General features: G+C 44.4%; 7 protein-coding genes across 7 annotated transcripts; 4 read left to right on the plus strand and 3 right to left on the minus strand.

The window, feature by feature from the left end:
- The first annotated feature begins 25,423 nt into the window (after positions 1-25,423).
- Positions 25,424-38,269, plus strand: LOC127029319 (phospholipase A2-like). Its single transcript, XM_050914885.1, has 4 exons — positions 25,424-25,469; positions 28,684-28,849; positions 34,534-34,640; positions 37,800-38,269. The coding sequence occupies exons 1-4, from the start codon at positions 25,424-25,426 to the stop codon at positions 37,961-37,963; spliced, it is 483 nt and encodes a 160-aa protein (XP_050770842.1). The 3' UTR covers positions 37,964-38,269.
- Positions 38,270-51,059: 12,790 nt separating this feature from the next.
- Positions 51,060-107,302, plus strand: GRAMD1C (GRAM domain containing 1C). The gene is given in 20 exon segments (XM_050895671.1): positions 51,060-51,072; positions 52,668-52,796; positions 70,573-70,657; positions 74,492-74,595; positions 76,374-76,469; positions 78,020-78,100; positions 84,650-84,768; positions 85,926-86,034; positions 87,242-87,261; positions 90,015-90,169; positions 97,089-97,144; positions 97,146-97,236; positions 98,032-98,150; positions 99,291-99,433; positions 101,157-101,260; positions 101,980-102,159; positions 103,717-103,774; positions 104,301-104,411; positions 105,267-105,372; positions 106,985-107,302. Coding segments are annotated over 20 exon segments (1,947 nt in total). The 5' UTR covers positions 51,060-51,069; the 3' UTR covers positions 107,063-107,302.
- Positions 107,303-108,607: 1,305 nt separating this feature from the next.
- Positions 108,608-112,244, plus strand: ZDHHC23 (zinc finger DHHC-type palmitoyltransferase 23). Its single transcript, XM_050895709.1, has 4 exons — positions 108,608-108,714; positions 109,086-109,787; positions 110,479-110,646; positions 111,495-112,244. The coding sequence occupies exons 1-4, from the start codon at positions 108,608-108,610 to the stop codon at positions 111,760-111,762; spliced, it is 1,245 nt and encodes a 414-aa protein (XP_050751666.1). The 3' UTR covers positions 111,763-112,244.
- Positions 112,245-120,741: 8,497 nt separating this feature from the next.
- Positions 120,742-140,668, minus strand: CCDC191 (coiled-coil domain containing 191). The gene is made up of 17 exons (XM_050893691.1): positions 140,534-140,668; positions 140,082-140,120; positions 139,085-139,226; positions 136,618-136,749; positions 135,903-136,081; positions 135,171-135,394; positions 134,215-134,371; positions 132,140-132,330; positions 131,111-131,360; positions 129,280-129,749; positions 128,677-128,771; positions 126,969-127,051; positions 125,491-125,592; positions 124,266-124,409; positions 122,908-123,060; positions 122,373-122,527; positions 120,742-120,874 (listed from the first exon to the last, which is right to left on the minus strand). Exons 1-17 carry the CDS (start codon positions 140,666-140,668, stop codon positions 120,742-120,744), a joined length of 2,784 nt encoding a protein of 927 aa, XP_050749648.1.
- Positions 140,669-140,833: 165 nt separating this feature from the next.
- On the plus strand, positions 140,834-155,727 carry QTRT2 (queuine tRNA-ribosyltransferase accessory subunit 2). Its single transcript, XM_050895696.1, has 8 exons — positions 140,834-141,030; positions 141,761-141,816; positions 144,090-144,166; positions 146,957-147,166; positions 148,110-148,309; positions 150,958-151,109; positions 153,269-153,386; positions 154,378-155,727. The coding sequence occupies exons 1-8, from the start codon at positions 140,834-140,836 to the stop codon at positions 154,637-154,639; spliced, it is 1,272 nt and encodes a 423-aa protein (XP_050751653.1). The 3' UTR covers positions 154,640-155,727.
- Positions 155,728-166,593: 10,866 nt separating this feature from the next.
- DRD3 (dopamine receptor D3) lies at positions 166,594-178,704 on the minus strand. The gene is made up of 6 exons (XM_050895722.1): positions 178,423-178,704; positions 171,574-171,686; positions 170,216-170,358; positions 168,880-169,076; positions 167,639-167,984; positions 166,594-166,790 (listed from the first exon to the last, which is right to left on the minus strand). The coding sequence occupies exons 1-6, from the start codon at positions 178,702-178,704 to the stop codon at positions 166,594-166,596; spliced, it is 1,278 nt and encodes a 425-aa protein (XP_050751679.1).
- Positions 178,705-231,516: 52,812 nt separating this feature from the next.
- ZBTB20 (zinc finger and BTB domain containing 20) lies at positions 231,517-265,984 on the minus strand. Its single transcript, XM_050895684.1, has 4 exons — positions 265,926-265,984; positions 258,349-258,536; positions 237,561-239,177; positions 231,517-233,021 (listed from the first exon to the last, which is right to left on the minus strand). Exons 3-4 carry the CDS (start codon positions 239,155-239,157, stop codon positions 232,603-232,605), a joined length of 2,016 nt encoding a protein of 671 aa, XP_050751641.1. The 5' UTR covers positions 239,158-239,177; positions 258,349-258,536; positions 265,926-265,984; the 3' UTR covers positions 231,517-232,602.
- Positions 265,985-287,209: the final 21,225 nt, after the last annotated feature.

The raw sequence follows: 287,209 nt of genomic DNA on the forward strand, positions 1-287,209 counted from the left end.
GAACTGAGGACACTTGACACTGCCTGGGAGCAAGCTCCCGGGACTCCAGCGTGAACTCCCTGTGTGGTACTGTGTAGCCAGCATAGCAAAGACCAGCTGCTGCTCCTCCACCACCACTACCTTCCTGCCCAGCCACAGTGCCATCACAGTGGCAGCATAAGCAAGTGGGTGAATTCTCCTCTTGCGCTTATGAGAAGCCCATAAAGGTTCTGTCCCCCAAATCTGAGATGGACAAGCTGCATTTGTCCTTCAAACATGTCCCTATATGACAGTGTTTCTTCTTCACAGGCTTGGGCTTGTTTTCCTGCCAAGACTGTGAAACCTCTAGGAAAGCAGGACTAGCAGAAAGCTGCACAGAGCAATAAAGTGTTTAGTCTAGGTAGCAGCCTCTTACTTTTACCTCGAAGTGACATTTTCCCTGTCCTCTCCCCCTGCTCCAAACAGCTCTGAGAAGGGGCTGGTCAATGAAGCTGCAAAGAGGGGTTTTATTATTGTGGCTGTAAAGACAGCTCCTGCTGGTATTAGAGGTGAGATCACTGAAAACAGGAGAATAGTGAATCCCATTTCCTTACTTTAATAAAAAAGCAGTATGGAGGAGACACAAAAAAATGCTTTGTTGTGCAAAGAGGACAGTTTGCCACTTATGAAAGGAATAGTATGTTGTGGGTACAAGTGATAGAGCCTTGGATGACCCAAGAGGCCCTTCTAATCTCTTGTCATGCCAGAAACTGTGTGGTGGTCTAGTTTTCCTTCTGGATTGTGTGCTGGCCAGGTGGTCCTTTCCTCATGGAAGGTCTGTTGCAGTCTTTTTGCTACAATGATAATGAATGCCTCCTCTTGCCTCATCTAAAATGCTCTGAAGTGTGTTTTGAGAAAGGTGTTTGGGTGGTGGTTTTTTTATTTTTTTCTGTTCCTTGTCACTTATGGTTGGCACCAGGTTATGTACCAGCTCGCAGTCTGTCTCTTGCAGTGCTGTTGTAGTTCTGTGATTCAAGGCAGTGACTTCTGTAAAGCTCTTTCCTGCTCACTAGCATTGTGTGTATGCAGCCAGCACCTGCTATTCAAAGAGAAATTCTGAAATGTCAGCAGCTTGTCATCGTTACATCTTGGGCTGATTGTCCACCTCTATCTGTGTGTATTTCCTGCTTGAGTAGATTGTGTATCTCAACAGACAGAGGATAACATCTTGAAGCTGCTTTTTTTTTTTTCCATTTCCTCAGGAATAGCTATAGAGCTTCTTTATAACCTGATTTCTAATAGGAAAGGATCAAAAGTTTGCGTGTTTACTACTAACTCTTCTGTTGCTGTAGAATATTATTCTTGCCCTAGATTTTTAAACTACACCTTTCAAAACCACAGAGTGCACAGCGAAGCCTTTGTTCAAGTTACGGTTCAGATATATGACAGTGGAAGAATGAATACTCTGTAACTGGAAGACTGTATAGGTATCTGGATATGGCAATAACAGCCATATGCAAAATTACACTTAACAAGCACCTGTCTGCCTACTGATAAATGCCGAACCTTTATATAAACCGATGACCATTGAAAAAAATCTGACAGCGATAATGTATTCCACTCCTCCCTCTCCTCCTCCCTTCTAAAATTACCACTTTTAAAAATAACTATAGGAATAGTGTTTTATTTATTGATCAGGTTAGAGCAATGAGCGTCAGATGTGTCTGTGCTCCATGCTTTCTGTGTACAGACAAGTGTGAAAATGATAACTGACTTCTGCAGAGGATCCAGGCATCTCTCTAGCCTTGGGTTTTCCAAGCTGAAGATTGAAAATTTTCAAGAAAACTAGAACCTTTTGTTTAATGAAAATTAATTATTACTTAATCAGAACCCTCCTAAAAAATAAAAGGCTAGTCATTCTTTTTTAATAGCCTTCTTTTTCCAGCTTTCTCAAGTCTTTCATCTGCCTCTTTTAAAGTGTCTCTTACATTAAATGGTTTTAGAATATTATCTTTTTTTAGATTGATGTTTGCAAAGATAATCTATTGTTGTATTTTGTATCACTATCTCAGAAGAGGAAACCCTTACATATGTAACCTTTTAATGGACCTACCCATTACATCTGTAATTTGGGCTAGTTCTCAATATCAGACATGCTTTTTTTTTTTTTAAATTTGGAGTACCTATTAAAAGTAAGGTTGATCCAAACATCCTTAATAGCCTTTCAAAAAAGTAAATAATGAGGAAGTGTTTCCAGAGCACTTCGTTAGCAAGGACGACTCCTATCCCATGTTATGACCTACCATGTGTCTGGACCTTTACAATCGGTCCTTTTCCATTCAGCTTGCACAGCTGAATGCATGTGGGTATATTTTGCCGCACATTAACTTGATTGAGCCATGGTTGAGGACCATTCCCCATTGTAACTTCACTTTTTATCATCCTCATGATAAAAGGGTTACACTACAATGCCTCTGTTGTTAGAAAGATGGGAAAGCCCTGTGAAGAAGCAGCACGTGGTCTCTGTGTGGAAGAACCACCCTGTGTTAGCTGTCTGCCTGGAGGAACCAAGGCAGACCCTTCCTGGTGTAAGGAGTGCAGCACTCTGCCAGTGCCCCATCACGTTTCCGTACCCATAAGCTCAGCGGTGGAGACTTGCGTTGGATGTAAGTGTTGGTATCGGGTGTCCTTCGCGCTGTGTCAGGTGAGTGTGATTAGAGCCTTTCCCAGCAGTATCCAACTGTGATGTGCCATGAGTATGCTGTTGGGCTAAGCGACCGAATCAGTGCTGCACTGAAGTACGGGGTTTTTCCTTGCTTTGAGGCCAAGTACAGCTTGTACCTTTAGCCGATCTGAATCTTTGGGAGACTCCTCTGCAGAGTCTGGTAGCTGACACTGTTGGCTAAGTGACCATGGCAATACCTTTTTACATTAAATGGTTTCTATGTAAATGCACCAGGAAACCTCCATCATTATCAGAGGATTTGCCTGCGACAAACATATGTAAAGAGCGTCAAAGCTGACCATCCGATATGTTTACACTGATGTTGATTTAATCGTTGGTTGAATGCACCAGTTAATGACCAAACTGATGTGTGTTTTGGAGCACTGGCTGGATGAGACCAGGAGTGTGCCGGAGTGGCAGTGCAGAGCGGGTGCTAATTTTCTGTGATGCCTCAGCTCTGCCAGAGCCTTCCTGCCTACGGGTGATATTGATAGCAGACGCCAGAGAACTGGTTCCACAGCCTCTCCAAATCCTTCCTGGGTCTCAGCCCTGCACTGGACCATGCTCCCTTACCACTGCTAATTCCCTAATTTAAACAAACTACTTGTGTGGGTGATTTTGTGATCCCAGGGACTTTACTCAAGTTATTTCTCCAACCCTCATTAAATTGCTTTGGTTGAGAAAGGGGTGGGGTTCGTCTTCACCAGAAATAAGCTCTGCTTTCCGAGTGCTTTCTGGGGCTGTTGCAATAATTTCTTTGGCAAACAAATCCCTTTTGTCTTGCACTGAAGTGACCCATTTAACGAGCTAGTTTTGATTTGCATTTTGATGTTTATTTCCACACAACCGCAGCAGTGGCATAAAACCACAGCATCTGCCCTGTGCTAGAACTGCTTGGGTTCGCTAAAGGTCTTTGAGTTCTGGAAAGTGATGGACCATCCACAAATGATGAGGACATCCCGAGTGGTGTCAGTAGTGGGATGCTGCTGGAGGAGTTGCCCCTGCCTAAAGTGGTGAACTGGGAGGCGAGGCAGGAGGAGCTGGTGAGTGGGGCACGGGCTGCAGTGGGAAATGAGCAGTCCCTGAGAGAGTGGGTCACAGGTTCTGGAGCAGCTTCACTATTCTGCCTGAGCCACTGCAGACCTGCCCAGGAACAGCACTCGGTATCAACCATGCGAGAGACAGCATGGACAGTACTTGGTGATTTCCCCGGTGGGCCTGGTGCTGAAGAGGCTGTAGCAGCCAGGGCTGTCCTCTGCAGGGAGCACAAGGAAGCATGTAGCGTTATGGGGAGAGGAAGCCAAACCTCTTCTGGAGCAGACAGGTGTGTTTTACCTCCAGCCACCTTGGTGAGCTGATGGGAGTGTCATCGTCCACGCAATAGACTTGTTATTCCCCCTCTGTCTCTCTGCTTCCTTCTCCCAGCTCCTACACTGATTCTCCCCTCTCTGTTCTCTCTTCTTCATAGCCTCTTTTACCACAATAAATAAACTAGCTACTCACTTCAGAGGCACGTTGGGCCATACTCAGAGGACCTTAAGTCTGTCCACATCTCTGTTACACACCCAGTTGGGTGTGCCTGGAAGCCTGAAGGCAGCTAACTGGAAATGCTAGGCACAGAACATTTGTTAGGGCATGCAGCTATGGCCATGAATGCCTTTAAAGCACTGGCACCCTTTTTAACATGGCCTGGATGCTGTTGACTCTGCTCTGCCAGGTGCTCAGCTTATGGTGTAAATTCTCTGCATCCAGTGTTTACAGAATGAGAAATAAGACCTTAATCTGTAGTAAAAGATTTACGTAGTACAATCCGGGCTAAAGGAGCTCTTGTTCCTGCGAGCTGTCGGCTTCTGCTATGCTCCTGTCGTGGTTTAATGCCAGCCAGCAACTAAGCACCATACAGCTGCTTGCTCACTCCCCCCACAGTGGGATGGGGGAGAGAATTGGAAAAGTGAGAAAATTCTGATGCTAAGGGACCAGTAGTTTCTTCCTTATTAGCATTGCTGGATGTGAGGCAACATATTGTGGGCCACGTGCTAGGGAAGAGCAACACCACCTCTCAAGGCAGGCTCCTTTCCCTCCTCACGGCTGCCTCCGGCCCTTGTGAGGATCTGTTACCCCTCATTAACCCTGTTAACAACACACAAAACCCAGAGCTGCATCCCTTCACGTATCCCTTCCCCAGGGCACAGGGAGAGGAGACACAACCCGTGGAAGGGAGGTGGGGTGCAGGTGTCCCCTCGTTGTCCTCCTGCGCTCTCATTAGGTGGAAAGACATCGTGAGGGAGTGCAGTCACTGTGGGGGGGACTGGCCCGGCTGCCTCGTTCTCTCATCACTGGAAATGTCAAGGCTTTTCTGACTTTAGCAGTCTTTTTATCGCAAGTGTTAGTGACACTATCTGTTATGCTCTTCACAAGTATCCATTTCCTCGTCTGGTCTGCCTGTAACTCCCCTTTTGCTGCAGAGCAAGCAGTCGTTCTGCCGCCTGCAGGACAGGCTCGCTCGGGAACGGAGAGGCTCTCGTGCCCTCCAGAAACCGTCGGCTTCGGTGGACATCACGTAACCTAGTGCATCCATCAGGGCAATGGGGCCGTGACTCCGAAAAGGTTTTCACGACTGCAGTGTGCCTTGGCCACAGGTAGCCAGGACATCAGAAACGCAGCGTGCCCCGGCAACGCGGAGCGTGCTGCCAGCACCACCTGGGGGCATTGCCGTCGGTGCGAACCGGGGAGAAGAGCATCTCCTTGGAGCCACCTTGAGCCCTGCCTGTAGCAATGCAAAGGGATGGGTGAAAACAGGCCTATGTTATCAGCTGGGCACCCTTAGAAAGTTGGCTTTCCTTTTAGAGCCCTGCTGGCATTTCCCACTTAAAAGAGAGGCTATATTACCGGAATTAAAGTACACCTAAAACAGGAACAGGCTGAATAAAGGCGTCTTATTTAAATACTGACACCACCTCAGGCTGCTTCGTTGGTGAGATCCACCAAGAGGCTGGGCTGCTTCATCCGGTGGGAGGCCCAGGGAACACGCACGCGCGGAGATGAACGTACACTCTGACATCCACCACAAGTTCCTGAAGTGCCTCCGAGTTCCCTGAAAAGGAATGGCTAACATAAAAGTCTGTGTCCATTTAACAGGAACCCCTGTCAGAGACAAAGCTGGAAGACAAAGCAGACAGCATTTGGAGATGACAGTGCACAGCAGACAACAGATAGGTGCTGCTGGAATGCACTGGCAGAGCTGAGTGAGGATGGGGGCCTAGAGTTGTCAGGGTTGAAATGTACTTGCAAAGGTGGAGTAAGAATTTTATGTGCTCCTGATCTGTATTATGCCTTCCCTGCTGTCAGGTCCCAGAAAGGACCGTCCTGGACAACCCTCTCTGTGATGGCCAATATTTGGAATACCCTTAGGCTCAATTAAGGTGAAACGACCAGTTAAACGTTTATTTATGGCAGAAGCTATTTGAACCCTTATGACAAAACTATTCAAACCTTCAGCTTTACAACCTTACAAAACTATCAGAACCTTCAATTTTATAACCTGCAACCTTATCAACCTTGAACCTTATGAAGGAGAACATACGAGAGAGAGGGCAAGAGAGGAGGAGGCGGGGGGGGGAGAGAGAGAGAGCGAGGGGGACAGAGGGAAGATCTGGCTTGCCACCCTGGGTTCCAGCGACGCCCCCGGCCCGGCTCCTTCGGGGGCTGGGTGCGCACGTGGCTCCTGCCTTGGCGCTGTTTCTCACCCAGTCCCGCCTCCCTTCTCGCTTCGTATGCTAATTATCCTGCATGGCGGTCTGTCGTTTTGGTGCCTTCTATAAAGGGTGGTGGGGTGGTGGTGGTGGTGTCCTACTGATTTCTATCACCCCCCCCTCCCCTTTGTCAGAAACGCCTGTGTAAAGCTGTCTCAAAAAACTTATTCTTTAGATATCCACCCAAGCTAAGAAAATCGGCCGAGGAAAGTGCCATCCCTTCCTCCTTCACGGGTCTCCTCCTTCACGGGTCGACATTCCTTTTCGCCGGGTGTTTGAGACATTAACCCTTTCGTTCCAGTCTCTCACGCCCTCCCAGGCCATCCCTTCCTCTATGTCCTGGTTTCGGCTGGGATAGAGTTAATTTTCTTCCTAGTAGCTGGTATAGTGCAGCGTTTTGGATTTAGTAGGAAAATAATGTTGATGATAACACACTGATGTTTTTAGTTGTTGCTAAGTAGTGTTCGTACTAAGTCAAGGATTTTTCAGCTTCTCATGCCCAGCCAGCAAGAAGGCTGGAGGGGCACAAGAAGCTGGGAGGGACAGCTGACCCAAACTGGCCAAAGGGATACTCCATACCATATGATGTCATGCCCAGTATAGAAACTGGGGGGAGTTGGCTGGGAGGGGCGGATCGCTGCTCAGGAACTAACTGGGCATCAGTTAGCGAGTGGTGAGCAACTGCATTGTGCATCACTTGTTTTGTATATTCTAATTCTTTTAGTAGTATTATTGTCATATTATTATCATCATTATCATAATTTGTCCTTCCTTTCTGTCCTATTAAATTATCTTTATCTCAACCCATGAGGTTTTTCTTTTCAGTTCTCTCCCCCATCCCACTGGGTGGGGGCAGTGAGTGAGCGGCTGCATGGTGCTTAGTTGCCAGCTGGGGTTCAACCACGACATCTGTACAGCCCTAGTTAAAATGGCTACATTCAACTTCAGTGCATTTTCCCACAGTTAAGCCACTCGTCCTTCCCACTTTGCTCCATTGTATGTTTGGAAGTTGTGTATTTTCACTGTCTCTTTTTGCATCTTGTCCCCGTGCATATATCCCACTGGACACCACTTTTTGTGGTGGCTTTTCCAGACTTGTGTCATAGACCCCGGCGATGAGCAGGTCTGCTACGTATGATGTTGCACTTATTCCTCAAACTTCTTAGTTTTGCTTTGCTGGCTCCTTCTAGGAGACACAAGAATCATTCAACCAGTTGTCCTCACAGTCATACAAATTTTCATGGTAGATGACATTCTAATATAACAGCTACTGTGCTGTGAGGGTTCATACATTCCCTAAATCAAGTCCCCAGGGGCATTCTCAACCCCTCTGTCCTGTTACTAGTGTTCTTAACATGGTAAGGGAGCACTCTATCCAAATTGCTGATATTCATTTTTGGCACCAAGTTGTAAGAATATTGTGGCTTTTCCCCAAGTCAGATCATATTTCTTTCGTTGCATGCATCCAGCAGTCAACTCTTCAGGCTGTTTTGTTTAAATTGATTTGGCCTGGGCAAACGTGCATCTTGGATGAGTTTTCTAGGACTATCAGAACTGGTTACCTGGCTTTATGTACTTCAGGACAAGGATTCTGTCTATTTGCTTAATTTCTTCCCTTAATTCAGAAATACAGATCATTGGGGTTTTTTCTTCAATAAGTACTCCATAAAGCTCTGCTGGACTGAGCTACAGAAGCAGTCTACTTCTTGGAGTAATTTATCCAGAAGATGTTACTTGTTTTCTTTCCAAATATTAAATTTTTTTGCAGCTTTTCTACAGAAAAGCCAAAATCACATGCATGCTCCTCCAATAGCACTTGTTTTGTTTGTAGATCTACTGAGGGCATCATTTGCCACTTGTTCAGTAAGTTTAACTGTAAATAAATACATCCATCAATCAAAACATATTTCTCAGTAATCTCTGTACTTCCTGATATTTTACCCTTTATACTTTTCCTTGGTATTGCAGTTTGGCTTTCCCTGGCGGAGTGATAGTTAGGCCACTGCCTAGTTTAAATTTGACTTGGCAAGTTTGCTATCCTCTCTTGCACAATGCTGAGCACGTCTTCACACATTCAGCCACTGCCAATTTGCATCTTTGGTGCTTTGTTTCCTGTTTGTACAAGGACCGTTTTTTCTGAGACTACTACGGAATTAATTTTTCCTTCTCTGCACTATGTTAATGCCAGATATGACCAAAATCTTGTTTCCTGAGTCACTGCTTACTTTCTTAAAAAAAAAAGTTTTTCTTTCCTTTTCTTCTCTGCATACGTTTTCTGGCTACAATTACTGTACTTGGCTAGTAAAAGAACATTTCTGAATTTGCATTTCTTACTACCTACACGTGGGATTGGGGAGAGGGCGTCAAGTCTGAGTTTTTGCCCATAGCTGTAGTTCTGTACTTGTGCATATATTTTTCGTTGTACATTCAGAGCTCCCTTGTGCCATTTGCTCAAGTAGCTCTGTGCAACCATACAGAGTGTCGTGATTCAACCCCAGCTGGCAACTAAGCACCACACAGCCGCTCGCTCCCTCCCCCCGACTTGGTGGGATGGGGGAGAGAATCGGAAGGGTAAAAGTGAGAAAACTCGTGAGTTGAGATAAAGACAGTTTAATAAGTAAAGCAAAAGCCACACATGCAGGCAAAGCAAACCAAGGAATTCATTCACCACTTCCCATCGGCAGGCAGGTGTTCAGCCATCTCCAGGAAAGCAGGGCTCCATCACACGTAACAGTTACTTGGGAAGACAAACGCCATCACTCCGAATGTTCCCCGTTCCTTCTTCTTGTTCTCCCAGCTTTATATGCTGAGCATGACGTCATACAGTATGGGATATCCCTTTGGTCAGTTGGGGTCAGCTGTGTCCCCTCCCAACTTGTTGTGCACCCCCAGCCTACTCGCTGGTGGGGCAGTGTGAGAAGCAGAAGAGGCCTTGACTCTGTGTAAGCACTGCTCAGCAATAACGAAAACATCTCTGTGTTATCAATCAACACTGTTTTCAGCACAAATCCAAAACACAGCCCCATACTAGCTACTGTGAAGAAAATTAACTCTATCCCAGCCAAAACCAGCACAGCTCCCTACCCTGGGTCATCTTCACCCCAGGAGATGCCAGTAGGGAGCTGATAGCTTCTTGATATTTGGGCATTGTTCATGTTCAACAAGCTGGTAAGGAAACAGGGACCACCTGATGGAGCAATAAAGAAAACCCCCATGGTACCATCATGCACAATGCAAAGATTCTGGTCTATAGGTAAAGACAGTTTGTAGGGAATTTTTTTCCCCATTTTTCAGAGGCTGTATTATATATTCAGCTCAGGTTTTTCCTTTATTGCCAGTAATTTTTAGATTAACTACTAGAGTTTCATAGTAGCTACTATGAAGAAAATTAACTCTATCCCAGCCAAAACCAGCCCAAGAGCTTTAACTGGAAGCCTGATATTAACAGGGTAATGGCAAGGTGCTTTGTAAAATGTAAGAACTGGAAATGTTCAACTGGCTGACACCTTCCCTTCACCAGTATTTTCATAAGTCTTCATAGGATAAAGCCTCAGACAAGGTAAATTTGTCAGCCTCAATGCACTATGACAATCTACAAAGCAATGTAATCCTAGAGATTAAATGTGTTGGTGCAGTGATCTCTGGGGAGACATTTCTCTTACTTAGAATCATGTACTAAGATGTTCTTTCCCTCAAAAACAAACAAAAACTCAAGCCAAAACAAACCCCATAAGCTGAAAACCACAACATGGTTTCAAAACAAATTCCCTATACCACTGACTCTAAGTAAGCAACAAAGTCCTGAAGTTTCTCCTTATTTTTCTATAAGACTTAGGGCAAGATTTTGAAACAAATTTAAAATCTACCACTAAAATCTTAAATTTTTATTTAAAGCCTTTAAATGTGTGATCTGATCATACCAGAGTTGAGCTCACAGCATTCCCTTCTAACTTTTGAATATGAGAGCTACTACAACAGCTTCATATACACACAGAGCACATAAAGTGCCAACCACCGTCGCACTGAGATGCTAGAAACTCTCTTCAAATTTGATTATTTCTAGTTGGACGCTGCTCTTCTCTCTCTGGGCTTAACTGCTCATGATTTTAATGTTCTCTTCTTGTTTGTTAAATGTTGTCGCTATGAGAAGATCTGTGCAGTGTTCAGTAACATGAGCTGGAAAGAGTTCAAAGAACTCATCTGAGAGAAGCCAGTCCTAGGTTAGAAAGAACTTTACTTAAAAAATAAAGACACAGAGCACAAAGGGGAGCTCAAGAATGAAGCACCTCTGGTAAGACACAATGAATTCAGATAGGGCAGAATCTATTAGAAGAACAGTATGATGAGAAACAAATGTTTCCTATTTGAAAGATAATTAATTCTGTCTTAGAAATCAGTAACAAGGAAGAAACCTTGCTTAACTAACCTCATCTACAGAGGCAAATTTCAAAGAAGTTTTTGGGGAACCAGCTGACGAGTACTTCTGTGTGAACAAGCTCAAGAAGAATACTATGTCAGAACAGATATTAATGTACCACTAATATGAAGCTGTCTTCTTTCCTGCAAGGCTAGAAGGAATATCAGCTCTATTATTTGCAGTTCAGACTTATTTTCCAAACCTTGCTTATGTCAAGTTCTCTGTCATCTGTAATTTCTGATGTTTTCCTTTGATCACTTTCATTTCAGCCTGACTCAGCATAACAAACATCAAAAAGGAGCCTCACTGCACATCAAACATCTGCCCTTATTCTCCTATTTATGACAGTTTTTTAATGTCACTCCATATGAACTAATTCATCAATGTCTAAAAGACAGCAATTCTGGGCTACAAATAATGTGCGTGGTCTTATTTCACCCCTACAAGAAATGCCGTAAATGGGACAGGAATCTAATGCAAGATGTATTGTGAAGAGTGAATCGGTGCTTCTTCGTTACACCAAGTGACAGACTTCCTTAAAATGCTGCAACAAGGTTCAAAACAGTTATATATGCATGACTGTGAATTTTACAGACCAGATCTTCATGGCATCACTTAAGTGTTTGCAGGATTTCAAGGCTAGTCTGTTGTTTGTTCTAAAACCAGGAGGAGCAAGTCCCAATCCATTTCATTCATCCCTTGCAAAATCCCCTAAAGAAGTCCCAGTACGTAATACCTCTCATTCATTGTGTAACAGTGACATCAATGATTAAAAAAAAAGGGTAAGATGACCACGAACTGTAATCTAGACAAAGGACTATTCTGTTTAGTAAGCACTCAGATGGCGATGCTTCCTTCAGTTGTAGGCACTAACAGAGTCCCTGTCCTCTATGAGGCCTCTTTACAGGAAACTTGTAAGAATCAGTATTTCAGCAACTCTGGCTTGAACTGGCCAATAGATTCGAAAGTTATAAAGCGGAAGGAAGGACAATAGTCATAAATACATAGACATCATAGTTTCCTCAGCCTTGTCTCACTGAGAAACTAGATTAAATAAGCCCCAACTAAATACACCTCAAACAAATACAATAAATGAAAATTTTAGGAAAATCTAGTAAGTGACTTTTTGGAACACATCTTGAGCCAGTGTCTCAGGTAAAATAAGTAATTGGATCTTCACCAAATTTCGCAACACTCATTTGAGGGTCCATGTTCAATTACCTTTTTTGGTATTTGTATTTCATAAATAATTCTGTGACTCTGAGAATAAGCCAAGAAAGTCCCTCAGAAATGGTGTCTCTTGGTAACACTCAGTAGATGAGCCCTTGGGTATGTGAAATTTTTTCCTGAAGATGGCTTGGATGAGGAATGTAAGTATAGGGCTGAAGGGACAAATAATCATCTAGCTCAGGATCAAGCATGCCTAGACCAAGATCTTTTTTCCTGTCCATCAGCTTAGTTCTCCTTTACTACAAACTAAGCTGGTTACCTCTCGTCCTATCACCAGTGGATGTGGGAACTACTAGCCATTGTCTATATCATTCCTTTTCTAAAAAACGTTACTTGCCCCATCCAAAGAGTCCTTCCTTCTACATAATGGCTCCATTGCTCCCTATCTTGTAGGTTGCGGTTTCTAAACATTCTAGAGGTGCTGTTCACTCCTCTCAGGATACCCCCAACTATCTACAACACACAACGTCAGCTAAGGCTGAACACAGTTAATGAAGAAGAACAACTATTTCCTGCATCTGTTATGCATATCCCAAGTTACTACATCCCAGAATAGGAAACCTACAGAAAACATTACCTTTGTCTGAAATTAATCTTCCTGAATCTTCATTATCAGTGACTTTCTTTGTCCCACTTATTTCTCACTGCTTCAAATAACCCTCAGGATTTTCCGTTGGGTTGGGGAGCTTGAAATCAGTGACGTCTTTGTTGAAAATCTTCCTTTTCAATGAGAAGACAAACACGACTCCCATAATTTCTAGAAACTCTAGTAGTTAATCTAAAAACTACTGGCAATAGAGATAAGAATTAGAATATACAAAACAAGTGATGCACAATGCAGTTCCTCACCACTTAGCAACTGATGCCCAGTTAGTTCCCGAGCAGCGATCCGCCCCTCCAGCCAACTCCCCCCAGTTTCTATACTGGGCATGATGCATATGGTATGGAATATCCCTTGGCCGGTTTGGGTCAGCTGTCCTTACTGTGTCCCCTCCCAACTTCTTGTGCCCCTCCAGCCTTCTTGCTGGCTGGGCATGAGAAGCTGAAAAATCCTTGACTTAGTATGAACACTACTTAGCAACAACTGAAAACATCAGTGTGTTATCATCAACATTATTTTCCTACTAAATCCAAAACACTGCACTATACCAGCTACTAGGAAGAAAAATTAACTCTATCCCAGCTGAAACCAGGACAGTATCCACCCCTTATTCTATACCATCTATGTCACGTCCAAGTCCCATACTTTCCAATACATTTTCAACTAATCACCACCACTTTTCCTGTCTTTTGATACATATACACACAAATATCATTCGCTTAATCTATAGGCCTTCAAAATGTCCATTTAAATGTCCCTTTAAAATGTTCATTGAGTTCATTCAGTCCATGACTTTGCGCTCCATCTGTCTATAGCAGTCTGTGCAGGAGGGATGGTGCAAGGTCTGCTCAGTCGGCAGAGCAGGATCAGGCTTCAGTATGGTGCGGCGGGTGGGTGACATTGGGCGCAGCAGGAAGATGGTGTGTAGTGTTGGATTGTTGCATGCTGAAGTCAGTCCTGGTTCCATCACTACTGCACTTCGCTCGGTTTTATCAAAGTTCATTCTTCATTAATTTGGGTGGTTCTTACTGTAATACCGTTGATACAGCATATAACAACTATAGTAGTGATGACATACAGTGGCAGGGTTACATAGCAATTAAAATAATACAATTTAATTCATTGCTATTCTCACCTAAAATCAAATCCCCTCGAGGCACACATCGGACTTCCCCATCCTTCCGCATCACCCACCCAGTGCATCCAGGTCCTTGGTGAAAAGCAATCCCAGGAATGGGTTTGCCTTTGCCTGAGGCAGGAGTAACCCAGACTGTCTTCCCTAGCATATTTTTTATGTGCACTACAGGGACTTTAACCCCTTCTACAGTCCGTAAAAGTTTTGATTGGGCAGGGCCAGCCCAATTGGCAGATCCTCTAGTGTTGACTAACCAGGTGGCCTTTGCTAAATGTGTATCCCAATGTTTGAAGTTCCCACCCCCCATTGCTCTCAATGTAGTCTTTAACAATCCATTGTATTGCTCGATTTTCCCAGAGGCTGGTGCATGACCGGGGATGTGATACACCCACTCAATACTGTGCTCTTTGGCCCAGGTGTCTATGAGGTTGTTTCAGAAATGAGTCCTGTTGTCTGACTCAATTCTTTCTGGGGTGCCATGTCGCCGTAAGACTTGCTTCTCAAGGCCCAGGATAGTGTTCTGGGCAGTGGCATGGGGCACGGGATATGTTTCCAGCCAGCCGGGGGTTGCTTCCACCATTGTAAGCACATGGTGCTTGCCTTGGCAGGTTTGAGGGAGTGTGATACAATCAATCTGCCAGGCCTCCCCATATTTATATTTCAGTCATCGTCCTCCATACCAAAGAGGCTTTAACCTCTTGGCTTGCTTAATTGCAGCACATGTTTCACATTCATGGATAACCTGTGCAATAGTGTCCATGGTCAAGTCCACCCCTCAATCACGAGCCACCTATATGTTGCATCTCTTCCTTGATGGCCTGAGGTGTCATGGGCCCACTGAACTATAAATAATTCACCCTTATGTTGCCAGTCCAGATCTACGTAAGCTACTTCAGTCTTAGCAGCCTGATCCACCTGCTGGTTGTTTTGATGTTCTTCAGTGGCCCAGCTCTTGGGTACGTGGGCATCTACGTGACGTACTTTTACAACCAGATTCTCTAGCTGGGACGCAGTGTCTTGCCACAGTGCAGCAGCCCAGATGGGTTTACCTCTGCGTTGCCAATTACTCTGCTTCCATTGCTGCAACCACCCCCACAGAGCATTTGCCACCATCCATGAGTCAGTACAGAGATAAATTATTGGCCATTTTTCTCGTTTAGCAATGTCTAAAGCCAGCTGGATGGCTTTCACCTCTGCAAACTGACTCGATTCACCTCCTCCTTCAGCAGTTTCTGCAACTTGTCGTATAGGATTCCATACAGCAGACTTCCACCTCCAATATTTTCCCACAATCCGACAAGACCCATCAGTGAACAGGGCATATTGCCTCTCATTTTCTGGCAATTTATTATACGGTGGGGCCTCTTCAGCACGTGTCACCTCCTCCTCCTCCGGCAATATTCCAAAATCTTTGCCTTCTGGCCAGTCTGTGATCACTTCTAAAATTCCTGGGCGACTGGGGTTTCCTATTCGAGTTTGTTGTGTGATCAGTGCGACCCACTTACTCCATGTAGCATCAGTTGCATCATGTGTAGAGGGAACCTTCCCTTTGAACATCCAGCCCAGCACTGGCAGTCGGGGTGCTGAGAAGAGCTGTGTTTCAGTAGCAGGCACTTCCGAGGCAGCTCAAACTCCTTCCTATGCTGCCAATATCTCTTTTTCAGTTGGAGTATAGCTGGCCTTGGATCCTCTGTATCCCCAACTCCAAAACCCTAGGGGTCTACCGCGGGTCTCCCCTCATGCTTTCTGCCAGAGACTCCACGTACGGCCATTCTCCCTGGCTGTGGTATAGAGCACATTTTTAATAGCTTGTCCTGCCCGGACTGGCCCGAGGGCTACTACATGAACTATCTCCCGTTTAATTTGTTCAAAGGCTTGTTGTTGCTCAGGGCCCCATTTAAAATTGTTCTTCTTCCGGGTCACTTGATAGAGAGGGCTTACAATCAGACTGTAATTTGGAATATGCATTCTCCAAAAACCCACAACGCCTAAGAAAGCTTGTGTTTCCTTTTTGCTAGTCGGTGGAGACATAGCTGCTATTTTGTTGACCACGTCCATTGGGATCTCACGGCGTCCATTTTGCCATTTTATTCCTAAAAACTGGATCTCCTGTGCAGGTCCCTTCACCTTACTTTGTTTTATAGCAAAACCGGCCTTCAGAAGGATTTGGACTATTTTCTTCCCTTTCTCAAAAACTTCTCCTGCTGTGTTGCCCCATACGATGATGTCATCAATGTACTGCAGATGTTCCGGAGCTTCACCCTGTTCCAGTGCAGTCTGGATCAGTCCATGGCAAATGGTGGGGCTGTGTTTCCACCCCCAGGGAAGTCGATTCCAGGTGTACTGGACGCCCCTCCGAGTGAAAGCAAACTGTGGCCGGCACTCTGCTGCCAAAGGGATTGAGAAAAATGCATTAGCAATATCAATTGTGGCGTACCACTTGGCTGCCTTTGACTCCAGTTTGTATTGAAGTTCTAGCATGCTGGCACGGCAGCGCTCAGCGGTGGTGTGATTTCATTCAGGACACGATAGTCTACTGTTAGTCTCCTCTCTCCATTAGACTTTCGCACTGGCCAAATGGGGCTGTTAAAGGGTGAGTGAGTCCTGCTGATCACTCCTCAGCTCTCCAGTCGACGCATCAGCTTACAGATGGGAATCAGGGAGTCTCGGTTGGTGCGATATTGCCGCCGGTGCACTGTTGTGGTAGCGATTGGCACCTGTTGTTCTTTGACCCTCAGCAACCCCACAATCGAAGGGTCCTCAGAGAGACCAGGCAAGGTGAACAGCTGTTTAATTTCCTCCATCTCCAAGGCAGCTATACCAAAAGCCCACCGATACCCCTTTGGGTCCTTAAAATACCCTCTCCTGAGATAGTCTATGCCAAGGATGCACAGGGCCTCTGGGCCAGTCACAATGGGATGTTTCTGCCACTCATTCCCAGTTAGGCTCACTTCAGCCTCCAATACAGTTAGCTGTTGGGATCTCCTGTCACCCCAGAAATACAGATGGGTTCTGCCCCTTTATAAGTTGATGGCATTACATAACGCACCTTCCAGAACAAGCGCACCAACTTTGAGAGCGAATACATCAACATTGTGACCAGCAACTATTGAACTAATATAATGAATGTTTATAACAAATTTGTTCTTCCAGTCAGATTTGTCGTTATCTCAACCCGTCATGCCCCACATTGGGTGCCAAAAAGGACTGTTGTGGTTTAACCCCAGCCAGCAACTAAGCACCATGCAGCCGCTCGCTCACTCCCCCCCACCCAGTGGGATGGAGGAGAGAATCAAGGGAAAAAAAAAACCTCATGGGTTGAGATAAAGACAGTTTAATAGGACAGAAAGGAAGGAAAAAATGATTATAATGATAATAATATGACAATAATAATACAAAAAGAATTAGAATATACAAAACAAGTGATGCACAATGCAGTTGCTCACCACTTGCCGACCGATGCCCAGTTAGTTCCCGAGCAGCGATCCGCCCCTCCTGGCCAACTCCCCCCAGTTTCTATACTGGGCATGACATCATATGGTATGGAATATCCCTTTGGCAGGTTTGGGTCAGCTGTCCTGGCTGTGTCCCCTCCCAGCTTCTTGTGCCCCTCCAGCCTTCTTGCTGGCTGGGCATGAGAAGCTGAAAAATCCTTGACTTAGTGTAAACACTACTTAGCAACAACTAAAAACATCAGTGTGTTATCATCAACATTATTTTCCTACTAAATCCAAAACATAACACTATACCAGCTACTAGGAAGAAAAATCAACTCTATCCTAACCGACACCAGGACAACAGAGTTGACCTCCTCTTTGCTGCCCAGCTTAGAAGGCCAAACACGCTACAAGAATTTACCCACTTCTTTATCATTGCAGATCTTCCTGCTAACTATACAAGCATTCTTATTGTAGGCAGTTTCTTGGTGTGCTGGGAACTGGGTGAACTCCTGAACTCCCAAGTGGTGACTGACATCCATGAAGTGATAAAGGCATTTCAGCAGGCACAGCCTACTATCTCGTTCCACCACGTCACGACCAACAACATTCTAATGATAAATTAGCACTTAAAATTATAATTACACTATCTATGTCCTTCAGTGTGGTCTTAAGTTTACTGTAAGTACTAGGACTGGTATGAGAAATAGGCAGGAGAGCCAGGTAAAGGTTTAAATTTTCCTATACTTGTCAGCAAAAGACTACGTGAAATCTTAACCAAAACTCCTTGTCAGGATTATTTGCTCAACATAAAAGAGGTAGTTTTACTGGGAATTGAGAAGATCTCTGTGGGGCTGGGAGCCTTCCATGTTGGCAGTTCCTTGCTGTGGCTTGAGGGCTGTTGGTCACACAAGGCACTAAGCTATTCAGCATTCAGAGCACAGCAGCATCCAGCCCTCACCTAACCTGTCCTTGGGCGCAAAGGTACAGGCTTTGATCAGATAAATCCTTGTCATGCAAGAGAGAAAAGGACTGGCACTGGGACCACAAATGTGGTCATTTACCCACTACAAGCACAAAGCCTGAAGATGAGATGTCATACATGCAGCATGCCCTCAGCTGGGGGCTGGTCAGACAGGAAAGAAACACAAACCAGCTAGGTGACCACAATGACCAGCTCAGAGCATTGCCTTCCCACCAGAAAAAATTGCAGAGCCGTCTCCTCTCTTCCTCCTGAACGGTGGAGCTCTTTTCACTGTCCTGATGTTTTTTCCTTTTCTTTTTTTCCAAACCTTTTAATATACCAAGTATGAAACCCAGAAGACAACAATTTCCACAGCAGAGAAGAGGTGATGAGTCATGAAGCAAAAACAAGGTAGCGGTGGCAAATATGAGCGTTGGCGCAGGGGTGTATACATGTATAGAAAGAGAGAACTTTTGAGGGGCCCGTGGAAGGATATTAACTGTGTAAGTTACAGTATTTGAAGTTGGGCTTGATAATTCAGATTGTGATTGGGGAAATAGTAAAGAAGAGTTTCCCAATCCCAGTTAATCAATATAAGCTTAATCGTATGTCTCTGTGTGGGTTAACAAAACCCTGGTCTGACAAACAGCAGAGGGATTCCAGGAACGTTTAAAAACTTGCCATATGCAGCACTGGTTGATGTCAAGAAAAGAGAGCAGCTAAACCCTTGTTCTCCAGTTCCTCTCCTAATAAACGTACAGCAGTATCCTTGAGCTCATGGCCAACCTTTAGAAGGGCTACAGGAAAGCAGATCGTGAATTATCATAGTAGTGCCTTCAGGGAATGCTTGATTTCACATTTGCTGTAGGAGCAGCAACACCACCTAAAATTTAGCCCATTATTGGCTTTCTCTTTATATACTCAGATATCAAACATAAAAGACACTAGTCTGTACACTAGATGCATCCTAATAAAGCAATCTGGATAATGGAGTGGAGGTAGCGTAACATACATCCTCTTTTCTTCAGGAAGTCTCTAATGGCCCGTCCTCTTAAAAGTGGAAGATTCAGAGCTCCCAAGTGCTCCATGATCTAAACAGAACTGACTGCTGTTATGAATGGAGGCCTTCAATAAAAAAGCACTTTTCTGTCTCTGTTGGTACCTGAGGCTTGAGACAGTACCAGCATGAGTCTTCAAGCTATTGATGATGTTGTTAGGTGAAAGTGGTAGGCTGGGACAAAAGGTGGAAGGAGAGAGGTGTAAGATGGCAAGTACAGGATCAGGAGAACTTTTAGCAGTTGAAAAAAAGGAAAATGAAGCCTGAACAATGGGGAAATGAGAAGCTAAAGTAGACAGCATTTGGAGGAGATGACAGCGCACAGCAGATGACATTGGTAGGCACCACTGGAATACACTGGCAGAGCTGAGTAAGGTTGGCGGTCTAGAGTTGTCAGGGTTGAAATGTACTTGCAAAGGTGGAATAAGAATTTTATGTGCTCCTGGTCTGTATTACACCTTCCCCACCCAGGCCATCCCTTCCTCTATGTCCTGGTTTCGGTTGGGATGGAGTTAATTTTCTTCCTAGTAGCTGGTATACTGCAGCGTTTTAGATTTAGTAGGAGAATACTGTTGATAACACACTGATGTTTTCAGTTGTTGCTAAGTAGTGTTCATACTAAGTCAAGGATTTTTCAGCTTCTCATGCCCAGCCAGCAAGAAGGCTGGAGGGGCACAAGAAGCTGGGAGGGGACACAGCCAGGACAGCTGGCCCAAACTGGCCCAAGGGATATTCCATACCATATGACGTCATGCCCAGTATAGAAACTGGGGGGAGTTGGCCGGGAGGGGCGGATCGCTGCTCGGGAACTAACTGGGCATCGGTCGGCGAGTGGTGAGCAACTGCATTGTGCATCACTTGTTTTGTATATTCTAATTCTTTTTGTATTACTATTGTCATATTATTATTATTATCATTATCATCATTTTCCCTTCCTTTCTGTCCTATTAAACTGTCTTTATCTCAACCCACGAGTTTGTTTTTTTTCTTTTCAGTTCTCTCCCCCATCCCACTGGGTGGGGGGAGTGAGCAAGTGGCTGTGTGGTGCTTAGTTGCTGGCTGGGGTTAAACCACGACACTCTATCACCCAGGAGGAGCTATGAACACATGTCTGTTTACATTATCTTTACAACCAGAAAAGAAAAATGTAATTTTTCTCTGTTGAGGACTGCCCATGAATTTAAACAACAGACTTCAAAAAACTGACACGTCAAAACAAGTATTTTAATGGGCTTCAGAGTCTGGATGAGTGTCATGAATCTTGGTGTCATTGGTATGAACTGGTATCATGGGTCTTCCAGCTTTGTCTCTGACAGGGGTTCCTGTTAAATGGACACAGACTTTTATGTTAGCCATTCCTTTTCAGGGAACTCGGAGGCACTTCAGGAACTTGTCGTGGATGTCAGAGTGTACGTTCATCTCCGTGTGTGTGTGTTCCCTGGGCCTCCCACCGGATGAAGCAGCCCAGCCTCTTGGTGGATCTCACCAACGAAACAGCCTGAGGTGGTGTCAGTATTTAAATAAGACGCCTTTATTCAGCCTGTTCCTGTTTTAGGTGTACTTTAATTCTGGTAATATAGCCTCTCTTTTAAGTGGGAAATGCCAGCAGGGCTCTAAAAGGAAAGCCAACTTTCTAAGGGTGCCCAGCTGATAACATAGGCCTGTTTTCACCCATCCCTTTGCATTGCTACAGGCAGGGCTCAAGGTGGCTCCAAGGAGATGCTCTTCTCCCTGGTTTGCACCGACAGCAATGCCCCCAGGTGGTGCTGGCAGCACGCTCCGCGTTGCCGGGGCATGCTGCGTTTCTGATGTCCTGGCTACCCGTGGCCAAGGCACACTGCAGTCGTGAAAACCTTTTCGGAGTCACGGCCCCATTGCCCTGACGGATGCACTAGGTTACGTGATGTCCACCGAAGCCCGACGGTTTCTGGAGGGCACGAGAGCCTCTCTGTTCCCGAGCGAGCCTGCCTTGCAGGCGGCAGAACGACTGCTTGCTCTGCAGCAAAAGGGGAGTTACAGGCAGACCAGACAAGGAAATGGATACTTGTGAAGAGCATAACAGATAGTGTCACTAACACTTGCGATAAAAAGACTGCTAAAGTCAGAAAAGCCTTGACATTTCCAGTGACGAGAGAACGAGGCAGCCGGGCCAGTCCCCCCCCCGCAGTGACTGCACTCCCTCACGATGTCTTTCCACCTAATGAGAGCGCAGGAGGACAACGAGGGGACACCTGCACCCCACCTCCTTTCCACGGGTTGTGTCTCCTCTCCCTGTGCCCTGGGGAAGGGATACGTGAAGGGATGCAGCTCTGGGTTTTGTGTGTTGTTAACAGGGTTAATGAGGGGTAACAGATCCTCACGAGGGCCGGAGGCAGCCGTGAGGAGGGAAAGGAGCCTGCCTTGAGGGGTGGTGTTGCTCTTCCCTAGCACGTGGCCCACAATATGTTGCCTCACATCCAGCAATGCTAATAAGGAAGAAGCTACTGCTCCCTTAGCATCTCACATCACCCCCCTGCTTCCACTATCCATCATTTCCTTCATCCCAAGCACAGGACTCATGTCAGATCTGCCTGCCTTCCTTGCAGCAGCATTATATGTGTAGACCTTGAGGTCCACTCCTTCATGGGAGGACTGCAAGCAAGTGTGCAGAAGGGGCACATTTCATGTAGAAATGAATTCTGAGGGGAAGGTCCCCGACAGTCAGCTCAGGAGACACCACCTTCTGAGATCGTGCTGGGAGAAAACTGCCACAGCAAAAGCCTGAGAGGTGGCCTTAACTTCTTCATCACCTGAGGTGTATATACGTGTGTGTGCCTGTGTGTCTGTGTGTCTGTATGTGTGTATGTGGCAGTCTTAGATACGGGGTTTTTTTTCCTCTGAACAGGTAATATGTGGAGTTAGTTTCCCTTTAGAACTGATTTTCCCTTCTAACTCCCACTACCCAAACTGTCATTCTGTATCCTTGAGTCTCTTTAGTCATCCTCCTATAAACCAGTCTTCGGGAGGGGGGGGGGCACTTCCTTTAGGGAACCTCTAACGCCCATGGTATTGCAGGAAAGCTTCCTCTGCCCCTTGTGGGAAAAGCCCTTGGCCTGGGCAGCAAATGCATCATTGAATCTGCTGGTACTGACCAGAGACCTCTTCTTGCGGTTGGTGGTGACATCCACAGAGATGCCTGGGTATTTCATTTGAGGAAGAACAGCCTCTATGGGATGAAGGACAGCCCGGCTTCTACAACATCTGACATCTTGAACCTTACTGAGTAAATGTCATTAAAAACTGTGTAGATCATATAAATTCTTCTCCCCTTCAGCTGAAGGGGACTTTTCCCTAATAGTGCCTTTCCGTAACATGAAGCCCAAGAGCATGAGGTAGTATCATCCATGAGGGCCAGCTGTTTTGGTGGTGCAAACCAAGGGAACTCTGTCTGCAACAGAGCTGGTTCATCTGAAGAAATAGCCCTCCAACAGTACAGCTTGATTGCCCCATGCAAGCAACCTGAGGCTGAAAGTAAGTTTATTCCCTATGCAGTTTTGGAGAGCCAGTAGTCTGTATAGCTCAGTTTGCTGAGACGATATCCAATACCCTCGTGTGCTGCCTCTTGCTACTACTGAGAAGTGGAGCTCAGGCAGGTAATACGCAAAACGCACATGAAGGAGTGAGATCAGGGAATTAATTTTGTTTCCCTAAACAATAATAAAAATGCCTTCATGATCCCAGTGCACTTGCCATAACACAGCAAGACCACGATTAGCACTTAATACTGTTTAATAAAGATGCTGATTAACTTAGGCAACAGTAATCAGTAGTTGCACAGATAAATAACAAACTTGACCAATCAGCAGTGTGAAACCATCACAAGGAAACAATACATTAATTCTGCTTTCCATTTTAAGTTTGAATTTGGGCATCTCTCCCTAATACCCCGCAGAAGTCTTCTTCAAACGTTGCAGATACATTTGGCTGTCAAAGGAGCCTGTATTTCTTTATTTTGTATTTATTGCTGAACTGGGGACAGAAACCTCATCTATTATTTGGGGGGCAGGGGGCCGTGAGAAAGGAAGAACAGAATTAAACTGTGGTCTGAAAATTTATAATGCCTTTTTTGATCAGGTTTATAATTCAGGAAGGCTTTGAAAGAACAAGATTAAATGTAGGTTTTCAAACCCAAATGACTCTGATAAATCCAAGTCATAGAGTAGACACTCCGGGCACTCGAAGGCACTTCGCCGGGCTTGGGGACCCTGGGAATCCTGTAAAGCATCTGCAGAGGTTCCTCACAACTCCCCCTTGGTCCCCACTTAAGAACGGGGCCTGCCAGGTATCTGTCAGGGATGGAGCTTGCTCTAACAAGGCGTCTTGTTCAGCCAGGGCCCACACGGTTCTTCAAAGCCTACCTTCTTCTTTGCATTTCCCATTTTGAGGACCTGCATCCACAGAGCCCTTGAATACAGCACACCCGCCCTCCGGCATACTCCTTCTGCAAACTTACGTTCTTGAGGTTAAATATTAGCCAGCAACAGCTCACATACATAGGATTTGGCATTATTACTTGAGCAAATGTATAATTACTGATGAGAGTTTCCAAGGGAGGAGGTATAAGCTGCGCAACTCCTCCTGGGCCCCTCCGACGTTGCGGAGGAGCCGGGACACGGAGCAGCTGTGTGAGTGGTGTGCTCTCCTTGCCCTCCTCCCTCCCCTGCTGCCAGCACATGGCCCATCACGGGGCCAGCGGCAGGCAGGGGATTTCGAGCTCACAGTTGTCATGAGATTTACCCAATTCTGCCGTCTCGTTTGCCCTGTACCAAAGGCACCCGATATATACTCTCTCGTGAAAACTTGCTTGGTAAAGAGTGCCAGCTGCTGTGGTGGGGCTGGTCTCAGCAGAAGGGAGCCCCATAAATGACTCGCTGCTGACCTTTGATTCTAGTACCAATATTTAGCAAGCAAATATTTAAAACCACGCCATTAAGAAGGGAGGCACAGCTTTACCATGGAGAACTCGGGCAAGGGGTGCTGCTGAGAAGGGCCCAAGCTGTGCAGGGGAAGGGGCAAGCAGCCTTTTTCCCCTCCTCTCCCTCTCCCAGCAGAGCAGCCAGCCCTGCCCATCATGCCCACGCTGGGGAAGAGGCAGATGCTTAGACTCTGACAAGGTGGATGGTTGCTGTACCAAGAAAGGCAGGAGTATTAAAGCCCTGGAGGGCTGGGTGAAGCTGTTTCAACCCCAAAGGCAAAACAACCATGACCATCCCTCCTGCTCACATTGCCTGCTGCCCCGCACAAACAGAGGCTGTGTGATGGGGAGACCACCCTGCCGATCCGGCTGCCCAGTGTGACTAGAGCACGGCTAGCCCCAGGGGGACTGTCCCCAACCGCTGGTCTGTTGCCGTGGCTGGGACCCACATACCGACGAGTCTTCAAGAAATCAATTGGTCTCACTCAGGTGCAGCAACAGGCCGAGAGGGTATTTTTCCCTTGGGAGTGGCGCAGGATTAGCTCTGTTGGTCAGTTTATAATTAGATACTTGCACCTAACAATATTCTTTCTGTTGGATTTTTATAGTTTTGTTTCTTCTTTTTTAAACGTGAAAAATAATCAGTCTTAAAATAAAATAATTTACAAAAAAAAATTACCCTGGAAAGAGTGACCTATAAAAAGAGAAAATCCTTGCCAGGCGGATGCCACAGCAGCGAGCCCAAGCCACAGAAAGCCCAGTTGCAGGCTTCCCTTTTCCATAGCTACTCAGAGGTTAACCAGGGTCTGTAAGCAAACAGCTTAAAGAAGGAGCCCAGCTTAGTGCCTGGGTGTCTCGGGCTGTCGGGGGGACGCCAGCCTAATGCCCTTCCAGCAGCCCCTCCCTCCCAAAGGCGATGCTAGGCAAACAGAGCCAGCCCTCGCCCCCTCCCCGCGCAGCAAGGAGCTCGCTACTGGGACAGACTGGACCCAGGCTGGGGCTCAGGGACATCACAGAGGAGGGTGTTCCACTTCAGACGGGCGTGGAGCCATGTACATATAAAACCTGGAGCAGCGGCCCGGGAGGATTGTTAAGTACACCCACACTTCGGCTCACTTGGCAGCACGGTGAGGTGCTGCCGGCCGTCCCGGCGGCTGAACCCCAGGGTACAGGAGCACGGGAGCTATCTGCCCATGGGCTCCCGCCTGCTGCTGCTGCTGCTGCTGCTGCTTCAGGCAGGTGAGTACCACCTCTCGGTCCCTCTCCCTCCCCATGCCTCCCTCCGTCCCAGGACAGCCTCTCCGCTTGCCGTCCGTTTTGCCTGCTTCACAGCAGGCACCTCGGTGTGGTTTGGCCAAGTGAGAAAAAAAAGCGGCACTCAACTCTTTTCAGCTTTATAGCGAGGGGCTGTGTAAGTGAGCTGCCTGCCCACTTTGCTTCCCTGGCAGTTTACATAGCTGGGGATATATAAACATGGGTCATTTTCTTTTTGAATAGGTCTCTGCTACAAAGTTGTTGGCATCTGTGTTTATTCATAGAAATACCCTCTTTTTATAGCAGTGACCATGGAGTAAGCAGTTTTCAATTAATCTGAATTTAAAATAATTTTAAAAAAGCCTGTTAAAAAAAGCCATAAATGTCTGCTAACATAAAGCCCCTACACACAGAGGCAACACGACACTAAACTGGCAGGTCTGAGGTTATACCTGCAGTACAGTTTTAAAATAAAAAACAAAACCTTGCCTTAATCTACAGCAAAGGCTGCCTGTTTAAGCAGGAAATAGAAAGTGTAAGTTGTCAGATTCGCCTCTGCTCACCTCCCTGCAGGTATGTTCTCTGCTAAGGTGCCCCATTAGTAGTATAACTAATGATTGGGCATGCTCCTAATGGGAGATGTGGCTAAATGCAGGCTGCTATGGAGACTCAGGCTTTTTCAAGGCTTTCCCAGCTGCGTTGGCTTGGCTGCCCAGCATAGAAAAAGCAATTTCAGTTCTTGGTCAAGTTATTAGCTGTGCACCTGAATATTGAAATGTATTTGCTGGGGCTGACCTCTCAGCTGCAGCGACCCACTGTTGGCTCATAACCCAGCCAGCTTTCAAAGAACGAAACAGGAACATCAGAGGCTGCCTGGATGCCCACGTTATTTCAAGCTCTTGCAGAGCACGCAGCCCTAAGCACACTAATTGAGTCTTTTGGACTCAATTCCCTTTAGGGCTTTCTCTCCGCTTTCATGAGCAGCTCTACACTGTAATTACAGTTCCTTGATCCTCAGAGATATCCCCAAAAGAAGAATGGCCCTTCTTCTGGGTCAGGTGCAATTACCTTACACCAGCCTCGGCTGTTTTCAGCCAGCGGCCAACAGACCAAGTCCAGCAGTCCTGGCTTAAGAGGTCAGCGAAAGACAGCTAAAAAAAATGCAAGCCACTCGTCCGGAGGCCTGAATGCCTACAAAGGAGTTTTTGTCTCCATTGGAACATTTTCAGGGTCTGCAAACTGCAACAGGTTGAAAAAGCATGATTTTTAACCCAAAATCCAGAGCAGCTCACTGCTTCTGATTTCCCCCGGGGTGCCTGAGAGCTGAGCCCCCTTCTAACTCCGGAGCCCCACTGTTCAGACAAGGGAAATAGGTTGTCTCTTTAGTTTCGAATAACACCTGTCTAGTGTGTTTTTAGCACAAAACCTGAACACTCAAGTAGTGTTTAGGTGAGCAGCAGTTACTTTTTCAGAAATGTGCATTTAATCCCCGAGGAGTGCTCCGGGAAGCATAAGGAGACTGCACGAAACCCTGTGCCGGGACAGCCCGAGGCGCCGATCACCAGGGCAAAAATGGTGGAGGGCAGCACTCGTTCCTGCTGGGGGCTCGGGCTACAGAGAGGGAGCAAAGCCCTCCTTGTCCTTCATGGGGAGAGACCCTCCTTGTTCTCGCTGGGATTTGGATCAGGCTAGGAGGGCGGGCCAGCCCAGGAGATGCGGGGAGAGGCCCAAGCAAGGGGATTAGAGGCTAGGTTTTAAAAGGAAAGCAACTGTTTTAATAATAGTATTGAGTCCTCGGGTGGTTTAGGGGATTAATTAGTCCGTGTTTGCACAACACTTCGAAGAGGTCAAGCATGCTGCAATAGCTGAGGGCAGGTGGCAAAGCAACTTCGGTGGTGGGTTCCCAGCTCCGAGGCATCACCTCCCTCTCCATCCAAGCGTGCTGCAAAGTCCCCCCATTCCGGCAGGCTTTTCTTTGCAGAGCGGCTGTGCACGGGTGGGAGGAGCGGCTGGGTTAGGCAGTCGGTCTGAGGGGTTTGATGCTACCGGTGAGTAGCTTTGCCATGCACGATAGAGCAGCGCAAAGTGCAGTTGTTCCTTCACAGTAAACCCAGGCAAGAAATACTCCTGTCTGTCGCTATCGTTAACATGATAAGCATCAATGTTTGCAGCTGAGCATCACAGTGGTTTGAGTATTAGGGGCAGGGTACTCTTAGTTTCCGTAACAGTTATTGCAAGGTAGAGTCTGTGGTTTCTAAAAGAGTTGCAAATTAACATGTGAAATCACAACACTGTTTGAAAGACTTGTAACTCAAAAATCTCCAGACCGGTTTGGGTGGACATCCGCACACTTCAGCTGACACAGAGCTCCTTTTATTTGTTTTCCAAATTCATGCAGCCAACCTGATGTTATGACTTAAATGGAATGTAATAACGGAAGCAGATGTAAGTGTTGCTGGCACTTCCAAACGCTCAAAAGAAAGTTGATATACATACATCTTGGCTAATGTAGACATTCTATCCTTGACAAAGTATACCTTACAGGCTCAGGGACTTGTAGTTATCCCTCTATGCAAATTAATAGTACTGTCAGCTTTTTGCCATCTGGAGAAGGGGTTAAAATATCCTGAATAGGAGGGGAAACTTGGATAATATAAGACATCTTGGGCAACATAGAAACCTCTTTTTTCTGTAGAGCCCAGGTTAGGTCTGGTTGTGTGCTTGTCCTCTGCTGCTTCACCTCCGACTTGGGACCACAGTGTAGCTAGTAAGCTTCCCCAGGTTTGGGAGCTCTGGGGTGCAGTGAAGCCCAGCTGGCTCTGCATGGTGCTGGCACAGGCCCTGCAAAGCTTAACAGCTTGGGCTCTGTGATGTGCAAAACCAGGCGCACCGCTCCTAGGTGCAATATAGCTGCAATCACACGCTAGTGCACCAGAGCTAGTAAGTCTTGCTTGAATTGGGCTCCCTCTGCAGAAAAAGCCTGCTTGGGTATTTCTGCATCTGCCTCCTGGTTATCCCAGCCCTCAGGTAAGGCCCCTGCAGAGTCCCCTTTGCAGGCTGAACGTCATGGCTAATTAGATTGTCAAGGCTGCACCCAGCCAACCAGTCAAAAACAAAAAAAATCCCCCTTTAAGGACTTTAAGAATATCATTGTCAGGCGTGTTGAATCCTTGTGTGTAGCCATGTCCTGTCTTTGCAGTCTGGAAAGATGCTCTGGGAAAATCCCATTCACTGCACACCCGAGGAATCATCGAATTGGCAGAAGCTATATCGTGTGGCACAGGACGGTCTCCCTTGGCATATATTGGCTATGGATGCTATTGTGGACTGGGAGGACGAGGGTGGCCTAAAGATAAAACAGACTGGTAAGAAGAACCTCAACTATGTTGTCCAGAAGCAGTGCAGATCTCCTCACTCTTCCCTGTTCGTACTACTGTGACTCCATGGACTTGTTACTGCCCTGTGGAGGGGGAACTTAGCATATATGAACAGCACTGGGGAATTGTGAGTGAGGACCCACGTATCACTTGGGGTTTGAAGGAGGGTTTAACCACCTTCTGGATGAGAGCAGAGGTCGTGGGACCTGGTATTCTGTGGGGTGGAGGGCAAAGGAGGAACCAGGGTATGATTTCATGAAATAGCTGCATGTTTATTCATAGAGAGCAAGCCCTGCCTGAAAAAAGGGGTGTGACCAAAGTATTTGGAGAGTTATTTTGCCCAGGTCCTGAAAATGGCAGCGATGGGAATATCACTGTTTATCCTCTGGAAGAAATCCAGATCATTGCAAGGAGTAATCAAACCTGTTGCCTTAATTGCCTGTTAGTTCACTCTGAATCAAGGAAGAACAACAAAAGGGGAGAGCATGGTGTTATTTCCCCCCTTCTTTGTTAGTGGGGAAGATGCTGTGCTTGTTATTCCGAGGCTAAAAGCAATTAGTTTAGGAGGTGCTGCAATCAAAGGTTTCTTTCTTGTACTTTTCAATTAGCATACATGTAAATCTTGAGCATGATGGACTCTTGTGTGCTCTGAGCCTTTTATTTGCAGACTTGTCTGGTTTTAAACCTCAAAGACAGAGCACACAAGTCTATCTGTTTATCTACAGTCAACAGGCCAGGTGCTACCGATAAGCAAGCACTGCCTTTAGCCGGAGCGAAGGCAGTGTGCAGCTCACTGGGAAGGAAACTAAGCTTTCCAGAATATCCAGCCATTGGAGACATTTCGCATTGCTACAAAACTAAACTTTTGTTGAATTGGCAGGACAGAAAAAGGAAAAAAAGGAAGAAAAGATGCCAAGGTTAAAGGCCAACTCCTCTGTGGGCATAAAAGAGCAAGTGTCCCCTAAAACTAGTGGAGATGTCTTCATTAATGCAGCGAGATATTTCACTCCCAAAGCCCTCTCTTCACATCCCTGGTTTGTACCTGTGAAACATTTAATCTATGAAACAGTCAATACAGGACTTACAAATAATGAGTAACTGCCTACAGAGTGTCATAGCTTTCAGGTGTAGAGATTTCTTTTAATTTTCAGTAATATCTCTTGACCTGCTTATCACCACCTACAGCAGTGTCTGTAAACATGTTTATTATTTTTGTTAGCCCTTTATCAACTCTCAGAACCAGGTCTTTAAAGTAAGACACGACTTCACTAATTTGGAGTACTTCTTTTACCGAAGGGCTGAATGGAGTCACCTAAATGCTGTTTTCCACAAACGTTGGGTGACCCCCAAGTTTAGGTTACTCTGGGAGATGCAAGTGGTCAGCACTCCTGAAAAACAGACAGAGAGAGTAAAATATGGCCACGTGTTTGTCAGCCAGTGTTTCTGCTGCCGTTTGATTTCCATGGGATATGGATTTTATCCTAACGGCAGAAAGCGAGACTCTGCAACTGGAAATGCCTCAAAATACCAGATAGTTTGTAAAAAGGAAGCTTGATCCTCTAAGTGTATTCATTATTATTCCTTAGCTGCAATGCTTGGCTGCAAAAAAAACCCCAGAAACGTTTTTAGTTAGGTTCTTAGCTAGGAAGAATGGGTAATGCCCCTACCAGATTTAAAATTTTCCATTTTATGTTTCCTAAAGGAATCTTCTGATATCTGTTACTGAGAACTACTGCAAAAATCAGTGTGGTTGAGTACCCCATGCCTGTCAAAGCGACCACATTATTTTCCATATTTGCCATTCTAAAAAAGAAGGAAGCAGAGTGGCAAAACTGCTGGCCTTGAGTGACAAACACTGTTTGAAATGACTCACCCGCTTGACACTTCTAGGTTTGTTACTGAGACCGCTACAAAAGGAGTAATTTTCTTGTAAGTAATTCAGTCAATCTGTCTAGACAGGGCTAGAGTGCTTCTAAGCACCTCTCTTTTATGGGAAAAGAAAAAAAGCCGTTGAGTGGATAATCCTTTTATAAGGTTTATTTCACACACTGACTTTGATGTGGAGTTGTCAGTAATTACCTATTCCCTTTTGTTCCACTCTCACAGGCCCATCACTTCAAGACATAATGGCATCTCTTCCGCATGAAGTCAATAGATTTGTTTCTCCTTCCCCTTTGTTTCCCGGATTGCTGCAGAACCCATTTTGTAAAGCAGGACCTGAAGGTGCTCAGCATCTCCCTGAAAACACCGAATGCCGTGAAAGGCAGGGTGGCGTATATGGCTCATCTAAGTCCTGGCAAACTCATAGGGAAGAGTAAGATTTCCCCTCAGTTGCTGAGTTAAAGCAAAACAAAAGGACACACAGTGGTGGCTGTGCTGTTAATGTGACTAACGCAATGTGACAAATTCTTACCTTAATGGCATTTGCTCAATGGCAGGGGTCTGGCCAGCTGATCCCTGAGGGCCAGCTGGAGCTGTCTGTAGCCATTAGGGCTGTCTCGTAGCCCAGACGCGATGAATAGGTTGCTTACTAACTAGATGACAGGGCTGTATTTGTTTTCCATACCTGTTGACCAGTGCTCTGCCATAGTGTTGGCTGACTCTGTTTGCGCTGGTCTAACTGAGCGTTAGCAGTTTATTAAAAGCTTAACACCACGCTCTGACCCAGGTGCAGGAAAGGGCATTTCCAGACAGGATGGGATCATCGAAGGTAGCAAAGGATAACAATAAGTTTCCTCACTCACTGTATTCCCTGGCAGTTCTTTCGGAGCATCTGAGAGATGTTTGTAACATATGAGCCAAAGTCTCCTTGCTTTTTGTTGGTGTAAGCTACATGTCACCCCACTGCAGTTATGGGTATCATCAGGAGGAACTGGTGTAAGGGGAAGCAGAATTGTGCCCCAGATCCTCCAGTCCTGCAAAATTTATGCAGTCCTCCTGATTTTGCCAAGCCAGCTAAGGAGCAGCAAGTTCTCACAGCTAGCTAGCGCACCTCTCTAGTGCTCATTTGCTTGTCCTTGCCTGATTCACAGACCATCTTTCGCCCCCTCCAAGATCTGTTCTCACTTCTTCTCCTACCTCTTTTTCTGTTCGTTCCCTCTGGCTCTCCATGAAGAGCAATTTCATTCCCTTGGCCCGCAGGCTCCTAACTCCTCCTTTTGCCTCTCTACCTTCACATTGTTCCTCCTCCCCACACTCCTCCATCACTGACACCAACTTTACCGATTTGACTACTGATTCACACTTCAGACCTCATAAACCCTATGATTTCTACAGCTGGCACTCTGCCTCAGCTCAGCCTGATTTGTGGCTCTCCACCGCGGTCTCTTGTGCTCTGTGTCCCATATACGAGACACCCATAATGGGACTGCTCTACCATCTGCCTCCCTGAGGATGGATGAGGCTGTGTTGCAGCTTCAGGTGCGGTAGCCAGGATGCCCTCAGCTACAGCAACTCCTCCAGATGACATGTGCCCCAGTTGTAGCTCAGTGCCGTAGTCCATCCCAGTCATATCATATGGCACATTGCATAGGTACTCATACGTTGGAGAAAGCTGAGACTTCCACGCTTTCCACAAGGCTGCAAATTCTTCTCTCCTTTGGCCTTTCACTTCTAACCTCTTCAGGACAAGCCCAGGAGTGAGGTGTTACTGGATGAACAAAAATCTGACCCACAGCCTGTTACTGCTGTCAGGTTCAACAGGACTGGTTCCATGAGCTGAATAAGGTCTTCTCAATTACAGCAATTGCTGTAACTCCTCATGGGAAAACTTCTAGATACATATATCCCATATGGCTTAGTCACATTCTGAAGTCCTTTGAGGAGCTGGCATGGAGGGAGATACTAGTCTGCTACTGCTAACTTACATTTCTAGGTTTCACAATGCAGTAAGTAGTCTGGTTGTAAGCACCACACAGGTTTCATCTTTGCAAGCTGAAAAAAAAAAAGGCATTTAGTTTGCAGACTCATCTGTGGGATGAAATTGCTATTTTAACTACTAAATTGGGAGCTCAGTCAGTAGGGAAAGCACACTGGACTAAATTCAGCCTGTGTGTAATCACAGGGGTTGCTTGAAGGCTGAATTTCATCTGACTGGTCTGATTCTGTTGTGTCTTTCACACGATTCACCTGATCTAGTTCCAGTCATTTTATTAGAATCTGCATCAGTGGTGGATCATCTTCTTTGCACTTCAGAAATTGTTGGGTTTTTTTCCTGGGCTTTATCACTTCACACAGCCCATCAGCCCTCGTATCTGTAAACCAATTTCTAAAAGGGCAAAATCCTCCTGCAGCAGAGGGTGATGAAGTTCACGATGTTCCTGAGCTCTTGGGTAAGGTAGTGGCAGCTCCCAATGGGTCTCTGGAGAAGCCCCACTTCCTGCACAAGGGACCTTCATCCTTCTTGCAAGGTTTTTCCACTTTTCCAGAGGGATATAATGGTGGAACCCAGAGTGCGTCGCAGACTTTTATTGGCTTTTCAGGTACACTGGCCTCAGGCCTTGAAGATGACAATCCAGGTCTTCAGCTGGATTTGGGTAGCCAGCACAGCCATGCTCCCTTTTGGCCAGCTCATCCACATCTTGAAGACATTCACATCTAGGACTCAAGAGGTTCTCTAAAAGCTGTCTGCTCTTCATTTATCCCTAAGATCAGCCTGCCTTGATGCTTCCCAATTAGTAGAGAGGTTTCTCTGTAGAGTCCCAGTGATCTTGCAGGGACAGCTTCTGAAAAAGCAGGAGCTCACTCCTCTCTGGCTCCAGCCTCTGACCTCGCATCCTTGCTCAACCAACCTTTGTTATCTGGCAGAGAACCTCTCTAAGTGCTGAATCTTTTCTTGGTGTATTTTGAGTCACTAAACTGCCAGAATAAAATTCAAGTGGGGTCAAGTTTTCTACAAATTCTGAAGTAGTTGATAGTGGGAATTATCTCACTGACTAGTTTGTAGGACAGGTATCATCAGCCTAGGTAGTCACCCCCAGCCCCCTCTATGGTCAATGAAAAGCAATTGCACTTTCAAATGCAATGTTTTTCACCTATGTTAGATCTCTGCAGCGTGATAATATGAACTATGTCCCAGACATGCATAAAGGCAGTATAGACCAATGCCTTAGATGGAGGTGTTTACATTTAGGGATCTGAAGTTACCTAATATGAATCCCACCATTGAGGCTGATTGATTGATAAGTTTGTAGCCAGCTCTCAGAAACTGGATGGGCCAAAGAGCACGTGGCAGGTCCAGGTGAACCGAAGAGATGAAGCTGCTTGGTGAGGCTGAGGAAGGCAAAGAACATCCTGACTCCAAATTCTGAGACGGGTCTAAGCCTAAGCCAGTGGCTCACAGTCACGCACCTCATAGTAATGCTTCAGCTCCTTTTCAGTGAGTGGGATTACCATGTGTTGACCACACCTGCCTTTCTGAGGGCAAAAGCTTGGAGGAAGAAGCACGGTGGTCATGGGAGCAAATACGGCGTTAATGAGCTCCTGAGCCATGTGAGCTTTCAAAGAAATGCCAGGATGCTTGGTTCATCCGCAGACGATTTATTGACAGGCTGGGGCAAACATTGCTGTTGTAAGCCGTGCAAGAGTGGAGCACTCCTGGAGTACGTGCAAACACTCCTGAGCAAAACATGCAGGATGTCTGAGCCCAAACTCTCCCTTTTATTCTCTCCCAGGTGCTGCCACAGGCATGACTGCTGCTATGACAAGGCAGAGAAGGAAGGCTGCAGCCCCAAGGTGCAACAGTACCAGTGGGCATGTGAGCAGAACGCTGTGCGGTGTGGTAAGGAAATGCTCGCTCGCATTGGGTTCGTTTCGCTCCCTCCTCCACAGGGGCATAGGCTGACCTAAGAGCTTTGTGGGCCTCAGAGGTAGGTCTGTGTATGCTGAGATGGTTTTAAAGCCACTTTGGGCAATGTCTGTTCTCCTCTGAGCTCTCTTCCCATCCCTTGCCTGGATCACTAGGCTTGCCAAGAGTCCCCAGCTGGAGCTGGGAGAAAGGCTGGAGCCCCAGCACTTCCATCCAGGTAACCTGAGTCCTCCCCAGGCTGAAGAGCAGGAGTGGGGGCCATGGAGCCAACAAGCCATCTCAGTTTGGCAAGGATGCAGACGCCTCTCTGGAGGCTCTCTGCCCACCCGCATTAAGCACACCTGCTCCTTACCAATGCCTTCCCAAAGCTGTGCAATGGTCTGCCTGTGACCGCTTCGGCACGGGTGGTCTTCCCATGGCAGTTTTGGCCCTCCCTCCAGCGGGACTGTTCACTGATTTACTTACCATTATGTACTGCCAGAGAAGAGCCATGCTATTACGCATGTCTGTAAGACAGGTTAAATAGGGTGCCAGCCTGCATCTTTGCCTCGTGTGGGACTCCAGCCTAAAGCCCTAGGGCTCCAGGAGGGATTTTGAAACTTGCAGAGTCGAATGCTCTCGAGTGCCGCAGGCATACAGCGAGTGTAGGCTGTGCTCAGCTCTACAGCTGCTACCCAGTCAAGAAGGTCTTGAATTGCACAGTCACAGCCCGTCAGTGGCTCACACCAGTTTGTTTTGACATACACCAGATGACTTGAGTCTTAGAATTTGTCGCTTCTATTTCTAAGTCTCCAAAAAGTCCCTGATGGTAAAATCCATTGTAGAACACTTCGAAAGTTTGAAAAGAAATATGTGAGAGTAAAACTTGTCCCCATACCATCAAAGCTGCTTGCTTGAACATTAAAAGACTATTTCTACCTTATCAGAAGACCATATTCTACTGGTGCTATCCTCAGCCTCTCCAGCAGCTGAAAATCTGCCAGCAGATATGGGATGGGGCACAGCACATCTGCAGTTGCTCTTTTCCGAGTGCCAGAACAGCCTATTAAATACAAAGTGCTGGCCAAGGAATGTATTGCTTTAATGTATAACTGCTCTCCCTCCCGCTTACCCATATTTCCATAGCTGACCAATATTTTCTGCTAGCTATTTTTATATAAAAAAAAATCCCGTTTCTTTTTGCTGTGAAGGAACAATCCTAGTTGCGGATGTGAGATGTATCATTGAGTCCATGAGACATGGGCAAAGCATGTCCCATAAGAGTGCACTGGGCTGCAGTTGCTCCAACCTGGCTGTCAAGCATTAGTTAAACAAATGCCATTAATTCCTTAACTGATGTCCAGGCAAGGCCTGAGAAGCATCCATCAACTGTTCTCCACAAGCCTTCAGCAGGCTTCACTTCCCCTGACATCCCCCGTGGGGAGGAACAATTGAAATGTGCTCCAAAGGCAAATTTCCTACCCCAGGCTACAGCACAGCAGGTTTTACTGAGGTGTGAAGGTACAATGTCTGATCTCATTCAGACAAAAGGGATGAATCAAATTTCCAGGCGTGCTTGCTGGGCCTAGGGTGGTGATGTCGAGAAACATTAGAAGCAGAACTGCTTGCACTGTCCTTTCTATGCAAGAGGAAATAAATGCCTGTTGCCTGGCACTGTGTCATAAACACAGATATTTTCAGGTAAATTAAACAGAAACTCATTTTACCTAGGACTTCTCCTCCTTTTGCCACTGTTAGGCAGTTTTGTTTGTGGAATGAAAGAAACTGGCAAACCCATATTTTTCAGTCCAGATATGCCATCACATGTAGGCAAATTCCATTCGATAAATATCTGGAATATAGAAAAGGTGGTAAGTTGTGGATGCTGGTCAAAAAAATAATTCCGCTCTAACAGAAATGACTGCCAAGCAATGACTCTTGTACTCACATTAGACTGACAGTGGTTGGCACAGCTTAGGAAGAACTCAAGGAGCAGAGGGCAAGGAGAAAATCAGGCAGGACTGGTAGCTAAGAAAAAAAAGGACTTAGTGCTGAGTCCTCATCGGTGGGACCCTTGAAACACTTTTTACCAGTAAACATGTGATTCTCTTCAGAAAAGCTTAAGAAATATGGGCTCTTCTTATTTATCAGATACAGAGTTGATCCGGCAAAGTCCAGTGAAATCTGGAAAGATTCCTGTACTCTTTGCAGTTGGTTTTGGAGCAAAGCCCACATGCACCGGCATGAAGACACACTTTAAACTTTGCCTAGTGCAGGGTTTGGTCGGTGTTAGATAATCTATAGTAGCAGCCTCAAATAAACAAGACACTGTGCTTTGAAATAATATTAGCCCAATGGCTGCATTTAAGCCACTTTTAGGTGGGATGGGGTTCATTAACCCAAAATCACTCATTTTCAGTGTAGCCACCTGAGCTAGTTGCTTTGATGTTCCTTATGGTCCTTACGTAGTCATATAATTGCATTATAAATAGTTCCATACATACGATTTTAATCAGCTTCGTTAGCTGCTGACTCATAAAAATCAGGTACCTGACCCTGCTGTGGAGTTCCTTGGCTCCTCTGCTGTGATCAGAGAGATGTAAGAGCAACTCACGGAGCACGAGTGAAGGATGCCTGGTGGATGCTTCTATACCCTCAGGTTTCTGAATGTCCCTCCAGGAGACTCTTCCTTTCAAAGCAGCATTTTTCTTTTCAAATTGGTCTGATGTGCAGAGGGAGGAGTTAAAAGGGAAGTTGACTGACTGAGGGAAAATGGAATATTTTTAGCTCAGGCTAAGCTAAAATAATTTTCTTTTTTAGCTTTGGCTGCTGAACTAGACTCCCATTGTTCACACAGCTCTAGAAGCGGGGAGCACTCTGTGCTGGGCAGATTTTTATAAGCATTGCCAATTTACTTTTAGCTGCTACTTTCTGATGCTCTTGGTCACAGTTAAGGTCAGACCTGTTGACAGAGACAGGACAGGGGAGGGTCAGATCCATACACAACATGACATGTTGGTCCTTCTCTCTTCCTGTTCCCACAGCCTCTGTTCCCTCAGAATTGCTTTATTAGGGAATTGTTCCTCTTAAAACTGTTTCTTGTCTTTGTCTGATACAGAATCTCTCATCCTCCACTCACATTTTCTTTTGCAGATAACCTGACAGACCGGTGTGAAAAAATGGTGTGCCTGTGTGACCAAGAAGCAGCCAAGTGTTGGGGAGCAGCCCCATACAACCCACGCTTCATCCTCTGGCCAGACTTTTTATGTGGACAGACTCATCCCACCTGCCATTTCAGATATGGGGGGGCAGAATAGTCTTTTTAGGACCTTTCTTCTAACCCTTTGAATCTGAAGATGCTGGAATAAAATTTCACCTCTTTTACCAGAGCTAACAATGGTGTGAGAGAATTTCTATCAATCAGGCCAGCGTTTATGGGGAGGAGAGACAGGGTAACATATATGCTGCAGTAAGGGTAAGATCCTGCTCTGATCGTGGCCTTTGCAGAAACAGAGGGTTTGGTCTGCAGTGCAGTGGGAACGCATTACCCATCACCAAATGGCTTTTTTGTCCTTTCACATTGCCTGACCTTCAGCTCCCACACATTTGCACGTGATCTAGAAAATATGTAGAGACTTCTGCTGGACTGGCTTGTAAAAACAAAAAAAACCCCAAACCCCCAAACCATCTCTGTGAAAAGATACACTGGCCTTTGAAGACCCGAGGCGTGCCAGTCTGGAAGTAGAGCGACCCACTTTATTTTCCTGGACCTGCAGGAGGAGAGGGGACATAAGAGAGGGAGGATGCCTCATTATTCCTTATTTGTGCTCAGAGGAGTTCTGCTTCCTACCAGAAGGAAAAGCAGAGTCTGGCCCAGGGCAGGGCTCCATCCTTTCTTGTGGGGGTGTGTGTGTGGGGGGGGTGTGGGTGTGGGTGTGTTTCTAAGTTTATATAGCCAGCTGTCTTATCCCTCATGTTCCTGCCTCACAGCAATGGGGACGCTTCTGAGGTGTGTTCAAAGGTAAGCAGAGTTACACTGGGGTATTGCTGTTGCAAGGCCAGCAAGGGTTTCTGACTTCTACTTACTAGTAGGCACACCTGTACTTTGCAAAAGAACATATTCCTCGCCTGCTACACACGCTTCAGAGCTGATACGCTGCTCTCCTATACGTACAGGAGATGCTCTCCTATATTGGCATACCCCCCGGTCACTGACCGCCTGGGAATCAGTTATTGTCACGTCAGGAAACGGGCTATGGAGAACATTAGTCATGTCAAGCAAATCTTTCATTGCTCCTTTTTTTTTAAGGGTATTAGAGGCTTATATTGAAACACTACGTTTCCTTCTGGCAAGAGTAAAACAAAATCCCATTCTTTCAGCCAGGGGTAGCTACGCTCAAGTGGGCCTTCTTTGCCTCTGTTACAAGCCTGTAGGCTGGAGCAAGCCAACAGGACAAGAGCCTCTGTACTGAGGGGTGCAGACAGACTGGAGCCGCAGTTGCACCCCCAGAAGCAATGCATTCGATTTCCTCGGGTAGGTGTTAGCAGCTGGGGGGCCTGGGTAGGTCAGGCTCCTTTCTGTGTCTTCTGAAGCACAGCTGAGAAACTTCGAGTACCACCTTTAAAATAAGAAGTAATGGCAGGGAAAGACCCAAGGTACCTCATCAGAGTCTGGATTCAGAGATATGTGGCCAAACTAAGTGGGGTTTTGGCAGGTGATAATATAAATTTCTTCGCAAAAGGCTGTTTCGCTCCTTGCTGCAGGAGGATGCTGAATGTGCCACTGTGGCTGTCAAAGCTGCAGGAAGAAGACACAGACTAACAAAAATAAAAATGCCAAACACAACATGTACTGAGGCAAAGGCTTTTATTCCGTCTAGAGCTCCATTTTTGGCTTACAGGGCATCAGAAGTTGTTCCACCTGTCGGCTTTGCATCTTCCAGCGACTCCTGTAATGCTGCACCTCAAGCTACGCTGAGCAAGAAGGAAAGGAGAGAGAGCGAGTGAGCGATACAGAGTGAGTGCAACACAATAAACTCTTCCGAGGCTTTCTGGCAAGTAAAGAAGTTGTGAACTCTGTCCATGCAGAGGGTTTGCAAAGGAACGATGCTGTGTGGGCAGCACCAGCCTAGGCGTGCGGGTGCGCTTCTCAGCAAGGGCTGGAAGACCTTCCCCGGCAAGGGAGGCAGAGCCCCCGGCCGTGTCCCTGTCGCCGCCAGGCTGGCCATCAGGTGGCGGCAGCGCTCCAGCGAATGGCAAGAGCAGCTCTTCCTTCATCCCTTCTGGGGATTTTTTTCCAGCAGGCCCAGCAAGATTTTTGAGTGCCGGGAGAAGAGGTGCAAATCCCACGGCTCCCCACTGAAAGCAAAAAGTTAGTTGAGCTCGGTCTGAAACGCAGACCACATCTTGGGTTGCACAAAATGGGAACTAAGCTTGTTTCAAAATCCAGCCTTCAATGTCAGTCTACTCTAATTAGACCAGCTGACAGAGCTGGAAAAAACAGGTGAGCTTTTGGGTACATCAGCCTCTTCTCAGGTCTTTTCTTTGGCTCCTGTGTGACGAAAATGTCTAGTTTTCCCAACCTGATCAGCTGATCTAATAAAAGATATTACTGGGCTTTACAAACCACACCTCACACATACACTTCAGCCATCATAGGCTTTCTGTACACGAGCATTACAAGAATACGGATGTAAGCGTGTAGTTGGTGGGAGGAAGAAGCATCCTTCAGCATAAACCTAAAAGAACCAAAGGAGACCCAGGACTTCGTTAAAAGAAGAAGCATCTCATCGAACAACTCTTTGCCGAAAGTGGCAATTAAAGAAGATCCTATTGGTTTGTTTATAGGTAACTCATTAGGTCCATGCATGAAGCTCTACCCAACATAAACAAAGAACTATTTGAAAAAGAGATGAAATATAGAGCCAGCCCTGTTAGAGTTTCATCCACAGTGTTTATTTCCTCAACCAGATCCCGTGTCTGACCAGAGGTAAGTAAATGGCTAATTCCTCCTTAAGTTAAAAAAAAGGCACCTTTGGAAAGAGGTGATTGAGTTCATCTTTCTAGCAAGGGATTCCAGGTTTTGGTTTGTGTTCCTTACCTTGGTGAGAGCCTTGTCTCACACAGAGGACGCACCTCCTCAGCTGCGGGGTTAAAACAATGATCAGAACCACTACGCCTCCGATACCAGCCGCCACAACCCCAATGATTGTTCCAATGGATTCTTCTATACCAAACAAGCCTGGGGGAGAAGGGAAGGTAGAGAGAGTAACACAAGATGTCACCCAGGCAACTATATGCAATGCAGCCAGCACGTTTTCTGCAGTGGCTGCAGAGGAAGCTACTTACTATGATATCAATTATGCCAATGTCTTGTCTGACATGAAATCAGGGGCTTCTACACGGGAGAGAGTGTATTGCACTACAGAGCTATTGATTTTTTTCATTCCTATGTAGGGAGCTGCTACGCTTTCTGGGGATTTAGAGATAGGTCAGCCCCATCTCCCTAGCAATCTCCCTTAACAGCTGGATCCTATGGGATGGCAAAAGATGCTGCTGCCTGAATTAATGGGACTCATGCCTATATGCTTTATTTTCAAATGGAAAGAAATACTCTGACAATTTTGAGAAAGTCATCAGTCTCCCTGTCTACCCCTAAAGGAGACAGCACCAGAGGGTGGGCAGAGCTCCACTGAAGTCCTTTCTTTGATTTGTTGCTCTTTGGGACTGTTGCGTGGCAGAGGTGAGATGATCCCATTTTCTTTGAGATGAGAGCACGTTGGCATTCTGGCTTTATTATTTGTTGGGGCTGAAGGATGATTCAGGAAGAGCCTTTGGTCAGGTGAGCACGGTAGGATGGACTGTTACAAGGGTTACGGGACGCAGCATGGAGAGCATCTGCCCTGGAGCTTAGCGGCTGCCAGAGTAGGAATGTCTCTTTAGAGAGAGGGAAACTGGCTGGGCAATGGCACTTGACTGATCTGATCAGATTTTAAGTGACTGCCTCATGCTCATGGTAGTCATTTTGCCATGTGACTCACCCAGGAAAGGTAATAAAAGAATGATTAAAAGCCTTCCAGTTTCATCTACAATTACATTACGATCAGGCATTCACTACATATATTTATGTGGTTATATTTAAGCTTCACTAGAAAATTTGGATGGTTTTGCTACCATATTCACACACAGATTTCCAAGCACTGGGCCCCCATTCACAGGACCAGCCACTACTCTGTGCTACCTAGCCGAATGCATGGACATCCAGTAAACCAACTGTAGCTCATCAGTAAAAAACCCACTCCCTTCTCCCGCATGCAGGGAGGCATCCTGTAGCTTAAATCCATTTGTAGGGCTGCTCGTTTCCTCAGGAGAGTGAGACCAATGATGGTGCTATAGAACCATCTCTTACCTTACTTCAAAATATATGTCATTTGCTTCCTGTAATGGACAAGTTAAGAGAGTCAGCTAATTTATCTTTTTAATTTTAGATAAGTTTTTGGACAGTCTGGATTTGTGGCACATAACATTTCTTTATGAATTATATTTCTCATATTCTCTTGTCCCTTTAATTCAGGCATAGTGCAGAAAAGATATATTTCATCTTCTCAGGAACACAGAAAGGCAATTACACTGGCCAGGGTGCAGATATTGTAAGAGTAGCCTGCGCTACTGAGACTATGAGATCAAGCCAATGGGAGACCTCATTAGACACACGACCAAGCCCTTGCAGGGGGGCACGGTTTTCTTGCCTTGTTAGTGCTACAGTTTAAACTGAGTAGTTTTATAAAAATTAGTAACGGAAGAACTCAGGCTCAAAAGGGCAAAGGCTTAGTGAATCTCGGTGAGCTAGAAGCTTTGGTAATGACTAAGGGGGAAATGGCACTTGCATAATTTACTCTTGACACAGAAGGTGCTATTTTTTGTTAGTTAGATAATAAGATAATAAACCTTCTGATGTGTTGATTTGTTGGGACTGGAATGTGTTTAGCCTACATAAAAAGGAAAGCTGCTTTCACTTTTCCGGCTGATAAAGGCAAAGCAAGTTATCGCCTTACTTAAGATGCCTTGTGTCTATTTGTGAGGCTAAGAAAACATAGCATGGCACTTTTAATGCTACTTTGATTTTAATGTGAATGAAGTTAAGCAGAAATGATATAATGTGATCCTCATGTTTATTGTGGGATTACTTATGTCATCCACAGTTAAGGAATGAATATACAAGAAGTTAGTGGGTTGGAGAGAAATAATGTCAAAAAAAAGGAGTTTGGAGCTGTTCCCTGAGGTGGTATCTTGACACCTGTCACTCATGAGGGTTCTGCCAAACACAGCTGTGAGTACAAGAGAACTTGTCTGACTGTTTCATTCTTGGCACTGACTTCGATTTTAGTGATAAAATTTTTCCTTCTTTTTTTGGTTGTAAATGCCCCTCCTTATAATAATACCTCTGTGACTGTTTATAGAGGCAACCCAACCAAAATTAGCTGGCCTAACGAAAATAATGAGAAATGCTATAGAGCAATTACACTCCGTGACACCAGGCCCTAAATGCTAGAGGCCAAACAGGTGAACTTCCCTCTTTCTGCAAGTGTGTAGACCAGCTTTGGAGGAAAAAGAGGGAGAAAAGAAGTAAATAACATCAAATATTACCCAGAGCCCTCCTGATCCTGAGCTTTGTGCCATCTCCTGTCGCCACCTTCCCATCCGGAAGTGTAACCTCACAGAAGTAAATACCGTGGTCACTGGTTGTCACATTGAGGATCACCAGGGAGGCATCCCCTTGGGACAAGTCTCCACTCATGAAAACCCTGGAGTTATTTGGCAAGATGGTCACATTGTTTTCTAGCAGGTCCATCTGCCCGTTTTCATCTTCTTTGTACCACTTCACCATCAGGTCAGTCAGGGAGGGACGTCGTGGACTGTTAAAGTGGCAATTTAAGACCACAGTTTCACCCTCTTTGGCTTTTTCCTTGGCTGGTGTTTGAGTCACCAAAAGGTGCCATGGCTCAGGTGTTGTCAACAACAGGGGCTGTGCTGTTATATGAGTTACAGCTGCATTCTCCTTGCTTGCACTTCCACCACTAACACCAACATCTGTACCAGGAAAGAGAAAGAAGAGGAGGGTTGAGGGCGATAGGATGATAAACCTTCCAGCTGCTCCTGACCTCTAACCAGCACAAAGAATGGCTCCTGGAATTAGGACTTAAGGGTAGTCACTATTATGACGATAGGGACTTTTTCCCTAGTTCCTGCTTAGATTATGTTCATGTGTACAGATAGGTCTTTTCCTGTTCCTCAGTTCCTTTCTACTGCCATACTAGAGGAAGATTAATGCCATTGTCCAGTGGCTTTGGGTGAAATTTAGAGTCCATTCAGCCACATTTCCACCTGGAACACTAACCTCTTTCTTCCCACCCCTAAAAGTCTCAGGGCCTCATGTTCCTGCCTCAACTGCTTTTGAGGCAAAGCAAAAAATGCATGTACACTTACACACAGGCAGCTCTGTTCTGACAAGTACAGTGAATATGTGTGCATCCTAATGCAACTGCCTGCATCCCAAAACATAATGTGAGTGTCTTACAAGTTTTGGCATGCACTTCCAGTTTCAGGATAGGAAATCTTGAAATTGTGGGAAGAACCTCCGTTGCCAGAGACTGAACCCCCAGCAGATCCTATCAGCAACCTGGGGGACGGCACCTTAGCATTCTGCGGGTATTGATACTGAGGGTGACATCTATTCTCTGTGAAGGTACCACATTGTCCTGCTACCCTTTGTTAGAAAAATATGGACAACATGCCTGTAGTAGAGATTTAAACCTGCCTTCTCTCACTCAGCTGCTAATCATAGTATCAAACAGCCTCAAGCTACGAGTAGTGTGAGTGGATCTCATTTCTGGAAACAAGCCTGGGCTCAGAAGATGAGAGGAAGAGTTGCTGTCTCAAAAAGAGGGAAAAACAAACTCTTAAAAATAAGCCAACAGCTGTCACCAAGAAAACGTTCAGATCAATTTTTGGAAAAGCTTCTTCTGTTGTTTTATTTTCTTCAAGTGAAATAGTCTCCCTTCATACTAGTCAGTGCCCTCTCAAGGATTGCAGACCATTCCACAGTGAAGGTCTTGATTTTCCATTGTCTTGAGTCTTTCATTGCCATCCAAAGAGTGTGAAACGCTATTGTCTGGGTCTGGTAAAGCTTCACAATGACAATAGCCTCTCTATGCTCAGGGACAAATGTCTCAAGGCAATGGAAAACCAAACCCCTTGATGATCAGTTTGAGAATTACTTGAGTGGCTCCTCCAGGCATGCTTGTACACAGAATCACATTTGTATTCATAGTTATTATTATTTATGACTCGTATGGGAGTAGCACTGACAATTTCTGTCAGGCAGCAGGGCCCTGTTCTTCTAGGTGCCTTATAAAAGGATGGGGTATAGAGTTTACAGTTTAAATATCAGACGAGAGGTAACTCATGAATGCAAAAATAAGCTGGCTATGAAACTAGGCAATAACAAAGCATGTGAAAAACCTTCCGAGCTGTTTGGTGCTCCGTGCTTTTACCTCAAAGTGAAAATTTTGGCCTTGTAACTGGAACACTGATCCATGGGAATTGGATGCCTGAGAATTAGGTACCCAAACATTATTGTAGTTTTGGATCCAGTCCCCTAAAATGAGTAGTCCTTATTAAAGATACTGGATGAGATATTATCCTCATGTTCATACATAATCTTGCCAATGAGCCCAGTGGAGCTTCTCGGGAGAATCTGAGGTCCAGATTTTTCCTTTCCGGTTAGATAACAGTATATTGATGCAGGAGTCATAAAAGTTGAAGTATCTTGACAAGGTACTTTGACGAACTACGAAGTATGGTTGAAATGCTTGACAAAGCTGATGGTAGCTTGACATATTATAGTCTTTGTGCATCAAATATTCTGATGTATTTGGTTATTTGTTAGAGTGAATTTGAGCAGTTTCATCACGAGTACTCTTTTAAAATCTCTGTTCATTAACCATTATCTCCACTGGATACTGCTGCTTTAGCTAAAGCAGTATGTGCTACCACTACCTTGTTTTCAAGGAATGCCCACAGAATTTCTTCTCCACTACAAGTATTCCAGCCTTACCATATGCACCCCCTGCAACATAATTATAATTTTTGTTCCTTCTAGTGATGTAAAAGGTATCATTTTTACACAGCCACTTAGTGGCATAGAGAACATAACTGAGCAGGAACAATGTGCTTTGATGTTGCCTCTGTTCATCATGAGTTTTATTTGCATCTTCTATCATGAAATAACTGGCCTTGTCATCTGTGCTATGCCACATCTTAGATTCAATACAAATGATGTAACTTAAAGCTAATTAGGAAAATCAAAACGCAAGAGGAGTAGGCTGTATTGTTTCGCCCCAGCTCTGTTTGGGAGTTTCACTGAGAAGGTCACAGCACAGCCTCTATTTTTCTTTCTTCCTTTCTTTCTTTCTTTTTCTTTTGTCAGGTTGCAAAACTGGAACATACTACTTCACTGGTATTCAAATACACAATGCCCTTATCATATTGGCATCTGGGAGCATACCATGCCAAATGCCTTGTTGACTCTGCTTCAAAGCTCTTTTTAAGTCAACCGCTTCATTAGCAGAGTGATGTGTAGGTCCCCTGTCAGGCGGGTTGTAGGGCTCAATCCCCGATGGAGAGGAATGCAAGGCTTTTTGGTGAAAGCACTTGAACTAGACAGACTACAGAGAAATACAGCATAGATGATCTTGTCTTGACCTGGAAAAATGATTAGATGATCTAATAGGTCATTGTCATATGAAGTCGGTAGTTCATGGCCAGTTTTCAGCCATGAGGGGAGAAAGCTTTCTGGGACTCCCTGTAATGTGACAACTTGCTCCACATTTGGCAGTACTAATAGGGCACCTACTAAGCCATCAGCCTCCTCTTTACGTAATCTGCAGGTTGGTACTTTTCCATGTAAGGCCATATTGCTGGCTGTGAATGAGAAATACACAAGGCAGGCTAGAGGAGGTGGGGTGACAAAAGGAAAGAATAAAATATACCTGTGCGCTCTTCCAGTCCTGGAGCCTCTAACGTACTCTTTGGTGCCTGGAGTAAACCCAAGCAGCCCTGCAGGCTGCTTCTGCCACCTGCCAACAGCATCGGGGAACCAAAATGGTGGGTGGAGGTCAGTGCAAAATTTGACCTTTCTAGTTGAGCCTCCTCTCCTTTGTTCACACTCAATAGATGGAGGAGAGGTTGAGGGCAAATAGGGCTTGATTTCCAATCTACATAAAAATCCTCTCATGCTGGAATGACTGTCTTTCAGATGGTTTTGTTGGCTTTAGAGCTCAGCTTCACACTCACCTGGTGCCATGAGGGTGCTACACAAGCTGTAACCAGCTCCCAGTTGTCTATGATTAAGTGATCAATGACTGCACATTGCTCATCTTAATTTATATGCCTTTTGCCCTGGGCTGAGGTTGGCTTTCGCAAATGGATATGAATAACTACCTTGTGACAATAACCAGTTGCTAATACATCAGAGAACCAAAATAGAAATGAAGCTTCTAGCAATGATGATACACAGCCTTTCTTCTTGAAAAAGACAGGCAAACATACTCTTTCTGAACATTTCTATTAGCTAAACAGGAATGTATCTATAAAGAAAAGTATGGTTTAATGCAGTGCACAACACTAGATACAGTTTTCCTGCAATCCTGAGGAAGCCCTCAGCGGAAAGTTGCTTTTTGAAAAAAAGAAGAGAACCTCTCAAGCCAAACTCTAGGATTCAGCTATATTTCTTCTAATTAAGGAAGGTGGTTTAGTACTCACCCACCAGCAAGAAGAGGAGGAATGAAGACACTGCAGATCTATAGAGCTTCCCAATGTGCTGGCTCATAGTTGCTGAAGTATATGGCCTCACCGTCTCTCCCTCTGGTAGTACAGGCAAAAAAATATGTGTGTGTTATTGCAACGGGAGCTCACATTCTGCCCAGTGAATGTCACACTTACTAAAGTTACCACAGCTTCGAGCTCACAGTGCTCTGCCTGCTGCCTGGATGACAGCCACGTTTGAAGTGACAACAATGAGTTCCCGGGGGCTGTTCTGATCTCTCCCTGAGAAGATGCTGAAAATGCTCTGAGAGCAGAGGGAAGATAATCCGTTGTTTTTCACTTTGGCCTTGTATAAACCAGAACTTTGGGCTAAGTACAGAATATCCAGATACTCGAAAGGAGACCTCTCTTCTGCTGAACCCCTCCCTTGTGGAGATGAGAAGAGAAAGAGCATTGGCTTGATTTTCTGAGCAGACGGACTCCTATCATCCTAATTCACCATGAAAGGAAGTTAGGAGTTCAGTATCTTTGTGGCTATATGCACATGGTGTTTATAGGTAAAATGTATTCCTCGAAGTATTTTTTTCCAGTGCAAAACAAATCCTTTTTCACCAAAAGTTGATTACTTAAATTCCATTTAAGTAAAGCTCATCTATGCCACCAGGGTGGAGGGGAAAACTGCTAAAGCAGATGGCCCATCTGCAAAACTAGCAGGTGCACTCTGGAACAGAAAGTCTGGGTTTACACAAAGGTACATACACAGCACTGCTTTGTGGAAAGAGCTCCAGCAGCCCCAAACCCTCACCTGTAGCATCCAGCCCTGCCAGCAGTGCTACCGCTGTACCGAGCACCTGCCACTCTCGCTAGCTGGCTGACTCCTTTTCCCTCAGCTATGGGATTAGGGATTACGGCACACCTCTCCAGAAGCCTGCTGGCTTTATCTAATGATTTTGCTTATCTTTAGGACTCCTCAGATAATGGAATTGTACCTGAGTATCCAGTAAAGACTCAATTCCACGTCTGTTAAAACACAAGCACAATTCAGCTGAGAGAGGCATGAGTATTTCTGCTTTTCTTCGTATTTGAAAGCAAAAAGGATCCCAAAAAAGCCCCCATCACACCATGAGGAAATCTGTCATCATGCTGCTGTCATATGGCTTTCTTGAATAAGCTTTTAATAAATTCTGTGATCTGCATCTTTGCTTGTGGATGCTCCACAATAACGGTTTCAAGAAATTCCACGTCTGACTTGCAAAACTCTGCTGACCAAACAATGTCAAGAGGAACAACCCATTCCTTGAGTGACCACTTGTTGCTCGAGCTTTGGTGTGGTCACAGCTGTATCAGCAAAAACAGGATAGGCTAGAGGGAGTATGGATAAAGGAACCTAAAAGGCAAATATTTCTTCTCTGTTTGAAATGGGTTGGGAGAGAGGGAAGACCTGGGATTACCAGGAAGGAATCACTTTATATTAAGAAGGGAACTGGGACCAAGTGCAGAGCAACATAGCACTTCAGTAGAAAGATGGAAGGTAGATTGTGAGGGTCTTCTGAAGGAAGTACTGCCATAGTGTTAGTGAGCGAAACCAAAATATCTGTGAAAGGAAGAAGTTAGAGGAGTCAAAAACAATCAAGAGTTTGAGGAGGGAATAACCATTAAAGTCAAAGGCACCTGGCAGATCAAGAGGAACTGGGACTGAGTTACTGGCTTAGAGTACTGGCCGTGACTGCGTGTCAGAGAAGTCAGCGTGGGAAGATGGAGCTGGACCAAAGGCATTCCAAACAGTGTCTGATTTAAATCCAAGTATTTGGTGTGTTTCTAAAAAAACCTTCAAGTGTGTTGTGATGGACATACTACCGTTGTTCCTGCAAATCCTGTTTATGTTAATTTCATCCTGTAATAGCAATTCTCTTGTGAATCCTCCATTAAATAGGACATGCCTGAGCAAAACTGTCAGGTCAGCCAGCTTTTAACCGAGGGAATACAAAGGGATTTCAGTGTTACTGGCAGCCATCAGTTGAACATGAAGCTTCTCCCACTTGGATAACTGAATATGATACAGAGAGAATCTCAATTTTTGGACAAAAAGAAAAGTAAACTGGTCCCCTGAGTGTTGATGAGAACAGCCTGAAAAATTTGAGTTTCAGAGGTCTAAATCAAGAAAGCAAGCAACAAAAATGAAATAAAACACACGTTCTTTTTTACACTTTCGTGTAAATTTTGGAGACTCACAGTCGGCGACGTTAAAGCTGTCCTATCTGGGCCAACAGCTGAGAGGGGATGTCAGCCACAGGGACTTCTGGCTCCTTTGCTAATGTATCACCGGGCCCAGAGATGTCCCTTCAGGGAGAGCCTCAACCCACTTTCTGGGGAAGTGGTGAGAGAAAAGAGAGAGCAGGAAGAAACAGCGCTGCCACGCCAGGCTGCTCTACTCTTCCTTCCCTTGGCTATCCATCCCTCCCTTTTCACCATCTACCAGCCAGCACCCAGCAAGGTGGAGATTTCTTTTCACATCACAGGGCTCTTCTTTTTCCTGCGAGGCGACCCTGAGGGCACAAATCTGCAAGCCATCATCGCTCTGGTTGGGTCCCCTGATTTGAGGGGCACCGTTTGGTGCTGTCTTAACTTGGGAGCCCAGCTTTTCAAACCCCTGGGTGCTCACAGCTTGGGCAGAAACCGCTTGGCGCGGCCCAGCAGCTTTAAAAACGAGAGCCTGGGTTTCCTGAGATGAGTCCCCCGCCCTTTACTTCCTTTATTTCACCTCATCCCCTGCTCAGCCCGCAGCCAGCCCGCACCGCAGCGGGGCAGAGGCAGGCCTCCGCCTGCTCCCCTGCAAACACCCGCGGCGCCGGGCGGCACAGCCCTGTCCGCGCACGCCGCCGGCGGGCTAGGGACGCGGGGTCTGGTCCTGGACGGCCCCCTCCGACCGCGGCCTGTCGCGGCGGCGGCGGCGGCGGTGGCGGCGGCGGCACCGCTTGACGAGCGGCCGGGCCCGGGGCGCCTGAGGAGCGGGCAGCTGAGGGCGGGCTTTCCTTCCCCTCTCTCCCCCTAGGTGTCCCCCTGGAGCGGCCACTCGGCGGTGTTTTCCGTTGAACCCCAACCCCCCCCCCCGTCCCCCCCGTCAGATTTAGGGAACCGCTTTTGCTGCCCGGACGGCGTTTAACCGACTGCCGGGGCTGTGCGCAAGGGGAGGGCGGCGGGGCGCGGGGCTTTCCCTCAGGAGGGAGGCAGATAACGCCGCCGCCCCCCCCGCCCCCGACTCCCCGCAGCCAGGAGCTTTTCCTGCTACAGTCCTCAAACTTTCCACCGGCTCTGAGGCTTCGTAGTTCACCCTTGTGGAAGCCGCAGAGGGGTTTCTGGAGCTGGCCCGGGGGGGGGGGGGGGGAATCGAGGGATCAGAGGCGCCGCGGCCCTCTCCGGCCCCCCCGACGGCTTTCCCTCCTCAGGAGCGGCGCCGCTCGCCCTTGGCAACCGCCTCCCGCCTCGGGTCCGCGCCCCGCGGCCCGGCCGGCGCCTGCCCCTTTAAATGGCGGCCGCGGCCCCGCCGTGCGCCCCGCTGAGGCAGTTAGCGGGCGCCGCGCCGCCCTCGCCCCCCTCCATGGTAAGCGCTGCGGTCTGCGTGCTGTCCGCCGGCCCTCGCCCGCCCTCGCCCGCCCTTCCGGCGGGTTCCATGCCCCCGGCCGCTGCCCCGCCGCGGCCCGCCGCCGCGCCGCCCCCCGGGCGAGCCGGCCGCCGGCGGCGGGCTGCGCAGGTAGGTGCGGGGGGGGGCGGGAGCCCCGCTCCTTCCCCCGGGGGACGGGACGGGCGGGCAGCGCTGGGAAGCACCGCCCGGGGGTGCGGGGCCGCTGCGGTCCGCTCCGCCGCCACCACCACCCCCCCCAGCTCTCCGAAAGTTTTTTGGGGCGAGGCGGGCAAGGCCGGGGGGTGGCGGCGGCCCTCCGGGCCCGCGAAGCGCCGGCGCTGTGGGCCCCCGGTGAGGAGGGGCGGCGAGCGTCCCACGGGGTTGCTGCGGCCCTCGGAGGGAGGGTGTGGGCTCTCGGGTGCCGAGAGCCGCCTGGGGAGAGACCCAGCCGCGCTGCGGGGAGGCGGCTGCGGGGTGGCTGTGACAGCCGCGTAACTCCGGCGATATGGTGGGTCGGGAGCGTCACTCCCGGGGCATTAACGGGTCTGTCCGCTGTGCGGGAAGCCGAGGTGGTGAGCAGCAACTGGTGGAAGTTGCAGCGAGTCCGTGTGTTTTGCGTGGAAAGCCTCCGGAGAGCAGCCCTGCTCTCACGCCACATAGCCTGGGGTGTCTCTTGCTTTCTGCCTCACCCCGTTGTCTTCTCTGGAGCGTACCCCCAGCCTGGGCCGCAGGCTTGGCTGGAGCCTCGGAGGAGCACTGGCCTGCTGGCGGGGTGTTCGCACCCCTGTCTAGCCGTGGGCATGTGGGTGTGCCAGCATCGGTTTGGTTTTGAGTCGTTCTGGACTCGAAACCCAGCTTCGTCTCTCATTGACGGATACAGTAGTACAGGTGGTGTTAGTTATTGGTTAGGGCCCTGGACTGGTTTTCTCCCGGTTTGTTAGGTGGCTTGGGACAAGCGGCTTTCTGTGGCTCAGTTTCCGTTCATAAAGTAAAGCCGAGCTATTAAGTGAAGAATATTGATATCGAGGGAGAGTGCTACAGAAGTGTGCTTATCTTTATAACAAGTGATATGAGTAGAACTATTTGCCTCTGAAGTGTTGCACTTGTATTTATATACAACAAAATATACAATTTATAGTGTAACTAATATTAAGTATTTGATGTATCTGTATTATATACGTCAGTCCTCTGGTAAATGCTACACCTGCATGACCTTTCTCAAGTTTTGAAAGGTCCCACAGATTCTAGAGACGTGCTGCATGTTATGCACTGATGTCTCATGTTGATGTTATTCCAGCTCTAAATGTCTGTGCAGCTTCAATGTGCAAGTTGAGGGGCTGCTGTGGAAATAAAATACTCTGATAAAAACGTAAGTAATAATTAAATATGGTATACTCTGGAAAAAATGTAAAATCAATGAAAAGGCTGTCAGTGGGAAGTGTTTCCATGCCACTCACTTTGGTGAAACTAGCATGTCAGATTTAATTTAATATGTAGTTGTTAAATGGATTAACCATCTTATTTCACCTTTCTCCTCCATTGTTGAATTACATACCTTGCTGCTTTGTTCACAGGAAGTTCATGAAGTGGATCATGGTCTTATTAGCCAGCTACTTGCTGATTCAGAGGAGACTCTTAGTTCGTGCACAGAGAAAATGCAGGGTCCTGCTCAATATAGCTGGAGTGCTGACTGGAGCTTTTGGGTAATGTGTTTTATCTTTCTTCTAACTTGTGTTTTATTTATAAATAAATATATGTATAATATGTATATGTATTTATAAAAATATATGTATATTTTAATTTATATATGTGTGTATATGTACTAGCTTTATATCCACTGTTCTCAAGTTGCTTTGTAATTGTGAATTAGTAAAGCATTCTCCACCCATGCAGTGAGGTAGGTAATTTTATCATTATCAGCTTACTAAAGTGTAAGCTGAGACTGAGGGGGTGAAGTTGTTTACCTGCTGTCATGTATCAAGTTAGTGACAGGACTTCTGGCTTCTGTGCCTGGTCCTGTCTCCCAGTTCCTTGCATGGTTCATTAACCTATCCAATGTCTCTCTATGCCTTTAGAAAGACATTGTTGATGCTTTTTAACAGTAAGGGCTGAATTTTGATTCTCAGTGTTGGGTAGTTCTTCTGATGTGCTTTCCTAGTGTCTGTTTCTTGTCAAGGAAACACATTTGTTTTCCACAAGAGTAAATAAGCTTCCTGTGTTCTGTGTAAAGAATGGGATTTGTGAATAAGAAGGGCAGAAAGGAGGGGTTTAATTTTGCTCCTCTCCAGGGAGATGCCTCACTGAAAGCGGAGGGTGTAGTAATAAATGCTGTCTTTAATACTCTTATCATGCTTTTGATGGATTTGGGTTTTTTGTTTTGTTTTTTTTTTTTCAATGCCATGAAAGAAGGTAAACTTACAGGTGTAGACTTAGAACATATATTTTGGTGTTATTTTGTTGGATGGGTTGCTGCTGTTAGATAGGGAAGGGGAACACTTGTGTGTGCAGCCACAGGCATGGTAACACCTGATCTCATGAGAGACTTAGATTCCCTTCCTCACAGCTCTGACAGTCTGACTCAGGTTCTTCATCAGGTGGCCTCGGTAAATTGGCATGCTTCAGCTTGTGCATAGGAACATCATCTGGACTACCGTGTCCTTGTCCTGATGAGGTCATCGGAGTGTTCATTGTGCTCAGCAGGTGAAAGACTAAGGAACTAGCAAAGGCCACACGGGATCTGTGGCAGAGCTGCGAGCACAACTGGGGGATCAGATTTCCCAACTCCTCATTTATAAATCTAGCTTGTATGTCTTTTCATCCCTCCTGTTCAAACTAAGCAGATGTCCTCATGGTCAGAACATTGATTTTACATATCAGGCTCTAGCATAAACTCCCCCCAAAATGCATGTGTACTTTTAAACTGAGCAACAGTAGTCTGGAGCCAATGGAAATGGGACAGGCAAAATGAATCCCAGCAGGTTGTAGAATTGTGTTGCTAGAGAGGGAGTACTTGGATCGTTCAGTATTTTCTCAACTGTTCCTACAGCGACAAAGACGCTACAGGGCCGTTCTGCCTGTGCCCAGCTGTATCTCTGTACTTGAATCGATAGCAAATCATGCTGCACAGACATTGTAACTGCCAGCTATGCTCTCATTAGATGGCAAATCAGATTGTGTGAACTAACTCTTGATGGCTTGTATACAACCGTTAATGCAATTGGTAGTTTATGTGAGGAAGAAACCTATTTATGTCTTGTGGTCAGTTTGTTGGACTTGCAGTTAGCAACTCAGTCTTTCCTTGATAAGCTTGGCAATCTAAAATAAAGTCAGTGAAGTATAATCTATGAAGAATATAACTGTGCTATTGGCTTTGCATTTTTAGGTTTGAGACATATGCCAAAGGTTAGAAGTTCTTTGAACAGAGCTTTAGGCATGTGTGGTGCAGGGTATTGTGTGTCCTCACAGTGCCACTTTCTGCTTCCTGTAGTAACGCGTGCCTGTAACTTCAGGGGAATGGGATTCTTTAGTGCAGTGGCGGCTGCTAAGAGAGTGTGAGGTGTTGTCTGGTATGATTAAATGGTTGCCTTCTGTCTATGATTTATACTTCAAGACCTCAGTATTTGTTTGAAGTTAGTGTTTATCTGATTCTGCAAATATGACCTTGCAGTTAAAACAAAGGAATTGTGTAAATACTTGCCTCTTGTAAGATAGTGCTGTGGCTTGTAAAGTTCTAGCCATACAGTTTGTCACTGATTAGTTTTAAAAACCTCTACCAATCTGGTGATAGGAGGCTGTGGTACTCATTTTCTCAGCCTCAAGGGCACTGAACTTAGAAGCAGAAAGTCACAAATGCAAGGCAAAAATTAAGATTTTCTAATTAAAATGTTATGTCATTGGCATCTTTCCCTGCTCTTCTAGACAGAAAATGTGTTTTAATAACTTGCATGGTTGATGGTCAGCTGCTGACTATATAAACAAATCATTAAAACTCCCTAAATACTGAGTCATAGTAAATGTGTAGGTGATAACACGGGAAGCAGCTTGTTGCAGTGTGCAAAGCATGTGTCACTAACATTTGACAAAGGATGATCTTAGTGTCTGTGGCAGGTGTGGATTTGTTATGCTCATTGCTACTCTTAAGCCAGTAGAACTAAGGAATTGCTACAACAGCAAGACTAGCCTGCGGTAGCATCCGGGATCAGCTTTGCTGCTGGGTTATTTGGTTTGAGAGGCTGCACGTTTCTGACAACTTTGGTTTGCTCCAAGGATTCATTTCTTCTAAGTACGTACTCTTGCTTCTCTGATGATGGAAACTAAATGTGGATGTTAAGAGGCTGACTGGTTTGACTTCAATTTTTCATGGATTTGAGTGGGAGTAGGCAGTTGTGCCATGCCTCTAGAAGTCAGGCCAGGTATCATGAATGCTCAATATGTGCTGTGAGCACATGTAATTAGCAGCAAGCTAGGGTTGGGAGCCTCTGCGATGTAATCTCTTTCCTGGCTATGGTGAGTGGGGAGAAGGAAGGGTAGCAGAAAAATTAGCAGGGAAGGAAGAAAAGAAGAGAATCCTACTATGCATAATTTTTCCCCATCTGTAAAAAAAAAAAAAAAACAACCAAACTTTGGATAGCTTTATTGAAAAATTTTGAGAAAGAATTAATTTTCTGTACTACTGTAAGCAATTCTTAAACTGATAGTGTTACTAACTGCTGTTTTTAAGGTGGGTGGTTTTTTTGTTGTGTGTTTTGGTTGTGGTGGTTTTTTTTTTTTTTTTTGAAGACCGTTCCCTGGAGGTGGACAAAGCTAGACTTTTATAACCTCACTGGAAGAAGAAAAAAAGCTTGCTTGCAGACTTAATCTCAGGGCTTTCTCTCTGCTGGAACCTGTAAAGCTTGCATCTACTTTTGATTAAAGGCTTCTAGTTTCAGCAACTGCAAATAGAAATGATGAAAGTCAAAGATGCTTTGGAAATTAAGATACATCTGGAAGCCCTATCTCAAGATTCTGAATTAACTTTTTATCCTTTTTACACTTTTCATACTGAAATATAATTCAGTTTAATATCCTTGGAAGAAGAAACCTGTGAAAGTCTTAAGTGGCCTCCTACTGTAATGAAGAAGGTAAAGGTGAATGAGGAAGCTAATGAAAAGGATCCTTGCATCAAAAGTGAGGGTGTTCTATCTGGGGACTCTAGTTTCTATTAATAAACAGTCAAAGTTCATATTTGTCTACAATAAGAAGAATGCCTGTGGAAAGAAAGAACAAAAAAGTAAGTCCTTCCCTTGCAATGAAAAGGTAGGTGGAAAGAGTTGAAATCAAATGAGCATCTCTCAGAAAATTGCTTTTATCTGGGAGGCTTGTTTAAGAATTTGGAAGTGTGAAGTGCCAAGGAGGTGTTGGAAAGAAAATAATAAAAGGGGCTTTAAAAAAGCCAATTTGATTGCAATGTAATGTCAGTTTAGAGTTGGTCAGTGTGAAGGAGTACGACAATAGAAGCAAACAAGTGATACAGTGAAAAGTGAAAATAAGCCTTTTATTTTTCATAATACAAGAACATGTGAGGTTGCACAAGATTTGGAAAAGGATTTTGAATTTTTACAAACATGGATTTGGTTTCTATGAGAAAGAGCTAGTCTGTGGGAGCATGTGAGAATACGTATGCCAAGAATATGATAAACATATATGACACAAACCTGCACGGAGGGATATACAGATATACATTACAATTTGGAAGATAACTTATTGCAGCACAGATACAAGTTGACATACTTTGGGGCCCAAAACTAGTAAGGGTTAGATGAAATATTTCTTGCATCTATAGTTGTTTGAATGCTCTTTCCACCTTTCTCTGAAGACTCATGTTCACTCTGGGAATGGTTTACTGGGCTTGTTAAATCGGTAACTATGTTTTGGCAGGCTGGTATTTAAGGCCCTCTGACAGTTGCGTCATCTCCTGTGTTGTGTACTTGGTATGTTACTTCTTCTGAAGAAAGCTTTTCTTCTCATATCTGCCTCCAGATGCTTGGGTTATGAAGGAGAGACCATGGCTTGTGACACTGGAGGAGGATTTTTAGCCTCCTTTTTATTTGCTGGTATGAAGCAGCCTGCTAAGGAGGATGAGAGTTGGATAAAAGCTGTAGGTCTCCAAAGAGAATAAAAATCTTAAGCACACTTATGCTATTTTTTCTGAAATGTCATAACTTTAGTCTAAATAGCTTTTGCTGTACTTGTAGCACTGGTATGTTTGTTTACCTATCTAGAATCTCTAGAATAGGTGCCTTTTTTTTTAGCCTTATGATAGCACTGATTATACAGAAGGAGCATTTTAAAATGGTAAGAAAAGATAAACTGTGTAGTTCTGACTAGCCCTTGAATATGGCCGATTAGGCTAAAGTGTTTTTCTCACTTCTTTTCACCCTGGGAATCTCTCTATTGCTGTTGACGCAGCTCCAAACTGAGCACTGGGGTAGATCTGACTGCCATCAAGTTTCAGCCTGTTCTGAACAAAGACTGGCACTTGATGCCCTGTCTAAATAAGCTTCACCCAGCTGCAGCAGTGGAAAGTTCTATATAATATGAATTATTATTACACACGTCTGAAGAATAGACTAGAACCTGAAGATTAAGTTTAATAGATCAGGAAGAAAATACTTCAGATTCGTGTGATTTACTTTTTTTTTAAGTCACTGGGAGCAAAACCATTAGAAATGCAATATAGCTCAGAAAATCAGCATGGAGTTGATTGAATGGTGATATCCTTTTAATGAAAAGGCAATTCATAGCTTGTGGAATGAAAGGTTTAAAAGACAACTCTAGGAGATGGACGTAACCTTTTTTTTGGTCTTTGTGGTTTGGTTACAGCTTTGCTCAGTATTTCTGCAAACAAGCAGTAGTGTAGCACTGTTTTAAGTCTGCTACAGGTGAGTTACTTGCATCCCTTTGGAGGGAAAGAAGACAGGTAAACAAAACTGTACAGGATGTCATTGTTTAGTGGTACATTTAATTAAGTTATTAGCAGCAACTAGGAGTAGAAAATTCTCCAGGAGATGCTTAAGGAAAAAAAATCAAAATCTGAAATCTGTTGTTGAGGTTTAGATGATTTGGGACACTTACCCATCCAAAAACATGAGTGTTCTAGACAAGAGTATATGGCTTTTCTGCTAATGACTACTCTGGAAGTTATATTTTGTGTCATCCTGTGTAGCAGATGGTTATGCACTAATTGAGTTACATCAAGATTTCTTAGTGATATTGGCAGCATTTTAGAAATTACGTGGAGTAAGTGGGTTTTTTTAGGTAGTGCTTTTTTTTAAAGTTGCTTGCAGCATCAGTAAAGCCTACACTTGGGATATTTGTGTATTTGTTACTGCAACCCTCTAAAGCCCCTAAGGAAATGACAGATAAAGTCATCCAGGACTTTGGCCTGCTTATACGACCTCTCAGCTTCTCCTTCTATTTTCTGCTGTGCCTACCCACGAGGACTCAAGTATCACCCCTTGTTCAGAATGAGTGGAGGTATGTGATTGTGAACCATGGTGTGTATGTAGCTCTGATCAGCTTGTACTGATATACATGTCTCCCAATAGCTGACCCTTTGCATTCCATTTTTGTATAAAGTTGAAGAAAAATTATGTATAGTCTGTCTTTGAGAATGGTTCATTCAAATCTGGTAGCAGCTTTTAGTATAGAAATGACTAACAGTAAAATCTGCATTTGTTTTCTAAGGTAGAAAAGGAAGGGGTCAAATCAGGTATTTCATAGGAAAAATAGTTTTGGGGCAATTGCTTGGTGAGTGCTATTTTCCATGAATTTCATGTGCAGTAGAGCTACTGGCAGGCTTAATGAGATGACTAGTGTAATTTATACCAAAACAGTTCATGTAATTGGCTACAGTCACTACTACATTAACTATGTAACTACTGTTGTAGTTTGTTTAATATACTCCTTCAGGTTTTCACCATAGTCCTGAGACAAAGTATTTGTGTATCCTTCCATGAGTTGCTGAAAAGTAAATGACACCAAGAGGAATTACCACCAAGAGGATTGTTTGTTTCTGTCATGACCTTTTTTTCTGACCAATATTTGGGAATTGTTACTAAACTTAAATACAAATCAGAGATGCCAGAGTCCAGTTCTGGCAAAGTAATGAGGGAAAAGTGCAACTGAGGTATGCCATTCTTTTGCTTCTGTATTTGGCTGCCTTTGTATTAAGTAATCTTGGTGGGACTTTGTTGCAGGTAAGGAAGATGAGTTCAGAAGTAATGTCTTACAGTTACTTTGTTGTATAAGCGTCATCCATCCCATCCGCCCCCCCCTCCCCCCATCTGGATTTTTGCCATGTTTATTAGATGGATCAAGTAAGTCTAAAGACAAGCAGTTTGATTTCCCCCCCCCCATTACTTAGGCAGCCTGCAGTGAAAGATCAGGTGAAGGAACAGATGTTCTTAACAAATAACATTGGCTAATTTTTTACACACATGCTGTAGGAAGAAATATGAGTCAGATGAAACTACTGTTCAGAAAGGAATGTATTTTTTATCCAAAAGGAAATCATCTTGACTGAGCTTTTAATTGCCATTGCATCATATTAGTTAGTACACTTATGGCTGTTGAAATCTGGACATTGTAGTTACAGGACTCAAAATTGAACTGGGGAGCAGACAGATTGTCTGAGCTAAAGGATAACTTTGTGCTGGGAGGGTGACAAACTCGCTTCAATTACACAATGTTAAAATAGTAACTGCAGAGTTCATACAAACACACTTGGTTTATTTGTATTAAGTTTGGTTTAGATCTTGATGTATCACAGGTTTTTTTTGTTGGGGGTTGTTTTGTTTTGCTTTTGTTTTTTGTTAAATCCTCCTGCAGTAGATGAAATTACTACAACAAACAAAAAGATTGCTTGAACGCTGCATCTTTGAAGTCAGGAAAGTAGGTGCAGATCCACAATTTTTCCCTAAGATGAAAAGGAGCTAGGAACTTAAGACCTTTGTGAACTTGGCTTGTACTAGTGTCTTGGGGAGGCAGCATGAAACATGGTCTCTAGCAGGGGCATTATAGGCATAATTTTACTACCAGGTCCAAAGAAGTTATTGCCAGCTATGGATGGTATTGATGAGGATGCTGTGTAAATCTGAGGTTGGAGCATCTTGCCTCCTGGAAGCTAAAAGCACCTTTGTTTCGAGTTCAGAGTGGGGGAAGATGTTTGTTGATGGAAGTGTCCAAATCTCTTGAACGTGTTGCTTAACCTTCTTATTTAAAATTTAAGTGTTTGCTTCATCCAAACTTAGAGGTACTTGGTAGCAGTTATATAAATAATTATATTTGAAACTGAAATTGTCAGCCTTATTGCTAATTGCAAATGTCCAGACTTGGGTGTTTAATCAGCTGAAGATGGTATTATCTTATAAACAGGAAACGCAGTTAAATCGCTTTATGCTCATGCTACTACTTCTGAGGCCTGAGTCACACTGGTACCCAGGCTCTGGCAGGGCCTTTCTGAGATCACTCCGAGTCATCCTTTCTGATGGAAAGAAATCGCCAATAAATATTTTTCTGTATAGATTTGCCTCCCAATATCTTGCTGCTCTTTCAGCACACAGACGTTCCCTGTGATGTATCCTAGCTTTGCTTTGGGAAGGCAGAAGAGTTGCCTCGTTTTTCTGGTGAAACCAGTTCCTGCTATTTACATATGTAGCTGATCTTGACAACAGAACTGTGGGCCATCTAAAGTGCCACCACCCAGCTAGGTGCACAAAGACAACTGCTTAATCCTAGTGAGCAGGTGTGGCTTGCAAAATGACTGTAAATATAGCCCCATTGCGTTAATTATCTTCTCCTTTCAGACATTCAGATTTAAATCTGATGATAAGAGTGATTAAAATGCCTTGAAATGCATTTTTCTGTTTCTTCTCTCAGCTTCCTCAGTAGGGCTGTGCTAGGAGAGGGATCTCTTCCCTGCTGTTGAGTGAGTCATTAGCTCTGCACTCAGCTGAGTGCCCAAGGGGATCCGACTTGTAGGAGGCTGGGCCTTCAGTGGGTGAGGTGGATGCACCATAGAGACAGCTGCCTCTTCTTCTGTAGCTCTGAAACTGTGTGTTGTGAGAGGTTCTAGGGAGGCGGTCCTGCAGCTGGAGATGGGTGGGTGGTGCCATGCAGCAAAGAGGGGCTCCACAGCCCCTCACTGCTGTAGTGGCTCATGGTCTGTGCACGGTGAAGCTCCTATGCAGCCTGCTGTTTCCCCTGTAGACCTCCTCACTTCCAGAACAGCCTCCTACACAAACGGCAGCCAGAGCCTGACTTCATGTAGTTACTTGCAGAAATGCAGCAGATAGGTCCTAGGTAAGGCAGGTGGAAAGCAACAGACAGCACAAAGAAAGCAGAACAGATGTGTGCCAGCTGTTTCCTTTCAGAGCAGGCAGAGAGATCTGATGGACATGCAAAGCTCTATATCCCTTGCCTCAAAGTGTCTGCTCTGTGCCTATGAAGAACTGAGCTCTGGGCAGCTGGTGGAGGGGTAGGTGGTAGCATACTCATTTTGGGAGCTTGGGTGTGTGTGAAGCATGCCCTGATGTCCTCCCCCCCTGCTCTGGAGCTCAGACTGAGGAGGTCTCTTAGCAAGGGCTTGAATTATAAAGCGGGCAATGGCCAAGTCTTGTGTGAGAGTAGATTTGGGTCCATGCTGAGTTAACAGCTGTAGATGTGCTCTATCTTTAAGACTGGTGCATGAGCTGTAGCCTTCAATGGTTGCGGAGAGGAGGAGTGCTGGGCATTGAGTGCTCCTTTCCAAGCTGGTGTTTCCCTGGTGATGGTGCTTTCCTCTGCTGTCCCCTTAGGGACATTTGTGAACTTGAAATGACCTATGCTACTGCAGTCTGCCTCCCAAAATCCGTTTAGATGACAGTGATTTTAGATTGGAGCTGGGCAGCATTATGCCGCCCCGTCCCTACCCCCCTTAAGTTTTCTTTGACCACTTGCTGCAGCATTTGTGTGCATGTTCTGCAAGGCTAGTGTGTTTCAGCCTGTTTTCCAAGCTGGCATGCAAGCAGAGGCTGGCAGAACGCTAGCTAGCTCTGCTGGATGGTGTCCAGCACCGGCTCTGAGCAAGTGGGTGAGAGAGGGGGGAGCCGTAGAGGCAGCCTGAGTGTTGGCTAGGGATTTGCATGGGTTGGAACAAGCTGCAGGGAGCTGGAGGAGGTATGTGTAGGGTGTGTGTGTCTTCTGACTTTACGTTAGCTTCATGCCTCAGTCAGTTTTATTTCTGAAATGGAGCATATGCTTTGCTCCTCAGTGTATGTGTCAAACTTGAGATTTTTATATCCAAATCAGAGTTGTTACAAAAGTACATTGGCTTCACCATTTAAAAATGATTTAGAACGCTTATTTGCAGAAAGAAAGTACTGAATACTACAAAGCAATTGCTTCAGAATAAGCAGGGGATTTTCTCAATCCAAACGATTCTTTTTTTCAGGGAAAAGTCTCTAATACTATTAATGACAAGAGGCTTTCTTATCATTGATAAGAAGGTTGTCAGCTTGTTTCCCAAGGACCTTGTTGGAATAGCTTCAGCTGAACCCTATTTCAATGAAATGTAATGGCTTGTGAAATTGAGCTCATTCTGGTGGGATCTCGAAGGAGAAACTTGGGAGAGTTCCTCACATATTCTAAACTTGAAATACTTTGTTACAAAATTCTTCCAGATCTTTTCTACTCTTTTTTCTAAAGAACATTAAAAAATCCTCAACTGATTGTGCAACTTGAAAGTTCTCCAAAGAAATACCTTTACATCTTTCAACTTTTTAAACATTAAGTCTTTGAGTTTTCTTTCTGCTTGGGAAGGAAGCCAAATTTAAAAATTCTTCACAAAAAGTGATACTTTTATTCTATTTCTAATTGTGTAACCTGATGTTAGCAGCATAGTTCCCCGTATTTCATATGATGCTAAATTTTCTTGTCTGTCAAAATCGTAATTGTGACAACTTTGGTTGTGGATTTTGTAAGCTGTTTTCCAAGCCGTGCTCCAACATGATTTGATATTTGTACTTATATAGGCAGAGCTCAAGTATGAGACCTTCTTTCCTGCTCTCAGAAGGACAAGGTGGCTGGTGAGGTGCAGGAGATGACCAGGCCTTTTGTGAGCAGAATTCCAGTTCAGCCGAGTTCATGTCACACCATGGGGTAAACAGTTGTGATACAGGCCTCCCTGGTCAGTAGTCGACCAGAACTACTTTTCAGAAAAGCAGGGTCTTACCACGTGTCAGCTCAATGATGGATTGATGAGACTGATGCCCACAGTGGAGCTGGTGAGGGCTGAACTACTGCTGAGGTGCTGTGGGACACAGCGCTTTTGATGTACTAGACCAAGTCTTTAAAATAAATAGGAGCAGTCTCCCTTTTGGAAGTACCTAATTCAGTCAGTTTCATGTCAAATACTTCCTAAGTGGGCATCCAATATTTCAGAAGCTCTCCATAATGAAATAGTCCTGAGGAGTTTCTTCCTACACGGACGCTACCGGTGTTAGTGGTAAATAATAGTCTGTCTAACATTTTTAGTGTGTGTGCCCGTGCATCTGTGAGAACTAGGTAATAGTAACACTCATTTTGGGGGGACTAGGGACTCTGTTTTTAGCCTTGTTTATGGGATCTCATAGGATTTAAAAAAAAAAAACCCAAACAAACAAACCCCTAGAAAATACAATAGCTTGAATATTTTCTCATGACCTGTATTTTAATATCCCTTCCTTGAAATTTTACATGTTGTATTTCCAACAGAAGAAAGACATAGTTGCACCAAAATTCTTACTGGATGCCGCTCTGCCTGTACACAGATGCCACTGAAAGAGAACTACCATTGGTTTGTTTTCTGCTCAGTCACTAAGAAATGTTAAAATCTGTTTCTCCTTCAGCCTCTGCAAATAAGAGGGGGGCTGGGCCACAGAAGGGGATGTAATGACCCTAGTGTACAACCCTGTGTTTGCCAGTGGCCCACTGGAAGAGTGCCCTGTGCTTATGAGACTCCCCTCTCCAGAGAAGTTAAGGGTGAATGAAGAAGAGCATATAATGAATGTAAGTAAAATAGTCCTGGCTCCTTAAACTCTTCCCCCTCCCACTGTGGGTATGAGCTTGTTTCCATTTCCTTGAGAGCATGGGAACTTTTGGAAAGTAGGCTCCTAGGGAATACAATGGCTGAGCCAACCCTGGCAACAGTTGCTTGGGTTTTTTTTCGTTGGTTGACATGCCTCATGACCTATGAATTAAATACAACTGTGTGGATAATCAGGTGTGCTCAAATAGCTCCTTATTTAAAAAAAACAAAAGTGGACACTCTGTACACATCCAGTCCCAAAGTGCACAGTGTACTGTACACAGCACAGTAAGTCACTCTAAGGAAGGTGGTGTTGCTCTTCAGGTCCTGTGAGTGGTTCTTTCCCTATGCAAGTTTAATGTTTTTGTGCTTAAAGAGAAAGAAAAGAACAGTAAGTTACTGCTAGTAAAGCTTATGAGTACTCAATAGTTGAAAGTTATTTCTAACCCAAATTTTTTCTGTGATTCTGTCAAGGAATGGTTGGTGAAAATAGATTACTGTAACAGAGTGAATCCGGACTGTTTGCTTGTGACAGGGTAAACAGAACAAGTCTGACACTTTCAAAATACATCCTTGTGCTTGTTTTCAGAAAAAATGGAAAACTGTGCCCTAGAACTGTGAAAACATAAGGGAGACTGGTAGTCATGTGGACATGAGGTTCCACTGCGATTCGGTGCCTAAAAGCAAATGTGAGTTGGATTTATGTGTGTTTGCAGTAACTCCTGCAATGCTACGTCTAGCTCTCAAGAAGCACATTGAAAATAGGAGGGGATTCAGAAGAGCCATGAGAATAAGTCTGAAAAAAATCTTTTTGCTAATAGACTTGAGAAGCTTAATCTCTACCCCAGAAGAAGATATGGGGTAACTTGCTCACAATCAAAAAATAATTCACAAAGTGAAGATAAGATTAGCCAACAGACTACTAGAAGAACTATCCATAGCTAGGATGGATTTTTCTGTCAGGAGTGACTTTTAATTTAAGAAGGTAAAATACTTTTTTTTTTTTTCCCTTTCCCAAAGGGAAATTTGGTCATTGCAGCTCTGGTTTTAAAGCAGGAGCTAAATTGTGAGATAGCTGTGGCTTGTGCATTATAGATTAGATTGGATGGTCATAATGAACTTTTCTGGACTGAAGAAGTGGCTGCAGTAGGATCAACATTTCTCTGTTGGAAAGGCTTGTCAGACTTGGCACGTTTTACAGGTAGCCTCAGCAGAGAGACCGCCATGTCACTGTGCCATGGAAGTTGTTCTTTTGTTTATAGGTAAGTCTGCCTGAATCTGTTTTCAAGTATGTGAAGTCTTAAGCTTGTCTGCCTTATACAGCTAAACGAGGCTTTTGTTCAGCGCTGTTAACTTGGCTCTCTCCTAGCCTAATGAGGCTTTAGACTCACTGAAAGTGGGATATTGGTATGTTTTGTTTGGTTTTCGTTTTTTATTTCTCCCTTACCAGATAAGTTTCAAGAATACATGTAGTCTAAAGTAGTCTTTTTGTGTAAATCAAACTCCTCTCTGACTGTGTTGTTCTTCTGGAGGCTGTTTTCTTTTTCTTTCTCCTGATGCTAAGAAGGATTTTAGATGAATTTGAAGGGGGGGGGGGAAACAATGCATTCTTCAGTAGAAATGCAACAATTTTTGCCAGGATATTTAATGTTTGGTTTTAATGTGCTAGTGTAAGATTAAAAAGTACTTTTATCCTAACCTTATTAATATCTCCAAATTTGTTTTTGACCGTGTCTAGAAACTTCCTAGGAAAGTGTACAGGTCAAGCTCTTTTCTTTGGGGAATAGTACATCAGGTGGTCTTTAAGTGGAGTGTAGAGATAGTAGCATGGATTTGTTTGCTTGTAGACAGAGGAGCGAAGCCATGCATCTCATTATTGAGACGTATTTTGACGGTTAAGTGAGGCTTCTGAGCATAACAGGGCAGTAGGTCCAGCAGCTTGCTTATAGGCTTGTTTGATTCTGGGACCCCAACCACTTGGTGGTAACTGATACCAAGACTAAAGCTCAGTGGGAGGCATGTGTGCATCTCTTAAAATGAGGTGACGTCAGTGTTGTATTACTCTAGTGGTGAGGTCAAGTTACCTGTATTCTCAGCTGTTTGTATTCATAGCTGCATGTCAAAACTATAGAATGCAAATTGTCAGGTAACATGGGTTTTGTGGTGTCTCAAAACAAGGGGAAAACACTAACAAAGCAAATGCAAAATTATTACTGTCATTAGCAAGTGTTAAAAAATGTGCACGCCATTCTGCTGAGGTTGATTTGACTATTTGCATGCTTAGTGATATGTGCAATCAAATAATTTCCTAATGATTAGCATTTTTGCTGTACTCCTGGGAGAAGATGTAGCTTAATTTTCCTCTGCAGTTTGCTAAATGGCTCAAATGATTTGCAGTGTCCACACTTTGAAGATGTAAATGTGAAGGGAAGCTGTTTTTTAACAGGCTTCTATCATATAAATAACTCAGCTTAGTCCTATTTAACATATTTTTTTCTGGAACATGACTTTATGTAGTTGGACTCTGGTCCATTTCTAAACAAGGTATGAGAATCACTTGGTTATGTGTCTTCAACTACTATCTGGTTCTTACATAACTGTCTTCTGTAAAACTTTCTGGATGACACTGAAGAGGTGTTTCTGCTTATGCTATTTTACAGGTTTCTGGTATATTTTTGTGGCTTCAGATAAAGAATGCTAATATGTTGTTGGCTGGACTTAATTTTCTTAGTGATTAAATATAGCATACCCATAAATGCCTGAGATTATCCTCGGGCAAAGTGTTTTCCTGATGACTTATAATTAAACTTAGAAATGTGCATGTGTTAAAAATGAGTTGCTGTTTTCATCTCTTAAATGCCATACTACAGCCTAATTTATGTGTGTCTTTTTAATATTTGATGGTAAGTTTTGTAACCCAGAGGTGGCAACCTGCCTCATATGCTGCCACGTCTTGGATATTAAAATAGTGATTATGAGAGATGCTGTATTCATAGAAATGGAAATGTCTTATTTTCTTCACTTTAAGGAAATTGATAGTGCCAATAGTGTTAAAATCGTCCCTGTTGTTTTCCAAGTCCATGGAGTGATGTCTTAATCACCAAGTCACATACTGACTATGTAGTAATTACAGATCTAAGTGAGCTAGTTTTCATGCAAAGTAGGGAAAAGATAAGGTTAAAGTTTCAGTGTGCTCACTTTTTTTCTGCTGATCAGATAAGGATTCAGAGCAGGCTCTTCATAAATGTCATAAGAGCTCAGTAGAAATCTACAATTAATAAGAGGATTTCTTATAGCCTGTTTGTCACTTGTGACAAAGAACACTTCTAAATGCCAGCCAGGGTTTCTCGGACAAGCTGTAGCACGTTTTATGCTCTAGAAAAATTCAGTTTCTAAGTAAAACTCAAGATATCTTGAGTTTGGATTCGAGGAGCTGTTGAACTGGCTGATTCAGGCACTAATATAAATGTGTCTGTGATACTGTAAAGTTCCTATTGTCTTCCTGATTCCTTTTGTCTTATAACCACAAAAATGCTTAACTTCAGTGTAGCTCTTATCTCTTGTATACAGCGTGTTTGAGAAACTACTTCTCTCCTTAAAAGCATGGCTTCTTAAATCATGGTTTCATAAGTCAGGCTTGAAAATTGTGAACTTTCTTTTGCTCTCATGGCAGACCAGTTCTTTTTTCCCCTCATATGTTAGCATTGTCATCACAAGCTCAGACTTCAGTTAATTGAGGTATGACTGTGTAAACTGCAGGGTCACTGGAACTACAGGTGGAAACTTTACAAATCTGAGTTAACCTTTCATTTTTCCCCATGTCTCTTTCCAGAGTAGTTGCAAAGAATTCAATTTCTTCAAAGTGGTGCAGTCATTGGATGCCTGTTTCAGATGATCAGTTAAAAGCATGCATTTCAGGGCACGATGTGGCAAGGCCAAGAAACCATAGCCTATCTACTTTAGTAGATTATATGCTCTCCAAGAATGTTATTTTCATAATCTCAGAAGTAGCTGAAATGTAACTGGAAGCATACAGCTTAGAGGACATGTCTAACATGTTGCCCTGTTAGTTGCACCTGAAGCTTTCATGCTTGCTTTTCTCAGAAGGGGAGGGGTGGAGGTATTTTCTGTCTCCCTCCCTCACTGCCTTTTTGCATTGCAATGCTCAGAATATTAGTGGACAGCAAATACGTGCTCGCCAGTGGTGAGACATAAAGACTTTCTTTTATTGATGGTAATAGAAGGTAACATTAACATGTTTTTTAAAGCTGAACTGAGTCAGGGTGACTTTGCCCTCTCCTGTGTTAAATGCACTTGACCTTGAAGTAGCACTTATGTGTTCTTGTGGCCAAAGAGCTCGATTCTCAAGTATAGGTAGATGACAGACCATCATAGGATGTGTGTGTAGGGTGGTGTTCAGGGAACTTTTGAACTGCGAGAAGCAGGAATGTATTCTGTGGGAAACAGCAAAATCTGAGAATCTTGATGAGGTGGGGGCACTATTTGCACTAGTTTATTAAAAGACCCTCAAGCTGAAGATAAGTCTGTCTTTGTTCTGGGATTGTTTTGACAACAAGCACAGACATAACGAAAGGGTAGTGACCAACTAACAAGCTGCAGGAGTGTGGTAAAAATTGGTGGTTTTTAGTAAACGTGCTCCAAGGTGATACAGTCAGAAGTGGTTCTTTGCCTCCTTTCTTCTTTCTTCCCCCATCCTAATCGTAAATAGCCACTAATCTTATGGTAGAGATGGGTTTAATGGTGAATGTCAATTTTTGGAGTAATACAGGTGCTCAAGGAGAGAATAGCAGCCACATGCATAAGATCTTTAGAAAGGTTAAAAAAAAAACCCCAAATGTGTGAAAGAGGCTTTTATAGTGTATTTGTACTTGGCTTTGGTAACACCTGAAAGTGACTTCTTCCTGTCTTAGCTATTGTCCTGGTTTTGGCTGGGACAGAGTTAACTCTCTTCTTAGTAGCTGGTACAGTGCTGTGTTTTGGATTTAGTGTGAGAATGATGTTGATAACACGCTGATGTTTTAGTTGTTGCTAAGTAGCGCTTATCTTAAGCCAAGGACTTTTCAGTTTCCCATGCTCTGCCCGCAAGCAGGTGTGCAAGAACATGGGAGGGAGCATAGCCAGGGCAGCTGACCCAAACTAGCCAAAGGGGTATTCCATACCATAGAATGTCATGCCCAGTATATAAACTGGGGGGAATTGGCTGGGAGGGTTGGATCGCTGCTTGGGCATCGGTCAGCAGGTGGTGAGCAATTGCATTGTGCATCACTTGTCTTTTCTTGGGTGTTATTTCTTTTTTTTTTTTTTTGTTATATTCCTTTTCATTACTTATTATTGTTGTTATTCTTAGTAGTGTATTTTATTTTACTTTAGTTATAAACTGTTCTTATCTCAACCCATGAGTTTTACTTTTTTTCCCCTCCTCCCCATCCCACTGGGAGGGAGAAGAGGCTGCGTGGTGCTTAGTTGCTGGCTGGGGTTAAACCATGACAGATGTAGTCCAGCTGAGTCATTGCTTTATACAGCATTTAGTTAGGACAGCCCCTAAAATAGGTGGCCAACATCTGTTAGGAAAAAAATATGGCCTTGTTATTACTGCAAAATGAAAAATAGGGCTTTTACAGCAGAATCATTTCTGGAGAACATGCTGAAGCTCTTTATTTGAATGGGAGCAGGGGCATTTGTAAGAATAAGGAGTTAAAGTCCATCAAGATTAATCTTCTTTGTGAGTTTACCGCCCAATTTGAATCTTAAATGAACCATAGACGGTGATCTTTTTAAATATGGGGTGAAATGTAGAACAGATCAGGAAATCAAGAGTGATGGTGCTGCTGCTATTTGTTCTTACCGGAGGAAACTTTTGCCTTTATTCCTACAGGTCTATTTATAGCAACTGGCAAAAAATCCACTGCATTGTAGTATTCCCAAAATGGTACTCCAAGTAGAACTTGGTGTTCTAGGTTGTGTCCTTGTGTCCAGCTAGTGGCCTGCATGAGGACTTGATCTGCTCTGTCACCTCCTGTGTTGTGGCCTTGCTGCCTCTTCATTTAGTCCGTGCTAGAAGACTTAGCCCTGGAAGGGGCTCTCATGCCCTTATGAGTGGAGCAGGTTGCCGTCATACAACTGTAATGCCTTGTAATTGGCATCTGGCCTGATACAGGGAACAGTTTGGCCCATGCTATCCTAAATACTAGAAGCACACTCTTACATAAACAAGCATAAAGTTACAGTGATGATCGCATTTAGCTACCACCTATTCTTTATTGCTCTTTTGATGTTCGTTTGTTCTTCAAGATAAAATTACACATCCAGTATGAAGACAGTTGATGGCTGAAAATAAATCTGTTTGCTTAACCGTTTACCATTCTTTGTTGCAGCTCTCAAGTTCCACTTACAAATATAGGAGTGAGGAATTCAAGAGACAGTTTTCTCATCTGCCAGACTCGGAGAGGCTCATAGTAGGTAAGACGGAATCACCCCAAAAGTGCTTGTCTTCTGGCTGATAACTCCAGATTGCAGTAGTGCCAAGGCATTTTTTTAATGGCAAATTCTAACTACAGCTGATAACTTCCTATTCTCCTGTCTCTGAACTAGCATCAAATACCTTCAGGGAAAGTCAGGTCCATACTCCTCTCCTGTACTGCCTGCTTTGTGAAAAAAGACAGGTTCCTTTTGGGGGTTGAGAAGCAAAGGAGAGGATACAGAATCCTCCAGTTCATCTAGGTACAGGATGGGAGCCTCTTAATGTCTTTTCCTGCTGCTACTTTTTAGTGGGTTTTTAGACAAAACCCTTCCTGACAGTAGCGGAGATGTGACTGTCTGACAGCTGTTAGCTGACAAGCTGGAAAGAAAGATCACTATGCAGGGTCAGGGTGAGCACTGAGCACATAAGCCCATCAATGCACATATGTTGAGTTTGTGCAATGCACATGTGAGAACAGAGGTAGAGTTAAATCCTGAGAGCTTTGAATTTGGTTTATGTTCTTTCCAGCATGGCCAACCAACTTGGTGTACCTCTTGCAGTGTCATAACCATTTATTCTCTATCCTGTGAGTGTCTGAGTCCTCTCTTTTACTTTAAAGAGGCAACTAGTTATGATTGAGTTAGTTGCTGTAGATGTTGGGAGGAGAGAATGATTGCATAGTTGTAATGGTTTGGTGCTTGGATACAAAGGTAAGGGATGTTGCTTCAGTGACCCTGTTAAGTAGGTAGATAATCCTTAGCAGAAGCTTTTCCCTTGCTCCCTGGAACTAAGCCTAGACCCTTGCCCTAGGCACCTTGATTAATGTGACTTCTGGGACTGAGTGACACAGTGGGTGCTTGTAACTTAAAAGACTCTTTTCAGAGACAAATGCCAGCTATGTGGTATGAGGTCATAAAATTCAGTATTTAAGTGTGTAATTCCCATCAGCCATCATAGGAGATCATTGGAAAACACAAACCAATCTTCATTTTATCCTGACTTTTAATGCTGTACACTTGGATGTATTTGTCAACGTGGTACATTGAGGGCAGATAAAAATGTTTTATGCCCCACGCTGGTCTGTGCAGTTGTAGTTACTGCCCAGGCTAGCACGGAGCATGAAGTACGTTACCTGGTGCTGTACAAATCTGTTAGTTCTGGGTTGGCTCATGCCTTGAGCAGAGGTTTTTCACGGCCCAGTATACCAGGTTAGCTTATCCATACACTGATGACATGGGTGCAGGCATAGAAGTAATGGTCAGCTGGAATAGCAGAGGTGGTGACAAGTGCATGGGGTGGCAGGGGACAGAAGCATGTGGCAGAGAATATCAAATTATGGTGCATAACTTCTTGGCACTGAAATGTTCCTTTTGAGCTCTGACTCCCTGTTTTGCTCCACTGCAAAATCCAAAGGCGGCAAACATATAACCCTACCTCCTTTGCATGCAGTGATGCACCTTATTCCCTCTTTTATCATGTGCCTTGCAGGTAAGCCTGCCTGCGCTGCCTGAGCATTCTTTAACTGATACACTGTCCAAGAATTGGATGTTTGTTTTTATACAAAAGTGGCATTGTGACTGTTTAAAGTTCATCTCATCTTATGGAACCTTTAAAGAAGTGAATATTGAGAGGCTGTCAGTATATGCTTGCAGCATGCTGAGTTCCTTCCAGGTTAATGGAAGAGAAATTAAAGCTTTCACTTGCCCAGAAACAGTTAAATCCCTGCATCCTTTTCCAGCCTCAGGAGGCGGTAGTTATCCTCTGAAATGCCTTCTGCATTTTTAAAATACTTGAGTTCAGTACAAAAGTAAAACAGAAGAAAAGGATATGACTTCAAAGCATTGTTTTGATGTTTCTCCTTACACAGGATTGATATAGAAAGCCATGGAGCAAACTCTGAAGCACAGTTTCAATGAACAGACTGCCTAGGACTTGGAGGAAGATTTGGTAATGGCTTAATCTCAATAATGTAGCACCTGCTCCATCAGAAGCAAAGTCATTACTTTATATACATTTTTTTACCCCATAAAAAGCAGTGCTCCTTTGGAGGGACTTTTTGCATCCTCCAAGCAAAGAGCTCTTCCTTTACTTGGTGCAAAGAAACTTATCACAGGCTTTACAGTGCTCAAAGAAGCAATTACTTGCTGCTGTTCATTAAAAGAACTGTAACTGCTCCTGTTCTTAAATTAGCTGTTAAAAAAAGAAGCGACTATTCCACTGTAATGAGAACTGTATATAAAGATTATATGAAATACAATTATTTTCTTATAATGAAAGAGAAGTAACTTAGACTTTCGAAATGGGAGTTTAAAGGAGTGCCACTAACTTTAATTTGTCTGAAAATGCTGTTTACAAGCAGCATCTTAAGTTACTGGATCTGAAAACTTAGAAGGAGAAATGCTAATCTCTCCCTTTTGTTTTGATATTGTCTTTTGTGTAGGTAGGTCATGGTGGTGTTGCTCATCACTTGCCCAGTGCTCCAGTATTTATAGGTCTGAATCCCTCTCCCTCCCTCCCTCCCCCAAACACAGAAGTCAGATGAAAACTTCTTGGTAATGATTTCCTCAAGTCCTTAACCTCAAACTCCTGCTGCCTTCCCTCTCCCTGCTCTCCCAGCATTTTGGTATCTGACTTCTCTTTAAACATGCAGTTACAACTTGTTGGTTTGGATTTCTTTAAGTTCTGTAACTGTTTGCAGTTATGTCTCCAAGGGCTTGTATACATGCCTCATGCTTGTTGCAAGAAACTTTATTTCCACTTGATTATTTGAGGGGAAAATCCAAGAGAATTTTAAAAATCATAATAAAAGCTTCTGTAGATGCAGACTTACCTTGAAGTTATGATGGTGAGGGACTCCTGAACCTCTTGGTACTTGAACAAGAACTGTATTAATCTTGTTGTACACAAAATCAGAATTCTGGCTCAGACAATACCAGATATAATGCTTTTCAAAATAACAAAACTCTTTGATACCTCTAACATTAAAATCATTAACATCCTGCGTGAATAGGTACGTTCTGGTATTTTCTATACAAAAGGTAACCTTCTTTAGGTTGGAGCTTCCAAAAGGAGTCTGTCTTAACTTTCTAGCAGTAGTACTTCTGAAAATTCCTTTTGTTTGAATCTTCAGGCTCTGAAATTATGAAAGTTCTTTCAGAGAGGTTTTTAAAAAGTGCAACCAAATCCTCTGCTCTTGTTAATTAGCAGGTATCTGATGATGGGTAATTGCATTCTAGACGAAATCTGTTTCTCAATAGGGATGTTTCAGCCAGAGGCAATATCGTAATAAAAATGACAGTCAGCTTCTGAAAATATCCCCTGCCTGAAGAACTGGATAGCTTCAAGCTGCCTTTTAGTGTCTCACTCTGCAGATAGTTTTAGCTAGTGATAGGATCTGTTTCGTGGAAAATGATTATCTTACTACAACATATGAACTACTGTTATGTAGGAGTTGACAGTATAATCTGTTATACTATAAAATGTTTGTGTGTTCTGTTGCTTAGGCGCTTTGAAGTTTGACTTATGAATACTTCTCCCATGTACTCCTGATCTTGCCTGATACCTCCTCTCTGAAAATAGAGGATAATGCACAGTGGGTCGGTATATGGAGTGCTGTCCTCACACAGATACTTCCATCAACTGTGGCTTTGGGGTGTTCCCAGAACAATGGTCTGGATGCAACCCAGTACAAGTCTGCCTTCACAGACTTTTGAATAGTGAAAGAAATGGCTTTTTATTTGTATTGTAATACCCTTATCTCATTTTAAGTTAACAGTTTTAGGTCAACTGAGCTGCAATAAGTGAGTAAACTTGCTCTTGGTCTCTCTACATAGATTATGCCTGTGCACTCCAGAAGGATATCCTGCTGCAAGGACGCTTGTATCTCTCTGAAAACTGGCTCTGTTTCCACAGCAACATTTTCCGATGGGAGACCACAGTAAGATTTCTTAGCTCACTTGAATCCCACCTGTTCTTTGTCCTGTACTATCAGGATATGAGTCCCTCAGACAAATCTTATCCTGTCAATCTCATGCTAGTAACTTTGTGCTGAAAAGAGAGAGCCTGCGTTCCTGAGTGGAAATGCAGATCTGTTGCTCCATAAAATGAGAATAGCATTGGAGACATCTGAATGCCGAAGTAAGCCTGCTCAGTCATTCAGCATAGGAAGGAGTTCAGGAGTTATGCTAAAGCTGATCTTCTACACTTCTGGATGACACTTTGCCTCTCCTTACCAAGGAGAGTTGCTCTATAAAGGGATGTAACATGGAATGTTCTCCTGTAAGACCAGGAGCGTGATACAGTACATGGAGAGTTCTTGAACTGGGAAACACCAGCATTTAACGTTACTTGGTTTAGTCTCACATGTAAGTATCAGCATCTAAGAATAGCTGAAGAGAATCTATAAATGACTTCTGCAAGTTCTGATATTGTGGTCTGTAGCTTTTGAACAGTATGAGCAAAAGTAGATATTTGTGACATGTTGGCCCTCTATTTCTGTCAAATTAGGTTAATGAGTTAAAATTTTTCGTTCAAGCAGTTGTTGCATCTGCTGTAGAAATAGCATGAGGCAGTGAATGAGAAAGGGAAGGTAACCTAGTTAATAGGTGATAGAGATGTGTCAAAATGTTCTGCAGCTGTGAGACTGCTCATACGTTAAGGTAATGTCTTAAATTCTATGTGTGCTCTGAAGTATACAGGACAGACAACAAATAGCTTGTGTACTTAAGACAATGAAGGAGCGTAGAAATGCTTAACTGAAAACCAAGCTTAATTTCATCAAATGGATTTAATGATTGAATGTTTCTTATTGTAAACTTGAGATTTAAAAAAAAAAAATTCCCTTTGAAATGACACCCCTTGAATATATAAACTGTTCAAAGACTGATTTTTCAGCCAAAACAGCATACAACCTGGTAACCTGTTCCTGCCTGCCTAGTGGAGTGATATCTTAAGGCAATCTGAGCTCATCAGCTACAATGGTAGAGCCAAGTTTTGGGACCTCCTTAGCAGGCTGTGTTGATGCAGAGAGAGAGAGTAAGTGGAGGACCTTCTGCACAGACAGGAAAAAGCGAGATCCAACTGTATGTTCTTCCTTTCTCTAAGCTGAATGGCAGCACAGTCTTACCTTCAAGGGAAGGGGGTAGGCTGAGTGGAAATGGCTTGTTGCAGCCATTCAGACCATGCTCTTCTAAACAGAAACATTTCAAGTACTAATATGCAAGGCAAACACCCAAGCAGGAAGATTTCCTTGCAGTGTCTGGACTGCAAATAAACCTCTGTGAAAATGGACTAGATTGCAAACTTCTGGGAGATGACATAGACAAGATAGTCTGTTATCTGATCTGTGTCCTGCCTTATGTATAGTGTATCGATTGGGATTGGCTTTCAGATCTGTGGTTTGTATGTGGTTTGGACTGTGCCCTTAATCCTTGAGTGTTGCTGGAGGAGTGGAAAGAAAGAAGAAAGAACTACTTCCTTCCGTAGTCCTAGTATGAAAGAAGAGATTACTCTTAAGTCATCTTAACTTGCTTCTACTTTGGAATGCTTGCTGTTAAGGTTAGCAAGTGGAGACAGTAATTGCCTTTGCGATCTCAACTGAATTACATCCCAGGGTTTGGGGTTAGTTTGAGTTCCTCTTGCATGTTCTGTGACTTTGTGAATTTTTAGTCTCAACAGTTATTTTTAATATGTCTTGTTAAATCTGTTTCTGCTTAGATTTCTATTGCCTTGAAGGATATCACTTTCATGACAAAGGAGAAGACTGCTCGGCTCATTCCAAATGCCATACAAATAGCAACAAAAGGAGAGAAGGTGAAAACCTGCATTTAAATACATTTTTTTAAATGATAATGTCCAGGGCAGAGCACTTGTCGTTGTAGCTTTAAATTTGCATAAGTAACATCCCTGTCAAATCTTTAAATGTGATTGGGATTAGAAGACAGAGTTGGTGGTTTGGTCCCTGTGCATATTGGCTTGATAATTCAACTTTAGTTTGATTGCAGAATCCCCTAGTAGTGTCGATGTAGTAATCAAAGTAAGGGAATTTTTGTCCCATTGATTCTCAAAGGAAAGCCGTTTGAAAGCTAAAAGTCCAGAGCATGAATTCAGAATGTTAATCCTTGAGATCGCAAAAATATCAAACTCACTGGAATTAACGTGCCCCTGGAAGAAAATTGCTAAAAATAAAAGGACTGTGATATCATGGGTTTTGAGTCACGGAGAAATCTACCCATAGAACGTGCAATTTTGTGTCCTGGGAAATGTAGTTTTTGGGTGTGTGTTTGGAAAAACTGAAAAGCATGATGCAGAATGTTCTTATGTGCAACACACTTCGTGATACTTCTGTAAAAGCCTTGAAAATAATAATTGTTGGCTGGATACAGAGAATAGCTTTTCAGGGTGAATCTGGAGCTGTTCTTTGTGAAGGAACTGTGATTCCTCAGATTTGGCTGTTTCCTCTCAATTTATTAAATATTAACTTTCATCATTAAGGAAGATAAACCTCTTTCTCTGCTAAACAAACTTTCAAATGGGAAAGATTTTAATACTGCAAATAATGCACCTAATTTGATCTCCTATTTTAATTGTTTTAATTTCACATCATCTGATGTGAAAAGATTAGTAAAAGGAATATGTGATGGAAGGATGGAAAGGGCTGTGGCCTGTAAGAAATAGGCATATGATTTGTTCCACCTCCTATTTGGAAGTGGGAGAAAGATTTAACTGTGTAGTTAGTTGAGGGGGAGCTTTTCTTTATGCCAAAGGTACAAATATTTGCAATCAGATGCCCAGACGAGCAAGTGTCTTTATGTTGTGGTTTAACCCCAGCCAGCAACTAAGCACTGCGCAGCTGCTTGCTCACTCCCCCCAGTTTCTATACTGGGCATGACATCATATGGTATGGAATATCCCTTGGGCCAGTTTGGGTCAGCTGTCCTGGCTGTGTCCCCTCCCAGCTTCTTGTGCCCCTCCAGCCTTCTTGCTGGCTGGGCATGAGAAGCTGAAAAATCCTTGACTTAGTTGTTGCTAAGTAGTGTTTATACTAAAAACTAAAAACATCAGTGTGTTATCAACAGTATTCTCCTACTAAATCCAAAACATAACACTATACCAGCTACTAGGAAGAAAACTCTGTCCCAGCTGAAACCAGGACAATATACTATGTGGATATTGGGGAACTAACTCTTACTTATTAAAAGTGATTAAAAGTATGGAGCATGAGGAATATGAGCCCAGGTTTGTTGAATGTGAGAGGAGCATGCCATTGCTGAAAACCTTAGGATATTCAAGATACAAGGAAGCATTCTGGGTTTCTTGAAAATACCTACAAGTGAGCTTTTTGCACCTTGTTTTTCCTGCAGTTTTTCTTCACGTCATTCAGTGCAAGAGACAGAAGCTACCTCAGTATCTTCCGCTTATGGCAGAATGTGTTGCTGGATAAGGTAAGCTTGTAAGTGCCGGTACCTGTGGTTCAGTAACAAAATAATCTTTTTCTAATGTAAGCATATGTGTCTTTGGAGGATAAGAGACTTTCCTTAAGTTAGGTTTTCCTTTCTGACACAGAATTCTAATCTGTTGTTCTCCTTCCGCTCCTTGTACTTTAGATCCCAGATAAACTTTTCATCCTTTCCTTCTCATACTGCCACCTACAAGTTTGCTGTTGATGGAGCATTTTGTCTTTGAAGATAGGTTGCATGCTTCTCTTCACTACCAACTCAAGCAGATATTACTCAATTGGCATGCATTTGCTTCACATTTTCTATGGCTAACTTGTGATCAAAAAGGCAAGAGGCTTTTTCAGTGAAAGCTTTTTTTCTTTTTAAGCAAAAAGCCAAAAGTCACCTTCTCAGATAAGTTAGCTGAACCTTTGCCAACCAACTCATTACAAATCCCCTGACCTTGAATAAATGCAACAAAGGCAGGCTGTATGATATGGAAGTGTATTTTGGCAACTTCTGCTAGTTAGCTTGATTTATATTGCAATTTGTGGACTTTTAAGCTAATCTTCTTTCTAAAAATGTACCAACACTCTTGCAGAACATCACTGTAAGTAATGCAATTTTTGTAAACCAATTCCTTCCTGTTTATGGCTCTCGTTGTTTAAATATTTCAACACAGTTGCAATTAAACACGGAAACATTCATATATAACTCTGTGCTGCAATGGTCCCCAAAGGCTTAAAGCTGTTGCACTACTTATATGTAGTACCCACACAAGTTTTTTTGTTTAGATGAATTTTAGGGCAGACTAGAGGCACTTTTTGTCAAACAAAAGCTGAAAATAAAGGAAAGTGCCATTTAAGGCAAAACTAATGTTTCCTGCAAATCTCTTATCCCTCATCAAATACTATTTAACTGTAACATCATAACCATCTTGTCTTGAATCCAGCAGTAGCACTGCAAAAACCACAATGTACTACGTCATCTTTTGACTGGAACATGCAACTGGAACTAACCTTGGTTTCTTTTGTTAGGCAAAGTTTGTCAGAAATGGTAATTGTCTAATTCAGTTGGTTAGTTTGTGGTGCAGGAAGGTGAATGTATGGGCATTCAGGTATACAAACCTATCCAAGGGACTGGAACAGAGGCAACAAGCTTTGTGCTGTTCAGTATTAGTTTTTCCCATGTGTTTCTACTCTTTGACACTGAAATGAGTGTCACATTAGGAACATTTTTCACTTCAGACCAGTAACTAAAGGATAGATATGAAAGTAGAAGACATGGACTGCATGTGAGATGAGGTGAATTAAGCCAGCAGGTTTTAGGGACCAGTGCATCTGAGTAGCTTGGTATTCTTTCTATGCAATCTTGCTATTAGGTTTCTTGCATCCTCACTGAAGTACGTTGAAAGATAAGTCTGTTATGTGAATTTCTGCTTGGGGTTCTCAGTTGTAAAATGGAGCACTGCCGTGAGGTGTATGTAGGGCTTCTTAATGTAGTATGTTTGGAGCTACTTGTTGAAAGGGGATTTCTCTTAGGCTGAGTTCCTACTTCTGCAATGTTGTAGTGCCTTCTCATTCTCTGCTAGAACGTGTTTGAGTCGCCTGTCAGCCTGCTTTATGACTCTTTACTGCTTAACCAAACTAGATCAAGCTGTAGAGGGGCACTGAGGAGTTGAAAGTAGAAACTGAAGTTGCTAGAGCTGGATCCACTGACTCCACTACAATGACAGCTGTCCACTGACCTGTTGCTAAAAGAAAGCCCTTGGTGCATCCAAGCAGTTTTGCTGCTTTCTCCCCACCACCCCATGGCAGGGACAGCATACATTTGAAAGAGATTTCATATGTCTGAGGCTCTGGCATGGTATGCAATGTCCTGAGTATGTGAACCCGGGTGTTTCTGGGCTCCAGCGGTCAAAGGGTCCCATCAGAATTTGTAAGGCTTGTGACAAAACCCCAAATCTCACTCTGGAACCAGTTCCAAAAGGAGCTGGTTTTAGTGTTTCATCTGCAGATAGCTAAATATTTTAAAGCCTGTGGATAACTTAGTTATTATCTGGAGTGCATCTGCTAGACCTGGAGAGGACATCCAACTGTTAAATTATGAAATAAAGTCATTCTGGTGTCATCAGAAGTGTAGCCGAATGCAGCTGTCACAGTGCTGGTTTGCGCCACCTGATGGTGAGTAATCCCAGGGGATTGGAATTGCATTTGCTTCAAATCGTGTTTGTGCAGAGGTAATTTTCAGTCACTGGCTCTGGCCTCTTCAGTGCTTCGTGGACATAGATTTCATCTTACGAGGTCTCACCTCTGAAGAGTGACCTGTCTGCTTTACCTGATACACTTTAAGCTTTCACCACTTGCAGAACTTCTCGGTAGGGTCAGCATGCCCTTTCCCAGATCTCCATCTTGTGGCCATTCTGCCTTGTACTTCTTAAGTATCGCATGTCCTAGACAGTTGAACGAGTGGTCTTCTGTAAAGTCTGCCTTTCTATTAGAAATGACTTGCATTGTGTAAGAAAAACAGTAAGTGGTTACATGCTATTCCATGCCTAAGCTTACTTTGGCCATCAAGATGCTCTCCCCCAACTTTACGTCACTGTTCTGGTAGAACTCCTGGTCTGCTTACCTGAGTTGCAATTCTCTAGCTCATAGCTTCTCCTTCAGATCTTGCTCAGAGTACAATACTGTGCATTTGGTGCCCTTCAGTTTTGGTTCCTCTGGGAATCAATGGGTACCTTCCTCTTAAGATGGTCCTTTCTTAGGCTATTTTTTTTGAATGTCCATGTAAAGACTTTTTTCTTTAGGGAAAATTCCACTTTTCCATTCCTATTGCAAAATGTGCTCAGAGTGAGTCTCTTGGGCTTTTACCTTGCCATTGTTTTTCAAATGCTCCTGGTCGAAGGGGAAGCATCATGGAAAATAAGGAGTCGTTAATGTAGGTCTGGAAGAGACATGACACCGGTCTTGATAAAACAGATAGCTGCTTCCACATCCACTGAGGCTTTCAATAATACATCAGTTTATAAAATCAGCCAAAATTCCTGTTTTGCAACAGGCTTTCCAGATTGGTAAAACAAGTTTACTAATGGCTGCTATTGACAGTAAGAGCAATGCCATTTATACTTTTGCTTTATTTTCCTAAAGCTTATGGGTGTCAAATATCCCTCCAGTTTAAGGGAGAAGGAATGAATTAAAATCTAATTAGGCAGGTCATTCAAATCCCAAACACACACAGCACTCCTTATTTCTAATGGAACAAGATCTTAACTTAATCGATCTCAATTCCCATGAGTCCTCTTCCTTAGAGTTGGATTTGTTTTCCTGTTGTTGTTCTTATGCTTTGCTGGGTAGAGATTTGCGCCTGTCTCCAGAGACACTGTAGCAGGTAAGTCTAGAGGTGTGAGAAGGGACCAGAATTTCTGATGAGCTGTGCTTCTTGTGGCAAACGTCTGCCAGGACAGCAGTTCTGCCTTCCCCGGCAGCTTCTCAGGGAAGGTTTTGAAAAAATGTTTGTTTGCAACTTTGTGGGCAACGAGGGTTGTTTTAGAGATCAAAGAGGGCTTGGGTTGATTCTGACCTTCATGTTTGGGCAGTTAGAGGGAGAGTTTGCTGTTTCCCTCCCCTGTCCTGTGAACAAGCAATCAGACAGTTCTATATGAGTTGCCTGGTGGGAGTGTGGTATGTGGTGGGGGAGGTTGTCTCTGGAGTAAACCTGTACAGAGTGGCTTGTTCTTATTTCTGCGTCTGTCCATAGGGGGTAAAAATCAGCAGCTTTGCTTATGTCAGTGGTATTCTGTAGTATTGCTTGTGCCATGCCACCACTTTGTCTAGCTTGAAAACAAAGTATTGATATTTTATGCTTCCTGTTAAAAAGACAAAAACATGTCCCAGCTGCTTCTTGTAGCCTTTGTTTTTTGTATACAAAGAGAACTGAGGAAAAACCCGGCACAGACCATCACCTTGTGGGCAAAGTAATTCATGTTTAGATTCAGCCTTTCAAGCTTCAAAGCTTCTCAAACCATCCTCTCAGAAGCAGAAGCCTGACCGAGAAAATTTGTGCCCTTCTTTGCCTTCAGAACTAATCCTTTCTGATACAATAAAGCAAGTCTGGTTTGATCTTGGGCTGTGACCGTTAACAACTTACTACATCTAGCTGAGCTAGGAATAATTGAGCAGAGTGCAAGAATCCTGTTTTAGAAGCAGAAGTTGGTAACATTGACTTCACAAAACCACAGGAAACAGCTTTATAGATTCCTAAAATGCACAACTTAAAGTTTCTCTGCTTTCCTCAAGCCATTGAGCTCTCTGTACAAGGGCAATCTGATTTGCCCACAGACTGGTGCAGAACATGCTAGTGAATTTAATTAGCGACATTAGCCATTTGCCAGTTATTTTCTTATGACTGGAAATAAAGGCACTGGCAATATTGGGCCACAGAAGTGAAAGTGGCTTTGTTTCTGTCCTTTAATTTCTGGTTGAAAGGTGTGCTATCTAAAGATACATCTCAGTCATATTTTGAAACCATGTAATGCCTACTCCTGTTTTCAGCCATTTAATGGAAACAGCTGTAGGTAGTTGGTTGTGGTTATGAATTTACTGCTCCAAAAGACAGCATGCCTGGGGAAAGTAAGGCAGCTGTATGCTGATGCATGTGTTTTTAGCACTACATTGCTTTGTAGAACAAACCTCCATGGCAGAGGGAGGCTGGCATTAGCTGTTATGACCCTTGCTTTCTATGTGTGTGTTTTGTGTTTTAATGTTTACTTTGTCCTCAGTAGGATTAAATACCTTGAAACTGATCTCTACCAATAGGATGCTGTGCCAGCCGCTTTCTGAAAAGCCTGAAGCCTTTGTGTTGGAAAATACCCGAGGGAAAAACCCCTCTTCCAGAGCGGCCGAGAACAGCCGTCTCCTGAACTGGGTTGGGTTCGCCCTGACGCTGGCGCGCTTCCCCCCTGTTTGGCGGGGAGCGGCTCCCTTGCGATGCAGTGCGGGGGTCCCGCATCGAGGGCGAGGGGGCAGAGGGACACCCGCGGGCGTCCCGGCGGCGGGGAGAGGCGCGGTGCCGATGCCCGCCACTGCCCCGCTCCCCCCGCGCCGGGCGGAGCGCGGCGGCGGCTGCCGGGGAAGGCGCTGCCCCGGCCCCGCTCGCGGGAGCCGCCGGCGGGGGGGCGGGGGGGCGGCCCCGGCCGGGCCCCGCCGCCGCCGAGCAGGAAGTGGGAGCGCGGCGGCACCCGGCGGGGCCGGGGGTGTCCCGGGAGCGGCGCTGCCCGGCGGGGAACCGCGCGGCGGGAAGGGCCAGGTTTGTCGCGGTGCGGGGCGACAGGCGCCCTCCGGGCGGGACACAGCGCGGGGGCGGGCGGGCGGGTGCCGGCAGTCCCGGGGGAGAGCGCCGAGGGCGTATATGGGCGTGCATTTACGTTCCTGCTTGTGGGTCAGCTTTTTTATGTCTGTCTAAAATTGCGGATAGTATAACACTCTACAGGTGGCGCGAAGAGGTGGAGAAGATCATTTAAAAGCCCTTTAAATAATGCACAGGTATTTAATGTGATCATTTCATGCAAATAGTAAGCAGTACTTGTGTTACTGCCTCATTAGCACAGTTCTGTTCCCTTGATCAATATGGATTGTGGCTGAGGCACATTTTCCAGCGTGGTGTCTCTCTCAAGATTGCTAGTATTGCTCTCTGAGCTCTGCTAAATCCCAGAACCTTATTTCCTTTCTCTCTCTCTCTCTCTTTTTTTTTTTTTAGCCCTTTACAGCTGAAGTGGACTTTGAAACTAGTTGCTTACATTGTTGACATGAGTTTGTCATACTACTTTTGCTTCCTAACTTTCCTGATGGTCTGAGAGAACTTAAATATATCCCAGTAGCTGTGCAAATTCATGGAGCAGGGCAGAGATGTTATAGAGAAAGAGAAGAGTAGCTAGCGGTGAGTCAAGGTAATACTGTTACTGAGCAAAAGCAACTATTTTTTGTAAAGAGGGTTCTGGTGTTGTTCCAAAGTGAGGACCTCCTGTCCCACCTTGGCAAAGTGGGCAGTTGGCTGACCTAGACACCACTGTCTGTACTGACTGAAACGCTAGCCTCTCACCATTTGTAAAGTGCTCTGAGCATCCTGAGGAAACAGGCGTGTATCTATTAAGCAGTTTGTCCAAGATCAAAGAGGGAGTCCCTGGCTGTCGACTAGTTACTGTCTTGTGCCTTATCGAATGAAATTCAAGAGGGAGCTACCTTGAAGATATCTGTGAAAACATTGGTGGCATGTGAAGAAGCAAGTAGTGGCTACAAGTGTGCGTTTTCTTGAAATAACAATTTTTCTCATGTCTGGTGTTATTGGTTGAACAGTGATGGGCTGGGAATATGGAGTAGACGGGAGTACAGTTCCCCAAAATGCTGAAATCCAATCTTGAAATGTGATACCTAAATGCTTTCAGTCCTTGTCAGAATTGAGGTTAAAGGCTGTGGCGTAATTCAAACTTCTTACTGTTTTACCTCCTGTGCCTTACTGTCCTATACCATAGTTCTTGACTAGTTCGCTTTCTTTCAGAGGCTGACCAAGCAGGAATTCTGGCAGCTGGTGCACCAGAGCTATGGCTCTGAGCTGGGCCTGAACAGCGAGGAGATGGAGAGCTTCCACTCATCGTCTGAGGACAATGGGCAGCCTCGGTAAGGGGAGGCTATAAAGCTTATTGAAATACCGAGGGAGAAGCAGTGTCCCCTTTCTTAGAAATTCTTTTTCCAAAGTGCTGCTGTAGCCTTACCAGAAAGGTTAAGCCTACAGTAAAACGATGCAAAGAACTGAACTGCATAAACTGAGCATGCATAAAAACTTAATTATGTTCATTGACTAAAATAGTAGGAGCACAGCTGAGGTCCCTTAAAGGAGGGAGATAGGAAGACCTTGTTCTCCCCAGATCTGCTTGGGGATATCCGCAGGATAGCTTAAATAGCAACCTTTTCTCATGATGGTATCTAGTTAGGATCTGTATGCCCTTCAACAATATAGAAGGGCTGAATGGAATGGAGCTATATATGATGCTCAGACACTTTTTCCTTTCCTCTATGGAGACTGAACCACTTGCTTTGCTTTGTTCTCCTGATGTCTGAGATCTTAGCTTATTTTTGTATTGTCCTCAGCTTGAATTAGGAACCTGGCGTAATCTAACTGTATGTGGATTTTTTTTAAACGGTTGCCTTGATTTTTTTTTTTTGAACAAATGTGAACTAACTGATGAACTGCCAGTGTCAATCTAATAATGGGGCTTTAATTTTTGTATCTGTACGTAAAAAGTATGGCTCTATAAAACTGAACAATGTAATTTATGTCTCTCTTTCAATCCTGTGTTATCTGAGTATGTTAGGAAAAAAAAAATCTTAAGTTCACTGCAAGCTTCAAAAGATGTCCTATTAAATATTTCCTGTGTTTTCTCCCTGTAAAAAAAAAAAAAAAAAAAAAAAAAAAAGCACTACTCTGCAACTCTGAAAAGGGATGTAGGGAAAAAAATTCTTGTCTCAAACTTTCTTATAACATTTTCTTTTTGTTCTAAGCTATCTCTGTTTCCTCTTTTCCCACAGCACTCTCTCTGATTTGCCAGTGCTTGGTTTTACTAACCTTATGGTCAGAAGCTGAATCTTCTGAGAGGTGGCTAGGGTGAGGAAAATGGCTTGAGAGATTAATGAGCTGGATGTGGGAAGAATGAGTTGGTAGTTTTTAATATTAGCTGAACAGCCATGCTTTGAATACAAAAATCACACATGAGAAGCTTTCTCAGATTTTTCAGCACTTATATCTCCAAAGATATCTTCCTTTTTGCTTTGGACAGATCCAGCATTTGTGATGATTCTGGAGAAAGGGATGAAAAACTACCTAAAATGATTGGTTTAGTTCGGGAACCCACGCTTCAAACAGAAGGAGAGTCACTCAATAGACACGTGTTGCCAGGAGTAAGTGCTGACACAGCCTTTCTTGCTATTGTAGTGTATATGCTTAACTTGTGTACCTGTAAGCATAGGATGCATGGGGATTGTAACTTCTAAAGAAGCCTTTGTGAATTCATAATAGCCTAGGAGGTTTTCACATCAGAAACTTAATATGAATATCTTCAGGTTTCAGGAATGTTTCTTGAATTTGGAAATGAACAAAATTCTGTATGAGAGAATATTGTTGGTGTGAGTTTCAGCAATGTCCTATCACTAATTCACTGCATAACCTGGCTAGAATGCTGAGGCTTATGCCCTGATTTCTTTTTTGTTTACAAACAAAATTAACTGTGTTTTATCCACCTTCCTAGGGACTATGTGCATTTTTATCCAAGTGCTTTATGAAAGTAATGCCTTTGTTCACTTCCAATGCTTTCTTGCTTGTGCTATTTGTTGTTTAATAAATTATCTCCTGTTATACTTCTGTCTCTCCTATACATGAGGTTTATTAGAGGGTAGTTATGCTGTTATCCTTGCCTTCAAAGGTCAGTTAGTCTGCTGTTGTGAACGTGTGAAACCTTATTTATTTAAATTTGTGGAAATGTTTCAGAAGGAAGGGGAAAAAAGCACACTTGATTATAATAAAGATGAATTTTCCCTTAATGCCTTGGGTTAATATAACTGAACAAGCATGAGTGCTTCACTCATGGTGTTATATGAATTTGTGAATGTATTTGGCTGGTTGGGAGGGCCAAGTGCATTGGTAGCGGTATCTGAGATGTGCACAGTGTCTAGCACAGTTGCTGGGACTCCTGTGTGTAGTTGTAGTCCTAAAAGGTTACAGACGTTTTCTCTTGATTAATAGATACCCCAAGGGAAAGATCTTGGAAAAGCAAATAAAGCACTAAAGCATTTCTTATAAACTTCACTAGGGTTGGGTACCTAGTTGCTGTTTGTGCTTTGGAAAATTTGGGGAGGGAAGAAAGGAGATGATTGTAATAGTTTTTACTACCATATAAATCTTCTGGCTTTTGTCACTTGCTAAAACTGATCTGGAGGTTAAGCAGGCTTTAAATAGTTTTGCCGAAATCCAAGTTAATGGCTAGAGACTCATACCCAGCAAACAATACCGGTATTTGTCAGATGTTAAAAGCTTAGTTAATCAGATGATGGGTATCCTTCATGGAAATCCTAGCAGTATAAAACTAGATTTTTGGAGAGCTGTAAGGGAGGCCTGGGAGGACTGTGGATGCTGCTGGAATTTGGGTTCTTTAGGATAACTAAAAATCTACCCAGGTAGCCTTGGTTTGGACTTGTAAGTCCTATTTGCAGAAGAACAAGCCATTTAAAAATAATTGCTCTGCTTGGAAAAGTGTTTTGTTTACCTAGTGGGTGCCACTCCCAGAGATCTCTTGCAGGTGCTAAATCTAATTGGGTATGTTGGTAAACAGTAATGCCTAGGGATTTGGTTTGTACACAAGGAAAAGGGGTAGGATTCTCCCTTGAATAAACTGCCTTTTAAAAAGTCCTTTAATTATAGTGTAAAAGTGCAGTCTTGATAAATGTGTAACTAAACTGTTTAGCTTACTGTTTCAGTGTAACTAAAATACATAATGATTGTGTTCAGCTGTATGTGTCACTTGGTATTTCTCAAGAATGTCAACACTTTCCACAGCCCCAGGATTACAGCATATTCTGTAGAAACACAGGGGCGATAGGAGGAGGCAGTAGTGCTTAGAACGTATTTATCAAAAACCATCGCACTGATGACACAAAACACAGTTAATCACCTTCCAAAGACTGGAGGGAAACAGGCTTAACCTCTCCTTTACTGCTCTGGTAGACAAAGTAAGTCCCAAAGCTCTCTTCAGAGGAAGATCTGAACTAATGGAGGGGTTGGCTATACTACTTGGCCTGTCTTGGAAGAAGTGTTGTCAATAGCTGTCCATAGTTGATTAAAGAAAGTCTGTGTATAACACCAGTCATGGCTCGTCTGCTTCTCTAAGTGCAGTTCATATCAATGTGGGAACCACCTTATTGCCTGTATTTTCAACCATCTTCTTCCCTCCACCCCTTGTATGGGAGGCCTTCCAGTCCCAGAGCCTGCTGTTCACAGCTTAAAAACTAGAAAAGCCTTGGCACAGAGCTTAGCAGTACCGGACTAGCTCAGGAAATAAATGTACGTAAGGAAGAACTTATACATCTTTAATTCCAGCTGACAGATCTTAAAAACATTACTCTTTAGTGTAAAAAAAAAAAAAAAAAAAAAAAAAAAAACCAAAAAACCCAAACCCCCCCCCCCCCAAACCACCCCAAAAACCCAAGAAAACTGTATTTGAGTTGATCAGTTATTCCAAAAGCCTCAGCATGAATCTCCTCTTCCCTGACATCATGAAAGGCTTTTTTGTAGGAGCTGTTGTTCTTGTCTTCTGACTTGAGCCTGACTTTCTTGCTCTGCTCATGGCATAGTGGGCTGCTCTTATGCTGCTGGTGGGAGCTCCGCTTGTTCACCAGATCCCTAATTGTCATCAAAATGCTATGGGAGTTCCTTGGATTTGTGCTGGATCTGTGTGTCAATTTTTAGACTGTTTTACCACAACTAGCTCCTTTCTGACTTCCATCTGTATTGGTAGAGTATTTTGACATGGAAATGTTGGTTCTGTCCTAGTTCCTGTTGTGTGACTAACTTCAGGCATGGTAGCTCCTTTCAATAGGAGCATTTGTTAATTGATCTGCTTTTCTGATACAGTCTTCTTTTTTTTTTTTTTGATGTTGAGGGAGTATTTTTGCCCCTTATACTGCAGTCGAATTCATGCCTGTCTCTGTTTTCCAGCCACCCAGCCATTCCAGCTAATGGCCCTCAGTTGCATAAAAAAAATAGATGGTCTTTATTTTGAAAAAAGCCAAGAAGTACAGGAAGTACATGATGACTATTAAAGTAGCTGATGCTCTTGCTTTTTTGAGTCAGTGCTGAATAATCTTTAGGGATGATGGTATTGCAGATGAATCAGAACTACTCAGTTGAGGAGGCTTGATGTACATCTTCTTGGTCCATGTACTACTGCATATGGGGGGCTGTACTACTGTTGATCCCAGCTGTTCCACTGGAGGCAATGGGAGCTTTGAGGAGAGGTTTAGAATGAAAATTATGATTTGAAGCTAGTAGCCAAGCTTTTTGGGTGGCATTCGGAGATGTATGAACCTTGTGCATACAGTTTCACTAGAAAATACTTCTTGAAGTGTGCAATGGCATATAAACTTAGCTGCCAGTTTTTATAGTTTAGGGTTAAGAGCTGCATCATTGATTCAGTGACTGATGTTTTGGGGGATTTCGTGCTTATGTATTGGAGATGGCAAATGCTACTCCATTGCTTTATTTCTGAGAAGTAACATTTTATAGGTAGGATGGCTCTAGACAGTGTTTTAAAGCTTTTTTTTTTTGTCAAAGGGTAAACAAAATACAGAACAAACAAAATAAGAACACCTTTCAAATATGTAATTGGGATGATCTAATCTTGCTGAAAAAGGGAGGCCCTGTCTATTTCATTGTGCTTCCCCTCAAGATTGTTGGACCCCTTGCTAAACTGGCAGGAAAAAACCTAACCTGATCAATAAAAAGTAAATAATCTGTGTTACGTTAATGAATTTATAAATGCTAGTGTTGATGCAGGGAAGGGGACCAAACCATGCAGGTGGGTGCAAGGGGACTGGATGGGGAGTAAACTGTCCCTTTTGAGGCAGCTCTTGGTATAACAGTACAGATGAGTAAGTCTGTCCCTTGTTACCAGGGTAAAGTGAAAGTTTGAAATAAAGAGGAAGGAAAGTTGGCTAGGGGAGGGGAACAGGAGAGAAATTAGTGCTTGACTGTGTGGTAATTGAGCAGATAGAACTTGGGACTTCCTTTATATGGCTTTCTTCTCTGAAAGTAACTTTCTCTTTTTTTTTTTTAAATGGTCTGTGATTACTGATGCATTTTTTCCTCGGTTGTTTCAGGTGGAGGAGTCCCCAGGTGAGAAGCAAATAAAGAAGAGCCCTCTTCCATCTTCAGAAAGAAAACCTGTTAAGCTAGTCAGGAGCAGGTCTTTAGAAAAGTCCTTGGACCTGAATGAGAATGAAAATCTTCCGGAGAAGAGCAGTGCTTCAGACAGTGAAGAAGGTATATCTCTTAACAGTTGGGATCTGTAAGACAACCTGACTCTGGTGTTCAATCTCACTTGTGGAGCAAGTTAGAGAACTTTCTGATCTTATGAAACTTGTTTGCTCATTTGTTTCAGAGAATTGCAGCAAAAACATCTTTGTATCTTACTTAGTTTCTGGGGAGAAAAAAAAAGTTGTTGTTGGGGGTGTTTAGAACGAAAACAAATTGTGGTTTTGCTTTTTCTCCTTTGGTGGGTAGAGTTGCTAACAGCTTAAACTAAAAAAAAAAAAACGTTTCTTGACAATGTGGTGGTGTTTGTTCACTTTCCATGCTCTCACAGGTATTTCAAATATTTTTCTTTCCTTTGTTTTTACTTCTTGGGAACTGAGGAGAAACATTTCAGACTGTTCTCCAGTTTCTGAAAAATTCCCCCATCCTCCCTACCCCCCCTTCTTTACACTTCTAGTTTCTTAAGGCGTATGGGCTTCAATGTTATTGATGGAGTAAACTGAGGAACTCACTGAAAGTCCAGGCAAGACAACTTCCCAGGTTTCAGGGGAAATTGTGCATGTTCTGAATCTGGTCTGAAAATGAAAAACCTTAACATGTATCTTGGAGCAGGTTACACTTTGTGTGCCAACAGAGTTAGTATCTTAATGAATCCTAATATACCATCCTTATACCTCATACTTCATTACCCAGTACAAGATGAGAAGAAACCTGGATGCCACAGTAGTGTAGAGATTGTAACTTGGCTGTTACTTGCTTCCTTTCCTCTTCTCACCGTAGGAGAGAAAAGCATAGCTGTATGTCTCATAGTGGTTTTGGTGTAAGTATTTTTGCTATGTCCTCGGAGAGAGTAAGGCCAGAGGGTACCTTCTGCCCAGGCTGGATGACAGTGAGACTTGGGCTGAGGTCTGTGGGTGCTGCTTCTGTGCTCCCACAGTAGCCCCAGACAAGTTCTCGCTCTCTAATGTGAGCTTTTCACTTACTGTAGGGAACTTTTCTGTGTCAAAGGGCCGTAGTTGTTCAAACAGCTCACTGAAGTTGTGGTGGATGTTCCGATAAATATCCCAATCTGGGACTCTGTAAATGCCTTTAAAGCGAGGTGTGCACAACCCGGGTTGGTTCCAAAGTTGTATGGTGGTGTGCAAATGGAAGATGGAAAAGCTCAACAGTAGCTGTGTGCTCATTAGCAGCTGAATATTTCTTTCATAGGCATAAGAGATAACTTACTTTCATTGCCTGTTGATAAGAATAGAACAGTTCAGTTAATTGAGGCCAGTTCTTAATCTGGCTGAGAAACTTTGCATCTTATCCTTTCAAACAGAGTTGGCAACTGAAGTTGCTTGCAGGTGTCATTGTGTTGGGATCACTGAGGTGTGCAGGAAAGCTTTCAAAGTCATGGATTGAATTGGCTGCCTGCAAGTTGTGATTGTTGCCTGAGGATATACTTTATATGCAACTAACTTTCCTTTTGCTCACCCATACTGCTTCTGTGTTTGCTTGAGTTCAGATTCAACTCGATGCATGTCAGGTTGTATCATTTTTGGGAATATACCTACTTGAACAGGCTGCTGTTTATGCCATACTCCTACACACTTAACAAGCTTCACAAATCGTTTACTCCATCACAGGTGTATCTTTTAGAGCAGCAGAAAGTTTTGGCCTTTGGATGTTTTGGATATCTTGCAGTTTTCTTATCCTCTAGTATCACATCTCTCTTCCATCTCTGGATTTTATTTTATGGCAAAGGTCTCCAGTGAAACTGATTGAAAATAGTTGTTATCTTTCATGCTGCTGTTTGCCTAAACAATAGCAGTAAATACTCCCTGTCATCCCTGCATTGGTGATGTTGAATAAATAGAGCATATTAAACTGGAGATGTCTCTTTAATAAATAGAGAACTGACTTCATGCTGCTTTTCTTATTTCTCCTCCCTCCCCCAAGACTAGTCTTTTTTTATTCAGAGCAGGATTTTCTAGTCCCACAACATTAATCTTCTCTCAGATTCCCTTCTTCATGCCTAGAATTTTTTTTTCTTCTGTTTCTCTGTCTGTTTTCTATTGCAGTTGCCCCGCACTCTTACAAGGTGAATTCCTTCATGCAAACAAAACTAGCTTTCCTACATGGCAAAGGCTTACCCATGTGATTAATTCCTTTTGTGTCCTCTGGCTCATACGCAGGCTGCCTATGGAGGTGTCCTGGCAAATAAGGGGAGGGGCAAGCTCAGGACTGGTGTTCTCCAACTCCATGTCCACCTGACACCCAAAGCTGGAATGCCAGAGCCTTAGTAACACTAGTTCCCTTGCCCTAAGCAATTCTCATCTTGCTTACTTGGGGGATGGGGGGTGTGCGTCTCACCATGCACCACTGGCCTGTTGACCTGCATCTTGGTGCTTTTGTTCAGTTTCATAAATTGGAGTATAAGTATTGAGCCATGACGAACTTTTGGATAAGCTAAAAATTAATATGTGCAGTCTTGATTCTAAATTTCAGAAAACAAATTTTAGGTCAAGCACAGAATATGTATTTCCAAAATAGAGCTAGGAGAGTCTGAATTTCCTCAAATGACTCTTTGGTATATAGGTGGTTGTTTCTTCCCCCCCCCCCCCCCCCCAATGACAATGTTCAGCAGCATAAAATACTTCAAAGAAAGAAGGGGGAAGCAGGAAATTGGAAAACAGTCTTTTCTGTTAGAAAGCTTTACTGTATATGGGGACATCATAAATTCCTGATCTCCTTGCATAACTTGACAGACTTACTGTATTGTTTGTATTTGTACAAATAACCACCTTTAAATGTGTGGTCTGCAGGAGAGCATAACTGCTTGCACTGTAGTGCTGTGAGATGGGTACAGTGGTGGCTTGACTTTTCTTGCAGATAGGGATATATGAGGCAGAAAACGAAATACAGGGTGGTTGAAATTAGTTCAGACCTGGTTTGTTGTTCTGTTCTCCTCCCCGCCCCCCCCCCCCCCGATATGAAATTTTGGATATACAATGTATACAAGGAAGAGTAGCCCTGTTACCTTGTTGGCATTTTAATCAAAATACCAAAAGCACATGTTTTGTTGAATATGTAACTACCAATTATTTTTTGTTTGGGGTTTGGAGGATATATGTTTGACTTATCTAAAGGCAAAAGGTATAAGTGGTTTTTGTTTGTTTTTTTTTTTTTTAATCTTGTGAACTGGAAAAAGCTACCATTGTCACAATACTTACTCTACCTCCCCAAGTTAATTTTTGTACTTAGTCTTTTAAAGTGTAGGAGAGCTCTTTGATAATGATTAATATTGCTGATGCAGTCTTTAAATAGATGGTGTCTGGAACATGTTCACTCTAGGAATTGGTTTTATTGACTTGATTTCAGGTGTATCTGGTTAAAGGCTCCTACCTGCATATTATTCATTCAGTGTGCAATTTTTACTCATCCCCAGTGGCATAGAAATCCTCAACAGTGCCAAGATGTGCATACACGAATTTTTTTTTTTTTCCTCCTGATCCTCCCCCAACTCTGTGGAGTGGAAAAATCAACCATCTTATTAATATGTTTGATAGCCTCTGCTGTTATCAGTTCAGCTTCCTTCATTTGCTTGTGGTGTGTGTTTAGCTTTAAGCTGTTGGTTGTTAATGGGAATTAAGAACAATTTTTTTTTCCTGCCCCCTTCCGCCCCTCCAGTTTTCTGTCTTTCTTTTCTTGCACTGCAGATGTTTTCAAACCTCTGCAATCACTGCTGCATAATGGTATTATATTCAAACATTATTTCACAGCTTGCTTTGCAGTGATGAAAATGACCTTATGAAGTGCAAGGCAATAGTGGGGGAGGGAGCAGACTTGCTGTCTTCAGGCTGAACCAGGACACTCTGGGTAATATGTTACTTCTGGATTTTTGGGTCTCTAGGGTTCCTAACCTAAAGTCAGAATAATCTCATTTTCTCTTATCAGACAGTAGCTCCAATTCATCTATAAATGTATTCAGGCTAAGAGATTTAGTGGTTAATTGCACACTGCTGAGGGGTTAGAACAGCATCAAAAGTTAAGGAGTTAGACTGGTATCTAGATACCTGCACAGAACACTTTGTTCATAAACAGTGTTTCTAAGCCAGTCCTATGTAAAATGCTTGATGTTGCTCTAGTATGGAGATAAATAAAAGGCAGGTAGGTTTACCTGTGTGAGTTAAAACAAACAAAAGAAAACAGACAAACATGCATATTCATTTGTAGCAGAGATGAGTGGTTAAAGCTTTCTATTCTGTTGGAACTGCAAGTGTGTAAACTGTACACTTTTCTTTGCTATGCTACTGTTTCTGCTCGCTGCTTCATCTAGGATTTCTGCAGATAAACTCTGAGAAGCCCAGATGGAAGTGACTTGAAGCTTGTCAAGCTCTCGGTATATGCAGCGACTTGCTTCCACAGATGTGGAACTCACAGCAACATTCATATGTACATGCACCTTCCAGACCTGTCGTCTGAAAGATTTCTAGGCTTTCTGGAAAACAGCTGTTTGAACCCTAGCATCTTAAGTGGCTGACGGGCCTGATATATCAACCCAGTTTCAGCTTGGATTTTCTGAAAATACTGCTTTATGTGATAACACCATTTTAAAAATTTGTTTGTTTGTTCCAAGAGCTGAGAGGGATTGTAAGTAAAAACATATTTCTCAATAGATGCTCTCATGCACTTGGCACTTCATTAACTATTCCTCAGTAGAGACATGACTAGATGGAAATAGTGTAGGTAAGTCAACTAACAGGAAATTTTGTATAGACCCATGGATGCTCTTGCATAAGGCTCAGTACAAGGAGGACAGACTTCGTGCTTGAAGAGTAAAATATCTCAGTAGCAAGGCCTGCACCTTAAGGTAATAATGCATGGGCTTTGTGTATATCATAAGTTGCTGTGGCTTACCAAATTACCTTGCATCAGCAGAAACATAGTAGCTGTCCTCAGGCATTTCAGGTGAATGTAAAGTTGTGTTGCTTAGCTAAGCCTCACTGGGGCAAAGGTAACTTGTATTATCTTGTATTTGCTAAGACACATACAAATAGCTGTCAAAGCTTATCTGATGCATGGTGACTTGATCATGTGTCTGGGCCTTTGTATTTTTTTTTTAAGTGGTAGCAGATTCCTTCAGCATGTCAAGGTCCAGCTGAGTAAGACTCAACCAGAGTAACTAGGTTTGAATTACCTGGTGTCTGACTCCATGTGTGTTAGCTGATGCGCAGTAGGCAAAGGGGATGTTAACATCAATATCTGAAGCTTCCTGCCTCTTAGTGAAAGAGAGGAAGTAGAGAGTGCACTCTGAAAGGAGAGGTCTGTAATGTTGAGGTCTTGTTAGCTGAGGTCAAACTTACAGTTCACTTGGACTACGTTTTGCTGGAATTAGGTTCAACTCTGAGAGGAAATACAGTGAACATAAGCTGAAAACCCAGGCTGAATTTCTGGCTTCCCACTGAACGTTTCAGCACGGCAGAATCTGTATTCTAGCATGTAATGACTGCATATGGGCTGGTTAAATAGGCCTCTTAAAATGCGTGCTTGCTTTCTGTCCCACCTCGCAATTGTATAGACTTACAATTGCATAAGCAGAACATGGCGTGGGAAGGAAGTCCATCTCTTGTGCAAGCACAAAAATATGGCACTTGTGCTTTGCTTTTGGGGTCCTACATTGAAGCCTGATTAGGTCAAAGAGAACTTTCTTGGAGGCAGATGTATAACAGGGACTTTTAACAGGCTAGAAGCAGCACTAGAGCGGAAGTCTGCTTAGAGTCAGAATTGGATTTCGTTGGGGACTGTTGCAGTGTTCAGTTGCTGCATTTATATTTATCAATACTGACTGCTACTAAGCAGTAATGTTTTAAGTGCTGTAACCTTAGCCTGTAGGCAGTTTGTGAACTATAGCTTGATATTCAGGCTACCTTTGCATTGGTGGCTGGCGCTCACCTTTGCTAGCTCTGAGCATTCATTTGCATCGGTTGAAAGGTTAGGCATCCTGACTTCTGTCTTGCTTCTGCAAGATCTGCTTTCAGGCTTTTTGTTTCATTTTAGTAATGTATGGGGTGGGGTTTTTGCTTGTGTTTGGTAATTATAGTTTAGGATGGACTTGTTTCTAAAGCATGAGCAGATTGAGTTGGGGTTGGCATAGGAAACTGCTTGCCCTCCAGGATTATAATTCTGTCCCTTATCTCTTGCAAGAGTGGCTGAGACAACCACAAAGCTGAGTCATGCCAGCAACCAACAAGAAGCAGAAATAGCAAAGATCAGTGCTGCAGCCACAGAATGTCACTGGGGCGCTTGTTGGTGGTTTTGAAATAAGGGACGGTGATGAAGCATCTTGGTGCACTTTTCAGGACTGCAAAATGGAGCAGGGTGCCTCTTGCATTCCTCTTATAGGTACGGAGGGAGGAACAGTTTGAGGAACTGTTTGGGAGTCTACCTGGTCTCTTAGACTGTGGACACTACCAGCATTACAGATGTTAAAAGCAGAATTCTGAAACTAGCCACAAGTAAGAAGAAAGCTAGTATGGCTTCACTGTCCTCCTTGCTATGCACATGCCCTTTGTACAATAGACACACATATTAATGATTATTATGCTAACTTTTTGTCTTCCCCAACGTTTCCTGTAGCATTAGTAGAATACTGAAGGCGAAACTAAAGGGATGGGACCTTGTGATGTTTATTTATCAATTTATATTTACACAGGGAAATGGGGGGGGGTGGGGTGAAAATAAACTCTGGACTTTGCTCCTGAAGACAACCTACCTACCAAATCATGTGTTGCTGTCATAACTGGGTTTCTGAGAGTGAGAGACAAATGCTGATGCAAGCTTGGGAAGGATTTGAGCTGTAATAAAGCTTAGAATATTATAGAGTTTCTTCATAATACTGTTCTTTTCTTAACCTGATCTCTCTGCCTTTCCTTAGCGGTGAAGGAGACTGTCTCTGAGAATGATCTCTATGGGAGACTTTTTATAAACAGAAGTTTTCCACATCACTGCAGACAAGATGTTTGAAATCCTTTTCACCAATTCTCACTTCATGCAGAGGTTTCTCAATTCCAGGAGTATAGTAGGTAATATACTCTTCTCCCTTCTGTTCATGTTGCAAACTATCCTGAAAATTTCAACCTCTGAGAAATGTTAAATAAGGCTAAGTTGAATTTTAAGTTTCTCCTTGCTTTAAAAGAATTTTGAAGCTTTAAAGTTCCACTATGAGAGAGGATATTTAAAGCTAGCCTGTTGTTTCTGTAGATCAGTCACATTTCAGAGTAAAAATCTCATTTCAGTGCACCACAAAACTGCACCTTAATGCCTGAATTTTGGGTAGGCTATTAAGTTGATGCGTTCTGTGGGATATCTCTGATTACATTGTGTCCCAGAAATAGTGAAATGTGTATGGCTGGCACACAGGCAAAATCATTGCATCCTCCTAAACAATACTCACAGGCTTTAATTTTCTGGATGAGTAAATTTTATTCACTGAGGTCATAAGAACAGAAAATTAAGTCAAAAAGGGTAATATTTATTCAGTGTCAGCTTGGAAGGCAAAGTGGCAAAAGCTTTTGATAATGCTAAGTGAATCTCTTCAACTTTAAGCAGATGGGAAATGACACATTTTCATTGAATTGCTTACTCTTCTCCCCACCCTCAAGTCTCCTTCAGTAGACTGAGGTTCAGCTACTTAGTGCCTCACCTTTCTTCATCAGTGAACTACAATTTTCCCTTTTCCTGCAAAACACACAACCATTTTTGAATCAGTTTTCTGTCTCTCTCCCCACCGCTGTTCTTAAACTGTTAAGATGTGAAAGGGCAGAGATAATGCCTCTTAGGTAATCTGCATGTCAGATTTTGCATAATTTCTCATCTAGATGCTGTATCAACCCCTTGGAATAGAGATTCCAGTGGCAATCAGTTGAGGACTTTGACGTACACTGTAACGATTAACAATCCACTTTGTGGGAAGTTCACAACTGCAACTGAAAAGCAGGTACTGTATGCATGTGTGTGTCTGTCTGGTGCCCTTTAAAGCAAGGGAGAGGTCAACCCTATGGTCTATCAGAGATCTGACCATGGATTAGAGTTCAGTGAGCTGAGTGTGGATCTGCAGTTTAAACGTAGCATCTCTAAGGGTAGCTTGCTGCCCCTCTCACCATTAGCGAGCAAATGCTGATGAAATCAGAGAGGCTTTCTACCTTTACAGATGGCTGTAAACTTCTTCCACAAAATCTGCGGGGAAAAGTATTAACATCCCTTATGAATTGAGGGGAGAAAAGATGCAATGAAATGCTTTCAGTGTCCACTTCTGGGCTCCCCAGTACGAGAGAGAGATGGAAAGAGTCCAGCGAAGGGCCACTAAGATGATTAAGGGACTGGACCATCTCATATGAGAAACAGCTGAGAGCTGGGACTGTTCAGCCTGGAGAAGAGAAGGCTCAGGGGGGATCTTACACTGTATATAAGTATCTGAAGGGAGGGTGCAAAGAAGACTAAGCCAGGCCTTCACCACGAAAGGCCACACCTTTCAGTGGTGCGCAGTGACAGGACCAGAGGCGATGGGCACAAACTGAAACACAGATGGTTCCCCCTGAACATGAGGAAACACTTTTTTACTGTGAGGGTGACGGAGCACTGGAACAGGTTGTCCACAGAGGTTGTGGCGTCTCCTTTCTTGGAGATATTGGAAAGCCATCTGGACACAGTCCTGGGCAACCAGCTCTGGATGGCCCTCCTTGAGTAGGCTGCTTGGACAAGATTACCACCAGAGGTGCCTTCCAATCTCAACCATTCTGTAATTCTGCTTTGGGAAAGGTCTCATAGGTCAGTCTCAAAGAAGAACTCTGGTCATGAGTCAGTGGCCAGCCTTGCATCTGGTACTTGAAATGGCAGCGGGGAAATACTGCTGCTGCCTATGTTGGCTCTAGCGGGAGACATCTTCTCTTTCCCCACCCCATCTATATTTGCCAGTCTTAACTGGTTTTTATTGTGGTTGTTCAGGCTTTGTCCCTACTCTAGTTCACTTGGAGTTGGTTGATCTAGCCTAAGGAATTCAGGCCAAAAGAAGGGGAAAAAAAAAAAAAAATCAGGTACCATGAATATAACTTCTTATTTTTATTTTCTTTTATGGTAGATCCTGCATAAGCAGAGCCAGAAAGGTCAGTCTTATCAGGTGGATGCTGAGGTACTGACCCATGACGTCCCCTACCATGATTATTTCTACACTGTGAACAGATACTGCATCAGCCGCACATCCAGTCACAAGTGTCGATTACGGTGAGCCCGAGTGGTGCACAGCGGGAGGGGAAAATCCAAGGCACGTATGTTATGGGTTCATGAAGTGTGTTTATCAAAAGATCTGCCAACAGCATAGAGAAGGTCAGTTTCTCTTGAAGTTGGGAATCTCTTCTGAAAAATAGGCTTGGTTTATCTTGTCACATGTATGCTGGTTTTGGATCTCATTAATTCAGTGAGAAACGAACTCTTATCTTGACTCTATGAGGTACAGAACTCATCCCCAAGACTGAACTGGGTTCTGACCAGCCTTGCGTTTTTGAGTGCAGCTGTGTGAGTGGGATAAATTGGAACTACCTGAGATGTTTTACTACAAAGTTTCCCGGATAGCCTTATTGAGGGCCTGCAGAGGAGGATGGTTTCACAGGAAGGTGCAGGGAAGATGGAACGTACCTACTTTGCAGGGAGGGTACTCAAGCAAATCAGACTTCATTATTAAACTCTGCCTAGATAGGGGAGGCTTAAAAAGCACTTCCCTTTCCTCTCCCATTTATTGAAAATGCCTGAAGTGATCAAGTTCCATGTTCACTGCATTTGTGTGACTTTCTGACTATGTAATCCTTGGTAGTTTTTGCGCTGTCTTTAGTAAGACCTTTTATCTCAAACTTCATCAGTACGCAGGAAAGGTAAGCAAGCCTGGATTTTATTCTGGCTTATCTCAGGCTATAAAAGTGCTGAAGACTTCCTCTCTACTAGGAGAAGGGAAGAAAAGTCCTTGAACTGTTCTGGATGACTTTTTTTTTTGAGTCATTCTTCCTCTTTGAGAGCTGCATTTGTTTTATCTGAGACACATGGCAACCCTAGAGTAAGAGCAAAAACCTAGATTTCAATATGGTGCACAGAGCATGCATGTATAGAACAGAAGGTGCATGGTGGTGTTACAGCTGGCTTTATTATAGTGCGTTTAAAATGGCTCAAGAACTCTATTTGAAAGATGCTGTTTTGTTAAACTAAGAAACACAGTGGGCTTACATTAATTTGGATGACTATTTGAAAACATTGAAAAAAGTGTATTCTAGGATGGTCAGTGTTCTTGACTTAAACAAATCAAAATCACAGGCTATCCTTTTGTCCTTTATGAAGAGCTTTGGGATTCATTCAGTTGTTAGAAGCAGTCCTCTGAAGGATTCTACTCCATTTCTATTCTGGAAGCTTTATTGATTAGCTTGACGTGAGGAATGCAAGGCAGGAATGTCACTTCCCCTCTGTCATGCTCACAGAAAGACAGATTTTGATTTCTATCTACTCAGGGTAGGATCTGAGCACTTGGTGCATGAGTAGTGATAATGAATTTCACCTGCTGCCATTGCGGTGCCCATGTCATATATCATGTATACACATACAGAGTAAAAAACAGGACTTTATGATGGGAAAGTCTGAAGCCTATTTTAAATGTATGTTAAAATGAACACTTCAGATGAGAGCAATTCGTTGCTAGTCTGAGTCTGAAGGAAAACACTTCAAAATGTTTCCCATAATTTGGACATTCAGATCTCCTGAGGCTTTAGCCAGATATGTTGTCTTTGCTACTGTCTGTCTCTTGCCTTGCTTCAGTGTAAGTGCTGCCCAGGTGGAAAGCCAAGGAAGTTCTAGTTGGTATTTCAGATTATGGATATAAGCTAGGGGCCTGCTTCTGATAAGAGATTTCTGCTATCGCTGTGCTACCTAGAAGAGCACACTCTCACTATTGCATTCTGTTTATTAGGGTTTCCGCAGAAGTGAAGTACAGAAAACAGCCTTGGGGCCTTGTCAAGTCTGTAATCGAGAAGAATACCTGGGGAGGAATACAGGAAAACTTCAAACAACTTGGTGAGGCATTTTCTTCTTTGTGCTGGAGTAAGGAGGCTACCTTTCCTGTGTATGTTTTCACATCTGTCAAACTTGATTCCTTAAAGAATGGTTTGAAAAGAAGGCAACACCAAAGGAATCTCAAAGTCAGAAGTTCCTGTCATCAATATATCTGCCAATTCTAGGGTGTAAAAGAAGCCTTGTAGCTTAATATGCTACTAAGGAGCTCTTGTATACCTTGTCATAATTGCTTTCTGAAGGAAACATGAGGAGCAGCAAGAAAGCTGTTACTCTCAACTGCACGTGCCTATCTTTAAGTGTTTTCCGTGACTGGTGGGTACGAGAAGAGAAGCAGTGGTACTTGGCAGGCTCCCTGGCTATGTCTGTTAACAGCCTGGCCAGCCACAGCTGCAGGCTCACAGTCTAACACAATTCCTGGTCTCAGTCTAACAGTGTCTTGAAGTGCTCTTCCAACTGCTGTCTAACATATCATTAAACAATCCTGCACAGGCTGAATGTACACCGTATCTGCAAAGTGTACTAAGTGCCCTCTAGCAAATAGGACAGGTAGTACAGATCAAGGTGTAGTTCACGTCAATTACCTGCTTCAAGTTCATTTACTAGAAGGTGCACTTATTCCTCTGACTGCCACCCTCCATATCTCACAATTTAAGTCTTCAGTGCTAGGCTTTTCAGATTTTCTTTTGAAAGTTCAGTAACCTTATTTTTTTCCACTGCAGAATCAGATCTCCTAATGGAGGAATATGCTATTAATCAGTCCATAGAAGACTCTGGAAAATTAGTTGCCCTGAGACGAAGACGACGCACTTTACACCGGAGTCTGGCAGAATCACTTCCCAAACGCTCTTCCCAACATTCCTCTGGTGACATGGGAGTAGAGTCCCAGGGCAGCATAATAGGTAGGAATTTCTGTATCAAGTGTTTTCCAAAAGGTGTGTTCAAGAAAGCTTAACTCCTAAAATAGTGCAAGAGTAGCACTTGCGTGTATGTTACTCTCATTGTCTTTATCTAATTGGTGTGATAGCAAATGCTTTAGTGTGTTCAAGCTTGCATAAAATAGATTTGGAGCATGCATAGTCACTTTTATGATGAGTATCTCATGAAATCAAGCTTAATCTCACCTTCTGTTTTTAAAAGAAACAAACAAAAAACCAACCAAAACCTAAAATGCTGCACTGTACCTGCATAGGATTGAAAATGACATGGGATCAGAATGACATTTAACCTGACTTTTGTAAAGTTGCTGAAAAATTGCTTTATTTCTTCAAATAACTGCACACCCAAGTCATGAGTTGATTAAACTTTGTCACTCACCTCTTGGACCTGTCATGTCATTTTTGGTTGGGGTTGGTTTTTTTTTTTAACGTTAAGGAGTCTATTTCCTGTTTGCTTCTGTAATTTCTGGGTCACTGAAGAATTTCTTGCAGTTCCACTGCCCCTCGGCATGACAGACTTGGCCACTAGCATATACAATATTAGCTACACCTACAGAGATGAGGAACATCTGTGCACTAATGTGTACCAGAGAATGGTGGATTTCATGACACAAGTTTAATTGTAAACACTGAAGTAGGAGCACGTGCCCTTTCCTAAAGGGGCAGACAACACTGAGTATAGCACTGAGAGAACGTTTGGATCAACAGTGTGTGTAATGGACTCTTTACCTAACTGAGATTACTTCCTGATTACTTAATTCTGCTACTGCTGCTCCACCTTTTCAGATGAGTGTGTCTGCCTCAGTATACACTACAGCTTTTGTGTATGCCCTTTGTCCAGGGCAGGAAATGTGAATGTAAGGAACTGTTTTAGGAGGACAGGTAACTATATTTAAAGATCAGCCCGCCCACAGTGGTAGGTGATTGCTGCTCAGTTTGCAGAGGACACACACACTTCCTCTCCCTCGCTAGTGTCTGGTCCCTGTTGCCTGACGACTAGCAGATGCTCTTTTGAAAGGCTGTCTTTGGGCCAATATATAAACCAAGCCGGTAAGGATGGGACAAGTTACAGGAGAACTTGATTTGACACTGGTTGTCAGAAAGACTAATGTGGGCGGGAGAACAAGCAGAAGAGAGCCACTTTGCAGTCTGTCTCTGCTCGTGCGTGACTCGCAGCGTATGTGCTGAATGAGTGTTAGTAATGGATGGACTGTAGCCTTCTCAGCTATCTAAAGTGAACATGCCCCAGTGCTGTGTTCTCCCCAGCATACTGGGTAGGGGGAATCCTGCTCCTGATGGAAGAGCCTGACTGTCCAGCAGACTCGTCTGAGATGACTGCAAAAATACCTTGGTGAATGCTGGAGGTGATCCTATGCACCCACGTGATCTGTTATTTTTTTTTTCCATCAGAAGCTGTTGAGCTATTCTGTGTGAAATGCTGGGCACTGACATGTATCTGCAGGCATCCTTTAAGAATGTTCTTCAGTACTTTTTAACCTCCTTCTCTTCCATGCCCTATAGGAAGGAAAAGAGATGCTGTAAGTAGGACCACCACCATCATTGTAGTAATGAGTGTCTTGTAAGTACTCACTTGCATTAAAATGTGGCTTGACTCAAGCTCATCTTGGTCTTTTATCTGTATTTGTCTGTACCTTACTTGCATGTGAACATTGCATGTAGCATGATAGATCCTAACCTAATTTGAATGGAGCACTTGGGTATAGGAGGGGAATGGATTGATGTAAGAAGTGACACATGGAATGAAAATGCTGACTTGCCAAAGTAGTCTGCCTTGCAGGTTTACTTAGGTCTGATCCTCTTAAAAAAAAAAAAAAAAAAAGCCTAGAATTTACTCATTCCTAGTTTTAAAAGTGCCAAGAGGAGATACTGTTGTCGTTCTTATTGGTTGCTATTACATAGCTTAATCCTAACTGCTAAGAATTGTTTGGATAGATCTTTATTTTCAGTATAGCACTGCCCCATACTTTTTTTTTTTCTCCCAGAAGGATTCTCTTTTCTTAGCTGTTTTTAGCCCAGATCTTGTTTCTGTAGCATTGCAACCAGAATTGTTACAGGACTTGATTTTTGTTCTCTTCTCTCTACAGTTTGCTGCTCTTGGTCTTGCTGAATATAACACTGTTTCTCAGATTGTCAAAGATAGAGCATGCAGCTCAGTCCCTCTATCATGTCCAGCTTCAGGAAGAAAACTCTTTGAAGTAAGTTGAATTCACAATCTTTGCTTGCTTTCTTCCTCAGCTTATGTGAGAATCCGATCTAAAGAAATAAATTTTCAACAGTGAAACTCAGTGGTAAGTTTTCAAAAGCTGCTGGGGCTTGCTGTTCTTCTGAGGTCTATGCTGATATCCAGTGACATGTCTGACTGCATCTTGCAGTAATAAATTTCTCCTTTGACAAGCTGTTTTTTGGGGGAGTGTTAACCTTAGCTTGCATTTATCACCCTGCTGTGACTCATCTTCTGTGAATATCATAGTGCTGATCACGGAACCAAAGTGTTCACTTCATCCTGTGTGAACCAGCATTATCTCAAATGTAATGTTAAAGATTCATTTAGCTTTTTAGCATCTTTCTGTGAGTCTCCTGCTAAATCTTCTCTCCCCCTCAAACTTCCACATTAGGTGCCTTTTGTATTCAGACACATCGAAGAGGCTCAGATGTTGCTTCCTCTCTTGAATATGGTATCAGCAAACAAGTTAAGAACCATAACCTGCTCTTGAGTATGGAAGCAGTGTGGTGACCTCCCATAGTGATCATCTCAGAACTGATTAGAGTAACTTTCTTCACAAGAAAGATCTTGCCCTCTGAAGTGTGAGAATTTACATTGTAGACATAATGCAAGCACATTTATTCTTGCTGGCTGTTGTCTACAAAGGTCTGAGGCAGTATCCTCAAGGCAACAGGGATTGAAATTCAACTGCAGGCAGCTTTTTATGTGGCTTTTGGAAAAGGATGCTTTTAGCAATGGCAGAGCAATGGTCGCAGAGAGCAGTTGCTTTGAGAAAGGCATGGGGGTGCTTGTTTCATGTTTCTGATGTAATCTCAATCTCTTTCAGCATATCACCAGAAATGGTATCAAAAGAGGAGATCCCTCAATATGATGAGGAACAGGTTAAACACGTTAAGGGAGTTTTAAGAGACTCAATTGAAATGCTTGAGCAGGTAGGTCTGCCAATCTTTCCTGCTGATATTCTTGTTTCTCAACAACTTAAGTTTTCTCCCTTATGCCATCATAGCTTTTGTTTGATGTCTTCTGGTCCTAACTAAAGTTTTCATGACTCCTTGACCTGTTTTGTCCTAGGCTTGAATTTGGTACATAGGCAATGCTCGTGTTTTTGATGTTTTGGGTTGGGTGGTTTTTTTTCCTTGGACTAAGATTAAATATTCACATCAATTTTCTTAAACCTGTATTGATGAGATGTGTTGATGCAGTTCTGAATCATGACAAAGCAAAGACTGGAGTAATTCAAAACAGATCCTCTTTTCTAACAAGACTCAAAACATAATGTTAAGTATTTTCCCACCTAATTATGGGGTTTCTTCATTCAGGTTTATCCTGGCTTTTGCTCCCCACTACTCTTCTAGGTATTGGTGAGCACTTCACTTAGCCTTGGTATCAATGGGCCACCTAATCTCCAGTGAAAAATAAATAAATTCTACAGACCATATGTTTCTGAGAGGCTCCATAGCTATGGAGTTAATCCCCCTTCTCAGTAACTTACACTTCCAGGCTCTTACATGCTACAAACACTATAAAAAAAAAAAAAAAGAAGTTGTTGAATGCTGTTGTCTCTCTGATCCTGAAGTCCAGGACTGGTAAACCCCTAGGCTGAAATTTCAACTCAGTAAGTGAAGGACAGTAAATTCATACTTTGTTTTTTACTTATAACCTATGAATGTTCTGATTTTAAGTTCTTTTATTAAATCTTAAAATGTGACAGAAGAAATTATTAGATTAGAAAAGCTGTGGGGGAGTTCCCATGTACCTCTATCCATCACCAGTTTGCTCTGTGTTCTCCCACGCACTAAAGGAGGGTAGAAAAAGAAGCCTTTTTTTATACTCCTTGTTCAGAGGTGTCTCTGCACACAAAATTGCTATTAATCTATTAACCATTTTGATCACAGCTTGAAAAAGCTTCTGAGTGCTGGAAATTTTGCTGCAGAAATCAATTTCCTTGTTTCCATGCCCTTTTCATTTTCTCTGCTTACTACCCAAAAAATTGCTAATTCTGAAGTGTTAAACTCGTTTTTGAACACATAAAGTGTAAAAAAAAAAAAAAAAAAAAAAAAAAAAAGTGAGAATTCAGCCACATTTTTCATCCCAAATAACACTTTTGTCTGGAAGTCATGACATTGTAGTGCCTGTTACCTTGTGTTTCCTGAGGGTTGTCAATAATCTGAACATGTTTTGTGCACCAAAATGCACTGGGAGGGCCATATTAAAAGAAAATTCATGCTTTGCTGCCATGTTCCTTAGAGTATTTGCTATGAACATTAACTGTGACTAAAAATGAGTGGCATGGCTTATCTTCTGCATTGTTGTCTGGTGAGGTGTTAAGACTTTATCATACTGGACTGTTCATAATTATAAACTGCACAAAGTATAGCTGTTAGGCGAGCACAGTAAGGCAACTGTTTATAGAAACAGGGAGGAGGAAATTGCATTAAATCTTTAAAAGAAAAGGAGGGAGGGAGACATTATTTTCCTGATACCACTTACCCATGCAGGAGACTAACAAGTAATTGGGGGGGTATGATGGTTGTATCTTCACAGCTAAAGATCTCCCTTTCCATGCTCCAAAGAAGCTTTGACCACTTGAACAGGACACAGAGCAGCAGGACTGAGAGTTAATACCCACGTCAGCTTTCTGTTCAAGATGTTGGAAGAACAGATGTGTGTGTGAGGACTTGTGGGGTAGGGATTGTAACTGTCACCTTCGGACTCTTTACTATTTGGCTCAAAAGCTGCACGGAATAAAGGTTTCTGGAAGAAGTAACTTGGGTTCTGCATTCCCATAGCCTGGCGATCTGTCTCTCCTGCCAGCGCTGTATCCTGGGGAGTCTCGCTTACAAACAGTGCAGAGCTCTCGAATCCCATGGTGAGTGAGCGAGGGCAGTTGTACTGCTGGTTAGCGGATCTGCAAATTTTGGAGGAGGGGAGAACACCCTCTGCAGAGAGCTGGGCTTGACTTTAATGAAATCGGAGCTTTTTATGTCAACTTAAAAAATGACCATCAGTGAAGAGTGTTTTGGAGAAAAAGAACAGGTAGTGGTTTTACAGCCACAGGATCTTTATATGCTTTTTTTAAGCCATGGGGACCTTGTAAAACAAGTCTCCATCTTTAAGGATGAATATTTTTAAGATTAATTAATGAAACAGGGAAATGCTTGATACCTCTTTGCTAAATCTCTTGCATACTGTGCGAGCTTTGGCAGTCTGCCTTCTGCCATATGTTTCTAGCTCTCCCAGAGAAATTTCAGCCCTCAGTATTTTCCCTCCATCAAGGGCTGCTCTTCAGTTCTTTCACACGGTGTGCCCACTGGTGATGAAACACCTTTTCTTCTGGCTTCAAGCTTTTTCTAAGCAGGTTGAGAGAAGGAAGACGAAAATAAAAATTAAAAGCAAGGGGAACAGCACCATCCAGCTCAGACCGTGGTTGTAGGGCAGCGCTGGCTGGTGTGGTCCTCAGTCTGTCTTGCAGTGGTGCAAACAGCTGAGCTCCTCTGCCTGTAGCCCAGGGTGGGTTAGGGGGGTGCGTGTGTGGGTGCTTGAGTCCCAAAATGCAGGGTCCTGGGGCAAAACCCTCCACGGGGCAGGTTTAAACATGTGCGGTGGCTGTTGTGCTGAGTGGGAAACTTTCCCAGCCACGCGTGTCCAAGCCCGGGGAGTAGCAACGCTGATCAGTCTGCGGGGGGGGGGGGGGGTCGGGGTCGGGGCTGGCTCTTTCCCTAGCCGCGGGAGGTGGTGGCGGCGGCGGACCCCGCGGTGCCTCGCCGCCACCTCCTGCGGCCGCCACCTGTTGCGCTGGCCCTTTAAGCCAGGTGCCACTGCGTCACGGCCAGTCCCGCCCCTCCCGGGCAGGCATTGGGCCATTCCGCCGTCAGGTGGATGGGCCCGGGGTGGAGGGGTCCCTCACGCGCCCGCCCCCCCCCCCCCGCACACCTCCGCGTTCGGGAGACGTTTGGGGCGCGGGCGGCCAATGGCGGCCGGGCTCCGCCGAAGGGGGCGGGGCCGCTGTAGAGGAGGCGGTGGCGGGCGCGAGAGGCACCTGCGGCTGGCAGGGGGGGCGGGGCGCCTGCCGCGGCGGCGCTGCCGTGCGAGCCGCGTCCCTGGCCCGGCGGCGGCGGCGGCGGCTGAGGGAGGGTCGCGGGGGAAGGCGCGGCGGGGCGGGCGGCGATGGAGGAGCCGCTCTGCTGCTGCGAGTACGTGGACCGGAGGGGCGAGAGGAATCACCTGGCGGCGTGCTGCTGCGACTGCGAGGACCTGGACGAGGGCTGCGAGAGGTAACGGCTCCGCGACCCCCGCCCTGCCGGGCCCCCGCCTCCCTCGGCGCCGCCCGGCGAGCGGTCTGGCTGCGAGACCCCCTCCCAGCGGCGGCCCGCAGGGGCTCTGGCTGTCCCCTCGCCTCGCGGGAAGCCCCGTGGGCAGCCGGTACCCGCCGCGGGGCTGCCGCCCTGAGGGGAGAGAAGCTGCTTGCCGCTTCTCGGGAAACTTGACGGGAGAGGGGGAAGGCGGAGGCGGGCGGGGGCGCCCCGGGTCGGCGCCCGGGCTGGGCGCCTCAGGGCAGGCTGCAGGAGCGGGACGAGGCAGGGGAAGGGCCTCGGGTGCGCGGCTGCCCGTCTGCTAGCCGGCGTCTGTGCTTCCCCCCGAACAGGTGGCTGACGTGCAAATCCCTGCCGCCGGGAGCTCTGGAAAGAATTGCCGAGACCGTTGCGGACCGGGTGCGGGTCCCTTGGTTCGCAGGGGCCGTGAAGATCAACGTCAGCCTCGTGCCGCCTCTCGTTCTGCTGCCTGTCTTCCTCCACGTTGCAGCTCTGCACTTCCTGCTGGGGCTCGTCATCTTGACATCTCTGCCCGTGGTGGTGCTGTGGTATTACTACCTCACCCACAGGAGGAAGGAACGGACTCTCTTCTTCTTGAGCCTGGGGCTCTTCTCCTTGGGCTACATGTACTATGTGTTTCTCCAGGAGGTGGTTCCCCGAGGCCACGTGGGGTATTCCCAAGTGGTCGCTCTCACGTGCGGGTTAATTCTTATGCTTGCAGCCCTGTCTCGAGCCAAGAAAGACCCCGGCTATCTTCCCATCCCAGCAAGCAACGAGAAGTCATCGCACCAGGGTTTGCCCAACAAGAGTGTTAGAGGGAGCTCCAATGGGCTCCATGGCGTCGCCATGTCAGGAGCTGCCAGTGGCCGTGCTGTGAATGGGGAGGCCAAAGGCTATTGCAGGATGTCAGCTGAGGAGCCAGAAGGTGTGAAAAAGGACTGGTGTGCTAAATGCCAGCTGGTCAGACCAGCCCGAGCAGGGCACTGCCGGCTTTGTGGCAGGTGTGTAAGGAGACTGGACCATCACTGTGTCTGGTAGGTTTTGCACTGCTGAGGCTACGTGTGTGCTCTCTCTCTCCCCCCCCCCGCCTTTTAAAGTTAGCTTTTTTTACAGTCCCTGTCAAATGGGGTTACTTTTGTTATGTGCAAGACCTGGTGACATTCTTTAAAACAGTAAACTTGTATTTACCATTTTGAAGAACAATTTGTTTGTTTATTGTAAGTGGGTTGACCTGATAGCTGATAACTTCTACAGCATACTTCAGAATTGCCTTTGGTTCTCTACTGGTTTTCATCTGGGTGGTTTTTTTGGGGGGTGGGTTTTGTTGTTTTTGGGTTTTTTTAGACTTGGTCTGTGGAGCACTAGCAATCCTGCAGTTAACTTGCATTAGTGCTCTCTTGGGGCAAGGGAACCTAAAGCTGCCTGTGTGCATGCAGTACTGGAACCAAGGAGCAGTAGGTATAGATGTGTCTCAGCGAATGATACTACACTTGCTAAAAGCTTGAGGCAAACGGTCTACCACCATTACCCTACTGGTCTATTGACTTGTGCCTATAACCTTTCTATAAAAAGCTATAAAGCTTTGAACGCGTTTCAAAGTTCTTAGCCTGTGTTGTATAGAAGCACCTTGGAAATTAGGTTCTCTGACAGCTGGGGGAGGGAGGAGGAAAGAGAAGCCAGTTTCTTTTATTTTTAAGCAAAGTAATCTCTTCTTTCCTTTTGGAGGATTAACAGCTGTGTAGGGGAGCAGAACCACCAAGCATTCATCCTTGCACTCTCCTTCTTCATGCTTACCTCTGTGTATGGGATTACGTTGACCCTGCACACCGTCTGTAGGGGCCGAACTCCGTTTGTGGCATTGTTCTACTGCCCCGGGGCCTATTCTGACTACAGGTGAGAAGTCTGTCTGGGAGATTGCTAGGGTGGGAATGGGCTTGGTCAGGCAGCTTAGCTCCTGTTCCTCATTCTGTGTCTAGGCTAGTGCTGTTGGCTGTCAAACCTGACCAAAAAGTGCTCCCTAAAAAGCTCTGGAAAGCAGGGATGCATCACTGCTTTTGCCAAGGTGGGGAGCCTGAGACTCGAAGAGAGCTCACCATTTATTTGGAAAAGGTTGTTGGAGGAGCTGGGATTTGAAGTCTTTATTTATTGTGTCATATATAGATATACCCTTAAATATGTGTGTCCCCAGATGCAGGTACCGGTCTGACGATCTGGAATCTGTGCTGTCTCTCCCTCTCATCCCTCACTGTTTATCTAGTGACTGTCCCTCTGAGTTATCTGCTTAGAACAGACAGCGTTAATATGCCTTGTCTGGTGGGGAGGGTGGTGAGAAGCATTGGACACGAGTTCAGAGACTGGCGCTACCACTGATGGGCAGAGTACACTAGCACAAGTGACTCTGCCTTCATCTGTACTCCATTTTGTGGTCTATCGGGTGTGAGCATCATTGTGTCCTTAAATAAGGACCGAGTATCTTTACAACAGTAAGACTAAAGAGCTAGGTGGTGAGATAACAATGTGCAAGAGTAGCTCTGGTAGCGCTAAAAGCTCTCATTAAGTAAGCCCTGAAGCTTTAATTTTGAGAAAGCCTTTAAGGATTATCTGATGAAAGCAGCAAAGCGAGATCACTGTGGCAGATGTAGACAGGGATTTGAAAGGATAATGATTACCAGGGAAAGTCACTCTAAAGCAGCTGCTCCAAAACTAAATGGCTTCCTTCCCATCTTTTTCCCTGCTGCCAGCTCTGCTCTGTCGTTCACCTGTGTGTGGTACTGTGCCATTGTAACAGCTGGCATGGGATACATCCTCCTTATCCAGCTGTTGAACATCAGCTACAACGTGACCGAGAGGGAAGCTCGGCTGGCTCTGCGGGACAACACTGGGCGCAGGCTCCTGGGTGGGTTAGTGATAGACACTGGCCAGTATAACAGGGGTTTCGTATGCAACTGGGGCCATTTCTTGAGCCTGGGGTCTTCTCCTCCACAGCGCTCTGCTGAAGACATCGTGTGACACTCCTCTTTCTGCAGATGACGTTGACTGACTTTCTTTAGCAGGGGAATGGCCCCTTCCACTAGGACTCCCTCCTCCCACACCCTTCCTTCCTTCGCGGTCGGTGTATGGGCTACCTGTCCCGTCACTGACTACATCAGAGGCTTTCCCAGGCGAAATGGTTCTTCGCGTGCTGTCAGCCAGCAATAGGATGCAGAAAGCAGTAAGCCATATGCACAAACCTGGAGAGAAGGAGCCTGCTGCCTTTTTCCACTGTGGGAAACTTTGTGCAGCTCAGCTCAGCAGGAAGAAGAGCACAAGGTTTTGAGAACTTGAGTTTCCGTTAGGCGTGAACCCTGGCATCAAGAGGAACCCGCTGCTGGACTTCAGAGCATGCACTGGTTCCTGCAAAGGTTAAGGAATCCCTGGCTTGTACCTACATGCGACATTTCAGAGATGTCAGGCGGGTGAACTTTTGATACAGATAACAGATGGACTGCTGCAGAAGCCAGGCTCTTTGGCTAAAAGAGACTGTCTAGGCAGTTCCGGAGCAGCTCCCTCCTCTCTGGTGCTTTTTTTTTTTTTCTTTTTTTCCCTATCTTCTATTCCATCCAGCTGTATACATGCTTGTATTAAGTGCCTTTGTGAGCAACATTCCTGTAGGGCTTTGTAAGATCCCTTCACCTCTTGACCCCTAAAGTTGTTATTCCATCCCTGTCTGTCCGACTGGGTGAGAAGACACTGTCATCTTCAATCTCGTCGTTCTTTCTGCGAGCTGAGTCTGTGTTGGTTTGAAGGCTTGGCTCATCTCCCTCAAAGTGTTTCTGCTCTGATTATGGATTGTGACATGAGACAGCAGATAAACATACCAAGTAAGAAGATGTTTTGAAGCAACACATAACAGTAGACTCTGAGGAGAAAACAAGAGTGCTGTCCAGTGTTACTGTAGCTTTATGGAAAGTACCTTGCTCCCTCCCTCTATGGAGAAGGGAGTCTGTGGGAGAGTAGACAATTCTGCTAACAGCATTTTTGGTAGGTAGCATCTTGGTCGGTTGTGTTGCTAATAACATAGTGATCCTGTCTCCTCTCAACCCAGTCACTGTGGAGCTGCCTGACTGTAGATCTGTTTTCTCAGGGCAGGAAGCCAAGGAACAGTTCGGTCTCTGCATATGTAGGGAGAGGATGTGTTGGAGCTGCCTGTTTGGGGGGTAGATGACCTGCACTGGCAGGTGAATGAATGTGTTAAATGTGCTCTGCAAGAATGCCACTTGTTCCTCATCAGCCTGCAACTGTATTATTGCCCGGACTTGAGCTTCAGCTGAAATCACAAGGTTTTGGTGGCGATGGTTTCTTTTTTTTGTTGCTTTGTGTTTTAAACCGTTTGTGTATGTTGTTGGCCCTGCACTAATATGAAAGGTCTGGCTGGAAAAGCCTGGGACCATGGCACAAGAGTTACGGGTTGGGCCTAAGATGCAGAAGCAGAGGGAAGAGCCTTGTCCTAGCTACTGATGTTTTTAGGTGCGTGTGCAGCATGCACAGATCATACCTACCCCTGATTCCACTTGTGTGGCAGGCAGCTGGGGGATGTTGGCTGAGTGATGCAAATTCACTGTGTGCTGCTGTGCGTTATCTCTGAAGAACGGATGGATAGTGCATGGTGCCAAAAGGTAGCAGGGTTGGGGGTGTCCCTTGAGATCCCTCCACATTTGGTGTGTGTGCTCCCGATGACATGTCCCAGTTTAAGGTGAAGACCGTGTCCCTCTTTGCGCTGTTTGGTTTCCTCAAGTGGCACTTTCTATAACCAGCAGATGATTGAGGAGCAGCTGCACTTGTCAGTAACTGTTTCTGCACAGCCACATTCCTTCCTGAGTGTCCCTTATTTCCTCTTACCCCTTTTCATCGAGCGAGTAATCCTTTATAAGGAGGTAAAGGGGACACCTCTCTTGCTTCCTGCCTCTAACCAAACACACTAAGAGGTTTCTGACCACTTCCCTGGCCCTAATGTGAAGAAAAAGGCGCCCAGCCGGACTGTGCTAAATGTTCCTCTGTGACCTTCTGACTGTTTGGAGCTTGGAGCCTGACCCTAGGAGTTTCAAGTCACACAAAGACCTCGCCTCCACATGAGTTGTCTGTAAATGTTTCCATGGCACACATGCATTTTGTGATGCCTGCTGAGATGAACTGGAGCTTGGCAACCCTGGAGACAAGGATGCTGTGGGCTAGCAGGTTTGTGATCTTCTCAGATCTCATTCTGCTGGCACTTGGGAAGATTAAGGCAGAATGACCTCCTGGGCTAAACGAACGCCTGCAGTGGAGGTAGCCAACCTCTCTGTCCCTGTGAGTTACATGTGCAGAAATCAATCGTGTGCCCATGAGCTGAATGAGCTCTGGGAGCGTTTACAGGTTTGAGATAAGTGGTTTCTCAGAGTCCTGCTACTCCTGGCTGGGAGAAAGCAGAGCATATCGCAGATTATTTCCCTGGCAGTGCCTGACCCTGTTGTGCTCACTTTCTCCCACAGGCAGAGGTTGGTTACTACTTTGCAGCCTGTCTGTCAGTGTAGCCTTGTCCCTTGTCTCTTAGTGAGCTCTGGTGTGGGAGATTCCGTTTGAAGTGCTTGCACCGAGACTCTCTTAGTGGTGTCTTCCCAGGCAGTGTGGACTTTGGAGTGCAGATTAGGAACAAAGGAACTTGGACTAATGTAAGCATTCCCTACCTTGGTCAAGCCCACTCCAATATAGCAGAGGTAAAGTGCTAAAGTAAATTTTATTTTTGCACTCATTCCAGAGGGAACTGGAACCATTCAGGACACTAAAAGGGTTGCAAGGCTGGGTTTTTTTAGGAGAATGCAGTGCTGATTCCCCAGAGAATAGGAAGTTCAAGTGGCTGTAATCTGTATAGCAGTGGTGACTTTTTCTTTAAGGACATGGCTTTTGTTTACCATTCTGGCTTCTTCCTGAGAGGATTTACCTTGTGAATGCCTTGGGAGATGGGAAGCATAAAGTAACAGGATATCTAAAACGGCGGAAGAGTTGTGAGCGAGCTCGAGATGTGTACTTTGGAGCTCTCCTTTTAATAGCCCTGAGAATAAGCTAGAAACCCTTGAAGGGTAACACTCCCTTTTGCACTTACAGCAAGGGCAGACTGTTGTGATCTCTTGTGCACTAACGGACAATTTCTTTTCTGAGTATTTTCTTGCTGAGCTTGTTATTGGCAACGCTGGTAGAAAACCTAGTCTGAGTGTGGCCTGGTTAAAACCTAGGCATAAAGAGTCAGTCCTTGGGCTCACTGTGTTAGCAGCTGCCTAGATCTATGCTGCCTGGGTGTTGGAGCAGTGGGAGCAGGCTGCATTTGACAGGTGACTTGTGGGTCATGTATGTGGCCTTGATGTAAGGACCAGTGTCTCACCTGTAAAACTGTGTGCGTGTACCTGGCAGTGCAGAAAACAGTACCCTGCTGGCCCTTGAAAAGTTTTCCCTGTGTAAGAGAGGACCCAGAGCTGGTCAGAAGCAGGGAAGGATTTTGGTAATAGCTAGCCTTGATGTTTCTCCGCCCAGACTTGGAAATTAGTTTATCCTGCTTTAACCATGACCTTTTAAGAGGCATTTGTTGTTTTGCAAATAGTGTGGACTTCTGCAGACTAGGGCAACTCTTAAGGGGCCAGGGTTCTGATGCTGCTGCTGTTGTAGTGTTAAACCCTCCGTGTCCAAGTGCCAGCACCCTACTGTTTGGTGACTATACTGAGAACTGTGCACCATTAGATACACCCTGTAAATGGTGGCTTGGCAGTCTTTAACTGTGTCTTCTTACATCGTGCTTTTTTTGTAGGCAAGTCACAGGTCCCCACATCAACTGTTTCTCCATTTAACTTGTCCTCGAATGACAAAAGTCACTGGTGAGCCTGAGTTGGTGCTGCTTGTGACTCCTAATCGCATTTCAGCCTTCATGCTATGATGGTGCTTTTTTTTTCTTCAAAGTAGGTTGCTTTCAAGTGTCTTAATGAAACCATTTGCTGTAAAATTTCTTCTGAAGATAAAATGGATACTGCCTCACTGCCTAATGTCTTAATAATGTGCTTCGTTTTTTCCTTCTATATGAATGTATATTGCCTCATTAGGGCAGGAAGCGTATGTGATTATGGATGTGTTTTCCTGTATTGCTTTCAGTGAAGAACCCTACAGTTTCCTAGGATTTTCTTTCACTATCAGGATGTTTGTACAGCGAAAAATCTGTCTGCGGACAGGTGAGGTTCTTTCTGAAATGCAGGAATTCAGCCTCCCAAGATCTTGTCTTTATGGAACTTCTCTAATGATAATGTGAAGAATGATGGGCTCTGGAAGAACTGTCTACCTTGGAGAGTGGGGTGTTTCGGGGTTTGGTTTTTTTTTCCACCCTAAGCTTTAGGAAGAAACTTTGTGAAACATATTTGTGAGCTTTGTTGAAAGGACTGGGGGTGTGTGTGTGTGTGTGTTTGTGTCCATTTTGCATTGTATTCAGTGTTTCCAAATGGATGCAATTATGAATCAAAATAAATTATTAGAAATGATCTGTGGAGTGGCCTGTTGATTTATGCCAACACACTCAGCCAGGTCAAATGACCAAAAGCTGCCATCATCTCATGGCTATTTAGCTGTGAGCTGGACTTGGGAATAAGGGAGCAACAGGCTAAGGAGAAGCTAGGAAACAAGTATTCTTCCGGTTCTGCAAAAGTTGACCTTTGGGTTTGTTGGTGTTAGGATGAAACAGAGACCTGCTGGCAGTTCTCACCACCCTGGAATCTAGGGATATTCCCTCGCAGCAGGGATTTGAACCAGGATCTTGCATCCCATGAGCAATCCATTATCAGTATCTGATCAGGTTCCTAGCCTTTTTGTCCAGTGTCTTGCTTTCCCCCCTACACCTGCCCACACAATACATCCAAAACCCCAAAAAGGAACAATCTCTTACTTTAAACCCTCTTCTAAGCCATGTTTGGAAATGACATGGATATTCTCTGTGCAGATAGTGGGAAGAGATGTAGCCTTTGATTCTGTTGGTATCTTGCGACATCTGCTGAAAGGCAAGATGACTTTTAATGAGTAGAATCACAGGTGCCTTTGATTGTTCCCAGAGCTCTGATTTGATTTGCCTGGGTGGCACTTCTGTCTGCTCTTCAGCTATTTCTCTTTGAAGATTACTTTGCACTCGCTGACAACAAGGACCTTGCACTAGCAGTGAACCAGGTTTGCAGGTAGGTGAGAGTGGTGTGTGCAGAAGGGTGTCAGATTTCTGACACCCTAGCAGCCACCAGCTTCATTAACTCCAGTGCTGATGATGGGGACACATGAGACTACTGTCTCTCCCCAGCTTTTATTTTTGTCCCCTTGTGGCTTGCCATGTTGCCCCTGCACAGCAGGAGCATGTCTGGAGTGGCAGCTCATGTGCTGGGGAAGGCCAAGGTGTGCTACTGCACCTGGTGTCCATAATGCATAACAGGTCTGCAAAGATGTGAGCTGTGGATCAGACTGCAGTGGTTCATGGACCCTTCCCAGGCTAACTACTGTCCCCAGCTACAGTCTTGTTTGCCTGGGGGGAGCAGAGGAAATTGTTTAATACTTCAGGCACTGTTTCAAATCCAGTTTGAGCTAGATCTGGGAGACTTTGAAGAGACTGGCGTACAGATTTAATGAGAAGATATTTCTGTGGGAAAGCATGTAAGAGCTCTGGAGGGCAGGTGTTGGCAGGGGATGGGGTTGGGGAGAATGGGAATTTGCAATCACTTCAGGGTTCTGCGTTTGCTGTTGTACCAAAGTGAAAATCCTCCCCCCCCTCCCTGCGCAGGAGAAGGGAAGTCTGGCTGTGCAGCCACCTCCCTCTCTTGCTAAGAAAAGCAAGGAGCTGGCAGGCAGCAGTGTGCCTGAGCTGTGAGAGTGTAGGCTGATGACCAGCGTTAAGGCATTGACATCTGCATCTAACCAAGCGCTGGAGCAGGAGGGATGTTCTGGTACAGCTGGAGGCTGAAGCTGTTTCCTCCGTCTAACAAGCTCTCTTGTGTGTTACCTTCCTGCTGGGAACTGTTTGCTGGAGCTTTAATTTGCTAAACACTAACATCATGCCAGGGATTTTAGGGGTGTCCTGTGCAGTCTCTCAACAGCATCATCGGGCACAGCCTTGCTTCTGCCAAGGAGGTACGAGTTGTTTCAGCCAGGTGTGGATTGAATGGGGAAGTCGAGGGGCTTCTCATCTCCCCTTTGATTCAGACCAAGTTCAGTATGAATGCACCTGATCCCTGAACATCATCCCTGTCCCTCAGCTGGATCCAGCTGAGGCTTCAGCTCTGTGCTAGCACTGAATTAGCAGTAGCAAGGGCAAAGGGGTGTCAAAGCACAGCTCCTCCTCGATCTTCTTTTGGCTTCTTGCTGCTGGAACTGTCCAGCCAAAGAGCGTCTTACCAGGAGAATATTTTTCAAAGCTACTAAGAATAGAAGAAAACCCTAGAACGTGAAAGTATTGGAGACAAAGGCCAGTTTCAAAAAGTAAGTGTTGACTGTACTTCAAGTTCTTTGGGGGGAGTTATGTTCCACATAAGCAGCATTATTTTCATGGATGGTGAGTGGGCACTGAGGTGAGCGGGAGCTGTGGGCCTCGAGGACAAAATGTGCAAGTGTGGCATTGCTGGGGAAAGAATCTGCAGTTCAGTGAATTGGATGCACCCCTGAGTAGCCAGTGGTTTGGGGCACCCTTTTAGCTGTGAGAGATGTAGATTCAATGCCTGCTCAGCCTGTTGAAGACCAGGCTGCACGTGGGCTCATCCACTCTACTGCTCCATACTCCTGCTGTTCCCCTTAGAGCTGCAGTGTGTCCTGTCTCCAGCTGGCTGTAATGCTACCTTCTCTCTAGCTGAGAAAGGATGTGCCCTTGCCATTCATCCTCTGGGTCACTATCCTCCTTATGCGATGAATCCAAATGGAGGGTGGGCTGGAGACTTTCCCTGCTGTGTTCATTGCCAAGCCCCGGTAAGGAGGAAGTCTGCTTAGGAAAAGGCCACCAGTAACATGGGAGCATAAGGGCTGGAGGTGTTCCAGGAGCTCGTCAGGCACTACATGGGAGAGGCTTCCAAGGGGAAAGAGTGTACTAACAGAAAGCAGATTGCTGTGCTGCCGCAGCGTGCTGCTATTAGCACCAAGTGTGGCTGCTGGCTGCACTGGGGCATTAGTTCGGTAGCTTAGCCCCCAGCTCTGCTCCTCCCTGCCTCTTTGGCTCAGTCCTCTGCGAAAGACGGTACCCTTCTGCAGTGCCCGTTCTTCCCCGCCAGACAAGTTACTCAGCCCTCTCTCAGCTTGCTGCTTCCTCTCACAATCTGCCTTTTAATGCAGCCAGATGGTCTGTACTCGCCCACACTCCACGCAGGCACCTTCAGCTCCCTGCACTTGGATAATGCGCTCATCTGACCTGCTGGTGGTCAGGTCTGTAATCAGCCTTTGGGAGATGGTAAATGCTCTTGTGTTGTAGAGGATGGCTGTGGGAGGTAACCTGGGAGTGACAGTTGTCTTCAGACCTGCACCGAGGGTCTGCTCGACAGGCTGGCTTGTGTGGGCAGGGAGGCTCTCTGACCACATCCCTGTGAGCTCTCCACGTGAACAAATTCCCAACGCTAAAGCTCTGGAGCCTGCTGCTGTGCTTGGGCACCTGACTTGTCCTACACCACTTCATCGGCAGTGCTTACTGCTGGTCTAGGTCCCTGACCCTGGACTTCTGTCTAGTGCCATTCAGTCGGCTTCTGACACAATTTGCGCTGACAACTCAGTTGTGTTCATTTCAGATTTGTGTTTATTGGAAACTTTCAGTGCACATACAGGTTTTAAAAATTATCTGATACAGTGGATAACAGTAAACTGTCTTTTTCCTGGCGTTACCCAAGTGCTCCTTGTACTGCCAAATGCTTTTGGAGAGAACTTTGCCTATCTTGTTGTGAGGAGGAAGTGATTCCAGATTCCTGCCTTATGCTGTTGCTAAGACAAGACACGCTGTACCTTAACAGCATTACCCTATCGGCACTATGCTGTAGGTTAAGGTTAAACAGTGATAAGAAACTTCCATTTTAATCATGTCAGCTTTAGCTTATGTAAAAATACAGTCTACCTTTTTCCTTGGATTTTGGGGTTTTTTTGAAGTGCTGGATCAAGTGAAAAGGCCCAGACAGACTTGCACAATACATCCTTCAATGCTACAGTTAAACAGCTTGGAAAATGTTTAAATGACAAGAAGATAGAGGCTCATAAACTTGGAATCACCGCTTGCCACCAAAATCAAAGCACTGTGCTTGTGAGGTGGCCAGTGCTGCGAACTAGGCAGTGCCTTGAAAAAGGATCCAGGTTTTAGATTGTCCATATGCGATGCTGTGATCTGGATCATTAGCAAATATGATTTGCATAAGTAGCTCTTCCTTCTCCTCCTCCCATCCAAACTTTCCTGGCACAGTTAGCTAGAAACTGTCTCTGGGTGGCCAAGTTCGCAGTAGTGGTTAGGGGTCAGCTGACAGTCAGGTCTGTTCGCTCTCTGATCAAGCTGTGTCACCCTACAGAGTACTGGCAACAGAAAAGCACCAGGTTACTGCTTAATGGAAAATAGGTGCAGTTCAGTTCTGTGCTTCCTGTGATGGAGGAGGATTCACGTCAGTGCTGCAGCTCTGCATGTGGAAATGGTCTTGGCCTGAAACACACCCTGTGCTAAGCTTTGGTTACCTAGGCCTCACTGCCACCAGCCAAGACGCCCCTACGGAGACTTCACACAAGGAGGACCTTGTGGGGAATAACGCCCTGAAGTGCAAAGTGAAACCGTCAGGTAAGTTTCCATATATGCTTAGTTTACAACAGCAGTGACCCCAGGGAGCTTCCTTTGGCTGTAAGACCCTTTGCACTGGACAGGACTTCCCCTTGGATTTGTTTCAGTCAGTAGGAAGATCGCACTGAGCAGAATCAGTCTTTTTGTCCCCTTTCCCAGTCTCCTTTGACTCTCTTCTGTCATGTTTGAAAGTTGGGGAGAATTTCAGCTACTCTCCTGCGTAGCTGGTTTCTCCTTTCCTCTCTCTCTCTTTCCTTTTTCATCAGTAATGGGTACTGCCTCCATGCCTTGAACGCATTCAGCATGATTCTCCTTAAAGAAATTGGGGACACAAAGAACAAAGTGACAACATGCAGATGTGTGCATAACATAACAGGTAATCAAAAGATGAGTTCTATTTGAGGGGGGAACTCCCCTAAAATAGCTGTGGGATTTGTCCTTTCTGCTGCTAGTCAGGGCTGTGACATGTTAAACATCTGCATGCAGATCACTTCATTAATATGTCAGTCATGCCAGGGAAAAATAACACATTGCCCTTCTCTATTCCTCTCCCCCAAGAATTTTGCTCCTCCCTCTGACAGGATTCGTTAGCTGGTGTTTGCTTAGCACTCAAGATGAAAGATGTTTCTTGCAGAATAAACAGGGTCTCTGAAAGCAGTTTCTTCAGGAAAAATGCAGGCTCGTTTGGTCCAGACCAACCACTTGGGAGTGCAGGCAGCTGGGCTCCAATTCTTACCTGATTTTAATCACCCCACCAAAGGTGCCTTGCCCTGGGTTCCCATATGGGCAATAGGGAGCAACAGTCCTGTCTAAAGAATAGTTTGCTATGTCAAGGCCTGAACTGCCTTTTGCCAGTCAGCAGTGGAAGAGGTAATAAGGAATGACAGGTGATGACGCTCCTAATATGAGGTCATATGTAGAATGAATCCAGTCTCTTCCTGGGTCTGAATTTTCCCTGGTTCCTCCAGTTTGCTGGCTTGTTGGGTTAAATCGTGCACTGTTCTGATCTTACTGACATGGCAAGCTAGAACAGGTTCACTCTACCACATAAGAGGTGAATTTAATTCTTCCTCCAAGGTGCTGCAGATCCTGTTTGGGCTACGCACAGGCGCAGCCTATTCATGACTGCATGCAGCTGACATGCTTTCATGGTGAGGGTAGGTGAACATGCTTCTGTTTTCTGCTGAACTTTGACAGTAGTTTCTTCTTCTTGTTAAAATGCACAGCTAATGCAGTTAGGGGACAATGAGCGAACTGGCTGCGTCCAGCTCCAGTCATGATCGGTAGAACTGTCTGCTGTAGTTCTCGCTGCCAAGTCAGGCTGACAATGGTATAAACTGAAAGATTCCTTAAGTAGGGTTTCTAATTGATCAACTTTGGATTTGTGAACGGAATTATCTGCTGTGGACAAAACAATACAGTGTAATTCCTGCACAATCATTTGGCTTGCTATAATTGTACTTAAAGATTTTCCTAAGGCAGCTTTTAGCAGAAGCTGCATGGCCAGATCTGCTAATCAGCTTAGAAAGTTTCAGCTACTTATCTGCTTTCACTGTATTGTCTTTCAGCAGACTTAAAAGTCCTGTGAAGGGTACCACTAAATTTCTTTTTCCAGGCTGCAAAATTCTTACCATAAACCTCTGCTGATGATGTCTGTGCATATCACAGAAGCAAAATACCAGCAATAAAGAACCTGTTTCACACATTCTTGGGTAGCAGATAATTGACCTGTCAAAAGTAGTCTCTAAAATAATCTATAGGGTATATTAAACCCAAGTAAAAAGAACTGCTGGTAAGGGAGTGCACTTACTTGTTACTGTGTTCAGTAGCAATCTTCAGCTTCTCCCATAAAGTACTTTTTTCCTCCATGATCAGATCAAACCATGCCCAGAAATACTTCCTCATGAGGCAGGCTGCATGGAGGGTACTCACTCTCTCCTCCAGAGTGGAGAGATAATCCTTGTACTAGGGAAGGAGGACAGAGAAAGAAGTGAGAATGGCTTCTTTCTCCCAACCCCCAGCCCAATAAGCAGAAACAGAGCAGTGCTGAGACTGTGGCAGTGAAGGGTAATGGGGACAGGAGTGGAGGAAAATCAGCAGGGAGCAGGGTGAGAGAATGCAAAGGTGGAGGAGCAGTACGTAGGAGTGTCCTGGGTGGAGGAGAATGATGGAGAGTGGAGAGCTGAAAGAAGGTCTCTGAAGGAGGGAATGATGTTGCTGGAATGGGGACAGTGTAACTCGGCAAAGATTGGGCTGTAGGTGTGTGAAGTGGCACTGTGGTGAGGGGAAAGTGCGGCAGCAGCTAGCTCGCTTGGTATCATTTCTCCACTGTGGTGCTGGCAAACCTTTAGCCAGTTCCTGAAGCACTGTCTCAGCAACGTATGGGAATAGAAGTCCTCAGCCCGAGACACCTTCTCCATGAGTCTCCCCTGGGTGTCCTGGAGCCAAGTCATCAGGCATTTCCTCTGCAGGCCCAAGCAGTGGTGCCTTTGTGCCACCTGAATAAAGACAGCAGAGACGGCAGCTAGTTACTTGGACTAGTGACTACATAAACATAAAGCTACAGAAAACTGGGTACACTAGAAAATCACCTCAGCTTTTTGGGGCCCCTAAAATGCAGATGTCTGACAGGTGGAATAATTTACAGGATAGGTTCCCACAAAGAGGGGTCAGCATAAGGAACAAGACCAGTCTCTCTATCAGGCCACTGCTGCGTCACTTCTAGAGAATATCCTTTTGAATTAGATGCTCAGTTTAACCTATTGTGAATGAGCAGAGGCATGGCCTCTAACAGTTTAGTCCAACCCTGTTCATAACGCTGACCAGCAGGGTGGACTTACAGAACAGCTGCTAACCCTCTACTTCTTCCCAGCCAGAGGCCTATGTGCATTTGGTCGAGTACTGTAAGTAGCTGCAGTTCCAGTGACTTAAATGGAAGCTTGCCAACATAGCCCTGGGCTCTGGCTAAATCTTCAGGATACGGTTGAGTGTTATTAGTCCACCCCTGATAAGGCATGCCAATTCAGTCATGTACAGAAATGTTTCATTAGCAATATTTATGTGTCAGGGTCTCAGAAGCTACCACTTGCTATTCTGCACTGAAGACATGGCCAGGCTAGAACAGATCACTGGATTATCACCTGTGGTGTCCTACCTCTAGCAGTGGCCAACACTGCACCAGCAGCAACTCCAGAGAGAGGGAAAGCCCTAGTGATGGGATGGGGTTTACTATAACTACAGTGGCTTGGTGGTGTCTTACTGATTAGCTTTGCTGTGGAGCAAGAGAACTGACAGGCTCATGTCATATAACTTCAATTTATTTTTTTGGCTGTATCACACTAAACTAACTCCCACTGTGTTATTGGCATCAAATCATGTGGCAGTTAGTACTGCAGACAAATGGAGGCTAACAAAAGATGACTTCTCATTAGATTGAAATTAGTTCCTTTCTCTGTCCTTTTGGTTCCTGTTTAATCAGCTATAAATGAGGATGCCACCCTTGTGGGGTTTGATGACCTTTCATGATTATTGTCAGATGGACTGATTTAAAGAACTAAGATAGGGCAGGGTGTGCAGGGAGAATTTTTGCTTTCTCCATCTCTACCTGGCTTAAGAGCCTATTAAGGTTTCTGCTAAATGCTGCATCCGTTCTTCTTCCCTTCCTTCCATGACACCAGTCCTTTCCTTTATCCTCAGCACTTACCACCAGGTTTTCCTTGGCTTGCTCCCTCAGGCTTTTCCATGGCACCATCCCCAGCTTTCTGAGCAGGACCTTCTCATAGTGATCTCTGGCCTTTTTCTGGAGCTGCTGCACTTTCTCCAGCCTCCTCTGCTTCTCCAGCTCTTTCTACAATACAAAGAGCAGTAGTTTTAATTCACTCTGGATGAAGAGGATGTTAAGCAATGAAAATAGATTGTCATATTGGAGCTGGAGGTCCTGACCTGACAGGAAATGGGGATCTGCATCATCTTTAGCAGTGCAGACCAGACATGACCCCATGTACTAGAACCTGTGGTAGAAAGCAGAGCAAACTGTCTTGAAAATTCTCATGGAAGATGATGGTATTTCTGGACATTTCCTTGGGCCATGTATCAGCACATGGCCTTCCCTCAGCACTGCAGTTTGGTGTTACTGTAGCAGACACAAAATCTGTGGCTACCAGCAGTGCTGATGTAGCAGAAACCTCCTTTTGATGGGCCTTCATCAACGTGGGGAGGGGTGCTTTGGTGAGCTTAAGGAGGGCAGCTTTCTATGTCTTGTGGTTTAACCCCAGCCAGCAACTAAGCACCACGCAGCCGCTTCCTGCTCCCCAATCCAAAACACAGCACTGTACCAGCTACTAAGAAGAGAGTTAACTCTGTCCCAGCCGAAACCAGGACACTATGTTTACAAAACTAGATTGAAAACATGTCAAAAAATGATTCTGAGTTTACACATGGACCCTACCACTTAATCTAGCCTAAATACTAGGGAAGGGATGTGGGTATTATATAACTGTACAATATTACTTTTGACTGAGACTCAGGGATGAAGGTCAAACATCCTAAAACACTCAATGCAAGTAGAACAGTAGTTGTAGGTCAAATTCCTGTAGGATTTCAAATGTGCTATTTGGGTTATTAGGACAGCTCACTTCCAAGTAACAGTAATGAAGTGGGGCTATTCCTACGCTAGCTCCAAGGAGAGCATACTTCTAGTCTTCAGGTGGAAAGTTGCCCTTGATATATGTCAGGCTTGTTTACTTTTAAATTGTGTGTTTGTGACTGGTATCATTGTCTATATAGCAGGTGCTGTGCTGTGGAACTCTGCTCTGCTAATGAAGACCTTCAGTTCACATTATTCTGGCTGCTGACTGAGTGCTAGTGGGTAATGGCTCTTCTTCCCTATCCCTGCTAAAGGGGGGGAAACAGGTGAGGTGTTTGGTCACCAGCTTCTGCTGCCTTCTCTCCTCCCGTTGTTTTTCCTGCTGAGCTTCCTTTTCTTCGGCCTCCTTCCTCTGTCGTGCTTCCTCTTCAGCCTTCAGCTGGGCCTTGAAATGGAGGAAAGTGAAATTTGATTTGGCACATGTGACCTTTTCAGAGAACACAGACCTCTAAGCTCTCCCAGTATTCCTCTAGTATTGACCAGCACCTGAAACTTCAGAAGGAAGCAGACTTTGTCACATACTAGACATGATCTGCGCTGGGCAATGAACTGTGGAAGGGAGAGGAAGGAGGGACTGTTCTTTCTACTACCTATATATATCTTTCTTTGCCTTAAGTTATAGTATTTGCCCACTCTTCCCCTAAAAAATTTAAACCATACACCAAGTTATTTATTGATAATCTGATTGCCGAAGTCAGTTCTGAATCCCTGGGCCCTGCTCTGAAGTTTTACTTCTACATGCAAAGCAGTGTTACAGGCACCCAAACATTTCTTTCCCCAAACACTGAAGATCAAAGAAGTTGTTTTACTTCAGTACTGGTCATACTTGGCACAATATCCATCTCTGAATGTTTATCTACTCCCCTTGCAAACCCCACTCCGCTTTCATTTCACAAAGCTTTTGCTCTTGATGTATGCATCAAAGGCCTAAAACCCACACCAACCTTAATGCATGATTACTATGTGCTTCCTGATCTCTATGATTGTGGCAACTGCAGCTGAGGAAACCTAATCTGATGCTTGTCTGTCCACTCTATGGTTAAAGTGTTCTCTAAGGCTCGTTTCAGTCTCCTGTGTATGCGAGTGCATCTCTCTTGCTTGGAGAAGGAAGACACACTGGTTGTTTTAGGACCCCAGTTCTGAGCTTTCTAATCCGAATGCAACTTACTATCAATGTTTTCAGTAACAGCTTAATGCCCTGAAGCTAAGAAGGCTCCTCTGTTGGATGTGTATCACAGAATTTGTGTATTAACTACACACACATTGTCAGTATCTTCTCTCTTCAGCAGAGATTTGCTAGAAAGATGCAGGATTTTTACTAGGTGAGACTGCACGTCCTCAAGCTGCACGTGACCAGACAGGAAAGGCAGGGGAGGGGAAACCTACCATTGTGAGGTCCAATCAAGTGGATCTCTGCATGCACTTCCACCCTTCCCATCCTTGGCAAGGACAAGTTATGGTCATGGGTCGGTGTGAAAGGAGCGTTTGGGGGGGTACTAAGGGAGGCTGCTTCTAGAATTGCAACTGCCTCAACATGAAGTGTCTGCCTGTGATATGGCAGGGCTAGTGCCATCACCATATGCAAATGCAGCAATAACTACTTCTTTTGATGTGTGCTGGACATCTGCTTTCTCACAAGCTATAAAACTCCTGTTTTGGATAAAGGGCCTTTTCTTGGTCCCTGACTCTGGGGTTAAAACAGCATTTCTTGTAACTGGAATGGTGTGAAAGAGACTTTATTTCACTTTCCACTTCCCTTACCAATTTTTCCTCTTCTCTTCGTTGTTTGGCTTCTTCTAGTTTCCTCCTTCGTTCTGCCCGCTGAGTTGCTCTCTCCTCCATAGCTACAGAAACAGAGGACATAAGGCTTAGTAGAAATGAGCTATAGGATAGTGGCAGAAGTTTGGTGAACAAGGACGACCACTTCACTCTACTGCCAGACCCCCATTGACCTGGCAATGCCAGCACAAAGGGACTTGCTTTCTGCTGCCTCTTACGGCTGGCAGTGTCATGAACAAGGAACCCATAAACATTTATGAGATGACTCAGGACTACCCCAATTAGATTTCACTCCACCCTCCTTGGTTGACAGTCACACCCATGAGGCTCAGTTATGAAAGGAGCTGCGTTCAGAGGTTTTTATCCCTGTCTTCCCTGAGTGCTGAGGCTCAGGGCACCTGATTTAGCAGCAATTGCTATGAGGTCTCCAGTAAGCTCCAATTGCTTATTTAAAGAGCGACTTCGTGATGGAAAGCATCCCTGCCACAGTGACACACAAGTACTTGGTCCCACTAGTGAGAAACTACTGCTTAATGCTTCTTTTGGGAGATAAATTGCAATGCGGTGATCTTGCTGGCTATCAGCGAAGGTGTTACAGCGCTGACGTGACCACACAGAACATGTAGTGGAGTTGAGAAACCGTGCTTGCTTCTTCCGAAGTCGCAAACAAAGCACAGGCTGGAGTAATTGATAACTGGGGGGCATTTAAGTGTTTTTGACCACAATAGGTTTCCTCAGATTCTTTTCTCCTCTCAGCTGTCCCAGAATTCTCTGCCAAGGGAAAATCATCCAGTGATAACTTATTCACTGAACTTTTTTGGGATCTTCAAACAAAAGCACTTGAGTGCTCTGCAAATACGCTTACTGTCTTTAAGGTGTACAGAGTTCAGGCAAATCAGAGTGAGTGATGGCTTGGACTAGGTAGCATTGGAGCTGAACACAGTCAGTTAATGAAAGGCAACTATTAATGCCCAACTATCATGGCCCAAAAGCTCTAGTGATCCCGAAACTGTTAAAACATCATAATGATCATATTCCAGACAACTTTTCATGCAGACTGTGACCACCCCCCAGTTGATATGGAAGAACATGACCTAGGGATATAACAGAACCTGATCTTAATTTACTGCATGAAAAGGCTGTGCTGCATGTTTAACGTGTATATGCTGTGCCAGTGTGGCCAGAGAAGGGGAGATATCTCACAGAAGGCAGGGATCTGGAGCTCCTTCCCCAGCCTAGCTACTGTTGTCTCACAAAACCTTGGGTAGGCACTTAATTCCCTTTGAAATCTCAATACCTCTGTCAAAGTTAGATGAAATGACTGGCCAGTTTAAGCATTACGTGGATGGACAATGAAGGGAATAAGACTGACAGCAAAAAACCCTGTAGAGCTTCTCTCTCTGAGTCTTGTCACACCAGAAACAATCACAAGTGTTAGGAGTAATTGCTACCACAGTGTACTAAGCATGGACTTGAGGAGCTTGCAGTGGCCCACGTTTTACAGATGCCTGACTTGGGCATGAAAACAGCTCACCCTCTCACAGTGCTGGTCAGGCTGGGAAAGAGTGCTGAGTTTTACTTACATACTGTCATCATTACTCAGCAAGGCTGAGGCAAAGAAAGAGAGGAGTTTCCAGACAAGCTGTTGAGAAAAGTGGTCTGAAATGGTCTTTGCTATCTAGAACAGTACCTTTCAGTATGGGATGAGCTGAGGTCAGCTGGCTGGAGGGCCTCCTGCCTTGCATCGCTGCCCTTGTGCTTTCTGGCCCATGAGAAACAGGTGGACTATGAAAGGAAAGAGTAAAGAAATTCATCAATTAATGTGGTCAAATAATGTCTCACACCTACCACCTATGGTTGAGAAACAGGCCTTGTAGTTTCTGTCCTCCATTGTGCTGCATTTTCATTCTGAATCCCTGATACACATTTCTTCTGCTTGAAATGGTATTAATGATGCATCCTTGCAAAGGAGCTGAGTACCCAGGGCTGCTGCATGTTCTGAAATACTGAGGATGACACTCTCTTTTTTCGTAACTAAATAAATCCCTGCTGCTACTATGTGTGACACTAGTGTTGCTGTTTCTAAGTTGATCCTGTATGGATCACGTGGTGTCGAGTCATTGCAAAAAGGAGAAGGACAGAGAACTGTGGCCAGCCTGATACTACCCTTGAGACTAAGTCACAGGTGAGAGGAAGAGCAGATAGGACTAGCATGACTGAAGTGTGCCTGGCAAATCCTGGCTCGAGTAGGAATGAGACATGCTGACTGAGCCTGCTTTATCGGGGCATATACCTCAAATGGGTTGTATTCTTGCATCTGGATTGTTTTTCCCTCTTCAGTTTTTCCTTCCTGGTTTGTGAAGCAGAGTTATTAAGAGGCTGGGTTACAGCCATGGCTTGTGCTGCATCTTCTTTAGCTCTGCTCAGCCTCTGATTTTCCTGCAGTTCAAGGATCAGCTTTTGCTGTTTCTCAAGCTGCTGCCTCTGTTCCTCAATTAGACATTGCTGGAAGGCATGACGGTGCTCAAAACGGCTACCATAAGCAGGAGCTGTCTTTGAACCAGGTGCCTGAAACTGCCGGGGGAGAGTGGCTATTTGATTGCTGTACACAGCCTGGTCCTGGGCACTCAGGGCTGCATGTCTTATGGTAATCTCCCAGGCAAATTTGGGTTTTCTGTAGGAATGAGATGTGTGAGCAGCGTCCCAACAAGAGTGGTCTCTGGTCTGGTCAGGTTCTTTCTGTATAAGGCAAGTTTCAGTTGGCTAGGAGGGGGGAAAAAAAAAAAAAAAAGAAATGAGGAAAACTTGGCATTGACTAAAACCAAGCACTCTTCTGCCCTTCCTACATAGTAAGTGTTTCTTTAATACAAATCTAGTGAGATGCCAGAGAAATAGGGTAATCTCAGCTATGCAATCTTTATCCAGTTCTTAGCCAAGGCAGAGGGGCCCCATTATGCACAAAATGGGAGGCTGTGGGAAAGAACTGTTAAGGAGCTGTGTGCCATTTCACTGGGAGGAAGAAATCCTGATCAGGCAAGAGCTCTGGCAGGAGTACATCCTGACTATTTTGTTAGGGAGCACAGCTTGGGACAGCTCATTTCTCAGGGGTTAGCTCACCTCTCAGGGATTAGCACACTCCCTTTTGGACTGTTGTCCCCATTCAGTGCTCAGACAGAGAATAAAGGAAAAAACAGTTGTTGAAGTGATCTACATGGCTGATCTACTGGACAGTCCCTTTTCAGATGGAAGAGAAGTCTACAAGGTGCTGCTTCCTCATCCTCCTCTCCAGCTTTGATAAATATTACCATGAAACTGGTGCACAGTGGGGAATGAGGCTGCGCTTTTTCTGACACATGATCTTTCTCTGAAGAGGCATCAGATGCAAGGTCTGCTTTCTGATTCCTAGGTCAACCCCCAAATTCAGTCCCATCTTTCCAGCACAAATTTTACCAGTGCATCAGAAGAAAAATACGGGCCTACTAGGATGATATAAGCACCGTAAGAAATCAACTTTTTCTGATGCTTAAGCGAATGAAAAGCTTGACCTGCAATATGTGTGTGTGAGCTCTCACGCTGGGATCGGGATACTGCTGTGGTACAGGTTTTATAGACAGAAAGGAAGGGCAGGCTCTGACCCGACAAATGACAATTTAAAGGAAGCAACCTCTGATTCCCCTCTCCTACCTCCTTATGATGCGCATTATCCTGAAACAGCCAGTGAGAACTCTTTTCCCCCATGCTTAAAAGCCAGAGAGCTGCACTGGCATGACAAAATCTCTTGTCATGCAGTCAAGCGTTATTAAGTCTAAGCAGGCATCAAAGATGTAACTAATCTCTCAGCAAAAGTGATCTGGGGGTGGGATGCTCATTGCGACTCACAGTACATGAAGGGTTGTTCTCTGGCAGCATTAGAGATTATTTTTAAAACTCATCCATTGCCCTTCACGTTTGCCTCTGATTTTTAAAGACCTCTCCTAAACAGTTGCAGGCAGGTATTTGGGCGTCACCCTGGGAAGGAAGCCTTCCTCTGGGACAATGATGTACTCTATTTCAGATTGCACAAAAGAAGTACTTTGTAAGAGTACTGAGATGCCAATAGACAAAACTACATGGGAAGGATTTACCTTGTCTTGCTGCAAATCTTGATGATGGTTTACTTCTGCTGTCCCAGGCTTGTTAACCTCCAGTGGCCTGTCCAGACCACTCTTCCCCAGTGACACTGCCTCCAGCAGCTGTGCCATCTTTCTCTTCGTCTCCTCCCTCTTGATCTGCAGCTCTCGCTTTTCTGTCTCTGCTTGGCTCCAGTGCTGCCATGCCAGAAAGCAGCAGCGCAAAAGCCGTCGCTGGTTATGCTCCACAGACAGTTGTTTTTTCCTGAATGAGAAAGCACTTGTGTTATGATAGGAGTGAGGCTTCTGCCCAGGCCTGCCTGGAACAACTGCATCAAGTACAGCAGTTCAGGCCATGGCACGAGGCCCCATAACTTCCCGAGTCATTTTGTCGCTTAACTCTGAAGGCCCTCCAAAGCTGTACAGAGTTTCTCCAAGGTGGAGTGGGAGGGCAGAAAGGACGCCCATTATTTTGAAGTAAGTTTCCCTAGTTCACATTTTGCAATTTCCTGTGTCATCCTTGGGCTGTAGGATAGGTGCAAAAGAGGTATCCTGTTCCCTTGCCAGCTGCATAGGGGGAAGCAGCAGTGCCTCACCACACAGCCTGCCAGACACCTGCAAGAGCAAAATGTTCTCTGGCTGATAAGGAACTCATCCAACAGCCTCCTTAATGAAAGGTACTGGCCAAAATGATCTCTGCTATACTACTACTGAAACAAGAAATAACTATATTAATCAGGAATAAATATGGCACCTCACATTCTCCGGGGTCCAGAGCAAGCCAGGGTGAGATCTCCAGGAAAGACATCTACAGAGAAAGTGAGATGCAGGCTTGTTGGAAAATGTTAAAGCTCTTGTTTATCTCTGTCCTCCTTTTCATCTGTGCCACAATGCCGCTGGCAGACTACAGGCAATGTAACAATTTTCTCTAAAAGCTATTTTTCCTCCTGCTGGCTAACTGGCAAGTGCCTTTTACAGTCCCTGATCACTGCACTGCCCGAGTACTGCTGCAGTAGGAGGAATTCCACAGTGTAGGGTCACTACCTGTTTTGATCTTGGAGATGAACTTCCAATTGCTGTGTCTCCTGCTCTACTTTCTGGGCCCAAGTATAGTTTCTCCAGGCTTGCAGGGCCTTCAGTTGGCATTTCCAGTCAGCAAGGGCTCTGGCTTTTCCCATTTTAATCCTGTGCTCCAGAATGACTTTCAGCCAAGCAGAGAAATGTCGTTGCATGCACTGCATGGGAGAGTTTCAGAAAACCAATGAGCAAGATACAGCCCGTCACACAAATGCTGATCCTTTCCACCCTTCCCCTTATCTGACTTTCCTTTTTGAGATTCTTTTTAGAGTCCCCACTTTCAACAATTACCTTGAGGGTAAAAAAAATAATGCAGAGCATGTGCAGGTCTTCTACAAAAACCAGAAAGGGGCTAGAAAGATAACACCATGGGGCTCTACACTTTTGAGTGAAACGCACTTAGTTCACCAAGCGTAAAGGAATAAAATGGGTGAGGAACACAGAATTTCTACAGACAGGAAAGATGTTTCAAAATCTAGAAAATGTCTAAGATGCTACAGGTAAGAACACTTCTGTGGAGAACAGTTCACAAATATCTCCATGGACCACTTGTGGGTTTTTTTTTTTAACTTAGACAAAAATCAAGACACTTCCTAGTGTGAAATTATGACATGACCTAAGCTCACCCTTGTTCCAGTAGGAAGCCAAACCTTTCCCCTATTGTGTAATTAGACTCGCTGCCTCTGGGAGTGATTTACATTGTACAGAACAGCAATTTACTATCTAATCTACCCCATAATTCTAGCCCTGTCACTGCAAACACTGTTCATTTTGATCCTCCAGTGGGTCAACTCACAGGACTCAGCTGTTCCCCTTTTGTCATAATGCCTTGTTTTAATTGCATTCCTCTCACTGAAATCTCCAAATGGAGAGTTACAAAAAGGACAAAATGTCAATGCATTAGCTATTTCTTTCTGCTTTAGGAAAATAATCAAAGTGTCACCATTGCTTAGCTAAGCTGTGGCTTCTCAAATTATGCCAGCCCTAAATTGTTCTGTGGTTTCATTCAGGCTTATCTTCATAGCTTAGACTGTGCTGGAGAGAGGTTGTGTACTGCTAAACAGTAGCCAAGCTCAAATCCAGCAGATGGGCAGATGAAGTGAGCCATGGGGAGAATCACCATAAAAACTATGGGGTGGTTCTATAAAAAAAATTCTAGATGTAGGTAGTGACATATGACGATGACTGCTCTATTAATTAAAAACATTACGTGATGGATGGCATTCATACCTGCACTCAGGGAAATGTATTCCCTTTGCTGAGACTGCCCATATAAAATTATTCAGTACAAAAAAATTGCTCTTTAATTGCAAGTATTTGATACAACTAGGTGTTTAACCCAGAGCTGGCCATGGTATCAGAATAATGAGGGTAAAAGAAATAGGTTCCTACTAGGAATTATTAAAGTCTGCATGTTTGCCTCAGAAGAGCTGTTGCAGTATCACAGAATATCCTGCTGCACCCAGTGGGAGTGGATCCTTGAGGAACTCGTTACCGTGGATGTGCTGGCATACTTCAACTCTTGGAGACCCAGCTCAAAATTCATCCCAGGCCTCAGCGCTTCTCTCCTCTTTCCTCTCCCTGCTCCTGCACCAGGGTCTGCAAAGCAATCTTTAAAATATCTTTCCATACACACAATAAGGGCTTCTGAGGCCCTTTTGTGCCACTTCCCCCCTTTTACTTCCTTCTTCAAGGGAAAACAAATCTTGCTCCGCTGCCTCCTCTGTACATCTGCCTATTTATCAGTTGCAGAAGCCTTTACATTCGCAACTGTCCTGGGAGCCACATCTTTTCCACAATTCTAAGTGAAACGTCCTACTGAGTACACTTAAGGCACAGACACACCGGGGATGGAGGCTCAGGATTTCTTGCTCCTAGTCTTACAAGATACTTTTTGCCCTGCTCTTCTACTTTCCTGGTATCAGGAGGAGGGCGTGGAAGAAGTAAAAAATTCTGATAACCAGGACTTTTTACTTCAGTTTTGCAAATGGTAGCTGAGGGCAGGTAGCTCGGAGTCTCAGATAAAGAAGGGTGATGCTCACTCTCTGCTTATTGGTGTGAATCCTGCGCAGCAGTTCCTGAGCCTTTCTCTGTTTCTCCTCTCCTTGCTGTTCTTTCTTCAGGACCAGCGGTGGTGATGCAGTAATAGATACCTCCTGCATTGACAGCTTCTGACTTTTTTGTTGTCTCTTCCTCTCCCTGGAAAGTGAACAAACATACAGATCTAATACAATGAGGAAAGTACTGTAGCACAGATTTCACTCTCTTTTTGGCCAATCCTAAGAGAATCACCTCTACAGCTTAGAAAGTTGCTGATTATTTAATTCAGCCTTCTTAGAAAACAGCCTCTGTCATGGTTTGGGGTCCCAGAGATTAAACAGTCTGGAGTATTTCCAAAATATAGCAGGCAGAAGCAAATAGTAAGATTTCAGTAAAGCACTTGCATGAGAAGATTTAGGATCTCAGGGCTGCCTACGTAAATAAATGGCATCCCTACAAGTCACATCTCTGTGACAATCCAAGCTCAGCAGAAGCAAAAATTATATCTCTGCAGAATTCTCAGCCAAGAATGCTCTTTATTCTCTCATAGCAGAGGAAGTATTGTAAGTGCTAGGCTTTCAACACAGACTACTTTTTTTTTTTTTTTTTTTTTTTTTTTTTTTGTGTACTGGCTTTCATGCTGCATTAGACGCTAACAAGGCTGGATGTGGCCACAGAGAATACACGGTGGTGCAAACATACTCCTACTTTGTGATTCAGTGTACATACTGGTAATGGCTGAGGGGAGGCTAACAGTATCTTTAGCCCATCTTCCTACTAATGATAAACTCTGCCATTGATGTTGGTAACAAAGGAATAAAAGGTTTGGGAGAGTTCGGAGACAGAGGAATAGCAGATGTTTCCTTTGGGACCACCACTCCTCTTACATTTAGCAAAAGGAGCTGATAAGAGAAGTGTTCTTCATATGGTTCTTTCCATGCCCCCCTCTCCCTCTTACATTCTCCATGCTTCTGCCATGGTGTGCCTCTTCTCAGCCATTTCCTTTCGCAGCTTCACCATTTCCCTCTGGATCTCCTCTTCCTCCTTCTTGGCCTTCAGGGCCTTCCTTCTGTTCTCCTCCTGTGCTTGGAGCTTGGCCTCAGACAGAAGTGATTTCTTCAGGGACTTTTCTTGTCTCTGAAGCTCTAATGCCTTCTGACGCCTCACTCGGTTTTCTTTCACCTGGGGAGGAGGAAATCAGCAAAAGTCAAAGCAGATGCCAAAGGCTGAAGAATTTGAGGTTCATTGTACACTGAACAGGGTGGGTCACAATCCACCTTTCACATGAAGCAAGCAACCCTATCCTTAGCTGGCACTGACTGGACTGGTTCTGCTCTCAGACCAGCAAAAAACTCCATTCAAGCGAGTGAGGTTAAACCAGTATTACTTGATGGGAGCAAACTCAGAACTGACTGCCATGGCGGCTTTTCCTGTCAGTCTTCGGAAAGGGGGAAAACCTGAACAGGTGTAGTGAAAGCTGACTGTGCAAGCTACTGTGAATGGCTAACGTGCATGTGGAAACGTAGTAATGTTTCAGCTAAACTATGGAAGAGTATCCTCAGGTATTTGCCTCCAAGTTAGAGATTATTGCAGGTTGGGAAAGAATACTGAGGAAGTATCACTGAGCATTTACTCTAATCCCATAATCCTCCATCTTATTCCTTTTAACTGTGCTGCCTTGCCTGCTCACCTGCTTGTGTCTGAGCTCCATGATTATTCGTGGATCTGCAAGTTTTTGTTTTTCCTTGATGTCTTCAAGTCTAAGGTCTTCCACTATCCCACAGTTCACAACTTCACTCTGCAAAAGATGCTGTAGGTATTCTTGGACAGAAGAACTTTCCAATTCATGTTCCAGATAGCTGCACAAGTCTGAAATGAGGAATTCAGATTATCTCAGGCTAGTCTGAAATGAATAAACCCCTGTCTCAGATCACAAAGCCTAACGTAATTAAAGGGATCACTTTCCCAGACTGTGAATGCATTTCTGATGAAAGCGGACACACTGACTGCACTCCATTTATCCCCAAAGAGTCTTAATCAGTCTCCCATTGAACACACTAGAGCAGTAACAACATTTCATCCATTTTTTACTGCCTTGCCTCTGAGCATCTCAAACGGCTGTTTAAATTTGACAGGCCTCACAAATACCCATAGACAAAAGAAATAAAATTTCTCTTTTACAAAGGGAGACATCGAATGTTTATGAGGTGTGTTTGTGCAGCCCTACAGCAAGCTGCTGTAAGAGCTGGGGGAGAAAAATCATCACCTCTAATCTTGTTTCTACCGAGCCCTCTACCCTGGCCTCAAAGCAACTTTTACCTCTCAGTCTGACAAGCCATGAAGCCTGGCTCCCTTCCAGCACATCCTCAGAAAGGAAGCCAGGAACTGCTTTGTTGTGCTCTCACCATCAAACTGCTTGTACTTCAGAGCGGCTGCAGAAGGCTTTTCCAGGAGGACAGAGTCAACTTCCTCTTCTCCATTGCTCATCAGCTCCAGTTGCAGTTTGGACTTCATCCAGTTACTGAGCAGCTCTTGGGCTATCATGAGGAAAGAGACTGATGACTTCACTTGCTTAAAAAATATATGGGTAAGTGTAAACTAGCAAGACTGTCTCTGGGATAGTTATATCACATGCTGGGAAGGCTGTCTAAAATGACTGAAAGCTGATCTGCAACAGACAATGGAATAAGGCTAATAGTTCTGCTCTCATCTTCTTGATCTATAAAAGAACAGGAAGAGAAGGTGGCAAACTTTTTCCCTGTCACATATGTCACAAATTAATTCTTCTCCACCTCATTTTTCCTACAAGATTCTGTGGACATTTAGATTACTTCTGTGATTATTATAGCATTTATCAAGGAGATGGAATTCACATGAGGTAATTCATAACTTAGATAGCTTTCATATGTTTTACCACTGCACTTGCAGACACTTAGATATTTTCCACATGTACAGCCAAGGTTGTCATATGTTAAATACAAAAAGAACTACTGTTTGGACAAATGTTTGCTTCATGTGTACAGGTTAACCTTTGCAAGTACGACAGCTCCAAGGAACAACTAGTGAGTCTAGATTACAAATCTGTCAGGTGGCAAGCTTCACCAGGGACCACCTGTACTCAGAATTAAGACTGCAACTACAGGAATGCACCCATCATGGATTTGGTACTCCTCAGTGAGCTCAAATGCCTAATGAACAACTGGGTATAAAGTCCTCCTGTGGACTTTATTTGCATCTCCACTCTTCTGTGGAAAAACGCAAAAATTCCTTTTTCAGAGTTCCTACTTTAAAGCAAGGACAGCTAACGTGGCTGCTGCCTCAACAAACCACCTGGCCTCGCTGCATGGGTGGCCAAGCTGTTCCTGAAGCAGAACGCAGGGCTGTAAACTGCAGAGCATCAGGAGCAGCCCCACGAGAAGCTGAGCCATCCTGAGCCATCCATGCGGTAAGCATGGGCGAAGAGCAGGGATCTCAGCAGCCACTGTAGTGCAAGTCATCCCCTGTAAAGGTACACAGCTCATAGACAGGAGGAAGCAGCTGCTCCAAATCTCTAGTTCTAAGACAAAATGAAGATGCTCCCATTCAGTCCTGGTATTTCTAAGGCAATAAAGCCTTTTTAAAACTTCCTTAAAAAGGGGTGGGTTTTTTGAAGAAAACATAAATCTAATGTTTATTGTCCTTCAAATAATTTTTGTTCTCTTTCATAATCTCTCAGGCCAGCTCAGGAACAAGGAAATATATCTGGTAACAGAAAGAAGAGAGAAAAACAGCTTATCACTTGGGGAAGGGTTACTTTTTTGACTGGGAAATGTGAGCTCCTCATAACTGGAGTGAAAGAGTTCTGGCACTTCTCTTATCGATACCTTTCTTTGCAAAGTGGACTATGTGTACTTAATACCATTAAGTATTCTAATAATGGACTCCAGATAAAAGGCTTTCAGTTGAGCTAGGAATAATTCTGAGGGATTGGTAGCTATAAAAAGGAAAACCCTAGCAGAGAAGGGTAAACAAAAATAATAAAGAAACATGAGGAAAGCAAGCAACTTTTCCACCAATTGCAAAGACAGCTCCTTTTGAGGCACTATGCTGTATAATGCATTCAGAGTGCACTGTAAGCAGGTAGGTGTATTCCATGCTATTAGTAATGATTACAAGTGAAAAAGCTGACTTCCTGTATTGAAGTGGATGCTTGAGATGGGTCTTCGTTCCACTCGGTAAGGCTCACTTTTGAGTCTTAAAAGAATGGTTAACTCAGTTTTTAAAATCCTGTCTCCTATCAGCTTTTTACACTGCAGATGTACTTCTAGCGCTGATGGGAGATAATTTCCCTCTCTCTTTTTTTTTTTTTTCAAATGTACCACAGTTTTATTTTCAAATTTCAGTAAGCACTTGTGGCTGCAGGCATTACAAAGGGAATATTTAGTTAGCTAATTAGTGAGGAAAATTTTGCATGGGAATCAAAGCAAAACCACACAATTATTCGTAGATGTGGAAGTTACACAGAGCAACTCCATTTTCACATCTGGCCTGCTATCAAAAATATGTCAGCTAATTTCATCCAGTTTCCTATAGCCCACTAACTTGTATTTGACCATACAGTGTGTCTTCAAGGGCAGTATTCATCCTCGTCTTAACCTGAAATCTCCAGGAGACAGAGAGTTTATCCTTCTCTTAGGTATGCTAATTAAGATCTACCTTGAACTCCAGCAATTGATTCTTCTTATGCCTTTCTCCATTAGATGAAAGACATCTTACTATGAATTGTTTCTCATGGTCTCAAGCTTTGCAAGAGCCTGTTCAGACCAGAACCACAATGCTGGATTAAGAACAGTTCATTTTAGGCAGCTTGTAGCAAGCAGTATTTCAGCTCACCTTCCTCACAGGCATCATCATGATCTTGCAGCTGTTCCACGGTTTCCAAATTTGTCACAGGACCACAAGGCCCCTGTGGATACCTTGACTTTTCAAGGGAAAAAGCTTCAGAGACAGCATATTCAGAGGGTTGGTCCACTCTCTTTAAATTAAAGAAAGGAAAACATTTCTAAGGACTGCTGGATATTAATTTTTAAACTTCCTATATCCAGGTTTCTCCTCCAGAGAGAGCAAATCAGTGGGAATGTAACACAAGACAGCATGGCTGTTATAAGAAATAGATTTCTTTTGAAACACGTTTCTCTGACTGCTCGATTGACTGGAGAAATTGGACTTAGAAATCATTAAGTAATAAGCATTCATTTGGCAATTAGTGCCAATCATAGTGATTGGAGAACACATAGGGAGAATGCAAACACCCATCCCCTGTGGGCTGGATGGAGACTTGCTGAGCTAGTCCCCAGCAACCACCAACTATGAAATTTGGTATCAGCATTTTGTCATAACCAGGCTGGCCACTGTGTAAATAGTCTGAGAGATTTTCTGTCCCATATTCATCTCTCTGAGGTGTAAATGGTCCTGACATGTCACTGTGTTTTCACGTGTAACACCTGTACCCCAGACAGTCCACATGTCTGCAGAACTTCTTCCCTTTGTGCTAGTGCAACCAGAGCAGGCTGCTGCCAGAGGCCTAGGAGGCTGCATGAGGAGGCAGATGCACACTCCTACCTGCCATAAGAAGCAGGCTGAAGGTGGGAGCTTGGGGGGTGCCCAAAGAAGCAAAACAAAAGGAAGTTCACCCTAGAATTCATTTTCCTTGGTCTCAGGTGGTTGTAGATGCAGGAGATGGTGCTTTGGGGTAAATCTCTTGTATTACTTGCCCATACATACAACCTGCAGTACTGCTCAACAGCAAGTTTTGTGTGTGACCCAAGAGTTTTATGCGTAGCAACATGGTACCTTACTCTTGAGCGAGTTACTGTGCAAGTTACTTCACCTTGATCCAGTGTTCCAAGTTATCAGAGTCAAACCTTGGCTGGAAATAAGATTAAAAGAAATAGCAGTGTTGCAACCACTTATCTCTTTTTTTGAGCCAGAGTTTAATGCTGCCAAATTTAGCACCATTCACACGAGCGCAGCGCAGACTTCCCATCCACTGGCAAATCAAACGGCCGTTACTGCAGCCCTCCCACAGACCCGGGAAACCTCTTTTCTGACCCCGACCCTGCTCTTAAAAGCGCTCGGGATCCCACGGGGCCGCCTCACGTATGCACTACCCACGCAGGACCCTCGGCCAGGCCCAGCCCGCCCACCGTTTAAGCCGTTGGGGGCGTGGCGGCCGCGCGCGGCCCCTCACCCGAGAGGGCGCGCCCTGATTGGACAGCGCCCTGCAGGGCGCCCTCTAGCGCCCTCCGCACCGCCGTCCCGCGGCCCGTCAGGCCCCGTTACCTTCGGTCTGGCCTCGGCGGTGAGGCGCCGCCAGCGGTACAGCTGGGGCCTGCGCCCCGGGAAGGCCATGGCCACGCCGGGCACCCCCGCGAGCCGCCCGCCCCTCTCGGCGTGTCCCACGGCGCGCTTCGCCATGGCAACGCCGCTCCCCCTCGGCGGCGGGCGGAAGGGAGGTGTCTCCCCCGCCGGCGCACGCTGATGATGCCGCGTGAGGTGATTGGGGCGGGTACGGGAAGCGGGAAGGCCCGCACCCCCCTCCCCTACCTAGCCCACGCCGGTAACGGCGCTGCGGAGCCGACGATGAAGGTGAAGCTGTGCGGAGCGGGCGGCGGGCGGCTGGGGACGCTGGCGGGCCTGGGCAGGAGCGGGGCCGCCGCCCTGGCGCTGCCGGGCTGCCTGCTCTACACGCGGACCGGTTCGGCGCCCCACCTCACCCGCGACACCCTGCAGGCGGTCGGCGGCGTCCCCGCCGTGGCACAGCTCACCCTGCCAGCCCTGTGAGTACCGCGGCGGGGGGGGGGGGGGGTGGTGTCTGCGGGGTGCAGCGAGCCCCCGCAGCGCTGCTGGGGGCAGGCGGGCTTCTCGCTTCCCCGGGTGCAAGGCAAAATGTCGAAGTCGGTTGCCCCTTTGTTGCTTCCCCGTCGAAGGGAGGTGCAGTGACTTAGTAGGAAGCAGGTAAAGGTAAGGGACCTAGAGGGCTGCATAATTTTTGAGCGTGTTTTGGCCAAACTCCTCTTAGCAACTTCACAGTCATCTTCCCAGCAGAATAACCAGCTTTAGAAGCAGCCAACTCTCAAAACTAGTTAGGTAAGTGGCAACTGAAAGGAAAGATTAACATCATAAAGCTTGTTAGAAGCTCTCCTCTCCCTAGCTTGTGTAGTTGTCGAGTGGTGCACATTAGTAATGCTGCCCAGAAAGTCACAGTATGACTTCATGCTCTCCAGCAAGTTAGTGGTCGCTGGTCAGTGCGTGTAAAACCTCTGCCTTTTTGCCACAGAATTATGAGTGCCTGGTTTGTAAGCTGTGATTCTTGAACTCTGTGTCTCTGGTGTTTAGTTCTGTCTGTCCCTGCTTTGCTGCCTGATAGCTGGATGGCAACTATCAGTGCCTAAACCAATCCAAGTTCAGACAACACATAAGTATGGAAACAGAAGCCTTAGTTATGAAACCACTGATCTTTCTTGACAGTTGTTTGCTTAGTTAATGTGTTTCTGTATCTGGATGCAGGGCAGAACTTCATGATGTCCTGGAAGAATATAAAGAAGGAGCTGCAAAATTTATAGGTAAAGTGTGTTTGTTTGCTTGTATGTCTGGAGAGATAATGCAGGTGGATCCCACTGGTGCATTTTTAGGCAGTACGGTGGGCAGAAAGATGTAGGCATAGGCTGTCCACATTTAGGCATTTTCTCACTCAAAGTGGCACTAAAGAAGACTTGAAATAGTGTGTTGTCACTAAGTATGGCCAGAAATCCTTCAAACAGGCTACCAGAATATGTAGTTTTGCTTTATTTCTCTTTTTCTGCACCCAGCTTTCTCCTTGGGGGCTTCAGCACTGACTGGGATGGGCTTAGCCCAAAAGTTGAGACTAGAACTGAGAGGTTTTACTGTAGCCCCCAGTCAGTGCTGCAAATGAATCTTGCCAGATGTAATTTCTGACTTCTTTTGACGAGGAGAATTAGAAATTCTCATGAAAATGGCCTTCCCCATACAGCTGTTCAAATACATTTCCTGAGCGTATCTGTCTGCTTAAGATGGCTTTTTTGATTCTCATAAAATAGTTAATTTCATCTAAAGATTTCCAACAGGAAATCTTCATCCAGTATGAAGAATAAACAGGCAAAGCACCTCGCATCAAATCAGTCTCAGCTGGTCAACACTTCTGCCTCTGAGCCATTCCTGTTCTGAGAAGATGTTAGGGCAAGGACCCATGTTGGATTTGCGGGAGCTTTGAGAAACTGAAGAAGCAGGTGGAGAAGCTCATTTTTCCTCTGTTCTTTGTTCCTGTCAGTTTAGCAGTCAGACTGTGCTTGCTCCTTGTATTCTCCTTCCATTTTTCCATGTTAAAGAGTCAGTTTTAGGAATAAACTCAGTTTTACTTATGGGTAGTCAAATGCAAAACAGTCCATGTTGCCATAGCCCTCAGCTACTGCACCAAGCCTTTGTGATCTTCATCAGTCCCTGTACTCTGTTCTTGGAGCAGTTCCTGGATGAAATCTTTGTCTTAACACCGTGGTGATAAGAATGAGTAAAGCAGCAGTTCCTGTGTTTGACTGTCCTGGGTTTTTCCTCTGGTTGTTGTAACAGATCAGTAAAGGCCCGACCGCCTGCATTATGCAGCCAACATCGCTGTTGTCAGGCTCATGTGGCGAAGGAACCTGAATGCACAGTGAATGCAGGGTTAGCATCTTGTGTGAATATCTGTATCATAGCCTGTATTTATATCTGGGGAGGTAGCTCAGAGAACTGGAGGACGATCAGCCAAGTCAACAAGCTTCTCTGGGATGCTTGCTTTGTCTGCGTATCTCAGGCTACACTGGGTATAGGGTAAATCCTGTCAGAGTGATGGCATGTCTTTGATTTCTATAATTTACAGACAGTTCTTTGTCTATGGAATCTAGTGGACTTTGGAAGAAAAAAACTTTTGAGTTGCTAATGCTTGGATCAAAGCTGACGTATTTTTATGAATGTTTTGTATGTTCCAGTTGCACATACATTATCAATGTATAAAATAATGTAAATTATTATAATTTTTAAAAATGTTTAAGCATTTTTGTCCTATATACAGAGACCAAGCTTTTTTTTTTTTTTTTTTTAAAAAACACATCAAAATTTTGGACATGCATTTCATTACATAATAAAGTTATGGCTTGGATTTCCAAAGCAAGTTTGTACCCAGCTTTCAATAAACTTCGACTGCTTTGGGACAACTTATTCCTTCAAGAAAAATTGAAAATCTCTTTATCTGAAACTTCTTGGAGGCTTCACCAATTTCAGTGACTATCTGTGAAGGGAAAACTGTATGTCATTGAGACATAATGTCTAGCTTTCTGACATTTGAAACCTCCAATCTGGCAGGGATGATAAATTTCTCATCTGTGTAGCTGATCTGTTCTCTCACTATACATTGTCCTTCCTTAAAAGTTCTAGGCTTGAGGTTCTTGCTCAGCTTAGATTGTGTCAAATGTCAGATGTCTCCAGTGTAGCAATTGAGTGGTCAAATAAGTCAGCTGTTGGGTCTGGCAAATTTTAGTAGCAGGAATATTAATCAAGAAGAAACATACATAAATCTCAAAGGAGCTATGTAGGCTGCAGAACCAAAGGGTATTATTTGATGGTTTGTCCTGATGCTGCACTCTCCTTCCTGCAGCTAGTAAAGCTGGGGAAAAAGTCTGCCTTCTTTGGTGCTGAGAGATCAAATTAACAGTATTTGCTTTGTCAGAATAGATGTACTTGTGTATGGGAGAATACCCTCTTCCCTTTTGCAAATTTACAAACCACGTCTTTGCATTAGCTTTGTTTTGGTTCATGTAACCCTACTCTGTTGCTCTGTTCCCAGGTATGCCAAATGCAGTGTTGTACTGCTCCCTTCATGACCCGGTCACTCCCTGTCCATCTGGCTACAACACTAACAAGGTACAGTAACTGTAAAGACTTGAAAGGGTCCACTTAAACTTCCCAAAAGAAAGCTGCCAGCCCTGCCCTCATCTGTGTGGGTGTGCTTAGACAGCCACAAGATTTTTTTATACTTTATAGAAAAATAAATCTTTGCACAAAGAGGAATGTCATTTACATGCTTATACCTCCAACTAAATAAAGCTGGACATTTTCTTACTTGGCAGTGCATTCCCTGAACAGTTCCTGAACAGTTAAGTGGCCATTCAGGTAGAAAGGAGAGCTCTGGACTCCCATGCTGTTGTGGTTAATATGATAGTAAAAGAAAATACATGTGTTTTAGCTTATATGCTGTACAAACTTACGGTGATGCCACTGATAAGCAATAAACCTGAACCCCTATGTGTGTATTTACAGTATGCTACAGGCCCACAAGGGGGAAGAACTTAGTATTTCTGCAGGAAGGTGGCTCAGCAATCCAGGAATGCATAGTGTTGCGGATGTTTGCCTGTTCCATCCCACAAGTGTGCACGTTCCTCGTGCAATCCACATGCTACCTGCTGCCTGCCACAGCTTTGGCTTGGAGGGGCCACTCCTGGCACCTGCTGAGATATGGTCAGTCCCAAGGCCTGTTTGGGTACTGTCACATTTGGTGAAAGGTCACTGCATGACAGAGGATAACTACTGCCATCCAGCTATCACTGTATATTCTTTGCGGCTGGGAACCAGGCTGAGTCCTGTCTTAATGCAGGGAAGGAATTACGTGAAGCTTGTCTCACCGTTGTGCAGCTATGAGGTGATAGCAGTGATCTAAGCCTGAGTGTTGCAGGTTTGATTCAGGTTTTTTTTGTTTTGTTTTGTTTTGTTTTTTTAAGCTGGTGAAGATTTTTGTCGCCTTGTTGCAAGGTGTTCTGCAGCTGGATCTGTGCTGACAAATACTTATGATAGCTTTTTGAAAGCAATGGGACAGAAAGCTCTGGATTCTGTGCCAGAAAGCCTGGCACAGGCTGGATTTAAATAATCATGGGGTAATGCTCAGTTCTCTAAGCTGCACGGCTATTTTATTTATTAAAGCAGTTTTTTCCTCTAGAGAGCAGAATGAAGGTAACTAGACTTGATTACACTGTGTGCCCTTTGGCTCAAACAGTTCTGACTTTCCTCCGCCTGCCTTCACCAGCTGTTCCTTGATGCTCTCACATAAGAGGCAGCAGGTACTAACTGGCCCACATGCTACTGCATAACAACATATAGCTGCTGCATTCCAGTTATTCTGCAGGTACTAATTTGGGATCTCCCTCCTTTGGAGTTGCCTTTTTTTTTTTTTTTTTTAAATGGGAAATTTACAAAAATGTTATTACTTTGGAGACTTCTGTCTGTTTCTTTGTTACTCAAATTTAGTGAAATTGGCTGATGAGGCCAAAAGTAATCAGGAGAGATGGATGGATGGATGGACAACAGACATGTGGTGTATTTGTGCAATCCTTTTGGTTTTTTTGTGGAGACCAGACAAAAAAAAAATTGTTCTGCTCATATTTTTTGCATCAGCTGATCAAATTCAATTTGTGCATTAGTATGCACGAAAACTGCACTGCTTAATCTGCCTGTCTGGCATAGGCTAGGAGAATGTGTTTAAACCCTCAAGCCCCAAAAAGTCCCCGTAACACTTCAAGCTATAAACTGTTTCTGCTAGCTGAAAACTGTTCCCTCATTTAAAAAAGCACTAATGGAGTTGCAGATGAAAAGAACTAACTTCTAAAGGGCTCGAGCCCCATACTTAACCTACTTGAATACCCCTTTAAAATTTTGGAGCAGCAGTGTCACAAATCTAACAATAATACAACAAAAGCAACTGCCAAGTTGCACTCACAGGTTAATTACAGATTCTGCAGAACAGGATGAAACATGGTAGCGTGCATAGTTGCAGTGGCTGCAGTAACATTCTGTGAATCTGAATGTTCAGTGAATTGAATGGTGACATCTGCTAGCCCAGAGGTGTTCAGGTAACGTAACCTCTCTGTGCAGGTGCTTTTGTCTTGCTTTAAAATCTTCTGAGGGTAGCATGGAGTAATGATGGAAGATGGGGGCCCATGTGTGCACACAGAATGCAGAGCCTGTGAAGAGACTGAGAAGACTGTGTGCGAAATCCTAATGAGTACCTGCCATTTCTTACGTTGGCTCGGTTTGAAAGCTGTGTATTTCTTTTGCACTTGGTATTTCAATCCCTTCTTAAGTGGTTGCATTTGGGACCTAAAATAACATTGGATTCTAAGATTAAATTGCCTAACAACCTATTCTTCCCAGTGTGTCTGTGTGGTTTATGTATACACGTATATTCACATGGGTGGTAAGAATTCACTGCTTGGAACAGGAAATAGTTTCTTGGTTTTGCATTGTGTACAGAAAACTAGTAAGCTGTATTTCCCATTGCAGCCTTTGCTGCTTTTCATGAGATGACAACATAAGTGATGGGAACTAAATCTTTTCTTCTTAATTTTTTTTCCAATTCTGCCACTAATTTGTGTGACGATAGGCCAGCTGCTCTATCTCAGACTTCCAAACGTGTGGAGAAGTCACTGTGTTGAGCGTGATGGTTTCACTAAAGAGTATCCCAGAAATCCCAGTTCAGTCATTTATTTCCTTTCGCTCATTGTGCCAAGTGCAGCTGATTATCTGAGCCATGCTCCTGGAGAACTTATCTATGAAGTATCATTCCAGCATCTGGTGTTTCACCAGACCAATTCCTTCTCTCCTTGGACCATTAAGATCTGTTAACCTTTGCAACTAACATTCGTCCCTATTCTTCCTTGACAGACAGTGTCCCTGTGGGGAAACTCAGGGCGCATGGAAATGACAGCTTCCAAATTCATGGACATACAGCGGGCCATCCAGCCAGACTGGTTCCAGTGCATCTCTGATGGAGACACCATTTCTGGGGAAGTTGGTAGAAAAAGGGCCAAGAAGTCTGTGGATAGGTCACTTTCATTCCTGGATGTATGCCTTCAGCTGCTAGAAAAATCACCGGTAAGGTCCCCAAAATATCGGGGCAGTAGCACCGCAGCTGCTTTTTGCTCTGTGCTGCATCCTGGACCAGTCCCAGGATGTGATTTAGTAGGAAATCGTGTTGCACATATGTATCAGAGAATGCTCAGGTGACAGTCCTGGACGAGGTATAACCAGTAGCACAGTGGGTTTTCCTTCTGCCACTCTCTTCTTTTAATAAGTTGCCTCCTGCACCAGGATACCCATCTCTACTAGTTGAGGAGAACTATTTTCTTTCAAATTTTTTTCTGCTTTTGGACTGTAGTGCATTTCTCTCACTTACCTTCATGCTATATACATGGGCAAAGTAGGATCTTCTCATTCAGATTGAGAAAACCCATCTTTTTACTCTGAAGTCCCCTCAGTTCCAAGTGAGGGAGGACTTGCTAGAATTTGGCAGTGCTATTCTTTATTTCTTCCAGCAGCTTTGAAACTTCCCTCCCTTTTGGTGAAAGGGGACATACTAGTCTGTACTACAAAGGAGAATGGGTGACAGGAGCTGATACTGGTATCCCCTGAAAGGCAATTCATTTGAGATCTGGTGTCTGACAGCCAGGTTAATGGCACCTGCTTTGTATTCTGCACTGACACATGCATTGCTGAGGGGCCATCTATAAAAAGCCATGTACAAAGATGTTCTGTGGTTATTGCCTTCTATAGGGAGGTGGGAAGACTGGCACCAAAATGCTCAGTGAGTTAGTGTCAGGGTAAAGAGCAGAATCTTGTCTCTCCTAATCCCGTTGCTACGTTATGCTTGGACTTCACAGTGTGTGGGGAATAGTCTTACATGGGATGAAACACTGTGGCTCTGGCAAGTTCCTGGGAATGCGGGGCTTAAGTAGCAGGCGTCGAGTCTGGGCTGTGAGATGTCTTGCGTGTCTTTGGCAGAGCACGCTCTAACACTTCTAGCTTTCTCCTGGGCCAGGAACTACAAGGAAGTGTAATGTTTGGGGCAATTGAAGGTGGAGATATCTTGGAAGAGAGGCTCAGATCAGCCAGGGAGACTGCCAAGCGACCTGTGGGTGGCTTTCTGCTAGATGGCTTCCAGGGATGTGCCATGGCCAAGGAGACCAAGTTGAAACTGATAGCTGCTGTCACAGCAGAGCTGCCAGAGGATAAACCAAGGTAAGTTGTGTGGGCAACATCCCAAGAAGTCCATCTGTCCTATTATGAGGAGCGTCTACAGGCTGGTGTGCAATATCACGGTAGGAAATAATCACTGTATTGCACAGCTATGTGTGTGTGCCAGGCTGTATAAATTCTACCACTGTCAGGCTGCAATCTTCAACCCTTCTTCCAATTTTTAGCTGCAGCTGGCACCACGCTGTGCTTATGCTGTGAGTTTGAGTATTCCCCACATTTGGAGAATAATCAAGATTTTTAGTTCAAGTCATCTTTACTTTTTTTAGGAAGAATTACAGCTAGGATATGTCTGGGCTGCTTGCATTTGGCCTCTGAGGCCATGGTTTTCTTGAAATTCAGCTTGAACAAGAACGTTATTATCAACCTGTTTTACAGGGACCTCTTCTCAGAAAAACTGTCATGTTTCCAGTTCTCTCTGGTTTGAACTGGAGGAGAGCAGAGAGGGGTGCTGACAGAACCAGCCAGTGCTTACACGATCTTATGGCAGCCAGCTCTGACCTAGTACCTGAGGCACTGAGCCTGTGAACTACCAGAGGTGGTACAGCCTGGCCCAAAACAGTTGTATTCTCTCCTTGGACCGGCATAGTGTGGGGATTGTTGTGTATTCAGAGTTGTTAGTTATGCCCATCAGATCCGTGCCAGAGACTGGACAGGAGCGGCAGCATTCTTGACTCTTATAAATGACTAACAGTGACTAAAGATTTCCAGAAAATGTGTGCTAATGTTTGCTAGTGGTTCAGAAGTGGAGGGCTTTCTTAGCATTGGGTTGAGCTTCCTGGCTTTTGCATGGATTGCTCTTACAAGAGCAGCTGCAACAGAAGTAGTATGGGGTTTTTTTTTTATCATTTCCTGAAGAGAGTTACTCAGGCCCCATTGTCTTTCTGTAGCTGTACTGCCCTCTGCTTCCTGAGCATTGCTCTGACCTAATGGTGTTCAAAAGGAAATTAAATATGAAAGCATGTGGCTGGTGTTGCAGCTTGTTCATGCTTAGCGGTGCCTGGGGTTTGAATTTTCCTGACAATTAGAAGGCTTGCTGTGTTGTTGCCATCCTGTCTGGTTGAGCTACTTAAAAGATCCCCTGGGAGCGTTAGAGTCCAATCTGCTCAGCTAATGTTAGTGGCTACCAGTGCATCTGCCTCATCTATCAAATAGTTTGCTTGTCTGGTTAAGACAAGTGTTTCTGACCTCTTTGTAGGAGGAAAGCTGGTTAGCCCTAGGGAGTCTTGTAAGTACCTCAAGTGAATTTCAGACAATCCTGCTTTCCCCGAGTCACCCTTGCCCTTCTGGCTGGAGAAGTTGTTTTGCAGCTGTGTTCTACCCCAATATGAAATTCTCTAGAAGACAAATACTTTCTGTATTTCACCCAAGAAGCGACTGCTTTTTGTGTGATGGTGAAATGATCTTATGAATGTACTCTTTAGAGTCCTTTCATGTACCTAAAGGTGCTGAAGTCTCGTGGTAAAATTTATTTCCCTTTTCAATAGCATCAGAACCCTTGCAAGAACAAATGCTTGTCGTTATGTGTGCAAAGATAAGTTTTACCAAGGGTTTTGATCATATATGCAGAGCTACTGTTTTAACTATTGCCTATAATTTTCTCCCTACCGTGAGAGCCTGAAACATAAGACACTCATGCTGTAAACTTCTCCAATCCTTATTCTGTGCTCATCAATTTAATTGGAGTACTTGGAAAAGTGACTAAAAATGGCACCTTGTGACTTCATTTATCAGCCCCTGTGTATTTTCCTAATTATCTGTTTAGATCATTGCCCTACATTAGCTTCTACTGCTGTCAGCCCAGCCATGCACCTGCAGGAGAGCAGGCACTGCTCTATTCTCTTCTGCTTCACCCACCCTCAGGGAAGCTGCCAGCTAAATTTGGCTAACAGCAGGATCTCTATTACCATTGATGGCAATCCAGCTGGGCTCTTCCTGGCTCTTAATGCCGTGTCCCAGGAGATGTTACAGCCCAGGTTTTTGGGTAAATCATGTGAGCAGGTAGAGTGTAAAGAGGAGAGAAGAATAAAGCAAGGAACTTCTCTCTTCCCAATGACATTTCTCATTAGTGCATTCTCCTCTAGGCAGTTCTCCAAGTGCTATATGATGTGTCTGTCACCTGAAGGACTTGTATCTTTGACCAGCCATCTACTGGTATCTCTGCTGCTCTCAATCAAGTCTTTTTAGACTGTCTCCTAAACAGTTACCAAGCAAAGGGGTCCATGTGTCTGGAAACTGGTAGTTCCCTGGGACACAGACATGACTAAGGAAAATACCTGTTCTATGACATAGATGTTAGGTGAATTTTGAATCTATGTGTATTTGTGTGTGCGTGAAAGAAACCAAATTACTTCAAACATAATGAACAGAATGAGGTTTTTCCGCAGTAAATGAGGGATTATTGCTATCTTCCAAACGGCAGATAATGAAAAGCCTGCCATGTACTGGATAGGTTAGAGGTGGGGAAATGGAAGCACACAGGATTCTGAGCGATGACTTTTGTACCCACTTGCCTTCTGGTTAGCAGTTGGCAGGGATAAGCTACATGTGCTGCACTTGTATCCTTTCCTCCAGGTACCTGCTTGCCTCTACTCAGAATATTCTAGATTTGTCTTCTTGTATGTCTCTTACAGAATCATCCATGGTGTAGGCAAACCAGATGAGGTGCTTGAGTGCATTGAAAGGGGAGTGGACGTTTTTGAGAGCTTCTTTCCCTTCCAAGTGACAGAGCGAGGCTGTGCCTTGGTTTTCAGTTATGACTGCCATCCAGATCCTGAAGCAGCAGGTAGGCTTCTTGATGGTCATTATAATTTTTACTGTATCAGCCAGTATTGTGGCAAGTATAATTCATGCTTTGGAGGAATCTGTATTTGAGGGTTTTGTTCCTGAAATAAGTGCAGTAACGACTGGAAAAACTGGGATTCCGCTGTCAAGTGTTGCTTTTGAAGGTGGGGTATTTTGGTGTGAAATCTGTTGAGGCAAACTTGAGGCCTCAACCTAGGATCTGAATGTCTGATTAGCCAAAATATGCTCAAGTATTTCTTAAACACTTACTGAATAGAGGGAGTTTAGTTCGACACTGTCATGGTTTAACCCCAGGCAGCAGCTAAGCACCATGCAGCTGCTCCCTCACTCCCTGTCCCACCGATCCCAGTGGGATGGGGAGGAGAATCAGGAAGGGAGGTAAAACTCGTGGGGTGAGATAAGAACGGTTTAATAACTAAAGTAAAATATAATACTAACAATAATAATAATGAAATATAATAATAATAGTAATGAAAAGGAATATAAAAAAAGAAGACGGGGAAAAAAAGAGGGGGAAAAAAAAAAAACAGTGATGCACAATGCAGTTGCTCACCACCCATTGACTGATGCCCGAGCAGCGATCCACCCCTCCCAGCCAACTCCCCCCTGTTTATATACTGAGCATGACATTCTATGGTATCGAATATCCCTTTGGCTAGTTGGGTCAGCTGTCCTGGCTATGCTCCCTCCCAGCTTCTTGCACACCTGCTTGCTGGCAGAGCATGGGAAACTGAAAAATCCTTGGCTTAAGATAAGCGCTACTTAGCAACAACTAAAACATCAGCGTGTTATCAACATTATTCTCAGACTAAATCCAAAACACAGCACTGTACCAGCTACTAAGAAGAGAGTTAACTCTGTCCCAGCCGAAACCAGGACAGACACCATTGGCAAATTTTATGTTACCATTAGCAGTGAAGGCTGGACCTGTTAAGTGGAGATCTAACATACCTGATCTCTAGAATTAACTGAATATGTGTCTGGTTTAATAATGTATTTTTTTGAAGTCCCTTCTTCTTTCTAGCTGACAAAAGTTAGGGATCCCATTTCTTTGGGCAGCTTTCCTGTCTGTCCTTGCATTCATCAGTTCATATCAAAACAAAAAGGAGATGTTCGTAACTCATTACCTCATTACGCTGTGAGATGGGAGCATGTGTATCACCCATTGAGCATCTATCAAATGTCTTTCAAGCAGCTGTTTTGTTTTGGCCTATTAAATGTTTTTAATACAGAAAAACATTTTACATTTTTCCTCCTGGGTAGAACCTAGCAGCTTTTCATGCCTGGATAATTCAAAACCAGCTCAATAGAACAGAACATCTTGTTTCTTTGTGCTTGCTGCTATTTTTTTAACCCTTCTCTTTGTTTGTTGTTCTTTACCTTGTCTTACCTTATTCTTGAATCATAAGATTCTGAGTAAGGACAGTCTCTTTGTTCTGTGTCTGTTTAACACTCAGTAGACATGGATTGTGCAAATGGTAATATTGATGTTTCCAGATACATCTCCTGCTTAAGAGCAAACCTAAAAATGCAAACCTACAAAATTATGGGGTGATTTTTTATTTTTAAGATAGACTGCTGAAAAGGCAGATGTGGAATCTACATCTTCTGCATTACTGCTGCCAGCATCTTTTGTTTCCAATTGTTAAAAAAAAAAACAAAACAAAAAGAAGCATCTAAATCTCTGAGCCTGATGACAGCATGGAAAGTAGAATGATCGAATGCAGATGAGTTGCCTGTTTACTGTAACAAAATATCAATAAAATCAATTTGTTCAGGTGATTGCATTCTATTCAGCATGCAGTTCAGACTGGAAATATTTTTGACATTTTATTAAGAATTCAGCTCAGTAGAGCAGCAAAATGTTATACTGTTGTTTCAGCTCTAACTCTTTGTTAGGTTTAGTAGATTAGTTTTCACTTGTCTCTTGCTGTTTTAATCATCTAAAATTGTATTTGTGTTAACTAACCTATGACGATTAAAGACAAATAGTTGGTTACTATAGGAAAGAGATGGAAACTTGTGGCAGGAGTTTTCATCTGGCAAGAGAGTAGCAGAAATACCTACTGTAAGGTTGCTACCCTTCCTCTGCCCTTGCTGTCTGTTCATAAAAGACTGTTGTCTTTTTATTTAAAACAGTTTTAAAACAAAATGGCGCCCAGGACCTGGAGAAGAATGATGCTGAAGAAGACCAGGATGAAATCTCCAAAGCTGACCCAGAAATGACACCATTTGAGATATTTCTGAAGGACAAAAGGTACATGAGTTTGTGAGGAGGGTACCTGCAGCTGTATCACTAAATATGATGCTTTTGTCCTCTGTATTTGATTGCATGTGGTCAGTAGCTGGATGGGAGACTTCAGAAAATGTGAAGGTGTTGAAGGCGGTACTTCTGGACATTGAACGGAGAGTGTTGGACAAGCATTCTAGCTTGTTATCAGGCAACAGTGTGTGGCTGAAAGCCCTATCTTTTGCCTGACCTAAAGCCACATTTTCAGTATGTCCAGCAGACATACTGTGGTCATAACTATGTTCCAGCTGAAACACAGTAGGTTCACAAAGGTTATCTGGGGATCATTTTGGTCTTCCACATCTAACTTGGGTCATCTTGAAATGCTAGATTTTATTTAAACTATGGAGAGCTTCCACTTTCTGACTCAGTTTGGGCAGCTGCAGAGCAATTCTGCAATTTCTGGATACTTCACAAAAACTTTGGCCAGTGTTACCACCTGTCCTTCCTTCTCTTTTCCACAGCTACCGCTAGGCTGTCTGAGTAGGCAACTGTGTTGCTTTGCTTGATCCTCTCTCCACTTTGTGAGAATGGTGCATCTCTCAGTAGAGGGGAATACTGTTTTGTGAATAGTGAATCAGTAAATCCTTGTTTCTGATAGCTTCCTCCTTCATAGACTGTGTGATAGCTAGTGAGGCATGTCTTGCGCTGCAGCTTTTCTGTCAGGGAAGGCACAGATAAGGCCTCTCTCTGTTGTTAGCTGTGATGTAGTCAAAGGTATCCTCTGACTTAGATATGTGGCCTTTTGGCTCTGTAGTGAGTTCTGGCATGATTTTTGCAGTCCTTCATGCCAGTGGTGCTGGTCTTAGATGTCAACACATCTTACAGCAGCTGGATTCAGGCCCTCAGGACTTCAAGGCTCAGGTCCCTGCAAAAGGCCATGTAGTAAGTGGATACTCTTTATTGCTTGAATGGGTCTTCTTGCCTTTGATGTTATCCAACATTGCTTCCTCCTTAGATACCAAGATGATTTTGGTCCTTTGCTGGAAGGATGCACCTGTTACTGTTGTCAGAGGCATACTCGCGCCTATGTCCATCACCTCCTCGTGACCAATGAGCTGTTGGCCGGTGTCCTGCTCATGATGCACAACTTCCAGCACTACTTCAGTTTCTTCAGTGCCATACGGGATGCCTTAAGAGACCATAAACTGGATCAGCTGAAAAAGCTTGTCTTCAGGCAGGCGCTTCAAGGCCCAGCAAATGCAAAGCCAGGCCAGTGAGTTCAGAGAGGATAGAGGAGGTTGCAGGCTACATCCTTATCCAGTGGGACTGTGTAAGGTGGACTGCCAGCAGGGTCACCTGGACCTGTTAGTAGTAAAATGTCTTCCTTCCTGGAGGGAATTGAAGGAGACATTTGAAGAAGATCTCACTTCCTGGCGGGGAAGGAAGATCTTATTCAAACATCCCTTTCGGTTAATTGGCTTGGTGCATTCGTGGGGTATGGAAGAGCCTGAACAGCTCACAAGACCAGTACGGATAGCTTTGTTTTCAGTTATTCACTGTTGGTTTTCCATGTGGAAGGACAGAATTATTGAACTTGTGATTGAAGAAGAAGCAGGGCATATACTTAAAATTAATCCAGCTGCCTGGAGGCTTAGCAGCTGTTTGGGACTGTCATTCCATACCCAACGGATATTACAGGTAATTGTTTTTCTAGAAAATCCTAGTAGTGTGGTTGTCCCATCATGCAGGTCCTTGATGAGAGATCCCGCCTCAGTCTAACACACTGTTCCTTGTGGCCATTGCCAGCACTTGTGTCCCTGAAAAGAACTGACTGGAAGTGCTGCTGTGTTCAGTGGCACAAGGGACTGTATGTGTACTTCTCTCTCAGGCTGCCTGCAGTGCAGGATGTTCTCTGGGCCAGGAGGAGACCCTCCACCTCGGCCTGGCCTTGAAAACCCCTGCCTCAGGAGTCCCAGTCTGACATTAGAGCCAGAAAGAAGAGGAAGTGTTTAATCTATGTCCTGCTATAGAGGGTCTTTTTGACTCTCTACCCTTTCACCTGTGTGGACTACGATTTCACTCCCACGCTAGCATGTGGATGATAATGAATGTACAATTCTTTCCAACTGTCCCAGCACTGGTCAAATAGCAGGCTACACAAATGTCAGTGTGAGATGGAGCTGTGGAAGAGATGTATCGCAGGAAAAGGCATTTAGAAAAGATTCTTGTGGCTCCTTGTTTTAAAATGTGACTTAGTTATGTCACATTCCTCTTACTCAGTTTTTTTAATGCCCCTTACTTTGGAATCCTGGATTTATTCATTTTATGTTACAAAGCAACAATAAAAAAATTTTATTATTCATTACACTGGCTCCTCAATGTGTGACAGAGGTGGTGTACCAGAGAGCTTGAGTGCAGTGCTCAAGAAGATGTCTCCTGGAAACTTGACCTAGCAGCCTGATGGAAGACAGTGACTCATCTAGGAGTAGGATCCTGTCACGGAGCAGGGATCTAAATAAATTGCCTCAAAAGAATGCCATAATAGACCTGGAAGTGTTAAAGACACCCACCTGTCCCTCTCCCCATAAGAACTCTACTACCTGAATTAAGCTTAAAAAAATACTACAGTTAAAGTTGCTGGCCTTAAAGCAATTAAGGATTAATCTGCAGTTTGCTGCTCTTCACCATTTCTTTAATGTTTTAAGATTTTAATATCTCACCTAAGAATGACTTTACCGTAGAATATAAGGAGTTTTTAGCTTCCCTGTCAGCATTGCCTGTGCATCCCTATCTCCTTGGGCAGCTACACAATGGTGTCAGAGTCCTTTCTACCATACCAGCCTTATCCACTGTGTTGCACTAACTACATTTCTATTCCACAGGATCCTAAAGAAATGGTGCAAAGACTGCTTTACTGTTGTCTTTAAACAGAGATTATGGGGAATAATTCAGCCACAGAAACTACATAAAATACAGGACTAACATCGTCACATCCTCACTCCAAGAAGTACCTTATCATTGTTAATGTTGATGCAGCACTGGGAAACTTGGAGATGGTGTCCTGGATATACAGGGTGAGGTAGAAGGTCAGCCTATCTTAAAGGGCAGGGAATTCTAATGAAACAAAAATGTTTTGCGCTTCTTTCAAGCGGAGTGCAGGATATGATGGTAGTGTTGGGACCTTGCAATGCTTGTTTCTGCAGTGTCTGTTTCTACAACGTTGCAAGTGTCAGTGCAAAACCTTATGGGAGGGGACAGTGACTATTTTAAAACTTCTCATTCACTGACACTTTCATATCCACATACTCACAATCACCAAAATGCATGAGTCAGCCCAGCATGGCGCCAAGATGCTTGTGTCCAAGAGGTCTGTGAGGGATGCTCTGTGAAGACATGGAGGATAAGGGATGCTAGCTATTGTGTCCTCCTCGCGTTGCCTGCATTCTTCTTAGGTTGGTAGCCTTATTGCTAGTTTTGGAAGTGTCATTTTGTACCCTTTGGGAGCTAGCTGTGATCTGGACTGCCGGTCTTTCCATACTGCTGTGTTCCTGTTCATTCTCCAGTCATACCGATCAGGTTTTCCTGTTTTGATTCTCTGCTTGGCTTGGATGTGTGTGCATGTGTGTACCAGAGCTGCACAAAGTGAACAATTTCCTGTTGGGCAAAATTTGACCGGCCAAATCTACTCATTATCTAACACACACGGTAACGAACTGCACTAACCCTGAAACAACCTTAATGTGTTGTATTTACACAAGTTTTCAATCTATCTGTCAGTCCTCCTAGGTCACATTGTAAAAATTAAGCAACATTTTTCATGCTAATTTAGAAAGTTTTTTATTTTATTTCCAAGCAGAGATCTAATTTCTTTCAAAAACAGAATTCTTGCCCTAACATGGGGAAGAAAACTACATGAAGAAAACTAAACTTTTCATGGAGAGCTGAAAATTGAAGTTAATAAGGAGTCGAAAAATTTCTGTGCTAAATTAACTTTACTTAGCACAGAAGACTGCAAAAACATCCTTGACTGCCATCCGTCCACAAATGGCAGAATACAAAAGAGATGGTGTGTTACAAAAACATTAGACCCTTGAACATCTTTCCCTTAGCAACTTTTAGTGTAACCTTCCCCTTGATAAAAATCTTTCATGCTCTTTTGTTTCTGATGAGAATAACTGGCAGGGCCACATGTTAAATGCTAAGTCCTGTGCCTTTCTGACCACTTCATCAGTATTCAGCTCAGTAACTTACTCCTTTCAGAGCTATTTTAATATTGCAGACTCTTCAGCAGTTTCAAAGGTATGCTTTAAAATCTGTTAAGGAAAAAAAAAATCAAATTGGTTTATCACAGAAATGTTTTCTCCTTTCCTTCAGGTATGTAATTTCTTCCCCCACACATTTACCCACCCCATCCGTCCTCTAAATTACGAGGACACAGTGTCCATGACAGGTTGTATCAAGCCTTGTTTGACAGTTTCTCATTCTGCTCTTCTGTGGCTCTACAGGATTGCAGGAGCTGCCCAAGACTGGAAGTGTTCCAGCAGGGTGTTCAATTTATTTCTACATCTCTTAGGTCCAGAGGGCTTTCAGATCATGGGGTTTTTATGCATAGAAAAATCGGTTCCAGGTATGTTTCAGAGGTGCTTTTAAACATTGGGTAGCTATTTTTTTTTCTTCCTGAACCCTGTTGATTTTTGATTCATAATCTGAGTTGGCAGGCAAAGGGCCCCAATAAAATGTTTAAACCTTCCTCTCAGTAATTTCAGAGAGGTTTCCTCTGTGATATGGAAAGCATACACAAAATAGATGATGGTGCAGGCCAGTTTAATGGTCTTATTTGTAGTACTCTGGGGTGATCTACATAATTCACTAGGGACCTCGTCTCTTTTCTGGTAATGCAGCACTCACTTCTTCAGACTACTGAAGATGTTCAAGCACATTACCATCCTTCCTTAAGCACATTCTGTAGGCACGATAGGACTTTTCAAACATAAAGAGAATGAAGTTAAATCCCCTTGAGAAGTTGGATCTAGACTGGCAATGTTGGTGCTGGCACAAAAGTGGTTAACATCTTCCTGCAGCAAAATATTCTTGTTTCCCTGTTGATGTTGCCAGTGTGAATGGCGTCTGTCAGAGTGCAGAGTCTCCTCCCCAGGGGCATGTTGGCCGGGAAAGGCAATACCTTCTTTGCCTCACAGTGAGGTGATGATGAACTGCCTGGTTACTTCTACATCTGTCGTCTGTACGATTTAATTAGACTGGTCAGGTGAAGGTGCAACACAGTGGGATGCTCTGTCACGCTTCTGACGTACCTTCTCTAGCTCCTGGCCTTGCTCACTCCCCATCGTTTCAAAAACTTCAGAGAAAGCCTGCTCTGTTTGGCAGCTCTTTGTGTGTCTGAACATCTTGCAGAGCGCTTTGGGAAGCAGGTTTGGATGAGAAGAAGTTATCTGGTTGACCAGGGTTATTTCCAACTTCAGCCTGAAAATTTAAGAAGCTATGTAGTGGGGATAGGGCCATATGTAAAAAAATGATAACTACAGGCAATCTGCCTGACAGCTCAGGATTAGCCAGCTTTCTGTCTTCCCTATCCCCCTGCTACTGTGTAAAGCATTTTCTGGTCAAGGGGATGGCCAGTGCGCTGGGAAGGGCAATGGCTACGGTTCATGCCTGCGGCTCTACAGGAGAAGGTGTATCTCACCTGTCCGTACTTGCAGAGCAGGTTGATTTGCAGATTGGTGGTCAAGAAAAGATCTAAAAACTATGGCCGTTAGATGTAATGGCCCAGCACAGACTTTCACAAAAGCAAAGAGTGGTTTCAAGGTCCTTGTCCAGAGTTCCTGGACCCATTCCAGCGCTCTGTGTGTTATACCTTCTGCTCTTGAGTTGACTGCCTTTCTGGGGTATTGGACATGCGTTGCAAAGCATGACAGGAAGGTGGCTTTGTAGCAATGCTTTGTGCTCGTTGCTCTTTCCTTCCACAGGAGAACAGCTGGTTTGCCTTTTGATGAGGTAATCAGAGGAGGTATTGAAGTGATGTAGCCAACATGTTGCAGGAAGTCAGCAGAGGCTACAAATCTCTTCAGAGCTTTTTATACTGCCCTTCCCAGATTGGAATGGAACTGTCTACTGTAATGTCAAATTTAATGCTACTATGTGCCGAAAAACAGCTGAGGAAACCAACCCTTAGGAAAGCCAGATGCTTTCCTCAGATGAAGCTGAGTGAACTGGGATGGGAGAGAACACAGAGACTGGCAGGCAGCCGAAGCCTTCAAAGAGATGCAGCATCTTCAAGGAAGGGAGCAGGAGATGGAGCATCTGGGAGGAAGGAGCATAGGCAAACAGGATGATTAGGATTTGGCGAGGCCAGCAAAGAAAGGAGTGGGAGTTGTGCAGTATGTCCACGTGTAGCATTGCCAACATGGAGCTGCAGAAGACAGTGGCATGTGCCTTTTTAGATCCCTTGTTTCGCGCATGTCTTCGGGAGGAAGAAGCATTCTGTTGTTGTTCAGGAAGTTTAGCAATGGCTGCTATACTCCTGCTTACAAAGGCAAAAGGCTACAGGTTAATGCTGGTGGCCTTCAGACCTGAGGCTGAGGGGGGACTGAGTGCTGGACTCACCCCTGATACCTGGCTCCCCTGTTCCCCGGAGGCAGTGCCATCACAAATATTCAAGGGAGTCCTACAGCATTAACGATCCGCCCATCTCCCTCTGCCTGTCCCTCACAGACAGAAATGCTGCTGCCTCTCAGCTGAGGCATAGCGAGGTGAGCAGTCCACCTGCATCACAGCCCTTCTGCCATGGCATAGGGTGGCAGAAAGAAATGTAAGGTCCCATAGTAAGCGTGCTTCTGCCCAGTGAAAAGTAGCCTTTATTTGTGCTGTTCAATTCACCATGCTCACAGCTGTGGGGTAAAACTTATTAAAATTGACAAGAGTCCCCAGGGCAGGGAACCAGAAAGGTCTCCCCCACATCGCCAAACATACAGCAGCCTGGTGCTTGTCTCGCTGAGATGCTTAAATCATTATACTGAAATTAATTTTTAATTATGTTCGTTTTCTTCTTTGGCTCTAGGGGTTTTCTTTTTCTTTGCCTCACATTTCCAGAGGCATTCAGGGACAAGATGAGAGCAGTGTCTGCCAGGAAGAGATTCACTGATGTGTGGCCAGAATCATGAAGGAGGCTCAGGAGAATTCCTCGCCTGGGCCTGGGAGAAAGAGCATCCCAGTTGGAGAAAGGTGTGGTTGGCATCAGAGCTGATGGGCTCCTGTTCTGGCGCTTGAGGTGGTATGAAACTAAGGAAGGGTGGCATGAGTGATGCCAGGAAAGGAGAACAAGAAAGGTCACTGCTCTGTCTTGAGTAGAGATTGACTGTTTGGAGAGTAACAGAGCACACCTGGATCAGTGGCATTTGAGACTGAAAGGCTGGATTGGTCTGGGATATATCTTCTACCTCCTGTTCAATGTCCTTCAGCAAGATGTATGCAGCAGCTGATGCTGACTTTGAAGAAGTACTTTTTCGACTCCCTCACACTTTGAATTGCCTGCAGCCTTGTGAACCTTCCTTTGCTCTTAAGGCAGCAGGTCAGGTGGTAAGATACCACCAGGAGATGACAACCATGTTAATTCATCATTACCGTTAGATAAGGAAAAGTTCACTTCAATGGTTCACTCGAAGGCTAATTCAGATTTAGGGTACTCACTTTGATCTGAGAAAGAACTGATGTGCCCATTCTCTTTGGGAGATGAGACACCTCACAGCCAGGAGTGTTTGCAGGCTGAAGGCTGCCAGAGCCTGTCATCACTTCGTGAGCAAAGCATCACACATTTGGCTGAAACTAATCAGATTGGTACCAGTGTCCTCTGGGTGTCCACAATTCCTATTTGTACTTTTCTGAGCATCACCGTATCAGCAGCCTGCAGCCTGTTGATCCTTCCTTGAAATGCTGGCATTGATTAGACATTCTTCAAAAACCATCACGTCCGTAACAGTGACTGAGACAGGGCTTTACTTTGCAATAAGCTTAAGCCATGCTCCACCTTGTGTAAGGCTGTCCCTTCCAGAGGAGCTGCTAGCCTGAGCAGGTTCTGCTGACCGCAGCTGTGGACAGAGGACCAGCCTGGGGAAGCAGGTTCCCAGGTCACTCCGATCCCCCTCAGAGAGACTGCAAGATGGCGGACTCCAGGTGTACTCCCCCTCAAGGGGGAGCTGCTCGTGCTTAGCCCCACAGCGGGGTCCAGCTGAGCTCAGCTGAGTAGCTGGCCTGCCCATCCCCTAAGGAGTCTAGGGAGGATTACCTGGCGAAGCGAGGTTTTCTGCAAGACTTTGCTTTGTCCTTGTAGTCTGGCAAATGTGGGTTTTTAATGTCTGGCTGCAGCTGGGATTGTTAAGACGTGTCCAACAGCTGCTGCAAGGTGCGCTGGAGCATGTTAGCTGAGCAGTGTCACCTGCAGAGCAGCGGGGCTGTGCTGGCGGGTGAAACCCGCCTCCTCCATCACGTCCTTGCCTTCCCAGCAGGCAGCTTTCCCTCATGGAAGATTGTTTTACCTTCTGTCCCATGGGCCTTTGTGCTCTCCTGCTTAAAGACTCCTGCGTGACCTGGTGCCTGTCGTGCCTGCTGCTGCCTCCAACAGTGTTTTATGGTTTCTTCTCTGTTTACATTTTAGAATGTAAAACTCAACATAAGAACTGCTGATTTTAGCTCTGGATGACTTCAGTTTGGTGCCTGGTACCATTTAACGTTTTAGTAACTTGGGTAACCTGTGTTTTTGCTGCTAGACCTGAAGTTTACATTGTGGCCCTTGAGAACACAGCTGAGAGCCATGGGGCACGTGTGGGGCTCTGATTTGTGATGGACATCTCCTGTTGCGCCTGCACCCAAGTAAGCCACAGAAGTAGTTACAATAACCACCATATAGCAGCCTAAATATAAATTTTTGGTGGTCTGTGAAGGCGTGGCAGTGATCTATGGAGATGCTCTCTGCTTGCTTCTGCCTGCCATGCTTTTAGGAGTGAGTGACTGAGAGCTGCTCAGGGCGGGCTGTCTTGTCTTGCCTTGTTTTCAGATGATCAGTACCCACCTTAAATACCCTCTACCATCATGGCTACTGCACAGCAGCCTGAGGAGAGGTTGCAGATTGAGAGGCACCATGGAGAGTAGGTTGCTGCCTGGCCAGCTGTCCTTTCTAGCCTAGAGTCAAGCTCTTACCACTTATTCTGAAAAATCTCTTATTCTGAACTACGGATTCATAATCCATTTTATTTATGTGTCGTATGCTCTAAAAAAAAGCACCTCAGAGCTGCAGCCATTGTCAGCATCCTCCGTGTCCCTCCAGGGAGGGCACTAGGAGGTGCATGCACACGCCTGGGTGGGTTGTGCTGTTTAGGAGCCCCCAAAAGAGCCGCATCACAGGCGGGAGCAGCAAACTTGATGCATACAACGTATTGCACACCTACCATAGACATAACCCTGGGGAGCCCCAGGTATGTGTGGAGGAGATCAGGGTCTCTGTGGCTTTGTCTGAGTCGGTGTGTGGTGCTGCGAGAGAGCTGCGTGTGCCTGCTAACCTGAGCGAGCGTAACTCACTGCGAGCCTGCTGAGCAAGCCGTGGGGGTACGCGGGCCCAGCAGCTCATTCATCTGGGCTCCTGCAGCTCAGTCAGAGCCTACGGCTCTGCAAGCTGGGACACATGTCTGCCTGGAGAAATGGTGGAGGCAGGGGATAAACGGTGTTTTTCAGTCCATTTCTCAGGCGTGCTGTAATTGTGTCTAGACAGGCAGTACTTGGATGGCTGCCTTGTACCTTGCAGGGGGGGCTGCTGTTCCCAGTGGGTTTTGCCAGCTCTCCTTCGTCTCCAAAGGGTCTTAACTCTCCTCAGCTACAGTAGAGATGCTTCCTGGCTATTCTGTCTGCTGGCTTGTTTACAAATGGCATCCAGCATAGGGGACCTTAGGTATCGCATTCCTGCTGCCTGGTGGAGCAGAGTGAAGGTGAGCACAGACGGCAGGACCCCTTGCTGTGCCTGCACGTCTGCCCAGCCGCGCTGTCAGAACGGATCTTCTGACACCGGGAATTATTTACAGCCTGTGGCGGTCTCTGAGCTCCCTCTTTCTCTCTGCAGGAGAGGACCTTTCTGCATTCTCCAAAGGCTCTTCTAATGGGAATATCATCATGTAAATGAAACCCTGTACAACACCTGTGGTTCTTCAGCAGAGCACAGAGTCACAGCTCAACTCTCCTCTTCCAGCCAGTTGTGAAGCCAGGGGAAAAAAAACAGCGAGGAGGAAAACGTTGTAGACAATGAAGGTTAGGAGGAGGCATTTCAGTTAAAAAATGAGGGAGTGCGGATTATTCTATTGCAAATAATGAGTGGGGGTTTGTGAAGCACAGGTCCTGGGGGGCTCCTGAGCTGTCCCTCTGGCTTGCTGAGGACAGGGGAGCATCAACTGGTTGCGCCTTTGATTGCTTTTTTTCCTTGGCCTTTTCTGTAAGGCCACCTGTGTTCATATTGCCACAGTAAAACTGGGCATGGAGCTCAAGCAGTACTTGAGGGAGGGGGAGAGAGACATTGTTTTGTTTTGGACTTGAGTTTTTGTAATTGTGGGTGTGTTTTGTGGTGCTATTTTTTTTTGTCCACAGCAGAATATAGTTCGAGAGCTTGCTGTCAGTTCTGTGATCTGATAGTTCAAATCTTAATTATTAAATAAAGGACTATATTTTTACATATAGAACTTTTCCCATCCCTCATAGCTGTGTGGGTACCAAAATACTGCTTGGTCTTCTGCCATACCTCCTGTTCCTCACCTCTGTGCTGAATCACCTTGAGGATCACTGCTTGAAGAACAGGTTCAAATTCAAGTAAGATCGGACTGAACATGACACCTGAGAGATGCAAGGCCAGGGCTTGAAATGGACCTAGTCACCCTTTAAAAGATCTTTTTCCTTGTTTCCACCTTTCTGGTAACTGTGTATATAAAGCAACTGAAACTGGTCTCTGGTGATCTGTGTTATGAAGCATCTTAATGAGAATTACTTGAGCAGCAATCTGTCCACAGGTTGATTCACTCGATTGATACCCCCAATATCCTGTGTGCCAAGTACCTCCCGTGCTCTCCAGCACCTTTGAGCAGATGGAGTAACACTACCACATGCCTGCCTGGTGTAGCTGGGAAATTAATTGACCGATATTTTCAGAATTCATCTGCTGGAAGTGCTTACAGCAGCCGTTGATTTCTTTCCCAGTTGCAAGTAAAATGCAAGTAATAATAAAGACCACTTGTGGGTGCCCAGGTGGATGATCATTTTGTACAGGGAAAGTGTTAAGAGGGCTACAGGTGAGAAAAGGCTTATGGAAAGGCTACGTTCACCACAAAGGTACCAAACTTCCAATTATATCCATGTTTTATTGGATTAATGCAGTTACAATGTAGTATGGAGGGCACCTCCCCAGGCAAACAACACATGCTGTCCACGAGCATCTCCTCCCAAAACCCAGACAAACAAAAGAAGCAGCTAGAGCTCTGCAATGTCCTCCAGAGGCGGAGGACAATGGTTTTGTCTTTACATTAGGAAAGAGAGGAAGCACTTCCTGGATGGAGGAGCTGTGGCATGGACATAGGCAGAGACAACACACACACAGTTATGCCCAAAGCTGTCAAACAAGCACGGCTAACAGCACAGCTAAGCCTAGTCTTGCGAGTGAGAGCTGGAGCCTCTGATCTGGTACAGTGAGGGGGCAAAATGAGAGAAACGTCTTGAGGCTGTCCCAGGTCAGGTTTGTCTATACAAGGAGAAGAGCATTGAGTGCCCTGACATGAGACCAGCTTACATGGTATGGCTGGGCTTGTCTGGTGTTTTCATCCAGGAATATTGGAGATAGCTTTGTAAAATACTGCTGGGAAACAAGACTGGCAGGGCTGTATTTGGCCAGCTCCTGGAACCTGGGGTGTACGGACACCCTGTGTGCTGACAGGTGTATCAGTGAGGGGAGCCAGGGAGAGTCCTGGGTCTGCTCCTGAGGCACACGTCCTTTCTTACTGGGAGGGATGTTACTGAAACAGCTCTCCCCCAGGCACGGGCTGTAACAGCAGTTATCACAGCAGTCAGATGGGACAAACCCTTAATCTAGCAGTGCTCCTGACGAGGAGAGGAGCACAAACGAGATTGGTTCCAAAGAGACCACAAACAAGTTTTGAAACAGGGTGCATGCAACCTGCCCCAGCTGAAAAAACAGGTTTGAATCTATTGTAGGCATGACTGGAGCTATCCTAGGCCTTGTTTGTTATTTAGTGGCCCCAGCAGGTGACTGGGTGTGTGGCAGTTAAGTAGTGGCCAATCTATCGCTGGTCCTTGGGTTAGGAAGAGAGGGGACACTGTGATAGAGTTGCACTTCTCATGTGATCTGACCTACTAGAGGGATGGTAGCCACCTCTCTACCTTGCAAGGAGCAATAAAATACAAGCTGGCAGCACAGGGGAACATTTCATTTGCAACTGGGGCAATTTTCTCAAGCACTGAGACTGACCCAGTTTTATGGGCAAACCTTTTGATGGAGACAACAGGGATGTTGTCATTTCTCCATCAGTGCTCCGTTTCTAAGTTTCCTTGCCAAATTTTTGCTCTTGGCTCCTGATTGAAGGGATCAGGATCCTTATCAAAGAGGTCATGTTCTGCCCTCTAATTAGGACTGCTGCGTGTGAGCTGGGTGCCTTCTGCGGGCTGAGGCTCCAGCAGTGGGAGGGCAAATGCGTTCCCAGCATGTAGGTGGGGGAGATGAGAGATGCTGTCCACTTGGGTCCCATGTGCTCTGCAAGCCTGGCAGCTCCCAGGAGCGGTGCGCTGCGGTGGCTGATCTTCCACTGCACTCTCAGGTCTGCCTCTCAGTGCTGCTTTGCCCAACGCTGAGGGACTCACTGGTTTGCCTCTATGTCTTCTTCCCCTCCCTCCCCAGAAGTGGGAAGCCTTGTACTCTCTCAAGCAGGAGCGTTGAGGCTCAGTGTGGGAAGCCAGCCGTGCAGGTGGGGCGCGTTCCTGCTCTTCACTCTGGTGCAGAGGGTGCCTGGCTGTCGGCAATGACCACGTCACGACGACCACCACCGCTTACAGCCGAGGGGAGTGCATCACTCCCCACAGCGTGTAAAGCAGAGGGAGGCAAGGGCCCCGCGCCTTGGCCCCAGCCCAGGAGTCTGCTGCAAACCACAGCCCGTGCAGCCCGGTGCTGGCCCCGCGGTCAGCAGCAGAGGATCTTGAGGAAGGCTTTGCGGAAGTCGGTGTTGAAGGTTGTGTAGATGATGGGGTTAAGGGCGCTGTTCACGTAGCCAAGCCAGGTGCTGGCACTGTAAAGCCCTGGGGGCACGTGGCAGGATGGGCAGTGGGCATTGAGGATGTGAATCAAGAAGAAGGGCAACCAGCAGACTATGAATGCCCCTGGGTTTAGAGAGAGGGAGAAAACAATCCGTGACATCAGAGAAGCAACTACTTGGAAAGGGGCCTGCACCTGTGCCCTCTCCCTCCATCCTCTCACTATGTCCATGCACTTGTCTGCTTTTGGTAAATGCTGAAGGTGACGTTTATTCGTGATACAGAGGGACTTGACAAGAGCTCAGGCTCCTTGGGACCAGCTATGTGAATGGATGGATGGGGCTTCAGAAGTGGCCTGGTGACAGACAAAAGCAAGTGGCCACAACTTAGAGGGAAAGACTGCTGCCTTAGCTGCTGTAATCAGTTATGACAAGGGCTGCATTATTTCCCTGCTACTGCTGAGTTAATGAGGGGAAGCAGTGCATTTGGTGACTGTGGCAGGTGACTGGGGCACCAGTCTCCCGGCTTCTCTATCCAGCTCTATGACCTGGTTCTTCTGCTGCTCCTTCCCTCAGTTTCCCCTTCTGTAATTGGACCTAAGAGCTGCTGCATGTATGGAAACTTAGGATTGTTCCAGCTTTATAGTAATAATAATAAAATAAAGGAAAAGGGAAAGCAAAGGTATTGGCTGTTGCTCCCTCTAGCAGGGCTTGTTGGCCATTGATTTAAAACAAAAGGAACAAAACATAGCAAATAAAACACTAACATACTTGGCTCTCAACATTTGAGAGCATTACCCTAGATCCCTAAATGTCCCACTGTTGTCTCTCCTGAGTTTGTGGAGCAGTGACAGCTGAAGTCTGGGCCTGGCTTGCATTTTTTTAATCTCAATACTGTATTAGGAGATTCCTTGCTCTTGCAAGTCCCAAACCATCACCCCTTGCACCCCGCTAGACAGACTGGCTCTCACTCACCCAGGACAATAGCTAGCATCTGTGTAGCCTTCCTCTCCCGAAGCTGGATCAGCCGGGGCTGCTGGTGCGCTAGCTTCAAAGAGCTGACGGTTTTGCCATCGCTGAGCCTCCGTACCTCCAGTCCTGGCTTCGTACTCTTCCTCCTCTCTTCCAGCCTGCTGTGTTGCGTAGTCCCTGGCGTCTTGGTGAGGGATGCCTCATGGCAGAAGCTGCGGTACCGCTGCAGGCTGAAGACAGTCAGCAACTTCCTATTGGTAGACAACTCCTGGCCCGAGCATTTGAGTGGGAGACAGGGGGAAAAGGTGCCTTGGCATCTGTTTGGCAAAGCTTTTCTCTCCATGTGTACCTGCAAAAGAGGATGCCACAGAGGAACTGGGAACCATCCAAACCACCGTTCATTGGGTCAAAGGATGACGAGGAAAGTTGTAGGAGTCATCCTTAGCCCCACTTGCTTCTTGGGTTTGCACCATATCCTCTGGACTGACCTTGGCTTATCAGAGGGGTGAACCAGCACCGGACAACTCTCTGCCTCCATCCCACCAAGGAGAAGCATGAGAACAAGAAGAGCTGAAACACCTGCTCTGCTAACCTTTCACTTCTATTTTTGTGTTGGCCCTGCTCCCCTCAACATCCCCACCCTTTTTTAATGTAGCTTCACTGTGAGAAAATGGGTAAAACAAGCGGATATGCGTGATCAGGCAATCACTTTCAAACCATTGTGCTAGTTCCCATGGTTGCAGATATTTCATCTAGAAAGGTCAGTGGAACAAATGCTCCATGCACCATGAGCATTTTGACCTCTTAAGTCTGTCAGATGAAGAGGATTTTTTTTTAAATTATCTAGGTTAAAGCCTATGAAGCCCTGAGAATGAAGCTTCATAGAGCAAAAATCAATAAATGAAGACGTTAAAATCAGAAGACAATAAATGAAAAAATTAGCCAGACTTCTGCATGGCTGAGAAAGCCCTGCTCTGAAGAAATACAAAAGTAGGCTGTGCTCTTGTTGCCTGGTTCTAGAGGGCAGAGATACACAGGGAGTATCCTCTTTCTAGAGGGCTGAAAAGGATTTAAACTGGAGTGTCTGCATCTCAAATATCATGGTGTATGAGTGAGGGATGCGATGAAAACGTGCCATGTCCCTTCTTTATGTTTTCCGTTCTGTGCTTTGACCCTTTGAGGAGAAAAGGTGATGCATGCCCTGTCCTTTTTGACAGCTCCTACTGCGTTCATGTGGGTCTTACTTTGTGTGCATAACACGGTTTGGTGCTGGCGCTGTGGCTGCCCTGCCGGGTGAGGGTTCGCTTCTTTTGTCTTTGTCTTAGCACGAGGTAAATCCGGACATAGAGCAGCAGGGTCACCATGAAGGGGAGGTAGAAGGACACCAAAGAGGAGTAGATGATGAAACTAGGGTTGGATATGGAACAGACACTGGGATCCCCTGGGGAGGAGAAGAGAGAGAGAGGAGCGGCTGAGCTGCTTCGATGTAGTACAAGGAGGCTCTGGTGCGTTGGCAAAGCAAGTCAAAAGGTGGCCAGGTGACAAAGGCAGTCTAAGTAGTGCAAGTATCTCCTATCTATCATCTCTGTTGTTGCAAATTATACTGTGGCCTACCCACTCACATAACTGATGCTTAAAATGGACTCTACCTAGGACCATCTAGCATGACCCAGCATGCATCTGCCTGCTTTTCTGGCCAACAGCTCTGCCCTCTTTTCTCATGTCTATTCCCATCCTTTCTCAGAGGATCCCTTCTCCTTTCGTCCTTTCTCCTATTCCTCTGGCAGCCTCTGAGCTGTCTAGATGCAGAGGTGTGCCTTCATCCCCATCTGTCTGGACAAGGCAGTGTGGGACAGCAGCACTTCCCACCCCCTGTCCCCTTCTCGCCTCAAGCACTGCATAGAGGATGGATGGGGAGCAGAAGACTTCTGCCTGTGGCTCAGGGGGGAGGAAGGCTCCCCTGCCCCTCTGCCTCCAGGGAGAATGGGCTGCCCTAGGTGAGGGGAAGGAGAAAGACCAACCTGCTTCCAAGGAGGAGGCTAAATTGTTTGCTCTCCTCAAGGGATTAAGTGAGGAAGCAGACAGCCAGTTGGATGGGAAGGAGGTTTCTCACAAGCAGTGCCAATATGCAATCCTTGCTGTTTAGAAATGTGTCCTGTATCAGATTTAAAACTGTGTGTCTGGACCTGTTGATATCGGCAAGATGCAGCAAGTCTGATGTGTGTGTGTGCTGGACGTGCTGCACGTCTGGAGATTTGCTCTGTGCGCGCAGAGTGATTGATTGGGGGGATCTGTAGACCTGGACACTTTGATGGGCATTGATTTGGCAGTAAAGCAGGCAGATCTGTCCTCAGAGCAACAGTCAGTGTCTGTCTGAGCAAATGGCAAGTTTATAGACAAGAGCACGTCTGCTCTCCAGCACTGGAGATTTTTCTCACCCTTCATAGTGTGCTTTCCAGTTCCCTAAAATTTCCTGTAACTTGGAAAGTCTGCAGGACCCATGTTAAATGACCTGGCCATACACAGGGCAGCTCCATTTCCAACCCCTCCCTGCGTGCTATTGTTTGGGATGTCACCTACCTGTAGTATTGAAGCCGAAGAGGAGAGGGCACGACACTGCGAATGCCAGCATCCAGACTATCACGATCATGAGAGAGACCCTCCTGCAGGAGCTCTGCCCAGTGCTGTACTGGTACTGAACTGGTTTCACCACTGCAGTGTATCTGCGGACCAAACCAGTTCCAGAAGAGGAGAGGTAAGAATGGAGGGAGGAAAAGGACCAGATTTTAAAAGGAGAAATGAAAGCCATGTAGGAAACATGATGGTGAACGTGGTAAGAAATGGAAGAGGAAAGGAGAGAAGATCAGATGATGGGATCAGCAATTTGTAGAAATGGTAAGCGGGGTGTTGGGGGGAGGAACAGAGGAAATCAGAGTTAGTTGGCAGCACTGCAGAGAAACGCTCTGCAGAACTGCTGGCATGGTGAAGCTACAAGATTTGGGATACCAGATGGATCTAGAAACCCCAGGAAACCCCCATCCCTCAAGCCCCTAAGGTTATATGTGCACTGCTGGGAAAGAGCAGTCTCTGGAGCAATCACAGCCTGCTATACTCTGTGCCTCAGCTCTGGTGTTGGCCTCGCTGACAGCCAGAGGATTGCCCACGGGCAGGTCTCCGGGGCCTTTGGCTGCCGGGGTGCCTCAGGGGATGCAGCTCAGCAAGGCTAGGACTTGGAAGGCACAGGAGTTGCGTCTTTAGGATAGCCTGGGGGCTGCTCCTTGCAGACAGAGCCAAAATGAAACGGGGATAAAGATTCCCATGGAGGATCACTGGACCAACCCAGCATTGAGAGGTACTGCGTACGATTACCCTTGAACCACATACTACAAAGGTACAGCATGCAGTGGTTTTTCCTTCTCCCACTCCTCGGTCCCAACAGCACCACGTGTGCCGAGGTCTTGGCTGCCAGCCCTCAGCATTGCTTAAAATAGGCTCAGTTTTAAGATGCAGAAAAACAGGGCAAGGCTGAAGATTACACAGCAATAATCTTCACCCCTCCCTATGTATATGGCAGGATTCTGTTTATTAAAACTTCAGGAGTGAGGTCTCCAGAAGGAGAAACCCTCTTTGAGACTCCATGGGAATTAGATGACCAATTCTGGTTCCTGCCTTCAAAAAGCATGAGGATGTGGTTGACTGCCTACTGGTGATGTTTTATTGCTTGTGCCTCTCTGCCCTTAAGTGCAGACATCTTCCAGCACGTAGTGGGCAGAGCCATATTAATAGCAGTAATGGCAGTGATAGACTTGCAGGGAGGTTGGTGTTCCTGAAGACACCGATGCTGCCTGTGCAAACCCCACTTCCTTGTCCCTGCCACGCTGGGGTACGGGGCCGACCCCCACCTCCAGACTATCCCCCTGGATGCTGTTGGCTCTCACCTGTCAATGCTGATAGCACAGAGGTTTAAAATGCTGGCTGTGCACATCATTACATCCATGGTGACGAAGATATCACAACAGATGCGGCTGAAAGTCCAGACTCCTCCGGTCACCTGCACCAGCAACCAGAAAACTGTCAGCCTTGTTCTGCACTGAGTCCTGCTAAGTTATGTATAAGGAGGTGCTCTCCTCCAAGTATCTCAACAGCTAGATGAGTCCATGTCCACTGTGATGTGCAGAGGGAAACTGAGGCACCTATGTTGTGTGCAAGATAACACAGTGGTAGGTCATGGAGAAGGAGCCACACCTTGATTTCAGTCCTTTAGTTACTCTTACAGAGGGAGGCAGGGTGAAGAAATAGATAGCAGCTGTCCCTTCCCTTAAGAGCTAACAAGATAAATTGATTTAAATTTGGTATCACTGTATATATCCTTTGATTAAGGATTATCTGAGAAAATCTACGGGCTGAAAGTGTTTCTCAGCTTAGCTGCTGGAGTTCTCTTGCAGGCAGTGAGCTGGAAAAGTGCTGCAAATTTTATGCATTTATGTATGAAACAGAGACCTGAGACCCAGGCTTCTCTAACACCTTATTTGGATTCTTATCTCAATTACAGATTTTGATTATTAGATCTGAGTGAGGACTCACAAGCTATTCTGATAAAGGGTTTTGGTTTGCTACCATGTCGAGCTTTTGTTCTGCTTGGTTTGAATTTTTAATCATCTGAAGTGTGTAATCGTGAAAGCTTAGCTGTGGCCAATCTTTGTGATGGAGAAACGCATTTTTTGGCCCAGCCATCAAGTTCTTGACAATGACCTTTTTGGTTGACAACAATATGCTCCAAGCACCATGTGGCACTGCTCTCCTCGGGGCTGGGATGATAGCCTGCCTCCGAGCGAGGTGGTCTGCCTCAGCACCCGCTCCTTGTAGGAGATGAACAAGGAGGCAGCCTGCCCTCCAACAGATAAGCCCGCTGGATGAGTACAGCAAACAAATCTAATGCTGCGCTGGCTGGAGAAGGTGGGGTAGGAGAGAAAGAGGGAGGAAAGTCCTTGCTTGGACAGAGCCTGGATTTTAGCCTTCAACCCCGTAGATCCTGCTGGCTCAGCTGGATCCTGGGAAGCTCTCAGGAACTGGCACTAGTTCCTGGTTTCTCTGCTTACATTTAGACTGCATCTGGAGTACCGCATCTGGTTTTGGGGCCCCAGTACAGGAAAAACATTGATAAACGGGGGCGAGTCCAGTGGAGGGCCACAAAGACAGTCCCTGGGGGCTGGAGAACTTTTCCTGTGAGGAGCAGCTAAGGGAACAGGGCTTGTTCAGCCTGGAGAAGAGGTGGCTTTGCCGCGGGGGGGGGGGGGGGGGGGGGGGGGGGGGGGGGGGGGGCCTAACAGCAGTCCCCTAGTGCCCAGTGGGAGGTTATTAAGAAAGTTGGAGCCAGGTTACTAAGAAGATGGAGCCGGGTTTTTCACAGCAGTGCGCGGTGGGAGGACAAGAGGCAACAGGCAGAAGTTGAAAGAAGAAAGGTGCAAACTGGTTATGAAGGTAAACTTTCTGACCATGAGGACAGTGAGGCAGTGGAGCCGGTTGCTTGGTGAGTCTGTGCAGGCTCCATCCTTGGAGGTTTTCAAGACCCACTCAAAAATACCCATCCCAGATCAGGCTGGAGAGACTGCCACAAGTAAGCTTGGCTTCTAAGGCAGTGGGTCAACCCTGCAGCAAGTGTCGATGCCTAGGAAGGACGCGGTTCCCTGCAGAGAGAAGCACTTGTATAAATAAAGAATTCACTCTGTGTGAGTTGTTTTCAGAGTTGTTTAAGAAATATTCCTGAGAAATTTAAATGGTTTTGATTGTGCCAGCATTCTGGCACATGGGCACAGAAACTCGCTGAGGTGAGCTGTGTCTTTAGGGTGTTCTCTGCTGGACCCAGCTGCTACGTGTCAGAAGTCAGGTACTGAACGAGGCAGTCTTCCATTAGACCCCCTGACTCTGAGTGAATGCAGGGGAGACAAATGGGAATTGGCTTGCAAAATGCAGTAGGGAACTGTGCTTTCATCTTCAGTTCTCTGATACTTGTGGCGCTCCTTTGTTTTCTTTTAAAAAAAGCAAGCAAAGGAAAAAAAAAACGAAACCAAAGCCTTAGAGCTTTTCTGCACAATTAGGTGGGCTACAAGACATGCAAACTGAAGGTTGTCCCTCTGAAATTAGGGACCTTAATATGTAGGTTCAGTTTTCAAAGAAACCCCACATTGTTTTTGCTTCAGTTGCAGATTTTGAGAGCTGCTTGACCACCTCAAAATATAAAAAAAAATTATAAATGCTGGAAGCCTTTGCAGTGGGACCCAGTAAAGGGTGTTTCTGTAGTCTGAGGCAAAATGCAATGTCTGTGTGATCTGTGGAGTCTGAAGAATATTTCATCAGGAGCTGGTGCCAGGTGTTCGCATGAAAGCCAGCTGCCGCTAGCCCAGCAGATGTGCAAGCACTTAACTGAGCGAGTTTCCAAGGTCCTGAGCACATTCAAACGCTAAGCCCAAGAATGTGAACCATTAAAACTGAAGAAGGTGGTGGTGGGAATGGCTCTGAAGTGAACCCTCTCAGGATGATGCATTCAGATCACACCACCTGCGTACTAAGCTATAGCTTGTATTAAGAGGATGCTTGACAGATCAAAACATTTGGGCTTAAAACCCAGCCTCACTTCCACCAGCCACAACTTCTAAAATGGGGAGTAGCTCTGCTGAAGTCGGTGAAGTAGTTAATATTTACCTGTGGGGTATGCGAACCCAGAATTTATTCCAGAATTTAACAATGAAGAAGAGCCTTTTTATTATAGGCCTCGTTCATAATTTTTGAAATTCTATTTCTGCTCTTCCTTTTATTGCTCTGTTCCGCTCACCTTTGCTACAGCAGCTAGAACTTGCTAGTGTGCATTTCTGGTTTCCATGTGCTGGCAGGATACCTGTTCTTTATTCCTCTGGTGCCTTTTGTCCAGGAATCTCAAAGCACATCACAGGTATTAATTGAATGAATCCTCACAACTGCCTGGGTGAGATGGATGGTCAAATATTATTCTCTTACAGCTGATGAGAGCAAACCACAGAGAGATGAGCTGATACAATCTCTCATTACCACTCAGCGCGTGCGCAGCAGAAGTGGGAATAGAGTCCAGGATGAAATCTGGCTCTGTCAAAGACAATGCTAAAGCTCCCTATAGACTATTCAGGTCAGATTCTCACCTCATCTTTCTTGATGACCAGTCTGCTTTATCCACAAAATTGTGGTATTATTATTTTTAACTTTCCAACCCTATAGGAAGTCTTCCAGTTTAAAAAAAAAAAAAAAAAAGAAAAAAAAAGTCATTGTGCATTCATAAACTTAAGCAAATCCATCACTCTCCTGAATCCTTAAAAATAAACAAAAGAATCTCTGTAAATCAGGTATGTATGATGATGCTGTATTGAGGAGTACATGGATGGGAAAGTATGAACACGAAGTTGCATCAGGTGATGACAGGCATGTAAACAGCGGTGCATCTAAGCACTCTCACTTAAGCGTTCTGTGTTTAAGAGAGCGTTCTTCTTGGGGGTGCTGTTAGCTCCCTGCAGCTGTGAAATGGCTGCTTATGTTTTTGCACAGTGGGAGTAACTAAGAGCATGCATGCGGTCAGGCCTGCTGACAAGTGGTAAACTGCTGAGCTGCAGTAACTAACAACTCAGTTGTCTGTCTTCCCTTGGACGGTAGTCTGGTGAGCTCCTTGAGCTCAAAGAGCAGCTGTAGGTCTTGCTGCTCCAGCGTGAGAGGCACAGAAGAGGAGACAGCGTTACTCTCGCACGCTCTGAACAGAGCTGCAGACTGGACCTCAGTGACAATCGTCTTCTGAAGCTGTTTTCCCTTTGGAGGTAGAACTGGATGTTGTGAGAAGACTGAGAAGGATGCTCCAGGCCATGCTGCTACATGTCCTCCTCCATTTATACAATGACTATAAGGCATGATGGTATTTAATGCCATCAAACTCCAGTGGGCAGGATACCTTAATGCCACTGTCTTAGAAACCTTGGTGAGCTTCAGCAGTCGCGCCCGCCACAGCATCAGAGGTCAGTAAAGAACTGGGGTAGGAGTACTGGTATATTAGACCTACCCGTTGACCCCAGAAGATTGCTAGACACAGTGCTGAATAGCATTTTTGTGCCAGAAACTTCATTAGGTGGAGATGAGGATTTTGAGGTTACAAAATATTCCTATTGTTGCTTTGTCACGGCCTTCCCAAGAGACTTCTCAGAAAGAGACAATTCTGGTCTGCATGATTGATAAAATGACAAATTTCGTGGAGAAGGTCCAGGCCACAGATGGCTCTAAAAATTGAGCGTAATGCACAAAGTTCACAAGTGACATTTAAATCTGAGGTATTCATCCACCTTTAGCTTCTCCATAAGTAATGGCCAGGTTTCAGATGTCTGGTTTGGCAAATGTTCAGTAGATGAATAGGTATTGTACATGGTTTTGGGGACTGAATGATTTCTTGGCAATTTCCAGGCCCATAGTGTACTGAAGCATGATGCCATTTCTGCTTCACTGGTAGCATTGCTGATCCATAAACAGCAGCAACTATCTAAACGACGTTGCGACTTTTTGGACTGTTTTTTAAATCTTAGTCTTGCTGGAGTCCTACAGCCTGGTTCTCAAGGAGATACTGTGCAATGCTGGGAGTGGTAGATTGGGTTTGGGATGTATGTGAGTTCCTCTCCCTGTTGTTTGGGTGACTCTTGGATCAGCTACTTTGATTATCCAAGCTCCACAGATGGAAATGAATCTTGAGTGGGTCTACAAACACAACTAGGGAACGGACCTACTGTTGTGCTCACAAATCATGACCATGGTACTGCGTGGGGGCAGAGGCTGCTTCACAGATGTGCCTCAGTCCCACTCTGTCCACAGCGAGAGTGAGTGCTAAGTCTTTTCTAATGCAAAGCATATTGTGATTTCATTAAAGATTGGAATACGTTTGAGGTGATGGACTATTCCAGTCTGAAACAAAATTTGACTTTTAATAATATTTTTTAGTTGCAATCAAATTGCAGAGTCTAATTCTGTCTTGCTGGGATGGCTTCCCCCCCCCCCCCCCCCTTATTCCTTGCTTTTTAATCATTTGATGTAACACAACTGAACTGTACATATCCTGCAGGCCAGCTCCAGGACCGCTCCACACAGATTAATCTAAATGTTGCTACTGACTTCATTAGGAACATGATCACACACGCAGTATCATGGTGCTGTCTTTGTTCTTTCACTCCATGGTGATGCTATACCTAAATAATTAACCATCAGTGCCCTTATTAATAATGCTTATACACAGAGCAAACCCTTAATTTCTCTTAACTGTAGCCTTGCTGCGACTGCAGTGGGCACAGTTTGGGAGAGTGGCTTGGATTAACACAAGGGAAATGCCTAGGCTGGGTGCCAAAGCTTAGAGCTGTGTTGCCTCTTCAACATACTCCGGTGGCAGAGGAGGGCTGTAGGCCACTGCCAGTCCCCTGCTACTTGATCAAATCCCCTTGTACCTGCACAGTGGGTCTGGCATTTGCTGGTGGCGTCCTGTCTTGTCCTACTTTCTGTTCATGCACTGCGCAGCCTGTATGCACAAGTCAAAATCCCTCTCTGCTTCTGCTGTGTTTTGCAGGAAAAAGGTCAGCCAAAGGTGGGCAGCTGCCAACAGAATATTTACCCTACCCTTCAGCCTGATCTCGGCTTGCCCCTTACAGAAAGAGCATGAGGCTTCAGCGAGATCATGGCTCAGAGGCTTATTCTGTCTCTGTTAGCAAGAGAACAGGGTACCAGTGCTCAGCTGAAAGCTTATGGCTGATAGATGCTCACTCCAATTTTTCTAGACCTACCAATTTTTGTGAATTAGTGTAAAAATGCTGAAGAGAATAGATAAAAATGTCAGCTGTAGCATACCTTCGTGTATTTACTTTAGTAAAAATACTTGCGCCAGGAGTGGCTTCAGTAATTGAGGATTTTGCCACAGCGTGGGGCAATTTGGTTTCCATCTTTGCTGCCCTGTATCTGATGGTGTTGTCCACACTGTGCATGGTCATGCCAGTACATTTTTACACCAACCAATGTGCAAAGATCAGGGAAATGGAGAATAAGACCACAAGGGCTTGACGAGTCCTTTGAAGTTATTGTGAAAATGCTCACATGACTTACTTAAAGAGATTTTGGAGCATGTTCTTCAGCTTCATCTCTTTGTCAGCCTGCTTGGGCAATGTTGCTTGGAGCTGACCTAACGTCATGGACGTTAAGGCTCTTTTAAACTCCGCAGGAGACAAGATTTGACTGCCCTCGCTTGTTTTCTGGCCAGCAGGAGCAAGGATTGATCTGGCCTCTAAGATGAGTTCCTATAAGGTATTTCCACCCTACTGCCTCCCCCGCCATTCCTGAATCATCATGGTGCTCACTGGCAACCCTTCTGGCTGATGGAGTCAGCTTCAAGGATGCTCAGATGAAAGCGGTATTAGCACATCAGAACCCACAATCTACGTTGCTAGCTGTAGCCCAGATGCCATTCAAGCTCAAAGAGGTTGTGCTCTGCCAGGAAAAGCAAGGCTCAGGGTATCTGCTGACGGGTGGGACTGTGGTGCATTTGTCCAGCATGTGTCCAGCCTACGAGGGCCACCTGTGTGACATTGTGGGCTGCCACCCACCCCACAAGTGCTCCAGAGCTAGCTGGGGGGTTAAAATGTGAATGGACTTTATCTGTACCAGAGCTGTCCTATCCTGAGAGCATGCACTAATGCTGGTGAACTCATATTGTCATTGAATTCTGCTAATCTTTCCTAAGACGTACTCACCTCCAGGTACACTACCCACGGCATCACCAAAGTAGCCACCAGCAAGTCCGCTACCGCCAGGCTCACCACAAGGTAGTTTGTTGTGGTTTGCAAGGTGCGTTCCCTCAGCACGGCTATGCAGACCAGCACGTTCCCAAAGATGATGGCCAAAATCAAAATGCAGTAGCAGAGGGCATAGTAGGCATGTGAGTGTGGCAGGTCAGGCTCTGTAGTGTTGTCTGCCCCACAGGGAATGGGGTCGGTGGTGTTAGGATGACTGCTGGTTCTTGTGAAGAGCGCCATGGGGATGCTGCTGCAAAGAGAAAGAAAGAGATGACTGAAAATCAGACCTCTACAGTAATTGTGGAGAACAGTATCTTTTGTGGACGGTGTATGATTTTCATACTTCCTTCATGAATGCTGCTTCAAGCCAATTAGTTATTAGTTAATGTAACTTCAAGCCAGAGGTCTTTTTTCTGCTCATATATAGGCAGAGCTTTGCTTAAAGTCTTGCTTGGCCTGTTCTGTTTTTCACTGAATCTGAGCCAAGAGAAGAATGCAAGATTTCACCTCCTGTGTGCATCTGAAAGGTGCATCTTACCAACCAACGCAGCTGTACGGAAAGTGGCAATGGTTTTAAGATGCACCAAAGTCACCCCACAGTACAAGTCAGCCGGGCAAGAGCGCAGTCTGAAAGACAGCAATTTGTAGTGCTGAGGAAGACCCAGCGCAGTTACCCAGACTAGGGCTTGGCCAGAAGCTTGGACCTAGTATCTTTTCTTCTGGGAAGTACCCTCCCCCTTCCCTCATCAAAAAATGTCTTCAATAACTTCACGCGCTCGAGTGCTCGGCAGCCTGGCAGACAGACCGCACCTGCAATGCTCGAGTAGCCTCTTGAACCCTGGCCGCCTGGCAGTAAGCACCACCTACTGAATTACTCTTTTCCTGCAACGTGTTTCTGTCCCAGGCCTTCTGTTCAAATAACGCTCTGCTTCAGCCCTGCCTGCCTTGCCAAAGCTTGACTGTCAGTGCTGCCCCCATTTCATCCATACTGTGCTCTGTGTTTTCCATGCCTGGCCAGAAGATGTGCTTCCTGTGCTGAAGAGCAAATCAACTTGTCATTTGGGATGAAATAATGGAAGGATGCTTGCAGGGTACTCTGCATTTCTTTTTCTTACAATGGATTCATGATTGTGCTCAGGAACCTACCCTTTCTTGATTTAGAAGGAGGATGATTTTTTCCAGGAATATGAAGGCTGCTGTCCCAGGGTTGTTCTGTGACATTTAATCGCTTGTATCCAATTTTTTTTTCTTTGCTAGTGCTCCCATTGCTGAACTCATCATCAGTGTGACAGGTACGAAAGGCAAGGACAAAACATTGCAATGCCAATGGTATAAATATTACTCTTTGTTCCACCTCACCCCTTGAACAGCAGCATCTGTGATGCACGCACTCCTGGAAGAGTGGCTGTGCAATAGGTATAAATTGCTCCAGGCCCTTGGCATATATTCATCCTTAAAACTGGTGTCACTTGCCCCTGCTGCTTCGTAGCTGGGAGAGGACAAGGGCTGAATGAGATGGAAATGGAACGTCCCTCTGTCCCGTGAACATAGATCCCTCAGGACAGGGGTGAAAAAATCTCTTATGGCATGTGTTTTGTTTAAAAGTGCCTGTGCTTGTCTCTCCTTCCCTATCTTTCTTCTGCCTGCCCCTGACAAAGAAGTGAAGCCTTCCACTGGATCTGAAGGATTTCCCATAGCATGAGCGCTGCTGCTGGGTCCAGGACTGTTTGTTCATAAAACAGTTCTGCTGCAGCCACCCAAAGACAGGACTCATTTTGCAGTGTCCCTTGCACCGACACAGCTCCCGCTCTGGGAAATCTGTATTGTCTGGGGCCATGAACAGCTAGTTCTGTAGCACTGGGAAAAAACTCCATTAAGCAGCTGCCTAGCTGATAAGCAAAGCCACGACAGGGAATGAACAAAACATCACGCACGATATAACCAAAAGGCTTAAGGCACCGCATTACACAGTTTGCCTGCAGGTTTCCTGCCCTGTCTTCTGCCCCTTACATCCTATAGCAGCTTAGTTGCTGGCTGGGGTTAAACCACGACATCGACTCTCACCCGGAGGCCAATCTTCTCTGCTAGGATCCCTCCCAGCTCCCCACCCGCAGCCCTGCCAGGCCCCCCAGCCCTGGACTGCCCCCCACCCCCCCTGGCCCTGCTCGCTTTGCCCGCGGCCAGGGTGCTGCCAAACCAGGCGAGTACCAGGGCACCGGGATACTGATGTGCCAGGGTGCCGGGATACCCGCATACGGGGGTGGCGGGACACAGGGGTACAGGCACACCGGGACACCAGGGTACCGGGACACCCACCACCCGGGGCACCCGGGCAGCGAGCTGCGGCAGGGACAAGGGTCGCTGCGGTGGGGACGAGCAGGCGGAGGGGAAAGGGAGGGATGCTCCTCCCGTAGGTCTCAGCCTCGGAGGGGTCCGGGTGCAGGTCCCGGTCCGGATGGCAGGGTCCGGGCGCGGGTCAGGCGTGGGGTACAGGGGGCAGGGGAGGGGTCCGGGGTCCGAGCGCAGGTTCCAGGCGTGGCCGCGGCTTTGGGTCCGGCTCCGGCTGCTGCTCCGCGCCCGCCGCTCCCGCACCCGAGGGGCAGCGGCAGCTCCGCGGCTCCCCGCCGCGCCCCTGGCCTGGGGCTGCCGTGTGCCCCGGCGACGCCGCGGGGGCGAGGGACGGAGCCTGGGGAAACCCGGGCGGGGGGGGCGGAGGGGTGCTGCGGGGAAGGGGACCGCCGGCACCGGGCGGGAGGGGAGCGGGGTGGGGGGGCGGTGAGCAATCAGGACTTACCCCCGGCCCGCCGGGCCGTGGCACCGCCGCCGAGAAGGGCTCGGTCCCCGTCCCCGTCCCGGTCCCGCAGCCTCCGGCCCCTCTCCCGGCGCGGAGCCGCGGGGCGGGGCCGGCCTGGCCACCTCCTCCCCGCCCGCCCCCCGCCCCTGCCCCGCCGGCGGCAGCGGGCCGGGACCCCGCGGTGCCCGGGGAGGGGGCAGCCGGGCCGGGGCGCTCCCCCTCCCGTCCTCAAGTGCCCGAGGGGTTGCCCCTCTCCCAAAGGGACCTGGCGGAGGGGTCTGGGCTAATTTTGGAGGCAGGGTCCGCAGCAAGGGTGTGCTTTGCTGAGGTGCTGACCTGCTTCTGCCTGGGAGGCGAAGCAGAGAGCTGGGAACCCAAAATCCGGGCCGTGCGCTTGGCCCCGAAGCGCCCGTGTTGTGGCGGAGCAGGGGGAGATGGCTCAGCCAGAGCTGGAGTGGAAGGCAAACAGGCAAACCCCTTCGGGAGACGCTGCGAGCGTGTGGCTTGGCATAGAAAGTTTGCACTTAAAAAATTGTTAGTTTAAAAAGATGATCAAAGTAGAGATGATTTTAAAAAGGGAGATAATAAAAAAAAATCTTTAAATAAGCTACCTTAAACCTGAGATGAAAGAGTGCTGCGTAACCGGGCGGGAAGCTGGGAAGGAGAGTGACGTTGGGGAAGTGTCCTTCTCCTGGGACCACTGCCTGTAGGCGCAGCACGCCACATCTACCATGGCCAGAGCATGACTACAACCACTGTCTCTGAGATGTGACTTCCCTTGAGGTCTGAGATCAGGTCTCTGAGGCGCAGGTCTCCTCAGACTGTGGTCCCTGGGAGGGCTCTGTGGGGTACGAATGATCCCGGTGGGCCTTCTCTCTCCCAGGGTTGGGCCGTGCCCACCGTTCACTCTGGCACAGCAACTGGGGCTCGCTGTGGGTTATCACGAGGGTGCAGGAAGCTCAGCTGCAGGGCTGAGGTTTCCTGTCCCAGGCATGCAAGAGTTGCAGGAGCAGCACTGTGGCCCCAGCAGGTAGGAGGGAAACCGCTCTTCCCCTTTATGCATCCGCTGGTCAGGGTGGCCACGGGCTAACTCGTAGGTGGGCAAGAAGAAGAGGAGAAACCACAGAGAGCAGAGTTTATTTATTTATTTTTGAGAAATTAGTTACCTTAACAAGCATGCCTTGGGACTCTGGCTGCCTGGATCATCTCTCCTGATTGCAGCTATCCAAGCTAATCTCTTTGTGGGTAAGGGTGGTAGGAGGGAGAAGTGCTGTAGAGAGCACTTGTACCCATGAGGTGTGAGGGGTGTGAGAGTACCAGCTTTAGCCTGGCTGGGGATGGTGGAAGTGCCCATACAGGACTTGATGGGGACTAATCAGTGCCAATGCTTTAACCAAGGCCATGACTACCCTGAGGCAGGTCGGTGGATGGTACTGGATGAGTATGATGAGTCACTGCCTACTCCCTACAGGTGACACGTTCACAGGTGTCCTTGGTGGAGGATATAGCTGCCAGGCTATAGACCAAATGACCCATGAAGGGCTCTACAGCCCCCTTGTCCCCTTGGGAGCTCCAAAATGGTGTGACACGGACTGCATTTACCATGCTTATATTATACGAGTACAGTTGAACTTCTGCTGTCATCCGTCCCATACTGCTCACCTTGAGGGAAATGCATTTGCTAACTGTGCCTGGAGCAGTCAAGGAAGGGGGGGAAGCCCTCCCACCCATCCCCAGCAGAAGCTTTTTAGCTGTGAGCTTGGAAAGAGTCCAACACACCCACACTCATGTGATTAAAACTGGAGGGAAAAGCACACATGGTGATGCTTGTTCTGTCTAGCGAGGGCTGTGGGAGTCGCGGGCTGGGTGCGAATGGCCGGTGAGCACGGCTCCTTGCAGTGGGACTAGAGAGCTGCAAAGAGCTGGAGGCATTTTAGCTTCATTTTAGCAGTTTTTAAATGCAGTCTGTTTGTAGGTGATTCCCGAAGGATTGTGGCCAGCAAGGTGCTCACATCGGCTCTAGGATGCAGGGACCACAAGGCACTATTGCAATACGCTTTACTGATGTCATCTGTTTGATGTAACAGCTAACCATGAATCAATAGAGAGACATTACCTTGCGCCTGCCCCCCCTCCTCTAAGATAGGGGGGATTCAGCAGGGGGAGTCCAGTGCTTTACCCACAAAAGCACTGTTGTTCTGATGCACATCTTTATCTTCCAGCGTTGAAACTTTCCCTGTTGCCTTGCTTTGTGTGTTGGTGGAGCCCCTGGTGCTGCCTCTCCCAGGAGCCTTCTCACCCCTTAATCCATGTTACCCTCCACCCCAGAAACCCTCGTTGAAAATGCCCCAGCCCTTTACCCTCCTCTGGTCTGAGAGGTCTGCGGCAACCTGTCCTCATCAACCTGCTCAGATTAATGAGACAGATGCACAGTAGGAGCTTGTGAAACTTGTTTCGTGCTTTAATTATTTTTACCTTTTTTCTTAATATTACTCTGACTCAAGGAAAAAAAAAATCCTGTTGTAAATGTTGCTGCTCTATTTAAGCTCATCCTCACCAGTGCTCCCTCCCCAACTCCTTCTCAGGGTGGCTCCCTTCACACCCCCTTGTCTGGTTTTCCTGAGACTGGAAGCTCTTTGGGGTAGGGACTTAATGACTTTCTTGTGTTTGCTCTGCGGCAGAGGTCTTGTGGAGCAAGATAATAATCCGTGTGATAGTTTAATTTAGATTAGATTGTACCACACACAGAGACAGGGGTGAATTAAAATTGCATAGGCAATCTTGATTGTGACATTTGCAGTGATTTTTTTTTAAATTACAACTTCTTTAATATAGTGCGTAGTGCAATGCCTCTCTCATAAACTCTTCTCCTCTTCCTACCCCAAAATCAAGTATGTGGCGTATATTAGCCCCAGATAAACATTGGACAAGTTGCAGCCCTTGGCTGTGACAACATGGTGTCACTGGAGCATGATAGAGAAACAGGTCAGTAGTGAGTTGTGGGAACCTCAAAAGGAGAGGATGTGCCAGTAGGTTTCACAGGTGTATCCTAACAGCAAAGACTGCTCAAACTCCTGGATCAAACTCCATCACAGGCTTTCTGTCCCCATGTGCAGAAAGTTAAGAGAGGCCATCGTTCCCAAACCTGGTCCATTCCCTCTGGATCCCCTCCAGCCTGTTTCTCTGCCCTGACCTCCAACACCAACTCCCCTAGTTAGTCTTTTCAGTCCTACGTGTTCCCAAGCTCTTTGGTAAAGATTTCAAATAACTTGGATAAATCTCAGTGTTCCCTCTTAATTTTTCCCCACCTCCTTGCCCATCAGTCCCAATGTTCCTCTGTGCTATGTTGGTCCAGTGAGTGTTTGTGCACTCCTGTTTCCTTGTGTCTCTCTCTCCAGCCCGTGCTCGTGTTTCTCCCTTCGGTTTCTAGCCACAGTCTCAGCATCCTGTCCAGTTCCCAAACCTCTAGCAGCTTCACCCAGCCTGTTGGTCCTTCCCCACTACTGCTCCTTCCCAAGCTCCTCACTCTCCACCTTGCCATCTCTGGCTGGGTTGCTAGTCCCCTGCACTCCTGAGGCTTAAAGGATTGTTTGCAAATGGTAGTTGTTGTGCTTTCACACCACGGTTGCTGTCACTACAGCCAGTGTTTGAGGTGCAGTGTCTAATACGTGCCACTCAGGTGGAATAAACCTTCCATCACTCATCCTGCAAGCCAGGATGCCTCCCTGACAATGCGTGTTGTTAAAATACTCTGCATCCACGGAGGTTTTCAAGACCTGACTGGATAAAGCCCTCATCTGACCTCATGGTTGACCCTGTTTGGAGCAGGATGCTGAACTAGACACCTCCAGGGGACCCCTCCTAACCTGTATTATCCTATGCTGCCACGAAAATAACCTTGCCCGTTGGATGTAAAGTAAACAGAGCTTTCCTGGCTGGCACAACCTGCAAACTTCTCATGAAACTTAAGTTCATGCCCATACCATCAAAGCAGGATATGCCTATTCAGCCTCGGTCACTTTAAATTTTTTACAAAACTCACTTGTTTTCCCAGTGGCAACCAAAAAGGAACTCAAGCAGCTTCAGGATAATGTATGCACAGCAGCTTGCAGAACCAACACAGACTCCTTGGAGAAATGGGAGGAAGCTACCACAGCTCACATCAAATAAGATTCACAGGAGATGCAGATCCTGCCGATATTGATTCCCTTCTGCTCAGCCTTTACCTTCCCTGTTCCCTCTTCCGGCAGTCTGGAAAGAGGTGGCGCATCCCGAATCTGCACAGCACACAGTGATGTGAGCTTAGCCCGCAGGGAACATTTGTCATGTAAATCGTATCCGCAGAGGATTTTATACAGCAAAATAATATTACAAGAGTAGGTGGTGGCATAACAACTCTCTTTCTCATCCGGTGGTTAGGTATTAGGCTGGGACTTTCAGGTCCAAGTCCTTCTTCTGCTTCACCTAAGGCATAATCTGGGGTAGAGGAGCTCTCTCTGTTAGGCAGAACTGGGACTTCAGGATCTACATCCCATAAAGCAGGCTGATCGGATAAAGCCAGCATCCCGTCAAACCCCTCTCTAAAATTACTGTTTTGATCCTATTTTCCTTTCATTAAATTTGGTTGTGTTAGAACACATGTTTTGCAGCATGTCTGCGAAAAGACAGATCCTGCTACGGTTAGTTTTCTTCTGCACCCAGTCTTGGGCAATGGGTGCTGCTCATGAGGAGAGGAGATGAGGCTTTTAAAAATGAGGAGGGTGACTTCTGCAGGGACGCCTGACAGAGGAAGGGCTGTGGAGGGGGCCGGGGGATCATACTGCCGTACCTCACCTCGTGGTGTCTCCCCACGAGCTCCACGCTGCACCATGTGCAGGGAGCTCAAGGGGCTTGGCCGGATGGAGCAGTTCCAGGAGACACGGCAGGAAAAATGCTGGAGGCCCAATGCATATGTGAGAAAAAAGGCATCAGTGTTCGAAAGTACCGTTCTGCTCTCCAGGGAAACCCGTTCACATTTCCATGCAAAGAAGCCGTGGAGCTGCAGGGCTGTCATTACCTCTGTCCCTCCTTCCTGCCCCAGAAAATGAACGTGTCTGGTCTGTGACGGACTATGCTGCTGGGGCTCTCGCCGTGCCCTCTCGTGAGACACAGCCTTTCAGTAGCTGGGGCTGTCAAGCCATTTATTGAAGCGGCCCTAAATCTCAGAAAGGCTGGTTATTGCTAAGTGCCTGTCACAGACGTGTCTTGGGGCAGGGAGGGGCGTGCGGGTTTTCCTCGGGTATGGTGACTGCCCCTTCTGCACAGGACGGCTCTCTGTCGCTGGAACGGAGCAAAGCCCCGCTGGAGGCAGGACTGGTTATGGGAACAGTTGCTCAATTTGAACTGGAGGAGGGGTTCTACGAGCCAAACCCAAATGCTAAAGCTACATTTGCTCCTCAAGTCCTTCTCCCATTCCTCCCTTCCGCCTCAGCCTGAGGATCCTCAGCAAACAAGATCCCTCCTTAGCAAAGGTCCGCTGCAGCATCAGCTCTTTCTGTGGTGCCTGTGCCCCTCTTCTTCCCTCGCACCTCCTCCATCCTAAAGGGCTTTTGGGGTCTTGGCATTATCAGTAACAGTACTGATGCTTTATCCTACACCAGGGATTCCTGCTCAAACGTGGCTGTCTGGCACCCACAGCTCTGGGGCGTTCGTGCTGGTTTTCTGACCTCCCGGCTTCTCTCACCTCTGGTCACAGCAATATGCTTGTCTCACAGCTAGCAGGAATTTTTAATCCTCTTTTCCTGTTTGAGATAAGAGGCTGCGTGCACACACACATGCATGCAGGGGAGTTGAAAGGGGTGTTTGTGGCTCTGTCCTGTCACTGACTTGTCTCTGGCCGCAGTGTCCATCTAGAGTTACCTCTCGCTTTGGGTGGCAGAGCCTGGTCTGCTGCCTTTCTCTTCCCCATGCTGTTAGTTTGCGTGGGGCTTGGAGTAATGTCATCCTCTTTAGATTTGCTGCTACTCCCTCTGTCAGGCTTGGGTCACTGGGCTCAAAATCTTTGCTAAGGGCCAGAGAAATGGTATGATTGCATGAGCCATGTTTCCTTAGAAAAGCAATGAAACTAAAAACATCTGAACCATTTTTACTTAAAAGCACTGAGAACACTGAGCTGAGGCAAGACCGACAAAATTATAGCCCGAACAGTGAGCCAAGAAATTAGACTGCGTTCTGATACTCTTCATTATAGCTTTCAGAGGTACTTCAGCTGCTATATACAGACACACAGATCATGAAATGATCTCAAGTGAAAATTGCTGGGGTGGATGCAGCATTTACGCATTTCCCTGGCTGTGAACTGAAATCTCTCTCTGCTTCCTCTCTGCCTCGAAGTCAAACCTCCTCGCAGACTTCCCCTTTCTCTCCTGCACCCCCTCAAATACCTGCCCTGAGTCCTACTCGTCTACCTGCCTCAGTGAACTCTGCTTTACCTATGGTTTCTTGTGAACTTTTCAATGTAAACCTCTATTCTGGGCTGTCTGCTGGGACAGAAAATGGTGAGACCTGCTGCTGCCTCCCTGGTTTTCTACTCTGTATCCCTGAAGTGCACTAGAAGACAAGGAGCAGTTTAAGGTGTTGTTCAGAACTGCATCTTCCTAGCTCACTGCCATTTGCATGCTGCTCAGGTTTTAAAACCTTGCACTAAGTGCTTTTTCCTGAAGGAGCAAATAGCAGCTTCATCAGAGTCATCGCAGGGCACCTGCAGTTGCACAAACATTATGGAGCTTTAGGCTAATTTATTTCTTTCTATTAAACCAAGCCTCTGAGAGCCAGAAATCAGGAGTTTCAGTGTGCGCTTGTGTTGGACTTCGGGGCCGTTTTCTCCCAGGACTCAGTCGCGAAGCGAGTGCCGTGGGCCCACGGCTGTGAGTGTGGTGGGAGCAGGGCCACCACAGCTCCATGAAGCCACAGAGTGGTTCATTGTCACTGGTGGCTGGTGACAAGGAGCGAAGTGGTTTTTGGAGGGTTTTCTCATCATGGAAAATGCCCGAAAGCCAAAAGCCCATAGCATTTGGCTTGCTAGATCTGATGAACAGCAGACATTCTGTTTAACATCTGAAAGCCTGTAATACTTTCACTGTACTCCTGCAGAAATGCTTATTGATCACTTGCCCCACACTACCTGCTATACGGCCTTCTTCTTCGCTTCTTTTAACTATGCTACATATAGCAACTTTCCATGCCAGTGGCCTGATTGATGCTGAATATTTTCAAAAGTGTTAAGCTAGAACTAGAATACAGGGGGGAAAAAAAATGCTGTTTTGCCTTTGTTGAAACCCTACCTCCTCAAATTGAAATCTCCTGTGGTTTAGAGCTCAGACTCAAAATTTGTCAGGGAATTGCTGCAGGGCTATGGAGGAGCCCTCTCCTGCTCACATAGGGGTTTGTCTGATGTGCCCAGAGCTGAGGTTGCACATACAGGTAACATCTCATGAACAGGTTAGGGGGCTGAGTGCCCTGCCCAGTGTACCATCTGCTCTGCGGGCACTGCTGAGCTCCTGCACAGCAGCAGGACTGATTACTTCTATTACTACAGCATCTAGGAGGCCCGGCTGAGATGATAAAGACCATCCTGAGCTGGGCACTGGGCATACCTGTAGCAAGAGGAAGCTGTTTCCCTGTACGCAGGCAAGACCTACGGCACGGGACGGTTGCAACTGGAGCCGCAGCAGCTTGACTCCCGTCGGTGGAAGGGCTTTCGGGCGGGGGGGGGGGGGGGGGGGGGGGGGGGGCACAGGCGGCTGCCACAGGGCACACGGGGGTGTGAGTGGCAGAGCAGTGATGTGCCTGGGAGCGGCGCCAGCAGCCCACGGGCCTGTCCGTGGGACACGAGGGGACAAGGTGTTGCTGCCCAGAGGAAGAATGGATGCACAACGGCTCTGGAAATGCATTTAAAAAGCGACTTTTCAGGTAGTAGGTGCTCTGTGGTGTTTGACACATCCCCCTGTCTCCATCCCTCCTGCTAGTGACGAGGCTGGACGTGTCCCACAGCAGCTGGTGGCACCGGAGCAACGTCCCCCCCTTCCCTCCTCCCCCTGGAGCGGCACCTCTGCCCGGTCCCGCTGGGACACCGGGTGGCGGTGAGCAAAACTGCAGCCCGTGGCTGTTAAGCCGGGACCCCGCGGGGGAGCGAGCACCCCCCGGCCCCAGCGAGCGCGGCCCCACGCCCCCACGGACGGGGCCGGCCCCACGCGGGGGCTGCGCTCCGGGGACAGCCCCTGCTGAAGGCACCGAAGCATCCTGGCGGCAGCCGTTAGCCAAAACCCAGCCCTTTGGGTGGGAACACAGCCAGCACCCCACGCAAGGGCACGCTGGTGGCTCAGCTAGTGGGGGCAAACTCGGAGAAAATGCAGAATTACAGAAGAACTTCATAATCCTGCACATGGCCCATGCTCTAAGGAAAGAGAGGTTTCCTGCATTGGTTTCCCTGTCTAACACAGCTGCATGCAGTCTCCTGACTTGTATAAACACCCTGTTTTTTTAAAAAAATCTATCTAACCTCTTGGTAGCAATGATACGGTGTGGCAGCGAGTCACACAGGATAATTATGGTGTTTAAAAATCTTTGTCAGTGACGAGTGTTTTCTCTTTTAATTTCACCAACTATCTTCTTATGAGGGAAGATTAACGACACCCAACATCCTTGAACAGAGGCTTTCTCAGGAATGGGCTCTGTATGCACGTCTCTTAAGAGATCATCACTGGATTACAGAATGCGGGGTCTTTCTTCACTGCCATAATGCGTATTCCTGCATTGGTTTGGCTACTTACAAACTTTCACTGTGCTTAGGCTCTGCTATACGTTACTACAGCTTTTTTGGTGCCAGAAGAACCAGCTCACTCTGTAACATAAGGTGCTTGAAGAGCACCTCACATGCTGATCAGCCCACAGGCTTGTCCTCCCCACCTTCCCCAGCAGTCTGCAGATCAGCCAGCCCTCCCTGATCATGAGCTTTTTGAAGGGAAGCTCCAAGCTGCCCTTCAGCTTTTAGCTTAGCTCAGTCAGCTCACCCGAGTCCTGCACTTTGCACTGGAGGGAGACTGGGGAGACTGTCCCCTCGGTCCGATGTCCCATGCGAGAAGGTGGCTGCTGCTACCCCCTCTGCAGAGCCACTGGGCATGTTTTGGTCCATGTGACAGGGAGCAGTGGGAGCAGGGGACCTGTCCTAGTGCCAGCATCTTCCCTGAGGGGCCTCCAGGGAGCTCACCGCTGGGGGAAGGTGCTCTGCCCTCTTGGAGTAGCTCCAGAGGCAGTCCCACGTCCAATTTCAATTCCTCCTCTGGAGCGGGGTGATTACAGTCTCACTCCAAAAGGCAGAAATAAGGAAATAAAAATGCTAGTTCTGTGTGTTTTCACCTTCAGCATAGGAGAAAGACAAAATGATATTAAGTCAAGTGCTGTTTGTTAAACTGATCAGTAAAAAGCCAAAAATTGTTGTCTAGCAACTCTGACTGGCATAAGAGAGCAACAGTGAAATTATTCATACTTTTATCACTGACCTGGCTCTGTTCTTGGCCCTGATTATTCTGTTATTGGGTCATAAGATGGTGCTGCCCAAAACAAAGACCTGCTGGTGTGAGGCCCATCTCCCATCCATGTCCAGAAAGATTCAAACATGAACACCCAAGGGAGATTACTAATCTTCTCTCTTAGATCCTAGAAAGAAGTCCACAAATATACACTGCATTTTGCTAGCTGTTACGAAGTCCATAGTTGCTGGTTCACTTTAAACTACCGAAACTTTAGCCTTGAGTTTCCCCTGTGAAAGCTTTTGGTTGTATAGAGATGCCCAGGAGAACAGGTGAGGTCTCTGCACCGTGACTCTGGGCAATCTCCAGTCTGGACCCAGACTCCTCCTGGGCCAGCCCCCCAGAGCCACAGCGCACTCCCCCATGGACTCGCCAGCTCGCTGTAATGCAGCGCAGGCTGTCGCCTTGCAGGCGGTACGGTCCCAGGGGATCCTCTTTCTCCAGGGGCTACCTCTGATCAGGTGAGCCAGCTGCCTCGGGGTTTCCTCTGCCAATGCAAAAAGTGGGGTGTTTTTGCTTTGGAAAGGTAATCTTCACATTAATTGCAATCGGTCTGTAACCATAGGAGAATGTGAGAGCTCATTCTTTCCCCAGTTTCATATGTGGATGTAACAGTGCTGACATCAAAAGACAGAAAACAATCATGTTGCTGCTATTAATGTTTCCAAAGCAAACTCGGGCCACCAGCAACTCAGTACACCAAATTCCTCCTGCTGCTCACGTGGGATCAGTGCCTGCCCCCTTGCCTAGTGCATATGTTACTGTTCCAAGTAAGATGTGGACGCTATAGTGTATTTGCATTGAGGAGCTTCGCATTTACAGGATGACTGTGTTAGTCAAAGGAAGGAAACTTTCAGGTATGCAGAAATAAGCTTTAGCCTTGATTAATTATAAATATCTCCAAAAAAGTAAGACAAGACAGCTAATGCAGTGGGAGAACTAGTTGCTACTTCTAACCTTTTCTCTTTCAATACAGAACATTAATCTTTTCAGTCCCTCATTAGAGCTGTCTATGTGTGAGTTTGTTCCAACATACCTTCTGGGAAAGGGGTCAGAGCCACTTCACGGTGTGTAGTGCGTGCTGGCGCACACCGGTGACACAGCTTTCGCACCAGCACTCTGCGGCTGTGCTAGCAAGGCAGGAGACCTGGGGCGCAGCTGGACTGAGAGGCTATCCTGCAGCCCAGGCTGGGGTCGTCTCACCAGAGCTAAAGAAAGGGTCCCTACACTGCGCCAGAGTAAAAGGTTGGCTGTATCCTCAGTGCTTTATTTCTCAGGTGGGGTTTTTTTCCCTTTTTTTCCCCCCCAATGGAAACTGCACGTGAGCCGTTCCTTCAGTAAACAAAAAGCTATGAAACTTTAAATGCCCAGAGTTTATGGCAGCACTGTGCAAGACTTGCCCTCATTCTGGGAGGGACTGGAGAGAACTAAACTGCTGTTACTCGCCTTGCTCACCGGCTGCTGTTGCCTCAACGGGTCAGTGCTTGTCAGTGTGGGCCAACGGTAGTACAATATTCAGGTAATTAATTCCTTGCCTCAGCCTTCCTTGGGGTACTAAATATTTCCATAAAGTTCTTGCTGTCTGTATGCTTCTCTCTGGATTCTGGAACTATTTCAACATATTAGAGGGAAAGTTAAATTATTTCAAGCACTTGCAACAAAAAGGACATTTGCAATTGAAGAAATACATGCTTTGGTGCATAGGACTGAAGGATGGTCTTGAGTCATTTGCTCACGTGGATTTGTAATGACAGGAAAGGGGAGACACTACTTTGGAGCTTTCACCGTGAACTTCTAAAAACCACAGGAGTTGTATTTGATAAAGATATCGAATATAAGAATGGTAGGTACTAACCTACTCATGTCCATTGATAAGAAGGCAGGTACTAATCCATTTTAATTATTTTCTTCTCTTTTGAAAAACCAGTACCAGGTAAGGTGTTAAGGGAGAAGCCGCTGCCCGAGCATTCACACACCAATCAAGGAGTCGCACACGCACCACCCCAGACTTTAACTGCTAGGACCGGAGTCCCTTCGTAGTGGGCAACTCACTTCGGCAGTGTGCCCACGGCTGCCCCTTTTGACTCCACACACACACGCACGCACGCACACACCCTCGGGTGCTTCTTCTTCCCTCAGTCTCGACCCTAGGTTCCCCAAAGCAGAATCTCTAATCAAGGCCTTCAAAAAAAAAAGCGTAATTTAGTCTACCTCTGGTGCACAAACTCAGCCAGCTCGAGCTGCGTGCCTCCAGAGAGGGACCCCAAACACTAAAATCCCTGGGCAGTTATACCCTTACAATCTGAGCTCCTGTCCCTCACACCATAGTCTGGTCCAATAGTAGCATTTGGGTCTGGGGTCGTCTTCTCTCTCTTTGGGTCCTTTTTCTGGTCTCTAGGCGGGTTCTTTCTCTTTCCTGTTTTTTAGGCTAGCGATTACTATGTCTCCTTTTCCTGGCTCAAACTGGCTCTGGGGCTTTCTGAATCTTCTTATTCCTCCAATCATAGAACAGGTGTAAAGCAAAAGCATTAAGCAAGCTATGAGTTCTGCTTTATCATGAACGACGACTTTTAAGCAGCTAAACAAAGTCCTTAAAGCCCATTACAGCCTCACAATCTTATCCCATTATTGCCAGGCGCTGTTTATGTCTCGTTCGGGTGCGGACCGCATGTTCATGTGGCTCAGCTTTGCCAGCTTCCACAACAAAGGTGTGCTAGCAGTTTGTTCTTTCTAGTTAAGGCGTGTGGATTTGCATTTTCTTTTCAGTTAAGAGCTTTAAAACTGTGAAGTATTTGTTTGAGTAGTTTGTAGAAAGAGCATTTTAATATCTCGCAACACTACACAAACTACCAATACTAAATTAGGGAACATAAATAATAAAAAAACCCTTTCATTTGAGTCTTCTCTATGCCTGTAGATATTTCACTAGTTTAAACAGTGTATTTCTGATCTGTAGGATTTTACTTGCAGCAAACAAGCAAATATTGATGAACCTTTGAGTTTTAGGGGCTTAGTAACAAATTCAAGGGATAATAAGAATGTAGGAAAAAATATAACAAAACTCAGTGTAGGATCTCATGGAAAGAGAAGATGATTTTTAAACCAAATCTTTAGCAGGTTGATGTTATACACTCACACTTATATGCTAACAAGCACCAAGATGTATGGGTTCAGGTGATCTGGCCCGGACCACTTGTGTGCAACATGGAGGAGAAGGGACAGTGGCTATTGGGATGGTGGCTATCAAGTCCTCACCATGCCTTTTGGGTTTCTCTTGGCTGTCAACAACAAAATAAATTTTGGATGGATGCTGAGGGAGGGCTCCCTTAGCAGTCAGCAGCTGCTAGGGGCCGGTCCTGCTCCTGAGGATCTGGCTGGCTGCAGCTTCCCCAGCCTGTGGGCTGGGCTGCTGCCTGATGTCTGACCTTCCTTGTTCGGACTGTATATTTGAATTAGAAGACCAGACTCTGTTTTTCTGTCAGGCCAACGGGAAAATGAATAGTATATGTGATACGCTGCACCCTTGTTGCCATCATCCTGGTGTTTGGATGCTGGGTCTTCTGCTGGTGAGTTGACTGTGTTGCAGTTGTAGCAGCCTTTTGGCCATGATGCGACCAACGTACTCCTCAGTGTGACCGTGGGGAACAGTGTCCTTCGTTACCAGTTCAGGCCTTTCTTGTAACCCTCCTTCTGGTGCTTACAGACATTTCCATTCGTGCTGCATTCGTAGCAAATTTCTGTTACGGTGCTGACTCTCCTGTTGTTATGTAGGAGGTGAGACAGAAAAGGCTTGTCTGGAGTCCTTCCCCAGGCTTCGATGGTGTCACCAGATGAGGGGAGGTTACCTCATGCCGTCTGCCTTTCCTTGCCAAGATTTCCATCTCGCTGTGAAATGTGGGATCGGGGTGATGCTGGTTTCAGTCTCGAGCTACTAATGCACTGGAGCAAAAATTTAAGAGTGCCAGTGTCTCCTTTGGGATCACTCACATACTCGAAGTCAAATGGGTGCACAGGTGTTTTTCTGGAATGGGACCCTGCTTACTCGCTCCTTCGGCGTGAGCAGCCATGGGCTTTGGCCATGATCTGCTGAGGCCCATGTGGATCTTCCCGCTTGCACAAACATGGCTGGGATTTTGAAATCCCCTCACTGTTGTACTCCTTTTCTGAAATGAAGGCAGGGTGAAGGGCCAGGGAATGATGAGGTTCTGGGGGGGGTGAAGGAGGGGAAAGCAGAGAGGAAAGATAAATGAAAAAACGTGGTTTGGATGGTGGATGGAGCTGAGCTGCGGAGTGGGGGGCCTGCCCCCCGCCCCGCTGCCGCCGCTGCCCCCGCTTTTCCAGTATATAAACAGGGGGGAGTTGGCCAGGAGGGGTGGATCATGGCTCTGGCATCGGTCAGCGGGTGGTGAGCAATTGCATTGTGAATCACTGGGGTTTTTTTCTCCCCCCCCCTTTTTTTGTTATAGTCCTTTTCATTACTATTATTATTATTATATTTCATTATTACTATTGTTAGTATTATATTTTACTTTAGTTATTAAACTGTTCTTATCTCAACCCACGAGTTTTACTTTTTTTTTCCTTTCCTCCTCCTCACCCCACTGGGAGGGGGGAGGGGGAAGTGGCTGCGTGGTGCTGAGTTGCTGACTGGGGTTAAACCACGACAGGCAAGAGGAGAAGGTGAAGAAGGATGCAGATTGTGAGCTTGCCTCTTTAAAGGCATCAGTCAAGCATGACAAGTGGAAAAGGAGCAAACGGGCAGGTAGATGAAGCTGTCAAGGGAGAGGCATCCTGAGGCGCTTCTGGTGATGTTCCTCAGCGGGACCAGCGTGGCCCAGAGGGCTGGGGGGACATGGCCAGAGGAGGGAGCTGGGGAGGGCTGTGAGGAGACAGGGGACCTCCAGCAGGGAAAAGAAGACACAAATCCACGGGGGTAGAGAGGGCTTGAGTGTTGAAAGGAGGGAGAATTTGGGGAAAAGAAGAGAGGATATAGCACAAGAGGCAAGTATAGGAGGGAAGGGGCTGCGGAAATGTCCATCTGACCTGTCCATCAAATTGCATCTTCAAAGGTGGGTCATACCCACTTTTGCTGGAAGCACTTAGAGCTGGGACACCTGATACACCTGGTATGGCAAAACACAGTTACCAAACCTCCTCCTAAAACACACCAGGCTAGCCGGACTGTGTCAGGGCCCGGCTGCAGGGAGGGAGAGGGGGACATCTGTATGCTAGGTTCAGGAGAGGCTCCTCTGAAGAGGGAAGATGGGATTAAGCTGCCTTGTAGCAGCTGCTGAGCTGTTCCTGTTGCAGTCAGGAAGAGGTGCTGGTGCTTTGGTCCCATCTGGGATGGGTCTGGATGTGGGGCTGGACTTTGCCACAGCAGTCAGCTCAAGGTAGAGGTTGCCCCTTGGGCTGGAGCTCATGGCGCTTTGCTGCTGCCCTGGGTTTTTTTGCTGGAAGAGAAACCTGCTGACTTTCACCAGACCTCCAACCAGCACATATATCACGTGGGCAACTGGGGAATTAAAGCTCTGGGTTCAATGTGCACGTCAAACAAATATCCCTGCTAAAGTTTGGCCATATAGGTCTACAGCTGTTTTGGCTAGAGGACACTTCAAGCGTAGACACAAAAGGAGAGGTGTTTCCTGATGGCCTTTCCCAAAAAGTCCACTCAAGAGCATGTTCAGATAGCCATATTTTTTGGACAAATGCTTTCAGGATCAGGCCCTACAGCATCCGTGGCTTATGAACCATGCATGTAGGGGACATATGTGTGCTTGCTATCCTCGGGTCCCTGCAGACATCCTAACTCCCGGACATTCAAGAGAGAAAAGGTACAGAGGGCACCAAGGAGCACAGCTGCTCTGCAGTGCCAGTATCACTGCCGGGAACTTAGAAGGATGCCAGCACCTAAATTTCTTTGGCATTTTTTTCAAACATCACCCAAGGCTGGTGCAGGATGGTCTGGTAACATTTTTCTGTCTCACATATAATTGCAGGCTAGTGGCCTTGTTAAAATACTTGGTTTTATGATCTCTTTTTCTCCTAAGCAGCTGTTTATACACTTTATTAATAGTGACTAATTAACTCCCTTGGATAACGTCCTTTGGAAGCTGTCCAAAGACATAAACCCAAATAAGTCTGGGCACTGCGATAAAACACAGTCCCTAAAATATCTTCCCAAAAGCCATGTAAGCAGATTGCAAACGGACCAAAGAAAGGTCTGATGAAAAGAGGTGGGTGGGAAGATACATAGATTCAGGTAGGCGTCATCTAAAACCTAGGGGAAGAGGGGGAAGGAAACAGGATTAAAATGCCTTGAAGTCCCATTTGCGCATGAGATCTTAAACTCGGCAGCTTGTATTTATGGTTGGGTCAGGTCGCTAATGCAGTTCTGAGCCAAGGGGCAATTAGGAGACCCGCAGCCCTGAGCTGTCACACCGCCGTGCTTGCAAAGGCCACAAAGCATCCTGAAAGCCACAAGCAGCTGTGAAGTCAGGCTATTGACCTCATTGCGCTGGACAGTAAATCCGCCTTGGAGGCAGCCCGCTCAGCTTTAAAAGGCGTTTGGGCAGGCAAGAGGAAAAAAATTAAGAGCAGGTGAAGTTTCGGTGTGCTTTTAAGCTGGGGGAAGGAGGCAGTGAGTGGTGTGAGCGCCACAGGCTGCGTGTGCTGGCAGGAGCCAAAGGACCCCCCTGTCACGGCTGTGCCCAGGCACCCCAAACCGACCCACGTTTTGCCCTGCCTGTCCTGCAGCTTGTGGGGCAGGATGGGGGGGCGGGGGGGGTGAATGCATCAGAGGAGACATAGGTTGAGAGGTGGAGTGAGGAAGAAACATAATTTGACCAATGTTGGAGAGCTGGCAGCTGGCAAACCCTTCCTCCAAGGCAGTGGTCGCGTCCTGAAAGTTTGGGCAAAGCTGCCTTTGAGCTCAAAAGACAGGTCTTGGGCACGTGCTGCCAAAAGTTTTCAGCGGTCAGCTGTATGACTGAATTAGCAGACACCTGGTAACAGCTTTTTTTCTGGGAGGCTTCGAGGGAGTTTCAAGACCCAAGAAAGCACAAGTTGTGGCTGCAAACTCTGGAGGCGCCTTGCCAGCTTGCTCTGTATCTTACGGCCGGGACTTAGGTAAAGGCAAAGCAACCGCTGCCCAAACCCCTGGGGCAGGCTTGGCTCCCGCGGGCACAGGTGAGCTGGTGGAGCAGCCGGGCTGCAGCCCCACGCTCTGCTGGGGGCCGGGGTGGGCGCAGAGGTGCGACACCGCAAAGCCCAGCGCTTTGTGGCACGGGGTATGCAGGTCTTAAATTTCAGAGGACAAGGATGTATTGGGCTGAGAAACTTTCCTTCTCCTCCCATCACTAAAGACATGAGCTTGCAGATGCTTCTCCCCTCTTCCCCCTCCGCGCCCCCTCCCAAAACAGCAGAGCAGTCTCCTTATGGCTTATTTCCACCACAGGGGATGCAGGAGGAGTTGTCTCCCACCCTGCAGCTGCTACGCTGGGAACTAGAAATGCATTTGCAGACACATGCAGCTGACTGCAGGTCAGTGGCATCCTCATTTATGCTTCTTTCAGAGGATAGGTGAGACAGCTGCAGCTTCCAATTAGCTTTTAAAATAATCTCTTCAATTCTCCCTGTAATAGCAATGCCTGCTGGAGCGGGAATTGCGAGAGCTATCGCCTGTTAGCTTTCATGGCTTGGTGGCAGCATGGCCTGGCTGCTCCTGCCAAGGGGACTGCGCTAGTGTGTGATCAGCATCCTCATGCTCTCTGGTCCAGGTACAGTCCTAGGAGGGTGCTGGGTTATGATGGCTTTCCTGGGGTTCAGGCGGGGAATGAGAAGTCTTAGGGTTTGTCTGAAATGCTGGCATTCATCTGCAGTGGGGGCAAGTTGCTTTTATCACTCAGTGCTTCCCTTGGTGCTGCAGGCCTCCAAAATCATGGAAGAAAAAAAAAGGAGGGTTGTGCTGTTGTCTGGGGAAGTTTGGCTCCTGTTGTTTGCTTGTTTGTTTGTTTTCTTTCTTTCCTTTGATTGCTTTGTTTTTAGTCTCTTCCAAACAGCTGGCTCTGTCTCATTCATCAGGCTAATTGACGATGGGCAGTGTGGCTATATGGAAAACAGAACTTGTCTGAATAGCTGGATTCTTCTTTGCTTGCTTATTTTAATGAGACTAGATGAGATAGATGGGATTGCGGTCAGTAATACTGCCAGTGCCATTATCATGCACTTCTTCTGGCTTGGGCAGAAAAGCCTGGCATGGAATCCCTGCGGCACACAGCCTGCCAGTTTAAAACTGGGTAAAGGCTCAGCCACGGTATTGGTGTGAGGTTCATCAGTGCTGTGCTATGAGGACAGTCCCTGGGCGAAAGAAGTGCTGAATCATTGTTGCCTACAATTTGCTGGTGGCACAAGGGCTACCACTGAGGGGGACATGTGAGCTGAGTACTTTTCTCCACCCAGATTTGAGTTAGAGGCCCATCAGTGGAACTAATGCGGGCAAGGAGACCATTGTCTGCTGGTTCGTAGGCACAGAGAGCTTTGTCAGCACAGCTGAGTTTCCACAGACACTTTTAATTCCTTGGATTAACAATATTTATGCTTTCCCTCCCTCCTAATATAATGACTTGGTCTGCAAGATGTATTGCACAGCGCCTGTACGAGTGTCGCAGAGATGTCATCAATGATGATGATGATGATGATTACTGAAGAAAGCACCTGTGCCAAGGCCTTGAAGCATAGTCGGCCCCATTTCACCAGGGCTGTGGGGAGTATCTCTGCTGCTCAAAAAGATGTGCAATGGGGGCAACGATGGCAGTGTTCATCTGGTCTATCTCCATACAGTTGTGTAAGGGCATCCTCTTGTCTGTCCTGAAGGATATCACATTTTTTGTTCCTTAGGTGAAATGATATTTCAGTCTCCTATTGTGCTTCAGACTCGGGTTTCAGTGCACAGACCCACCAGTGAATGGGTCAGCCAAGGCAAATTGCAGGAAAGCAGACTCTTGACAAAGCAAGGCAACGTTTCAAAAGCAGCTACCTCCTGCTTTCAAAAGGGACTGGGGCTCAGCTCTGACGAGCTGCGTAGATGCTTTGCCTCCTTTGAAACGGAGCCATGTTAGAGACACAGAATTGCCCCCATGGACCTGGCCTTAAAGCATTTCATAAATCTGTCTGGGCCTCCGAAATCACAGAGCTACTGTTCACAACTGTTCTGCATCCCATGGGTATCCATTGGGAACATTAGGACTGCAGCCCTTCGGAAAAAACCAAGCTATTTTTAATGAAATTTGACTATAATTTAATTTTTTATCAGCACTTAGCAGAAGTCACAGTTTTGATAAAAATTACTTGAACTTTGCACATTTTCATTGGAAATGGGGATTATTCATCTTGGTTTTGGCACAAGGAGGCATTTCTAGTTCTCTGAGAAAGTGGCCTGGAAAAACTTTGAGGTTCCTGGTTTTTCTTAAAATGATGTTCCATTTTCCATACTCTAAAATATGCAAATGTGAAGCTTTAAATATGCATTTCTGAAAATCCTGATTTGGGAGTTGTGCTATAACCTGAGCATTGGGCCACAAATCTCCAGATATGCATCTTACATATCTTTGTTAATGTTGCAAACAATTATGCATTAATAGGATTTTTTTTTTTTTCCTGTGGGGGCAATTTAGCCATTGACCCTTGCAGTGAAGGGTCTTTAGAAAAAAACCCAAACAACTTAAGGCTGACCTTGACAGAGCTGCAGCCATGTCTGCCAGCCAGCAATGAAGCTTCACCTCCCTGCTGGTGGGCTAGGAAAGGCTATTGGCTGTTTATGGTGACTCTGGAGGGGGTTGCTTGCTGTTGTGGCTCCTGCCTTATCATATGGTTTGATGTACACCCCTTGCATGATCAATACGCTCAGCCATATATCCATTTTGTTGTGCGTCTGGGCATACAGGCCTGGATGGAGATGACTGCAGGTGGCTTGTGCAGTCAAGCAATGTCTGGTTCCAGGCAGAGCAGGGGGTGGAGGTGTTCAGGATGGAGGCTACCAGGCGGCTGAGCTGGTGATGGGCTGCAAACAATGTCCACTGCCCAGTTTCATGGCTATAAGGAGCCTGAGGGCTGGGGGAAAGGCCTGCAAGGAGCATTCTTGGACCATGTTTTAGCTCAGGAACCTGATGCTGCACTCCCTTTGCCAGTCTTGCAGTCTGAAGAGGGGGTACATGCACCGCTGGTAGATTTACGCTGCTACTTCATCCTAGCAGGTAAGGGAGAGCCCTGGCCATGGCCCAGCCCATCTGTGATTATTATAAGCATGAATTAACTCAACAAGGCAAGACTCACTAATATTTGCCACCTGCCTCTGACTAGGGTTGGACCCATGAATGGGGAGGTGAAGGGATCATGCAGCCATGTAGCTCTTACCGTACTGGGGGCCACTGGTGCGCATCCAGCACCCCATGTTGGGCCAAGGAACCAGCCCAGACCCTGGCTGCACGCACCGGAGTCCTGGCTGCTCTCCCTGGGGTGGCACCTTGCCAGCCCAGCTCTTGGCAGGCAGCTGGAGGATCTCCCCAGCCAGCAGAGTTTCGATTGAGCATTTCAAACCGAAACAAATGTCTCCTCGGCAAAAGTTTCTGACCTTAGCAAATCTGAAGGAGGGTCTTGAACCCACCCTAATTCTGTGCCCTTGTGTTCAACTGCATCTTCTGATCCTCTTTGGGGTCTGAGGTCCAAGCCCCCAAGAGGGCTGACCTGGGGCCGTGACTCAGGGCCCTCTGGGGCTCAGGGTGAGGAAACCTCTCTGAGCTGTATGAACGTCTGCATGTGTGCACCCATGTGTGTATATGTGAGATGTCCCCATGTCCCTCTAAGTGCTTACCGAGGACATGCAGTGGCTCCCCAGAAGCCTCTTTCTAGGCAATTTCCCAGTTTTCCCACTCCCAGCTACTACAGGTGCAATTCTGAGGAGAGGCTTATGTCAGGATCCTCATTTTAGGCTTATCTTGTGTGTCTTAAGTGGGCCAGCGTATCTTACTGCTGTGCCCCGGCCCCACAGAGAAGCCACAGGGGACCCTCCTCTCCCTCACAGACCAAAGGCAAGGGCACAGCTCGGGAGGCCTTATTTCTTCCTTGACTGGGGGCAGGTTTCCTGTAGGAGCTTCTCCCTCGTCAACTGAGTGTGTGACACCTCTAAGGAGCGCTCCAGCCTATGGGGTTGGTATAGGGACACATCCCAAATCACCTCTGTTCCCTGTCTCCTCCTTACTCCTCCACTGAGCTCCCACCCAAAATCTTCTCATGAGACAGTATGACCCTTGGTTGGGTCATACCAACGCATCGCCCAAACTCACTGAAACCCTGATACCAGTCCTGCCTGCAGCCTGGGGAAACTTGGTGGTTTCAGTGGTCCTGGGTGGGTGTGGGTGTCTTCTCCGGTGTGGAGCAGTTTGGTTTGAGAAGGAATCTAACTTGGTTTGCCTTGCATAAAAAAATAACCACGAACCACACGCTGCCATATATACCATGGAGGGTGCTTTTGAGGGACGCCAGGGGACGAGGCACTGCGGCAGAGGAAGGGGCAGTGTCAGCCCGGAGTACCAGCGTGTAGAAGAGGGCTGATAATGAACCTGAGCATTTAATGTCTTGAACTACAAAAGCCACATCAGTAGCGTGAGCATTGCAATAAAAATGGGTTGATTTGGTGAAGAGTGAGGAGGGTGAGCCTGAGAGGGGACAGCATGTGGACATGAGATCAACCCTGTTGTTCCTGGCATCAGTTTTATCTAGGGCTCCCTGGCTCCTCCCAGGTCTGTAAAAGCAGGTCCAGAGGTTGGGACAGGGTTCTGGTAGATGCAGGAAAAGGAGCTGTTTGGTGGAAATGAGTGAAAATGAGTGGAAATGAGTATTGTAGGACTGGCTGAAAGGTGGGACTGGCAGAGGCCCCTACTGAAGGGCTAGCTCCTTCTTGCAGGGAGAGTGAGAAGGCGAGTGACCACCAGGCATCACGGATGACGGTGGCAGCAAGGCCTCTCAGCTAAGAGGTCAGGTAGGACCGAGCCCGGGTTCTTGCCATCTCAGCCCACCTCAGGGTGGCCACTGCCAGGGACACACAGGGGACATGCCTGGGAAGGCTGTGGCTTGGGCCACTGTCCTGGTTTCAGCTAGGACAGAGTTAACTCTCTTCTTAGTAGCTGGTACAGTGCTGGGTTTTGGATTTAGTGTGAGAATAATGTTGAAAACACTCTGATGTTTTAGTTGTTGCTAAGTAGCGCTTATCTTAAGCCAAGGATTTTTCAGTTTCCCATGCTCTGCCAGCAAGCAGGTGTGCAAGAAGCTGGGAGGGAGCATAGCCGGGGCAGCTGACCTGAACGAGCCAAAGGGCTATTCCATACCATGGAACATCATGCTCAGTTGGTTAGAGTGTGGTGCTAATAACGCAAAAAGGTCACGGGTTTGATCCCCAAATTTCCAATATATAAACCAGGGGGAGTTAGCGGGGAGGCGCGGATCGTGGCTCGGGAACTAACTGGGCATCGGTCAGCGGGTGGTGAGCAATTGCATTGTGCATCACTGGTTTTTTTCCTTTCCCCCCGCCCTTCTTTTTTTTGTTATATTCCTTTTCATTACTATTATTATTATAGTTCATTATTACTATTGTTAGTATTATATTTTACTTTAGTTATTACACTGTTCTTATCTCAACCCACGAGTTTTACTTTTTTTTTTCCTTTCCTCCTCCTCACGCCACTGGGAGGGGGGAGGGGGAAGCGGCTGCGTGGTGCTGAGTTGCTGGCTGGGGTTAAACCACGACAGCCACCCATGGTCCAGCAAACTTCAGTGTCCAGAGCTGATCTCTGCATATTTGTCCTCCTGACTCAGAGGGAGGTGTGAGTTGTTAGACACGAGATAGCTTGGCATTTTTGCTGATGGTGGCCGAGAAACAGGATTTTAGTTCCATGCTGAAACGCCCCTCGGAGCTGTTCACAGAGCGGCTTATCCAACATGGTTTCTCCCAGGTGGGAGGATCCCTTCCTTTCTACCACTCATGGGTCAGAGGGCTGTGAGGACAGTTGTCCTTCATCCCATTATGAAAAATGAAGAAGATGATAATTGTTTTGCACGCAGTGCATGCAGCAGAAAACAAAAGAGCAAAATGGTCCTAATTTTCACACGGAGAAAGTTAAGATAGGTACCTTGGGGCTCTCCGTCTGCTCCAAGCAGAAAGCTGGTTATCCTAAAGTAAACCTAGCTGTTTGTAGTATGTGACCTGGAAACAAAATTAGGGGCTCTTCTAGATCCAGTGTGGTTTTGGTTAAGTGGGAGCAGTGTTTGGGCAGTGAGCAGGAGCTCAGTTTAGGTCTGTATTTCCAGTTCTGGTTTGTACACTAATTCTAATTCTCAGCCTTAGCAGCCCGAGCTTGGCAGTGTCTGTGCCCTGGTGTTCATATCACTTCTGCTGTAACTTGCAGCAACCTCTTCTGTATTTTTATGGCATTAGCTCACGCGTGACCCCGGAGTGAGTTTGGTGGGGCTTGACTACTCAATGTTTTTAACAAAAGTCATCAAACTTAGGATATTGCAGCTCAATGGTGAATTGGTACTGGAGGGAAAAGCGTAGTGAAGGTACGGGAAGTTAAGAATGACATCCACTATGAAAATGGCAGGGCTGAAAGGACAAAGCTGAAGGGTAGAACTGCTTACATCTTCAATAACTTTTAAAATATCATAGTCAACAAAATTTGCTCCATTTTAAAAGTTTGCTTTTAAAAGTTGCTTAAGTGTAGCACTGTGCCTGTTTCATTCAGCAACATCTCTGTTGCACACAGTGCCTGGGGGATTTTGACCATTTCAACTTTGGATCTGCTGGAAAAATCGTTAGTGAACGCTATGAACCCATATGAACCATCAGCTGGTGTTCTCCGCCACCGTTCAACACAGTAATTAGTAGCTTTTAGGGCTGTCTTTTTAATGTGCTTGTTGTAATGATGGAGGAAAAAATTATTATTGAAACTAGAGGCCTGAGGACTAGTCATTGTCAAGAAGGGGAAATGCAGGGGAAATGAGACCCTTCAGAGCGAGTGCAGATCCCACCGCTCCCAAGGAGCACTTCACTCCTTCAGAGTCTGAGCCGACAGGCAGATCGTGTTTCTGATACCTGGAGGGGGCTGACTAGGGCTGAGCAAGTGGAATGTCCTGCTTTCATAGACTTAGCGCAGAGTTGCTTAAAATTGGAAGAATGGGAAGTCATTCATTTTCTCCCTGCTCTGAGCGCTACCTCAGACGCCATTACCCCAGACTTCCAGGCATCTGGCCCCAACAGCAAATACTGTTGATGTTCAGACTTGACAACGATCCCAACATGATAAAGTTTTCGGCTGATCTTGCAGACAGCTGCCAGCAGCACTGATGCCACGCTGCATCAGAGCTAAGAGGGGTCTGCAGGACACTCGCCATCCACCTTCCGTGTCCTCCAGAGAAAAAGAAACGCACAAAGACACCTGCCACATTCTTTTGTCTTTTTTTTTTTTAATTATTCCTTCATATTCAAACTTCACAAACAGTGTGAACTTGTACAATACCTCAGAAAGTGAAACTTACAAAAAAAGTGCTGGTAACATTAAAAAAAAAAACAAAAAACAAACATCATTCTTAGCAACATCAATTACTCTTCCACACAAAACAGAAACCTTGTAAAATTTATTTCCGTATTTTTTTAAGGCGTAATACTTCCGTATAAAGTATATGCAAGAGATAAAACTTCACAGTATTCCAAAATGTCACAATAATAATAATAATAATATAGTATAATGAAGCGCTACAGTTAATTTTCTTTTTTTATTTTTTTTTTCCTGTTTTAAATAACAAATACAAGTCACAGGTAAATATACGTGAGAAAAATACGAGGCTAATATTAAATGGCAGGTAAGGATACTCTCACTGTAAGAAAAAACTGGCAGGATGTGTGTATTTATTCTATATTTTAAAGCACTTGATAGAAAAGGCGTATGCAAGGTATTTTTTTTTTTAACAATTTTCTATTTGCTTGTTTTTGATAACTGACATACCATTTACAGAGTATAATGAGAGAAAAAAAAGGAACTTAACCCCTCAAAACTTTTGACCTGCTCTTCACATCGTCACAAACCATGTTTCTCGAGAGATGCCTGTACAGCGGTGGGGGGGTGGGGGCGTGTGTGTGTGTGTGTGTGTGTGCCGGCGGCAGCGCGCGCGCACGCGGGTGTGCGGATGGGCGGGCGTCTAACGACACATACGACCACGGCAACACGCATCGGTACCGGCAGAGACCCGTCTCCTGCGGAGGATCTCCGCCACTCTGGGGCCAAATCCTGAAGTCTCCATGCTGGCAAGGCGGCCCCCCGAGGCCGGCGGTGGCAGTTGCCTGCATGAAGACTCCAGGATTTAGGCCTGGGTGCAGTTTCCCATTCACTCAGCGTCGAATGACTGTTGGGAATTTGTTTGTCCCCAAGAAGAAAATGTCCCTTTTAATTTTTTTTTCTTTTTTTACATCCGCACACACGAGTGCGTGCTCTCCCCTCCACCATTTTAGCTCCCCCTCCTCCCCTCCATGCAACAGAGCAAAGACCAAGAAATTTCCATCTGGGTTCAAGCCAGTGCCGCGAGGAACGGGAGCGTGGATGGATGCCCCCCTCCGCCGCGGAGCTGCGCACTCAGGTGTGCGTGTGTAGTGTTTTGCAGAAAGGCCGGCGCAGCAGCACGCGCCCGGCCATACCCTTGCCCCCCGCGCGCTCACGTGTACGTGCTAACAGCCAGCCACTCGGCCCACGGGTAACAAAAAGACAGCAGATAGCATTAACACATCAGTAAGGTGCTCAAAGAAAAAAAGGCGGCTCCCACTCCTGGAATGGGAAGCCACGTAAGGTGCTTCAAAAAGGTTTGTTTTTTTCTTTTTTTTTTTTTTTTTATTTTTTTCAGTTTCAGACATTCTAAAAAAAGGACTGATTGAGCATGTGGCACGTGAGAGCAAGGCCGAGAGTTTTGAGACTTCTGACATCCTCCATAAACAAGAGCTTCCTCAGGGCAGGATGCATTTTTGTTTGTTTGCTTCATTTTTTGTTTTTGTTGTGGTGGTGGATCAGTTTAGATGCAAATTTTTTCATATAAAACAAAAAAAAAGTAACAAACCAACCCAATGTGAAAATTAGCGTAAAAGTCAAACTGCATTATTGGGCTGAGTTTTTGTTTTTGTCTTTTTTTTTTCCCCATTCATTCAGTTAGCACCGTTCCTTTTTATTCTGGTTACAACCCAATTCCTTCTGTAATTATTGAGCATACAGAAAGGACCAAGTAGTTGTTTTTATTTTTTGTGATCTGTTTCAAGAGCCCAACCGTAATTCCTCTGCTGCTGCTGTGTTTGTGTAGCATCTGGTTTCATGAGCTTAAGGAGAAAGGTTAGTCTGCTGATATTTAAGGTTGACGTGTGTGTTTGTATGCATACACATTGTTCTATACATACACACTGCATGGAGTACATTTTAACTGGAGATAAAGTGAACTGGGTTCAAACACATATGCACTGTCTTCCCCTATGTATTTGAAACAGTCTGGAGCTTTGATTTGATTTTTTTTTTTTAAAGTGCATTTAAAGCAAAATAACTGGCATTCACATACCCCATGGAAAACACGATAGCAGTGGAAAGCTTGACTATGCTAAACTCCTCAGACTTGACAATGCCAAAAGCAAATGGGGCAGTGACAGGCCTCGGTGTAGGCAGCTATTCTTGGGCAGCACCATTGGCAAGGAGGGAAGGCAGGAGGTGGTGGAAGGGAAATTGCTTTAGAGGTTGAATATTTGAACTGTTTTCAATTCCGACATAGCTGTGTCATTCCCAATACAGCTTCTTTTACGATGATTAATGACCTATGTCTTATGGATGTACACGTCTGACTCTCCCTAGTTCTGTCTTTCATCGTGTGTGTGTCCCAAGTGCCAGCATCTATTAGGAATAAGGCACTGTTGAAATTACAGTTTTACAAAAGATGCAAAATAATCCAATCCTAACAATCCCGACTGCCCGCACTGCTCTCCTCCCCTACCCTCCCTTTTTTGGGGGAAATACTGCATGTGATAGAGTTTATTCTTATGTTCTCTGAGTGTGTCAAAAGTAGGCCTTGGACAAATGTCTTAAGTCCATCAGCACCAAAGACGGGTAGGAATACACCCTCTCTCTTGTATGTAAGTGCATACATGCACACTGTTAATTGGGAGGGGGGGAATAACTACACCGTTCCCCTGCTGCTCCTCCCTGACTCTAGAGCCCAGCCTAAAGAACAAATTTCCAGTCCCCCATCCACAACATTTTCATTTACTGGATCATTTATGGAAGTGATCAAGGGATTTTTCATTCCCATCACCCAGGTGCTACAGGTTTTACAGGTGGATTACTGAAAGGGTAAGCTCCTGGAAAGCCTGCGTGGAGCTTCCTGCAGTGCAGAGGAACAGCACGGGTGGGCACCCACCCTCGCACTCGCCTGCCAGGCGGACACTACTCAGGGGCTGCTTTGCACTGACTCGTAAAATCAGAAAAGCTCCTACAGCGCAGCTGGCTCCTCCATGGAGTCAGGGACACTGACTGTGCAGTGGGCAAGTCTGCAGAGAAGCCGGGCAGCAGTTGGGTCCCTGTCTTTGCCCAAGAGCAGCTGTGGATTGCAAGCCGCTTTTCCGTTATGCCAACGCGCTCTTTTCTCTCCATGGTTTTGACCTGGGAACAAGCCATGTTCCAGTAACTGGGTGGGGTTTATTGGCCCTAAAAATACTGCAGTCAGCCCATCATAATATGCATTTGCTGTGGCAGCTGGTATATCCTTCTCCTGCTAAAACACTGAAAACCATCCATCAACTACCTTCCCTGAGCCAGGATCCCAGTGGCTCCTCTCACCCTTCACCAAAGGCTAGGGCCGCCTCGTAAAGCAGAGAATATAGTAGAAAGTAAGAAAAGCAAGCAGACAGTAGGGGTTATAGCAAAGAAAGCATGAGACCAGACGGTCTAGCATTTAAGCTCTACACTGGTCAGTTTAGCCACCATCGTTAAAATGGACTGAGATTAAAGGAGTCTAAACTGCTATGGACTGGGTTTTTAGAAGTGACACAAACCTTGGGTGGGAAATGAGTTGCCTCTTTTTCTTCTAGTGGTTTAAAAGTCATCTTGATAAGGCCACAAACTGCATTTGTCTTGTCAATGTAACTGCCTGCAAACAGTATGAACTGAAATCGAGTGAGTGCTTCACTCAGCTAGGATAGGAATGGGAGAGAAGAGCCACCCCATGCCCACTACGACTGCTCTGTAGGAGAGAGGAGCATCTGAGGAGGTGGTGGTGGAGGGTGTCTCCTTGGGAAGACCTGCTACGTGTGGAAAGGGAAAGGAGCTAATAGCATCTCTCCGCTCCCCTTCCCCTCACCACCACCTTTCTGTTTTGCTGGACACCTATAGACAAGTAGCACTTCTAAAGAGCCTCCTCCTGCGTCTCTCACCTGTGTAAGTTGGGGAAGGGGAGGAGGTTGGTATAATTACAAAAGGGGAAAAAGAAGGCACATGATTTTACTCAGTCCTGACTGAACCCACATTTTGAAAGCAAGGGCAGTTTAGGTGGAGGGCAAAAAAGTGCTCAGTGGAGCGGGTGCTCACTGAGAAGAAATCTCAGGGCAAAGGAAGAGGGAGAATAAAAAGGAAAGGCAGGAGAAATGAAGGCCACATTCAGCTTTCTGTCTGCTTGACAGTCTCAAGATTTGGCTGCATTATTGATCAGGAAGGAAAAGAGTCTGGTTGGTCTCGAATGTAGCCCAGTTACTATCTCCAGTTTTTGTTATGGCTGTTGGTGTCTTCCTCCTTCCCTTTTCTCCAGTCCCATGAGTGCCTGGAGCACTGCTTTAGTCTTTTTAAGCCTGTTCGTCAAAAATCGAGAACATGGCACACCTCTTTGGTCACCCTCAGCCTCTACTTCTCCTCAAATCCAGAACCAGTGATCAAACTGAGCAGTGCTCCCCACTGGTCGCTCCCACTGTTGGGGTGCCAAAAAGGCTTGAGTAGTGACTGAAAACGCAAACCATCCTCATGGTTTCAGCTGGGTTGGTGAGTTGGTCACAAAAGCCACTGGCCTGATGATGGGCAAACAAAGGGATCTGTTGACTGAGAAACTGGGATGTCATTTACAGAGGTCATTATGAGCATCGCAGCTCTCAGTCACTTAACCCCTTGTGCATCGCCATGTCTAGGTACCATGAGTTTTCTTTCTCCGTCAGTGACTGTAAGCCTTTCTCATTCCTGTGGTAGACGAGAGAAGAAGTAGAGCTGACGGCCCGGCTTTGGGATTCCAAAACAATGTTTTGCATTTTGCCCCCGAGTCTCTGCCTCAAAAATGCATTTAGTTTCTCTCTCCCCCTCCCACCGTCCGCCCCCCCAAATCTGCTCAGGCAATCATAAGGCAGAGTAATGAGAAGTAGGATCACCAACAGCTCTATGAAGACACAGGGTGGTAAAATGCTTCCACACAAACTCACAGTCCAGTGTTTGTGACATTTCATAAATAACTTTTTTTTTTTTTTAAAAAAGAATAACACAAGAACAATCCCTTTACTTACTCATCTGAAACAAAATAAACAGCAGTGGCTACAAACTTCTTCTTGTAACAATTACAAAAAAACTCCCAACAATACAATCCCCCAACTTTTAACACGCGCCTTGAATGGTTTTTTTTTTTATTTTAAACCTCAAAACTGCAGCATATCCTTAAGGGCAAACTTTTCAATTAGTTTTTTCTTTCTTTTCTTTTTTTTTTTTTTTTAAATAATGTGTTCACCAAAAAGAAAAAAAATTCCACAAAACAGTCTTGTACCAAGAAAATGCATTCAAAAATAGAAAATACTACACAACAAAAATATGTACCCTTCCTTTCCAAAAGAGTCTTCACAAAAATGTAGAAAAATGCCAACCATTTTTTTCCTTTCCTGAACACTTAACTTTCAACCTAGGGCACAATTATTTATTGACTTATAATGTCTGTTTTTGCATAAAATATGGAAGATAAAAACCAACTATCAGGACTGTGAAGTTACAAACAACATCTCATTATTCTCCCCACTCCACATTCCCTCCTTAGAAAACAAAACAGAGAAAGCCAATGTTTCAACAACTGATTGAAAGCCGTCAGGCTAGGAAAAACCATCAGCTGATATGGGGATTCAAAGATGCTGGCATAACAGAAAAATCATCTGCCTTTTAAAATGTATGCTCTTTGCATTTATCTCAACACAAGTCTCTGCCCCGCTGTACTCAAATGACCAGGCACTATGGAGACAGGACGCTGCCGGGCACAGAAAGATCCAGGAAGAATTTGGGGCAATAAGCCCAGGGACCGCATGTGGGTGCGTGCACGCGTGTGCACATGTGGTGTTTTACTCGCAAAAGAACTGTTGCCATTTTGAAAGACAGAGAGGATGTTTCCATATGCCTTAAAAGTGCAAGGGCCGTTTCTGGATCATAGTAGTTAAATACGCAAAAGTTTTACTATGCTTAATAGTCAAGTCCATTTTTCTGGCCAAGGCAGGCTCTTCAACCAGAGTTAGATCATATCAGTTCACGGCTGGGAGTGGGTAACAGCTGAAAGCTGGTAGGCAAAAAGTGTCACACCGAGGTGCATCCAGAACTGATTTATTCAGTGGGAAAGTGTTTTGCCTACCTTGAACACAGTTCAAGGGCTATTATGCGATTAACACAGCCAAAAGACCAACCGTTTCGACAGCAATAAAATCTAGCAGTGGGGACTTAGGTACTACGGGGAAGGCAGCTGTATCTTGCACGCATGTGGCTAAATCCATCCTTTGTGTACCTCCTTTGACTTCATTGCAATTACATCTGCTTGCACCAGGGATGAATTTGCCTCATGTGGTTCTGGATTTTATGACTGTTGGCCATTTAGGAGCCTGACCCCGCAAAACACTGTGCTAAAATACTCCAGATTGCAGAACTAGGATCAAAGAGGCTTCTCTCTTCTTTTGTTTGAGATTGATTGTTTGTTTTCTTTCTAGCATATCTTTTAGAGGATGCTTCCATAATAAGGAAGAAGAGGGGAGCTTTTTCTTAGCCTTTTCCACTGCGTGGCTGTGTGTTTTCCTTTTTTTCAAATGGCAAAATGTGTTTGTGTTTACTTCCAGTGCATTTTTTTCTCAAAAATTCAAAACAAAAAGGAAACATTACTTTTCCCATTCTTCAAAAGGAAAACAAAACCAAAACAGACTGATAAAGTACAATACAATAAAAATCAGGCATTATAAAAGACAACATGATGTGCAACAGCAATACCAAAGAAACAAAAATAAAATATATATATATATTAGGATACAAGTACGAATGAGCCAAGAAAGCTATCTAACCCCACTACCGGATGATTGGTAAGCATTGGTTAAGAAATAGGTAAGGCTATTCTGAGATTTCTAACTTAACACAGTTAACCACTGCTTCTCTCACACCTTCACTTCCTAAATTTTTCACCTTTCACTCACTGGTCTTTTATGTCTTGAAACTGATTTTTTTTCCTTTTCATATTTTTTGGTCTACAGTAGAATTACATGTTAATAACAACAGCAAAACAAAACTCAGGCTTGTTGTGAGAGTAAGTTGGTGCCACATCCGTGATGCAGAAGAAAGAAGACAGACAACAGAACAACCGCATTCAGTTTTTCACACACAAAGCATATTCGAGGGCAACAGCATAGTTGACCAAAACAAGTTTGGAGGGGCAAGCAGCAGAAGCTGTAGGTTTACAACTACACCAGCAACCAGAGCCTGGTCTTTTGCCTTTACCGGTGTCCTTGAGGACAACAGTAGCTCAGTTGCCCTGTGGCTTTGCCATTCTTGTCATCTGGAGCAACAGCTGACCTGCCATCTACTCACCACTAATTGCACTCCTGGTTCGATGGAAAACCAAAAGGAAAAGGAAAGGTAAAAGGCTCCTAGCTGGGGCCAAGGCTATCTCTTGGTCACCTTGGCTGATGTGACAAATCACCAGCCAGTGTGATACTAGAATCAATGAGGGAGGGCACCTGGCTGGCAGGCCATTTGGGAGCAGTCTTGAAGCAAATTCAGACTAAGGTGATGTGACAGATTGTTTAGCCCCCTCCATTAGGGAAAAAGTGATGAACACTGACAGGGTACTCTGGGATCGTTCTGTTAGTATAAATTCTCTTAGTTCAGCAGGGATGAGAAAGCATACGCTCTCTATTGCTTTTGAATTGCCTTCGTAAATGTCAGCATCACCAGCCACCAGAAATGCATTCTCTACAAACTTGGCTATAGTACTGTGACTGAAGCTCCATCGTGATTCCTAGCATTTTCTTTTTTCTGTGGAACTTCTGAAACGTAACATTTTCCTCAAGGGTAAGCTCTAAAATTACCATAATGTTGAAAATATCACTAGCATAACTACGCCACATAGTCCCAGCAAAAACTCAAGCTGATCCTCAGTAGTGCTTGTCAATGTCAAGGAAAGGAACGTACAGAAACAAGATGATCAAACAGTACAGGGAAGTTCTGTTTTGGATCTAGCCCACTGGCCAAAGTGATTTTCATTCAAGAGAAAAGGTGCAACAATGAAGCAGGATGACAAATGGAGGAGAATTATGGAAGTTAGTGTTTCTCCATCTGGAGAAAAAAAATAGGGCATTAAGTTATGTGGCATCTCTAGTCAGCAACATATGTTTTGGCTTCTTAAAATAAACCTCAAGTTATCCTTGGTTTCTCAGTCAAGCACTGTCTACATGGGGCTTTAGTACCATGCTGAAAAAAAAAAAAGAGTTTGTGCTATATTTAAATGCAGTTCCAGTTAAACTAGTTTCAAACTGACCATGTAAAAAGGAACAACTTATTTAAAAGCCATTAAAACTATACAATCACACGCCCAGGAACTGATCTGGTCGAGCACTGTAACTGAGTGGGAACATAGGCTGGAATTTGGCTTTTAAAAAATGGTTTGGTTCCTGTTTACATGGACCAGACAGGTTTTGTTGAAACTGAGTCAGCTGGAATCAGGTTTAAACAGGCTGAATTCAAACCCGGGTTTGGAGCATGGCTCAAAGCCCACTTCTTCAGGTTGCAGTACTTTTTAAAAACTAGTGCAAATGGCATCTTATCACAGCATTGCAAGCATGCAGTGTTCCTCTCCTTGTCCAGACATGGTTGCCGTCAGGTCACACCACAAGGGAGGAATGCAGCAATCAGTCAGCCAGAACAGTTCAAACTACAGAAGTTCTTTATTTTACCACAGCAGGAAAGGCACTCTGGACACAGCAGGCTCAGTAAACCCTCAGCTTCACTTTTTTTCTGGAGCAGTCCACTACTCCTCTTTGACAATGCAAATCCACTCTGACAGTAGCAATATATGCAGCTGCCTTAAACAAGAAAACAAAACAAAAACCTACCTAAACAAAAAAGGGGAGTATTGGCTCATAACCTGAATTAACTTCAGCAGACAGTCTTCATTTCCTCCCATATCATGACTCTGTAGCTGTCACTACTCTTACAAAAGCAAATGCCACTTTACAAATTAAAGGTGCTCTCCTGCCACTGTATTATGCTGGCTCTCAAATGAACTGTGCTTTTGTTGGGCATCCACTGCCTCATTACTGGAAGATGACCTTCCAGTGGTTTTCATCTTACAGGATTCCTGCAGATGGCTCAGAAAGAGACTGCATGTTCTACTGTCCTGCCTGCTTTTCAAGGGAAGTAGTTCATCTAACACTACATCAGGGGATATCTCCAGTTCTTCTCTTCCAGTCCTTTCAAGCCAGGATGGATGAAATCTAAGAGTGGACATCTCAGAGCTTGCCAGAAAAACACATCCTTAACTCCAAAGTCTCTCCTGGTTCCAGACAGACTTGTTCCTTCCCACCCACGACCTGCCTCTTGTATATTATTCCTCCTCTAGTTCTTGATACTTTTCTCAAATGAGGCAGCCCAACACACTGATCAGCAGCAATCCGCTTTGCATTGCGCAGCTCTGTGTAAGTCCTGTACTACCCATTCCTTGGTACTAATGAAGCCAAAATGTCTTAGCTTCAAGTCTAAGGAGAAATTCAGGGCATGAATAGATTTCTGACCACCCAATTACTCTAGACTTTCCTTAGCAATTGGATGACTACCTCCCCTTTTTTGTCCATGAAACCTCTGTGTACATTAGACAGGTGGTCCCTCCACTACAGGACCAAAGCAGATGCACTCATGTTTTACATTCTTCTCCCAGTTGCTATACAGAACATTTTTCATGATCCTGTTTTACCTTCTGGCTGAAGTTGTAATTATAGTCTTACTGAAGAGATTCAACACAAACTTTTGACAGTTTATAGACCACAAAGAGCTACAGCACAGATGGATCATGCTGCACATTACTACTGTTTTCCTTTTTCTCATATTATGCTTGTTGCAAAGTTAATGACCAAGGCATAGGCCAACATGCATCTTGACTGTAAAAATACTTTCCAACTTAGGATTCCATTTGGTTCCAGCCAAAAGCCTTCATAATGCTTGACTATCTGTTTGAGGAGAGAAATCAGACTGAAGATCTTAAAATGCTAGGCAGCATCTTTGCCTATGCAGGAATATTCCTTACTGTACTGAATTCCATGTCACCCTTTCTTGTCCAAATGTCCCTCTTGCTGCCTCTGCCCCAAAGGCTTGACTGGAACACCTTTAATTGAGTGTTCAGGATGACTGTTTATTGCACTGTTCCCATAACAGCCTCGGAAAGAAGTGCTTTTTTTCAGTGACCTTCCCCTTTGGTAAGCCTGCTTTGTGGCTTCACTTCTTGAGCTGAGAGATCATGCTTATACTGAAGGGATGCTAATCACAGTCAAACCTCTCTGAAGAGATCCTATCTGACAATGCAAGTTTTGACATCGGAACTAGGAATTGGTGTCTTTATGCTGAAGCCTTACGTTGGTTTTCATGCTGAGCAGTTCTCTTAACTCTCTCACAGCCCCAAAGAACACTCTCTAGGAAAAGGGGGGAAAAGATCTGTAGCACCCTGAAACTTGTGATGCTTCTTCAGTTTCTATTATAGTGCTTTTTTTTTACTTTTTTTTTTTTTTTTTTTTACAGAAGCTATCCAATACAGCTATCTCAGTGTCTGACTAGTTGCTTAAAGTAAAGGTAACCCCAGTTCTCTTTCAACCTGGTCAGGTTTACGGTACATCCTGTTTTCTGTGCCTATCCCTTTCTCTTCTCCCTTCCTGCTTAATTGGCCCCTTCCAATCCCACCACATGTAAATACATTTCAGTAGTGCAATGCAGTGCAGTGCAGTCATACTTAGTGCAAAAATAAAAAGCCTTATCCAGACCAAAAAAGCACAAACTCCCCCCCACCCCACCCAGCCCCAAGAAATCAGCTCTCAGTAAAAGTACACGAATGCCCCAAAACAAAGGGGGATTTGCAGTCTCCCAGCCACACTTTCACATGCTTCATTTTCTCTCCTCCCACTCAATGTAGAGATTTTATTAGCAGATAGGACATTTACCGAAATCATAGTAAGTCGAATGACAGAAATTGGAAAGGAGACAAGCCATTGTTTGGGGGCTGCAGAAAGAAGAGAGAACTAAATGGATACAGCAAAAAAGTCAGTAGTGGTTTTACACAAAGTTGTCAGATGCAAACTTTGCAAGGGCATACCTTGCAAAGAGCATGTGTAAGTGTGGATAAAAAACCTAAAAAGCTTCCCTGTTCCCAATATACAGTCCTTATTTTAACAGTGTCCAAGCTAAGGTTCTGTAGTGCAATCAACTCTTCAAAGTGGCAGCTCTCTGTGGCCACCCTAAAACAAATGGACAGATCAACACTAACTTTAGTTTTCTCCCTCTCACACAGACACGCACGTGCATGGACAACTCCTTCCCCCATCCTGCAAATACACGAGTATATATATAAAGGATTTTTTTCACGGCCCTTCTAGGGCTCTGGTGGGAAAAGCAGGAATTTTAACGACAGGCATATAAGCTCTTAAGTACCTCAAAATGAAAACACATAAGAAAAACAAAATAAAGCTCACTAATAACAAAGGCAAGCAGGTTACTGAATCCCAATCAGCCCATACCTCCCCTAGCCCATCTATCTCTTTTAACAAAATAAAACATCTGCCAGGGCTTGCCACTCATTAAGATATCACTTGGGAAAACACAACAAAGACTTTGGGGTACTCACTGGTTTGGAGATTAATTTCAGTTTGGACAGCCACAAGAGCCTCCATCTAACCCTCATGACTACTAGAAAGGAGCATGGGGAACCACTAAAACAGTGTAAGAGGCCACAACAGGGAAGGAGGAGCAAGAAAGGGAAATGTATGGAAAACGGAACACATTAGGGCAATACTGCTGCTGCTATACTAATCTCACTGTAACTGCTCAGTATATAGAGGAATATTGCATGCTGCTTCACTTAGGCTCAGGCACATGCTCGCTCATGCCTTCTGCCTCTTCTCCCACTCCCAGTCCCTTGTTGAAGATGGCAGCCCACCCCAGAATGTAAACAAAAGCAAATAGCAACAAATAAACCAAAGATAACTGAGAAGCAGGTTCCTCCTTTTTCTTTCTCTTGCAAAGACAGAAGAACTGTGCCCTCGCCCCCAGGCACACAGATACACTCTGTTTCATCCTAGTGCGTAAAAGCATTTCACATGCACAGAAATAAGGAAAGAACCTAAGAGAAAGAATCTAAATAAGGGTGCAGGGATCCCGAATATCCACCTCCAAAACAGAAAAATGCCAGGCCGTAAAGACTTTTGCTATTTATCTTTACCAATGAGCCTATCATGAAAAATAAAGAGAGCACAATGGAATCACTAGCCACGGCAAGGGGCCAGCACCTAAACCCAGTCTCTCTGGGTGCAGAGCTACAGTGGTGTGTCCCATGCCAGAGCATACATGAGACACAAAACGGATAGTGCTTGCTAGCTCTTCTGTAAAGTTGATAAACATCAATTTAGCCAGTATAATCAGCAGCAATGAATTTTCTTGCTGTTCAGCTGTGTGTACTTTGAGAGTGTCCCACCTGTTTGCTGAAATGCTAAGTTCACACTAGACTACGTGGTTTCCCATCCATTCTCTTGCATACACAATGCAGTAGCACTTTTTTTAAAAAAAGTCCACAGAAAAGCTTGATGTGTAGTCTGAATTTGGGGTTATATAATCAGATATTACAAAGAAACAACTTTATTTCACCCACATGAATATGTGATCACCATTACAGAAAAGGTATGGCCAGAGCGCTTCTGGGTAAAGCAGTCAGAAACCTAGAATCAAGTAATTCCAAATATCCAAATACTCAAATGCTTTTACATTGTTCTGGCAATAGAAAAGTGACACAGCAAGGGTGTAAATTAGAGAAAAGCGATTGCTGTGTATCATATATCTACACTAGCTGTTGTGGCTCACTGTTTAATTATTTAAGATAAACATGCCATCACCAATCAAACCCAAAGAGGCTACATGCTTGCGGAATGAAAGACTCAAGGCTATTTATGATTCTGGACAAAAAAAGTCCCACGCCTTGTTCAAAGGGAAGCAGCTGTCCTGCCCTGTATAGTTCTTTTGAATTAAGCCTCCCAGCAAGAAGGAGAGACTATTTAATCACAGAGCCCTTAACACAGGCAAAATCTGCCTGGTGGAGTGAAATCAAATCTTGAGTCAGTTTTATGAAGAATAGAAACTTTGGGCAGATACATGCTAAATTATGGGGAACAGTCCTGTGACATCTTGAAGGGTGTGTATGAAACTAGCTTTTAGGACTACAGCTTTCTGTAGGACTCCAGATGCTTTCCCTGTCAGAGAAAATGCACTGAAGTCAACAAAAGAGCATGTGGGTCCCACCTGCAGAATTTGGCCCACAGAGTATTGGTCCAATCAATTTTCAGGGTTAAGTACACACCTCACTGATGCTGACAAGAAAGGTCACGCAGTGCATCCTGCCTGAACTGAGCAGCCTATTTATCTTATGTTTGACAACAAAAGCTCATTATGGGTGGAGTTTATGGGAAACCACCAATTTTCTGCTTCATTTCATTCTAAGAATTTCTTTGAATCTGAACTTTGGAGCAAGGATCTGGGTGACTGAATGCTCAGCACATATGAAACTGGGAATAAATTCCAGATTTAAAGGATCCCTTTGAGTAGCAGTCCAAGCTACATCCTGGCATTTGGACAAAGGAAACGGGGCACCCCAAAAGACAATGAAATTTGTTGAAGATACTTGTGAACAAGTAGTTCTGACTCCAATAAATGAAAGAGTGACACCTCTTCCACCAATAAATAGGAACTATAAATTTTTAAAAAGATATTCATGTATTAAAAAAAGAGCAGCAGCAGATACTGGAGATTCAGTCTTTTCCTCTAAGTGGCACAGGTGAAGAGCAAGTCCCTTGTATGGAGTTCAAGCATTCCTCTCTCCTGGGAGGCCCCCCAGTCTTTGGTGCAAGCATCCCCAAGGTGGGGGACTCTCCTCTTATTTAACCTTGCAGCGAAAAGCTTTAAAATCCCTTTCTGTCCCTGCACAGTAGCATAGAGCAACATTCTTTTAGTACAAGGTTCTCCCTCTCGTGGTGACAGTGTTACCTACTTCAACTGTTGTGTTCCTCAAAAGCTGTATAACACAGAAAAGAAGTGTAAAAAGGAGTTGAATATAAATGCTGTCGACCACAGAAATGTGAGACCATGGCTTGCATTAGCCCTGGAGGTCTACTTGGTCAATTAGGAGATGGAAAACGAAAGTAATAATGAAAACCATATACTAGAATAAAGCTAATATTTGGACAGAGTCTTCCCTTGATGTTTATATCATTCAAGGAAAGTCTCCAATGCAAGATCTATAAAACTGTAAAGCCAGTATCACCTTCTGTTTTCTCTCTCCTTAGAAAAGCAGAAAATATGCACATATGAAATGAGTTTCTTACAATATCTCAATTCTCAAGATTAGTATTTCTTCAGAGAATGAAAAAGAAAGGATACATGTTCAAAAAAAGCAAGATTTCTGGATTCACAAATGACTGTCTTTTATGTAAAAGATATGTTAAAATAGTGTTCACCAGCTGATTATTTTGTTAGTTTCACTTTCCCTTAGGCAATTGTATCTGTACACACTGCGTTCTAAAAGTACAATCTCTAGTGTGGATAATCTACCTGTTTGGTACCATCCTGTTTGTAAAACCACTTCTTAGCCTAAAAATATAAACTGTAAACTGTATAAGATGCAAAATGAACTGAGGTGTTTAAAAAAGCGTTAGGAAAAATAAAAGGCAACGAAGTTAAATCAAGAAACACATTAAACTAGTAATTATGCTAAATGAATTACTGAACCTTACAAAGGATTAGCAGGGGAAGCGTGGAATGGGTATGCAGCCATTTAAATGATCAGGCATTCTCAGTGAAGTGAGAACACTCTCTACGAAAATATGTATGATTCAGCATTCAGTCAAAGGAAAAGGCAAAGACCATGGTCAGAAAATGTGGACCACTGAATCAGCACTCTGTTGCAGCAGCTAACTGGAATTAACTTGGGAAATGGCACCTGTTTGGCTTAATGGGAGAAAGCCCATCCTTTATGTAATAGAGTAATCTAGTTTTATTACCTGCGTAATTAAGATTGAGAGGATAGTCTCTTCCTTCCCTTACAAATGGGTATACACAGAATAAAGATAAGCCAGACTTAGAAATCACTGATGGAAGGCCATAACTTTTAAACTGCAAGTAGAAAGAAAAAGGATGTGGTAGTGGCCTCCACGTAAGTGCAAATGGCAGATGACAGGAGTCTGTAAGGAATGCCAGCACTTGATGATTCCCATGCTTGAAGTTCTCATTTTATTATCCCAAGATGTAACTCTTTCCCTCTATTCCCACTCCAAAATAACTTTCAAGTTTATTGATTTGCAGTGACACAGATTTCCTCATTCTCAGTGAAAGCACAGTTTGTAATTGATGTGACGATCTCTCATTTCTTCCAGTCTTCACAGTTAGGAGAAATGAGGTATAATTAATACCTCCTCCACAACCCTCATCCACTTGATTTTGCACATTTTCGTTTAGGAGTGATATGTTATTGACCAAAGGAATGAAGGTCAGCTGAGATGTACCTGAATTAGAAAAGCAAACATAAATTCCCATGCTCTCGTAAGTTTGCACTCTTAGTTTGGATCTAGACTTGCTGCCTCGGCCATCTGTTGCAAGATGAGAATACAGAAAGGACGCCCCAAGCCATAAGGCTTGGGTGTCAGTCAGCTTCCCCTGGACTTTTTGGATCTAGATGTTGACATATCCCTGGTGACACTTTTTTCAGCAGCTCTGTGGTGACAATTAAAATCTAGTGGGACTGACCCAAAATTCAGAACCAACAGCAATGTGGTGTGAAGATGATAAAGGCAACACTCCCCTTGGAAAACTTTTGAACTGAAACTCAAACTTGCAGAGGTTGTTTTCATTTGAAAAAGGGGGGATCAAGTGGATAAGTAAAGATGCAACTGGAATATATTAATAGTGGTGGATGGAGGTATTTTTTATCCAATTCCTGGCAAAATCCACTGGCCACATCTAGCATAACTGTACAGAGAATAATATTTCTTCTACCCCATGTTAGTGCAGAGGATAATTTTAGGAAATCTTAAAACTTTAAAGAAACAACTTGGAAAGAGTGAAAGACCACTTGCAGCACCTTTCTCCAAGGCTAGGAATGGAAGAGGAAAGTCTGACATACACTTTTACAAATGAAATAACAGGACATCTTAGAAGAGAGCTAATAGATAACCTTAATTGTCTTGATTAATCGTTCTTCTGATATGAAAGGGTAGCAGGGAACAATCTCTAACTTTTTGTAGCGCCTAATACTGTTTTACCTTTTCTTAAAAAAAATTACTTTCCTACATCTTGCTACATAGAGATTTTAAAAAGCCTGAAAAAAATACTTGTAAAGACAATAAAGAAGCCAATAATATGAAAAAGCACACTAGAGCTGTAATAATGATTGTTAAATGCTTCAAATAGCTGCAGCAGTTGATTGGGTTGTGAATGATACATGTGAAAAATTATTTTTCTATGATCATAGGCAGATGCAAAAGTTAAATGATTATACTATGTATATATATTGATATAGAATTGCTATATATATTGTGTACTGTATGTTCTAGCTTTCAGAAATACTGTATTGTAGTGTACTGTACTTAACTAAGCAGATCTAAATAGCAACTTGTCATTTTCCACAAAGTCACTAGTACTGTTAACAAAACCCAAAAAGTCTATTTTCTCCAGTAAAAGAAATACATATTGTTACAGTCACAGACATTTTGACTATAGAGAGACAATGTACATTTAACCAAAGAAAAACCCCAAACCAAAATAAAAACCTCACCCCAAAATCAACCAGCCAAAATTGTTGCATTTATCATCTTATTCAAAAGGGGAAGGGAAATGCTACCAATCTAAGAAGAGGAATAACATTTACTTAACTTTGTATGAGTGAAAATGAAAGAAAAAAATCCCCCCCAAATCTCCAGTTACCCTTTCTGGGACAAGGAGAATCCCCCAATCAGGCAAAAGAGTTAAGAGAATAGAATGCTACTTGTAGGGCCAACTTGATACCAAATTAGGCAGCTGTAGCTAAATGTACTTATTCATCCCACTAACTAAATGAGCGCAAAATGAGTTCTAGAAATCCTGCAGTTTTCGTGGATTACATACTGAATACTCTCACTGACCAATTTCTTCTCCTGACAATCTATTGGTCTTCTAGAAACACTAACCATGTTCCTGAAAAGATTTTGGCAAAGACCAAGGGAGAGAAAGTTAATTGTTAATTGTTAGTGACTGCACATTTGGAATGGATTACTCAGATTACTCATAAAGATATTCATAGTCAACATGTTTCAGAGTATGTGAGGTGGGGAAAGAGCTGTTTGATGTGGTGCTTTGGATACTAGAGACTCCAGACCTGGAGTATTTTAGAGCTTATCAATACACTGTGTTGCTAACTGTTTAAACACTTGATAATTTTTTACTGTTCTTTTTAAGGGGAGCAAACAGGCAAGTTAGATTATTTTGCTTGGATTTTATTCCTTTGTCAGGTGAACATGTTGAAATTCAATGGAAATGAGTGACTGAACTCAACAGTATTGTTCCAGAGCTGTCACCCCCCATGGATGCCCATCCCTGCTAGTGAAGCCTGCTGAGCTGGACTGTTTTATTTTGTGGCTGAAAGACCACACAAGGCTCTGAGAGGCACATTTCAGCCTTCCTTTCAGAATGGGTACTCACAAAAATACACTGGACCAAATCTAGGTGTCATGTTTTGAATGAGGGCAAACATCTTATTTGGGCAAACATCCAGTTAAGAGCATTTGGCTGACAGAATGTGTTTTATGAATACATGTGTGCATATATACTGTATAAGTAGTGTACTTATTTTTCATTAGATTCATATAGATTCATGCCAATGCTCCACAGTTAATGTTGTAACCATTGTTTCATCTAAACCCTTTCCTGAACCATGCATGTCCACACACTCAATTAGCAACCTGTAAAGCCAGAAAGAGATAGCTAGCTATCTACCTACGCATGCACACATGCACATGCATACTCACACATACAGTTGCATGCACACACACACAGAGGCCATATAATTTGGTTTTATTCAAAGATCCCACAGGTACCAACAGACTATGTGACAAATGAAAGTAAAGGACTTCATGGGAAAAATGAGAGAAAGAAAGTCATGACGTATTTCAGGGCAGCTCGGTGAATGTAATTCTGCTTCCTGAATGTGATGGTCCTCTCTAGTCAAACAGTATATACTCAACATGGGGACTGAATTTTTAGGGGACTTTACAAGGTTCAACAAAGAACATGGCAATATCCAGGTGGCAAAAAGAAAAGAAGCAAAGTGAAACAGAAAAGGTGCCTGATTAAATGTATAGATCTCAGAAAGATACCTGTCCGTTTTGTAGGAACAGGACACTGCAGAATCAGACAGTTGAGCAGAACAATAAGTATCTAACCAAGCTCTGCACTTTCCTCAAGTGTCATAGGACTGCGAACTTGGTGAAAAATCACCAACAAGTCAACTCTCTGAAGTGTGCACACTGCAGAAGTCTGCAGTTCTGCTTGGAAAATACCTAAAGAAAGAAATGCTTTGCTACACTGGTACCAGATTTTCCAGCAGGATAAGTCTCAGTGGGGACCTTCTGAAAGCATATGGGCTACTGTAATACCTAAGCCCAACCTGACATAGACCATCTACAAGGGATGCTTGGGGTGTCGCTGCATGACCGTGCATGAAATTTCACAGCACAAAGAGGGCTTAAGTGCTAATAAAGTGTGCATGAGGAGTGGAAACAAGAATGTCCCTATGGGCTGAACTGGATAGAAGTTCTCACACATGATGGGACATTGGCAGTTCTTTTGTTTGTATAATGATATTGCTGCAGCAAAAGGATATTGTTAGGATACTTTTTTCTTAAAAGAAATCACAGCTAAACCAATCAAAGGGCCTACATTCATCTCCAGTGACATGCATGCAATCCCTAAAGTGCCAATACAGGTTGCACTGATAGAAATTAAGAACAGAATTTGTCACTGGGAAGTAGCTTTTCACTGGATTTCTCTCTCATGAATTCCACTGGCATTGGTGAGGCTGGAGTCAGTAGTCAAATCACATAGCCTTGCCCCCATATTATTCATTTGGTTTAGGAAGAGGATTTACCCTCCAGTGTTTTACCGGGAGCTGATGCCAACCAACCCAATCAAAAGGAGGAGATCACTTTGGAAGAGGACCAAACCTGGAGCTGTAACTGAAGGTAAGAAACAGCTCAGAAGCACCATCCAATATGAAGAGGCCACTATGCCTCACTAACACTTCTTTACCTCTTCCCTACCCTCTCAAACAGGAAAACGCAATATAACACATTTGTATGAAGGGAATGTTTTAGATGAAACTTTGCTACAGATACAAAACATAAGTACGCTCCATATTGCTCAGACGCATTTCTGTTTTAAGGCAGCAGTTGTATATGAGGCTGTAGTGTATTCAAGGCTGTAGTGTATTTGCTTCCCAAAGAAGTATCTTACTGCTCTTTGCTTTTTGAAAAATAGTTGAGGACAAATGTTTAACTTGGGGGCTTAAAATAAAGTTGACAGAGTGTTTGGAAGACCTTCTTGGTCTGCTTACCTCAATGTTACGCTCCTTTTCCTAGGGGAAACATTAAGAGTTTTCCTTGGGCATATGTGGTTGTGCACAAAAATCTCAGTTCACTGGCTGCGGGGAAAGGAAGTCCATTAGTGAAGTAGACTTAGTTCTGGTGGTGGAAACTGTGATCATGTATAACATGAAGAATCATGTTATAGTAGCAGTGTTCTGCATATCCTGAGTTGGCCTCTTATTATTTTAAAATCCTCTAATGAACAATTCTTGGGGAAACTGGCATTTAAAAACCATGACTAATTCTTCTCCTGATGTGAATTTGCTAGAATTATGTTTAGAATACATTTGACTCCCTGTATTTTAAAATAAACCCAGCAACTCTTTAGTTGAGTTACCAATTGCCACGTGAATAGTGATTTAAAGCACATTATGGGTCCAATTTACTTTTTTACCTTATTCACAGTAGATCAGTCAACTCTGCTTCTCCTACACTTGGACTCTCTCATAATGCCTGCGGATCAAGCACTACTGCAGAAGCTAAAATACAAAAAGAAGCCAGCACCATTGCTAAATATATCATGAGAAAGTATCTATTAATATTTAACTTCATATTTTTTTCACTAAAAACATACATTTTAAACCCAAATTATCTAACAGTATCCTAGTAATTATAAACATTAATTCAGAGTGGATATTTGTCCAGATACTGGCAGACATACACAGGGAAACAATTCTTACGTTCACGAAAATTTTACATTTGTATAACTCTACTGTTTTCATCCTAGTTACTCCTGATCTATAGCGGAGGGGGATCAGAAATAGAAAAATTGAATGCATAACATTTTCTCTGTTCCTAGAGGCACTAATCTAGTTGATTAGTTTTCAGCACTGGGAATAATTAGATGGATATACACTATTACCTAACACATCTTGTTTCTCCTTTACATATTTTCTTAGAAAAACAAAACAAAGATTCCCCCTTGTGCTTCACAAGAATAAGTCTAAGAGAGTAAAGCATTCTTATTTTTCAGACAGGTTGTCTCTCTGTCAGCGTCTCCCTTGTGGATGAAATCTCTCTGTTCTATGCTAAAGAAAACATAACCCGCCTTTTTGTTTTGTCTGAGTTAGTCTGAAGGATATGCACATACCTAAAATTCTCTCCAAATTTCCCAGCTTAGTCATCTGTCAAAATCTGGGGATTCCTTTGCTTCTGCTGAAATGAACTGGATCAGAGTAGCTTTAAAGAAAGTTAGCTGAGACCTTATTACTTCTAGCAGGACAAATAAGAAGGTTACCAGCAGCAAGAACACTGACTTGGCATGGCCAGAACAAGCCCCTGATGGACATGAAACTAGCATTAGGCCACCTTCATACACTTGGCTGTCTTACATGCTGCAGAGTACTTCCAGTATCTGCCCCTCTGCAAGGCCTTCCTACCTGATTTTGGTTTCTGTCAGCAGGACACTCAAGTGCTGGCAAAAGTTTTCATTGCATTTACAAACTCAAGACTCCAGATTTAAAGTCTTACCTGTAGTTTCTCTCATAAGCCTTTCTTCAGCAGAGTTGTGATCACTTAGGGGCCAGATCCTACTGAGTGACAAGCCTCCTGGGAGCAGAGGAGGCTCAGAACCTCTCAGGGCCAAGTTCTCATTACATTACACCTCCTTCACAAATTTTCACAGCCAGCACAAAAACAAATCAGGGAATGTGAAAAGCCACTATTTTGCTTTAGGCTGATCAGATGCTGCTTCAGTTAGGCTACCTGCTGATTCATTTCTATCATCAGGTTTATTTCAATAGCTCAGAGGAGCTGGATGCTGAATTGAAAAGGTTGGATTACCAAGGTCTAGTTTTCCTTGACAGAACAGCCACCAGGTGCTAATTTGATATTATATTTCTTTTTGAGTGGCAAGTCATCTTCTGCAGTGAGAGCTGGAGGATTTCCTTAGCATAAGACTCTCAGAAGGGTCACAGATCTACAGACCTAGGCATACTGAAGGTCTGGTTATGTTGGAAATGGTTTGGGTGCTTCTGATTTTGGATTGGACTCAACACTCCTGCAAATAGTATCTTTTGTACCTTCTCCCTATGGGATTTGTTTTCATTACTAAGAGAGGCAGGACATGCTAGCAAAATACTCGCTAAAGGCAAGAGATTTGTTCCTCCACCATGTGAATGATCCAGCATTAATCAAGTAGGTCAAGGTCGACTGAAATCAATCAGTTTGGGGTGGGTAAGAAGTGAGGGGCTGATGGTATGTGGGTTATTACTCAACTCTCCTTTGGATGAAAAAGAAATCAAAAGAAGAAAAATGGGTACCACTTGGCCTTTCTGACCTTAGAGCAAAGGGAAATCTCATTCTCTTAGAAAGTCAATTGAATGCCACTCTTCCCTCTTAGCTTACTGTGAATTTGAGCTGGTTTTGAAAGTAACTACCAGCATGGGCCAGAAGTGGGCCTAGTGGAAGCATGACAGTTGCTGAGAAAGTGTCCCCAGAGCAGCTCCTGCAAAATATCTATACCTATTTCCCTTATGAGAAACTATTAATAGGGGTTTTCTGAGAGGAGGGACCAGATTGAAATATCATATTACAGTTTCTAGACTGGTGTAATCTACTGGTATGTTCCCATTATTTATGAGTTGTACTTGCTAGTTCTCTGCAAGAGATCACTGTAGGAGAACCTCACTAACGCACACACCCCAGACACGCACAGGCACACACTCGGTAGCTGTTCTCTCCTTACTGACCAGCAGACACTGCCATTGTGGTCGGTCCTGCATTCCTTGTGGATTTAGATTTCCCAGAGAGAGGCAGACTTCAGTGGAACGGGCAAGAGAAGTTAAATTTTGGTTCTCTGATTTATGATTTCACATAATACAAGAACAAGGGTGTTTCAATGAACAGCAACAAAATTAACCTGAAAAGGAATCATTTCAAACAAGGTGGTAATTAACCTGAGGAACTCACTTCCACAGGATAGCACTGGCGCCACCTAGCAATTAATATGCTAGATCTTTAAAGGATAATGAGAATTATCTGCCACAATATATAATTTTTATATGGGATAAAAAGTTAAGGCCATAAATTATTATGTCTTTAGGTTATAAGCAGATACATAGCTAATGAGGATTATAATAAATCTTCTCTCTTAGGCTTATTACTTTGTAATTATCCAACATGGGTCTTTCATCTTCATCCAAATCATTTGTAACTGGCCACGTGTCAGGGACAGAATACTGGGCAAAACCACAGGGCAGATCTGCTTTGGCCAATCTTACATTTTCAATTGACTTCATCAGCCTCAGCAGCAGTAAGAGAAGGCACTTACCTCTCATATACTCTAAGGCTTCCTTTATTGCACTTTTGCCTTGCAGAGAGGCCTTGATTTGTATGCTTGAATTTATGTCCTATTTAATGCCCTTTTCCATTGCCAAAGCAATATAAAGAGAGCTTTAGGGAAAGTGAGAATCAGGCTCAAGGAATGCAGGATATTGCATGCTCCATCAGAAGGATGTGTGCTACGGTCTGCTCTTTCTCATCTGTATCGTTTTATCAGGTGTTTTGAAGGAAGCCTTTCAAGCATACTGAGATGGATGCGCTCAAACACTGTCAACAGCAGTTTGTAGATCATTGCGACTGCTAGTGTACCACAGGTATTCTTTCTGCTAAGGAATATTGTAGCAATACATGAAGCTTGAAGATACCTGTAACATTCAGATAGTGGAGTTGTTTCCAAGTAGCAAATAAATATTTCAACAGATGAGAGGAAGCATGTTACTAAAAAGAATTTAACATTTTAAAAGATAAAGGGGTCTATGTTTGAGCTCCTAAGTTCACAGAAGGACACTTAAATAAGTGACCTAATGAGCACTTTCAGCTACATTTGCAGTCATGCTGCAAGTTGCTCCATGTTTTACAAAATCAAGTCACTAATTTTTGAGCCTGGAAGTTCAACAAAATCAGTTTTTTCAGGCAGCCATTTGTGAAGACCTTGGCCTAAACTCTTTGACAAGTGATTTAGAATTCAATCTAGTATGCCTTAGCTTTACTTTAAGAAGTTTGGGGTTTTTTTTAATTGGCACCCTTCATTCATTCACAACTGATCTTGAATTCACTTCGAATTTATTAGGCCCCATAATAAATTTGCATTTCAAAGATGATGCTTCTTTGAGTTAGGGAAGGTTGAAAATTGAAGAATTAAAATTTAGATAGCATTCTTCTCTCTAAACACTATAGTATTCCAATTTTGCTGAATGTAAACCCTGATTCTTATTTCCTGTGTACTGGCATATCTCTTCCGGTATCAGAACCATATTCCAGAATACGCTACATCTTGACTATAGTTCACCAGATTTAACAATGGCAAATTAAACAGCTTTTCCCCAGACCTCAGATGACAAATGAGCAGCTACAGATTTTGAAGCTGGGTAAAATTCTTCATTAATTCTCAAATGGGAGAACACCAAACTCTTCAATACTAAAGATCTCAGAAAAAACTCCATTCCTCAGAGAAAGACCTTCAGTCCTTTTGTATAGGTTCACCTTCCCCATTTTCTTCCACACCCTTGTCTCTAGAACCTTTATTTTCTGTTCAGATTTAGTGTGTCTTTACATGGCAGATATTAGTTCTCCCTCTCTGTGTCTTAGGCTTTGTCTTTTCACTTCTCGGTTTACATGCCAGCATTGCTTTTACCAGTGTGGTTATGAGAACAATATTTGTTAACTAACTCATGCTCCTTCTCCAGCCCCCTTGAACCACCCAAACAAACTGGTAACAAAAACAGATGTTACCATATAAGAGACTCATTTGCTCTGGCAGTCGCCTCAAAGACTCTTTATGCTGCCTACTGCAGCTGAGAATCAGGGCTTCAACGTTTAGGATCTGCTGAACAACACCTTGCAGGGTACAGAAAGATTCTGAGACTGAACCACCTGTCAGTTTTTTTCCCCAAAATAAATCAGTAATGGAACAGGTGTAGAACACAGCAATGAGGTTACCTGTGCTGAATCACAGACATCCAGTATAGAAGCCGCAGGTGTAAAGAACACACAAAATTGTATGTGGAGATCTATCAAGTCAATAGTTAGAAAGTTGTCCAGCATAAAAGAATGTCTCATGTGAAATGCTCAGTGTTCACAAGCAAAGTTTTGTAAACTTAAGAAAGCTTAATTTAAATATAGACACAAGTAAAAGCTAAACTAGCAATTTTTCTTTTTTTTTCTTTTTGCATATTTTTGTTAGGTGCTTCTTCTCTGCCTAAAATATAAAGTCCAGAGTGCAGCTGGTGCAAATCCTAGCTATGGATTTCAAGCAAGACAAAGATAGTCTCAGACACTGATCCAACTGAACTAAGGACCCATGTACTTTGGGAGTTGGCTTTGGGGGAAAAATTCTCACACAGATACACAGAAGACAACTAGGGAGAACACCAGCCCAAACACAATAAAACAAAATACAAAACACCAACATATATATGCAGATCAGGAATCAATCTTTCACACTGATCCTACATTCCTTGCATAGCTTTGCATATGCAGAGAATGCGGGATGTGGCCCTTCAGTGAGACATTTTTGCAAATGAAGAAGGGAAGATTATTTGCAATGGTAACATTTTAAGTTATTTTGGCATCAGCACAAATTACCGGGGCAGGATCAGATTCCCACACAAATATGGATGCTCTCTAGCGAGCAAGGCAGGGATGAGAGAACAATACAGCAGATTAATTCTTGTCCAGTGACCAAAAAGAAGGGAAATCCTAGTTATTACACACTTCCAAAACTTTCATTACTTTTTCAAATAAGAAGAAAGAAAAGACTACAGATTCTATCATCCTCAAAACCAATGGAACATTGCTAGAAAAATCTCTTTCTCAAAAGGAACCGCCGTTCAGGAGAAATAAATTCTGAGATGGAACCAAAAAAAGAAACAACAGAACCTTGGTAAGAGCCAGAAAGAGAACCACGTAATTCAAAAACAAAGTAGCAGTTCAAATGATACTGCAGGATGCACAAATCCTAGTAGATAACCTCACAGATGACTTCACAGAGCCCCTCATCGACCCAGGTAATTCTTGATTCCATTAGAAAATAGAGAGAGAGAGAATAATACTAGAAAAGGAAATTAAGAAACATCCTTCCTCTTTTTTAAAATAAAAATCAAGATCATCTCCCCTCCCCCCCTCTATCTGGAAGCAGGTTAGCTAACCTTAACAGTCTCAATTTAAAATAAAATATATATTTTTATATATATTCATATATATAATAAAAGAGAAGATATTAGTGGCAGTGTACGCAAAACAAAAAAGAAAACAAAGAAAAATTACTTTTAACAATCTCACTTTTTTTGTTTTTTTACACAAATACTGTTGTAAATATATTAAAAAAATCAGCATTCTATCTGGTAAACGTCACTTTTGCCCCTCTATAAAATTTTGAATTAAAAAAGTCCCAAGAACTCTTTTTTTAATTATTATTCCCCTCCCCACCCACCCTCTATTCCTCTTTCTTCCACAAGAATAAATCCTGATGCAACTTTTTTTTTTTTTTTTTGCAAAGATTGTGGGAACTAACCCTTCTCTTGTACCTAGATCCATAGGTTGCAACCTCTGATATCTTTGATTTTCCTCTGTGTTTCTCTTTGCCTTCTGTGAAAGTCCCTCTTGATTGTGCTGAGGCCCTGGGCTCAGCGAAGACACTGAATAAATTACAAAAAAGCCACCGTTGCTCGTTGTCTGAATCTTCTTGGTTTCTGCTGTAAGGTGATGGTGGTGGTATGGGAAAAGCAGTGGGGAGGGTGCGCCAGAGAGCGTGGGATGGAGCAGAATCCAGGTGAGGAACCTCTGATTCTTTTTCCTCACCCTGCAGGGACTCCACACTATCCAAGCCACACTGCCTTGCACTCCCCTCAGCCCTTTTGCGTGTTTGTGGATGTGTGTGTGTGTGAGAAAGCAGACACGTGGTGGAAACCAGCAGGGCCTTGTTTCCTCTGGTTGCTGCTCAACCAGAAGCAAAATATTCCACAGTTCTAACTGGATACTGTGAAGTCCAAAAGCGGTCAGCATTGTGAAATATGTCCATTGAAACACTGCGAGCGGTGTACTTATAACGACAGTAGGCCTTGTAGATTTGTAATATATTTTGTTTTGTTTCTTTTTTTTGTAGTGCTCTTCACAAGTGAGAAAAAAGAAATTGTTTTTTTTTTGTTTTTTTTATTTTTTCTGTCTGTTTTTTGATTTTTTTTTGTGTGTTTTTTTTTGTTTGTTTTTTGTAGTAAAGAAGGGTTGTATTTAGAGGCCAGTAGCTAGAGATCCAACCAGTGGAGCTCATGAAGCACTACCTGGCCTTAAGGCCACCATCCAAGGGAGGTTGGGAAAATTATTATTCACCCAGCCTCCGGAAATGTAATGTACCAGCAGGCAAAAAACAGTTCTTCATGTAGTACAAAAACAACAAAACGAAACGAACCCAAAAAAAGGAGGAAAATAAAGGTAAAAATGAAACAAAAATCATTTCTTAAATTCTAGTGCCATAGCTTTTTTTGTTGTTTCTATTTTTTTGTTCATAACAAAGAGAGAGAGAGAGATTTTACTTATCCGTCTGACACATGCATCCTCATGTGGTCGTTGAAATGCTCGATTTGGTCAAATTTAGCTGGACAGACAGAGCAGACGTACGTGGTCCCCTCCGTGCAGGCCACCACCCCGGCAGGGACAGCCCTCGCGCTGGTGCCGGTGGCTCCAGGCGTGCCGTTGGTGGCGCTGTGCAGAGCCACATGCCTCTCCAGCAGGGTCTTGTGGGAGAACTTCTTCTTGCAGATGTAGCACTCGTACGACTTCTCCCCGCGGTGGAGGCGCATGTGCACATTAAGGGAGCTCTTCTGGGTGAAGCGCTTGTTGCAGATACTGCACTGGTACGCCCTCACGCCAGTGTGTGTCACCATGTGTTTGATTAGGTAATCCTTTAAAGAGAAGGAGCGCCAACAGATGCTGCATTGGTGGGGTTTCTCACCTGCCCATTACCAAGGGGAGAGAGAGAGAGAGAGAAAGAAAGAAAAACAGACAAAAAAAAGATAATAAAATTAAACCAGCTCAGTACGATTCTTTGCAATAAACTAATGGTAAGTCTCACGGCGGTCTTTGGGAGGTGCTCTGGCTAAGAAGGAGTAATTCTGTTAATAAGCGTGTTTTGATACACAACATTTTTTGCAACCAGAGGTTTCAAAACGCTTTACAAAGGGGGCTGTAGCTATTCCCAATCCACATACAGTAAAAAGGAGCTCAGGTAATTTCTTCAAGTTCACATAGTAGGCACTGACAAAGACAAGACTAGAGTTAAAAGGTCCTGGTGTCTACGCCCAGCTTCATTGGCACAGTCTCTCCTGCCTATGCTCCCACCTTGCTCCCCGCGCTCATTTCTAGACAGGTCTTAGTCAAGTTACTTTACCTTTCAGTGCCTCCATCTCCCTACCTGTATGCAATAAAAGCATGGACAAACCTAGTAACTACCAGACAGCTGACCTGTAATACACTCGGTTTTGTCAAATTGCTTTAAATTTCTCAGAAGAGAAATGCTAGAGATTGCCAAAGGAATCCAACACTTTATAAGAGGTTTACAATTGTTGCCCCTTTTTCTAGTCAAATCTCATAGCTGAGGCATGGGTAAGAGTAACTGAAAAGGGAACCTCAGTACATAGAATTGCCTAGGCCAGCCAGTACCATGCAAAGGGCAACGTAACAGACAAAATTCCAGTGTAACAGACATGAAATTTAAATGATCGGACTGCCAATTAAATAAAACACCTTATCAGGTAAACCAGAGATATAAAATACTTATGTCATCTACCACATTGCCCTGTGCACCCAAGGCTGTTGTAAAACTGATTCTGGCAACTTGTATAAGTGAACTCTGATCATATCCAGACAAACCAGTGACTACAAGGATGAACTGAAAATAATATTTAGCTGGGCACATATGATTGGTTTGTCCAGACTACTCTTAATTTCTCCTCATGCTCAAAGTTCTTCTGGGAGACAATGCCACGGACTCATATTTCATGGTATCAGGCAACATTTTCATGATATGTTGCTGTATTGATAATGCAGACAATACCCAACACCCTGAATGCCCCATCAAAAGCTGCTTTTTAATTTGTTTTCTGAATCACTTGTGGTGTATTTCAGGTGTGGTAATTCATCATCCCCAAGCTATCAGGGAGAGAGATGGTACCATAGCTCTGTAACAATCAAAATGATCCTGTTTTACTGACTGAAAAATTATTTTCCTTTGGTCATTCTACAATTTCCCCTCTAGCAGAGATCCTTTTAGACATCCTGCTTCCTCCTTTTTACAATCTGTCTGGCACTGTTTTAAATCCTGAAGAGTCAATCTTCAGGGACCATCACACGCCTGTGGTAATATATCATTTACTCTTTGTATAGTGAGATTACAATACGCTACTTATATTCAATTTTAAGAGGAGATAATTAATATGGATTGGAAGGGAAGGACCTACTTTTTTATCTCCCCTGAGTCTCTGTTTCTTTTTATTTCACAGTTTGCACATATGATGGTGACATCTGTGAAAGAAATCCACATGCTGCTCTTCCTTGCACCAATGATGAGTTAGTCCCTACTTGGTGAAAGACACTTGGTCAAAACACATTAAGTCCTTACTTTCCTGCTGGCTTAGCTGAACATAGTAGCAGGTTGAGTGTAGACAGGCCAATATGCTTGACATGCGTTATGTGGAAAATGATAGCGTGTCAGTTATAATAATGTCTGATTAACTTACAAGAGACTGATTATATTTACAATGCTCATTTTTGCCTTAGGCAATATATGTCCCAGAGTTTGTAATAAGTTGGTCTCCTCTGCTCTAGACCCTGTTAAGACTATGCTATAAAAACACCCTAATTTTTGCCTGCACATGTTTCTAAGATACACTGGGTTCTTGCTTTCTAATCTTAGCTTCAAAACCTTCCTGGGATTTCTTCTCTCCTACGAATCTCAAAACTTTTTAGGTTTTCTTTTTTGTACGCAAATGTATGTGCTTCCTAAGTCAGCACTGTAGATTCTTTGTTCCCACAATTCTTTATCTTGAAGTCAGAGAAAACTTTGCTCAGTGAATTAAATGTGCATGTTCCTCCTTCTGGTTCTTTATTTCATATTTGGCTGTTTTAGATAGCAATGTGGGACAGTTATCGAATATTAATCACAGCATATGTAGGAGAAGGCAATGATGGCTTATAAGGTGCACGGACACTGCATGCATTCTAGCACTGTATTTCCACAACATTGCATGTCTTGGAGAACAACATTGTGGGATACATTAAAGCCAGTCTGCAGGGAACACGGAAGAATATCCATCTTTAGTATGTTTGTGTCCATGTGAAACAAGAAAGGGAGGGAGGTTTCCATTGCATGGAAAGCTACATCAGACTGTAGTTTTCGGAAGCATAAAAACATACAGAGACTGGGAGGCCTTTAGGTTGTTGAATTCTGGTTTATGATTAGACTCCTCCACGGCTTCTTTTGTGAGCCCTCCAAACAGCAAGACTAATTCAAACATTTGCATCTCCCAAATCTTTCCCTTTTTCCATGGATCTTTTCCAGAGCCACTTTGCCTGGGTTCTTTTAACAGGGCTGAGGAAGGTCACCCTAACAGTGGGAACAGCTGTCTCCTCTCAGTTTTCATAATGATCCTGTCCAGCACTAGCCAAGGTAGCAGACGTGCTTTCTCTGAGGCTGTACATATAAAGGTTATTTTCAGAAGGGTTTTCTGAAGCCCTGCCCTCTGTTGGTTAAGGTGCAATTATTCTCCCAGACACTTCAGGAGCCAGTTTGTCCCTAAATGAACTTTGAAATCATTTATCTACCCAAATCTCTCTTTGCCACCACAGTTCATTATTTTGGGCATTCTCAGACCCACACAAATAAAACATTAGTTCATGATTGGAGATGCCTATCAATTTCCTTGGTTGACTTTATGTGTAGTAGCTAGGAATATTTTAGGTCAGGTCTTCCAATATTATTCTTTATCTGACTCCAAATACCAAATGCAGTGCACAGTTGGGGGTGGGGGAAATAAAGCACCTAATCTCAGTGAAGTTATTTGTGAAAAAGCCTTTCTAGCTTTTAGAACAAGGATGCAGGCAGACATATTTGACTGTGTTCTGAAGGGGACATTCTTCTGAATAACACAACACTATCTACATAGTATTTGAGCTACTCATCCACAACAGAAAGATGGAGAACATAAAAAGACACAAAGGGCAATTCAGGATTCTTGATCCTTGCAATCATACATTTTGTACCAGTTCTGAGAAGTTGACCTTTTTGTATATGTACATGTACATGTCTGCCTTAGATGTCTAGAGGAATTTTTCATTTAAGTGATAATTATACGTAAATAGAAGTTAAAAGTTTACATACACACATGGAAATGAAATCTATTGGATACAATGGGGAGGCATGACTTACATTCCTCCCATACCTTGGGCAACTTCTCCAGGTTCTACTCGATGTATCACAAACCCAGCATTTATTTTAAGATCTGACGTTAACAAAACCACTGCTTGGTGAGAGAAATGTTTACCCTTTCTCTAAACTAGAATTTCTCTCCAACGTGAGAATGAGCTGAGGGCTAAAGCAAGCAAAATTTGGTCCTGAACCCAGGATAGCTTCTCCATGTAAGATACATATATCTCCTTGCTTTGAAGTCTCATAACTTGACAAAGCTAGAAAAGGCAGTTTTGGCTCAGTAGTAAATATGGTTACCTATATCGTCTCAAAAGACCATATACTAAAGCAGTTGCATTTTTAAACAAAAAGGGTGCTGATGTTGTGTTCTACATACATTATTTTAAATTTTTCTCATTGAGCCCTATGTTTCTGTACTCACAGCTAGTGAAACATCTGACTTACGAAGAGACACCGGATTACAGCAATCAACTTCAGTGAAGTACAGAAAAACTTCCTGAAAAAACTCCAAATTTACTTTCCTATAGGAATATGTGAGATTTAGAAAATATGTGGCAGCGTGTGTAACACCCAGGCCTGGACCTACTGCCACAACTCCACCAGGAATGAACTTGCCCTAAACGCATGCCAATCATCATCACTTGAGCTTAAACCCCCATAGCTGTAAAACTTACAGGGGGATGCCCTTTCTTAGTAGATACAGTTTTTCTTTAATGACTTATTACAGTTTCCTCATGCCACTTCTACTTAATGTTGCCTGGTCAGCTTGCAGGGGACAACAAATGCTTACCATTTCCTTGGATGGGTGCAGGACACATTTTATTCCAAGTAAAATGAACTTGTTCCTGCATCATGCACAGTTAGGCCCCTGTAAGGGACCTATACGTTTCTGCAGGGGCTCAACTTCAATGCAGTAAGCTCAGGAAGTGTTCAGTGATACCAGCTCCCTGGATAACCTCTCCCTCCTGTTTGTGCTGGGGGCTGGCAGGTTGGGAAACAGAATCTAAGTCCATGTTTGTCAAGGACTTTCTCTGGCTTCGTGTATAAGCCAAAGGGATGTACTCTTACCTGTGTGTACAAACATGTGCTTGACGTAGTTCTGTTTGGCGGTGAAAGTCTTGTTACAGAGAGTGCACTCGTAAGGCTTTTTTTCGCCTTGCCCACCTGCTGTGCTGTGGCCCGCAGATGGGGCCAAGGGCTGTGGGGCTGGCAGCTGGGCAGTAAAGGTTGACAGGCCAGGCTGGGACACTGTCACAAACTGTGTCTGTTGGCCAGCTAAAGGCTGGGGCAGGCTGAAGAGAAAAGGCTTAGGGCCACTGCCAGCAGACTGTGTGGTGAAAAGGGCAGGCAGGTAGGTGTTGCCAGCTGTGCCAATGACCTGAGTGTTGCTGGTCAGAGTCAGTGGCATCCTCAGATTGCTGGTGAGGGTTTCTGTCTGGCGTAAGTAGATCTGTGTGGTTGGCAATGGCTGGGCAACAGTTGTGTTGACAGAAGGCTGCAAAGCCCCCTTTTCGGTGCTGTTATTGACTGTGAGCACTTTGCTGTCCATTTCAACGTCATTGCTTCTCTCTGGCGAGGAAGAGTTGGCATCTACATGCTGCTGCTGCTGCTGCTGCTGCTGCGGCTGAGTGCCATCAGCAGGGACATCATTTTGATCTGCTTGAGAAGGTTCTTGCTGCCCATCCCGGCCCAGACCAGCCATAAACTGCTGCTCCATGGAATCGGGCTCAGTGCCAATGGAGGAACTGACTCCCGAGTCAAAACTCTCCCCTTTGGGCTCACTTTCAGTGCCTTCTGCTTGGTCAGTGTCCTCAGTGCATTCCTCAGACTCATTGCGCTCAAGGATCTGCACCCTCTGTTGGCCATAGTAGTCGTAGTCATCCTCCATCTCCTGCTTAATATGGATGTTGCCCATCAGGGTTTGAATTCGGACAGGGCGTGGTTGCTTGCGGCAGTGTGTGGTCTCTGGAGTGGTGGAGAGGTATCGCTCCATCTGTTGCGACCGTTCATGGATCCGGGTAATCCAGCTGGGGTCTTCCATGTGATGGTCCCTGGGGAGCCCCAGGGCTGTTTCATGGTGGCTGACCACAGCTCCACTGTAAAAGGAGCGCTCCCCACTGCCATTTTGCATGGAACAGGCATAGAGGGCCGAATAGATCCTGTCCACACTGTGCTGTGAATGGCTCTGCAGGTAGCCAGACTCTGTGTCAGTGCTCTGCCCCGAAGTGCCTGATTCGGGTGTTCCCCTGGGTGTCTCCTGGCCAGAATCCTGAATCACCGGGTAGACCTCTCCCACATTTTGCGAGACAATCCTTGTGCACTCATCAATCACAGTCTTGATCTGCAGGATGCTGGCAGCTGTGAGGATTTGGAGGGCCTCCGACTGTGAGACCCGCAGCACCCCGCTGTACATGAAGTCAATGAGCTTTTGCACAGACTGGACTGACACCACTGAGGGGATCTCGATGTCGCTGTAGCCCAGCAGCAGCTTGTCCTGGAAGAAGGGGCTGCCAGCCGCCAGCACACAACGGTGGGCGCGTAGCATGCTCCCGTGGATGCGGACCGTCACGTCACAGAAGTGGCCACGGTTGCGCTGCTCGTTGAGGGTCTCGAGCACAGAATTGCTGAAGTTGTGAAGGTTGATGCTATGAATGCGCTCTGTCATCCCCTTGCAACTGATGTTACCTGTAGCAAAGCAGGTGACAAAAAAAAAAAAACACCAGACTGAGTCTTCTCCTCTGCAGAGCCACAGAGTCAGGGCATTGACGAAGGTGACTGCCCACTGGGTAAACAAAACAGATTATACTGTAAAAATCACATCAAAGGCACCAATAAGAAGACATCATCTCTGTAAGGCTAGAATTAAACTTCGCTACTCATTTGTAGAAGCTCAAGTCCTGAATTTTTGGACAAAAGCAGACAAAGACAGGTGTAGCTGGGCCTAAATTCCAACCACATTCCTGGGCCTTGGACTTCCTATCAGTTTATCTGGCTTTGAAAAGCCTAGAGCCAGCCAATTGTAAACACTGAGCACATGGATTAAAGCTGGATTTTAGGCTGTTCGGATGTGGACTCATGCCAGAAAAGATCAGATTCTTACTTTAATGACCCTTTACACAAAGTTGTTAACGCAAAGCATCTATATGAAAATGTGATTTCTATCTAGATTGGTATTTTAAGGAATTTGGATCCTGTATTTTACAGTACAGTTACTTGTATCAAAAAAACTGGCAGTCATTTTGTAAAATCCATATCTGGTTCAAGATTTAGGCTGTAAATGTTCCTAAAATCCCACGCAGAGTTTTGTCTGGGGTTGTGGTTTAGAACATTTGCTACCCAATAGTGACAAGCAGTCCTCTGTAAGAATCCAAAGCAAAAAGTTAACATGAGCTGTCCCCTTCATTTTTAGCATATCCCAAGTTCTGACTGGCACCAGAATGCCATCATATAAAAACAAATGTTCTCCTGCTGTTATTTACTTGATAGAAACTGGAAAATTACAGACATTTACTCTAAAGAAGACTTTGTCTTAGTTTGGCTGAATAATCTAAATAGAGAACAGTTTAGAAAAGCACCTAACCAATTCGGGTACAGAGCCAACATATCCTTCAAAATTAACTTTTACAAGTGACTAAAAAGTAACTTCCTAATCTCTTGATCCACTTTTCCCTATCTCCATCTTGCTTGCTTTGGTTTTAATGCTTTTTCGTTTCCTTTCCTGTTCTTTACTCATTTTTCATCTATTTAGATTTTAATGGGCAAAAACGATGGTTTCACTTTTTAACTATGAAGAACCAACTGCCCTTTGAGTGGTAAACAAATAGAACATTATTAATAATTTCTTTCTCTTAGCTTGTAGTATATGCATCACCTTGGTTCCTAGAAAAGTACGCAGAGAAAAGTAATGCAAAATCACCACTAGTATTACAGGCATTTTGCCTTGAATATTCCTACCAAAGCTACAACCCCTCTTGCCACAATTACTTGTTAATGTGTGAGAATTCAAAAGTGACATTTGGTAGAGAAGCATGAGTAAATTAAACTAGCTCATTGTCACTGTCTGTTTTAACAGAAATATACAGAGCAAATAAACGGCATTGAAAGCGGTTTCATATACATGCCTTTTAGCCCAACAATGTCCCTCTGCTCCGGCCTAAAGGGTGCTTTACATCTCATACACACGCAGTAGAACACCACTCACTGCAATTTGCAGGAAAATGTGGTGTCCTCCCTGCTCTGCCTTTTCCTTCTTAGTTATCCACTCCTGACATCTCAAACATCCTCTATTCTGGTGGTTCAAAGAGAAACCACCTTGGACACAGGTGGTTATTTTAATTCTCTGAAGTAGCTGAATGATAAAAGGGAAGCACAAAGGTCAGGAACCGGAAATCCTGATGGGGCCAAGCTGTCTGAAGAAGTCTGATATTAACAGATGTAAACCAGCCAGTATCAGAAGGGTACTAATTTCCATGTGAGATTAGAGCACTGGGGGGATGCTCACATAGCAGAAACAAGGAGGAAACCACTAACAGTATCATGGAGGTTGTGAATTACATCTGTCTTGTTCATAAACTCTGCTGGGAAACCTGAGTTTCCTCCTCTGATGAGACCGATCATAGGACTGGAAAACATCTTAGAAACTGGGAGACTTTTCTTCAAGGGCACTGCAACTATTATTACACAAAATAATGTACAGAAGAGATTTATTCCCTCCTCCTTCCAGACAGAGTCATTCTCCAGAGGCCTCCAGGGCAGTTCCAGGTGCTTCCCTTCCCAACACGTCAGATCACACGAGGATTCAAAATGTATTTACATAAAAAGTCAGAATCCTTGATCTGAAAGGAAGAGAACTTGGTAAAAGCTTTGTACTGGTGGGGAAACAGAAGGGTGGAAAATGAATGATAAATAGATGACATCTCTTTTCAAGACCTACTGTAGGCCATGGCAAGTGATTGCATAGCTACCCATTTATCTGCATTTCCCTTTGAGTGGTTGCCTATCAGTATGCTAGAAATCTTCCCATCAATAAGTATCGATCACTACTTGGTTTGACCCTAGGCCTCCCTTTTCATGCAAACATGTCTTTAAGATGTGCTTCTGGAAAAGGGATGACCTCTAGTTTTTGTTCTGCTTTGTCAAATTAGGTATTTGATAATAAGAAGAAATATGCAGCAGTCTAACTCAATAAACCAAAAATCCTGCCTTGCACATGCACAAGGTGGAATATTCTACACATACCAGAGATGCTATGGACAGATCTCTTGACTTGAGCAGGTGCAAAGAAATCTGCTTTGTTCCTATGCACCTTGGCAGACAAAATGATTTTGTGAGTGGAACTCTGAAAAATGCATCCTCAGGACAACTCCTTTCCAGAAAGGTGTGATATGCACCACGAGACTGGATGACTTCTTGGGAAAGTGAATTCTGCCACTTATCCACAAATCACGTACAGAAAGGAGGAAGGGCAAGGTTCATCTGTAAGTTTCAGCAGCCTTTCTCAGGTCCTGGCTGTGGGAAGCAAGAGTTGTGTAGCCACAATGTATTTGGTCATTAGCTAACTTGATGAAAACAGCCAGCTGGGGTTAATCAAGGCTAAAGAAAAGAGGTTTGTATGCATTTATGAGAGTGATGTGAATAGCTCTCCTATAGGAACCAATCTAGGATGCACCTTGAGGTGTAGGAACTGGTCTGAAAGTCAATTGAGTCACTTAAAAGGCATGGAGTACGTTTTGGTTGCTATTGGTATAACAGAGTTTTCCCTCAAAAAAATCCTCTCCTCATTTCTTTACTTCTTCAAATGAAATTGGAACATCTACCGCTTCTTCAACTGAGAAACAACTGAAATTCTCTCCTTAAGGATAAAACAAGAGGGGTGGGTGGAAGAGACACATAACAAATGGTAAAAAAAGCTAATACAGATTTTGAGGATGTTTCTTCTAGGCCACCTTCCTTGACATTCAACACTGAAAACCATACCTATCCAAAGTACAGGCAACCAAATAATTTGCAATAGAGTCAGAGATGCTACTACACAAACCACAGCAGTATAAAAGAGCAGCTTTAACAAATTCCAGAGATTAGTCTGTAGCAAAACCCACTGTCCCATGCAGCTCCTTTCCCTCGCTGCAGGAAACTGCGTCCAGATCCAAGTTTTGTGGTTGTCCCTTACTGTATGCTGTTCTAAGCTGAAAGTCCAAAGGCAATGCTCCCCGTAAAAGGTGGACTTGCCAATGCAGGTTTGATTCTAAAGTAAATGCCACATTCTGACAAAGACTGCTAGAGCCTTGGACAAGCCAGAAAGTGTGTCAGCTCTTCACAAGACCCAGCTACACACGCGCACACTCACCTACTCGTCACTACACAGAATGCCTGGCCCAGGAAAAAGACTGCTGTCTCAGGCTCTTCTCAGGCCTGCCACTCTTTTAAACTCGAGACAGTGGGAACCTTTCTGTGAAATTCAAGTGGTCTTTGTTAAGTGCCCCCCCCCTCCCTTTTTTTGTCCAGTAAACATGATGTAGAGATCCCAATGGACTTATTCTGAGAAACTCCTGTAAAATGGTTTTGTCCCCTTTCTGTGAAGCAAGTTCTCATTGGAGGGGTATTCACAAACCATATAGGAAAGAATGGGTGTGAAAATGCAAAGGCCATTCTTACCCAGATGGGCAATGAATAGGCGTTTGCCAGTTCAAAAAAAAAAACAAAAAAAAAGAAAAAAGCAGAAAAAAAGAAAAGAAAAAAAGCCCAGACAACTGCACAGATTATGCACATTTGCAATCCTCCTGGGATGCAATTTGAAGCTGGCATGGCATAAAGGTGAAACATATTACTGTGCAACTTTGAAAAAAGCTCCGTTTGCCCATATGCAAATGTACCGATTAAACTGTCAGGCTATTCAAAGAAACATGCATGGAATTCATCCTCAACTAGTAAGAAGGAGCACAACGTGGATGGGAAAGGAAAAAACTTTTGTTGTGTAATACATGACTGAGTGCTTAGATTAGTGTTTCCCTGAATCTCATCCACCCCTCCTGCTGACTTTTATGCTATGGGCATTCAAAAGAAAGTAGATTTTACCATGACAATAACAATGACAACCTCTCCAAGTACAGTACCAAAGGGGAAGGCAATGGCAGAAGGAAACAGCAGGCAGTGGACTCTTGGAAGATGCTATAGAAAATGTGGAAGTGCAGTAGTTGAGGTACATCAAGCATGGCTTGAAGGCAGTTTTGTATTTGCCAAAGCTACCAGACATAGACCTAGACATAAAGCTAGAAAGGTATGGTTCGCAAAGGTGATTTTTTTGTTTGCCAAAAACATAAAAAATGATCCCAGCAAACACATGATGTAGTAGAGCTACAAAGATGTATGGAATACTGAAGGCTGCAAGCCACACACAAATGGCTACGTTGTACATTTAAAATTTATTTAGTAAGGGTTTTTTTGTCCAGCCACTAGATGTCCCTTTCTGCAAAGCCAATGCTTACAGCTTTAATGCTCATAACTGAAAGGTATCACAGAATTTGATTTTCTCTAGTGTCCTTTAAAATCACAGTATCTCAAAGCTCATTGCACAGTAATGACTACCATTTCTAGCAACACAGTGATGATGAAACCATCACAGCTACTGTAACTCAGCAGTAGCTCAGTGCATAGCCTTCACCTGAAGAAAAACTGCTATAGGCTTATAAGTACCTATAAGTACTATAAAACCTATAAAAGTACCAAAACTGCCTAGGATGCTGGAATCCAAGCTCTTTTTGGAAACTTACCGTGTGGTCTTTCACAGGAATAACTAGCAGGGTGAACTGCAAAGGCTCTGTCTTGCTTTCATACTTATAGGCATACCTATTGTTGCCTAGTTTGTCTTCCTGACGAGCTTCTCAGGCCTCGCATGGAGAAGAATACACACTTTGACAGACAGTAGAAAAGTTGGAGGCATTATATCTCGTATAGAATATGGTATCTTTATATTCTTATCATCAAAATGACAAGTGTTTCCCTAGCTAGGAGAACACTCTGGGCTAAGACAAAGATGTGGAAGTTAGGATTGGTAGGCTTTCTTCCTGCTTCTGGAGCTGTTTCTCTATGCATCTGTAACCCAGCCACTAGTTCCTGGGAGCGCCACAAACCTAAGTAACCTGCTGCTGCTGGAGACAAGCATTATCATCTGCTCCTTACTCTCTTCCTCTACCATGTGTAGTTTTGGAAATCTCTAATCCTTGGTCTCCACACCAAGTGTTGGATGACCACGGCCTCCTGGCTGTATCAAAAGGATGCATTAGGTTCTTCAGACAGTCATTTAGTCTACTCCTTTTCCTCATGCTGGGAACAATTTTTCTGCACTATCTCTTCAGAAATTTGTCTAACATGTTTGCAAAAAAACAACAATGGGAGAATTCCATTCCCTCCCCAGACAGACTGTCTACTATCTTTATAGCAAGAAAGTTTTCCTAGTATTTAACTTTGAAACCAATTACTCATCCTTTCCTCCAGCAAACACAGAGAACTATTGACTATTTTCCTCTTTATCGCACTCTCTCATATATTGGAAGGTGCCTCACTTTTCTTCTTTAGACCTATCTTTCCTAGAAAATACAAACTCAGGTCTCCCAATCACCGTCACTGGTTATATGTACTCTCCTCATTCTTATCTTCCTCCGTCTTCTATCCAGCTTGTCCTTCTTTCACTTAAAATGCAGTGCCCTGAAGTGGATTAAGTACTCTAGCTGAGTGAGGTGAATGAAACAGTTGCCTGAGACACTTCATATATGATAGTCTTTAAAGACCTTACAGAATAAATAAAATCAAGCAACCAAAGCCCTGTTATCAAAACAACTCTACAAATTTTCCTAAAGAAAGGCATGTCTCAGTAAAGAATCCTTAATTTGGAATGAAAATCTCAACTCTTGCATAAACGTGACAGTTCAGTGGAAATACAGCATTTCCATCACAACATATGAAAGCTACTATAGCCCCACAATTTCCAGAAGAAATTTTCTCATTTCCATACACTAGTGTTTCCTGTTCCAAACTTAGCACCATAACCTTGGGTGCTTTCTTCAGCTCCAATGACCTGATTTATCCCCAGTAATGAAGTTTTATTTTCTGTTGTTCTCAAGTTAGTTACTCTAAAATAAAACTGGATTAACAGAGCAAAAATTCATATCTAGTGTTTCCACACACAAAATTAGTCCTGCATCAGGTTCCAACTCTCTGGGACCAAATTTAGTGGAGCAACATTTTTTCCACTCAAGGAAGTGACTTGAATTCAAATCCTGAAAACCTAGTAGTGGCTGACTTCTCAGTATATCTCAATGATGCTAGAGAAGCTGGTTTAGCCAATCCTGCTCAGACTGATTCTCCTGAATATTTGGCCTCATTCTGAGCAGGGGCCTGCAAGAGGAAAAGCTTGTATGGAGTTTCAGGAACACAGAAGAACATTTGTATCCTCAGCAGGAGATCTGACCAGGAGCAGCCCTTGCTTTCTGTTGCTTTAAAGGTTTGCTGGAGTTTTCACCCAATCATCTGCTTGAACATCTTGAAAATCAGTATCTCCTTCTATAATATCTATCCAAAACAAACACCAGATGACACTACACGAATTGCCCTAACCCTACCAGATTGTTGTTAGAATCAAAATATGTAGCAGTCTACATTTAACAGGAAGTACTGTATTTTTACCAGCACAACATCTATTAATGTGTCAGTAATATACTCTACGGAAGAAGGAATCACTGTATTCTGAAAGCTGTCAAACTTCTCTAAATTTCATAGTCTAATAACTACGTTTATTTGAAAGACAGAAAAGCATGCACACACAAACACAACCTTATTCTCCAAGGAGCAAACATATCGAGTAGACGGCTAATAAGAAAGAGTTTGCTGAAACTTTGTTCAGGAGACAGGCTTTTTCTGCAGACTGGAGAATGTTCAGCACATTTCCTATGGACAATTTATTCAGTTAATTGCCCTGTCCTTTTTAGCATCTACCTAATGATGAGATACCCATTTTACATAAAACTGAAGACTAAAACATAGGTGTTCTGTACATAAAATTGCTTCTATATCCAGTGGGCATAAATCCCCAATGTCAAGTGTAAAAGCCTCTATTTCAGCCTACATGCTTGGGGAGCAGGCAGTGAATCACCTTCCTATGCTTTGCCTGAAAGACTGTGGGAGGAGTCCGTCAGCACTAATCCTGTTTGCTCTACAATCTGCAGGCGGCAGTGTCTGTGCCTCAGTTTACTTCACATGTAGAACAAGGACAGCATCACGCACCCAATTCTGCAGAAGGACTGCCCACCTTAATTAATCTTAACAAATTGTTTTGCATTCCTTGGATAAAGAACACTACGGAAAGATCAAGAATTAACTCAATAGGTCTCTTCAAATTTTGCAGACTTACAAAAATGAAGCTTTCCTCCCACACTACTCTAGTGCCTTGATTCCTTTATACCTCTTTATGGTGAGCATCCTACTTACAACTGTAAAACACCAGGTAAAAACTAGCTCCAATTCACAGCAGTCTAGTGACCAAGGGCTTCAAAATGTTACAGCACATTCAGCTATTTTTAAGTTAAAGAAATACTCCATTTTTAGCCAAGGTATTTACTTTTCCCACTTTCACTCCAGTTTGTATTCTTGCTATTCTAGGAACTCCAAAGATACTTTAGAGTAAAGAGGGTGTACTCAAACGCCATTTTTATTCCCAGGCACATATTTGGGGTCCAGTGCAATATACCTCCACTGTAAACACTGGCACACATAGACACACACTTTGTTTCTCTCAGTTCCTCTCTCAGCCCTTGTCTGCAGACCCTCTGCTGCTACAGCCATACCATCATATCCCCCTAGCATAGACATGGACTACATTGATGGGGGATGCTTCTCCTGTAGGTATCTACAACACCTCCAAGCAACATATGCTATGTTAACAGAAGAACCACCGAAGCTGTCATCACAGCTGCATTAACGGGGATTTCAACAGGCTGGCCATATCATTACAAGGGTGTTAATTCCTGTGCCCCGGCCAGCTGTAACCTACTTATGTTAGCAAAAGGTAGGATCACCAAATAGCATTTTAATGCTCTTTTTTAAAATGTAAAGGGAGAAAACTGTTTGTACATCTGCCCTCTTGTAATTGGAAACAGAGAAAACAACGTGGCCACATGATGGCACCATTTCCTAGGAAGAGAAACGAGGCTGTGCTCATCCCTTTTTCAGTAGGGAACATTTTCATGTTCTACATGAAAACTGTTTCAACCCCGCTCGCTTGTTCCCAGAGAGCTTATGCACGATCCTGCCAAGCCCCAGCATGGCCCAACTGTTTTAACTGGCTATAAGTTTAAGGCAGTTTGGCTCTTTAAAAATCTAGGTGCATCTTTTGCTAGTTTTCCTTCCCAGTGCCAGGTACTGTTACTTAGAGGGCATGCTGCACTAGCAGACCTGCAGCAAAAGAGCCACTGAACAGGGAAGAGGTGAGATGGGCTAGCAATGCTGGTGAAGTTATGGTGTGAATGCTCCCCACTCAAAGAAAGAATAGGGGGACACTTCTTGGAAAAAAAAAAACACAACCTTTTTGAAAATGTAGGCAAACAAGGTGATTCCTTTTGCTATTCTATGGTCCTGATTAAAAGCTTACTGTAGTCATTAAGAATACCTTCACCTGCTTTAAGGGCTTTTGTTTAAATCCTAATAATGTAGGATAGGAAGGGCTCTTACGCTCTTATTAGGAAGGGCATCCTATGCTTATTCACAGACTGAATACCTGTAAGGAAAGTGAACAGGGATTGCTTTTGGTCATCTCACTGTGGTGGACTGTATAAACTTATATCCTCTCTCAGAAGCATTGTTTAGGGAGGAGAAGGGGCTGTGGTTGGAGTGCGGGACTTGAATCTAGAGGAGGAATGAATTAGAAGGATAATAGGTGCAAATATATTAAAACACGTCTCCAAAAGAGACAATTGCTATTCCATGAACTCTTTCACATTTGCCCTGTATTGTTACGTTTTCCCCCCATGCAGAAAGACAAGGAGGAAAAGCTTATCAGTTTGACTGTGGTTAAATACAGTAAGCCTGAAAGCCTGTGGGCTTTGGTTAAAAGGAAAATATAGATTAAAACCTCTTAAGATAATTACCTGTTTAGAAGGTTTCTATTCAAGCTAGAAGCCTCTACAGGGAGTGTTTGTAGCAGTCTGTTAGGAAAAGGGTGCAGTCAGAAATGGTTGACTTTTGTGGGAGAGCTGCCGCCTCTGGAAGAGCACTGCTTATACCCTCCATGTTTCCAGAGAAAGGCCTTTCAATGTAGGAGATTTTGTTCTGGTCACAGAACTACTGGTTGATGGGAGAAACAAGGAATGGACGAAAAACTGGAAATGCCAATCCTCAGGGTTGGGAAAAGGATTCTTTTCTCTCTTCCAGTGGCTGTGTCTCACCTGTCACATGAAAATGCTAGATTTTATTTGGTTATTTTTTCCATTTATCTTTTTTATCTATTAGTGAAAGGGTAATTGTTAACTAGTACAACTGGGTGCTTTGGTGAATATTTCAACTTAGAAATATTGTGAGACAGATATTCATACTGTTTTGGACTGTGGCCTCTTTATTTTGAGTTTCTGGGATGAGTATTCAGGCCTGCTTATAATTCAGATTTAAATATCAGTGGGAAACAGCACATGCTCACATCAATGACGCTGAAGGCCACAGGGAAAATTTCTGTCCTCAGTGAGACCTCTGCAATCCCTGGGAGCAGACCTATTTCCAAAATCACCTACTTAGGTTTGATAGGAAGAGAAATGTATGGCAGAATGCTTTAAACTAATACATGAAGGCAATAAACAAGAACACAGCATTCATGGGTGGCTAGATATCATCAGATGGATCTGTAGCATTAAATGTACATTGTCAGTTCCAATGCTTCCCCAGCCCCTCCCCCAGGGAAAAGGCCCTGGAATTACATGTATACACAAGCATACAGACACCAACAGGTGATACTAATACAGCGCATGAGAGTTAATTCTCAGGTCTGCCTTCAGGCACATCCTACCCTCTACTCAGCCAAAAACATTAGAGATAGCATCTGGGAGTTTTACTTTTGAATACAGGGCATATGCCCTGCTTTGAAACGCTGCATAGGATCAAAGCACAAGGTATTTTTGTTAAAGTTGACATGGTTGCCCACACAGGCATGAAGCTGTGGGGAGAAGTCCCTTGCTCTGTTTTTATTTCCTCTACCATACCCCTTTTCACACAAAAATTGCTACTTTGTGGTTTTTTCTCTATCTGTGTAACATCAATAAATTACACGTTATCACTCCTATCATCTAGTTATAAAGAGCCTTTCAAGATTTTTAATAGATGCACAATATTGCTACACTTACATTTTCACTGGTTAAGAACTCAAAAATAGCTGTTGTGAGATTACTCTTAATTTATACTACTTCTCTCTTGTGGGCTTTCAAGAAGAAGCATTTCACCACATGTCACAGATTGATACAGAGTATATATTGCACATCCCAGCCGGGGAGAGATCCTTTCAGTGTTTAATACAACAAAGCTGGGATGAGTAGGGGTTCTAGGATTTGTTTATCCTTTTTTCATAGGCGCAGTTAATTCCTCAAGGAGCCATTTGTGCTGACAGAGTAACTAGAGATCTTGAACTCTCTTTGTATTCCAGTTCCTGACTGGTAGATACATAAGACTAGATCTCATGTTATTTTAGTGCTGTAAATGACTCTATGGACAATGAAAACAGTCACAGAAAACATAAATGAAAAGATGGCGCAATGGCATCCCCTCTAGAAACAATAATAATTGGCATCCTCAGGAACCCAAACACACAGCACCAGCCAGAACACGTCGCTGTGGTCCACCGTGCACCAGGCTGCGAGGCAAATACCCTGATGCAAATGGAGGAGTTTAGTGGCACTCTGATGGCTTACAACTGACTTTCACCTATGGAGTAGATCAAACACCACATTTCTTGTGGAAATACAATGATTTTCCCCTACAACGTCACCTAGCACACTTTATAAACATTAGTAGGCAGTACTAAACAGTACCTTGGTTTTGTTTTTCAGGTTCTCTCCCAGTACCAGTACTTAAAGGACTTAACTCAGTATGTTAAGGCTTCACTTCAAAAATGTTTTGAATAGAAGAGCTCTCTTTGTTCAGCTGAGAACAATACAAGAATTGTTTTGGTTTTCTCTCATTTGAATACTGCTCTGGCCCTACCTTGTTCTAAAGTTATTGAGTGGGATCACAGCACAAAGTGGTGGCTACATGGCTACTCTACTCTAGGTAAACAAGAGAAAAGAGGAGAAAGTGACTATGGAAGCTTAAATGAAAAGAGCAAAAAGCTCCAATGCTAGACAGATCACAGCGGTGAAAAGGAACAGAAGGTGACCAAGTCTATTTTTACATCTGCAGCTTTGGAGTTGCGTAGTTGCAACAAACCAGGCAACTAATGCACCAGTCAATGTTTCTCAAAGCATGGAAGGTGTCTCCCTATAGCACGCAAAGGACTAAGCAAGAGAGATGTAAGCATTGAGTTATGCAGGGTTTTAACAACACACAGTAGGACAAAAGGAGATGTAGATGTAGCTGCTTTAGTTTCCTTCAAGTAAGAGTCACCTGTCAAACACTGGAAAATCTTTTATGTTCGACTCTGCTACATGAAGTGTCCCTCTGCAGACCATATTAGGGAAATGGTACATTTGGTTTAGTCTTCTCATCCGATTAGGGATAGAGATGACAGCAGTAGCATGCGTGGTTAAGACATGAAGTAAAAATGATTGGCATGATTATGTTTGATATCCTTCAAGCAGATCATATAAAGTGGCAGGTTTGGTATGTGCAACTTCAGGAGGAACAACTATTAAAAGGAAAAAAAGAAGAGGAAGTTAGTCAGAAAGAGTCTGAAAGGAAAAGATAAGGAATTAAATTCCATAAGATCAGCTGGGAGGTAGCCTTAATAATACTTTATTAGAGTCCATATGCATATCCAAGGACAACAACAAAAAATAAGGAAGCAGAAAACGCTACAATGGTTAAATAACAAGGTATAAGAATTTATTAAAGCTGAAAATGTATCCTTCCAAACATGGAAATCATGCCCAAGTGACACTAATAGAACTGAGCATAAACTGTAACAGGCTAGATGTAAAACAAAGATTAGGTCGGGTGAAGAGGAAATTTAAACAAAAAACCACTAAAGGCATAAATACAAATACTGTACTAAAGCATTATTTAAGCACATCAGACAGAGAAAGCTTACAGGGCAATGATAGGTACCTAAGAAGTGCTGTAGATTATGTGGATTAATAGATTAAGTAGGCAAGTAGTAGACTCAGTGGGTTAGGTAGACTACTGATCTAAGAAAGCAGTAAAGGTAATCAAAGAGGTTACAGAAATTCTACAGTGGAATTGACATTATTGCTTTAATTTTCAGAATGGAGGATGATGGAAGAAGGTAAGCTAGCTCAAGAGGGAGAAGACGAAAGCACTGTTCTGGAGACTGTTACCAACCCCGCCCCCCCCCCCCCCCCCCCAAACAAACAAACAAACAAATAAATCTCAAACAACAAAAGAGTACTAGAACATATTAATACATTGAACAATGATAGACAGTCATACAGTATTCATCAGTCACTCATTTCATGAGTGAAGCAGTTGAAACGCTCATCCAATATATAAAGGAAGAATTTACTAGAAGACTCACAGCTTAAAGAATGGTAATAAAAATCTATGGGGGGCAAACTCTGAAGACAGGAACAGATAAACTCAGAAACAGACTGCAGATATCTTACTGGAGAGTTACAGTATGTCTCAGTGGCTGCAGCATGACTTACAAACAGAAATATCACAGTATTATCAACTCAGTCACCTCAAAATGTTAAGAATGGAAGCTATGGAACCGTAAAGAGCAATAAGACTTTTTATCCTTCTCCCTAGTACTTAGAAAGAATAGATACACTGGGGACATATCTTCAAGTTCTCCCCTGAAATCATGAAAGCTAGAAACTTGCATGGCTGTTTTAAACCAAAGCTGAAATTATGCATGTTATCACTGAGAGTTCTCTAAATGGAAAGCAGTAAGAAAAGCACTGAATATCACAAGAATTGACAACCTAGCATCAAGCTAGTATTACAGGGTCATCAAATAAGGAAATCAACATTTAGGATAATTAGACAAATTTTCAAAGGCACCTATGTGTTATAAATGTAAGTGATTTATGCATCAGTGAAACTTAGGCTCCAAAGTCACGCAGTTGCTTCTGAAAAGATACTCACTGACTTCATAACTGAAGTACCATATGCTATTAGTGATTTCTCATGAGAAGAAAAGCCCGAGAGACCAACCTGACAAAACTCACTTAGTGTACTGATGAGGAATATAGAGGCCAGTTCCTATCAGTAGTACAACATATTACACTGCCAATTCTTCAGTGTATTGTGATGGCTTTTTCAACAGAGGCAGGGTGAGCTCAGCTTATAGTTTTACATACCTGTACTCGTACTTACCTCTGTCTCTACACAATTCAAGCAACATATATCTGCTTCTATGAAAACACAAGTCATTCCTGGCTGATATTTCATTGATAATCTTACAAACAGAAATATAAACCTACAAGACATATAAACCACTTATGACTGTTAAGAAGAGAAGCATTTACTAAACAAAATTTCAAATGTTCTGAGAGACAAAAGTATAATTAAGTGTCGTGACATCAGTATTTGAGAACTATCGATGTCTTTGCTTTCAGTTTAGCTTGCTACAGGAAAGTCCTGTATCATTATTATTATTATATCATCTAAAATAGATATCTAAACATACATAATTTCTTAGGTCACCAAAACCAACCTAAAAATATTGAGCGTTAGCTAACACATACCATACATAGATCAGCAAAAATACAGATGAAATTGCTATTGACATACTGCCTGCCTCTGAAAATAAAGAAGGTGGTAGAATCAGGGCCCCCCTCCTTCCCTCTGAGAGTGGAGATCATGTGAACGCTCCGGAGCAGTTCCTAGGGAATCATAGCCACAAATTTCCAGAGGCAGAGGGAAGACCATAATGGCATGTAACTGTTCTCTTCCTGCCACAGAACCTCAAAGAGAAACACAGGAAACATAAAACACAAAGATGAGGCCAAACCACCTTCAGATCCATCTAGCCTCTATATTAGCCCCAGGTAAATCAAAGTTGTTGATTCATGGGAAGGGAATAGTGGGTTCCTCTAGCTGCTCAAGAAAAGGAAAACCCAGAGTTTCCACATCCACTCTCCATGCTCTGTGGAGTTCAGGAACCTTGCGAGGTTCCCTCTCTGCCTTTCCCCACTATGCTGGAAGGCTATCAAGCTACAAAAATCAGAACTTAGAAGGAGAAAAAGAAAACAGACTGCCTCAAAGTTCCCACCCTGTCAAAGCTAAAAAATGCTGGAATTGGACCAAGTCAGCCATGTCACTTGAACATGTATGGACAAAGGGTTCAGATGTGGTCCATCACCGACAGTGTTTATAACGTGCATTTTATTTAATGCATAAAAACTCCCTGGCCCCTTGCTAAAACATAACTTTAGAAAGTCCTCCCCCATCTCAACATCTTGCCAGTGATTGTTTCATGGATTTTTCAGAAATTATCTATGCCTCACTTTCCTTCTCAACTTTCATTCCCTACCAGAATCTCAGGTCTCTGCAAGAATTCTGTGTTCTCTAAAATCATAAAAATTGCTTCAGCAGTTTTTCCAATGATTGTCCAACCCGCCTCTCAGTCCCATGGAAACTCTTTGCAAAGATGTTGCTTTTCCCTTGTCTGGAACAAATTCCTTCACAGATGGACCATCCAATGTCTAAGAATAACTCTTTTAACTATCAATAGAGACAAAGAGATTCAGTTGCACTGTTCCCGTGGGATTCCTTTGAGTTTGGACACATCTGTTAAGATGCATACATCAGAGCGCGAATGAAGTTTTTGTCTGATTGTATCTCTGAGATCTTGTGAAAGTTTCTGCCAAAATGATCTTATCTCTTGGCACTTGCAAAACATACATAGCTATAGATGCTTTCTGAAGGGCTCCTGAAGTAAGTGGCCTATACAGACCAAATCAGTTTAAATACAGCCAAGTCCCGATGACTTCCTTCCCTCTCAGCAAAATCTTTAGAAGCGTTACCTGAGGCAGTTCAGCCTTCAAACTAGGACCCTACCAACTTTATGCATTCTTTATCCATAAGCAAGAAAGTATGTGGAAAATTGCAAATAGCACCAATCTCATATGCTTTCCTTTGCTGCTTTGTAACCTTTCCAGAACCTGTGCCTCCATGCTTGTCCTTGCAGCTTTTTGCACAAACACCTTTCTTCTGGGTAAGCAGCTACATCTGTTTGTGACAGCTGAGTAGCTAGAGGTATAACTCATTTGGAGCTCTACCAGCTCACTCTATGACTTAATTCCAAATTAATTCAAAGTGGTGCTTTTTAGCTGCCAAGCCCTACATGAAAACAGTTACCTCAGGAAGCACCTCCTCCTCTAACTTGTTTCTCCAGTTGCATTGTGTGAGCTAGCATTTCCCAAGACTGAAAGAACTTGACACAATGCATCCTAGGTTCTGGATTTTGCTTCAAGGATTCATCTGCACTGGAAATAGACCATAATGGTCAAATCCAGAAATCTAGGACCCAGTCCTACAAGGGTCAGAAGTAATGCAATTTCGCTGGGAATAAGTGGCACCAGAAACAGCATGTGGAATGTACTACACTACAGAATTAAGCCCTAAATTAAGTTGTGCGTCACATATGACTTTACCCAGATTTTTTTGCTAAGTACTCGTTTCAGTAAGACTGGCATTCAGACTATTGTTTAGGCTTTCTTCACCTCTGCCTTTTACAGCTGAGGAGCAGATGGCTATCATAGAGTTTTTATTTCGTATGCTTGGAAACAGTATTTTGATCTGAATCACTCCAAAAGCACCCTGATTTTTTAAAGTAGATTGGCTTCTGAATATTTCTCATAATAAATATGAGATGCTGTTTTCTGCCAAGCACTAGTGACTGTGCATGCAAAATGGTCAGTGAAGATTTCAAACTGATTTGAATAGGTGGCCCATAAAATCCAAGTCTGTTTTCCAGATAGATGAGTGAGGGCTTATGGAACCATCTGTACATTAGTGCATTTTTCCAAGAATTGATATACCCCACCATGCTGACTCTTTCTGGGTGTTTCTGACATTTTCAACGAAAATTCCTCTCAAACTTCCTGTCTAATCCTAGTTTTTAAGTATTATAAAATTATTTACCATCCGCTAGAAAACTCCCCACCAGAATGAAGAATGTCCTCTGAAAATGAAATATAATCTGCCCAGTTGTGGGGCTAGAGGCAGTATGGTGGTCTGGGCAAGGGAGAAGAAGCAATGTTGTAGTGTCTAGAAGGTAGAGAGAAGGACAGGAAGTGCTGCCAGCCCAAAGAGGTAAAGCATCACCACAGGTCCAAAAGTTGAGAGGAAAAAAGATGTGGCAATGTAGCTCTGAGAGGAGGGGAAGAGAAGGACAAAGGGAGGGATTCTAGGGTGAAGGGAAAGAATCAGTCCAAAGGACAGGGGAGGCAAGAGGTAAGGAGAAGGAGTTTGTAATGACAGGGAAGCTCATTTTTAAATGTTGGGAGCCAAAAATATTAATCTCTTGAGTCAAAGAATGTATTCCAGCACTAGGGATTGAGGCGATATTGAAAAAAATACCACGTAACACGGGAGATAGCTATAGTAAATATGCAGTAAATACTCATCATGCCTCATTTTTAGTTCATGTGAGAAACTGGCATTGCTATTTCGCAAGGGCATGCCAAACACTAATTATATGCATACCACCCCAAACAAATACAGCCTGATAAAGGTTATAACCCATCATAAATAATGGGAGTTTTTCCATTGGTTTCAAAGCACGTGGAATCAACTAACAGAGATCAACAACACAAGACGTCTTACCATTTCTTCAATTTTTGCAAGACTCTAACTGTATTTTGGGAACTAAATTTCAACATTTCCTGAGATAGGACAATATTAATGTTTAAGTTATTATTAAACTTCTTTTCTGAAAAAAACAACTTCAGTGTGAAAGGAGCATCTAACCTGGGTTTGCAGTTTATTCATATTGGTATTGTGAATTTAGTAGGAATGGAAGGTGACTTGGGGACATTAAAAACTTTGGGGTCTAAAAGACTGTTTGTCCACAAAACAGGTAGAGCATGAAGAGCAGCAGGCTCCACCTCCCCCTACTGCCCTCTGCCAATATTCCTCACCCCTGAACTTGGCCACCTCAGAAAGCAAAAGCAGGAGTTCATTCTCCAAGTTCCCTACAATTGCTGCTGGCCTCTGTCCTAAGGTTGCTTTCATGGGTTTCCATTTGTACTGTCAAAAAACATCAGTGTGAGGTTTCAAATCCCATTTACTGATGAACTCTTTCATCTTTGTGAACGGGATAAAGAGATTCTTTGTTTGAAAATAAGGATTATTTTTTCTTGTTGTTCTGCTCATTTTTTGCATCTTTTCACAAGCTTTTTGTTTTCAGAAAACATTGCGAGACAAAACTGTACCCCAGTTTTAACAAAGAGCCTGACATCTCCAATTTGAAGAGAATTCTTGTATATACTAAATTGCATGCTGCCTGCTGCTCAATTGTTTCACATCTCTTTCTTCTCCCCAAATCACTAGGTGAGATTTAGGAAAGTCTCCCCAATGTTTACCAGCTCTATTAAAATCAAGATCTCTAGAAGAAGCTCATAATGAATAAAGTCAGAAGCCAACAGGAATGAATTACAGCTAAAGTGATTTTGATAGTGATGATCCCTATAACCTGGCTGCTTCCAAGCTTGGCCCTGAGGCAGAATTTTTAAATTAAAAAAAGAAAAGGATATATATACTTTTTAATCTTATTTTTTATTGTCATGCTTGATTTTTTTTTATAGGCCTTTGCGAAGTCTGGTTGGCTTCTGAGTTCTTGAAACCTGGTGTCATCATCTTTCTTTCTCCTTTTTTCCCCCCTTGTAAATTTTACAACATCCTAAAATCACGGCAAAAGAGGTAAACTATGTTTTCTAAAACTAGTGAATGATGAGGTTCACATCACGCTGCACATTCTTGCCTAAGAGACTTCCAGGCAGGGACCACTGTGAAATGACCAAGTTTTGAAGAGCTGACAGGGTAAGTTCTGACTTTCCAAAATCCAGTTTTAATCATTCTCTCCCTTATTTTTGTATTTTTTGGCACAACGGAAAAGAACATTTTTAAAAGGTCAATTAACCCATGCTGAGTAATCTGAAAGTGAATGCACTCAAAACAAAGGCCTTAAACTGGTACAACCACACAGGTCTACAAAGATTTTCCAGACTCTCACAGAGTGATCCTCTCCACAGAACACTCCTCGCTTTCTTCGTCGAAATTCTTTACAATCCTGAGTGTCGGAGCCAGACACTTGTTTTCTCCCATTGCAATACAGCACAGGCTGAAAATCCCCAGTCAGTAGATATGCTTGGGTAATGAGAAGCATGTGACTACCTGGAGAGGAATAACTACAGCTCTAGTTGGAAAGAGACACGCTTGAGACGTCTTCCCTTTTTAATTTGTAAGAAGCAGCAACCTGACCCAACGTCATGCTCTCAGCTTCCTCTGGCTGACTGCATTATCACGACCTTAACACAAAACGCTCTGTTTCAGTGGTAATTCCCAAAGAAGGGAAAAGGTAAGCCCTGAGGAAGTCCTGCTCGTGCCATTATGGAAAGAGCATCCAACTGGAAAACCTGGTCCGCAGTAAGGAGCGTGTTTTCAAGAACCCCGGCGCAACCCAGCAGCATGTTGGTGTACTCACAATCAGATGACCCTGTGTGTGCGTGCAGGTTTGTTGGTGAATGTGGTGAGTGGATGAGGGCCGGGCTCAGAGACGGAACAGCTTCAAGGTTCAGGCAGGGAAGGCCCGGCTTGGCGCTGCATGCACCCGTCTGAGTAATCTCATTCTCCTCAGACGCCTTCTGGTTTTCAGCTGTCTTGGGTTTCTTCCTGAAAATAAACAAAGAGACCTTTGAAGGAAATGACTGCTTATTTGGGAAAAGGCATTTTTAGAATCTGTTAAAGATAACTTTCTTCCCCCCCAACCCCCACCTCCCCCTCCTCTCTTTTCCCTTACAGGCAAGGAGGCAGAGAAGACTTTCCTCCATGCTTCTTGTTTGGAAACAAGCTGCTCCTTGTTTTGACTCTGATGCAATGGCCCTGAGACAGTGTTACAGCAAATAGGCCAAGCACGAAGCTCCTCATTCTGCCCCTGATGACATATAAAATGAAACTCGTCCCAGTGGTTTAGACAGTCGGAGCTCCCTTTGACAAATATTAACCAAGGCTGTAGCATTCTGAATAGAGAGAGTTATACAGAAATGTAACAGAATTGTCTGAAAAGCAAACAAATATGCAAGTTTCCAGTTCAAAACGAATCAGTGCAGAGACTCGTTTTGTAGGGAAAAGCACTGAAGTAATTTTGAGATGCAGAGGTCATCTAAGTAAAGCATGAAGACTTGAAGCCTGAAACAACAGGCTATGAGCACAGTGCATGTGAGCTCTCAACGCCTCCCTCCATCCAGGACCTCCGAGCATTTTGTAAACACAAGGAACTAAGCCTCAGAGGAACATTAAGCAGGGAGTCAATCACCATCTTCTTTTCACAGACGGAGAAACTGAGGCACAAAGAGAAGTGGTGGGCTTCGAATCACGCAGTAAGCACTCTCTATGGGGTGGCAAGCACCCACAGCTCACTGTTTCCCCTTCATTTTACAGGTGAAGGCACTCCCTCCTCTGCTCCCCGAGGTGGGTAGCCACCCAGCCAGCTTGGGCCGCAGCCTTTAGCTGGGGACGCCGCTGCCCTGACCCAGCACATGGCCATGGCGCCCCAGTAAACATCCGGCAGCTCCCTCTGCACGCCGGGGAGGGCCACAGCTGTGAGAGAGCAGCAGGAGCCAGTGAGGCCAAAGCCGTCCAAATAAAACACCGTTATCTCCTGCCGGCACCCGAGGCGCGAGCAGTGGCGGATCGCCCTGGGAGCAGGCCCTTCTCGAGGTGGCACCTCGCGCCGCCGGGTGACCATGGTTTTGGGGCAGTGTCTGGCCCGAGCAAGGGTAATCCCAGAGCATGAAGGTGCCGCTGGAGCCAAGGCGGCCCTGCCCTGCATCCGCCCAGGCCCCACACACATGGTCCTGGCTCCCCGTCTGCTGGCAAAGCCCCTCTCGACAGGGACAGACTCTCCTCCTGAAGGGCCAAGGCGGGACCCCCTTCTCCCACACGCCCTGCTCTCCCGCATCCTACCTAGGACAGTGTGCGGCTGACACGCCAAAATATGATTTTTGAGGACTGGACTGGCCTCTCAATTTTTAAACAACTCGATCTTACAGCAAGAAAAGCCCCATTACCCGCGGGGATGTGGGGGACAAGGAGGAGAAGAGTGGGCCGGCCACCTCGCAGGGGAGAGCAGAGCCCCTGGCCCCGGCCGGTTACATAAAGGCATTATGTAAGGGCGGCACGCCCGGCCGGGGGCAGGGCCAGGACCCGACGCCATTTCCCGGCGGCCGCCGTCGGGGGCAGCAGCCGCCTGGGCCCGGCCCGGCCCGGCCCGGCCCGGCCCGGCCGCCCACCCCAGGCAGCGGCTCTGCTCGCCCGCCGCGCCCCGGCGAAGTGCCTCCTCGGCCGGAACGTGAAAGCTCCGGGAGAGGAGGGAAGAAAAATTGTAATTATAATAAAAAAATAAGTTAAACGGGCCAAAAAGAAATAAAGCAAATCCTCCCCCCCCGCAAAGGCCCCCCAGGAGGTGCTGGGCCCGGTCGGCCGCTGGCACCTGTCTTGGGCTGCCTGGCGCTGAAGGGATGCCCTGCGCCGGCCAAAACCTAGAAAAAGGCACTCGGTCCCAGATGGATGGGGTTTCGGGGTGCTGCAGGGGAGCTGAGCTCTGCAGGTGAACCACCGCCAATGGAGAGTCACGCTGATCATCGCGCAGCTGCTGGCAGCTCTGATGTGTTTTGGATTACCAGGGCTAAAAATCCCCAGGCCACGGGACGGGCAGATGGTACTGCTGCTCTATCCTCCACATACATAATCAATATGCTCAAAATATACTGGGCTAAAGTCTAATCTGATCTAAATCAATAGGAGATGACTAAATGGACCTTACTTAAAGTTGTAGAGGTACAGCAAAGGGCTGAAGTGATTTACTCCATTTTAAATGGAAGGAAAATCAAACCATTTAAAAGTGTATTTTTTTCCTGAAGAGTAAACAGAGCATCTTCTCACTCCAAGCTCAGGCATCCTTCCGTCCATTCCCCGTTCTGTCACTGGGATCCATCTCTTGCTACACGGATGAGGATGCATGAGACACAGAGCTTGTACATGGGCACATATATTTTAAAGTATATGGACTGCGTATGTTTTGTTCGTAACAGTCTGCATCGATCCTTGGCATATGAACTCTGGCACACCTTCACATGCCTCATTTCCAGATCCTATGACTTTCCCATGTGCAGCCAGCACGCATCGGGGGCTGCGGGGAATCTCTGTGTAAAAGTGGTTTTTTACAGCATTGCTACCCAAGAAGCTTTCAGATAGCATGGCTTTTTGTCCAGGCAGCAAAGGATGTATGTAGGGTTAGACTCTGGATGCACAGGGTAATGAAGTCCCTTGCACCTGGAAGCTGAACTGCTGTATTTAAGGTCTGTTTTCAGCGCAGAGTTAACCCAAGTTACATGCTCGGAATACAGCCTCTGACTCCAGCTCTATCCGTACACAAAGCTGCCTCCCCTGGGCAGGATGCTGTTGTTATTTGCAGGGTAGGGGCTCAGTCTGAGTAAGCACGACTTGTCGGCTGCTAGCACAGCCACAGTTGTGTTATTAGACCAAGCACTGACTGATACTTCATCATGTCGCTGATCCCGTGTGTGTCTCCCAGGCCTTCACAACTCATTAGAGAGACAGGTTAAAAAATAGCAACAGGTAGTGACACCAGCAAGGCTGTGCAGAGCACCCCCTGCTTCTTCCTTTCCAAACCCGTTTATTTTCTACTTTGCTCTTAAGGCTGACACTATGTTATCAAGATGCTTTTGTGTCATCGCTTTTCCACATCAAGAGTCCTGCAGTTTGGTGACTTGTGCTCACTAGGATGGGAAGAGAAGCAATGGTGCTGACTGGCACTAGAGGTGATACCTCTCCACAGCAGTTCGTTTCTCTTACACTGTTTAGACATGCCCTGCATCTCAGTACCACCTGAAAGGAATGCAGGCTTCCACATGAGGAAGGCTGAGTAAGGGAAACAGTCAAGTCAGCTAAGGATCTAAAGAAAACTTTTCAGAAAAGAAAAATCCTGGGGACACTGTGATCAAAACTACCTATGAAGAAACCCAAACAAGATTCTTCTCCAGTCTGCAACGTCCAACTGTTGTTGCCAGCAAAGGACAATGGGCAAAGCCAGAAAAATCCTGCTATTGCTGTAAGTATATTGCTATCCTTTTGTTCTACCTTATCGCCCATATAGAAAGCTCCTATTGCTATGATCTTCACCTATATATTCTAATTAAATATTCTTACATTCACTTACATAGTCTACTTTTGTTGCTATCTTATTGCTACAGTCTTCACAGGGAGAGCTGTTAAGTGCTGGATCAGGTTGTGGCATCTCCATCCTTGGAGATTTTCAAAACTTAATTGAACAAGGCCCTGAGTAACCTAATCCAACTTGGAAGTCAGCCCTGCTCTAAGCAGGGAATTGGACTAGAGACCTCCAGAGGACCCTTCCAACCTAATTTTTTTTCTGATTGCAGACTTCTTCTATGAACACTTCCATCAGCAAGCTCTCTAATATATCTCCATGTTCCAGAAGGTAAAATGGCACACTAACTGTGAAAGAGTATGACTTGTCATAGCTATGTCAAAAACCCTGAAAGCACAGAGGTAGGAGCGAGAATGAAACAAGTAATAAATATTGTTTGTGGAACCTTCCCAAATTATACCTATTTATGTACCATCCCTGGACTTCATTGATTGGCAGTCCTGTGTGATTATTTCAGTAGTAAGGGTCAGTCTACCTTGCTACTTTAGTTCATGTGATTATGTTCTTCTCCACAGACTAATCCTGGAAACAAGAATTTTGCTATTTACTTGTTAGTGAGGGCAATGAAAGTTGCAACTTATTTGCAAAAGACTTGGGAATGTGCCCTTGGAACAAGGGGCTCCAGTCTGATCTCCAGTTATGTCTGAGCTCCTTCTCCACACACACCTGTGGTGCATTACAAGTCCTTCCAAATATTGCACTCATTCTTGAAATTATCAGAGGGCCATCATCATCTTTGCTTGACAGCAGAAAGCCAATATAGCAAAGAGATGGCACTTCTGTATATGGACCTGATGCACAGACTCCCGGAAGTTGGGGACAGAAAAGATGCTGACCTTTCTAAGCTAGTCTGAGTCTTGAGGGTCACTGCAGAATTCATATTTGCTACTGATTTATAAGAGATTTATCCAGTCCATTTCTAAACATCCTATCTACTCAGTCTCTTTAAATTTTCTATCCTATATCCAGGTACTTTTCTTTTGTTGGTATTCACTTTCAGCATTCCCTTATATTTATTGTGTTACTTTTAATTATGTTCATTTACACCACTTAAAATATATTCTCTTCTTTCTTGTGTGCTCTCCAGTACCTAATATCAGGCTAACTGCATCCACTGTCATCCCTGAACTGAACTGTGTGTATCAGCACTTTCCAGCTCACGTGTAAATCAAGACGTACAATCACTGCCACCTTTTTATTTCTGTTTTCTATCAGTATCTTCATTGCAGTGAAGCATTCCCTCCTTTCCACGTACCTTAACACTACACTATCATACAACAAGGTCTCAAATGGCGGACAACTCACAATGCTGCAGCAACTGCAATGATATGGGCACTGGCTGCAAAACAGAATTGGCTCCTTTCTGTTTAATTTGAAGGCAGAACAGGTAATATTTTGGATGTCCTAACCTCAAAGCTATCTAGAAACTAATTACTACCTCTGAGCTTTGGAATGCCTTTAAAACCCCTGCTACACTTCGCCCTTCTTGCTGCCACTCTCGCATACAGCCTTCTCTCCCCCAACCCTCCACTTGCTCTCCACATATGATTTCTTTGCATGTATCTCCCTTGCAACCATTACTTGAGTTTGGAATGAATTTCCCCTCGATGAGTTAACATGTTCTCACAGCGGGGCCACCAATCCAGATCTCTGTCAAAAATAGGCAATGTATGTTGTTGTACTCACACAGCAGCTATAACTAACGCTTGAACCTTCCCTTACACAGGGAACGGCTCTCCGTCCTGCAGAGACACCAGGTTAGCAATGAACAAATTAGCTCAGGTATAGGAACTAGCGCAGCTGCGCAGAACCCACAGTAGCATCCTGGCTCTCAGGGGAAGCTATGATAATGTGACTGTATGAGAATAATACTACATAATGAACAATAATGAGGCAGTTTTCAGCCTCTGAATACAGGGAGGGCTGGGTCACCAACCAGACCTTTGTTCATCGCATACTAAACAGCACGGAGAGAACACGCCACAGGGTTGCTGATGTTGTTACAAGTGCTGCTGCTGGCTGAGTCTGCCCACCCATGTTCCAGGCATTATTTCTCCTCCTCACAGATATGGCATCACCTTCTAGTAAGTGCCCTCAGGTCAGAGATGCCGGTAGTGCCCAAGCACTGCACTTAACTCACTGGTGTACGGTTCATCTGTAACCTTAGTAATTCACAGAGACTGTATATAATTAAAAAAAACCACCTGGCTTTTCAGATCCTAAAAATATAAGACCGTGAAAATAGTGCATGTTTGATTTTAAGCAATATTTTTCCCTAGTGTTCTGCCGCACATTCTTCCTCTGCCTGTGTGCGACTAACACAGCTCCTGATATCAGTGCTTATCACTGCCAGTGTTGTGTCTCTTCCAGACATGACATTGACAATACATATTTAGAAACTGACAAAGTGAAAGAGAGAGAGATGAGTACAATCATTGAATACATATTAAAAAAAAAAAAGCCCAAAAGAACAGCAAAAAGCACTGAAATCTGCCCAGAGACCTCACCTCAAAATTCAGGGCACACTGAATGCCAGAGCTGAGGGTGAAGCTTCCTGAGACAAGCTCGCTTTAAACCACCTGAGCCACCCCAGTTTTACTGCCAGAAGTGTTGCTTCAGTAGTTAAAAGTCCTGCACAGGCTGACTGCCTGAATATTCACACAGCTTCTCTGATGATTTTGCAGCCACATTGATCTTCATGCTGTTACAGCTACATGACTGGCAGTTTGTTTAAAATCTCTGATTGCAAGTTTGTGTCATACAATGGAAAACACAAACTCCTGAAAACATCGCCATAAAATGTAATATGAAAGAGAAATCCCAGCAGAACACTGCAGAGCAAGAACGGGAGGCACGGAGAACTGACAAGAGAGGCCCAATGTTCTAGTGCAATAAAAGCCTGGAAAATCTAATCAACACCGAAAAGTAAAATAAACTCCAAAATCCCTTACAGGAGACTGATTAACATAATTAAATTAAACTCAGAGATTAAGTTAAACTAAGATTGAAATTTACTGGGTCTGTTTCAGGCCTGAAGTGGGGTTTGTATGCCCCCAAATTTGTCCATTTTTTCCATGTAAACCACAAGTCTCATGAAAGTTAGGCCCTGACTACAAAACTTGCCTGACTTACAACCTCAGAGCATCCCGGCTGCAGCAGCGCTGTGACAACACTGGCAAGCACTGAGAATTGATCATAAGAAATCAAAACTACAAGATCTATGGGGGAAAAAAGTGCAAATAACAAACAATTGATAATTTCAGAGCATAATAAAGCCACATCACAAAATCAAAATTCTCTCAGGCAACTTTATCTACGTAATCCAGCCAAATCTATCAAATTGTAATGGCCTTAAATCATAAATGACTCAAGGCCCAGAAAGAACAGCATAAGCCTTTAAGGAGTTGCAGTAAATTCAATCTGTATTGCATGAAACACCAACGAGAGGAAAGGTGTCTCATTAAAAAGTAATAAGAATAAAAAAGAAGATAAACACTCCGAAGACAAACATGGATGAACCAACTAGAACAGCACGAACTAGAGCAGTAAGCAGGGAGAATCTGCCAAACGAAAAGATACAAGCAGATCAAACCAGCCATTGCTGAACTATGCTGTGAGGCTATGACTTAAATATTTAACAGTTTTTTATTGACATATTTTTTGCCCACATATTTCCTTGCAAATTTCAAAAGCAAAACTTAGCTTACCCTCATCAGTAATGCTCACAGGTGCTGCAGTTTGTTTTTGTTTTTTAAAGATGTCTTTTTTTGCTGAAACAAGAAGTCTTTTATAAGACATAAAATACTTACAGTGGTTTCCAAATGGTATCACTCTTCAGGTAAATTACTCCAAGCCTTGGACCTAGTGCAGACGTTCATTGGGGCAGGGAACAGAGAGAGGCTGTGTCTGTACCAGAAAGAACCAAAAGGAAAGGTCAGGGGGAAATAATAATTATTTACTGAGAGCAAGAAAACTTGCTGCAACGCTAACTGGCATTCTCCGCTGTCAGTACAGCTGGCTGCAGCCTGGTAGGGCCAAATTCTTCCCGCTTCAATCCCTCCAGCCCCAGCTGCAAACAACAACAGAGTCAGTCCCCAGTTACCCCAGTCTGCCCATGCAACCTATTCTGGTGAAGTGAGGAGGAGAGGGAGGATTAGCTAGCAAAGCACTATCAGTAGGATTCACTCTGAGAAGCTGCTCACTCTAATGGCACAAGCACGGAGGCAGTGATGGAGAGCTAGCACAAACTTGGCACTCAAGTGCATCTCATCAGAACAACAAGGCTAGTCCTGTTCAGAGCAGCAACAAACACTTCCTCAGGACTGAAAGGCAGGAAAAAGAAGGAAAAACCATCCTTCGCTTCTTTTGCTGTCTTTACATCACAAAAATGATGGCTCATATCAAAGCAGAAACCCCACTCATCTCCCATCAGCCACCAGGTCTACTGCGGTGAGACCAGTGAAATAACTTACTGTCAGCCTTTCAGGAAAGATTCAGCTCGGCAGCAGTTTTATGTCTGAAATCTCCTGAGCTAAAGAGGGAGTTGGATTCAATCGACTAATACAGAGAGGGATCCAAAGAAAAACCTCAGCTCCAATATTTATTAGAGGATGATTTCACCACCCAGACCTAAGTTTTTGGGAGTATTTACATTTTGGGGGGACTTGAATCCCTCTCTAGACTAACAGAACTCCTCCTTTGCTAGCTTCTTATGATCATTGGGTGGCTCATTGTGGATGTTGGAAGTATGTCTGAAGTTAACATCCAGGGACAGAATTAAATCCTGCTCACTTCACTTATGCAAAGAACTCCTGGGACATCAGCATATTCAGTCCTACCCACAGTGAAGCCAATGGTGCTATTTCCATGAATAAATGATTTTGCCTACTCTGATCAGACAAGAAAAGCAAATATTTGCTTTATCAAAGAAATCAAGAAGGTGAACAAAAAATGATAAGAGATGTAATTGTTATTTCACAGGTAGTTAATGTCACTGTGCCAGTTGGAATTTATGTCTGCAAATGCAACACAATAAAAAAACCCCACTGTTCGTGCAGCAGGAACACTGGAACGAGCACCAGCAGACACAATGAAGGATTTTAGATGACACTGCAATAATGTACTTCACAAAATATACATTCGGTTTTATGTTCAATTTATACATTTTGTAATGATGACGTTTATTGGTGACTGGGATATATGCTACATACTGATTTCAACAGGCTACATGAAATCTGGCAGCTAAACTTCACAGGGGCTCAAGCAAACATTTTCTTTGATTCCAGTTTTTGTAGGTTCTCCCCTCTTGGAGTCTGCTTTGAATTGCAAATTGAGTAAATTTAAACACACACAAAAAAATCCTCAACTTAGCCTGAACCTCTGAGTTTCACCAGGGCTTGGGAGAGGAACCATATGCCAGCATCAGGTTAGCTCAAAATAATTATATAAAACAGTGACACCTTTGACCACTACCAAGGGTTGCATTTCAAAGGTGTAATAACGCCCAAGGATTCTGTAGATTTAAGTCCTTGCTAACACTCAGCATGGCTTACTTTCAAGCTCTCCTTCCCACTTCCATATATACCCCACCTGTTCTGCTAATGCTGACCTTGCTTCTTATATCCACTTTGCACATATTAGTCTGTCTTTTATCTGGCTATTGCTCACCTTTTTAAGGCATAAATCCCGTGTGCCTTAAAGACTGCCCAGTACTTCAGTTAACATGCATTTTTAACTTGTACTAGAAGCAGAAAAATCACAGGATCAGGTCTTTAGTCTTTACTTCGGCAGAACTCCTGCTCACTTCACTCCTAATTTCACACAAGAGAAGCCTAAGAACTGCATATAGTAATCCTGCATATTTTGTCACCTCTCTTTTTGTGTCATTATTGTTCTTCCAAATCTCTGGGATCCCAATCCAAGTGGCTCTCTCTTTTAGCACTGCCTAGTGCTCAACCTGGCTTCACATCAAGGGTCAGGCAGACAAATTGTTAGAGATGGGCTGTTCAAAGTCTTCTACAAAATCTGGGCACTAAAATCTCTGTGAAAGGCAACACTTAAAATATCTTTGTTTTTCTCCATCATTTTTGCTATGGCCTGGGAAGATATATCTCTTTTCCTCCAGTGTGATGAGCATAGAGCACTGAGATCATAAGCAGTTGATAGGTACATTTTAAGTACAGAAAATCAACAAAGCTGATGGTGCTTCAGAAGACATGGGGAGTGCAACAGAGAAGGAAATACCCTGAATTTTTCTAAAAGTCTTAATCTAGCTTGGGAAAAATTAGAGGAAAAGGATTTTTGACCATGAGAAGACTGGGCAAAAAGAGAGACAAGCAGGACAACAGGGGAATGGGATGTGTGACACTGGGTTAAGTAACCTCTCCCCTCTCTACCTGGGCTCCTCTATCCAGAAAAGGAAAGCATTACATTTCTGCTCCATGAGGTACTGTGTGCTTAATTAAGATTTTGGAGGATAAGTTTTCTGCATGAATGCATTCCAGAAATGCAGACTCTTATTACTTAAATATTTCACTAATGATAGTAACTTGGGCATTTTATATATGCTCACTTTTATTCCACCTTGCTCTTCCCAAGCTTTATCTGGTAATTTAGAGGGTGTAAGAAACATTAATCGTATTACTGTTTTATTAAGGAAGGTCCGTTTTATGATAGCAGTGATGTACTACATATTGTGATTTAAGATGTACACTTTAGGTCAATTCTATACTGGCTTCAGTGGAGTTGCAGTGGGCATAAAGTCAGGAGAAAATGTGGTACTTTACATAATAATGCTGATGATTAATGGGCTCCTGGACCATAACTCCATATTCTGAGGCACTGATCCTCCTTCTCCTCCCTCCTGAAATTTGTGTCTTGACCCTTTCATCTCTTGTTTGCTACCTTTCCAGAGCTGTTCATTAATCAGCACCATTGATCTGATGTGGTCTGTCATATCATATTACTTAAAACACACATAAGCAAGCATTGGCCTGACTCTGCTCTTTACACAACACACCATCACAATATTTCCTGTACAGATGACTTAAATATTATAAACATCAATTTCCTCCTGGTGCTTGGTCCTGAAATTTGCTTTTTCTAGGTTGGTTCCCTGCAGGACATTTCTATCTCTCCCCCTGGCTGTACTTCTTCCTGCTCAGAGACACCATCAAACACCTTCACAGTATTCCCTGTTTGTTAGGGGCACTCATATGTCTGACCTGCAAGAGACAATCAGCGGAATAGCTCTTTCTCTTTGCTTGAGACCTGGCACCACAGTCTTCTGTTACTTTCTCTTAGTGAGCCCTGATCAAGGGGACTCAATTTTTTAGTTAATTGCTATTTGTTTTATCCCCGCAATACTCTTTTCCCTGATATCTTCAGAAGTCTGCTTCCTTCTGCCTTTCGTGTGATCCCTAGTAATGAAAAAATTAAAAGATGAGCTTCTTGTGAGCTTATTTCTGATTATTCGTATTTGCTGTGCTGGCACAGTGCTGTCTATCATGAGGCAATAGAAAATAAGAACTTGCTAGTGCCATAGAAGTTAGCATGTCTGATCTTAATCCACATATTGTACAGGTCTCTTGAGTAAGGTGGGGTCAGTTTTAATTGACGCTTTCACATTCATGATATATTTTCAGACTGAGCTGCCTAGCCTAAATGCAATTCTTTTTTGGTCACTTTTTCTCTCTGGGAGTAGCATTTTGGGTAAAATTCTTAAAGCAGCAACAAGAAGGAGGAGACGAGAACAGCAGTGTTAGCCATCAACAAAAGTGATTCAAGAGTCAACTTGCTGCATGAAGTGGGTTATTCCAGATGTATTTTACTGTTTCTTTTTCAAAAGAGGGTACATCCTCTAACTAGGGCAGACTGCGGCATTTATGTTACATGAACAAGGTTAGGCCGTTGGCTACCTATAGGTAGATATCCAACCACAGTGTCTTAAACAGAGATCAAGATGGACTGTGATATAAAAAATACCTTTCAAACAGAGGCCAGAACTTGTGCCATAGAAAACAAAAATTTAGCAGCACAGGACATGCTATCAGAAGGCCATAGCATGAATTTTTCACAATAGTCAGGGCTTCATCTAGGAGAGGAAACCGCTCATTTCTATATTCTACTGGGAACACTGTATGTCCACTATCAGTAATTGGGCCTGAAATTCAGAAATTAATTTGTTAATGGATTAGACATTTGCAGAAAGACTGTTTAAAGAGGCTGGACTGCTCTAGCCTGGTAAAGGCCAATTTCCCACAAGGACATCTTTGCAAAAGTACTAGAGAAAAAAAATCTCTCCCTGAAGTCCCAGGGGTACTTACTGAAATCTGGAATAGTGATGTAGTTTGTAGTAAAGTCTACATCATGTTCCCACTTTTTGTCTCACAAAACCTCTATTACTTGTCTGTATCTGTTTCTTCTCCCCTTCTTTCACTGCCTTTTATCTGATACTATAGAATTTCACTTCCCTTAAGCTGCAATTCTTTTCTTAAGTTTGAATTTGGCACTTGAAATAGGCATTTTCCAGGTCTCACTTTCGTCTGTTGATTCTTCTGATATTTTTTTCTATTTGCAAGCAGTATTCTCAATGCAACAGCTAACCATACCTAAGAGCTAAGGTCCAAAAGGATAACTTCTCCTACTGACTTTCCTTTCTACTCCCCATGCTGAATGGCCCCTCCTACCCTGGGCAGTCGTACAAGGCCTCAACCCTGAACTTTTGGAAAAGTTCTCTCTCATTTAAGATATGAATTGGGGTGCTGCCTATTTTCCATTAATGAAGATCTCATCATGCGTACTGTGTTGGGTGTATAAATCCCACACTTGCAGATAAATGGGTTAGACAGTGCCCAAGCAGAGCGTATGTCGCTCTCTTGGCTGCACCTCGCTGTGGGCAGAGCAGGGTAAAGCAATGTCAAGCAATGTTAAGCATCTGTTCGGACTTTGCACACCTGATTTGAAATGGTGAAGATAACTGGTACCTGGAAAAGGCATCTAAATGTCAGTAGTTGGTGGGCTTAATCAGAGCAGAAGCAGATCACCAAAAGCCCTGATGTATCATTCAGCTAAACATTCAAACAAATACAAAAATCTATGACGACAGACTGAACCATGACAGCATGTCAGACCATGAGTTATCTTTTCACAAGTGGTAAAGAGAAGAAACAGTATTGTACATATAGATAGATATATACATATATGGTAACCATATATATATGTATGTATGTCTGTATAGTTATATACACAATTATTATTTTAAAATTATCTTATTCTGGCAAAATATTGCTGGGTATAACAACACAGAATTCTCTATATTCCTACTATGGAGCCTTCACAATTGTATCTGAATGTTGAACAAAACCACATACTTTTCAAAGCAATTCATTAAAGTGGGGTTTGACTGAGGCAAATACATAAAGTTATGATTTTATCGATGCTGGTGTCAAATATGGAGTAAATCTTCTGTGCTCAGTGGAACTGCACCTATGTAAGCTTTCCAGGGAACAGACTGATTTGTGGGTAGCGCTTGTATACTGCCAGCGTTGTTGAGTCTTGAGTGCTAGTTTTCTACAGATACTTAGTATTAATAGAAGCAGTTTGAGAGTATAAACAGCCTCAGGCATTGATGTGCTGATGCTGTAGGTTACAAGGCATCAGCATTATGGTATGAAACTCAAAAGGTTTGTGGGAGGGGAACAAGGTAAAATGTTAAGGTTTTGAAGCCGTGAACACTGGAGATGGCCAGCGCAATCAGAGTATTGCCTTGTTATCAAGAAGGCAGCACTTGGACAACATGACACTGCCTTGCTACCTTAAGCAAGGTTCTCACAAAACCAAAGGCATAGTTGTGCTGCAATTACTACCAACGTTTCTGCAACTGAAATATGAGTTGCCATCACGGCAATCACCAGAGACGAAGAAAATGTGTAGAAATTAAATTGTTACAGTAATATATCCGCCTAAGCTACTGCTTTGGCTAGATGAGCCAGATTAGCTCATGACAGATGAGCTTCATGAACATTTCATTGCCAAGGAACCCTGTCAAAATATTGGTGATTTCTCCGAATCTGTTCAACATCATGGAGATGTCAAATGAAATCTGAAAGGACATTATTTTTCAGGAAGAACAAAAACAATGAAAGCATACGAAGAGAATGAGCTGAGTTTTTTCCTCCTCCCCTACACATTGCTTTGGTTTCATTGAATGCTGTCCTTGCAAATACTTTGGCATAAACCCTGAAACCCTTAGTCCCATAGATGTTGGTGAATTGAAGAAAGTACTGAAAGTCGTCAAAGAACAGATCTCCATGTTTCAGCAACCAGGTTTGCAAACTGATAACGTATTTTCACCGAGGTGCAGGGACTGTATAATCTCAGCACATAACACAATTTAATGAAGATTTACACTATTGGCACTGGTTCTGCCATACGCCCCTCCCTCCTGGTCACAATGGTACAGCACTTGATGCATCAATGTCCGGCCACCAAATTTGTAGTTCTTATGCTGAAAGCTGATCTCAATCACAAGTCTGAAGTACATTGTCATGAGTATGGAAGATGATACAAAATGGTAACTGATAAAAGTCATGAAATCCTGTTTTTTTCATGGCTTGTTGCTTGCAGAAACAATGAGATACTGTTTACATTCATTTAAGGTATAATTCCATGTAGGACAATGGAATACCATCAGCTATAAATTTCAATGGATTTGATCCATTTGTCACAGAACCACCCTCCTCAAGGTAAACTAGGAAACGAAACTTTCACTCATACATCTGGTTTTCTCAAGCACCAAGAGCCAGGTTATCAAACAGATGAACAGAAAAATTGAACACCCTCCTCTCCCCCCAAAAAACTTAGCATCATCTTGATGGAATTCCTCCCTCTCACTGAGCTTTTATTATGTGACTTGTTTTATAAAGCGATGAAGAAACTTGCAGGGTTTTTACCTGCCTTTACTACAGGAAGATTTATATTAAAAATCATGTTTGCATGCATTCTGAGGGGCAAAGTCCGAGACAAGGAATCTTTTCCTTAAGTTTAAAGATTCATAACACCATTGCCCAAATGCTGAGCTAAACAATCATGTTACTGACAGTCAGGAAAAACACTCAAATGATTTTGAATATTTTTTTGTTTTGTTTTGGATGACTGTCTCCTGTCTCTGAAGATTTCCCTTGCAAGTCAATCATTAAAGACTGAGTAACCAACACAGTGAAAAGACTAGGTAAAAAGCACCATGAACATGTTTTCCCATACCATTCTTCCCATGTGCTTGCTGCCTCTGGCCTCAAACTGTACAAATGCAAGCTTGTTTGATTTATGTCAAAAACTATATATAAAATATCACACAGGATCCACAGAGAAACAGAGTCACTCTGGGCTTTGGTTTCATTATCCATTGAGGAATAACTGACTACAGCCTTGGAGTGCGTAGAACTGATCAAAGCATTTGCTTCCTCACAAGCAAGGAGAAACCCACTGTAGATTTCCTGTTTCATGCTTCAGTGCCAAAACACAATGAAAAAAGTTCTAGATGAGCATGTGAATTATTCTAAAACATTGTTCAATCAAATCTGATGGTTATGCACATTTGTGAAACTCATCATTTGAAATGTCAAGTCACTGACAGCAATGTGTCCTGAGGTGTGACGTATATTTGTGATAATTATTTGCTTTTTAAAGTTATGTATCATCTGCATCAAAACAGGATTTTTCTTAAGTGTGCCTGAAATGTAGAGATGTCAGTGCCGGCTGCGTTACTCAGATCTGGGTTTTAAATACCCTGTGCTAGGAAAGTACAGAGTCAGGATATGACTACAATGCCATTTTTAAGGTACTATGAGTTATTTTTCACTTTTCTCCTAAAACTGTATGCAGTGTGGCTGATGGAGAGTGATTACTAACATTAATAGTAGCTGAAGTGATTTCTACTCTGTACAGTATATACAGCATGATGCATTAAGGGAAATAACAGAGCAATAATTGTTGTTATTCTTACTCCAGTATTAGCAAATGATAAACTCTTGGGATTTACTGGAATTCAATATTCAGCTCTCTTCTGTGGCTCTTAGAGGCTATTTCTCTGGTCATTTCAAAAGTTTCTTGAATGAAACTGAAGGCAGTTGGCTCTGTTGTTGGCTAAGTTCTGCTAACGTAGGAGGGCTGTCTTCTGGGTGCTAAAAAGACCATTTCCAAATCTTCAGCATCTTCTTCCTTGACAGCAGAAGTTAGTACGCAGAACGGTTTAGATGATGCTGAAATGAAATTTTACAGGAGATCCTCAGTATTCCAAGAGGACACATGGTAGGGAATGGCAGTGACTTGAGGGGACCTGATAGCAACTTCCCCACCTTTTATTTCTGGAAGGTGACACTGTAAATAAGCACCCCACCAGTGTTCACTTTGGTATTCTGAACATAACCCTTTTTCCTATCAGGAAACAAATTCTGTGAGGAGGAGATTGGATCTTTGACTGTAGACAATCTGGCAGCTACCTTACTCCTGCTATCTCCCAACAGAAATTGTTATAAGAAAATGGCCCCGATGAACAAAATTATGAAGGCACTTGCAGATATTCTGATCTCTGCCACGACTGGCAAGAAGTACCATAGGAGATGGATCGGGAATCTTAGCTGTAGGGGAGCTCAGAGCTATTCTAGTTCAATCAGATTTCACAATTTGCTCTAATGAAGAGTGCTGGCAGAAGTTCAAAGCTACTCCAGGTCTCGACTCTCCCTCCACATTACTATAAAAATGACTGTAGAAGTGTTAACTGCAGAGGAGCCAAAAGTTGTTTTGGTTCCAGCCTTTCCCAGCAGGAGTAACTGAGAAAATAGAGTAGGAGTGCTAGTTCTGCTCACAGCTCCCTCAGCCTCCTGCAGAACACCAGAGACATTGCTGGGAACATGGCAAAGTGTGCCCAGCGCTGTCCCCCCTCACAGCTCCTGCAGCCTCAGCCACTCCCTGCAAACGCCGCCAATACAGATGCACCGGCTCAGTAACTCCAGAAGTCTTCAGAATTAGCATCAACCTCTGCTGCTGATAACCCAACGGCTGTTTGAGAGGCAGAAGGTATCAGGAGGATGGCTGTGTTCAGCCAGCATTGATTTCTTCAGCCTTTTGTCTGTGTCTGCTTTCTGTCTCGTTTGGAGGTGGTTCCTGTTACTACAAGTAGCATGAATCATGTCTCTGTTAAAAAACAGAGCTTCAATTGTCTTACATAACCCCTGGTAACTGCATGTCTAATAATAGCAAGCCATTTCCAGGTAGGGAATCTGTCTGTGTCCCAGACCCAGACACATGCACATGCACACACACACACATATTCATATTACTTTTTACACCTCACTTCTGGGAAGGAGTGAGCTTTTAACATGCAATATGACAGTTCTGAGCTGCAGGACCCGGCAACTATTATTTTAAAATGCCATTTTTCACTTCTCGCCTTGAGAAGCCAGTCCAGTACACGCAATTTGCTTCACAGCCCAAGCAGCAAGAGGGAGCGAAAAGAAAACCCGACAGCACTGTTTGGTTTTGAGAGAGCACTGAATAGCAAAGGCCATGGTTGGATCCTGACCTGAAAGCTTGACTCCTTCTAGATGTGAACTCTCCTTCTGTCTCTTAGAGAAGGCCCACATTTTGATAAAGTTGGTACTTCACATAGTTCTGACAAACGCTTATTTTTTCCACCCCTCAGTTTACCCCTTGGAAAAGTAAAGGACAATATGCAACTCCCTCATTACTGCAAGGCTAATAGATAATGCTGCACATCAATAATGAGGTCTTCAAATAAAACTTCCTTATAAATTGAAAATATTATTCGTATTGTAACCCATGACTGGTCCACAGAAAGAAGGCGTTTCTGAAGATTACTATGGTGTCACAAAAATTCTGAACTTTCATTCAGTAGGAGGTCAAGGAAGAAATTCTCGCCGGTAATGTTGCTGCTGTTCTGTGAGACACTGAACTGCCTGTCCTCTTGCCAAATGAGACAAAATTTTGCTGCAGAGAAACATGCTATCAGGTCCATCAACTTTAGTATCCTGATTCTGGTTAATAACCAACACAAGACTCTTCAAAGGGAGAGAATCATAGAATCATAGAATATCTCAAGTTGGAAGGGACCCATAAGGATCATCGAGTCCAACTCCCTGCTCCTTGCATGACTACCTAAAACTAAATCATGACTCAGAGCGTTGTCCAGACACTCCTTGAACTGACAGGCTTGGTGCCATGACCACTTCCCTGGGGAGCCTGTTCGCAGACGGAGTGGTTCTAGACTGTTTCACAAGGTTTTCCAAAGAAACCAGTTCCTTCTGACCTCTCTTACCATCAATCAGCATACCTGGGCATCTAAGCTTGGATTATATGGTATTAACAACATAAGAGGCAGACTTCAGCCATTCCAAATTTCTATATTCTCTCGGTTTAAGAGACGGATTGGAGCCAGGGATTTGGAAAGTCAATTTGACTTCTGGATTTGTTCAGCTTTGAGAGTTCAGTTCAGGTTCATCTCTTCACATTGTGGGAATGTAATAAACAGTTAAAAACTTAACTGATGACATAAATGTTTTCCTTCAGCTTTTATTTCTAAATCTGTTATCTTTCTCAGCTCAGATAATCTCTCTTGAAAGTTTGTTGGAAGTACCTGAAAACAATAAAGCTTAGTGGATCAGATGTCAGACTGATTCTATGCCTACTTCTGACCAAGGTGTACCGTATAATCAGGCAGTATCTTTGGAGGAATCGTTACTTCTCAGGCTCTATAGACGATAACTGACAATTTGGTATTGCTATTATGGGATCAAGCGTCTTACTTATTATGAGTCCCTGGATCCACAAATCACCTTACAGTAAAGTCAGAACCACACTAAACCTAAATTGTGTTTGAAGTCACAAACTGACTGGTCTGGCCAACAATTGCAGACCGGCTTTCATGGATGCCCTCCCACTAAGTTAGTCCAAAATACTCATATGATCTCAGATAGATTTCTGTGGGTGCAACAGGGAAAAAAATTGGACTGGTACTTTTATTTGTTATCAAATAAAAGCCTATGGTTCAGCAGCAATAAGCCTACTGTGAAAAGTCCAAAGACCCAAGCAAGTGAAAAAAACAAATCAAACAAGAAACCTGCTGAGTTGTAAACTGTAGTTTATCAGTATCATGCAGTCATGAGCTGACTGTGTTACTGCCCTAGGGTAAGAAGTTCTTACCTTTTCTCTAGGAAGTCAAATTAATTTGCCTTCACTATCTAGTAATCCCCTTGTCAAGCAGTAAGAAATTCAGATATTGGCCACTCTGTGTTACAACGCACTATTTAGAAAGTTGAAGGAGAGAAATGAATGGGAACCATAGATCATGCACCAGTTGCTGAACTTGCAACATTCCTGCTAGAAAAACAGTATTAGTATTTTAATTGCTGATCATAACACTATGTCCCAGATTCTGGCTAAGCATCTGAGAACACAACGGAATTTGTGCATTCAGGTTATTTTTATTAGGACTGAAACTCTGGCAGGAAACACTTTCACTGGTGGCCCAGTAAAGGGTTAAACAAAAGTTGGACTCAAGTTTATAAAGCCATCTGAACTGGCTTCAAGTAGACATGAAACATCTATGCATCTGGAAAATGGAGCTTGCAGTCGACAGTTCTGTACCATCTGCTCTCAAGAACATTTTCTGCTTGGGAGTTGCATAAGCAATGAAAAAAAGCACACAAACAACTTCCTGTACCATGTTTTCGGTCACTTGTAATGACGCATTACAAAGCAAACCAGCTAAATATGCACAACTGTGCCTCACTCCAGATGACAACATGTATTATGTAAGAGCAATGCCTGACAGAAACACGCTTATTTTAAGGTATCACGACACAAAGACCACCCAAGGGGAAATATTCACTACATGTGAGAGTTGGGGGCAAGTGCCAGGGAGAGTTTTGCCTCCATCTTGAAAGGCCAAGTGCAGTTCAGAAGACAGAGAAATCAAAAAGAGGACTTTTTTCGGTTTACAAAGTAAAATGACAGAACTTGTTGCATCTCCTTCTGTAAAGGAGAGTTTAACTTGTAATGAATGTAAGCTTTTTGTTGTTATTTAATGTCACTTTAATGCATTTTAGATTCAAAATTATTCTTATCCCAAAAGCTTTTAAAAATATCATTTGTTTAGACTCGCTTTGCTTGCCTGTTGGGAAGCCATGGCCTGATTTAATCTTGTATTGTGGCATAAATAAAACACTATCCACAGGAATTGGAACAGTTTAACCAGAATAAAAATATCTACCTCTCCAAATGGGTCCCAAGCCTTTAAAACGGTGTACGTATGTATGTGGCCTCTTTCTCTTTCCAGTGACTACACTAATGGAATTGAATGGAGACATGGGGAAAGCCCAGTGCCTGTGCAAATGCAGGGAACCGCTGAAGGCGAAAGGGGACTGAAGCCTAGACTGAAGCAGGGTGTGTAGCTAAAGGAAAGTAGTTTGCCTCTACTTTGGTGGATTTTTGACGCTGAAGTCGAGATGAGTTTTCCCGCTAATGAACAGACTCAGGCTATCAGTCCACAACTGTTACCACGGGATCACTCAGCAGTATAGATCTGACCTGGTTTGGGCTTGGGCACATGATCACATTACTATCAAATTAGCAAGAGTTTGTGTCGCTGCAAGAGCACAGACGATATATAATCTAGCCTGAAGTCAGAGTGGCGCAGACAGGTGATATCTGATCTGGCATAAAGCCTGCCATATAAAGTTAATCCATTTGTTCTGAAAACGTTCAAACCAATATGTGAATTTATCCTAGATCAACACTTCGCGTTATATGGCTACACTGTTTTTGATAGGGTATTATGACCCAGATCTACTGTGCCATCAAACCACAGCTTCAGAAACTATTTGCCCCAGAGATTTTGCATAGAAACAACCAATTCTATCAATCTACAGGGTAAATCAGTGGGTGCAAACAGCTCCAGGGGAGACAAACTCCCACCCACCTGAGAAGCAGATTGTTCTTGTAAAGACTAGCCATGTAAGAATAAAGTGGTTCACTTCCAAATCGGCATCTATTACTTCCCACAGGCCAAAAGAACTTAGACCACCGAATTTTCTTCTTACCTTCAAAATACGGTGGCTTTGTTGTTACTATGGGGTTTTCCTAGATAATGGACGCTGTAGTCTAGAATCTGCAGGACTAGATTATTCTCAGGAGACCAGTCCATCTCCAAGAAAATATCTCAGCCTGTGGCAACAAAGTCTCAGGTTAATGAACACTGTTTCAAGATTTCAGCTGAATTAAGCAGGTGTACAGTTCACACAGGTCACCTCTGCATGGGAAGCAACATCCGTATGTTTTCTGTACCTACAATTCACTAATAGTAAAACCTGGTTCATATCCTCTTTGCTACAGCATCCTTGCTCTGCCTCCCTTTGCCACCTAGCCCCCTTCCTGACTCTAATGCCTTACACCTCCAGCCATCAGAAGGACACCGTATGAAATTTTGTTTGTAATTACACTGGCAAGTCTCCTCTGGTTTTCATGGAAGTTACATCCTCATAAATGAGAGCAGAATTTGGCCCTCTGTCTTTTCAAAAGGAAGACTAACGATCAAATAATTTTCTCACATCTCTGTTTGCACTTTCACAGCCTGGTTACATTGATTTGTGTCTCATAAGTAGACATTTCCTTTGTTGGTTACAAATCAATGTTATAGACCTAGCCTGGCTGCACATTTTTCCCTTCCCTCTTACTGTGTGAAAAACAAAGTGCAGCTTCAATTCTTCTTGCTTTATAAATGTGAACTTCCTTGATGAAGCATAAGAGAGAAAAGCAGATAAAATTCCAGCTCTCCCTCAAAAAACAGGAAACGTCTGTGCTTAAATTTCTAATTACCGAGATGCTTTATGGTATGATAAACACCTTTATCATTCCAGTCCTGCCACGGCTTTGTTAACCTAGTTATAATCCTCTCCTTCGGATATCGCAAGATTTCCCACAGCAGCCCACTGTGATATCACAGACAGCTATGACTTCATGGCATGAGTAAGGAAAAAAGAGGCAAAGGTTTTAGTCTGCAGCATGACTGAGCTGCCACAGAAATCTCCTGGAAAGGATGGAAAAGAAAAGGGTTTGCAACTGGTGCCTGAGAGGCAATGAGCTTTTTGACTGGAGTATGAAAATACAACAGTGAAGATAGCTGGGTATTTTACTACAAATGGATATGCGTCATAATGGAAAAGGAGTAGTAAGAAACAGAGCTATCAATCAGAATATACCAAGTGAAAGAAGGCACAGGTGTAAATGTGGAACATCTCAGTTTGATTTGCCTTTATTAAAAGAGGAAAAAAAAAAGTTTAAAAAAAAAAGGAGTAAAAGCAGCCTCAACTCAATCTCATCAATTTTAATACTATGAAGAAGTTTAGTAAGTGACAGTTCCACCAATTTGATGGAAAACTCATGGCTGCCAAAATAAAAATAGAAATAGATTAGAGCTGGCATCAATAAAAATAACAATAATAAGGTTTAAAAGATGTGAGATCAAAAAGGGAAAGAAAAATTTTACAAATATGAAACAAGGCTCGCTACACTGCCGTCACCACCATCAAAGAGATCTTCAGAAGTCAAAAGGGAATTTCATTTATTTTAAAGAACAGCACTAGGAATCAGGAAATCTGGGTCCTACTTACACCTCTTCTGGGGAATCTATGCTTGGCCTTGAGAAAGATATTTCAGTGCTCTGTGCTTCAGCTTCTCTGTAAGGCTAATCAAGATAATAACAGATCGACTTCACAGGCATTTTATAAAGCTTAATTCATGAGTGTTGAGAAAACACTTTGAGGTCTTTATGTAGAAACTATTACATGGAACGAAAGACAAAAAGGAATTTGAAGATTTGGGAAACACTTGAAAAAGAGATCCCACAACTTGACTGTCTCCTGGAAATCACAGGACAAGAACAAACCACTTCCTTTTTTTTGGATTTTATTTCCAAAGGAAGCTTAAAGCTTCTCAGCCAAATGGGCAAAGAAGTTATCCCCGCAAATAGTTGAAGAATCAGCAACTAAGTGGTAACGGGGAGCCCTGGCTTTGCTGTGCGCTTGCTCAGCCTCACTCCCTGCTAGACTGCAACGTTGCAACACCGTATGCACGTGCCCATTCCCAGTGAGATAACACCGTGCTGCTGGCCTGGTGGGAAGAGAGATGAGGAGAAGTTATGACTACTTGGATGGCTGGCTACTTGCACAGCCTCTTGCCAGCAGCAGTTCAGGCAAGATGCCACAACTGTTGCTATTAGACTTTGGGGACTAACCATTCAGTCTCTCTGTTCCACTAGTCCACAACCCTAGGCATCAGCCTGCTTTGCTTGTGTTTAAAATGGACCTGGCTTTCTAAAACTTTTGAGCATTGTAATAGTAGATATGGTGGAATAGCCCTTGATAGATTAAATCCATAAACCAGGTTAGGAAAAAAGAAAAAGAGATAGAAAATGAGAACACTAAAATTAAGAGAATTATAAAAACAAAACAACATTATTCTGATTCGATACCCCTTTTTCAAACCATTTTACTTAGATGTAAATGACAAACAGAAGATATCACACTGCCATGAGTCAGACCTGCAGAATCAAATCTGTTCATCGATGCTGTTTTGGTAGCAACCATCATTGTCACAACTCTTGTCTCTAAGTAAGAGTTAATCCTAAAGAAAGAACTCAAGAGATGGAACTGCCCAAACATGGGTTAGCTTACTGATTAAGAATATAACCTACCAAAAAGCCCAAGCAGTGATATGTTACCAATTCAAAAGGACTACCACAACCACATTCATCTATAGGATGGAAAGAACCCAATATGCATTTCAACACAAATATATTTATAGCTGCTTGTTTACAGCATGTGGTGCCTTCCACTGTATCCTGCATATTTTTCTTATCTTGCACTATCAAAGTTAGCAGACAGTGGAAAGGTATGTATCTTTTTCTTATCTTATCCTGAACAGGCTTCACTAACAAGGACATAAATTCTATCTTTTCAATACCAAGCTGCAATTAGCACAGAGGTCATGACATTGCAGTTAGCACAAAGGTCACAGTAGCACAGCTACCCAGGGGTTTCCACACTAGAGCTAAGCATGAACCCAAAGCATTCTGGGCATATGGAAATGTATAAGCTTTTTTTATGTCTGCATATATGCACACCAGGAGTAAGTATTTAAACATGATAACATGAGAATGAGAAAAACAATGATAGTAAGCATAACAGTGATCAAAATATCTAATTGCCAGATGGACAAAATAGGTTTACCTGGTGGTAAGCACTGTGGAGAGAAATGAAGTCTTGCCTTTTACACTTCATGCATTTTAAGAAGCTGCTCAGGTTGTTTGTTTACTTTAACCTGACCTTAGTTCTGTTGACAGTAAGTGCTAGAACAAAATTTGTACTGGAATACAAACACCTTCAAAAATTCTAAGGTACCTCAACATGGCATTTCGTTTTGGTTCTTTTTATATAGTTGTATGGATAAACATCAAAAGGTGAAACATCTGAGTTCAAGTAACCCAAAGACTAGGGAGAAGTGCCCAGACTGAGCATTTTGCTGCAGGTACATGTTACTTTAAAACCTAGTCTCATGAAGACTCATTACAGGACAATATGATTCACTTACCCTAACATTTTTAAAGAAGCCTTGGATGGACTTACACAGCTACAGGCGAGTGCCAGTATTCGCTACACATTGGAGCAAGTAGCCTCAAAATCTCAGCCCACAGGACTGGCCCTGAAAGCAGGTGGAGCTGAACTGTTAACTGCAGTATCCGAAACACACGTACCATGACAGCATTATACTGAGTTCTGTGACAACTACACTTTAGGAAAAAGAGGGAGCAAAGGGGCTGAAGGAGCCTGAAAGGAAAAAGAATAAATTCAGATCAATGGAACAGGCCTGGAGGCTGCTAAAGAGGCTCTTTTAAGAGCCACAGACGATGGCCACAGTCTAGACCAAACACACACAGAGAGAAAAGTCAAGACAAATCAGCACCATTAAAAGCTAAGTAATCACATCACATAACAGTGAGATACAGCAATAGTCTCTCTGTCTCTGCTCTGAGGTGAAATCACCTGGAATGTGACATTTGTTTCTGGGCACCTCCTCATCAGAGTGACTGGAGAGAGTTCAGAGAAGAGCCACATAAACGACCAGGGTGGTGGAAAGACTGAGCTATTAGGAAAAGAAATGAAGAGCTACATCTGCATAGCCCAGTTACATGCCAATGACTAGCAGACGAAGGGAAAGGCATGAAAACAAGCTGTGTATAACTCAAAGGTGCAAATGCCAAAAAAAAAAAAAAAAAGAAAAAAGGAAAAGAAGAGAGGGTAGCTAATAATAAAAACGTGTATGGATTAAATCAAGACCAGTAACATAAAGTTGAAATTCCAGGGAGCAAATAGCGTAAGCCTCAAAAGTAGTCTCCTTAGGGAAGGAACTGAAGGTTGACTGTGTATTTTAAACTGTCCTAGACAAAACACTAGACATGTGATGCACACACCATCCTTCATTGGCCCTGGGAGATGGGCTGAGCAGGTCTTGATTGTTTTTCCAGTTTGATGACTCTAAGGTACACTGTGTTTTTCTGGCCTAAAAACCATCCGCAAAAATATGGAAACCCATGAAACACACTTTGGCAGGTTAGATGATGATTAACCAGGAGACTAAATTCATGTTCGTTGGTTAATCCTGTGAATTAGACAGAGTTGTATATGAAGAAAGGAGCAAAACAGCAAGGAGCAAAACCTAGCAGGCTGAAGAAATGGCTCTTCTAGCATCAGATGGTACAATGAGGAACAGCCACACAGCAGAGTGGATAATCCACTGCATAAAAAGAGAGCAGCACGTATGGATCAGGCAAGAAGATGTGACAATGGAGTTGGGGAAATGACTTTAAAGGATATGTGACCTCCTGAACCATGAGCTGGCCAGCTAGTCTATGGAAAGTTTAAATGCTTGCATCACAAACCTGGAAACCTGACTGTGCAAAAAGGGAGCTAGTCTCTCTCTGTAAAGCATCCTAAGAAAGACAATGACAGACAGACAGAGTGAGCCTTGCACTCTTCCATACTATTGAACTGTGGATATAAGCCTAGAAAAGAAAAAATAATACTCCCCTTACTCGAGTATTAAAACACTGCAAAAAGCTGCACACACAGAACAAAGTATCACAGAGCATGCAGGGGGTGGCAGTGGAGAGAGTGCAGGTGTCTGGACATGATGAGATGAAACGCCACTGTCACTTCCCATCCATAACCCCCCAGCAGCAAGGAGTGCAGACAGGAAAACCACCAGCTAAATCTGAGACATAAAAGTTATTACATAAAGCAAACCAGATGCTGACTGATTTCAGCCTGCCCTGGAAATAATCCTTAGCTTTTTGAACTGGAAAGTAAAGAGGTTATGGGTAAGAAGCAAGGGGAAGGTAGAGACAGAGGAATAAATTTGTTTTTACTGATAGTTTTCAGCAAGAAGGTCAAACTCTGCCTTTACAGCAGTGGTGTTATCAAAGAGAAAAATTAGTTAGTGATACATTCATTTGAGTGGCATCTGTTATTCTTTTTATATTTTTTGGAACCAAGGGGAAAAAAGACAACCTTCTTTGGACCAGAGACACTAACTGATTTAACTCCCCTGTGGCCTTACGTAGGAGGGGCTACTTCAGATTTGGTGCTGCCATGTAGCCCTGACAATGCAGCACCTTCCTGACACTGCTAGCTCAGCCTGAGGTCTTATGAGTACAGCTCTGCTGACTGTGGGATCCATCCATGACGTGAAGGAAAAACATCTCAGGAAGTTTCAGGTGACATTATACAAAGTTCATCTTTGCTTCTGAGTTATTCTTCTGCTAACCTTCCTCATTGCTCAACTATGACATCCAGAAGACTCTTTCCCTTTGCTCTACCTTCAGGAGCACGACTTCCAAGTTCAGCATTAAAATACATCTTTGGAGAAGAGGAGCTATTTGTACCAGCAATGGTGCTTCCTGAACAAAATGATAAACATAACTGCAGTACTGATTCCTTTGCAAATCATGCTCTGAGTCTGAAGTTCCAATGAAACAGTGATTTCAGAAGCAGTATCAGATAAGGTATCCTCATTAATCCCCAGGCCACTGCAAAAAATTACTCCCCGATCCCTGCAAAAATCCATGATTTGGAGAAAGGTTGGTTGTGTCCGTTCGTAGCTCAACTCTACAAACAGCTGTGTTGGCATGACTTGGGGAGTTGTACAATGTGTTGGCAAATCTGAGCAGCCAAAGAGGGAAATCTGTTCAACTGGTTTGGTCCCTGAAGCCCATGTATCGACAAACCACAGCCTGTGCACCTTATTAGCTTTCTGCGGTTCCCTGCTAACTAATGGTATGTACCTGTCCACCTGCCAAATATAGCTTCTTTTAAAAGAACAGAAAGGAATCCCTGCTAAGCCAACAGAAGACAAGCCCACCGTGTGTCTGCCTGGTGCTGTGGACTCCTGTGACAAAGGTGGCTTGAGGCTGTGTGTTTATTTTCCAGCTGACGCACATTGATAACTTGACCTCTACACTTACAAGATCCGTGTAACATTTCATTGCTTTCCTCAACTTCTACAGGCCCCGTATCCTAAAACCCCATGTATGTTACAGAGGACCTTCCAAGCAGCTGACGGGAAAAACACTTCTGACAGCCATTCTGGCTAAAATAACACTTAAATATGAGGAGGAAATACAATGCTGCTCACTCCCCCAAGTGCAAGCTAATTTTAGAGTTAATACTGTAAGTCCTTATAGATAGGATGTTTTAATTACCTTCAGCCTGTCCAAACCAGCACTCCTAGTGCTATGGGTACTGCTGATATGACTGACAGCTGATAGCTTTTCTAAACACCAAGCACAGCATTGCAGTTACTAGTGACTCAAACTGCCTAAAATGGTGTGCTTTTTATCACTTTGACAATACTCATGACAACTCTTTTTAAGCATAAAGGGATTTTTAAAATTTGCTAAGATTTATAAGATAAGCTTACCTAAAAGTTTGATGTGTGTATGTAAATTGATGTTTAAAATCACATACAAAGAACAGTCTGACTTTGCCTCATACCAACATTAAAAAAGGTCTCTCAGCTCACAGAAACAAGCTTGGTCCTCCTTTCCTCCGTTTACATAGCCTCCCACTCAGCTCAATCTCCCTCTCTCCCTTTTCCCCAAAGCCTGGGAAAATAGATAGGGCTCTCCTCCCAATATAACAATCTTTGAGTTCCTATGAGGAAGGGTATGCCAATGTAGTAACCAGTGAGACAAGGCATGCAAGAGAATCCATGGCTGAGCTGATCAGGCTAATTCAGCTATTAAGAAAGAGACCAAACCCCATAAAGCCCCTCAAAGGTCAAAAAGCATCTCCTAGATTATGCCTGAGAATGACCTGGAAGTCAGTGTCATCCAGAGAGTGCTAATATATTAAATTCCATGGCAGAAAAAATACTATGCAAGCAAGAACTTGCTCTGTATACGAGCTGAAGTTTTTAAACTGTCCCCTACAGAGATAATCATAGTAGGATCCACAATGAGAAAGATCTTGTTACAATTCCCCACCAAATACTAATGTAAACAACGCCATGCTTCTATATTCAGAAAGCATCTACATCTCTGACAAAACTTCTAAGATTTCTGAGACCAGAGCAACAAAAGCCAGTCAAATGCAAGCGGGTCTTAATTTCCAAATACAGGTATCTTAACATCCAAAGGGTGCATTAGGATTTTTTTCTGGCTCATAAATTATTAGGTACCAGAATACCTAATCTCTAGCTTATGTCTGATTCAGCTCCTGCTAAAATAAGAGATGCTGGTGGATCCAAATGGGAGGCTAGGACATTCCAATAAACTCTTCAGCCATTATCAGGCCTGGCTGGCTATGATACATAAAGATGCTTTTTCAGGCAGAAGCAATGAGCATGGCTCCACCCAACGCGAACTGTGGTCCTGCTAGAACAGTCCCTTTAGTAGAGATCTGCACACCCTCCCCTGTGTATCTGACCTTCTGTATACTGTCGGTGTAGGTGCACCTACTGCTGG

This window comes from Gymnogyps californianus, chromosome 1 (assembly GCF_018139145.2).
Source record: "Gymnogyps californianus isolate 813 chromosome 1, ASM1813914v2, whole genome shotgun sequence".
Classification (NCBI taxonomy): domain Eukaryota; kingdom Metazoa; phylum Chordata; class Aves; order Accipitriformes; family Cathartidae; genus Gymnogyps; species Gymnogyps californianus.

Excerpts from the sequence above, each read along its gene's own strand:
- ZBTB20 (XM_050895684.1), bottom strand. The coding sequence starts at position 239,157 with ATGACAGAGCGCATTCATAGCATCAACCTTCACAACTTCAGCAATTCT. Across the intron at positions 233,022-237,560 it reads GCACATGTTTGTACACACAG|GTGAGAAACCCCACCAATGC; the intron begins GTAAGAGTACAT and ends GGTAATGGGCAG.
- CCDC191 (XM_050893691.1), bottom strand. The coding sequence starts at position 140,668 with ATGGCGAAGCGCGCCGTGGGACACGCCGAGAGGGGCGGGCGGCTCGCG. Across the intron at positions 136,750-139,084 it reads TGATGATGCCTGTGAGGAAG|CCCAAGAGCTGCTCAGTAAC; the intron begins GTGAGCTGAAAT and ends TCCTCATGATAG. Across the intron at positions 135,395-135,902 it reads TGGAGCTCAGACACAAGCAG|GTGAAAGAAAACCGAGTGAG; the intron begins GTGAGCAGGCAA and ends CCTCCTCCCCAG.
- DRD3 (XM_050895722.1), bottom strand. The coding sequence starts at position 178,704 with ATGGCGCTCTTCACAAGAACCAGCAGTCATCCTAACACCACCGACCCC. Across the intron at positions 169,077-170,215 it reads CTTCGGCTTCAATACTACAG|GGGATCCCAGTGTCTGTTCC; the intron begins GTAGGTGACATC and ends TCTCCTCCCCAG. Across the intron at positions 167,985-168,879 it reads AACCGTGTTATGCACACAAA|GTACACATGGAGAGAAAAGC; the intron begins GTAAGACCCACA and ends CCTCTTTTGCAG.
- QTRT2 (XM_050895696.1), top strand. The coding sequence starts at position 140,834 with ATGAAGGTGAAGCTGTGCGGAGCGGGCGGCGGGCGGCTGGGGACGCTG. Across the intron at positions 141,817-144,089 it reads AGGAGCTGCAAAATTTATAG|GTATGCCAAATGCAGTGTTG; the intron begins GTAAAGTGTGTT and ends CTCTGTTCCCAG. Across the intron at positions 153,387-154,377 it reads ATATTTCTGAAGGACAAAAG|ATACCAAGATGATTTTGGTC; the intron begins GTACATGAGTTT and ends CTTCCTCCTTAG.
- ZDHHC23 (XM_050895709.1), top strand. The coding sequence starts at position 108,608 with ATGGAGGAGCCGCTCTGCTGCTGCGAGTACGTGGACCGGAGGGGCGAG. Across the intron at positions 108,715-109,085 it reads CTGGACGAGGGCTGCGAGAG|GTGGCTGACGTGCAAATCCC; the intron begins GTAACGGCTCCG and ends CCCCCCGAACAG. Across the intron at positions 109,788-110,478 it reads CTGGACCATCACTGTGTCTG|GATTAACAGCTGTGTAGGGG; the intron begins GTAGGTTTTGCA and ends TTCCTTTTGGAG.
- LOC127029319 (XM_050914885.1), top strand. The coding sequence starts at position 25,424 with ATGGGCTCCCGCCTGCTGCTGCTGCTGCTGCTGCTGCTTCAGGCAG. Across the intron at positions 25,470-28,683 it reads GCTGCTGCTGCTTCAGGCAG|TCTGGAAAGATGCTCTGGGA; the intron begins GTGAGTACCACC and ends CTGTCTTTGCAG. Across the intron at positions 28,850-34,533 it reads CCTAAAGATAAAACAGACTG|GTGCTGCCACAGGCATGACT; the intron begins GTAAGAAGAACC and ends ATTCTCTCCCAG.